General features: G+C 45.9%; 1 protein-coding gene and 1 long non-coding RNA gene across 12 annotated transcripts; one reads left to right on the top strand and one right to left on the bottom strand.

The window, feature by feature from the left end:
- Positions 1–121,685: 121,685 nt before the first annotated feature.
- FGL1 (fibrinogen like 1) lies at positions 121,686–287,032 on the bottom strand. Of its 11 annotated transcripts, none has more exons than XM_069744383.1 (13): positions 286,874–287,030; positions 284,858–284,942; positions 247,994–248,005; positions 247,716–247,783; positions 219,446–219,501; positions 210,029–210,104; positions 191,118–191,298; positions 187,490–187,649; positions 166,243–166,340; positions 134,155–134,243; positions 132,291–132,478; positions 129,571–129,726; positions 121,686–121,989 (listed from the first exon to the last, which is right to left on the bottom strand). In XM_069744383.1, exons 5-13 carry the CDS (start codon positions 219,475–219,477, stop codon positions 121,773–121,775), a joined length of 1,197 nt encoding a protein of 398 aa, XP_069600484.1. In that variant the 5' UTR covers positions 219,478–219,501; positions 247,716–247,783; positions 247,994–248,005; positions 284,858–284,942; positions 286,874–287,030; the 3' UTR covers positions 121,686–121,772. The 11 variants fall into 11 exon arrangements, with proteins under 11 accessions (XP_069600484.1, XP_069600487.1, XP_069600491.1 ...); XM_069744388.1 differs by having other exon boundaries at positions 121,850–122,937; positions 286,874–287,028; XM_069744386.1 differs by lacking the exon at positions 219,446–219,501 and having other exon boundaries at positions 286,874–287,029.
- On the top strand, positions 223,843–224,739 carry LOC138658300 (uncharacterized). Its single transcript, XR_011317436.1, has 3 exons — positions 223,843–223,983; positions 224,201–224,270; positions 224,616–224,739. It is a non-coding gene; the product is annotated as an uncharacterized lncRNA (long non-coding RNA).
- Positions 287,033–288,358: the final 1,326 nt, after the last annotated feature.

Raw genomic sequence — 288,358 nt, 5'->3', positions numbered from 1 at the left:
GAGCGTTAGAAAGTTGGTGACGTGTTCAATACTACAATAAATCTATTTCTAAAGGTGCTATTGACATGAAATTCTCACTAGCTGTCACAAACAACCCAAACAGGAAAATAAATCTAACCACAGATGTCCATAAATTAAATTATGGTAATGAAAAATTACAGGGAAAAAAAAGTATTCAAAGAGGTGCAAAAAGCCATGGCAAATCATGACACCAGCTGAAATCCATCAATAATTAGAAAGCAATCCTATTTTTCAACATCAGCTGGTTTAACTACTGACCTATTAGAAGGTGTCATTACAAAGGTGACACACAAAAAACATCTCATGATGGGTAAAACCAGTGAGCTTTCTTAAGACGATCACAATCTGGGGCCATTATGCACTGTATGGAGCACAATATGGGCCCATTATATAGTGTGTGCAGCAATAAATGGGCCCATTATACACTGTATGGAGCAATATAAGGGCCCATTATACACTGTATGGAGCAATATAAGGGCCCATTATACACTGTATGGAGCAATATAAGGGCCCATTATACACTGTATGGAGCAGTATAAGGGCCCATTACACACTGTATGGAGCAGTATAAGGGCCCATTACACACTGTATGGATGTTATGATCCGGTGACCTAGGAGCTGCATGAGAACATTCACTGGAGAAAGTGGCCACTGTACTGACCGCAATCCTGAACTTAACACCGCAACTAGATGTAGCCGTGGAGTGTACCTAACACACCTAGACACCTCGTCACAGCCGGAGAACTAAATACCCCTAAAGATGGAAATAGGAATACTATCTTGCCTCAGAGAAAATCCCCAAAGGATAGACAGCCCCCCACAAATATTGGTGGTGTGTCGGAGAGGAAAAAACATACACAGACAGAAAAACAGGATTAGCACAGGAGGCCACTCTAGCTAGATAGGACAGGACAGAGTTCTGTGCGGTCAGTATAAAAACCCTTCAAAACATCCACAGCAGAATATACAAAAACTTCCTACATCTTACTAAAAGATGTAGTAGCGTAAATCTGCAACTCCAGTGAATCCTACAAACATAACAGGAATAAAACTGAAACAAGCACACCGGCAGTGTGCCACAGAAACAAAAGCTAAACAAACACTTATTGTTGCTGAAATTGGCAGCAAGCAGGAGAAGCCAGAAAGTGATCCAACACTTCACAAGGAACATTGACTACTGGCAAGGGCTAAAGGATCCTGCCCACTTTAAATATCCCAGTCAGAATTGTAATCATCCGATACACCTGGCCAGGTCTGTGACTCAGACAACTGCATTCCCACCTACAACCACTGGAGGGAACCCAAGAGCAGAATTCACAACAATGGAGCAATATATGGGCCCATTATACACTGTGTGCAGCAATATATGGGCCCATTATACACTGTATGGAGCAATATATGGGCCCATTATACACTGTATGGAGCAATATATGGGCCCATTATACACTGTATGGAGCAATATATGGGCCCATTATACACTGTATGGAGCAATATATGGGCCCATTATACACTGTATGGAGCAATATATGGGCCCATTATACACTGTATGGAGCAATACATGGGCCCATTATACACTGTATGGAGCAATACATGGGCCCATTATACACTGTATGGAGCAATACATGGGCCCATTATACACTGTATGGAGCAATATACTGTATGGGCCCATTATACACTGTATGGAGCAATATATGGGCCCATTATATAGTGCGTGCAGCACTATATGAGGCCATTATGCAATGTGTGCAGCAATAAATGGGCCCACTGTACACTGTATGGAGCAATATATGGGCCCATTATTTAGTGTATGGAGCAATATATGGGCCCATTATACACTGTGCAGCAATATATAGGCCCATTATACACTGTGTGGAGCAATATATGGGCCAATTATACACTGTATGGAGCAATATATGGGCCCATTATATAGTGTATGAAAGTTTCCAGAAATTTGGCACAAAGTCCCCGACTCCTTTAACCTTTTTTGCACAAAAAGTCAAATTGTCGCATGCTAGTCTTCAATAGCACAAAAATAATGTTTAACAGATTTTGTGATCCACTAAGGTACTGTAGGGGTACTGGTGTATAATTGCACAAACGTTTTCCAATTTTTCGAGAAGTAATGAATTAAACAACCATCTGGATAAGGAAAACCATGTCAGCATTGTAATAAGAAAAGCAAAACAAAATAAATTTACTTTAAAGAAAGAGGGGGAAAAAAGCACAAATAAAAAGGTAACTTTTTGAACCATTTTTAATTCCATAATACAACTAAAGTAGTGCTCAGACAAGGATGAATCAGGCTCAAAGTTTACAAGACTTCTCCATGAGCAGAGTCTGGTACCGCAATTAAATCCCATTCAAGTGCATGAGGCTGAGCTGTAATCCCAGACAGCCCTTTAAATTTAGAGCATCACTTCTAGCGTTATACGAGTAGCCACAGTGCAGGGGACACTGCCATCAAAATTAACTATGTCCATTCTGTGAAACCGCAATCCAACGCCCTACAGACATTTATTTTTAAAGAGACCACAGTGTGTGGCTGTCGCTTTCACCGTGAATAGTTCTCGGTTATATATAGGAGATACTAGTACTATGGAATGACAGGAAGATAAACACAGTGCGACATTGGCTGCGGCACCGAGGATATTCATAGGAATGATGAGCGCAGCGCACACAGCCAAGCTGAAGCACGCAACCGTAATGTATACACTGAAGTCATAAACCAGCACTTATTATAGACAACCTCCATAAGGGAATGAGCCCAAACTGCAATAACCGGTACAACGAAAAGTGTACAGTAGATGAGCCACTGTACCTGCATATAGAACAACCTAACTAATGGCCCCTGTATTCCGCTAGGTGCCGAAGATCAGATACTGAACCATTAAAATATTAGTAACCTATCCTAACTAGAGCTCTGAAAACCCCTTTAACCAGGACCAAATTTGGGAAAGTCTACACACAAAAAAGTCATCATCCGTATTCCGTATTACCGGTATGGCATCCATTTTTATACATCAGCAGTAAACAAAACATACAAGACTAATTAGAGTTTTTCATGTTAACTAGTGTATCCGTAAAAAAAATGGATGCAATATGGACAATCAGTATATGATATTTTTGTTTGCGCACCCATAGACTTGAATAGGAAAGTCTTATCCAGAAAATGGAAGAGACTAACGCATAACATGATTTTTTTACATTTTGTTTTCAATCTAAACAGTCCTTAACTATCCTAATTATTCCAGTGTATACAAAAAAATACAATGTTGAATCACAACAACAAGAGAGGAGATTATCCACATTGTGAAGGTAAACAGTTACTAGGAGACTTCACTTTGCTCGGTATCATGTTCTACAGCGAGTAATACAATGTGCCTAATAGGAGCAGAAAAAGAAAAAAAAAAAAAAAAGACATTGCAAACATTGGTCAGAAATTTAAAAAAAAAAAAAAGGATAACAACTGTATTCCGATCCCTGGCATTTATGCACTTACCAAAGCCCAGAAAATTGCATAGATCTAGAAAGATTGAAGACAGGTTTAGATGGAGGGGGGTTGTCCCATGGCCAAATTACTCTGGACTTTAGGAGTAATTTGTAATGAAAATTTAAAAAAAAAAAACATTCTAGGAACAGTAAAGGTACCGTCACACTGAACGATATCGCTAGCAATCCGTGACGTTGCAGCGTCCTAACTAGCGATATCATTGAGTTTGGCAGGCAGCAGCGATCAGGATCCTACTGTGCCATCGTTGGTCGGAGCATAAAGTCCAGAACTTTATTTGGTCGCTGGACCTCCTGCAGACATCGCTGAATCGGCGTGTGCGACGCCGATTCGGCGATGTCTTCACTGGTAACCAGGGTAAACATCGGGTTACTAAGCGCAGGGCCGCGCTTAGTAACCCGATGTTAACCCTGGTTACCAACGTAAACGTAAAAAAAACCAAACACTACATACTTACATTCCGGTGTCTGTCCCCCGGCACTGTGCTTCTCTGCACTGTGAGCGCCGGCCAGCCGGAAAGCAGAGCACAGCGGTGACGTCACCGCTGTGCTTTCCGGCTGGCGCTCACAGTCAGTGCAGAGAAGCACAGCGCCGGAGCACAGACACCGGAATGTAAGTATGTAGTGTTTTTTTTTACGTTTACGCTGGTAACCAGGGTAAACGTCGGGTTACCAAGTGCGGCCCTGCGCTTAGTAACCCGATGTTTACCCTGTTTATCAGGGGACCAGCATTGTTGTCTGGATCGCTGCAGCGTCGCTTAATGTGATGGTACCTTAAGCCTAAACTAAGCACAAAGCCGCTATAAATGGGGGGCAAGCAGGAAGGGGTATGAACACAAAAAAACAACATGACAACACACAGGTTGCATTCAATTATTTCATTGTACGTGAAACAAAACAGGGCCTATTTTAAAAGTGTTTTGGGTCAATGTTTCAGCAGTGTTGAGAACTTCTACCATAAGCGATTTGCTAAAATAGAATGGTAGAGTAGGAAGAAACCTCCAGAGTCATCTGGTCCAACCCCCTGCTCAATCCAGCATTCACCAAATTATGACAGATGTCTGTCCAGCCTCAGCTTGAAGACTTCCATTGAAGGAGAACCCGCCACCTTTTGTGGCATCCTGTTCAGCTCATTAATCACCCTTCAGCATCAAAGTTTTTTATATCGAATATATATTTTTATATCTAATCTGTCTCTTTCCATTCAGTTTCATCCCATTGCTTCTAGTCTTTCCTTGTGCAACTGAGAATAAAGCTGATCTCTCTACAATGTGACAGCCCTTGAGATATTTGTAGACAGCTATTACGTTTCCCTCAGTCTTCTGTTATGCAAGCTAAACATTCCCAAATCCTGTCATGGTTTGCAGACCGGTCACTATTCTGGTCGCTTTTCTCTGAACTTTATCCAGCTTGTTCAGGTCTTTTTTTTTTTTTTTTTTTTTTTTTTTTTCTTTTTTTTAAATGCAATGCCCTGAACTAGGCACAGTATTCCAGAGGATGTTTGACCAAAGAGGAGTAGAGGGAGATTACTACTTCACGTGATCTAGACTCTGCTTTTGTGAATACATCCCGGAAGTATTTAGGTTTGACAAAGTCGCTGCTCTGCAGATTAATCTTCATGGGCAGAAAGAGCAGGGACCTCAGTAGCTGATTCTGCTCTCGTGGAATGGGCCTTGTTGGCTTCCGGAGGTGATCGTCCTTCAGTAACACGCCAAGTTGATTGCCGTTTTGATCCACCTAGCTAGCGTAGACAACGCTTTACTTCATTTGTTTTTCCCTGCATATTGGACAAAGATTTGAGTAGACTCTCTAATTTTCCTTAATAGTCAAGTATTTTAAGACTGCTCTCCTCATCTCCAAGGAGTGGAATGAAAGCTCCTGTTGATTGGTATATTATTGACAGAAGGAAGGCAAGATAATATCCTGGTTTCTGTGGAAGTCAGTGACAACCTCCGGAAGAAATCCTGGATCCAATCTCAGAATGATACAATCTTCCAGAATTTTTTAGCACGGGTCTTTTATGGAGAAAGCTTCGCCTTGTTGAGGTTATTGCTACTAGGAAGGCTGTCTTAAGAGAAATGGACATCTGTCTGATGTAAAGGTTCATATGGGCTTTTGCATAAGGCCTAGACTGAGATCTCCTAGAGGAACAGAGCACCCAATTGTTCTTTAAGAATCGGAGAAAATTGAAGGAAGGCATATTCTAGTTCCATATTACAGGTCCATATAGTGTTCTCCCATGGGTTTAATGAAAAGGGCTCCTGCTCCTTGCTGGAGACAAACAAGTATATTACAGGGACTCATCAGCGTTGTGTTTAATGGTGGAAAACTTCACTGTTCAGGGTCTACTCTTTTCTACCCAACCAAATATTTATTTGGATATTGCCTGAAGAGGATTGTGTTTTGGCCTTCCCTGATGAAGGAAGGACAGATACTATAGCAGACTTACCTGAAAATATTCTTATGTGCTGATTTTTGAGACATGTTTGGCATCTTCATAATGTCTCCCACACTGAAAAGAGTTCCCTGTAATTTTACGATCTGTTGCGGGAAAATTACCCTGAAGATATTGACAGTCTGGGAGAACAAAATATTCAAAAGTGAATCCATACCAATAAAAGGCCATCTGGGTATGGGACGAATAGAATATCTTCTTCTAGAAAGGCCATCACCTCCTCCATGAGCTTTGTGAAATTGTAAGGTGCGTTAGATTGTCGGAACAGTAGGCTACAAAACTGGAAATGTAGGATTTTCCCGATCTTTCACTGCAAATCGGGGGAATTTTTGATATGAAGGATATATGGGTACAGGATAGGAGGCACTTTTTAGGTCTAACATACACATCCCGAAACCTTCATTCTTAAAAGTAGGATTGATTTTAATGATTGCATCTTGAAAGGCTTGTATAAGACCCACTAATTCAATGGTTTTAGATTTATGATCACTCCAAACTTTTCTCCTGGCTACCTTATGGAAAACACGCTCTCATAATGTCGTTGATATTGTTGGGACAATGGGACTTGTACCACCACCTATAAGTCTAGGAACACTTTTATATCTCTTAGGAGTCTGATGGACTCCTGGGGACTGGGCAGACATTGGACAAAACCTTTGAGAGGCATGTTGATGAATTTTGTTCTGTATCCCAGAGAGCATCTGAATTATCCATTATAGGCCACATCCCTGCCTTTGATGCGGGCTCCAGTGCTGTATCCGCATCTTTCCCAGCACATGACAGCTGCCACATCTACGCACCGGAAGCGAGTCACAACGATCTCCATAGGTGCCCCAGTCACATTGATCACAGGGCAAGGGAGACCCCCATGCTGGTCATTGCAGATCTGCTCTGAGCACCACCTCATGGCCCGTTGTTCAAAGAAGACAATGTATTTTGCTACACAAAGCAGGGCACAAACGATCAGAAGGTCGCAGCTTTAAGTCTCCTAAAACAGACTATTGAAGCAAGCAGGAAAAGATCTTAAAATATTTAAAAAAAAATTAAAGTTCAAAATCACCCCCATTTAAAAAATAAAATAAAAATTTTCCATTGTTGTGTTTAGAAACGCCCAATCCAAATATTAAAAAAATTATTCCGATCCTTAATCGTCGTAACCAGAAAAAAAATCAAATCGCCAGAATTACTTATGTTTTTTTTGTTTTTTTTGCTGCAACAGTGCAATGAGAGGCAATGATATCAATATCAAAATGGTACCAATAAAAAAATGTCAGTTATACGTGTAAAAAAAAAAGCCCTCACCTAACCAGAGATACCAAAAAAATTGAGAATTTATGGATCTTGGAAAATGGGGCAGTTTTTTTTTTCTCTCAACAAACTATAGATTTTTCAACACTACTTAAAAAAAAAAAAAAAAAAATTATACATGTTTGGCATCTGCGAACTAGGAATGACCTGGAGAATCATAATGGCAGGTCAGTTTTAGCATTTGGTGAACATGGTTAAAAAAAATAGGTATTAGTCATACCGGTAATTAGGTTTCCAGGAGTCCATACTGACAGCACCCTGGAGGACGTCCTCCTCCTTGCAGGGACAGGAAACATGAGAGTTCAAATATCCGGTTCCACCCACCGCTCCTCAGTGTTGTAACAAGAACCAAATCATGGAATAATGCAAATAAAACTTTTTAATGACAGAATCACATTACAAAACATTATATAGGCACAAATCTGAATATACCCGAGTTTAATACATACATGGGGGGGGAACTACCGATGCTGTCAGTATGGACTCCTGGAAACATAATTACCGGTATGACTAATACCTATTTTCCAGGACGTCCCTCCTGACAGCACCCTGGAGAGTACCAAAGGACCTCCTCAGGGTGGGATTACCGCTTGGATGACCTTCCTCCCAAAAGCCGTGTGCTGACCAGACATTACATCAAGCTTATAATATTTACAGAAAGTGTCAGCCTTGGCCCAAGTTGCGGCCTTACAGATCTGTTCTACAGAAGCTCCTGCACGCTCCGCCCAGGAGGCAGAAACACCACGGTAGAGTGGGCTTTTAGGCCTAAAGGAGGGGACATACCTTCTGACTGATAAGCGTCTAAGATTACATTTGTGATCCAACGTGCAATAGAGGCCTTAGAGGCCTTCTTACCCTTATTCTTTCCCCCGAACAGAATGAAAAGGTTTGGATCTGTACGCCAAAAGTTTGTGGCTTTTAGATAGTCCAAAAACCCCTGTCTAACATCCAGTGAATGGAGGGCCCTTTCTTTCTCGTTAGCAGGGTTATTACAAAATGAAGGAAGTATAATTTCCTGATTTCTATTTTTAATAGAGGCTACCTTCGGGATAAAGGCTGGATCTAAATTTCAGAATTAGGCAGTCTTCCCTGATCTGTAGCTAAGGATCTCTGATACATAGAGCCTGAATCTCACCAACCCTCTTGGCCGTAGTGATCGCCACTAAGAAAGCAGTCTTACGAGTGACAATAGAAATAGGCATATTATCCCCCGAAGAGTAGACGCCCTTACATAGTGCCCTAAGAACCAAGTTAAGGTCCCAAGATGGGGACAGCAGTCTAATGGAGGGACGCATTCTCCGAGTGGCCCGAATAAACCTTATTATCCATGGGTGAGATGCCAAAGGATAGTCTAAGAATGAACTTAGCGCGGACACCTGGACTTTTAATGTGCTGGGACGAAGACCCAAATTAAACCCTGTCTGTAGAAAGTCTAAGATACCAGGGATGTCCGGAGAGCCTGATACAACAACATCAGACCTGCCACCTTTTAGACAAAAACGTTTTCAGATTTTTTGGTAAATGGCTGAGGTAACTCGTTTTCTACTACCCTGGATAGTAGATATGACCTGGTCTGACAGGCCTTTTGACTTCAGAATGTCCCTTTCAGGATCCAGGCTGAAAGACGGAGTTTGCTTGGGTCTGGATGATACACTGGACCCTGGTGAATGACTCTTCCCCTGATGGGCAATTCAACTGGATTGTCGATTGCCAACGTCCCCAGCACTGGAAACCAGCTCCTTCTTGGCCAATGCGGTACGATTAGGATAACGGTTGCCTGATCTTCCTTGATCTTTCGAAGCACAGCTGGAATTAATGCCAGGGGTGGAAATGCATATGACAGAGGTTGATCCCATCGCTGGCTCAGAGCATCTACCCCTTCTGGCAGATCCGAGGGGTTCAGGGAGAAGAATCTTGGGGTCTTCGCGTTCCTCCTGCTTGCGAATAAGTCGATGTTGGGGGCTCCCCATCTGTGACATAACCTTTGGAAGATGCTCTGCTCCAATTCCCACTCTGTTGGACACAGGTTCCGTCTGCTTAGGTAATCCGCTATCACGTTCTGGGATCCTTCTAGATGGATAGCCGTTATAGATGGCACAGTGTCCTCTGCCCAGCTGAAGATCATCTCTGCTAGGTCCGGCAGTGGCTGATATCTTGGTCCTCCCTGATGGTTCAGGAATGAGACTGTTACGTTGTCGGAGAAGATTCTTACGTGGCGATCTGAGAGCATGAGCTGATTGTGTCTCAATGCTTGCCATACGGCGTAGAGCTCTCTGAAGTTGGACGATCTTTTTTTTATGCTTTCTGGCCACTTGCCTTGCAAGTTTCTGCCTTGTAGATGGGCTCCCCAGCCCCATGCGCTGGCGTCCGTAGTAATAACTACGTAAGGGGAGGTGATCTACAGAACTCCCACCTTTAGGTTTTCTGACCGTATCCACCAGAAGAGAGATCTCCGTGTTAGACCAGTCAGCCTCAATGGAGCCTCTAGGGAAGACTGACGGCGATCCCAATCGGACAAGATCTGCTTTTGTAGCCGTTTTGAGTGTGACTGCGCCCACCTGACGCATGGTATACAGGCTGTCATTAGGCCTAGAACTTTCATAGCCACCCTTATGGTAACTCGATGTTCCAATAGATATCGGACTCGAGTTTGAATTATCCTTCTCTTGACGTCGGGTAGTGAAGATATTCTGCGTCTGGAATCCAGATGCACCCCCAGGAAGGTTTTCCTTTGTTCTGGTAGAAGATCGGATTTCTGCCAGTTTAGTACCCATCCGAGATGCTCCATTAGTGCAATAGTCCACTCTCTGTGATCTTCCAGGAGCTTTACGGAATCCGCCACGAGAAGGAAATCATCCAGGCACGGAATTATTATGATGCCTTGCTTCCTTAGGAAGGCCACCATCTCTGATACAAGTTTGGTAAAAAATACGAGGAGCAGAAGCCAGACCGAAGGGGAGGCCCTGAAATTGATAGTGGCAGGTCCGGGATGGCAGAGGTACTGCAAACCTCAGTAGGTTCTGAGATAATGGATGTACTGGAACCTGGTAGTAGGCCCTCTTTAGGTCGATAGTACACATGACCGCGTTTTGATTTATAAGAGGAATTGCTGAACGAATGGATTCCATGCGGAACCTTTTGTATCTCACCCAGTGATTTAAAGGCTTTAAATTTATTATTGCGCGGGCGTCGCCCGATGCCCGTGCGATAGTGAATAGGGAAGAGTAGTGACCGTTCCACAACTCTGACTGAGGGACAGGAATTATTACCTCTGTCCTGAGCATGTCCTGTAAGTCTTTTAGTATAGCCGAATCTGCCAAGACTATCGTAGGCGTAATGTACCTTTCTGGGGGAGGAGAGTAAAGTTCTATGCTGTAACCCTCGGAGACAGTACTGAGAGTGAGAACCCACTGATTTTGAGTAATCTGAGCCCAATTTTCTGCAAACCTCTGAAGCCTCCCCCCGATGCAAGTGGCGTCAAAGACTTATTATTATAGGATGGGCTAAAGAAAGAACCTCTGTTCCTATTACTTTGACAACGGGAGCCTCTGTAGGATCCTCTGCTGGACCGACCCTGACCCTTAGGATCGAACTGCTTTCTGGAGAAGAAACCTCTCCGAAAGGGCTGGGAACGTTTAGGTTTGTCCTCCGGAAACCCTTTTTTTTTTTAATCAGAAGCGGACTCAAGGATAGAGTCCAAAGCAGGTCCAAACACCCTCTGTACCGAAAACTGAATAGAGCAGAGTTTGGATTTAGATGCATTGTCACCTGACCATGACCTTAGCCACACCGCCTTCCTAGCCGCATTAGATAGTGAACTATTACAGGCTGAAAATCTAACTGATTCAGCTGTCATATCCGATCAGAAAGCCATTGCGGATTTCATTATGGGAAGGGAATGCAAAATATCTGATCTGGGGGTCTTATTGGATAGTTGCTCTTCCAACTGCCCCATCCATAAGTACATAGATCTGGCCACCGAAGTGGCCGCTATGTTTGTTCCAATCAGGGCTGCGGAAGCTTCCCAAGCCTTTTAAGAAGGAGGTCAGCCTTCCTATCCACAGGATCACGAAGACTAGAGGAGTCTTCGAAGGGTATAGCAGTCTTTTTTGTGACTTATGCGATGGGAACATCAATTTTAGGGATCTCTTCCCATAGTTTGACTTCCTCAGGATCGAACGGCAGACGACTTTTAAAGTCACGAGAACACTAATCTGCGTTCAGCCTCCTTCCATTCCTCAAGGACCATAGTTTGATATGATCACTAATGGGAAACAGTCAGGTTTCGTGCCACAAGACGGTTTTCTGGATTTTTGTAGAGTAGCTATAACAGGGTTTGATAACCCTTTCGCTCTCAGCACATTAGCTTCAGAAACCACGCAGCTAAATTCCACCTCTGAGGATCCGAGTGAAGAACTGGGCCCTGAGAAAGGAGATTGACCTTTATCGGTAACATTACCGGTCCGTCCACCTGAAGTTGGATAATCAGGTTGAACCAACTTCTCTTGGGCCAAAATGGAGCAACCAAAATAGTTGGAGTCTTTTCTATCCGAATTTTTCGTAGCACCTTTGCAAGAATCGGGATGGGCGGAAATGCATACGCCAGATGAAAATGCCAATCTTGAACTAAGGAGTCTACTGCTCTGGGATTTCCTCTTGGATCCAGGGAAAAAAAATGTTTCTACTTTCGCATTCTGGTGAGAAGCAAAGAGGTCGACCTCCGGGAGACCCCATCTGTTTACCAGTAAGTTGAAAGTTAGCCGATCCAGACTCCATTCGCCTGGGTGAATATCCTGTCGGCTCAAATAATCTGCCTGAAAATTGGCAGTACCTTTTAGGTGGGTTGCCGTCAGGGACAGTAAATGTTTCTCGGCCCAGGCAAAGATTCGGGCAGAGATCTTTTTTAGACTGGTGAATTTTGTACTGCCCTGATGTCTGATGTGAGCCACCGTGGTCATGTTGTCTGAGTATATCTGGACATGTTGTCCAGAGAGCTGATGATTTGCTGCAAGGAGAGCTTCTTCCACAGCTTTGAGTTCTCGGAAGTTTGACGGACTTCATCCACCACGTTAAGGATGCTTTCACTCGGCCTGGAGTGTGAATCCTTTTGTTTAAAGAGCCAGGACGACCATCCCAATTGTCTAGCACATGGGTCTGGAGAATTCTTGAGTGGGCTTGAGCCCAAGCCACCGACTGAATGCAGGCTGTCATGGAGCCCAATAGTGACATTCCTTCCCGGAGTGTGGGAGATCTCATCTCTTTGTATTTCTTGATCTTTCCTACTAATGGTAGTCTGTGATCTTCTGGAAGGAAGTACATCTGTTTTCCCGAGTCCAGGATTACGCCCAAAAACTTTCTGGTTATTGAGGGTTGAAGCTGGGATTTCTTTATGTTCGGTATCCAACCCAGAGACTTCAATATCTCTAATGTGGTTGACACATGAGATACCAGGGTCATTTGGTGGGAGCCACTATCAGCAGATCGTCCAGATAGGGCACTATACAAACCCCTTGTCTCCGAATGAATGACACTGCTTCCGCCATTACTTTGGAGAATACTCTCGGAGCTGATGAGATGCCGAAGGGAAGGACTCCAAACTGATAGTGCTCCACCTGATGATTCCCCTGAATCGCAAACCTGAGATATTTTTTGTGTCTCGGGTGAATAGGGATATGAAAATACGCATCCTTCAGGTCGATTGTCGCCATAAAGGCGTGCTGATCTATTAAGGGAATGGCTGATTTTACAGACTCCATCTTGAATCTTCGATATTTTACATATTGATTCAGACCTTTTAGATTTATGATGATACGTACTTCCCCTGATGATTTTGGTACCAGGAATAAACGGGAATAATGTCCCTGACCCCATTCTGATTGTGGAACTGGGGAGATCACATTTGATCTTAAAAGGTCTCTGAGACCCAATGTTAACAGTCCGTGATCCCTCGTTGAGAGGGTGGTAATCTTTAGACCCTGAGGGGGGGGGGGATGGGAGTTAACTCGATCAATAGGCCCTCCTTGATGACATTGAGGACCCAGTGGGAGCTGGTGATGTTTTCCCACTGATCCACATATTTTGAGAGTCTTCCCCCCCCCCCCCCACCGGGTCGGAGTCATTGTTTATCTTGCTGGAATGACTGCTGCTGCTGTTGAGGGACGAAGATATTTTTCCCTCTGCCTTTAGCATAGCTCCACCTGCCGGTCTTGCCTTTACCCGTCGGCTGAGAGGGCTGAGAGAGTGGGGCACGAAAAAAACGTTTCCTCGGTTGTTTTTGCTCCGGGAGCGCCTTTTTCTTGTCGGTCGCTTTATCCAAAATGTCGTCTAAAGCTGGACCAAACACATAGTCTCCCTTAAAGGGGATGGCACATAACTTGGCCTTAGACGTGATGTCACCACTCCATAGTTTAAGCCAGAGAGCTCTCCTGGCAGAGTTAGAGAGCACTAAAGATCTGGCGGCAATTCTAACGGATTCCAGAGACGCATCCGCCAGAAACCCAGTAGCCTTATGTAAGATAGGGAGAGAATCCAACATCTCACTTCTAGAGGTACCCTGAGAAATGTGCGATTCTAATTTTTCCAGCCAGCAGGAAAGGGTCCTCGCTACACAGGTAGAGGCAATATTAGCCTTGAGGACAGAAGAAGAAGACTCCCAGGATTTCTTCAGGAGACTCTCAATCTTCCTGTCCATAGGGTCTTTTAACTGCGACGCATCCTCAAAGGGGAGTGCTGTTCTTTTGGCGACTCTGGCCACCTGCACATCCACCTTGGGAATGTCAAGTTTGACAAGGTCACCTTCTAGAGGAAATCTATGTTTCATCTCAGAAGACATACTAAGGCGCTTTTCAGGGAGTTCCCATTCTTGCTCAATCATATTAACCACATTTGCATGAACGGGGAATCCTGCCTTTTTCTCCGATCTGAGCCCACCAAACATATGATCCTGTATGGACTGTGGTACAGGTTCCTCTTCAAGCCCCATGGTGTTACGAACAGCAGACACCAGGTCCTCAATATAATCCGATGAGAAGAGGTATTTCCTGACCTCAGCCTTAGGGGATGCTGGATCTTCCCAGCCAGCAGATGAAGAAAGAGTGGTCTGAATCCGAATCAGATTCTACGACCTGAATCTTCCTCTTCTTAGCTGGGGAATGTGGTGGCGGAGGCGGGGGTGGAGGTGTGAAGGCTGCTAAGGAAGATTGAACCTCCTGTTTAACAAGAGAGCGTATCTCATCTAGAAGGGATGGTTGCTCGACTTTTACTATCCTGTCAGTGCATGGCTGACAGAGTTTTTTATCCCAGGTAGGAGGGAGCTTTGCAGAACAGACCGGACACTTCTTCCTAATAGCAGCTCTAGGGGCAGACTTTTCTCCCTGAAACAGAGGGAGAGAAGAATGAGGAGCTACCACTAAGTAAACTACCTCCCGGATCCAGTCCCTGCATACTCACAGAAGCAGAGGCAGCGCTGGGCTCTGCAGACGCAGGGCACAAAGAACCATCCATACTGAAGAGATTATAGTCTTACCTTCAGTGGTGATTGAGCAGGCTTTTATGGAGTAGGTCTCCTAGCACCTGCCTCCAGCGATAGGATTTCCCCTCCTCCTCCAGGATCCACGTGTGGGACGCCATTAGCACTGACACCGCCGCCGGCGAAACCCGGAAGAGCCGGCTTCAGGGAGATACGAAAACTGGAAGTGACGCGCGCGCGACTGCTGACGTCACTTCCGGAACGCCGAACCGAGCAGCATGGAGGGAGGAAGCCGGGAAGCTCAGAGAGGATCCCGGCTGGGGATCCCGGCCTGCTTTACCCTCGCGGGGGCGCAGGAAGGCCGGGAAGGGTCCCGAGGTACCTGACAAGCAGGACGACGGAAGCAGCACACGGAGAGGCACGAGGCGACCCCAGCTGCCCGGCTGAAAAACAGGTAAGACCTGAAAGAATGACTGTAGTCACCGGCCACTACAGCATATGGGAACCTCTCCCTGTCCCATGGGGAACAGGAAAGACACTGGTGAGTGGGAGGTGCTTTTAACCTCTCTTGTGTTTCCTGTTCCCCATTAGGGCAAAGAGACAACCTCCATATGCCGTCGTGGAAGGTGACTAGAGAAAACAGTGATGACTGCTCGTCCTTCATGATTTTAGATGTGCAGGTGGCACAGAGGGTTTTGGCAAGAGAGTCTGGTAGTTTAGTATGGCATACAGGACATCTGTTGCTCTTCACCGTGACCTTCCCAGACTTTTTAGCCGTGACCGGGGGAGCAGCGGGGTTTCCCTTATCCTAAACATAAGATAGGGAGTAATAGGCTAGAGGGAACGTGGGATCTCCTGGGTAAAAGGGTGTACTGCCCTGGGCAGACTTACCCCCTCCTCGACGTTTCTATCCTCCATAGCCGGCCTGGAGCAGACGATACGACCCTTTGCAGGTGCTGGACGCTAGCACAGTAGCGACCGCTCTGTCAGCGTTCTCCTGGTGGAGCGTCTGCTTTTCCCCTCTCATAGAACGCCACTGGAACTGAAGTTTCGCCGGCTCTGATGAGACCGGAAGTGACGCGGCTCCCCAGACCCGGAAGTGCCGGCCGCTGTAGCGTCTCCAGGACTGCACGCTCTGCAGGATGGAGGTCTGCCTGGATTGCCGCCGCGTCCTGAACCGAGAGCCCCCCACCGGGAGGAGCGGTTCAACCCCGGAGCCTCGTCCCGCTCTGGGCCTCTGGGGTAGAGGGACTCCCAACCCCCCTGAGTTGGATGCCCACCCGATCCCCCTGAGCCCAGTAAGCCTGCTGCTTCTCTGCGTGTGTCCCTCCGTGCAGGGACAGGAAAAAAAACTGAGGAGCGGCTGGTGGAATCGGATATTTGAACTCTCGTGTGTTTCCTGTCCCTGCAAGGAGGAGAAGGACGTCCTACAGGGTGCTGTCAGGAGGGACGTCCTGGAAAATAAAAATAAATAAAAATTGGGAATTGCGCTTTTGGAAATTTCATCGCACTTGGAATTTTTTCCCATTTTCCAGTACACTATACGGCACAATCAATGGTTTTGTTCAAAAGTACAACTCGTCTCGCAATAAAAACACCCCTCACATGGCCATAATGAAGGGGGCGAAGAAAAAAAAAAAAAAAGGGTTATGGCTCTGGGATGAAGGGGAGCAAAAATGGAAAATCCCAAGGTCATCTATGGTTTAAGGGGTTTTAGGTCATGAAAGTTTATTCTTTGTAGAATGAAAAATTTTAACTGTACAGCCAACAAGTATCGCAAATGTTAAAGGGGGGGGGGGGGGTCCATTACTTGATAGCCCGTTATTAACAGTTCCAGGGTGCAGCATTTAACGCCCATGGAATGGCGCCACTCCACTAATCACAGGGCTTTCCCCCATGATAGTCAACTGACAAAATGTTATAGGACAACTGCAGCCAATCAGTGGATAATGATCAGCTGCAGCTTTCACTAGTCTGTCAGAGCAAAAGAAACACTGGAAAATGCAACTTTTCATTGTCTTAAATGCCAAAGCCAAATCTATTAATTTTTTTCCCTACACTTATGGCACCTTGTTCTGACGCTCCATGGACTAACATTGTAAAAGAAACTACCAGGTGACAGAGTGCAGTGTGACTGACAGTCCGCAGAGCAGTGACGTCACTCAGAAAAGGAGAAGTACATGTATGGGTCACGGTGCACCATCCAATATACAGCTCTGGCAAAAATTAAGAGACCACTGCAAAATTATCAGTTTGTCTGGTTTTTCTCTTTATAGGTATATTTTTGAGTATAATGTAAATTATTCTTTTATTCTATAAACTACTGACAACATGACTCCGAAGTTCCAAGCAATACATTTGTATTTATTTTCTGAAAATGATCAACTGTCAAAATAACAAAAAATGCATTGCTTGCAGACCACAAATAATGCAAAAATGCAAGCTCGTAATCATTTTGAAACAACAATACTAATGTTTTAACTCGCGAAAAGTTCAGAAATCAATATTTTGTGGAATAACCATGATTTTTTTTAATCACAGCTTTCATGTGTCTTGGCATGCTTCCCACCAGTCTTTCACACTGCTGGGTGACCTTATGCCACTCCTACCACACAAATTTAAGCAGTTCTTTGTTTGATGGCCTGTGACTATCCATCTTCCTCTTGATTACATTCCAGAGGTTTTCAATAGGGTTCAGGTCTGGAGATTGGGCTGGCAAGGACAGGGATTTGATGTGGTGGTCCTTCATCCACACCTTGATTGACCTAGCTGTGTGGTATGGCGCATTGTCCTGCTGAGAATTGGGGAACATTGCATGAGCAGAAGGAATCAACTGTTTTTCCAGGATAACCTTGTATGCGGCTTGATTCATACGTCCTTCGCAAAGATTAACCTGCCCAATTCCAGCCTTGCTGAAGCATCTCCATATCATCACCGATCCTCCAACAAATTTCATAGTGGGTGCAAGACACTGTGGCTTGTACGCCTCTCCAGGTCTCCGTCTAACCATTAGATGACCAGGTGTTGGGCAAAGCTAAAAATTAGACTCATCAGAGAAGATTACCTTACTCCAGTCCTCTATGGTCCAACCCTTATGGTCTTTGGCAAACTTCAGCCTGGCTCTCCTTTGCTGCTCATTGATAAGGCTTTTTTCTAGCTTTACATGACTTGAGCACTGCCTCTAGGAGCCTGTTATGAACTGTTCTTGCAGTGCACTTCACCCCAGCTGCCATTTACCATTCCTTTTGTAGGTCACTTGATGTCACAGATTGGTCACAGATTGAGGCCGGCGTCACACTAGCGAGATTTACGGACGTATGAGCGCATAAAATACATCCGTAAAACACGCATTACACACGGCCCAATGATTCTCAATGGGTCAGGTCACATCAGCCATATATTACGCATCCGTATTATATGGCTTTCTACGGCCGTACAAAATCACAGCATGCTGCGTTTGTCACCGTATTGCGCAAAAACTATGCCAATGAAAGTCTATGGGGGCGAGAAAAATACGGACTACACACGGACCAGCAGTGTGACTTGCGAGAAATACGCAGCGGTGTTAGAGAGAAAAGCCGGCAATTCAGTGCGGTGTACAGTAAAATCACACTGACAGCTTACAATAGAATAGGTAGAATAAATGTGTACACATAGAATAGGATATATATATCAATCTTCAATCGACGAAGTTTATAGGAATACGGCCATATCTAATTTATCGTTAAGGCCTAAAGGACCCTGAGCGTTGGCTTTTAAAATCCACTTCCCCTCCTCTCTCCTCCCTGAAGTTTCCTATAAACTTCGTCAAAAGTTCAGTGAGCATATGATAAAACATAAACTGATATTTGAAGAATGTTTTTGATACAATTTATGTATAAAATGTCAATAATGTGTTGCTTTATTCATTATGGATGCAACCTGTATAAAAGGAAATGACATCATTTTATCCCACATGGACCCGTAGAAGTGCTATACGCACGAAACGGCCATCGTCCTCCTGCACTCCCCGCACCCTAGTAACTTCTTAGCATGAGACTGTATCAATCTGTACATGGATTAAACACTCGGTATCAGCAAACTGGTGAGTGCCGCTGTTTTCTTATTCTTTTCATGAGATTTCAAATTGTATTACTTATAGCTGAGCACCAACAAACCGGTTGCATACCTACATTGGCAGGTGAAGGAGAAATGTGATTGCAAGATTGCAAGTTATCTGGCTGCGAGTTACATGGTCCGAGTGCCATTCCACTTCTGAAGATTTCCACGACGGAGAGTGATTTTTGCACTCTGCCGGTCTGTAGCTTTTTTGTCCCCGATATCTGCTACTTGACCCTGTTGTAATAGACTGCTGTCTTAGGCCTCTTTTACACGTCCAGATAATTCTGGTACCCCGGAATTATCCGTGTCCGTGTGCTCACGTAGCACATCAGTGTGGCACACGTGCGGCAGCCGTGTGCCGACTGAGGACCACACGGACCGTGCAGGGGACAGCGCTACAGTTAAGCGCTGTCCCCTGCGTGTGGTGCTTAAGCCGATATTCATCCCTTCTCCCCAGCAGCATTGGCTGGAGAGAAGGAATGAAAATTTTTTATTTTTTTTTTTATTTTCCCTGTGCATGCGCATATTCCTCACTGTAATGAGCGGGACAATGTAACCACTCACTCACCTGCTATTTCCCAGCAGGCAAGCGGGGTAGGGGGGGGGGGGGGTGGGGGGAAGGCGCCCCTTCAGGAGATGGGAGGCGGGAGGGGACGCACAATCTTTATTTTTAAGGGAAAAAAAATAAAAAATTTTCATTCCTTCTCTCCAGCCAACGCTGCTGGAGAGAAGGGATGAATACCGGCTTCAGCACCACACGCAGCGGGGACAGCGCTTACTGTAGCGCTGTCTCTCCTGCGGGTGGTACGTGCATACGGAGGAGAGTGTTGCTGGTAAAAAACGGACATGTCTACGTGTTTTGTACATGGACACGGTCCGTGTGAAAACACGCACTTGTGCAGAACCACATAGATCCTAATGGGTCTACGTGTCTCAGTGTCTCCGGTACGTGAGAAAACTGTCACTACATGTACCGGAGACACTGACGTGTGAAAGAGGCCTTAGACATTTTAAGGATGGAGGCTACATGACATTCACTGTCTCCCTCTGCTAGAAAAGCCAGAATTGAGGCCTTCTTTTCCTTACTCACAACTTTATTTCAACTCCTTTGGCCTGGTGAAAATTTATTTGTTCATTCCTATTACTTTTGGGATATTACTAGCACTTGTTTTGCCAGCCAGCTTGTCCTATTGCAAGAGGATTGTGAAGACCACAGCAGTGTTTTTTATACTTTTCTTCATTACATAAGATTTGGTTCAGGTGATCACCTAATCAGAAGCACATTAAGTAGAATGAGGTGCACTCTGGTTGGAATTCAACTGACACTGGAATGGAATGGCTGTCAGACATGTAGAGAAGCTGATTTTTATAAAACTGTGCAGTGGTCTCTTCATTATTTGATACAGCTCTGGCAAGAATTAACAAGGTGCTCAGAAGAGGAGAAGAACAGCCCTGGACACTGGAGAGAGCAGCAGTAGGTTGTCCACTACTGGCAAATCCATATCCAGCTGATCAGTGGAGGTGGCGAGGGGTCAGACCCTGGCCAATCAAATGTTTTTGACCTATCCTAAGGATAGGTCAAAAATAAAAAAATTAAAAAAAAAGTAATGGACAAACTAACACACACACACACACACACACACCACATTACATACTGTATACACACATTTAATAAATATAAAAAAGTAATGGAAAGGCTTCTTTAGAAATTGAGGAAAGTTACGTTGTTAACCATTTGCCATGGAGTACGATTTAACCCCTTCATGACCTTGGGATGTTTCGTTTTTCCGTGTTCGTTTTTCACTCCCCTCCTTCCCAGAGCCATAACTTTTTTATTTTTCCGTCAATATGGTCATGTGAGGGCTTATTTTTTGCGGGACGAGTTGTACTTTTGAACGACCTCATTGGTTTTAGCATGTCGTGTACTAGAAAACGGGGAAAAAATTCCAAGTGCGGTGAAATTGCAAAAAAAGTGCAATCCCACACTTGTTTTTCGTTTGGCTTTTTCGCTAGGTTCACTAAATGCTAAAACTGACCTACCATTATGATTCTCCAGGTCACTACGAGTTCATAGACACCTAACATGACTGGGTTATTTTTTACCTAAGTGGTGAAAAAAAATTCCAAACTTTGCTAACAAAAAAAATAAAAAAAATTGCGCCATTTTCCGATACCCGTAGCGTCTCCATTTTTCATGATCTGGGGTCGGTTGAGGGCTTATTTTTTGCGTGCCGAGATGACGTTTTTAATGATTGTATTTTGGTGCAGATACGTTCTTTTGATCGCCCATTATTGCATTTTAATGCAATGTCGCGGCGACCAAAAAAACGTAATTCTGGCGTTTCGATTTTTTTCTCGCTACGCTGTTTAGTGATCAGGTTAATGCTTTTTTTTAGTTGATCGGGCGATTCTGAGCGCGGCGATACCAAATACACGTAGATTTGATTTTTTTTATTGATTTATTTTGATTGGGGCGAAAGGGGGGTGATTTAAACTTTTATATTTTTTTTAATTTTTTCACTTTTTTTTTTTTTTTACTTTTGCCATGCTTCAATAGCCTCCATGGGAGGCTAGAAGCAGGCACAGCACGATCGCCTCTGCTACATAGCAGCGATCTGCTGTTCGCTGCTATGTAGCTGAAAATCAGGTGTGCTGTGAGCGCCGACCACAGGGTGGCGCTCACAGCTGCCGGCAATCAGTAACCATAGAGGTCTCAAGGACCTCTATGGTTACAATTCTTAAGCATCGCCGACCCCCGATCATGTGACGGGGGTCGGTGATGACGTCATTTCGGGCCGCCCGGCCGGAAGCGGTAGCTAAATGCCGCTGTCTGCGTTTGACAGCGGCATTTAACTAGTTAATAGGCGCGGGCAGATCGCGATTCTGCTCGCGCCTATTACGGGCACATGTCAGCTGTTCAAAACAGCCGACATGTCCCAGCTTTGATGCGGGCTCATCGTCGGAGCCCGCATCAAAGCAGGGGATCTGACCTCGGACGTACTATCCTGTCCGAGGTCAGAAAGGGGTTAATATTGCATTTTTACATATTTGCAAAAGTAGTTGAATATTATAGAGAGGTCATAGTGGTCTTATATAAAAAGGCATGGAACAAGTGCATTCATACTGCAACCTTATTTATTTATTTTTTTACATGCATACAAAGCAACAGTGTATGCAAACCGTACACTACTGTGCAACTTTTGACACATTACAATGTTAGCAAAAGGCAAAATTGCAGAGTGGGACATCTGACACATTATTAAACGTAATCTGTCACCAGGATTTTGTGACCATATCTGATTGCAGCATGCTATAGGGGTAGAGACCCTGATTCCAGCAATGTGTCACTTATGTTATTGGCTGTCACGTACTTACTTAGGGTATGAACACACGTTGCGGATTCTCTGCGGATCCGCAGCGTTTTTTGTGGTGCAGAAACGCTGCAGATCCGCAATTGATTTACAGTACAATGTAAATCAATGAGAAAAAAAAAAAAGCTGTGCACACGTTGCGTAAAATCCGCTGCGGAAACGCTGCGGTTTAAAAAGTAGCATGTCACTTTTTTGCAAATCTGCAGCGTTTTTGTACCCATTCCATTATAAAAAAAACCGCAGGGGTAAAACTAGGAGTTAGTCATACCGGTAACGGTATTTCCAGGAGTCCATCATGACAGCACCACAGGAGGTTGCTCTTCATATCCTTGATAGGGACAGGAACACAGAAGAGGTTAAATAGCCCCTCCCCACCTCCACCCCTCAGTGATTTTACAAAGTACCACATCAGGATGGATACAACACAATTTTATTGAACTTCCTCTCTATACATGTTCATATCACATATTAGACAAGAGTTCAAGGGGGGGCAAATAATGGGTGCTGTCATGATGGAGTCCTGGAAATACCGTTACCGGTATGACTAACTCCTAGTTTCCAGGTCGTCCACATGACAGCACCACAGGAGAAATACCAAATAACTCCTATTAGGGCGGGATTACAGCTTGGAGGACTTTTCTCCCAAAGCTAGTCTGCTGCTTTGAGAGAACGTCCAGCTTGTAGTGCTTGCAAAAGGTATTTGAGCTAGACCAAGTTGCCGCCCGGCAAATTTGGTCCATGGATGCACCCGCACTCTCTGCCCATGAAGCAGATACTGCTCTCAGTGAGTGGGCTTTTAGGTGATCTGGAGGAGATTCACCGGCTGAAGTATACGCAGCGCAAATGGTAGACTTAATCCATCTAGCCAGCGTCGCTTTTGAGGCTTTTTTGCCTCTATTCTTCCCAGACATCTGATTTGAGTCAATTCTCCAGCTGTCTAAGTTTTAGATACTGCAATACTGTTCTCTTAACATCCAGGGAATGAAGAGAACGTTCTTTTTCGTTATTGTAGTTCTGGGAAAACGTAGGCAAAACTATTTCCTGGTTTCTGTGAAAGTCCGTCACAACTTTTGGAAGAAATGAAGGATCCAACTTTAAAACGATGCAATCTTCCTGTATCTTTAAGTATGGATCTGTTATGGACAGGGCTTGAATTTCGCCTATTCGCCTTGCTGTCGTTATTGCGACGAGGAAAACAGTCTTGAATGTCACAGATTTTAGGTCTGCCTGATCAAGTGGCTCGTATGGAGCTTTCCGTAGCTCATTTAGTACCAAAGTGAGGTTCCATGAGGGTACTGAGCTTCGTATTGTTGGTCTAAGACGTTGTGTAGCTTTGATGTATCTCATTATCCAGGGATGATTCGCTAGTGGATAATCATAAAAGGCAGTTAAAGCTGAGATTTGTACTTTTAGCGTACTAGGTCTCAAGCCCATATCAAAACCTGTTTGGAGAAAATTTAGTATTTGAGGAATATCTGGTTGTTGGAGAACGGATATTGGAGTTTTGGTTTGTGCACAAAATTTCTTCCAAATCTTCTGGTATATAGCCGAGGTCACCGGCTTTCTACTTTTTTTCATAGTTGAGATAACTGACTCAGACAGTCCCTTTGATCTCAAGATCTCCCTTTCAATATCCACGCTGAGAGTTGTAGCATCTTTAGATTTTGATGGACCAATGGTCCCTGTATTAGAAGATCCCGTCTCAGTGGAAGTAACACTGGGTCTTCCACCGCCATCCACTTCAGCAGAGGAAACCAGCTCCTCTTGGGCCAATATGGCACTATTAGGATCACTACCGCTAGACTTTCCTGGATTTTCCTCAGAACTCTGGGAATTAGGGCTAGTGGCGGGAAAGCGTATGCGAGTTCCATGTCCCAATGTTGAGCCAATGCATCTATGCCAGTTGGATTGTCTCTTGGATTTAGCGAAAAGAATTTTCATTTTTGTAATGCTCCTTGAGGCGAATAAATCTATTTGTGGGGTGCCCCACTGTTGGATTAACTGAGTAAAAATTTCTTCGTTTAGAGACCATTCTGACGGCTGTACCTTCTCTCTGCTGAGAAAGTCCGCTATTTGGTTCTGTGAACCTTTTAGGTGTACTGCCGTGATGGACTTTACGGTATTTTCCGCCCAGGAGAATATTTCTTCTGCTAGTGCCTGAAGTGGACGGTGCCTTGGTCCTCCTTGATGTAGGAGAAAAGCTACCGTGGTCGAGTTGTCTGAGAAGACTCGGATGTGGTGTCCCTGAATCTCGTGTTGGCACCTTTTTAGTGCTTCCCAGACCGCTCTGAGTTCCCTGTAGTTGGAGGAACTGTCGCGTATCGATGGTGGCCATGTCCCCTGAAGGTATCGACCTTCTATGTGGGCTCCCCAGCCCCTTGAGCTTGCATCGGTGGTTATATTTATGCATGGAGATATTTTCCATGGTTTTCCTCTTTTGAGGTTTTTTATGTTGATCCACCATGAGAGGGACTGCTTTACCCTGCTGGGTAACCACATCCTGTTGTCTAGTGAATCTTTTCTTCCGTTCCATACAGAAAGAACTTCCCTTTGAAGCGTTCTGGAGTGAAACTGGCTCCACTGTACACTGGGAATGCATGAGGTCATCAGACCTAGAATCCTCACTGCTTTCCTGATGGAGATGTATTTCCGTTTTTTTATTGATTGAAGTTCTTTTTTTATTGACCGTTGTTTTTGGTCTGGTAGGAAGGAGTATTCTAGTTCGGAATTTAGTAGTACCCCTAGAAATATCTTCTGCGTCTCTGGTTCGAGACTCGATTTTTTTGCATTTATTACCCACCCCAGACGTTTCAGGAGTGACGTGGTAATTTCTAAGGATTCTTCCATCTGTTGGGATGAATCTGCGATCAGCAACAGATCGTCCAGATATGGTGCGATGAGAACTTCCTTCTCTCTTAAGTAGGCCATGACCTCCGCCATGAGCTTCGTAAATATCCTTGGGGCAGAGGAGAGACCAAATGGTAGGCACTGAAACTGGAAATGAAGTATTTTCTTGTGGTTTCTTATTGCGAACCTGAGGAATTTTTGATCTGAGGGATGGATGGGAACATGATAGTAAGCATGTTTGAGATCTAGAGTGCACATTACAGAGTTCTTTTTTATTAGCGGTGTAATTGATTTGAGAGATTCCATCTTGAAGCGTTTGTACGCCACCCATTTGTTTAATGGTTTTAAGTTTATTATTGTTCGGTAATCTCCGTTTGGTTTTCTTATGGAGAACAGACTGGAGTAATGCCCCTGAAAATGTTGATGATGGGGTACCGGTATTATGACGTTTAATTCTAAGAGTTCCTGTATGTCTGTTATCAGCCTTTGATGTACTGCTGATGACTCTGTTACGCAGAATCTCTTGGGGGGTAGATGAGTAAACTCTATCCTGTAACCCTGTGCCACTGTCTGTAGAATCCACTGATTCTGAGTTATGTTCTGCCATCCTTCTTGGAAGTATTGTAGTCTCCCTCCTATATTGTTGGCGTCATGGTTTGCTGGGTCCTGTTGATTGGTCTCGAAAGGAACCTCTTCCTCTGCCTCCTTTAGGGTAGCTCCACCTACCGGACTTCCCCTTGCCTCTGTAGTCCTGTCTTGGGTGGGAGCGAGTTTTTCGGAAGAATTGCGGTTTCTTTGGCTTCTCCTCAGGGAAGCCTTTCTTCTTATCAGATGCTTTTTCAAGTAGCTCGTCAAGGACTGGACCAAAGACGTGAGAACCTGAGAATGGAATTGAACACAGCTTGTTCTTGGATTGGGTATCTCCCGTCCACGATCTCAGCCATAAGGCCCTTCTTGCTGCGTTTGACAGTGCATTATTCCGGGCAGCAAAGCGTACGGATTCCGCTGAAGCATCTGCCATGAAATCAGTCGCCATCTTTAAAACTGAAATGGATTTAAGGATTTCTTCCCTTGGAGTTCTATTTTTAATATGACTCTCCAGCTCGTCCACCCAAAGACTCATGGACCTTGCTACAGAGGTAGCCGCTATATTCATCTTCATAATGGCGGCTGACGACTCCCAGGCTTTCTTAAGAAGATCTTCTGACCTCTTATCCATTGGGTCTTTTAACCCTGACGAGTCCTCGAAGGGAATAGCCGTTTTCCTTGTGACTTTGGCCACAGGAATGTCGATCTTTGGGACCGACTCCCAGACTTTAGTTTCTTCTGGGTCAAAGGGAAGACGGTATTTGAAGTCTCTCGGGACTACTAATTTTTTCCCTACGTCTTCCCACTCTTCCATTATCATCGCAGTTATGTGATTGTTAACCGGAAAAACTCTATTCCTGCGAGTTCTCAGGCCCCCAAACATCTCGTCTTGAACCGATAGAGGCTCAGACGAGTCTTCTATTTTCATCGTGCTTCTTACTGCTTTTAGTAGTATATCCGTATTTTCGGATGAGAACAAGTATTTCTTCCGTTCTTCTGGAAGCACAGTAAATGTATTGTCCTCTTCATCCGAGCCCGGATCGGAATAACCTGAGACCTCTCCTTCCTCGGAACTCGCATCTATATCCCATCTAGGCCTTTTAGGCCGCGGGGACTGGGGTGGCACCATTGTAGACACTGTAGCTTGGACTTCGTCTCTAATCATGGATTTGATATTATCCAACAGCGAAGCCTGTTCGTCTTTAAGAAGTTTAGCGATGCATTTTTCGCATAATTTCTTCTTATATCCTTCTGGGAGTTTGGTGGTGCACAATGGGCATCTAATAGTCCTTTTTTAGTAGCTGACCTCTCGGGAATGTCCTTATCCTGAAAATGTAAAGGAGATCCCTGTAGCTACGGAACTAAAGTTCTGTAATGCATCCCATACCACGTACTACTCACATGGTCCGTGGCTAGCTCTAAGGATTGGACGTCTGGGCGAGTAGCACCTTCCATCTTCCTGAGTCAAATGTGCTGTCAGATGTCCGTCATTAAGTAGTCAATCTTACCCAGCTTCAAGACATCTGATTCGTCCTCCTTCCGAGCTCAGCTGCTGGCCTCCACGGTGATTTCAGGTCCCCAGCTGTACTGTGCATGCGTCATCTGGAACGCACGCCGACCAGCCTGGGACCTTTCCTGGCGCATAGTCCGGATGCTGTTCCGGTCTTTGTTCTCCCCCCCGGCCTTCCCGCAGCTTCCCGGCGCCCCGGAAATGCCTTTGCGCTGCCGACCCCGGGAATCCGGCCACGCCCCCCGGAAGTAGTCACTCGACCGGAGCGCCGGACCGGAAGTCCCGGGTACAACGCCGGCACCGGCCGCACGTGGAGCCTGAGGTGAGCGCTCAGCACCGCCGCCGCAGCTGCTGTCTCAGAGCCCCTTGTAAGGGGATGAGGCAGTCTTATGGGGAGCACACAGCTCTACCCGGTCGCGGAGGGACCTCCGTCGGTATCCTGCGACCTCGGGATCCTCGCGGCCAGAGCCCCCTCCAGGAGGATGGGACCGCACACGGGAGCTCCTGCTCGACCGAAACCTGATTTCCTATCAGGTAAAATCTTGATCTTCCTGGAGATCTCTCTCCTGCGTCCGTCCCTGATAGGGACAGGAAAAACACTGAGGGGTGGAGGTGGGGAGGGGCTATTTAACCTCTTCTGTGTTCCTGTCCCTATCAAGGATATGAAGAGCAACCTCCTGTGGTGCTGTCATGTGGACGACCTGGAAAAACGCAGTAAATCCCCAAAAAAAACGCCGAAAAAAATGCTGCGGAACCTCACAAAAAATGCGACAAATCCGCAGGTGCGTTTTCTGCCAGGAGAGGCAGAATCAGCACCAGAAATTCCTAAGGCTAATCTGCAACGTGTGCACATAGCCTTAGGGTAGGTTTCCACATGCCGGATTACATTGGGAATCGCTGCAGATTGGACGCTGCGTACAGCTGCAGCGTCCAATCCGCGGCGTCCTGATGTTACAGCATAGTGGAAGGGATTTTATGAAATCCCGTCTCCACTATGCGTGCAGGGCCGCATCCAGCTTCCCTGCGTATCCGAACATGCAGTGCGTCTTTCCAGTGCGCAGCATGTCTACTTATCTTGCAGAGACGCTCCGCCTCCGCAAGACCAATAACCTGGTCTATGAAAACGATGCGGTAATTCCGCCTGTGTTCAATGAACACATCTGAAATCACCGCGAGTACAACAGGGGGCGGCACTTTGGGCGGAGCGGGGTATCCTCTGTGTACAAAGAGCTGGGTTTCCTGAACGTGGAAACATACCCTTACAATTGCTCATTTTGTTTTTCTACCCAGCTAAGTCTTCTGTTTTCCATTAAGTCTATGGCCTTACTTGATTAAAAACCGAGTAGCTGAATCCTTTTAAGGGATATGTAGAAAGAGGAGGTCAATTTTTCCTGTATGACTGACTAGTCACTGCAAAAGACTGACAGGGGAGAGAAGGGAGCAGCTGGGTCAGGAGTTGAGGAGGGGAATGATGAATGCAGGGACAAGAGACTTCCTGTTACTACATAGGGCAGAGAAGAATTAGCTGTGTAAAAAGACAAAATAAGCAATTGTAAGTACTCAGTGCGGTAGAATATGATTGCAATGTATTTAAGATGTGCACATGTTGCGTTTTTTGTTTTTCGCTATAAAAACACATAAGAACGCATACATATGCATCCCATCAATTATAATGCTTCTGCAATTTGTGCACATGATGCGTTTTTTCCCGCAAAAAAAAACGCATTGCGGTAAAAAACGCATCATGTTCATTAATTTTGCGGATTTTTCGTGTTTTTCCCACTATTTAATGCATTGGAAAGCTCCAGAAAATAACTGCAAAAAAAGCGAAAAACACGCATGCGAATTTCTTGTAGAAAATGTCTGGTTTTCTTCAGGAATTTTCTGCAAGAAATCCTGACGTGTGCAAATACCCTCAGAGGATAAAAACTTTAATGGGAGAAGTGCTTCTTTAACCATTTTACCCACTTAAGGTGAGGGGGGGGCTCTTGAACGGCTCTGGCTTTGACTCTGGCACTGGTTGCTGTATTGCGGTATTGCAGGTAAGGCCTCTTTCACACTTCGTCTTTTTATTTCCATCAAAATCCATCGTTTTGTGAAAAAAAAAACGGATCCGGCAAATGTTTCTTCTGGATCCGTTTTTTTCTCATAGACTTGTATTAGCAAAGGATTGTGACTGTTAGCCTTCCGTTTCATCCGTCGTGCGCTGGGTCCGCGAGACCGCTACGTCATCACAAGTCATTGTCTCGCAAGGCATCACTGGGAACGCGAGCTGCCGGGAACATCGGGAAGGCTGCGGAGGATGCCGTAAGGTAAGAACATAACGATTTTTTTTTTATTATTATTTTTAATATGGGTTGTGTTGTGCGTGTGTTTTCGCAGCGAAAAAAAAGCAGCGAAAACGCATACACAACGTGTGCACATAGCCTTAAATTCTCCTCCTACTCCTGCCGATGCCGCATCATGTTTGTGAAGGCTTAAGTGCTAAATAAAGGACATTTTTAGCTGAAGACAGATGGTGAGTGCTGCATTTCTTTCTTATACCTGTTAGCCTTAAATTCTGGCAACAACTGCCTCGACGGCTCCGTCAAAAAAACGGATCCAGTGCATCAGTTTTTTTACAATCTGCACAGGATCAGTCTTTTCAACATTTTGATGGATTGTGACTGATTGTAAAAAAAGTTAGTGTGAAAGAGGCCTAATAAGGTTTGTGATATTATATTGATCTTTTCATGCACTCCTTCATCGGAGACTGATTACTGGGGAGGATTTTTTACTGTATATACATACTGTATGTTACCTCTACTGCATCTCATAAAATGTATGTACATAGTAACTGCATACATACTAGGAGTGTATTACATTTAATTACAGGGGTCTGTACTAGTGTCTCCTCAGCTCCAGGTCCTTGTGTACTAGATATCTTAATATATACTTACCTTGTAATGTCTTCACATCCTGTTCTGTCCAGATGTGTCCGGATCCCAGAATTCCAAGCGGCGGAAGTTCACCAACCGCCATATAGGGACACCCAAGTGATGGGTGTCTCAATATGGAAACTGCTGGTCGTACCAGTCTCTTGCACGGTATGACCAGTGGAACACAATCGCACCACACACACACTGTACATGCTGTAGACACACACACACAGTATACGCCGTACACAGCCTTTTGCACGGTACCACCAGAGGAACACAGTCGTGAACACGCCGAATCCATGATCATCTGAAGGATTCACTGACTGACGCAATCTTTGTACAGGAGGAACGCAAGCGCAGTTTTAATGTGACCGCCGATATCCGTCTGCACAATGATGGGGGCGGTCTGATTTACTGCGCCTGCATGCATTCCGCGCAGTGAATCATTCGGTGAATCATTCTGCAAAGTCTGCCCCCATCCCCATCGTGACATTACCGTCCTTCCGATGCGATAGCATCGGGCCTCCATCTAGTTTAGTATATTTGTTATTATACTGCCCATTTTAGAATGGATTAATATCCACTATATATTGAGAATTGTTTATCTGATAAACTTGAGCGGCATACCGTGTGCTTTCCGGCCGCTGTGCTCACAGCCAGAGCAGAGAAGCACAGCGCCGGGGACAGACAGCGGTAGGTAAGTATGTAGTGGTTGTTTTTTTTACTTTAACGATGGTAACCAGGGTAAACATCGGGTTACTAAGCGCGGCCCTGCGCTTAGTAACCCGATGTTTATCCTGGTTACCAGCGAAGACATCGCTGAATCGGCGTCACACACGCCGATTCAGCGATGTCAGCGGGAGATCCAGCGACAAAACAAAGTTCTGGACTTTCTTCCCCGACCAGCGATATCACAGCAGGGGCCTGATCGCTGCTGCCTGTCACACTGAACGATATCGCTAGCCATGACGCTGCAACGTCACGGATCGCTAGCGATATCGTCTAGTGTGACGGTACCTTTAGACCAGTATATGTGCTTCCAGATCTGATCTTCTGTGCAGGGCTACTCAGAAATTCACAATTTTGAGATGTACTCTTCATACCTGTTTGCGAGACCTGGAGCTAATGCACCAAGCTGGCAGACAGTCGCGAGCCACAATTCCTGGGACCGCGAGCCACATGTGGCTCCCGAGCTACAGGATGGGGACCCCTGGTCTAGACCGATGGCGGGGGAGCAGCAGCAGGAGCCGGCGGCTGTTGCAGTGACAGCTGCCGCCACCTAACAGGAGAGACATCATGCTCCACCTCCGTCCCTGCGCCGGCAGCCCTCCTCTCCTGTGCTAAGCGGTCGTGTGGTACCAATCATTAAGGTAATGAATATGTACTCGTCTCCACTCCCATAGGCGTGGAGCGCATATTCATTACTTTAATGAGCAGGACCACGTGACCGCTCAGCATAGGAGAGGAGACCTACCGGCGCTGGGACAACGGTAATGCAGCGATGGTGCAAGGAGTTTGAGTAAGAGGGGGGATGTGAGCCATGCATACAAAGGACAGGATGGAGGGAGCTACAAACCAGGACAGGACAGGACGGAGGGAGCCACATACCAGGACAGGATGGAGGGAGCCAAATACCAGGACAGGAAGAGGGAGCCACATACCAGGACAGGACAGAGGGAGCCACATACCAGGGCAAGACAGGGAGCCACATACCAGGACAGGACAGAGGGAGCCACATACCAGGACAGGACGGAGGGAGCCACATACCTGGACCGGACGGAGGGAGCCACATACCTGGACAGGACGGAGGGAGCCACACATATGACAGGACAAGGGGAGCCATGCATAGCAGGACAGGGATGAGGGAACATACCCGGCTTATACTCGAGTCAATAAGCTTACCCAGTTTTCCGTGGCTAAAGCAGGTGCCTCGGCTTGTACTAGAGTATATACTACCATATATTACCATTTACTACCTTGGATAGGTATAGCCATTGACACTGGTCCGAGAGCCCCTCCTACTGGACATTCTTGTTTCCTTATATTTGTTGCTGTGTATATTTTATGACTTGTAATAAAAACTGGTGTTTTTTTACACCATGGTTTGCTTCTTTGGACTACTAGCTCAGTAAGTCCACCTGTGTTAGTGCATTGTAAAGTGCCAAATCTGTTATACACAGGGACTTTTTTTTAATACCTTAATATGATGATTGCAATGTATTAAGAGGATAAAAACTTTAATGGGAGGAGTGCTTCTTCAGCAATTTTACCCACTTAAGGTGAGGCAACCCTTTTAAAGATAATTGATACCTTTCTGCCCATCTCGGCTCATTGACTAGTGTTGTAAGCAATGCTTCACACAAATACCCTACATGGTTGTTTTTTTAGTCATCATAGGATTTGTACTATGTCATGAAAAATATTTAGAATTGAGAGTCCTCAGTGGTTGATACCTTTTAATGGCTAACTGAAAAGATCGTAACAAATTGCTTGCAATTTGTTACGATCTTTTCAGTTATCCATTAAAAGGTATCACCACTGATGACTCAATTCTAAATATTTTTCCATCTACTGGCTAACACGGTACCAAGATATATTTCTTTCCTGTATTACTAGGTCATGATAAGTGTGCGCATGTGCTTTCTGCAAATTATGTGCGTTAGTCTGTATTAATGTATTAGTCATATTCTATTCTATCATTACAAGTTTACTTCTATTTAAATCCAGAGGTGTAAAGTGCAGATGGCACATACGATGTTTCTCTCCATGTAGCTGACAGATCGGACATCACGCTGACCTTATGGCTTGTCATAGACAAGAACTGCTCTTGGTATAGGATAGTACTAACACAGTAGTTCGCAGCTGAAATCCTATACATGAAGAAAGCATTCAGAAACCTCCGTGCATCCCGTAACTTGACCTCTGTATAAGTATTAAATAAGGTCTGGAAACAGATATAGGAACCAGGGAGACGTGGAGGGATACAAGTGAGGCAGTGTACACTTACATGGCATGGCCTAATGTGGTGCTCTCCTGACATTCTGCGCTCAGACTACACAATAAAAAATATAGAATTGCTGTGCAAAACATTTTCTCCTATAAAGTAGCATAGCCGGCCAGGGTGAGCCTACACCGAGGCCGAATATACGGTTATATGACCTTTTCACAGAATAGAGGCAGACACGTGAAACCTTTGGAGAAGACTGGTCATGAGGCTGCATGGTGTTGTTGGGGACCATATGCAACGCACCTAGCGACATTGGGGCGAGCACACACCACGTCACCTTCTCAACCATACTTACTGAAAAATGAATGGCCACGCACGACTGTTTATCAGATGCCATCAAATTACAAAAGATCCACTTACAATCTTTGTGACAAATTATTGCATTCACAAACAACCCTAAATGTATGATGGGACTCTCTAGAATCCAGACATTTGCAAACATGGAATCGACAAACGTCCTCACTGGGTACAAGGTGCGATTAGACGTGTAGCTGCTCACATTTAGACACATTTAGGAGAAAAACACAAACCTAAAGGAGTTGTCCATTACTAGGATACCCCTTTAACTAAATGTCCGGCCCTGATGAAATAACCTTTACTCCCCCCTCCTATGTCAGCGCCGTTTCAGCAGTGTCAACACACGCGGTCCCAGGGCTGTGATGCGGTGGAATGACACGTGATGCCCAGCGTTTAATCAGCAATGTCCCCGCCTTAGTAGGAACTTAACATGAAGCGGAAGTCCAGGCTGCAGCTGATCTCAAACTTCCTCTTCATGTTCATTTCGACAGGAGGCGGCGACAGTGCCGATTGGGCGCCGGGCATCACATGTCAGTCCACCGCATCGCAGCCCTGGGACCGCGAGTAACGACACCACCCGCAACTCAGCCGACACGGGAGGCGAACATAGGTTTGTTTATTTTATTGGGGCCGAACATTTAGCTTAAGTAAAGGGTTGGCCTAGTAGTGGACAACTCTTAAATAAGAATAAAAAAATTCACACATTATCCACAAATTGGTAAAGAGGGAGAAAACGGGAGAAAAGCTCCCCCACTATGCTTCACTTGCACCTTTCACTCTCTTCCCTTAGGGCTTGTTCACACAACGGTATTTTTGGCCTGAATGCAGACACAACCTAACAGAGAAGCATGACATAAGACTTTCATGCTGCTTTCAGACTTCAAACGAGTGTGGTGCCCCAAATACTGCACTGGATACCATATGTACGCTAGGTTTTTGGGATTAATGTGACACAGGATCCCTTACTGCAGCCACATGGAAAGTCATGCCGTATAATATACATTGAGTTGAGAATATATATATATATATATATATATATATATATATATATATATATATATATATATATATATATATATATATATATATATATATATATATATATATATATATATATATATATATATATATATATATATATAGTACGTTCAGTATTTTACCTCAGTATTTGGAAAGAGAGAAAGACAAAGAGAGAAAGACAAAGAAAGAAAGACAAAGAAAGAAAGACAAAGAAAGAAAGACAAAGAAAGAAAGACAAAGAAAGAAAAAGAAAGAAAGAAAAAGAAAGAAAGACAAAGAAAGACACTTTTTCATAACTCGCCAGATTATGCCTGACTGCAAAAACCTGATGTGTGAAAGTAGCCACATAGATATATGGATAGATATATCTATGTATCTATAGATATATCCATCTATAAATATATCTATAGATAGATGCAGTACAGACCAAAAGTTTGGACACCTTCTCATATAAAGATTTTCTGTATTTTCATGACTATGAAAATTGTACATTCACACTGAAGGCATCAAAACTATGAATTAACACATGTGGAATTATATACTTAAAAAAGTGTGAAATAGCTGAAAATATGTCTTATATTCTAGGTTCTTCAAAGTAGTCACCTTTTGCTTTGATGACTGCTTTGCACACTCTTGGCATTCTCTTGAGCTTCAAGAGGTAGTCACCAGGAATGGTCTCCAACAATCTTGAAGGAGTTCCCAGAGATGCTTAGCCCTTGTTGGCCCTTTTGCCTTTACTCTGCGGTCCAGCTCACCCCAAACCATCTCGATTGGGTTCAGGTCTGGTGACTGTAGAGGCCAGGTCATCTGGCGTAGCACCCCATCACTCTCCTTCTTGGCCAAATAGCCCTTACACAGCCTGGAGGTGTGTTTGGGGTCATTGTCCTGTTGAATGATAAATGATGGACCAACTAAACACAAACCGGATGGAATAGCATGCCGCTATAAGATGCTGTGGTTGCCATGCTGGTTCAGTATGCCTTCAATTTTGAATAAATCCCCAACAGTGTGATCAGCAAAGCACCCCCACACCATCACACCTCCTCCTCCATGCTTCACGGTGGGAACCAGGCATGTAGAGTCCATCCGTTCACCTTTACTGCGTCGCACAAAGACACGGTGGTTGGAACCAAAGATCTCAAATTTGGACTCATCAGACTAAAGCACAGATTTCCACTGGTCTAATTTCCATTCCTTATATTCTTTAGACCAAACAAATCTCTTCTGCTTGTTGCCTGTCCTTAGCAGTGGTTTCCTAGCAGCTATTTTACCATGAAGGCCTGCTGCACAAAGTCTCCTCATAACAGTTGTTGTAGAGATGTGTCTGCTGCTAGAACTCAGTGTGGCATTGACCTGGTCTCTAATCTGAGCTGCTGTTAACCTGCGATTTCTGAGGCTGGTGACTCGGATAAACTTATCCTCAGAAGCAGAGGTGACTCTTGGTCTTCCTTTCCTGGGGCTGTCCTCATGTGAGCCAGTTTCTTTGTAGCACTTGATGGTTTTTGCCACTGCACTTGGGGACGCTTTCAAAGTTTGCCCAATTTTTTGGACTGACTGACCTTCATTTCTTAAAGTAATGATGGACACTCGTTTTTCTTTACTTAGAATTTGTATTATGGCATGAAAAAAAAACAGCTAACAGTCTCTTCAGTAGGACTATCAGCTGTGTATCCACCATACTTCTGCACAACACAACTGATGGTCCCAACCCCATTTATAAGGCAAGAAGTCCCACTCATTAAAGGGAACCCGTCACCCCCAAAATCGATGGGGAGGTAAGCTCACCGTCATCAGGGGCTTATCTACAGCATTCTGTAATGCTAACATCAGAATGCCAGACACCCACATGTTAACTAAGTCTTATGTCAATACCACAAGACAATATCTCTCAAAAGGAGAGCCATATATAAACCCACTCCATAAATGCATCAGAATAGGAGGACAATAGAGTATAACGGGTTAAAACCAAATACTTTATTATAAATCTGTCACATGACAAGCAATACAAAAATCTATTAATAAAAACCGGAAAAGGATTGATGGACAATCCCCGGCACCATAGCCCACCATAAATATAGAAAATAGCTCAGTGGTAATACACCAACTCTCTACACATTACAACAACCAAGTGGTTTACATAGACACAGTAGATAGACCATACATATACCAAAGCGGTGCTTACCAAAGTATATAGTCGAATAGGGTAGCGGAGCACAGTGGCCAGTGGTGCCGGATTAGATCTTGCTGACGCCCCCAACGTACGTTTCGCCTCTTTTAGTACATAGCTTTTTCAAGGGGATATACCCAACGTACGTTTCGCCTCTTTTAGTACATAGCTTTTTCAAGGGGATATCCCCAACGTACGTTTCGCCTCTTTTAGTACATAGCTTTTTCAAGGGGATAGGCCAACGTACGTTTCGCCTCTTTTAGTACATAGCTTTTTCAAGGGGATATTGTCCATCAATCCTTTTCCGGTTTTTATTAATAGATTTTTGTATTGCTTGTCATGTGACAGATTTATAATAAAGTATTTGGTTTTAACCCGTTATACTCTATTGTCCTCCTATTCTGAAGCATTCTGTAATGCTGTAGATAAGCCCCCGATGTAACCTGAAATAGGAGAAAGAGAGGTTAGATTATACTCACGCAGTGCGCAGGTGCCAGGTCTCTCTGACCTTTACAGCGCCTGCGCACTGCAAGTACTTTCCTCTGCCCTCAACAGGGCAGACAAAGTACGCCTGCGCCGGAGCCGCGGCGTGAAGACCAGAAGAGGACGTCATAGAATGAAGATGGGAGGCGCCGGAGCGGATCTGAGACACCCAATTGACCAGACCGCAGCGTGACCACCCCTGGGTGAGTATAATCTAACCTCTTTTTCTCCTCTTTCAGGTTACATCAGGGGCTTATCTACAGCATTACAGAACGCTGTAGATAAGCCCCTGATGACGGTGAGCTTACCTCACCATCGATTTTGGGGGGTGACAGGTTCCCTTTAAACCTGACAGGGCACACCTGTGAATTGAAAACCATTTCCGGTGACTACCTCTTGAAGCTCATCAAGAGAATGCCAAGAGTGTGCAAAGCAGTCATCAAAGCAAAAGGTGGTTACTTTGAGGAACCTAGAATATAAGACAATTTCAGTTTCATACTTTTTTGTTAAGTATATAATTCCACATGTGTTAATTCACAGTTTCCCTTCAGTGAGAATGTACAATTTTCAGTCATGAAAATAAAGAAAAATCTTTAAATAAGAAGGTGTACACGAACTTTTGGTCTGTACTGAATATCCATAGATATATAATGGCAAGGCCGATGTTGATTAATGAACGTTAAAAAAAAAAAAAAATGGCGTAAGCTCCCGCGCAATTTTCTGCGCCAGAGGGGGAAAGCAGACTGCCGGGGGCCAATATTTGTAGCCTGGGAAGGGCTTAATACCCATGGCCCCGTCCCAGGCTATGAATATCAGCCTGCAGCTGTCTGCGTAGCCTTCACCGGATATTAAAATAGGGGGACCCCCCAAAAAAATGAAGTGGGGTGCCCCTATATTTTATAGCCAGAAAGGCTACGCAGACAGCTGTGGGTTGATATTCATAGCCTAGAGGGGGGCCATGGATATTTGCCCCCGGCTAGTTATACCAGCCCCCAAGCCGCCCCAGAAATGGCGCATCTGTAAGATGCGCCAATTCCGGCACTTTGCCCCTCTCTTCCCACTCCCCTGCAGCGGTTGGATATGGGGTAATAAGGGGTTAATGTCACCTTGCTAAAGTAAGGTGACATTGAGGCTGCAGTCACACTAGCAGTATTTGGTCAGTATTTTACATCAGTATTTGTAACCCAAAACCAGGAGTGGGTGATAAATACAAAAGTGGTGCATAGGTTTCTATTATACTTTTCTTCTAATTGTTCCACTCCTGGTTTTGGCTTACAATTACTGATTTAAAATACTGACCAAATATTGCTAGTGTGACAGCAGCCTAAGCCAGGTTAATAATGGAGAGGCGTCAGTAAGACGCCTATCCATTATTAATCCTATAGTAGTGAAAGAGTTAAATATTTAAAAAAAAAAAACACAGCCAGAAAAAATTATTTTAATATTCTCAATTTCACCATACTTGCCATATTCGATCGCCTGCAAAAAATTAAAAATAATAAGCCAACCGTATACTCACTTTCCGCCGTAATCCAATTAATAACGAATGTCCCACGACGATCTCCCCTATAGAACAGTGACATGGGGAATGTCACTGCTCGATAGACCTTCAGTGACACACTGACAGGAGACAATGGCTCCTACAGTGCATCACTGAAGAGGTTACCTGAGTTCAGGGTCTCACCTCATGGCAAAGCTGCGTAGGAATTTTCCCACACAGCAGTGCCACAAGTGAGAATAGGAACTATTTTTCACAGTGGCAGAGGAATACATTGCGGAAGGATACCTTCTGTCATTGTATTGTAGGAGCCCCTGGAGAGCGGTCGCATCAGCTGATGCTGCAGCTCACCACGGGAGATCGTCGTGGGACACTCATTTTAATTGGATATCTGCGGAACAGGGAGTATATTGTTTGTTTATTATTTTAATATTTTTTTTTACAGGTGAGCAATGGCTTCGGGGATCAAGGTGATGGTGAGTATGTACTCCATGTTGTATGTACTGTATGTCTATATGTATGTGTTGTATGTACTGTATGTTATGCGTGAGTGTTGCGTGCGTGTCGCGCTGCATGCAGTGTTGCATGTCGTATGTGTATGTTTTTTTTTGTTTGCTTTTTTACATTCAACAGACGGATTATGGGACTACTACTGTTCCATCATTGGCTAATGTGTCAACCACTGTAGAAGGCATAGCCCGATGTGACTTGTAGTCCCATCGGACGATGCCTGCACGCACCCTCCAGAGACCCCTCCATCCGACAGCCCGCACAGACCCCCGACAGCCCCGCACAGACCCCGGACAGCCCCGCCCACAACACAGTCACCGCCCACACACTCCCTCTTCCCGATCTGCAGCGCTTCCCTCGCAGCTAAACCGCAGATTTTTTTAGATCTGCGGGTGTGACCGACTCAATGCAAGTCAATGGGTGCAGAAACGCTGCAAATCCGCACAAAGAATTTACATGCTGCGGAAAAATAGAATTATTCTTACCGTTAATTCAGTTTCTAGGAGCCTTCCACGACAGCCACCAGGAGGTTGTCTCCATTCCCTAATGGGGGACAGGAAGCACAAGAGGTTAAAAACCCCTCCCACCTCCCATTAACCAGTGACTTACAACAGAACCCATAGCACCGGTTACCTTTAGGTTCTCAGAAAAATATCCAAGAACATCGGGAGGGAATTAATGCTGTTGTGGAAGGCTCCTAGAAACCGAATTAACGGTAAGAATAATTCTATTTTCTCTAGTAGCCTTCCACGACAGCCACCAGGAGGAATGCCAACCAATTCTGTATTTAGGGAGGGACCACAGCTTGAAGAACCTTTCGGCCAAAAGCAAGATCCCGATTGGACCAGAAGTCCAATCTATAATGCTTAGTAAAAGTGTGTAGGGAAGACCATGTTGCTGCCCTGCAAATCTGCTCCGATGAAGCGCCAGCCCTTTCAGCCCAAGAGACAGAAGTAGATCTGGTGGAATGGGCTTTTAGGCCCGCAGGAACAGCAATATTCTGAGTTGAGTATGCTTCAGAAATGGCCTTTTTTATCCAGTTGGCAATGGTACTCTTCGCTACCTTCTTGCCTTTGTTTCTGCCAGAAAGATGAACGAAGAGATTTTTGTCAATTCTAAATGATTTAGTATGTTCTAAGTAATATAACACTATACGTCGTACATCCAAAGTATGGAATCTGTGTTCTTCCGGATTTGAAGGATTGTGACAGAACGATGGGAGGACTATATCCTGTGATCGATGAAATTCTGACACTACTTTCGGTAGGAAACAAGGATCTGGACGGAACACAATGGAATCATCTCTTATGGTAAGATAAGGTTCTCTTATTGAAAGGGCTTGTATTTCCCCTACTCTTCTTGCGGTAGAAATTGCAACCAAGAAGGCCGTCTTGTAGGACAGAAGTTGCGAGGAACAAGATGATAATGGCTCAAATGGAGGAGCCGTAAGACCTTTTAGGACTATGTTTAAGTCCCACGATGGCACGAAAATTTGTCTTCTTGGACAATGTCTTGATGCTGCGACCATAAACCTCTTTATCCAACGATGACCCGCAAGGTCCCGATCAAAGACGGAACTTAAGGCTGACACTTGAACTTTCAAGGTACTTGGCTTCAGCCCCAACTCTAATCCTTTTTGTAAAAAATCTAATATTTGTGAAATATTAGGATGAAAAGGGTCAGGTTTATGAGGATGACACCACGAGGAGAATCTATTCCAGATTTTGCCATATATGGCATTGGTAATAGGTTTTCTAGATTTCTGTAGAGTAGATATTACCGACTCTGAAAGGCCCCTAGCTCTTAGTACCTGGGCTTCAATAGCCAGGCTGCCAGTTTGAACTTCTGTGGTTCTGGATGATAAAAGGGGCCCTGGCAGAGGAGATCTTCTGATACTTGAAGAAAGACTGGACCGTCCACCTTCAGTTCTTCGATGAGGTGGTACCAGCTCCTCTTCGGCCATGCTGGAGCTACCAAGATAGTCTGGACCTGATCGTCCCGGATCTTCCGGAGGGTCTTCGCAAGTAACGGTATTGGAGGGAACCCGTATGCTAGATGGAACCCCCAAGTATGAGCAAAGGCGTCTACTCCTTGAGACCTGTCCTTGGGGTTTAGGGAGAAGTAGTTCTCGACTTGTGCATTCTGGCTGGACGCTAGAAGGTCTATATCGGGAAGACCCCACCTGTCTGTCAACATTTTGAAAACGTCCGCTTTCAGGCTCCACTCTCCTGGATGTAAGACGTGACGACTTAGGCGATCTGCCTGAACGTTCACCGACCCCTTGAGGTGTATCGCTGAAAGTGAGAGGAGATGTTTCTCTGCCCAGCAAAATATTCTGTTTGAAATTGCTTTCAGTTGGTTGAACTTTGGACTCCCCTGGTGTTTTAGATGCGCAACAGTCGTCATATTGTCCGAGTACACTCTGACATGTTGACCTATAACGAGACTGCTGGCTGCCAGAAGGGCCCTCTCCACTGCCAACAGTTCTCTGGAGTTGGAGGAATCGGAGCTTTCCTTCTGATTCCAGAGACCCTGGAATGGAATTTGCGAGACCACTGCTCCCCAACCTTTTTGACTGGCGTCCGTTGTTACTGTAATTAGCGGATCTTGCACCCAGTCGACCCCCTTCAGTAGGTTTGATTGGATCGTCCACCAGGTTAACGAGGCTTTTACCTTCCCTGGAGTGTAAACTCTTCTGTTTAGGGAATTTGGATTCCCGTTCCAGTTCCCTAAGATGTACGCCTGCAAAACTCTGGAGTGGCTCTGAGCCCACTGGACTGATTGTATACAGGCCGTCATCGAACCCAGAAGAGACATCGCAATCCGTAAGGTCGGAGAACGTTGTTTCCTGAAGTGTGAGACCTTGGAAATTAGATTCATCCGATGTTCCTCTGGTAGGAAGGATTTTTGACCTTCTGAATCCAAGAGGACTCCGAGGAATTTCCTCACCTTTGATGGTGATAGCGGAGACTTTTTTAGATTTGGAATCCAACCCAAAAGCTGTAAGATGTTCAGAGTTTTGGAAATTCTCTGATTGAGAACTTCGGCGGAAGGACCAATTATTAACAGGTCGTCCAAGTATGGTACTATAGCGATGTCTTGGCTCCTGATATGGGCAACTGCTTCCGCCATGACTCTGGAAAACACCCTTGGGGCTGAGGAGATCCCGAAGGGGAGAACATTGTACTGGAAATGTAAGATTTTTTGGTTGAATTGGACCGCAAATCTCAGGTATTTCCTGTGCCGAGGTTGTATTGGAATATGGAAATAGGCATCCTTGAGGTCTATTGTTGCCATATATGAATGAGGAGCTATTAGAGGGATGGCTGTTTTTACTGATTCCATCTTGAACTTGCGGTAGGTTATGTATTTGTTGAGAGCTTTCATATTTATTATAATACGAGATTGCCCGGAAGGCTTTTTTATCATGAAGATACGGGAATAGTGTCCTTCCCCTTGCTCGTTCACCGGGACTATGGATATAGCTCTTGAGTCTAGCAAGTCCTGTATTCCAGCCATCATCAACTTTTGAGTCTCCCGAGATGACGGGGAGGTGACTCTTAAGATCCTGGGAAGAGGCGCATCGAACTCTATCAGTAGACCCTGTTGGATTACACTCACCACCCAGGGGCTGTTGGAGATATTCTGCCAACTGTGAACGAAGTTCGAAAGCCTCCCCCCCCACCGGATCGGAGTCATTGCTTTTCTTGTTGTGTTCTTAGGCTTCCCCTTAGCATAACTCCACCTCCCGGTTTTTTCTTTCCCTTTACCCTGGGAGGGCTGGGGCTGGGAGGGTCGAAAAAAAACGCTTCCTGGGAGGTCTCTGCTCAGGAAGGGTTTTCTTTCTGTCTGTGGCTTTCTCTAAGATGTCATCTAAGGAGGGCCCAAACACGTAGTCACCCTTAAAGGGAATAGAACACAGTTTTATTTTTGACGTAACGTCTCCGCTCCACATCTTTAACCAGAGAGCTCTTCTGGCTGAATTTGTCTGGACCAAGGATCTGGCGGCCACCCGGATAGATTCCAGTGAGGCATCTGCAAGGAAACCTGTTGCCCTGTGTAAGATAGGCAAAGAGTCCAGTACCTCCTCTCTTGGGGTACCCTGAGAGATGTGGCTTTCTAACTCTTGTATCCAACGAAAGAGAGAGCGGGCCACGCAGGTGGATGCTATATTGTATCTGAGGGCTGAGGTAGACGTTTCCCAGGATTTTTTGAGAAGGCTCTCAATCTTCCTATCCAAGGGGTCTTTTAATTGGGAGGAATCCTCGAACGGCAGAGCCGTCTTTTTAGCCACTCTAGCCACCTGGACATCAATTTTTGGAATGTCCCATTTTATTAGGTCCTCCTCAAGAGGGAACCGATGCTTAAAGTCTGAAGGCGTTGTTAGCCGTTTCTCAGGCAATTCCCATTCATTATTAATCATATCAATTATGCTTTTATGGACGGGGAACCCGGGTTGTTTTTCAGTATGTATGCCAAACAGTTCGTCTTGTATAGACTGAGGAACTGATTCCTCTTTTAGCCCCATAGTGTTCCTCACTGCAGATACCAATTCCTCAATATATTCAGAGGAAAAAAGGTATTTCCTAATTTCCACAGATTTACGTGGTACCGCATCTTCCCATTTGACAGAGGAAGACGTATAAGACCCCTCAGACTCTGACTCAGAGTACTCCTGGATTTTCCTCTTTTTAGGGAGTGATGGACCAGGTGAGGATGGTGGTGGCGGTGGAGGTGGGGCGAGTGTGGCCAAAGAGGTTTGAACCTCCTGCCTAACCAAGGAGCGAATTTCATCAATCAAAGAAGGGTGTTCCGCTCTGACGATTTTATCCGTGCAAGGTTGGCATAACTTTTTCTCCCAATCTGGTGGCATTTTTACATTACAGGTGGCACATTTGCGCTTGGTAATGTTTTTAGGGCCAGGCTTGACTCCCTGCAATGAGAGAGGAAGCCGTGTAAGAAAAGGTATATTGAAAAATGTGCCATTAAATGGGACCCCCTCTGCCGTACTTACTAGGGCTTGGGGAGCGCTGGGCTCTGCAGCTGCAGGGCAAGACGCATCCATGCTTACAGCAGCTTACCTGAGACGTCTTCGCAGCTTATGTAGAAAATAAGCCTGCACCAGCGCGTGGCAATTAGCCGCCCCACCCCCTCCGGAGTCCCAGGCAGGCGTGCGAGGATGCAGCGTGCCTCGCACGCCGTTCGGTAATCCATTTCTCTGGCCTGTATCGCTCCTGCACAGGAGCGCCGACCCGGAAGTGGAGCGTCACCTGACTTCCGGGTCGCCGAACAGCGCGCGCTAGGAGGGGGAAACGCCGGAGAGCTCAGGGAGGCCTCCGGCGGGCACCCCGACCAGCTTTATCCCCGCAAGAGGACGCAGGAGGCCGGGGGAATGCGGTCCCAGAATCCCGAGGAGACGGGAGGCACAGCGCAGGAGGAAGCCGCGGGGGGCCCGACCTTAAGTGCCCGGCAAGAAATTTAACACAGGTACTCTGCTTAGAGCCGCCGCAGCAGCGCACCAGGAACCTCTCCATGCCCCATGGGGGACAGGAAAGACACTGGTTAATGGGAGGTGGGAGGGGTTTTTAACCTCTTGTGCTTCCTGTCCCCCATTAGGGAATGGAGACAATCTCCTGGTGGCTGTCGTGGAAGGCTACTAGAGAAAAAAACGTTGCGTTTCAGCGCAGTTTTTTCCGCAGCATGTCCACAGTGGATTTGGTTTTCCATAGGTTTACATGCTACTGTAAACGCATGGAAAAAAGCTGCAGATCCGCAGCTTCAAAAACACAGTGGATCTGTGGGAAAAACAGCAACGTGTGCACATACCCTCAGAGCAAAAGTATATTAGAAACACGTCACCACTTCTGTATTCATCACCCACTCCTGTTTTTGGCTTACACATACTGAGGATATCGCCAGTTTCCACAGTGTAATATTCACAGCAATCATGTCTGCAGTAAGGTGTGTGGATATCGCCAGTTTCCACAGTGTAATATTCACACCAGTCATGTCTGCACTAAGGTGTGTGGATATCGCCAGTTTCCACAGTGTAATATTCACAGCAATCATGTCTGCACTAAGGTGTGTGGATAACGCCAGTTTCCACAGTGTAATATTCACAGCAATCATGTCTGCACTAAGGTGTGTGGATATCGCCAGTTTCCACAGTGTAATATTCACACCAGTCATGTCTGCACTAAGGTGTGTGGATAACGCCAGTTTCCACAGTGTAATATTCACAGCAATCATGTCTGCACTAAGGTGTGTGGATAACGCCAGTTTCCACAGTGTAATATTCACAGCAACCATGTCTGCACTAAGGTGTGTGGATATCGCCAGTTTCCACAGTGTAATATTCACAGCAATCATGTCTGCACTAAGGTGTGTGGATAACGCCAGTTTCCACAGTGTAATATTCACAGCAACCATGTCTGCACTAAGGTGTGTGGATATCGCCAGTTTCCACAGTGTAATATTCACACCAGTCATGTCTGCACTAAGGTGTGTGGATATCGCCAGTTTCCACAGTGTAATATTCACAGCAATCATGTCTGCACTAAGGTGTGTGGATAACGCCAGTTTCCACAGTGTAATATTCACAGCAATCATCTCTGCACTAAGGTGTGTGGATAACGCCAGTTTCCACAGTGTAATATTCACACCAGTCATGTCTGCACTAAGGTGTGTGGATATCGCCAGTTTCCACAGTGTAATATTCACAGCAATCATGTCTGCACTAAGGTGTGTGGATAACGCCAGTTTCCACAGTGTAATATTCACAGCAATCATGTCTGCACTAAGGTGTGTGGATAACGCCAGTTTCCACAGTGTAATATTCACAGCAATCATGTCTGCACTAAGGTGTGTGGATAACGCCAGTTTCCACAGTGTAATATTCACAGCAATCATGTCTGCACTAAGGTGTGTGGATAACGCCAGTTTCCACAGTGTAATATTCACAGCAATCATGTCTGCACTAAGGTGTGTGGATATCGCCAGTTTCCACAGTGTAATATTCACACCAGTCATTGTCTGCACTAAGGTGTGTGGATAACGCCAGTTTCCACAGTGTAATATTCACAGCAATCATGTCTGCACTAAGGTGTGTGGATAACGCCAGTTTCCACAGTGTAATATTCACAGCAATCATGTCTGCACTAAGGTGTGTGGATAACGCCAGTTTCCACAGTGTAATATTCACAGCAATCATGTCTGCACTAAGGTGTGTGGATATCGCCAGTTTCCACAGTGTAATATTCACACCAGTCATGTCTGCACTAAGGTGTGTGGATATCGCCAGTTTCCACAGTGTAATATTCACACCAGTCATTGTCTGCACTAAGGTGTGTGGATATCGCCAGTTTCCACAGTGTAATATTCACAGCAACCATGTCTGCACTAAGGTGTGTGGATAGCGCCAGTTTCCACAGTGTAATATTCACACCAGTCATGTCTGCACTAAGGTGTGTGGATATCGCCAGTTTCCACAGTGTAATATTCACACCAGTCATGTCTGCACTAAGGTGTGTGGATATCGCCAGTTTCCACAGTGTAAGGCTATGTGCACACGTTCAGGAATTCATGCAGAAAATTCCTGAGAATTCCGGACATTTTCTGCATGAAATCCGCAAGAAAACCGCATGCGTTTTTGCCGCGGTTTTGACGCATTTTTGCCGCGGTTTTGATGCGTTTTTGCCGTGGTTTTTTCCGGACACTTCCCAATGCATTTTGGAGTGGGAAATCCGCAAAAAAAACGCAAAAAGATAGAGCATGTCCGGATTTTGTGCGGTATGCGTTTTTTGCGGAAAAAAACGCATCATGTGCACAAAACATGCGGAATTCATTCTAAATGATGGGATGCTTATTGTATGCGGGTTTTTTGCGGTTTTATAGCGTTTTTATCGGGAAAAAACGCGAAAAACCGCAACGTGTGAACACAGCCTAATATTCACACCAGTCATGTCTGCACTAAGGTGTGTGGATAGCGCCAGTTTCCACAGTGTAATATTCACAGCAGTCATGTCTGCACTAAGGTGTGTGGATATCGCCAGTTTCCACAGTGTAATATTCACAGTAATCATGTCTGCACTAAGGTGTGTGGATATCGCCAGTTTCCACAGTGTAATATTCACAGTAATCATGTCTGCACTAAGGTGTGTGGATATCGCCAGTTTCCACAGTGTAATATTCACAGTAATCATGTCTGCACTAAGGTGTGTGGATATCGCCAGTTTCCACAGTGTAATATTCACAGTAATCATGTCTGCACTAAGGTGTGTGGATAACGCCAGTTTCCACAGTGTAATATTCACACCAGTCATGTCTGCACTAAGGTGTGTGGATAACGCCAGTTTCCACAGTGTAATATTCACAGCAGTCATGTCTGCAGTAAGGTGTGTGGATAACGCTAGTTTCCACAGTGTAATATTCACACCAGTCATGTCTGCACTAAGGTGTGTGGATATCGCCAGTTTCCACAGTGTAATATTCACAGTAATCATGTCTGCAGTAAGGTGTGTGGATAACGCCAGTTTCCACAGTGTAATATTCACAGCAACCATGTCTGCACTAAGGTGTGTGGATATCGCCAGTTTCCACAGTGTAATATTCACACCAGTCATGTCTGCACTAAGGTGTGTGGATAACGCCAGTTTCCACAGTGTAATATTCACAGTAATCATGTCTGCACTAAGGTGTGTGGATATCGCCAGTTTCCACAGTGTAATATTCACAGCAATCATGTCTGCACTAAGGTGTGTGGATATCGCCAGTTTCCACAGTGTAATATTCACACCAGTCATGTCTGCACTAAGGTGTGTGGATATCGCCAGTTTCCACAGTGTAATATTCACAGTAATCATGTCTGCACTAAGGTGTGTGGATATCGCCAGTTTCCACAGTGTAATATTCACACCAGTCATGTCTGCACTAAGGTGTGTGGATATCGCCAGTTTCCACAGTGTAATATTCACACCAGTCATGTCTGCACTAAGGTGTGTGGATAACGCCAGTTTCCACAGTGTAATATTCACACCAGTCATGTCTGCACTAAGGTGTGTGGATATCGCCAGTTTCCACAGTGTAATATTCACACCAGTCATGTCTGCACTAAGGTGTGTGGATATCGCCAGTTTCCACAGTGTAATATTCACAGTAATCATGTCTGCACTAAGGTGTGTGGATATCGCCAGTTTCCACAGTGTAATATTCACAGTAATCATGTCTGCACTAAGGTGTGTGGATATCGCCAGTTTCCACAGTGTAATATTCACACCAGTCATGTCTGCACTAAGGTGTGTGGATATCGCCAGTTTCCACAGTGTAATATTCACAGCAGTCATGTCTGCACTAAGGTGTGTGGATAACGCTAGTTTCCACAGTGTAATATTCACACCAGTCATGTCTGCACTAAGGTGTGTGGATATCGCCAGTTTCCACAGTGTAATATTCACAGTAATCATGTCTGCAGTAAGGTGTGTGGATAACGCCAGTTTCCACAGTGTAATATTCACACCAGTCATGTCTGCAGTAAGGTGTGTGGATAACGCCAGTTTCCACAGTGTAATATTCACACCAGTCATGTCTGCACTAAGGTGTGTGGATATCGCCAGTTTCCACAGTGTAATATTCACACCTGTCATGTCTGCACTAAGGTGTGTGGATAACGCCAGTTTCCACAGTGTAATATTCACAGCAACCATGTCTGCACTAAGGTGTGTGGATAACGCCAGTTTCCACAGTGTAATATTCACAGTAATCATGTCTGCACTAACGTGTGTGGATAACGCCAGTTTCCACAGTGTAATATTCACACCAATTTACGCCACAGATTTTCTCCACACTGAAGTTGAGATCTCACAAAGCCTCAGTCACATCACTTGTACCATAATATCTGGCAGATTTTTCACTGAAAAAAAAAAAACATTAAAAAAAAATAAAAATCTGTTGTTGATCTGACCCTTGTAGAAGCACTCGGGCGGTATTCGGCTCTGTTCACATGGGCTTTTTTTTTTGCTGCTTTTTCAATGCAAATTTGCAGCCGAGTTTCACAGTCCCAAAGTCTATGAGGCTTCAGAAATCTCATGCACACGTTGGTTTTTAATCCCTGATGGTTTCGTCAAAGAGCTGCGTTTTTTCAAAATGGAGCATGTCACTTTTCACTTTTTGCAGCGTTTTTCACCCACTGAAAGCGATTTTTGGTGCCAAAACCTGATGAAGTTAACAGATTTTTTTATGCAGTAAACTATCAGCATGCAGAAGAGACAAATGTACCCTGACATAACGCAGCAAAAACTAAGCAAAACCAGCTTTATGTAAGCAGCTTAAACTTCGCATTAAAAAAAATAAATAAAAAACACACAGCAAAATCGCAATGTGTGAACACAGCCTTTCGGATCAGTCCATAAAGACAGATTATAAGGATGAACACCCACTGGCCAGAATAGTGTTCTGAGAGAAATGTGTTCTGAGAGCCCACACATTTGCTGCTGTATTCTGCGGTGGGCTTCCTGCTCATTTCCACAGCTTTCCATCATGTGGAATCACACGTGTAGTTCATGCGAAAGACAGACGTGTTGTCCGGCGTAGAGTCCAAAACTGCATTAAAACCAGAATATGTTTTTTCCAGCTAAGACCCCAATGCACTGCCTGTCCAAGGGGGTCCTAACCCGGGACTGACCGCTACATATACTTCTATGAGGCCTTCACGCTCGGGTCAGTCATTGCTGTCTGATCACATCGGGATCCACGACGTCTGCGTGGGGACTCAGTTTACATGCAAAATACAGTTTTTTCCTGGAAGGTAAAAGGGCTGAGTGTTTCCACGAGGGCGACTTCAGGAAGCTTACCTTTACAGGAAATAGTATTTTTTAGCAGTTTATTGGGATGTTTACAAGCACTTTTTTGTCTGTTAACAGGATTTTTTAAGCATTTTATTTTAATTCTGTTTTATTTTTTAAAAACTCTATTCAACAATGAAGAAACTACTAACTTTTTTTTTTTTCGCAAGGAAGACACTCAAAATGATGCCCTGGCGCCTTCTGAGCCTTCCCATAGCAGCAGGGTCACTGGTGATGGCCAGACCTGACTGCTGGGGCGTGAATTGCAGCCGTGTTTATTAGCGCAGCCCACAAGCCAGGTACCACACACCATACACAGCCCGGTAAGGCCAGCACCACCTGGTAACAGGCCATGACAAGAGGAGAATCAGCAGCTGCGGCACACAGGGGTCTCACATGCCTGCCCGGCATCTGTCACCTCCATCCACGGCACAACCACTGCCCGGCCTCGGAGAGCAGAGCGGGGACACTGTACCACCCAGGGCAGCTGCTCAGGGGGTCCCGAGAGGAGGGAGGGGGTCACAAGTCACGGGACAGAGAGGCTGCAGCACTATGCGGCTTTATAGGAATCCTCCCCGCACAGTAATGACGGGGTTAGATGAAGATCATGCACATTTTAGGCACCTGCCTGCTCCTGGCGTCCCCGGGAGATACCGGCCGCTCACACGTGCACTGCTCAGCTCCGCTTCCTGCTGCTTCTCTCACCTGCAGAGGCCGCTGTGAACGGGGGAGGTCAGTTAAATCACTTCTCCCGCTGGATCTCTGGCGCCGCCTGCTGGTCACATAGAGGAAGACAACCTGCGCTCTGAAAAGCTGAGCGTCCACTGGTGCAGCAGGATCATAACTGTGAATGGGACAGGGTGCAGTAGTGTATGGGACAGGATGCAGTGTATGGGACAGAATGCAGTGTATGGGACAGGATGGAGTGTATGGGACAGGATGCAGTGTATGGGACAGGATGCAGTGTATGGGACAGGATGCAGTGTATGGGACAGAATGCAGTGTATGGGACAGGATGCAGTGTATGGGACAGGATGGAGTGTATGGGACAGGATGCAGTGTATGGGACAGGATGCAGTGTATGGGACAGGATGCAGTGTATGGGACAGAATGCAGTGTATGGGACAGAATGCAGTGTATGGGACAGGATGGAGTATATGGGACAGGAGGTAGTGAATGGGACAGAATGCAGTGTATGGGACAGAATGCAGTGTATGGGACAGAATGCAGTGTATGGGACAGGATGCAGTGTATGGGACAGGATGCAGTGTATGGGACAGGAGGCAGTGTATGGGACAGAATGCAGTGTATGGGACAGGATGGAGTGTATGGGACAGGATTCAGTGTATGGGACAGGATGCAGTGTATGAGACAGGATGCAGTGTATGAGACAGGATGCAGTGTATGGGACAGAATGCAGTGTATGGGACAGGATGGAGTGTATGGGACAGGATGCAGTGTATGGGACAGGATGCAGTGTATGGGACAGGATGGAGTGTATGGGACAGGATGGAGTGTATGGGACAGGAGGCAGTGTATGGGACAGAATGCAGTGTATGGGACAGGATGCAGTGTATGGGACAGGAGGCAGTGTATGGGACAGGATGGAGTGTATGGGACAGGAGGCAGTGTATGGGACAGAATGCAGTGTATGGGACAGGATGCAGTGTATGGGACAGGAGGCAGTGTATGGGACAGGATGCAGTGTATGGGACAGGATGCAGTGTATGGGACAGGATGCAGTGTATGGGACAGGATGGAGTGTATGGGACAGGATGCAGTGTATGGGACAGGAGGCAGTGTATGGGACAGGAGGCAGTGTATGGGACAGGATGCAGTGTATGGGACAGGATGCAGTGTATGGGACAGGATGGAGTGTATGGGACAGGATGCAGTGTATGGGACAGGATGCAGTGTATGGGACAGGAGGCAGTGTATGGGACAGAATGCAGTGTATGGGACAGGATGCAGTGTATGGGACAGGATGCAGTGTATGGGACAGGATGCAGTGTATGGGACAGGATGGAGTGTATGGGACAGGATGCAGTGTATGGGACAGGATGCAGTGTATGGGACAGGATGCAGTGTATGGGACAGGATGGAGTGTATGGGACAGGATGCAGTGTATGGGACAGGATGGAGTGTATGGGACAGGATGCAGTGTATGGGACAGGATGCAGTGTATGAGACAGGATGCAGTGTATGGGACAGAATGCAGTGTATGGGACAGGATGGAGTGTATGGGACAGGATGGAGTGTATGGGACATGATGCAGTGTATGGGACAGGATGCAGTGTATGGGACAGGATGCAGTGTATGAGACAGGATGCAGTGTATGGGACAGAATGCAGTGTATGGGACAGGATGGAGTGTATGGGACAGGATGCAGTGTATGGGACAGGATGCAGTGTATGGGACAGGATGGAGTGTATGGGACAGGATGGAGTGTATGGGACAGGAGGCAGTGTATGGGACAGAATGCAGTGTATGGGACAGGATGCAGTGTATGGGACAGGAGGCAGTGTATGGGACAGGATGGAGTGTATGGGACAGGAGGCAGTGTATGGGACAGAATGCAGTGTATGGGACAGGATGCAGTGTATGGGACAGGAGGCAGTGTATGGGACAGGATGCAGTGTATGGGACAGGATGCAGTGTATGGGACAGGATGCAGTGTATGGGACAGGATGGAGTGTATGGGACAGGAGGCAGTGTATGGGACAGAATGCAGTGTATGGGACAGGATGCAGTGTATGGGACAGGAGGCAGTGTATGGGACAGGATGCAGTGTATGGGACAGGATGCAGTGTATGGGACAGGATGCAGTGTATGGGACAGGATGGAGTGTATGGGACAGGATGCAGTGTATGGGACAGGATGCAGTGTATGGGACAGGAGGCAGTGTATGGGACAGAATGCAGTGTATGGGACAGGATGCAGTGTATGGGACAGGATGCAGTGTATGGGACAGGATGCAGTGTATGGGACAGGATGGAGTGTATGGGACAGGATGCAGTGTATGGGACAGGATGCAGTGTATGGGACAGGATGGAGTGTATGGGACAGGATGCAGTGTATGGGACAGGATGGAGTGTATGGGACAGGATGCAGTGTATGGGACAGGATGCAGTGTATGAGACAGGATGCAGTGTATGGGACAGAATGCAGTGTATGGGACAGGATGGAGTGTATGGGACAGGATGGAGTGTATGGGACATGATGCAGTGTATGGGACAGGATGCAGTGTATGGGACAGGATGCAGTGTATGGGACAGGGTGCAGTTAAATCACTTCTCCCGCTGGATCTCTGGCGCCGCCTGCTGGTCACATAGAGGAAGACAACCTGCGCTCTGAAAAGCTGAGCGTCCACTGGTGCAGCAGGATCATAACTGTGAATGGGACAGAATGCAGTGTATGGGACAGGAGGCAGTGTATGGGACAGGATGGAGTGTATGGGACAGGATGGAGTGTACGGGACAGGATGGAGTATATGGGACAGGAGGCAGTGTATGGGACAGGATGCAGTGTATGAGACAGGATGCAGTGTATGGGACAGAATGCAGTGTATGGGACAGGATGGAGTGTATGGGACAGGATGGAGTGTATGGGACATGATGCAGTGTATGGGACAGGATGCAGTGTATGGGACAGGGTGCAGTGTATGGGACAGGATGGAGTGTATGGGACAGGATGCAGTGTATGGGACAGGATGCAGTGTATGGGACAGGATGCAGTGTATGGGACATGATGCAGTGTATGGGACAGGATGCAGTGTATGGGACAGGATGCAGTGTATGGGACAGGGTGCAGTGTATGGGACAGGATGGAGTGTATGGGACAGGAGGCAGTGTATGGGACAGGATGCAGTGTATGGGACATGATGCAGTGTATGGGACAGGATGCAGTGTATGGGACAGGGTGCAGTGTATGGGACAGGATGGAGTGTATGGGACAGGATGGAGTGTATGGGACAGGATGCAGTGTATGGGACAGGATGGAGTGTATGGGACAGGAGGCAGTGTATGGGACAGGATGGAGTGTATGGGACAGGATGCAGTGTATGGAACATGATGCAGTGTATGGGACATGATGGAGTGTATGGGACAGGATGGAGTGTATGGGACAGGATGCAGTGTATGGGACAGGATGCAGTGTATGGGACAGGATGGAGTGTATGGGACAGGATGCAGTGTATGGGACAGGATGGAGTGTATGGGACAGGATGCAGTGTATGGGACAGGATGCAGTGTATGGGACAGGATGGAGTGTATGGGACAGGATGGAGTGTATGGGACAGGAGGCAGTGTATGGGACAGGAGGCAGTGTATGGGACAGGATGCAGTGTATGGGACAGGAGGCAGTGTATGGGACAGGATGCAGTGTATGGGACATGATGCAGTGTATGGGACAGGATGCAGTGTATGGGACATGATGCAGTGTATGGGACAGGATGGAGTGTATGGGACAGGATGCAGTGTATGGGACAGGATGCAGTGTATGGGACAGGATGGAGTGTATGGGACAGGATGCAGTGTATGGGACAGGATGCAGTGTATGGGACAGGATGGAGTGTATGGGACAGGATGGAGTGTATGGGACAGGAGGCAGTGTATGGGACAGGATTCAGTGTATGGGACAGGATGCAGTGTATGGGACAGGATGGAGTGTATGGGACAGGATGCAGTGTATGGGACAGGATGCCGTGTATGGGACAGGATGCAGTGTATGGGACAGGATGCAGTGTATGGGACAGGGTGCAGTGTATGGGACAGGATGGAGTGTATGGGACAGGATGGAGTGTATGGGACAGGGTGCAGTGTATGGGACAGGGTGCAGTGTATGGGACAGGAGGCAGTATATGGGACAGGAGGCAGTATATGGGACAGGATGCAGTGTATGGGACAGGATGCAGTGTATGGGACAAGATGCAGTGTATGGGACAGGATGCAGTGTATGGGACAGGATGCAGTGTATGGGACAGGATGCAGTGTATGGGACAAGATGCAGTGTATGGGACAGGATGGAGTGTATGGGACAGGATGCAGTGTATGGACAGGATGGAGTGTATGGGACAGGATGCAGTGTATGGGACAGGATGGAGTGTATGGGACAGGATGGAGTGTATGGGACAGGATGGAGTGTATGGGACGGTGCAGTGTATGGGACAGGGTGCAGTGTATGGGACAGGAGGCAGTATATGGGACAGGAGGCAGTGTATGGGACAGGATGCAGTGTATGGGACAGGATGCCGTGTATGGGACAGGATGCAGTGTATGGGACAGGATGCAGTGTATGGGACAGGGTGCAGTGTATGGGACAGGATGGAGTGTATGGGACAGGATGGAGTGTATGGGACAGGATGGAGTGTATGGGACAGGATGCAGTGTATGGGACATGATGCAGTGTATGGGACAGGATGCAGTGTATGGGACAGGAGGCAGTGTATGGGACAGGATGGAGTGTATGGGACAGGATGCAGTGTATGGGACAGGATGAAGTGTATGGGACAGGATGCAGTGTATGGGACATGATGCAGTGTATGGGACAGGATGCAGTGTATGGGACAGGATGCAGTGTATGGGACAGGATGCAGTGTATGGGACAGGATGCAGTGTATGGGACAGAATGCAGTGTATGGGACAGGATGGAGTGTATGAGACAGGATGCAGTGTATGGGACAGGATGGAGTGTATGGGACAGGATGGAGTGTATGGGACAGGATGGAGTGTATGGGACAGGAGGGAGTGTATGGGACAGGACGCAGTGTATGGGACAGGACGGAGTGTATGGGACAGGATGGAGTGTATGGGACAGGATGCAGTGTATGGGACAGGATGCAGTGTATGGGACAGGACGGAGTGTATGGGACAGGACGGAGTGTATGGGACAGAGTGTCAACCACTGTAGAAGGCATAGCCCAATGTGACTTGTAGTCCCATCGGACGATGCCTGCACGCACCCCCCAGAGACCCCTCCCTCCGACAGCCCGCACAGACCCCGGACAGCCCCGCCCACAACACAGTCACCGCCCACACACTCCCTCTTCCCGATCTGCAGCGCTTCCCTCGCAGATAAACCGCAGATTTTTTTTAAATCTGCGGATGTGACCGACTCAATGCAAGTCAATGGGTGCAGAAACGCTGCAAATACGCACAAAGAATTTACATGCTGTGGGAAAAAAAAAACGTTGCGTTTCAGCGCAGTTTTTTCCGCAGCATGTCCACAGTGGATTTGGTTTTCCATAGGTTTACATGCTACTGTAAACGCATGGAAAAAAGCTGCAGATCCGCAGCTTCAAAAACGCAGTGGATCTGTGGGAAAAACCGCAACGTGTGCACATACCCTCAGAGGAAAAGTATATTAGCAACACGTCACCACTTCTGTATTTATCACCCACTCCTGTTTTGGGCTTACACATCCTGTATGGGACAGGATGCAGTGTATGGGACAGGATGGAGTGTATGGGACAGGATGCAGTGTATGGGACAGGATGCAGTGTATGGGACAGGGTGGAGTGTATGGGACAGGATGCAGTGTATGGGACAGGATGCAGTGTATGGGACACGATGCAGTGTATGGGACACGATGCAGTGTATGGGACAGGATGCAGTGTATGGGACATGATGCAGTGTATGGGACAGGGTGGAGTGTATGGGACAGGATGCAGTGTATGGGACATGATGCAGTGTATGGGACAGGATGGAGTGTATGGGACAGGATGCAGTGTATGGGACAGGAGGCAGTGTATGGGACAGGATGGAGTGTATGGGACAGGATGCAGTGTATGGGACAGGAGGCAGTGTATGGGACATGATGCAGTGTATGGGACATGATGCAGTGTATGGGACAGGATGGAGTGTATGGGACAGGATGCAGTGTATGAGACAGGATGCAGTGTATGGGACAGGATGCAGTGTATGGGACAGGATGGAGTGTATGGGACAGGATGCAGTGTATGGGACAGGATGCAGTGTATGGGACAGGATGCAGTGTATGGGACAGGATGGAGTGTATGGGACAGGATGGAGTGTATGGGACAGGACGGAGTGTATGGGACAGGATGGAGTGTATGGGACAGGATGCAGTATATGGGACAGGATGGAGTGTATGGGACAGGATGCAGTGTATGGGACAGGATGCAGTGTATGGGACAGGACGGAGTGTATGGGACAGGACGGAGTGTATGGGACAGAGTGTCAACCACTGTAGAAGGCATAGCCCAATGTGACTTGTAGTCCCATCGGACGGAGTGTATGGGACGGAGTGTCAACCACTGTAGAAGGCATAGCCCAATGTGACTTGTAGTCCCATCGGACGATGCCTGCACGCACCCCCCAGAGACCCCTCCCTCCGACAGCCCGCACAGACCCCGGACAGCCCCGCCCACACACTCCCTCTTCCCGATCTGCAGCGCTTCCCTCGCAGATAAACCGCAGATTTTTTTTAAATCTGCGGATGTGACCGACTCAATGCAAGTCAATGGGTGCAGAAACGCTGCAAATACGCACAAAGAATTTACATGCTGTGGAAAAAAAAAAACGTTGCGTTTCAGCGCAGTTTTTTCCGCAGCATGTCCACAGTGGATTTGGTTTTCCATAGGTTTACATGCTACTGTAAACGCATGGAAAAAAGCTGCAGATCCGCAGCTTCAAAAACGCAGTGGATCTGTGGGAAAAACCGCAACGTGTGCACATACCCTCAGAGGAAAAGTATATTAGCAACACGTCACCACTTCTGTATTTATCACCCACTCCTGTTTTGGGCTTACACATCCTGTATGGGACAGGATGCAGTGTATGGGACAGGATGCAGTGTATGGGACAGGATGCAGTGTATGGGACAGGATGGAGTGTATGGGACAGGATGCAGTGTATGGGACAGGATGCAGTGTATGGGACAGGATGGAGTGTATGGGACAGGATGCAGTGTATGGGACAGGATGCAGTGTATGGGACAGGATGGAGTGTATGGGACAGGATGCAGTGTATGGGACAGGATGGAGTGTATGGGACAGGATGCTGTGTATGGGACAGGATGCAGTGTATGGGACAGGATGGAGTGTATGGGACAGGATGCAGTGTATGGGACAGGATGCAGTGTATTGGACAGGATGGAGTGTATGGGACAGGACGGAGTGTATGGGACAGGATGGAGTGTATTGGACAGGATGGAGTGTATTGGACAGGATGCAGTGTATGGGACAGGATGGAGTGTATGGGACAGGATGGAGTGTATTGGACAGGATGCAGTGTATGGGACAGGATGCAGTGTATGGGACAGGATGCAGTGTATGGGACAGGATGGAGTGTATGGGACAGGACGGAGTGTATGGGACAGGATGCAGTGTATGGGACAGGATGGAGTGTATGGGACAGGATGGAGTGTATGGGACAGGACGGAGTGTATGGGACAGGACGGAGTGAATGGGACAGGATGCAGTGTATTGGACAGGATGCAGTGTATGGGACAGGATGGAGTGTATGGGACAGGATGGAGTGTATGGGACAGGACGGAGTGTATGGGACAGGACGGAGTGAATGGGACAGGATGCAGTGTATTGGACAGGATGCAGTGTATGGGACAGGATGCAGTGTATGGGACAGGATGGAGTGTATGGGACAGGACGGAGTGTATGGGACAGGACGGAGTGAATGGGACAGGATGCAGTGTATTGGACAGGATGCAGTGTATGGGACAAGATGCAGTTTATGGGACAGGATGCAGTGTATGGGACAGGATGCAGTGTATGGGACAAGATGCAGTGTATGGGACAGGATGCAGTGTATGGGACAGGATGGAGTGTATGGGACAGGATGGAGTGTATGGGACAGGATGCAGTGTATGGGACAGGATGCAGTGTATGGGACAGGATGCAGTGTATGGAACATGATGGAGTGTATGGGACAGGATGGAGTGTATGGGACAGAATGAAGTGTATGGGACAGGATGGAGTGTATGGGACAGGATGGAGTGTATAGGACAGGATGGAGTGTATGGGACAGGGTGCAGTGTATGGGACAGGATGGAGTTTATGGGACAGGGTGGAGTGTATGGGACAGGGTGCAGTGTATGGGACAGGGTGGAGTGTATGGGACAGGGTGCAGTGTATGGGACAGGATGCAGTGTATGGGACAGGATGCAGTGTATGGGACAGGATGGAGTGTATGGGACAGGATGGAGTGTATGGGACAGGATGCAGTGTATGGTTCAGGATGCAGTGTATGGGACAGGATGCAGTGTATGGAACATGATGGAGTGTATGGGACAGGATGGAGTGTATGGGACAGAATGAAGTGTATGGGACAGGATGGAGTGTATGGGACAGGATGGAGTGTATAGGACAGGATGGAGTGTATGGGACAGGGTGCAGTGTATGGGACAGGATGGAGTTTATGGGACAGGGTGGAGTGTATGGGACAGGGTGCAGTGTATGGGACAGGGTGGAGTGTATGGGACAGGGTGCAGTGTATGGGACAGGATGCAGTGTATGGGACAGGATGCAGTGTATGGGACAGGATGGAGTGTATGGGACAGGATGGAGTGTATGGGACAGGATGCAGTGTATGGGACTGTTGTGAGTTCTGTTTTTGGGCTCCCTCTGGTGGTTACTGATGGTACTGGGTGACTTGTCTTTCCTGGGTCTCTGGGTTCCACCTGTTCCATCAGGATATGGGAGTTTCCTATTTAACCTGGCTTTGCTGGCATTTCCTCGCTGGTTATCAATGTATCCAGTGTGTCTTGTTACCTCTGCTCCCTGCTCCTAGAACCTTCTGGTCAAGCTAAGTTTGGATTTTCCTGTTTTGGTGTTTTGCTTTATTTGGTTTTTAGTCCAGCCTGCAGATATGTGATTCTTGGTGCTGGTTGCTCTAGTGGGCTGAAATTGCTCCTCATGTACCATGAGTTGGCACATGAGTTCAAGTAATTTCAGGATGGTTTTTTGAAGGGTTTTTCGCTGACCGCGCAGTTCATTTTTGTATCCTCTGCTATCTAGCTTTAGCGGGCCTCATTTTGCTGAAACTGTTTTCATACTGCGTATGTGCTTTCCTCTCATTTCACCGTCATTATATGTGGGGGGCTGCTATTTCTGTGGGGGATTTCTCTGGAGGCAAGAGAGGTCTGTGTTTCTTCTAATAGGGGAAGTTAGATCTTCGGCTGGAGCGAGACGTCTAGGATCATCGTAGGCACGTTCCCCGGCTACTTTTATTTGTGTGTTAGGTTCAGGGTCGCGGTCAGCTCAGGTTCCATCGCCCTAGAGCTTGTTTGTATCTGTGCTTGTCCTTTAGTGATCCCCTGCCATTGGGATCATGACAGGGACAGGATGGAGTGTATGGGACAGGATGCAGTGTATGGGACAGGATGCAGTGTATGGGACAGGATGCAGTGTATGGGACAGGATCCAGTGTATGGGACAGGATGGAGTGTATGGGACAGGACGGAGTTTGTGGGACAGGATGCAGTGTATGGCAGGGGTGTCAAACTGCATTCCTCGAGGGCTGCAATCAGATCATGTTTTCAGGATTTCCTTAGTATTGCACAGGTGATGGAATCATTCTGTGCAGGTGATTAAATTATCACCTGTGCAACACAAGGAAATCCTGAAAACATGACCTGTTAGCAGCCCTCGAGGAATGCAGTTTGACACCTCTGGTGTATGGGACAGGATGGAGTGTATGGGACAAGGTGCAGTGTATGGGACAGGATGCAGTGTATGGGACAGGATGAAGTGTATGGGACAGGGTGGAGTGTATGGGACAGGATGGAGTGTATGGGACAGGATGGAGTGTATGGGACAGGATGGAGTATATGGGACAGGATAGAGTGTATGGGACAGGATGCAGTGTATGGGACAGGATGGAGTGTATGGGACAGGATGGAGTGTAAGGGACAGGATGGAGTGTATGGGACAGGATGGAGTGTACGGGACAGGATGGAGTGTACGGGACAGGATGCAGTGTACGGGACAGGATGGAGTGTACGGGACAGGATGGAGTGTACGGGACAGGATGGAGTATATGGGACAGGATGGAGTGTATGGGACAGGATGCAGTGTATGGGACAGGATGCAGTGTATGGGACACGATGCAGTGTATGGGACAGGATGCAGTGTATGGGACAGGATGCAGTGTATGGGACAGGATGCAGTGAATGGGACAGGATGCAGTGTATGGGACAGGATGCAGTGTATGGGACAGGATGCAGTGTATGGGACAGGATGGAGTGTATGGGACAGGATGCAGTGTATGGGACAGGATGGAGTGTATGGGACAGGATGGATGTTTTTAAAGTAGGTGGCAAAGTCCTCGGATATGAGAGGAGTTGGAGATGGCAGTGGTGGGCGAAGGAGAGAGTTAAATGTGCTGAACAGTTGTTTTGGGCTGTATGATAATGAAGATACAAGGTTTGTGAAATAGGTCTGTTTACCAGAGGTGAGGGCTAATTTGAAGGCAAGTGTAGCTTGTTTGAAGCAGTGAAGTCATCTGGCAGGCGTGTTTTCTTCCAATGCGACACTGGATGCTTGTCGAAGTTTTTTTGGTGAGATTGTTGTGCCAGGGTTGCCTATTGATTTGTCGCACTATTCCTTGCATGAGAGGGGCGATTGAGTCTATGGCTGATGTGAGGGTGGCGTTATAGAAAGCGGTGGCGCTGTCCATGTCGTGGAGTGAAGATATGGAGGACGGATTGGATGCTGTCCTTCACTTCAGCCTATGGTATGTACTTTTCCACTTGGATGCAGTGGAAGTAGGACGGGCATCTGCTTTTGTCAGTAGTGCTGTCAGCCGCCATTTTTCTGTTCTAGAGGTAGATGAGAGTCTGAGAGTCTCTGAATGTCTAGGTGTGCGAGGTTTCTGCGAGGATGTGGCAGTGGCTGGATGTGCGAGGTGGGTGAGGAGGACAAGGATGAGGTGAGTAGATGGTGGTCACATAGGGGGAAGGGAGAGGTTGTGAGATTAGATATGGAACAGAGGCGGGTGAAGATGAGTTCTAGTGTATGTCCGTCTGTGTAGGTGGCTGAGGAGGACTACTGAGTTAGTCCAAAGGATGAAGTAAGGGACAGGAGTTTGGAGGCTGGTGGCTGGCGGGTGTCAATGGGGATATTAAAGTCACCCATGATGATGATGGGTATGTCAGCAGAGAGGAAGTGAAGAAGGATGATTTTCTTCAAGCAGCTTGATCGAGCTATACCCAAAGATCCTCAGACTCACGACGACTTTTCACTCTTCGCAGAGTGCACCAAGAATATGCACATTATCTCCTTCAAGCTTTAATTCTTGGTTTGAAGATTTCCTTGAAGCCTCTTGATCCAGCTACACCCAAAAATCCTCAGACTGGCAGCAAGTTTCAGTATACCTATAATGCCCCCCCAAAATGCTAATTATCTCCCTCATGCATTAATTCCTGGTTTTGTGGAATTATATCTGTTCATCAGCTTTCAAAGGTGGTGGCCGTATCTTTTTTCGGGCCAAACCTGGTGCCCGATTCCCTTTAGGCCGGTTTCACACGTCAGTGGCTCCGGTACGTGTGGTGACAGTTTCCTCACGTACAGGAGATACTGACACACGTAGACACATTAAAATAAATGTGTCTTTGCAGATGTCAGCGTGTTTTCACAGACCGTGTGTCCGTGTGCAAAACACGGAGACATGTCAGTGTTCGTGGGAGCGCACGGATCACACGGACCCATTAAAGTCAGTGGGTGCGTGTAAACATGTACCGCACACGGATGCCGTCCGTGTGCTGTCCGTGTGCTTATAGGGTTAAAATTGAAACAAATTATTTCAATACACGGACAGCACACGGAGGATAAACACGGATACCCGGATAGAACAAGGATGACACACAGATGGCCTACGTGCACACACGGACACGGATAGCTCCAGGACCGTTTCTTCACGTACTGGAAAAATATGTACGTGTGAGACTGGCCTTAAACACAGAAGAATTTCTGTGGAAAAAAAAAAACATGAAAAAATGCAGCATACTAGTGAACATGGCCTAAATGTCCAAGCAAACTAGATGTGATTACATTAAAACTCCGCCCTTGGTGCTTTTAAAGACGCTGTTTGTACTGAGCGGTTATGGTGCATTTTTTCTCTATGGGCTTCTATGTGAAGCCTGAAAAAAATGCATGGAAAAAAATTAACACCTTTGCATTTTTAATCAAAGCTTTTCTGTACTAAAAAAGCATTAAAAATATTGTTTCACATATGCACCAAAAGTACATCAAATAAGAGAGAAAAGGCATAAAAGAAACTCAGCAAACATGCAATAATCAGAGAATACTGTTATTGCATCGTGTGATGCGGACACATGCAGAAAATGTGCAGAAAAATATGCAGCAGAAAAAAACGCACCATTTACGTTACCTGTGAACATGGCCCCATTGTTACATTTTTATTAGTTTAATAGAGAAAAAAATCACACAATTTTTTTACGTTGTTTACCAATCACTGTAAATAATCTGATCAGTGTTGTTTGGGTTGTTACCTTTACAGGGACACCAAATATGTCTGTGTTATTTGCAATTTGCAATTCTTATTATTTTTTAAAGAAGCGTGTTAAAACTGACATTTTTATAATTATTTTTCATGTTTTTTTAGTAATTTTATAGGAAGAAAAAAAATCTTACTTTTATTTTTCCCCCTGAATACAGGTACTTATAATACACTGCTATATATAATTGTTTACATATTTATTTATAAGTATAAATATTATCTGTCTGTGGGTTAAGAGCCTGCAATTCAGCTTTAGGCTTTGTGCACACGTTGCGGTTTTTACCGCGGAACCGCAGCGATTTTGATGCTGTGGGTACGCAGCAGTTTCCATTGCGTTTATAGTAAACATGTAAACCAATGGGAAACCGCAAACCGCTGTGCACATGCTGTGGGAAAAACCGCGCAGAAACGCAGTGGTTTACAACCCGCAGCATGTTACTTCTTTGTGCAGAATCGCAGCGATTCTGCACACATAGAAATGCATTGATCCGCTTACTTCCCGCATGGAGCTGTGCCCACCATGCGGGAAGTAAGCGGATAATGTGCGGTTGCTACCCGGGGTGGAGGAGAGGAGACTCTCCTCCAGGCCCTGGGAACCATATTTGTGGTAAAAAAAAAAAAAGAATTAAAATAAAAAATAATGCTATACTCACCTCTCAGCGCTGCACGCGGCCGTTCGGTCTCAGGTTGCTATGCGAGCAGGGCCTGCGATGACATCGCGGTCACATGACCGTGACGTCATGAAGGTCCTGCTCGCATAGCAGCTTTGGAACCAGACCGCCGCGTGCAGCGCCGAGGAGATCGGGACGTCAGAGGGTGAGTATAACCATTTTTTAAATTATTTTTAACATTACTATTGATGCTGCATATGCAGCATCAATAGTAAAACCAGTGCAGGAGTAAAACCCGCAGGGGAAACCGCAAGACAAAACGGGATAAATCTGCAGGGATAACCGCAGCGGTTTTGCCCTGCAAATTTATCAAATCCGCTGCGGGAGAACCCGCAGGGACCCGAACCTACGTGTGCACATAGCCTTAGGCCTCCTTCACAGATCCTGCCGATTCCTGTACAGGATAAAAACAGTACTGGCGTAATCCATGGTCCGTGTCCGTGTGCCATCTGTATATGACATCGTGTATCACATCCGTGTATCACATCTGTGTGCCTTTCCATATGCTGTCTGTGTGTCCGAGTGACAAGTATCGGCACCTGGGAAAGGCAGTACAGTTTGCTCTGATCCCAGGTGCCGGCTGCTGAAGGCAGCTCTCCTGATTGTCGCCTGGTCATGCTGATCTCAGCATGACCAGGAGACAATGATGGGAGTTGTTCTCAGCAGCAGCTGGGTAACTCCTGTGTTCAATAAAAAATTAAATTAAAAAAAGGCATGGGCTCCAGGGCAATTTTTTAACCAGTAGAGGGCTGATATTAATGACATGGGATGAAGAACAATACCCCAGAACTTTCAAAGGATATTAATAACAGCTCACAGCTGCTTGCTTAGCTTTACTGGTGAATTTGCCGGGGACTACAGAAAAAAATGACTTAATGACTTTGGGTCCCCCTATAAATTCATGCTAGGAAAGGCTAAACAGACCACTATGGGTTGATATTAATAGCCTGGGAAGGGGTGAGAGATATTGTCCCCCCAGGCTACCAACATCAACCGTCAGCTGCCCCAGAAATGGAGCATCCATAAGATGCGTCAAATCTGGCACTTAGCCTTGCTCTTCCCAATTCCCAATCCTGTGGTGGTGGCAAGTGGGCTAATATTTGTGGGGTTAATGTAACCTTTGTATTGTCAGGTGACATCAAGCCCACGGGTTAACAATGGAGAGGCATCTATCAGATGCTTCTCAATTACTAACCCCATAGTCATATTGTATAAAAGACGCAGCATGAATAAAGTCCTTTATTTAAAATAAAAAATCCACAGCCTGTTTTACAATTTAAAAAAAAAATAAAATAAAGTTATGCTCACCTTACGCCTATTCCATTGAAGTCTTTGTCCACTGTAAAAAACAGAAAATAATAATCAATAATAATACTCACCTTATGCTCATTCCATTGAAGCTCTTGTCTCCTGTTAAAATAAATAAATAAATAAAAAACAACAATCTCCCTCACCTGTCCAAAGTGATGATTAGCAATACTGTCCATAATTCATGTCTGCGATATTAGGTTTACAACTTGGACGGTAGCATGTGTCAACCATCCAGGCTGAAAATCATGGAAGAATGAGATGCTGCAAGTGCAGCATCAGTAACTAGCGGTGATGTCATAGAGTTCACCTCCGGTCATTGAAACTATGTTCCCACACTTAAAGGGACACTGTCACCTGAATTTGGAGGGAACAATCTTTAGCCATGGAGGCGGAGTTTGGGGGTTTTTGATTCACCCTTTCCTTACCCGCTGGCTGCATGCTGGCTGCAATATTGGATTGAAGTTCATTCTCTGTCCTCCATAGTACACGCCTGCACAAGGCAAGATTGCCTTGTGCAGGCATGTACTACGGAGGACAGAGAATGAACTTCAATCCAATATTGCAGCCAGCGGGTAAGGAAAGGGTGAATCAAAAACCCCAAAACCCCGCCCCTACGGCTGAAGATTGTTCCCTCCAAATTCAGGTGACAGTGTCCCTTTAAGTGTGAGCGGCCCAATGAACTGTGGTGACCTCAAGGATATCACCACATGCACCATGAAAGGCAAATTGGACATAATTTCACACAAAACTCCAAAAATGGGCTGGTAAAAATTGTTGACACTGTCAACTTAATATTTGCTTGCACACCCTTTGGAATATGTAACCATCCACAAGCTTCTGACACCTCTCAACTAAAATTTTGAACCACTTTTCTTTTGCAAACTGCTCCTAGTCGCTCATATTTGAAGGGCACCTTCTCCCAACAGCAATTTTATGATCTCTCCACAGGTGATCAATGGGATTTAGATCCGGACTCATTGCTGGCCACTTCAGAACTTTCCAGAACTTTATTTCCTTACATTTCTGGGTGCTTGTTTGGGTTCATTGTCCTGCTGGAAGACCCATGACCTAGGACGCAAACCTTACTTTCTGACACTAGGCACTAAATTGCGACACAAAATCCTTTGGGTAATGTTCAAATGTGATGATGCTTTGCGCACAGTCAAGGCACCCAATGCCAGAGGTAACAAAACAACCTCAAAACATCTTTCAATCTCCACCATATGTGACTTTAGCAACTGTGTTCTTCTCTTTGTAGGCCTCATTTTTTTTTTTGGTAAACATTAGAATGATGTGCTTTTCCAAAAAGCTCTGTCTTGGTCTTATCTGTCCACAAATCCCTTTCCAAGAAGCATTTTGGCTTACTCAAGTACATTTTGGCAAACTGAAGTCTAGCTTTTTTATGTCTCTGTGTCAGCACGGTCCTCCTGTGTCTACTGTTATAGTGTTTCATTTCACGCAAATGGCGACGGATACTTTGTGTTGACACTGATGCCTGCAGAACAGCTTGAATTTCTTTGCAACTTGATTTTTTTTTATTATCAGATATTTTTATTGAACAGTAAGGATAATACATGGAAGTTGCATTACTGTAAACAGTGAACATGTATATTTTTACTTTTTGAGAAATATTTTAGCCCCAAACCAAACTCCCACCCCCCCTCCCCCCACCCTTCAGAGACCTGACGTGAGCCGCCCCAGTTTGCTACATCATACATAGATAACAAAAAAAAAAAAAGGAAGATGGCATATCGATAACACTCCCAAGAGGACAAAAGGCCCCAAAACACGAACAAGGTCCCTTAAATCAAATTGACTCAAGCCAAGGATTCCACAACCTGTGGAAGAGGTCCATCTTGTTTCTCTTAAAGTAGATACTCTTCTCCAAAGCAATAATATAATCCACTTGCATCAGAAAATCTCTTCTTGTTGGTGGCTCTTCCCTAATCCAGAACTTGGCAATCAATTTTCGCGCAATAAATAGCAATAACCATTTTATACAAATTGTCAGTTACAATCTCTTCTACGTAACCTAGAACACATACCAAGGGATCTCGCGGTATAGAACAATTATGTGACAGTCCCACTTTGTTCAGCACCACAATCCAAAAGGAGAACAGCCTGGGGCATTGCCACATCATATGGAGGATACCCGCCTCGGACTGCGAGCACCTAGGGCATTCTGAATTAGGTCTCAGACCAGCCTTGAATAACATGTCCGGAGTTCTGTAAGCCCTATGGATAACAAATAGTTGTTACAACCTCCCAGGCTCACTCATTGAGATTTTGGGTGCGTATTCCAATATTGAGTCCCAACGATCATTGTCGATTACCTCCAGGTCATTTTCCCATTTCGCTCTGGCTCTAATAGGGTGCCCCTCTAAGAAAGAGAATAGAAGGAATTCATATATTCCCGAGATCGCCCCCTTCGTGCCTCCCCCCATAAGGATAAAATCCAGCATGAGGTCTACCTGAATCTCCACAGGCCCTCTCTTACACTGTGCCTGAAACGCATGAGAGATGTGGCTATACTGATACACCTCAGAGTTTGGCAGTAGAAATTCTTCCTGCAGTACCTCGAAATTCTTAATTCTGCCCCGATGTAAAATTTGTCCCATCCGAGAAATGCCTGCCTCCTTCCAAACATGGAATCCCGACATTTGTCTGAACTCTTGTAGAAAACAGTTATTCCAGATGGGTGAGAACCTAGTAACTGCCCTCACTCCCCTAATTCCCTTTACTTTGTCCCAGACCTTATGAATAAGCCTAATAGTGCAGAATTTAGAACCTTTCTCCCGGAAATGTCCACCCTCCAGACCCTCACTCAATCCCTTCAACCCAATCAGTGTCTTCAGGCTACAATGTGTCTGCGCCCCACCAGACTCCTCGCCCCATCCCCTAAAATGCTGACACTGTGATGCCAAAAAGTATAACCAAGGATTAGGGAGCGCCAACCCACCCTCCGTCTTTAGCCTTTGTAGAATTTCCTGTTTAAATCTGGGGCTTTTTCCTCCCCAGATCAACTCACCAAACAAGGATCTGATCCTACGAAATCTATTCTGCGATATCCAGATAGGGGAGTTGTGTAACACATAAAGAAGTTGCGGCATCACAATCATCTTTCTCAGATTGAGTGCTGTTGACTTATTGGGCATAAAGCCTGACTGATCCGGGTGAACCAATTTGTCAATCACCCGAGTGTTGTGAATTCTGTTGTCGGGCTCCCTCCTGTGGTCATGAATGATACTTCGGCTGGTTCTGTCCATGGACTTTCCCTGGTGGCTGTGGGTGTTTCTGAGTTTCCTTCCACAGGTGACGAGGTTAATTCGTTAGCTGCGGCTCTATTTAACTCAACTTAGATCTTTGCTCCATGCCACCTGTCAATGTCCCAGTATTGGTCTAGTTCACTCCTGGATCGTTCTTGTGACCTGTCTTCCCAGCAGAAGCTAAGTGACTGCTTGTTTTTCTCTGGTTTGCTATTTTTCTGTCCAGCTTGCTATTTTGATTGTTGTCTTGCTTGCTGGAAGCTCTGGGACGCAGAGGGAGCGCCTCCGCACCGTGAGTCGGTGCGGAGGGTCTTTTTGCGCCCTCTGCGTGGTCTTTTTGTAGGTTTTAGTGCTGACCGCAAAGCTACCTTTCCTATCCTCAGTCTGTTCAGTAAGTCGGGCCTCACTTTGCTTAATCTATTTCATCTCTGTGTTTGTATTTTCATCTTTACTCACAGTCATTATATGTGGGGGGCTGCCTTTTCCTTTGGGGAATTTCTCTGAGGCAAGGTAGGCTTTATTTTTCTATCTTTAGGGCTATCTAGTTTCTTAGGCTGTGCCGAGTTGCATAGGGAGCGTTAGGAGCAATCCACGGCTATTTCTAGTGTGGTTGATAGGATTAGGGATTGCGGTCAGCAGAGTTTCCACGTCCCAGAGCTCGTCCTATATTATCAGTAACTATCAGGTCATTCCGTGTGCTCTTAACCACCAGGTCCATTGTTGTCCTGACCACCAGGTCATAACAGTACAAGGAAACTCAGAAACACCCACAGCCACCAGAGAAAGTCCATGGACAGAACCAGCCGAAGTACCATTCATGACCACAGGAGGGAGCCCGACAACAGAATTCACAACACCCGAGTCAACCTATTTGCCAAGGCTTTTGCCAAAATCTTTTATGTCAGCCGTCAGAAGTGATATTGGTCTATAGGATTCTGGTAGCTGTAAGTCCTTATCGGCTTTAGGGATGACCGCCACAATAGCCTCTCTCATTGACAAAGGTAGCTCCCCTCTTTCCAACGAACTATTGTACACCCCCGCCAATTTGGTCAACAAAGTTTCTTTTAAATTCTTATAGACCTCAGCTGGAATACTGTCTGCCCCCAGAGCCTTACCCCCAGCAACGCCCGCCAAAGCAGCCCCCAATTCTTCCTCCCCAATCGGCTCCTCCAACCACTCACATTCCTCTCTGCTCAATCTAGGCAAATCAATCCCCTCCAAGTACCTAGTCATGTCCTCTGACCCCTTCTGTTATGAACTGGTGGTTTAGGAGCAACATGGGATGAGCTCTGAAGGAGGTGGTACCTGTACTGACCGCAGTCCCTAAGCTCAACACAACACTAGAAGTAGCCGTGGGATGCTCCTGTCACTCCCTAGGCACCTCGTCACAGCCTGAGAACTAACTACCCCTAAAGATAGAAACAGGAAAACTATCTTGCCTCAGAGAAAATCCCCAAAGGATAGATAGCCCCCCACAAGTAATGACTGTGAGTGGAGAGGGAAAAGACATACACAGAATGAAACCAGGATGTAGCACAGGAGGCCAGTCTAGCTAGATAAATAAGACAGGATAGAATACTGTGCGGTCAGTATTAAAAACTACAAAAATCCACACAGAGCTTACAAAAATCTCCACACCTGACTAAAGGTGTGGAGGGTAAATCTGCTTCCCAGAGCTTCCAGCTTAACAGAATTGATCCATACTAACAAGCTGGACAAAACATAGAATGCACAGAACGAATAAGTCCACAACATGTGGACAGAAAAGAGCAAAGCAAGGATTTAACTTTGCAGGACTGGTCAGGATATCAGGGAAATCCAAGAGAGATGTGAATCCAACCAGGAACCATTGACAAGTGGCACTGGCTGAAGGGAAGAGCCAGGCATAAATAGCCGAGCAGAAAGACAATCAGTGGAAGCAGCTGCAGACTGCTAAATCCAAGGAGCAGCCATACCACTTAAAACCACTGGAGGGAGCCCAAGAGCAGAACTCACAAAAGTGCCACTTACAACCACCGGAGGGAGCCCAAGAGCGGAATTCACAACACCCTTCCCCACACTAGAAGTATATAATTTCCCATAGAATTTTCTAAACGCTTCCAAAATTTGCTCCCCCCGAGTAACCATAGTCCCATCCTCAGTTTTTATGGAGTAAACATGTGAGGAACCTCTCTGTGCAGAAGCCACTACCGAAAGTAAATGTCCCACCTTTTCCCCTTCTGAATAGAAAGTTTCTTTTTGAAAAGCCCGCAACCTCTCCACTTTTCTCAAATATAGCTGATTAATCTCCTGCTGAGCAAGCCCCATACGGCTCTGAGACTCCTTAGTGCGTTGGTCACCCAGTGCCACCTCAGCTGCCTTCAGTTCCTCCAAGACAGCTTGATCCTGTGCTCTAGTCTTCGTCTTATGTCTTGAGATGTCTCAGAACAAAATTCCCCTTAAATACGTGTTCTGCCCATCTTAATGTGCAGAGTTAATTATCATGTTATTCAAGTTGTGGCCACTGGAGGTCATCAGTTGCCTACTTTTCATGTTGTTTACCAACCTTTCCCTCCTAAGAGCAATGTCTTATGGGTTAGTCCCACCCACATTCTTCTTGTGAAGACAAGCTTCAGTAGCCATTTTTCCTGAGATCTGCAGAGAGGCACACGTGCTCCTGTCTCGCTTACTTTCTTACCCCTGTCCTAACGGATCTCGGTACGTTTATAAAGGTTTAATGCATCTTATGTTTGTGTTAGTATTTAAGCGTTATGCAGCTCCTATAGTCAGATATAGTTAGGCAGATGTGCTTTGCAGCTTGCAGTTAGGTTAATGTGTACTCTGCATTTAGATAGATGCATTCTTGTATAGAATAGGGCAGTGCTGTTAGAATTACTGTGTAATGCACTCTGTATAATTCTTGCTGTTATGTCCCAGTTATTTATGTGATTGCACCCTGTATGTGCATATACTGAAATGCTGTTATTCTTTACAGTTTTTCACCAGTCATCCACTATGATCAGTCATCCACTATGATTATCCACTGAACATCCACTTTGTACATCAACATCATTCACTATTCGATCATCTACTATGAATACTGTCCACCATTGTTGTTCAACGTTATAGTTTTGGTTATCATCACCCTAATAAATAAGACTTAAGCATCAACACAGTCTGTTTACTGGGATGTGGATGAAGGTTTAGCCGTATGTTGGAATCCACACAGCATCCTACGTGGAGGAAGACAGAACAGTGAAAAACGAGACCGCCAGTCGCAGGCGGTGATTGTAACGTAAGAACAGATTAGCTGCCTTCAGTGAAACTGATAGCCGGTCGCAGGCTGTAGTTGTTCAGACTGTACGGAACCGCTAACACCCACACTGCTCCGCATTCGGGTATCACAGCAGCCGCCATACAGCCGCAGGACTATACTGCAGCCCGCCAAGAGAAGCTACTTCCTTCCTGCCATGCGGAAGCTAACCGCACCTAGACTCAGTTTCCCGCCAAAACACTCAGCAGTACGCAGCTAAGCGCACAATGTCTCGAAACAGCACATCCTCACTCAAGACGAGGTCACGAGCAAGCTCTAACAGGTCATCATTAGCAGAGCTGGCTGCTGTCGCTCGTGCTGAAGCTGAAGCAGCCAAAGCGAGGTCCTCCTTTGCCGAGAAAGAAATGCATCTAAAGCTGAGACAAGCAGAGCATGAGGCAGAAAAGGTACGTTTGCAGGCAGAACAAACTGCACGCCTGCAAGCCGAAACCGCACGTTTGCGGGCAGAGCAAGAAGCAGAAGGTGCGCGCCTGCAAGTGTCTCTAGAAAGACTTATGGTAGACAAAGAGGCAGCAGCTGCAATAGCTAAGGCAGAGTACTTGGAAGCCATGAAGGATCCTGATTATGAGAGACGCAGCAACGTTCTTGGAACAGATCTAGAGCAGCAAGATCCAGCTCAGCGCGTCGCAGAGTACGTTCATCGACACTCCAGCATGGACAACACCCTCGACAGACTACAACGATCAGCCTACACCGAGTATCATCGATCAAACCCCGAACTTGACTACTACAAACAAGAAGACGTCCAACACAGAGGAGTCGACCACAGCTACCGTTCCACTGAGAAGAAGGTACAGCTCCCACCTCACCTTAAAGAGACATCTTCTTCACCAGAAAGGTACTATGCAGACTGTCCGAAGCCAAGAGTGTCTCACAGGTATGGTGACGTATCACACACTAGACATGGCTATAACATACCGGCTCGTACCAACACTGATCAAGCCACCATAGACTTGGCAAAGTTCTTTGCCCGCCGAGAACTGGTAACAAAAGGACTTGTAAAGTTCACTGACAAAGCCGAAAACTACAGGTCGTGGCGAGCTTCGTTCCAGAACGCCATTCAGGGACTGGACCTTTCTAGTAGTGAGGAGTTAGATCTCCTGGTAAAGTGGCTTGGAACTGAATCGGTCGAGCATGCTAAAAGACTAAGAGACATTAACATAGAATACCCACACATAGGTTTACGTAAAGTGTGGGAAAGACTTGACGAATGCTATGGGTCCATAGAAGTAATAGAGAATGCTTTATTCAAAAGAATTGATGATTTCCCTAAGATAGGGCCCAAGGGTTATCAAAGACTTAGAGAATTGAATGATTTATTGATAGAGTTACAGGTCACCCAGAAGGAAGGTCACTTGGCTGGATTGGCATTCTTAGACACTGCTAGGGGTGTCAATCCAATAGTACAAAAACTTCCTTACAATCTTCAAGAAAGGTGGATTATACATGGTTCACGGTATAAACAAATTCATAACATACCATTCCCTCCTTTTGCTGTATTTGTTGAGTTTGTCACCCAGCAAGCCAAGATCAGAAATGACCCTAGTTTTGATTTCACTCTGTCATGTTCCACTACCCCTGGTGTCAAACCCAGTAAGACACCCGTGGCAGTCCATAAAACTGATATTGATTCCACAGGTCCTCCACACAAGACAACTAAGCCCCCTACGGAAGTGAGCAAACCTCAGGATGTCAGTAAGCAGTGTCCTCTTCACAGGAAACCACATCCTCTACTAAAGTGCAGAGCCTTCAGGGAGAAGACTTTAGAGGATCGCAAAGGTTTCCTCAAGGAAAACAACATCTGCTTCAAATGCTGTGCTACGACCTCTCACTTCACCAGGAACTGTGGAGCTAGCGTGAAATGTGCAGAATGCAGCAGCACGGATCACAATACAGCCTTGCATCCTGGACCACCTCCAGGAGTGTTGTCACAAGCAGAGGAGCACGATGAGAAACAGAAGAACACCGACGAAGACACCCCTGCGGTCACCTCTCGATGTACGGAGATCTGTAAGGGACTCAAGGGAGGAAGATCCTGCTCAAAAATCTGCCTTGTCCGAGTCTATCCAACAGGCCACAGAGACAAAGCGCTCAAGATATATGCAATCCTAGATGACCAAAGTAATAGGTCTTTAGCCAGGTCCATCTTCTTTGACAACTTCAGCATTGTAGGCCCCAGTTCTCCCTACTCCCTTAGGACATGTTCAGGTACCGTCGAGACGGCGGGGAGGAAAGCAACCGGATACAAAGTGGAGTCCATGGATGGCCAGACCTGTCTGTCACTACCGACCATCCTGGAGTGCAACCAGATTCCTGACAACAGGTCTGAGATACCTTCACCAGAGGTGGCAACGTATCACCCCCATCTGAAGCGTATAGCCCACGTGATACCTAAGTTGGAACCAGAAGCGCCAATAGCTTTACTTCTGGGAAGAGATATACTACGAGTCCACAAGACTAGAGAATATATCAACGGCTCACTGAATGCTCTATACGCGCAGAGGCAAGACCTTGGATGGGTCATTGTAGGAGATGTCTGTCTAGGAGGAGCACACAAGCCGGTCTCAGTCAACAGTATGCTTACCAGCACACTAGAAAATGGACGTCCATCTCTCTTCCAGCCATGTCACAATAGTCTGCTGGTAAAGGAACTACCGAGCAGCACTCCCCTACCTTGCCCTTTCTCAGTTCCTATCAACGAAGACCACGCCTGTGAAGGTGAACAAGACCACATAGGATGTACAGTCTTCCACAGGACGAAGGAAGACAACAAGGTAGCGATGTCTATAGAAGACAAGATATTCCTGGACATCATGGACGAACAAATAGTCAAGGATACGGCGAATAGTTGGGTCGCACCTCTACCATTTCGACCTCAGAGGAGACACCTACCCAACAACAAGGAATTGGTCTACAGCAGATTCATCTCCCTAAGACACAAGCTTCAGAAGTCACCTGAGACGAAGGAACATTTCTTTATCTTCATGGGAAAGATATTCCAGAACAACCACGCAGAGATTGCACCTGCACTTCGACACGGAGAGGAGTGTTGGTACCTGCCCATCTTCGGAGTGTACCATCCTAAGAAACCAGGTCAAATTAGAGTGGTATTCGACTCAAGTGCCAAATGCAAAGACGTGTCATTGAATGATGTCTTACTGTCGGGCCCAGACCTCAACAACAGACTTCTGGAAGTATTACTCTGTTTCCGTAGAGATTCAGTGGCATTTATGGCCGACATACAACAGATGTTCCACTGTTTTCTCGTCAAAGAGGAACACAGAAACTACCTGAGGTTCTTCTTGTACCGTGACAACGACCCGGACGAAGACATCGCAGAGTACCGGATGCGGGTACACATCTTTGGGAACAGTCCTTCCCCAGCGGTCGCAATCTACGGCCTCCGACATTCTGCCAAAAAGGGTGAAGAAGAGTATGGCTCGGACGTCAGGTCCTTTGTGGAAAAGGATTTTTACGTGGATGACTGTTTGAAGTCCACACCGACAAGTGAGGCCGCAATCAGTCTACTAAAGAGGACTCGTGACATGCTCGCTCAGTCTAACCTAAGGTTAGACAAGATTTCTTCCAACAGCCGAGAGTTGATGGAAGCCTTTCCCTCTGAAGACTATTCCAGCGATCTAAAGGATTTAGACCTCAGCATCGACCCCCTTCCTATGCAGCGGAGCCTTGGATTGCTGTGGGACCTGAAGACAGATACCTTCACCTTTCAGATCAGCAAGGATGAGAAACCCTTCACGCGCAGAGGAGTTCTTTCCTTCGTGAATAGTTTATACGACCCCTTGGGGTTCGTAGCTCCAGTAACCATCCAAGGAAAGCTGATGCTCAGGGACTTCACCCAAGACACTACTGATTGGGATGATCCACTTCCAGCGGGAAAGGCTGACCTGTGGGCAGAGTGAAGGAAGTCTCTTGAAGCCCTGACCAACCTTCGTGTGAAACGACCGTATGCTCCTGTGCCATCCACAGAGGTCAAAATGCAAACACTTTGTATTTTCAGTGATGCATCAGTCAAAGCGATTGCAGCAGTAGCGTACCTCAAATCCACAGACGTAAGCGGACAATGCCATATCGGGTTCGTTATGAGCCGGACAAAATTGGAGCCACTTCGTGAACACACGATACCCAGACTGGAACTCTGTGCTGCTGTCCTCGCAGTTGAGTTGGCCGAGCTGGTCTCGGATGCGATGGGCCTGAAGATCGGGGATGCAGAGTTCTACACCGATAGCAAGGTGGTACTGGGGTACATCTGTAACGAGACACGACGCTTCTACGTCTACGTCAGCAAACGGGTACTTCGGGTAAGAAGATCCACCGACCCTAATCAGTGGCACTACGTACCTACTCACCACAATCCTGCGGACCACGCGACTAGATCCGTTGCACCCAGTCATCTGAAGGACACTTCATGGTTCACAGGTCCTACCTCTTTGTACCGTTCGATGTCCCACATCAGCAGGCCTGAAACTTTCGAACTAGTGGGTCCAGACACAGATGAAGAGATCCGACCTCAAGTGTCTGCTCTACATACAGAGATTTCAAGCTGCCACCTCGAATCTCACCGGTATAGCAGGTTCTCCACATGGAAGTCACTTGTTCGAGCTATAGCTTGTCTATTTCATGTAACCCAGTCCTACAAGACAGCACTTTCTAGTGATTCTGGAGATCTATCCATCCTTACTCCTGCAATGTTACTCACACAGAAAACCTGTGTCCCGAAAGCTCCACTCGGAGAATTCAATGACAAAGACCTCTACAGACGACAATGGAGGCAAGTACAAAGCGTGTCCAACGTCTTCTGGAATAGATGGAGGAAACAGTATCTCTCCACTCTGCAAAGCAGGACAAAGTGGCAGAAAGACCACCCAAACATTCAATCTGGCGATGTTGTACTCGTCAAAGACAGTCAGTCACATCGGAACGAGTGGCCACTCGGCCTAGTCATTAAGACCCTGCCCAGTAAAGATGGGAAAGTAGAGGTCAGAGTGTGCAAGCTTGGAGAAAACAAACTGTTCCTCAGACCCGTTACCGAGCTTGTATTATTATTTTCCCCAAAAGAACCTAATTGTGGCATCTGTTGACGCCAAGCGGGGAGTGTTCTGCCCATCTTAATGTGCAGAGAGTTAATTATCATGTTATTCAAGTTGTGGCCACTGGAGGTCATCAGTTGCCTACTTTTCATGTTGTTTACCAACCTTTCCCTCCTAAGAGCAATGTCTTATGGGTTAGTTCCGCCCACATTCTTCTTGTGAAGACAAGCTTCAGTAGCCATTTTTCCTGAGATCTGCAGAGAGGCACACGTGCTCCTGTCTCGCTTACTTTCTTACCCCTGTCCTAACGGATCTCGGTACGTTTATAAAGGTTTAATGCATCTTATGTTTGTGTTAGTATTTAAGCCTTATGCAGCTCCTATAGTCAGATATAGTTAGGCAGATGTGCTTTGCAGCTTGCAGTTAGGTTAATGTGTACTCTGCATTTAGATAGATGCATTCTTGTATAGAATAGGGCAGTGCTGTTAGAATTACTGTGTAATGCACTCTGTATAATTCTTGCTGTTATGTCCCAGTTATTTATGTGATTGCACCCTGTATGTGCATATACTGAAATGCTGTTATTCTTTACAGTTTTTCACCAGTCATCCACTATGATCAGTCATCCACTATGATTATTCACTGAACATCCACTTTGTACATCAACATCATTCACTATTCGATCATCTACTATGAATACTGTCCACCATTGTTGTTCAACGTTATAGCTTTGGTTATCATCACCCTAATAAATAAGACTTAAGCATCAACACAGTCTTTTTACTGGGATGTGGATGAAGGTTTAGCCGTATGTTGGAATCCACACAGCATCCTACATGGAGGAAGACAGAACAATACGCTTTCATAGTGTCCCATACTACATGGCGTTCAGCACTACCTTCATTGATCTTAAAAAACTCCTCAATCTCTGCCCCCACCCTTTCCATGTCCAAAAGTTGTAGCCAGGAGGGGTGAATTTTCCAACCCATCCTCCCCGATCCAGCCTGATCTGACAACTTCAGAGAAACCTGAATTGGGCTACGATCTGATAAAATCCTAAGACTATATTCCACCCCACTTAGCAACTCCTTCATCTCATCATTACCCAAGGCGACATCAATTTGTGACATAGTGCCGTATGTAGTCGAGTAACAGGAGTAAGAGTATGTGTTAACATTGTGAACCCGCCATAAGTCAATCCATCCTATTTCTCTAAGATAGTTTCCAAAAGGAGTGTCATTGCCGTCTCTGCGCAACAATGTGTGATTACTCTTGTCCCAGTGGTCATCAGCTATATTGTTCACATCTCCCACCACAAGAAGGGGAACCCCATCCCATCCTCTCATAGACTCCAATATTTCCTGAATTGGCGGGGGTATATATACTGAAACAATGCAGATCAAACGATTGAAGATTTTACACACTAAAAAAATATATTGACCGTCCTTATCAATTTTAACCTAAATTTCTTCAAATGGGGTATTCGTATGAATTAAAACTGACACCCCCCTTGCATAATTAGTGAATGTCGAGTGATACGCCTTGCGCACCCATCGCTTCAGTAGCATATCGACTTTTTCCTCCACCAAATGGGTTTCTTGCAGGCATATCACCAAGGGCCTCTGTTTCAATAAGTACTGAAATATTGCTGCACACTTAGAAGCGTCCGCTAACCCCCTGACATTCCAACTTATAATATTAACATCCCCTCCCATTTCCTTAAAGAAAGATAATAAGTGGGTACCGTCTCCCCCAGGTCTCCGCCATTACCCACCTTCCCCCCCCCCCACCACCACAACCATTCCAACTTCCCCCATCTGAAACTCAATAGAATTGAAATAAAACAAACTTTCTTTCTCTGTATGAGAACTGAGAGCACTTAATAACAACCTAGAACTATGCCCTTCACCATCCATCTCTCCCCCTCCCACTGCGACCAGTATGAACTATTCATTGCACCGCCGAACACAATACTTTGACTTTTGGGTGCATTCTGTCCGATAACACAAAGCACATTCAAGGATCAATAAGAGGTAAACCAGTAAAATTACGAATCCTCAGTGTCAGTCTCATCGGTTCCGCTCTGTGCCAATTTTCTTGGCATTAGTATCCAGCCAATGCGTTGCCTCCTCCAGACTTTGGAAAAAATAAACACGATCCAGCGCCACCACCCTGAGCTTAGCCGGGCAGAGCATCGAATATTTCAAGTCCAGTTCTCGGAACCGTCGCTTGACTTCACCAAACTTTATTCTGAGTTTTTGCACCGATGCCAAATAATCCAGATAAATGGAGATCCGATTTCCGTTTATACTTAGGCCATCACTGATCCTAGCCTTCCTCAGTAGGGTTTCTCGATCCAGGTAGTTCAAAATTTTTGCCAGTATAGCACGAGGGGCAGAGCCTGGTGGCAGGAGCCGAGTGGGGACTCTATGAGCCCTGTCCACCGCGAAGTAGTTGGTAAGGTCTTCGCCACCCACCGAATTTTTAAGCCATGTCTCCATGTATTCAGTGGGATTATTCCCCTCTACCTTCTCCGGCACCCCAATTATTCTTAAATTGTTCCTTCGGGAACGGTTTTCCAAGTCATCTGTTTTAAATTCCAATTCTGCAATACGTTGAATATATTTCTTTTCTCTTTTTAGCAGTTCGTTTGTCTGATCCTTCACACTGCCCACAAGTTTTTCCACCACCTCCACTGTTTTCTCCACCTTACGCATAGCAGAGTTAAGGGACTTAATTTCAACTTTTAAGTCATCCACCCTTAAGTTTAGTGCGGCCAAGGTAGATTTGCAGTGTATAACAACAATAAAAATGTCCTGCAATGTTGGTTCCACCGTGTTTGATTGCTCCGCATCATCAGAATCATTAGCCTGCACTGGGCTAGCAGCAGGAGTCATATTGTCAGCACTGTGCACTTCCTGCTCCCTCCCTGGGGAACGCTGCTCCTCCACCTCGCTGAGATTGTCCTCCCCTCCTCTCCTCTGCCTCTGCGGGACCTCCTTCTCTCCAGGCCCCTCAGCATCCAGCAGCAGGGCACCCCCCTCCTCAGTGTGGGCAAACCGCTCCAGCCGGGCTATCACCTCCAGCCTCTGGCGGTATGAAGCGTTGGTTCTGACTGCCTCCTCCTCTGCCACGGTGCCATCTTGGATTTTCGCGCCCACCGCAGGCGCCGACTGTTTACAGCGTGGCATCGCCGCTCCTCACCGCTCACTATTCCAGGTGCTCTCTGTTGTGAATTCTGTTGTCGGGCTCCCTCCTGTGGTCATGAATGGTACTTCGGCTGGTTCTGTCCATGGACTTTCTCTGGTGGCTGTGGGTGTTTCTGAGTTTCCTTCCACAGGTGACAAGGTTAATTCGTTATCTGGCTCCTCTATTTAACACCACTTAGATCTTTGCTCCATGCCACCTGTCAATGTTCCAGTATTGGTCTAGTTCACTCCTGGATCGTTCTTGTGACCTGTCTTCCCAGCAGAAGCTAAGTGACTGCTTGTTTTTCTCTGGTTTGCAATTTTTCTGTCCAGCTTGCTATTTGGATTGTTGTCTTGCTTGCTGGAAGCTCTGGGACACAGAGGGAGCGCCTCCGCACCGTGAGTCGGTGCGGAGGGTCTTTTTGCGCCCTCTGCGTGGTCTTTTTGTAGGTTTTTGTGCTGACCGCAAAGCTACCTTTCCTATCCTCAGTCTGTTCAGTAAGTCGGGCCTCACTTTGCTTAATCTATTTCATCTCTGTGTTTGTATTTTCATCTTTACTCACAGTCATTATATGTGGGGGGCTGCCTTTTCCTTTGGGGAATTTCTCTGAGGCAAGGTAGGCTTTATTTTTCTATCTTTAGGGCTAGCTAGTTCCTTAGGCTGTGCCGAGTTGCATAGGGAGCGTTAGGAGCAATCCACGGCTATTTCTAGTGTGGTTGATAGGATTAGGGATTGCGGTCAGCAGAGTTCCCACGTCCCAGAGCTCGTCCTATATTATCAGTAACTATCAGGTCATTCCGTGTGCTCTTAACCTCCAGGTCCATTATTGTCCTGACCACCAGGTCATAACAGTACAGGTGGCCCAAAGTACTAATGCATCTCAATAGAGGGATAAGAGAAGTTCTGAGACCATTTTTTTTCTTTGCAATGTGTTTTGTCTCTCTTTTCCCCTTTACATCTGGGTGATTCAGAACACAGGTGTAGACATGGACATTCAAGGTCTGTCCTCTTTGATGGATAATCTCACTATAAGTGTACAAAACATTCAAGATTTTGTGGTTCAGAATCCGATGTCAGAGCCTAGGATTCCAATTCCTGATTTGTTTTTTGGTGATAGATCTAAGTTCTTGAATTTCAAAAATATTTGTAAATTGTTTCTTGCCTTGAAACCTCGCTCCTCAGGTGACCCTGTTCAACAAGTAAAGATCATTATTTCTTTGTTACGTGGTGACCCTCAAGACTGGTCATTTTCCCTTGCGCCAGGAGATCCGGCATTGCGTGATGTTGATGCGTTTTTTCTGGCGCTTGGATTGCTTTATGACGAACCTAATTCAGTGCATCAGGCAGAGAAAATCTTGCTGGCTCTGTGTCAGGGTCAGGATGAAGCGGAGATATATTGTCAGAAGTTTAGAAAGTGGTCTGTGCTCACTCAGTGGAATGAATGTGCCCTGGCAGCAATCTTCAGAAAGGGTCTCTCTGAAGCCCTTAAGGATGTCATGGTGGGATTTCCCATGCCTGCTGGTCTGAATGAGTCTATGTCTTTGGCCATTCAGATCGATCGACGCTTGCATGAGCGTAAAGCTGTGCACCATTTGGCGGTATTATCTGAGCATGGGCTTGAGCCTATGCAATGTGATAGGACTTTGACCAGAGCTGAACGGCAAGAACACAGACGTCGGAATGGGCTATGTTTTTACTGTGGTGATTCCACTCATGCTATCTCCGATTGTCCTAAGCGCACTAAGCGGTTCGCTAGGTCTGCCACCATTGGTACGGTACAGTCTAAATTTCTATTGTCCGTTACTCTGATTTGTTGTTTGTGATCCTATTCTGTTATGGCATTTGTGGATTCAGGCGCTGCCCTGAATTTGATGGACTTGGAGTATGCTAGGCGCTGTGGTTTTTTCTTGGAGCCCTTGCAGTATCCTATTCCATTGAGAGGAATTGATGCTATGCCTTTGGCCAAGAATAAGCCTCAGTACTGGACCCAATTGACCATGTGCATGGCTCCTGCACATCAGGAGGATATCCGCTTTCTGGTGTTGCATAATCTGCATGATGTGGTCGTTTTGGGGTTGCCATGGCTACAGGTTCATAATCCAGTATTGGACTGGAAATCCATGTCTGTGTCCAGCTGGGGTTGCCAGGGGGTACATGGTGATGTTCCATTTTTGTCTATTTCATCTTCCACTCCTTCTGAAGTTCCAGAGTTTTTGTCGGATTATCGGGATGTATTTGATGAGCCCAAAGCCAGTGCCCTACCTCCTCATAGGGATTGCGATTGTGCAATTAATTTGATTCCTGGTAGTAAGTTTCCTAAGGGCCGATTGTTCAATTTATCTGTGCCAGAACACGCCGCTATGCGGAGTTATATAAAGGAATCCTTGGAGAAAGGCCATATTCGCCCGTCGTCATCACCGTTAGGAGCAGAGTTCTTTTTTGTGGCCAAGAAGGATGGTTCTTTGAGACCTTGTATTGATTACCGCCTTCTCAATAAAATTACAGTCAAATTTCAGTATCCTTTGCCGTTGCTGTCTGATTTGTTTGCTTGTATTAAAGGTGCTAGTTGGTTCACCAAGATAGATTTTCGAGGGGCGTATAATCTTGTGCGTATTAAACAAGGCGATGAATGGAAAACAGCATTTAATACGCCCGAGGGTCATTTTGAGTACCTGGTTATGCCATTCGGGCTTTCCAATGCTCCATCAGTATTTCAGTCCTTTATGCATGACATCTTCCGAGAGTACCTGGATAAATTCCTGATTGTGTATTTGGATAATATTTTGGTCTTTTCGGATGATTGGGAGTCTCATGTGAAGCAAGTCAGAATGGTGTTCCAGGTCCTTCGTGCGAATTCCTTGTTTGTGAAGAGGTCAAAGTGTCTCTTTGGAGTTCAGAAGGTTTCACTTTTGGGGTTCATTTTTTCCCCTTCTACTATCGAGATGGACCCTGTTAAAGTCCAAGCCATTTACGATTGGACTCAGCCGACATCTGTGAAGAGCCTGCAAAAGTTCCTGGGCTTTGCTAATTTTTATCGGCGCTTCATCGCTAATTTTTCTACTGTTGCTAAACCGTTGACTGATTTGACCAAGAAGGGTGCTGATGTGGTCAATTGGTCTTCTGCAGCTGTAGAGCTTTGTCTAAATTGCCTTCCTCCTCTGATTTGGTGCCATTATTTTTCCAGCATGTGGTTCGTTTACATGGTATCCCGGAGAACATCGTTTCTGACAGAGGTTCCCAGTTTGTTTTGAGGTTTTGGCGATCTTTTTGTGCTAGGATTGGCATTGATTTGTCTTTTTCCTCGGCTTTCCATCCTCAGACAAATGGCCAAACCGAACGAACTAATCAGACTTTGGAAACATATCTGAGATGCTTTGTTTCTGCTGATCAGGATGATTGGGTGTCCTTTTTGCCGTTGGCTGAGTTCGCCCTTAATAATCGGGCCAGCTCGGCTACTTTGGTTTCGCCGTTTTTCTGCAATTCTGGTTTCCATCCGCGTTTCTCTTCAGGGCAGGTTGAGTCTTCGGACTGTCCTGGTGTAGATACTGTGGTGGATAGGTTGCAGCAGATTTGGACTCATGTGGTGGACAATTTGACATTGTCCCAGGAGAAGGCTCAACGTTTTGCTAACCGCCGGCGTTGTGTGGGTCCCCGACTTCGTGTTGGGGATTTGGTTTGGTTGTCATCTCGTTATGTTCCTATGAAGGTTTCCTCTCCTAAGTTTAAGCCTCGTTTCATTGGTCCGTATAAGATTTCTGAGGTTATCAATCCTGTGTCATTTCGTTTGGCCCTTCCTGCTTCTTTTGCCATCCATAATGTGTTCCATAGGTCGTTGTTGCGGAGATACGTGGCGCCTGTGGTTCCATCCGTTGATCCTCCTGCCCCGGTGTTGGTTGAGGGGGAGTTGTAGTATGTGGTGGAGAAGATTTTGGATTCTCGTATTTCGAGACGGAAACTCCAGTACCTGGTCAAGTGGAAGGGTTATGGTCAGGAAGATAATTCCTGGGGTTTTGCCTCTGATGTTCATGCTGCCGATCTGGTTCGTGCCTTTCATTTGGCTCGTCCTGGTCGGCCTGGGGGCTCTGGTGAGGGTTCGGTGACCCCTCCTCAAGGGGGGGGTACTGTTGTGAATTCTGTTGTCGGGCTCCCTCCTGTGGTCATGAATGGTACTTCGGCTGGTTCTGTCCATGGACTTTCTCTGGTGGCTGTGGGTGTTTCTGAGTTTCCTTCCACAGGTGACGAGGTTAATTCGTTAGGTGGCTCCTCTATTTAACTCCACTTAGAACTTTGCTCCATGCCACCTGTCAATGTTCCAGTATTGGTCTAGTTCACTCCTGGATCGTTCTTGTGACCTGTCTTCCCAGCAGAAGCTAAGTGACTGCTTGTTTTTCTCTGGTTTGCTATTTTTCTGTCCAGCTTGCTATTTTGATTGTTGTCTTGCTTGCTGGAAGCTCTGGGACGCAGAGGGAGCGCCTCCGCACCGTGAGTCGGTGCGGAGGGTCTTTTTGCGCCCTCTGCGTGGTCTTTTTGTAGGTTTTTGTGCTGACCGCAAAGCTACCTTTCCTATCCTCAGTCTGTTCAGTAAGTCGGGCCTCACTTTGCTTAATCTATTTCATCTCTGTGTTTGTATTTTCATCTTTACTCACAGTCATTATATGTGGGGGGCTGCCTTTTCCTTTGGGGAATTTCTCTGAGGCAAGGTAGGCTTTATTTTTCTATCTTTAGGGCTAGCTAGTTCCTTAGGCTGTGCCGAGTTGCATAGGGAGCGTTAGGAGCAATCCACGGCTATTTCTAGTGTGGTTGATAGGATTAGGGATTGCGGTCAGCAGAGTTCCCACGTCCCAGAGCTCGTCCTATATTATCAGTAACTATCAGGTCATTCCGTGTGCTCTTAACCTCCAGGTCCATTATTGTCCTGACCACCAGGTCATAACAGCTCTCCTCCGTTCGCTGGGATCCTGCGGTACTGCACTGCCCGGTTTCGGCGTTCGGCGGCGCCTTCAAGGGTAAGTATTAAGAGCGGTGCGGGGAGAGAGACCCAACACACGTCCGCTCACATAGCTCGCTAGGCCACGCCCCCCTTTGCAACTTGATTTAAGCTGCTTAAAACCATCCGGACTATCCTGTGTTGCAACCTTTCATCAATTTTTCTCTGCAGTTTATGTTGCGCACAGTGGACAAAGGAACATCAAGATCTCTGGAGATGGACTTGTAACCTTGAGATTGTAGATATTGTTCAACAATTTTGGTTCTCAAATCCTCAGACAGTTGTCTTCTCTTTGTGTTCTTAATACTTGGTGTGTTACACACAATGCAAAGATTGAGTAATCTTCTCCCCTTTTTATCTGGTTTCAGGTGGGATTTTCGTATTTCGCACACCTGTTACTTGCCACATGTGAATTTGAACGAGCATCACATGCTGGAAACAAAGTTGTTTACCCACAATTTTGAAAAGGTGGCAACTATTTTGTTCTACCCTTTTTTGGGATTTTGCTTGAGATTATGTCCATTTTGCCATTTTTCCCCAGTTTTTTTGTGGTATTTCAATAAAACAAAGGAAATAATCGTGTATAACAAAATGTGAAATTGCAATAATTTCTGGGAGAAATACTTAATTTTCTGGAACAATTTCAGGCAAGGATTAACTGTATCTGCACATTATGCAAGCTGATCAGTTAAGGGTAACTGTAGCTCCGGTTTGACCCCCCGCAGCCGGAAGGGGGCACAGTCGGGCTGCCTAATGGGGCAGTCCGCAGTGTTTTCCCTGGCGGCTGCATTCTGCCAACCCCCAGACTGGGAGTCAGCTGTTCTCTGTGCTGACTGTCAAGCTGACAGGCAGCACAGAGAAGCTGCAGCACACCGGCTCCCAGTGTTCAATTGTACTGAATCTTTAAGATGCAACTACAATTGAAGCTCCGACTGCCAGGTCAGAGTGACGCTAGCAGTGTGATCAGGTCATGAGACACAAATCGGTGGTAAGTGCTCCAGTGGAGCTGAAGACACTGAAGGTGCAGGGGGGGGGATTTAATGTGAGTGGGGATGGGCGTTTTATTGTGGGGGGGATTTAATGTGAGCGGGGATGGGGAGATTTATTGTGGGGGGGGAGATTTAATGTGAATGGGATGGGGGGATTTATTGTGGGGGGAGATTTAATGTGAGTGGGTATGGGGGATTTATTGTGGTGGGAAATTTAATGCGAGTGGGAATGGGGGATTTATTGTGGGGGGAGATTTAATGTGAGTGGGGATCGGGTGATTTATTGTGGGGGTACATTTAATGTGAGTGGGTATGGGGGATTTATTTTGGGTGGGAGATTTAATGTAAGTGGGGATGGGTGATTTATTGTGGGGGGATTTAATGTAAGTGGGGATGGGGGATTTATTGTGGGATGGGGACATTTAATGTGAGTGGGGATGGGGGATTTATTGTGGGATGGGGAGATTTAATGTGAGTGAGGATGGATTTATTGTGGGATGGGGAGATTTAATGTGAATGAGGATGGGGGATTTATTGTGGTGGGGATATAATGTGAGTGGGGATGGGGGATTTATTGTGGGATGGGGAGATTTAATGTGAGTGAGGATGGGGGATTTATTGTGGTGGGGATATAATGTGAGTGGGAACGGGGGGATTTATTGTGGGGAGATTTAATGTGAGTGGGGATGGGGGGATTTATTGTGTGGGGAGAATTGGAGTGGGGATGGGTGTGTTTAAAGTGTGTGGGGAGAATTGGAGTGGGGATGGGGGATTAAATGTGTGGGGGATTAAGTGTGTGTGGGGGGTGATTTGTCATGGGGATGGGGGTGTTTAATGTGTGGGGGAGATTTGGAGTGGGGATGGAGATTCAATGTGTGGGGGGAGATTTGGAGTGGAGATGGGGTTATTTATTGTGTGTAGGGAGATTTGAGGACACAAAATGAAGAGCAAAGGGGGAGATGGGGGGCATGTATGAATAAACAGTACAGGGGAATGGGGGGGCACGTATGAGGAAACAGTACGGGGGAATGGGGGCATGTATGAGGAAACAGTATGGGGGAATGGGGGCATGTATGAGGAAACCGTACTGGGGAATTGGGGGCATCTATGAGGAAACAGAATGGGGGGCATGTATGAGGAAACAGTACGGGGGAATGGGGGGCATGTATGAGGAAACAGTACAGGGGAATGGGGGGCATGTATGAGGAAACAGTATGGGGGAATGGGGCATGTATGAGGAAACTGTACTGGGGAATTGGGGGCATCTATGAAGAAACAGAATGGGGGCATGTACGAGGAAATAGTACGGGGAATGGGGGGCATCTATGAGGAAACAGAATGGGGGGCATATGCGAGGAAATAGTACTGGGGAATGGGGGGCATGTATGAGGAGACAATAAGGGGGAATGGGGGCATATATGAGGAAACAGTATGGGGGAATGAGGGCACGTATGAGGAAATAGTACAGGGGAATGGGGAGCATGGTTGAGGAAACAGTACGGGAGAATGGGGGGCATGTATGAGGAAACAGTATGGGGGAATGGGGGGCAAGTATGGACAACATTATGGGGGAATGGGCATGTATGAGGAAACTGTACTGGGGACTGGGAGCATGTATGAGGAAACAGTATGGGGGAATGGGGGGCATGTATGAAGAAACAGTATGGGGAAATGGGAGACATGTATGAGGAAACAATATGGGGAATGGGTGCAGACAGTTTGGGGAGCGAACAGAGAAATGTATGCGGACACAGTATGTCCAGAATATTACCACCAGTGTGTCCAGCAATCTGTCCCAGTATGTCCAGCATTTCCCCCAGTATGTCCAGCATTTCTCCCAGTGTCTCCAGCATTGCCCCAGTGTCTCCAGCAATCTGCCCCAGTGTCTCCAGCAATCTGCCCCAGTGTCTCCAGCAATCTGCCCCAGTGTCTCCAGTAATCTGCCCCAGTGTCCTCCAGCAATCTGCCTCAGTGTCCTCCAGCAATCTGCCTCAGTGTCCTCCAGCAATCTGCCCCAGTGTCCTCCAGCAATCTGCCCCAGTGTCCTCCAGCAATCTGCCCCAGTGTCTCCAGCAATCTGCCCCAGTGTCCTCCAGCATTGCCCCAGTGTCCTCCAGCATTGCCCCAGTGTCCTCCAGCAATCTGCCCCAGTGTCCTCCAGCATTGCCCCAGTGTCCTCCAGCAATCTGCCCCAGTGTCCTCCAGCAATCTGCCCCAGTGTCCTCCAGCATTGCCCCAGTGTCTCCAGAAATCTGCCTCAGTTTCCTCCAGCCATCTGCCCCAGTGTCCTCCAGCATTGCCCCAGTGTCCTCCAGCATTGCCCCAGTGTCCTCCAGCAATCTGCCCCAGTGTCCTCCAGCCATCTGCCCCAGTGTCCTCCAGCAATCTGCCCCAGTGTCCTCCAGCCATCTGCCCCAGTGTCCTCCAGCAATCTGCCCCAGTGTCCTCCAGCAATCTGCCCCAGTGTCCTCCAGCAATCTGCCCCAGTGTCTCCAGCAATCTGCCCCAGTGTCCTCCAGCATTGCCCCAGTGTCCTCCAGCATTGCCCCAGTGTCCTCCAGCATTGCCCCAGTGTCCTCCAGCAATCTGCCCCAGTGTCCTCCAGCATTGCCCCAGTGTCCTCCAGCATTGCCCCAGTGTCCTCCAGCAATCTGCCCCAGTGTCCTCCAGCAATCTGCCCCAGTGTCCTCCAGCATTGCCCCAGTGTCTCCAGCAATCTGCCTCAGTTTCCTCCAGCCATCTGCCCCAGTGTCCTCCAGCATTGCCCCAGTGTCCTCCAGCATTGCCCCAGTGTCCTCCAGCAATCTGCCCCAGTGTCCTCCAGCCATCTGCCCCAGTGTCCTCCAGCAATCTGCCCCAGTGTCCTCCAGCCATCTGCCCCAGTGTCCTCCAGCAATCTGCCCCAGTGTCCTCCAGCAATCTGCCCCAGTGTCCTTTAGCAATCTGCCCCAGTGTCCTCCAGCAATCTGCCCCAGTGTCCTCCAGCATTGCCCCAGTGTCCTCCAGCAATCTGCCCCAGTGTCCTCCAGCATTGCCCCAGTGTCCTCCAGCATTGCCCCAGTGTCCTCCAGCAATCTGCCCCAGTGTCCTCCAGCAATCTGCCCCAGTGTCCTCCAGCATTGCCCCAGTGTCTTCAGCAATCTGCCTCAGTTTCCTCCAGCATTGCCCCAGTGTCCTCCAGCATTGACCCAGTGTCCTCCAGCATTGCCCCAGTGTCCTCCAGCCATCTGCCCCAGTGTCCTCCAGCCATCTGCCCCAGTGTCCTCCAGCCATCTGCCCCAGTGTCCTCCAGCATTGCCCCAGTGTCCTCCAGCATTGCCCCAGTGTCCTCCAGCATTGCCCCAGTGTCCTCCAGCAATCTACCCCAGTGTCCTCCAGCATTGCCCCAGTGTCCTCCAGCCATCTGCCCCAGTGTCCTCCAGCCATCTGCCCCAGTGTCCTCCAGCAATCTGCCCAAGTGTCCTCCAGCAATCTGCCCCAGTGTCCTCCAGCAATCTGCCCCAGTGTCCTCCAGCATTGCCCCAGTGTCCTCCAGCATTGCCCCAGTGTCCTCCAGCAATCTGCCCCAGTGTCCTCCAGCAATCTGCCCCAGTGTCCTCCAGCAATCTGCCCCAGTGTCCTCCAGCATTGCCCTCAGTGTCCACCAGCATTGCCCTCAGTGTGTCCACCGTTATAAAAAAAAACAAAAAAAAAACAAAGTCTCCTCACCTGTCCGCGCTCCAGCGATGAGCTCCCTCCAACAGAGCACACTCGCCGGCGACTGACAATGACGTCAGACGCCGGCGACGTGTGCGCCTGCGGCCGACATCAGCCGCCAGCCTCTAATTGGCTGGCGGCTGTTGTTAACTATTGACGTGCGGGCGCGCGCCCGCACATCAATAGGAAACCGCCGCAGCACCGGAAGGGGCCCGGTGAGCAGATGAGAAGGGGCCCGATGCGGGCCCCCTCTCTCTGCCCACCGGGTACGGAGGGGGCACATAAATGCCGGCGGCGGCCGCCGGCATTCACAGATGATTATCAGAGGGTCAATCTGTGCGGTAGCCCAGGGCCCCCCCACACCACTGGGCCCTGGGCTACCGCCCATATTGACCCTCTGATAATCCGCCCCTGCTGACATCGGACGGTATAGTACGTCCGATGTCAGCTCCCCTGCTTTGATGCAGGGCTCCGCGGTGAGCCCGCATCAAAGCCGGGACATGTCAGCTGTTTTGAACAGCTGACATGTGCCCGCAATAGCGGTGGGTGAAATCGCGATTCACCCGCCGCTATTAACTAGTTAAATGCCGCTGTCAAACGCAGACAGCGGCATTTAACTACCGCATCCGGCCGGGCGGCCGGAAATGACATCATCGCCGCCCCCGTCACATGATCGGAGGTCGGCGATGCGTCAGCATGGTAACCATAGAGGTCCTAGAGACCTCTATGGTTACTGATCGCCGGTAGCTGTGAGCGCCACCCTGTGGTCGGCGCTCACAGCACACCTCCATTTCTGCTACATAGCAGCGAACAGCAGATCGCTGCTATGTAGCAGAGGCGATCGGGTTGTGCCTGCTTCTAGCCTCCCATGGAGGCTATTGAAACATGGCAAAAGTTAAAAAAAAAAGTAAAAAAAAATGTGAAAAAAATAAAAAAAATATAAAAGTTTAAATCACCCCCCTTTCGCCCCAATCAAAATAAATCATTAAAAAAAAATCAAATCTACACATATTTGGTATCGCCACGTTCAGAATCGCCCGATCTATCAATAAAAAAAAGCATTAACCTGATCGCTAAACGGCGTAATGAGAAAAAAAATCGAAATGCCAGAATTACGTTTTTTTGTTCGCCGCGACATTGCATTAAAATGCAATAACGGGCGATCAAAAGCACGTATCTGCACCAAATTGGAATCATTAAAAACGCCAGCTCAGCACGCAAAAAATAAGCCCTCAAGCGACCCCAGATCATGAAAAGTGGAGACGCTACGAGTATCGGAAAATGGCGCAATTTTTTTTTTTTTTTTTTTAGCAAAGTTTGGAATTTTTTTTCACCACTTAGGAAAAAAATTAACTAGTCATGTTAGGTGTCTATGAACTCGTAATGACCTGGAGAATCATAATGGCAGGTCAGTTTTAGCATTTAGTGAACCTAGCAAAAAAGCCAAGCAAAAAAAAAGTGTGGGATTGCACTTTTTTTGCAATTTCACCGCACTTGGAATTTTTTTCCCGTTTTCTAGTACACGACATGGTAAAACCAATGATGTCGTTCAAACATACAACTCGTCCCACAAAAAATAAGCCCTCACATGGCCAAATTGACAGAAAAATAAAAAAGTTATGGCTCTGGGAAGGAGGGGAGTGAAAAACGAACACGGAAAAACGAAAAAATCCCATGGTCATGAAGGGGTTAAGGAGGGAAGGAAATGTTATAGAGAATCTTATGTAATTTCCCTAAAAGTTATTGTTTTTGCTTGTTTTTATTCTATATTTTTATTGGTCACTGTGGTTTCCTCCTTCAAGAGTGACAGCTAACTTATCTTGCTGGGACAGTCGCAGATCCAACTGATTTATTCTAAACACTTCTCATGCAAATAATGACTAAGCTCAATTAATTTTAAGGATTTTGCTGCAGATTTAACTCCTCACAATACAATAGACAAAATCCATGGGGAAATCGGGAAGTGATCTTCAACAAATATGGCATGTTGTAGACAGAGAAATCTGCAGCGAGCCTTTAAAGCAGTGTAAATATTATTTTCAGGCAGTGATATTGGGTTTTGTCATATCATATTCATTTGCAGTGCAGTGTAGTATTTGTAATCTTGATTTTCAATCCATTAAATGTGAATCCTGGTTTGTGAAAAAAGAGAGATATTAGTGATGAGCGAACGTGCTCAAATAACGTTTTATCCGAGCTTCTCGAGTGTTATCTGAGCATCTGGGCATGCTAGCATATTATGTTTGAGTCCCCGCAGCTGCATGATTTGCGGCTGTTAGACAACCTGGACACGTGGGGATTGCCTATTTATTACGCAATCCCCATATGTGTTAAGGCTGTCTAAAGGTACCTTCACACTAAACAACTTTCCAACGATCACGACCAGCGATACGACCTGGCCGTGATCGTTGGTAAGTCGTTGTGTGGTCGCTGGGGAGCTGTCACAGACAGCTCTCTCCAGCAACCAACGATCAGGGGAACGACTTCGGCATAGTTGAAACTGTCTTCAACGATGCCGAAGTCCCCCTGCAGCACCCGGGTAACTAGGGTAAACATCGGGCTACTAAGTGCAGGGCCGCGCTTAGTAACCCAATATTTACCCTGGTTACCATTGTAAAAGTAAAAAAAAAAAACACTACATATTCACATTCTGATGTCTGTCACGTCCCCCGCCGGTGTCCACAGGGTTAAAACTGCTTTCGGCAAGAGCGCTGCTAATGCACGCGCTGCTGCCGAGAGTTTCCCTGCACTGACTGTGTCAGCGCCGGCAGTAACAGCGGTGACGTCACCGTTGTGCTCTGCTTTACGGCCGGCGCTGACAGTGCAGGGAAACTCTCGGCCGGAGCGAGTGCATTAGCAGCGCTCCTGCTGAAAGCAGTTTTAACCCTGTGGACGCCGGGGGACGTGACAGACATCAGAATGTGAGTATGTACTGTTTTTTTTTTTAACTTTTACAATGGTAACCATGGTAAATATCGGGTTACTAAGCGCGGCCCTGCGCTTAGTAACCCGATATTTACCCTGGTTACAAGTGAACACATCGCTGTATCGGCGTCACACACGCCGATCCAGCGATGACAGCGGGTGATCAGCGACCAAAAAATGGTCCTGATCATTCCCCAACGACCAATGATCTCCCAGCAGGGGCCTGATTGTTGGTCGCTGTCACACATAACGAGATCGTTAGCGGGATCGTTGCTATTTCACCAAAAGCGTGACGTTGCAACGATATCGTTAACGATATCGTTATGTGTGACGGTACCTTAAGGCTACTGTCACACTAGCAGTATTTGGTCAGTATTTTACATCAGTATTTATAAGCCAAAACCAGGAGTGGAACAATTGGAGGAAAAGTATAATAGAAACATATGCACCACTTCTGTATTTATCACCCACTCCTGGTTTTGGCTTACAAATACTGATGTAAAATACTGACCAAATACTGCTAGTGTGACGGCAGCCTAACAGACGCAAATCATGCTGCTGCTATGAGCACGCCCAGATGCTTGGATAACACCCGAGAGTGCTAGGATGAGATTATATCCGAGCACGTTCTCTAATCACTAATAGTTATATATATACCGTATATACTCGAGTATAAGCCGAGATTTTCAGGTCTGCGGGTGAGGGGGTGACGGCGCTGAGGCATACTTACCTGCTTCCAGCGATCCTGACGCTCCCCGCCTGTCCCACGGTCTTCGGTGCTGCAGCTCTTCCCCTGTTCAGCAGTCACGTGGGACCGCTGATTAGAGAAATGAATATGCGGCTCCACCTCCCATAGGGGTGGAGCCACATAGTCATTTCTCTAATCAGCGGTAACGGTGACCGCTGATAGAGGAAGAGGCTGCGGCACCGAAGACCAGCTGTGCGGGAGAAGGAGCCGGACGCCGGGAGCAGGTAAGTATGTAATATTCACCTGTCCGCGTTCCACACGCCGGGCGCCAATCCATCTTCCCGGCGTCTATCCACTCTGACTGTGCAGGTGAGAGGGCGCGATGACGCATATAGTGTGCGCGGCGCCCTCAGCCTGATCAGTCAGTGCGGAGAGACGCCAGGACGAGACGCCGAGAGCTGCAAGCAAGAAAGGTGAGTATGGCATTTCTTTTTTACTGCAGCAGCAGCGGCGGCACAGATTTATGTGGAGCATCTATGGGGAAATATGAACGGTGCAGAGCACTATATGGCAGCTATGGGGCAATAATGAACGGTGCAGAGCACTATATGGCACAGCTATGGGGCAATAATGAACGGTGCAGAGCACTATATGGCACAGCTATGGGGCAATAATGAACTGTGCAGGGCACTATATGGCACAGCTATGGGGAAATAATGAACGGTGCAGAGCACTATATGGCACAGCTATGGGGCAATAGTGAACGGTGCAGAGCACTATATGGCACAGCTATGGGGAAATATGAACGGCGCAGAGCACTATATGGCACAGCTATGGGGAAATATGAACGGTGCAGAGCACTATATGGCACAGCTATGGGGCAAGAATGAACGGTGCAGAGCACTATATGGCACAGCTATGGGGCAAGAATGAACGGTGCAGAGCACTATATGGCACAGCTATGGGGCAATAATGAACAGTGCAGAGCACTATATGGCACAGCTATGGGGAAATAATGATCTATTTTTATTTTTGAAATTCACTCGTAGCTGCTGCATTTCCACCCTAGGCTTATACTCGAGTCAATAAGTTTTCCCAGTTTTTTGTGGCAAAATTAGGGGGGTCGACCTATACTCGAGTATATACAGTATATTAAAGCGTATCTCCGCTTTCATAAGAAAACAATGAGATTGCACGTCCCTGTAGTATAATTATGTTTATAAATCCTAGTCCTAAGAACACTTCCATACAGAAGAGTTGAGGATTATGCCCAGTTGGCTAAAAACATTAGATTTACGGAAAAGGGGGCCATATCTCAGGAACAGAAAGGATATGGATTTTAACCCCTTTACCCCAAGGGTGGTTTGCACGTTAATGACCGGGCCAATTTTTACAATTCTAACCACTGTCCCTTTATGAGGTTATAAGTCTGGAACGCTTCTACGTATCCTGATGATTCTGAAATTGTTTTCTCGTGATATATTGTAATTTCATGATAGTGGTAAAATTTCTTTGATATTACCTGCGTTTATTTTGAAAATTTCGCAATTTTTCAACTTTGAATTTTTATGCCCTTAAATCACAAAGATATGCCACACAAAATACTTAATAAGTAACATTTCCCACATGTCTACTTTACATCAGCACAATTTTGGAACCAAAATTTTTTTTTGTTAGGAACTAGGAGTTATAAGGGTTAAACGTTGACCAGCAATTTCTCATTTGTACAACACCATTGTTTTAGGGACTACATCACATTTGAAGTCACTTTGAGGGGTCAATATGATAGAAAATACCCAAGTGTGACACCATTCTAAAAACTGCACCCCTCAAGGTGCTCAAAACCACATTCAAGAAGATTATTAACCATTCTGGTGTTTCACAGGAATTTTTGGAATGTTTTAAAAAAAAAAGAACATTTAATTTTTTTTTCACAAGAAATTTACTTCAGCTCCAATTTGTTTTATTTTACCAAGGGTAACAGGAGAAATTGGACCCCAAAAGGTGTTGTGCAATTTGTCCTGATTATGCTGATACCCCATATGTGGGGGTAAACCACTGTTTGGGTGCACAGCAGAGCTCGGAAGGGAAGGAGCGCCATTTGACTTTTCAATGCAAAATTGACTGGAATTGAGATAGGACGCCATGTCGCGTTTGGAGAGCCCTTGATGTGCCTAAACATTGAAAGCCCCCACAAGTGACACCATTTTGGAAAGTAGACTCCCTAAGGAACTTATCTAGATGTGTGGTGAGCACTTCGACCCACCAAGTGCTTCACAAAAGTTTATAATCCAGAGCGGTAAAAATAAAAAGTCATTTTTTTTTCACAAAAATGATCTTTTCGCCCCCAATTTTTTATTTTCCCAAGGGTAACGGAAGAAATTGGACCACAAACGTTATTGTGCAGTTTGTCTTGAGTACGCTGATACCCCATATGTTGGGGCAGACCACTGTTTGGGCGCACAGCAGAGCTCGGAAGGGAAGGAGCGCCATTTGACTTTTCAATGCAAAATACACTGGAATTGAGATAGGACGCCATGTCGCGTTTGGAGAGCCCCTGATGTGCCTAAACATTGAAACCCCCCTCAAGTGACACCATTTTGGAAAGTAGACCCCCTAAGGAACTTATCTGGATGTGTGGTAAGCACTTTGACCCACCAAGTGCTTCACAGAAGTTTATAACGCAGAGCTGTGAAAATAAAAATTAATTTTTTTTCCCACAAAAATTATTTTTTAGCCCCCAGTTTTGTATTTTCCCAAGGGTAACAGGATAAATTGGACCCAAAAAGTGGTTTTCCAATTTGTCCTGAGTACGCTTATACTCCATATGTTGGGGGGAACCACCGTTAGGGCGCATGGCAGAGCTTGGAAGGGAAGGAGCGCCGTTTGGAATGCAGACTTAGATGGATTGGTCTGCAGGCGTCACATTGCATTTTTGAAGAAAAGGATCACAGTTCCAGCTCCTTAAAACGATTAGTTTATTAAGTTCAAAATATAAAATCCAAATATCCAAAGTGAGTAAACTCCCAACGGTTGGTGCTAAGATAGCGAAGACTGACTGGCAACGCGTTTCGATCACATTGATCTTTATCCGAGCCACATGTCAGTATGGTTGCGTCTTTCCTATATAGGGAGACTTGTCCAACCATGACACAGATTTAAGTCATATGACTACCTCGAAGGTCCTGTCTAAAACCAAATACTATTACAATAGAGATGCAATAAAACAGTAAAAATAAAAATAATCATCTTTAGCAATAGTGTAGCATAATTTCGTTTCTCTTATTTAGTCCCATTGGAGCCCGGGTATTTAATTGTAGAATCCAATACGCTTCCCGTGTGAGAAGTCGGCGTCTGATATCACCGCCGCGGGGGGAGGGATTAACCCTTTCTATTCCCTGGACCTGAAGACAGCTTATGCTGCGTGCATGATGAATGACAAAGTGTTTTGATGCCGCTGACATGTTTCTATTTTGGTTATCCGTATTTTTTATATCATATAGGTGTTCCCTAATGCGTATTTTTAATTTTCTGGATGTACATCCAACATACATTAGATTGCATTCTGTGCATCTGATGTTATATACTACGTTGGACGAGTTGCAATTAATATATTGCTTTACATCAAATTCCATAGTTCTATCCGCATTATGGAAAGTTTTAGCAATGGCAGCCACTTTACATGTGCCACAATTTTGTATGCCGCATCTGAAAAATCCTGGATAATTCAACCAGGTTTTTTTATTTCTTTCCGAACTGAACATGCTAGGAGCTATTTTGCTGCCAATCGTTGGAGCCCTCCTGGACACAACATTAATACCCGAATTCAAAATTTCGTATAATTGATCATCCTCATACAATAATGGCAAGTATTTGTAAATGATATTTTTAATTTTAGGGAACTGGGGACTATATTGAAAACATATATATGGTTTCTTATTTATTTGTACATTATCTTTATTTTTTTGGGGTGCAATTAGCTCTTTTCGATTTTTTTCATTAACAATTCCCTTAGCCCGATCAATTGTCCATTGAGGATATTTACGGCATTTTAATTTTTTCGTTATCTGATTGAACTCACCATTTAGATCTTTTGATGAGCTACAATTACGCTTGATCCTGGTGAGTTCGCCCACAGGTATTGATTTAATTGTGTGCTTGCTATGGCTACTATGGGCATGCAAAATTGTGTTTCCCCTAACTGGTTTATGATGTGTTTTAGTTGCAATTCCCTGATCAACATGTCCTGTAAGTTCCAGATCTAAAAAAGAAATATTATTTTTATCCACTTTGTGCGTAAATCTAATGTTATACATATTACAATTCAAGTACTCCATAAAGTGTGGTATGGTAGATACATCCCCCTCCCAAATTATGAGGGTATCATCTATGTATCTACCATACCACACCAGATGCTCCAGAAAAGGATTAGCCACAGAAAATACATACTCCATCTCCCAAAAGGCCATGACTAAATTTGCGAGGGAGGGTGAATATTTAGCACCCATGGCCACTCCTGCTTGCTGAACAAAAAACTGACCATCAAATGAAAAATAATTATTAGTCATCAGAAAATGTATAACCATAAGCAAATATTCAATCAGGTCCACAGAATAATTACTATGTTTCTCAAGATGATATTGTATAGCCCTCATTGCCAGATCATGCGGAATGCACGTATATAAGGATATCACATCGCAACAAAGCCATGAGTAATTAGACTGCCAGACTTTATTCTCAAAGATACATAGGACCTCTTTGGAATCCCTGATGTGTCCTGGAGTGCGTTTGACCAGTGGTTGGAGGAGAGAATCGACCCACTGGCAAAGTTTTTCGTTACATGATCCGATTCCGGACACAATGGGACGCATGGGGGGAATACCTTCTTTTTTGTGTATTTTTGGTACCCCATAAATGATGGGGATAACCGGATTTCGTACTGTAAGGTATTCTATTTGCTTTTTAGTTAATACCCCCAAATTCTGTCCTTCTTTTATGATTTGATCTCTTTTGTCAATAATTTCCTGAGAGGGATTATATTTCAATTTTTTGTATATTGTATGATCAGATAATAATTCTACCATCTTCTTCTGATAATCCGTTGTGTTAAGTACCACAACTACTCCCCCTTTATCTGACATCTTAATAGTTAAGTCTGACATGTCTTGAAGTTCTTTTATTGCTTTGCGATGTTTTATAGATATATTTTTTTTGACTACTATTCCTTTTACTTATTGTGTCCTCATATAATCGTTTTATTTCTTTTTCGACACTTTCTTGGAATCTGTCCATACATTCAGATCTAGTCTGGACTGGATAAAAGTATGGATTTTTAGTCGTAAAATTTTGAGAGAAATGCACCCTATCATGATCTGGCAATGCTGAGGCACCGAGATCCTGTAAGGCAATTAGAGCTACTTGTTCCTTAAAGTCCATAAACGAAAATTCATTTTCTAGTCTATTTGGAGCACTAGTTTCCTCTTGATTAGAGTCCTCCATATAGTTGTCCTCATTCCGAAAGTGCTTCCTGATAGTCAAATTTCTCACGAATTTGTTGGTATCCATAATGGTAGTAAATAAATCAAAGTCCTGATCAGGGACAAAATTTAATCCCAACGATAAAACTTGGATTTGATCAGATGATAGGGGTTTTGACGATAAGTTCAACACATTAGTATATTCATTTACTTCGCATGTAATTTCTTGTTGCGTGTTACCATCCCCCCTTCGTCTGTGCTTTCTCCCCCCCCCCCCCCCCCCGCCTCTTACGTTTTTTGCCTGGCGGTGACCATCTTTCGAGGTACATGTTCTATTTTCATTCAGAGAAACATCTGAAGCGCTACCTTGATTATCTGAAGATTCCGGATCTGATGATGTAAAATATACATGTGACTTTGTTCTTTTTTTAAAACTTTTCTTTTTATGTTGGAATTGATTTTGTTTCAATATTGACTTCGGATTTTTGTTTATATTAGTCCAATTACCCCAGTCATAAACTTTATTCGTAGAATAATCATTGGAATCTCTAATGAATTTTCTTTTCTTCCGATCCATAATCTGTTCCTCCAGGGCAGCTATCCTTTCGTTGATTTTCGCCATTAAATTCTCAAACTGTGCAGCTGTTTTATATTCACTTAGGCTATGTTCACATTGGCGTTCCGCCAATGTGCGTCGCTGTTGCGCCGGCGACGCAGCGGCGACGCAGCGGCGACGCAGCGGCGACGCGCCCCTATGTTTAACATAGGGGACGCGTGCGTCGTTTTGGTGGCGTTTTTCGCCACGTGCGTCGTTTCCGACGCTAGCGTCGGACGCAAGAAAACGCTACATGTAGCATTTTCTGTGCGTCCGATTTTCGTCGGAAAACGACGCACGCGTCGCAAAACGCGCGCGTTTTTGCGCGCGTTTGCGCGCGTTGCGTCGCCGACGCACGGCGGCGCAACGCTAATGTGAACGTAGCCTTATGGCAGAGTTTACTTCCTCCAGTTCCTGCTGTATATTTTTAAGTTTATTGTCCTCATACTTAATGATAAGTTTCATCAAGTTTAAAGAGCAGTTACTTAGTATGGAATTCCACTCCTCAGTAAACTCTGCCGAATAGGTGGTTGTGGGCAGCTTTTTGATCCGCAATCCTCTCGGGATCATGTCTTTTGACACATAGTTGTTTAATGTGGTTTGATCCCACCATATTTTAGTCTCTTGTGTCATGAGTGTTTCTAATTTGTTCATACTCTCATTAATGGTTGATACACCCGAATCTCCCTCTGATTGTGTGGAGAACACCTGTGCTGCTTTCCGCAGTCTTTCTCTGGATAAATCCATAGCCACACTTATATGCAAGATGATTAATAACAAAACTCCGCATCTATAGGCAATCCAACCGAATATATAAGTACAACAGTACCCAAGTCCAATTTCAAGGGAGCAGTACTGGTAGCACGGTAGTCCAGCAATAAATATAACATAGAGAAGGGGTATGTAACCAGCTCACCAGTAATCACCGCAGGTGCACGGAACTCCGCTGCAGACAGGCGAAATGTTCATACTTCAAGAAAAGGATCACAGTTCCAGCTCCTTAAAACGATTAGTTTATTAAGTTCAAAATATAAAATCCAAATATCCAAAGTGAGTAAACTCCCAACGGTTGGTGCTAAGATAGCGAAGACTGACTGGCAACGCGTTTCGATCACATTGATCTTTATCCGAGCCACATGTCAGTATGGTTGCGTCTTCCCTATATAGGGAGACTTGTCCAACCATGACACAGATTTAAGTCATATGACTACCTCGAAGGTCCTGTCTAAAACCAAATACTATTACAATAGAGATGCAATAAAACAGTAAAAATAAAAATAATCATCTTTAGCAATAGTGTAGCATAATTTCGTTTCTCTTATTTAGTCCCATTGGAGCCCGGGTATTTAATTGTAGAATCCAATACGCTTCCCGTGTGAGAAGTCGGCGTCTGATATCACCGCCGCGGGGGGAGGGATTAACCCTTTCTATTCCCTGGACCTGAAGACAGCTTATGCTGCGTGCGTGATGAATGACAAAGTGTTTTGATGCCGCTGACATGTTTCTATTTTGGTTATCCGTATTTTTTATATCATATAGGTGTTCCCTAATGCGTATTTTTAATTTTCTGGAAATTATTGACAAAAGAGATCAAATCATAAAAGAAGGACAGAATTTGGGGGTATTAACTAAAAAGCAAATAGAATACCTTACAGTACGAAATCCGGTTATCCCCATCATTTATGGGGTACCAAAAATACACAAAAAAGAAGGTATTCCCCCCATGCGTCCCATTGTGTCCGGAATCGGATCATGTAACGAAAATCTTTGCCAGTGGGTCGATTTTCTCCACCAACCACTGGTCAAACGCACTCCAGGACACATCAGGGATTCCAAAGAGGTCCTATGTATCTTTGAGAATAAAGTCTGGCAGTCTAATTACTCATGGCTTTGTTGCGATGTGATATCCTTATATACGTGCATTCCGCATGATCTGGCAATGAGGGCTATACAATATCATCTTGAGAAACATAGTAATTATTCTGTGGACCTGATTGAATATTTGCTTATGGTTATACATTTTCTGATGACTAATAATTATTTTTCATTTGACGGTCAGTTTTTTGTTCAGCAAGCAGGAGTGGCCATGGGTGCTAAATATTCACCCTCCCTCGCAAATTTAGTCATGGCCTTTTGGGAGATGGAGTATGTATTTTCTGTGGCTAATCCTTTTCTGGAGCATCTGGTGTGGTATGGTAGATACATAGATGATACCCTCATAATTTGGGAGGGGGATGTATCTACCATACCACACTTTATGGAGTACTTGAATTGTAATATGTATAACATTAGATTTACGCACAAAGTGGATAAAAATAATATTTCTTTTTTAGATCTGGAACTTACAGGACATGTTGATCAGGGAATTGCAACTAAAACACATCATAAACCAGTTAGGGGAAACACAATTTTGCATGCCCATAGTAGCCATAGCAAGCACACAATTAAATCAATACCTGTGGGCGAACTCACCAGGATCAAGCGTAATTGTAGCTCATCAAAAGATCTAAATGGTGAGTTCAATCAGATAACGAAAAAATTAAAATGCCGTAAATATCCTCAATGGACAATTGATCGGGCTAAGGGAATTGTTAATGAAAAAAATCGAAAAGAGCTAATTGCACCCCAAAAAAATAAAGATAATGTACAAATAAATAAGAAACCATATATATGTTTTCAATATAGTCCCCAGTTCCCTAAAATTAAAAATATCATTTACAAATACTTGCCATTATTGTATGAGGATGATCAATTATACGAAATTTTGAATTCAGGTATTAATGTTGTGTCCAGGAGGGCTCCAACGATTGGCAGCAAAATAGCTCCTAGCATGTTCAGTTCGGAAAGAAATAAAAAAACCTGGTTGAATTATCCAGGATTTTTCAGATGCGGCATACAAAATTGTGGCACATGTAAAGTGGCTGCCATTGCTAAAACTTTCCATAATGCGGATAGAACTATGGAATTTGATGTAAAGCAATATATTAATTGCAACTCGTCCAACGTAGTATATAACATCAGATGCACAGAATGCAATCTAATGTATGTTGGATGTACATCCAGAAAATTAAAAATACGCATTAGGGAACACCTATATGATATAAAAAATACGGATAACCAAAATAGAAACATGTCAGCGGCATCAAAACACTTTGTCATTCATCATGCACGCAGCATAAGCTGTCTTCAGGTCCAGGGAATAGAAAGGGTTAATCCCTCCCCCCGCGGCGGTGATATCAGACGCCGACTTCTCACACGGGAAGCGTATTGGATTCTACAATTAAATACCCGGGCTCCAATGGGACTAAATAAGAGAAACAAAATTATGCTACACTATTGCTAAAGATGATTATTTTTATTTTTACTGTTTTATTGCATCTCTATTGTAATAGTATTTGGTTTTAGACAGGACCTTCGAGGTAGTCATATGACTTAAATCTGTGTCAAGGTTGGACAAGTCTCCCTATATAGGAAAGACGCAACCATACTGACATGTGGCTCGGATAAAGATCAATGTGATCGAAACGCGTTGCCAGTCAGTCTTCGCTATCTTAGCACCAACCGTTGGGAGTTTACTCACTTTGGATATTTGGATTTTATATTTTGAACTTAATAAACTAATCATTTTAAGGAGCTGGAACTGTGATCCTTTTCTTCAAGTATGAACATTTCGCCTGTCTGCAGCGGAGTTCCGTGCACCTGCGGTGATTACTGGTGAGCTGGTTACATACCCCTTCTCTATGTCACATTGCATTTGCAGAGCCCCTGATGTACCTAAACAGTAGAAACCCCCCGTAAGTGACCCCATATTGGAAACTAGACCCACCAAGGAACTTATCTAGATGTGTTGTGAGAACTTTGAACCCCCAAATGTTTCACTACAGTTAATAACTCAGAGCCGTGAAAATAAAAAATCTTTTTTTTTCCGCAAAAATTATATTTTAGCCCCCAGTTTTGTATTTTCCCAAGAGTAACAGGATAAATTGGACACCAAAAGTTGTTGTCCAATGTGTCCCGAGTAAGCTGATACCCCATGTATTGGGGTAAACCCCTGTTTGGGCGCACGGGAGAGCTCGGAAGGGAAGGAGCACTGTTTTACTTTTTCAACGCAGAATTGGCTGGAATTGAGATCGGACACTATGTCGCGTTTGGAGAGCCCCTCATGTGCCTAAACAGTGGAAACTCCCCAATTGTAACTGAAACCCTAATCCAAACACACGCTTAACCCTAATCCCAACAGTAACTCTAACCACAAACCTATCCCTGACACACCCCTAACCCTAATCCCAACCCTAATCCCAAGTGTAAATGTAATCCAAACCCTAACCCTAACTTTAGCCCCAACCCTAACCCTAACTTTAGCCCCAACCCTAATTGTAGCCCTAACCCTAACCCTAGCCCCATCCCTAACCCTAGCCCCATCCCTAACCCAAACCCTAGCCCTAACCCTAGCCCCATCCCTAACCCTAGCCCCATCCCTAACCCTAGCCCCATCCCTAGCCCTAACTCTAGCCCTAACCCTAATGGGAAAATGGAAATAAATACATTTTTTAAATTTTATTATTTTTCCCTAACTAAGGGGGTGATGAAGGGGGGTTTGATTTACTTTTATAGCGGGTTTTTTAGCGGATTTTTATGATTGGCAGCTGTCACACACTAAAAGACACTTTTTATTGCAAAAAAAGTTTTTGCGTCTGCACATTTTGAGAGCTATAATTTTTCCATATTTTGGTCCACAGAGTCATATGAGGTCTTGTTTTTGTGGGACGAGTTGACGTTTTTATTGGAGCCATTTTCAGGCACGTGACATTTTTTGATCGCTTTTTATTCCGATCTTTATGAGGCAAAATGACCAAAAACCAGCTATTCATGAATTTCTTTTTTGGGGGGAGGCGTTTATACCGTTCCGCGTTTTGGTAAAATTGATAAAGCAGTTTTATTCTTCGGGTCAGTACGATTACAGCGATACCTCATTTATATCATTTTTTAAATGTTTTGGTGCTTTTATACGATAAAAACTATTTTATATAAAAAATAATTATTTTTGCATCGCTTTATTGTGAGGACTATACATTTTTATTTTTTCGCTGATGACGCTGTATGGTGGCTCATTTTTTGTGGGAGAAGATGACGTTTTCAGCGTTACCGTGGATATTTATATCCTTTTTTTTGATCGCGTGTTATTCCACTTTTTGTTCGGCGGTATGATAATAAAGTGTTGTTTTTTGCCTCGGTTTTTTTTGTGACGTGTTCACTGAAGGGGTTAACTAGTGGGACAGTTTTATAGGTCGGGACGGTACGGACACGGCGATACTAAATATGTGTACTTTTATTTTGTTTGTTTTTTATTTAGATAAAGAAATTTATTTATTGAAACAATTTTTTTTTTCTTTATTTAGGATTTTTTTTTTTTTTTTTTACACATGTAAATATTTTTTTTTTTTACTTTTTTACATTGCCCCAGGGGGGACATCACACTATAGTGTCAGATCGCTGATCTGACACTTTGCACAGCACTGTGTCAGATCAGCAATCTGACGTGCACAGCTTGAGGCTTACAGGTGCCTGCTCTGAGCAGGCGCTAGTAAACCACCTCCCTGCAGGACCCGGAAGCAGCCCCACGGCCATTTTGGATCCGGGGCCTGGAGGGAGAAGGAGGTAGGAGACCATCGGAGCAACGCGATCACATCGCGTTGCTCCGAGGGTCTCAGGGAAGCACGCAGGGAGCCCCCTCCCTGCGCGATGCTTCCCTATGCCGACGGAACACTGCGATCATGTTTGATCACAGTGTTCCAGGGGTTAATGTGCCAGGGGCGGTCCGCTTAGATCCCCCACAGCTGCTAACTTCTTATTGTTTATGATGTATATAAAACATACTCTCTAGCATAAATGTAATTTTTCAACCCTATAAGAATTGTTTTAGTTAAACATTCTCTTTGAGATTATTGAAAATACCTTGCCCCACAGCTTTACCTACTCCTTTCCGTAATTGTGCCTTTCTGAAGGTTACAGCAGTCTGTAATCCACTATTTTATATTACAGTACACTTTGGAGAGATTAGGCTGACTTTTCACAGACAATGAAAACCTTGTTTTCACAGGTCATTGATCAGGTTAGTTTTCTTTCCTATAAAACACTTGTAAACTTCCAGCCAGATCCAGATAATTCTCCAGTGCTTGAGTTCATCAAGCGGTGGCTGTCCTTGTACAATGTATGAATCCTGCTAAATGGAAGCCATTGTTTCCAGACCTTAACATTTAACTTTCAATATGTTTTTAATCCACTTTATTGGTGAATTACGTGTGATTTCTTTGTTTATGCCTTTCACGCAGTTTTAGATTCCAGGTTTTATGGAACAGCCATCAGCTGATTAAAGGTCATCTGTCAGTAGGATGAACCCTCCTCTTAAGCAGCCTTCATGGGTTTGCATGTCAAAGGAAGCTGAATAAAATGATACTGTGATATCTGTGATCCTATGTCTTTCTCCAGAGAAATCAAATCCATGTTTTTCTTCAATGTAAATGAGCCATTATGATCTATGGGCTGGACACTGATCTGCACGAGAATCTGCCTCCAGAGCTTATGCTAAATGTAAGGGGGTATTACAAGTGTCATATGTAATGGCTACTCTCTGCTCTCATACAGAAGAACTGCCGTTTCCAAAAGCACCAGAAACATTTTCAGTCGAGTCAAGTGAGGAAGAACAGGGCACTTGGTGTCATGAAGCATCTTCCTCTCACTACCCAGACTTTCTGTCAGCAACCTCAACTGATCCACATTAGAGATGAGCGAATATTTCAATGTTCGGTTCGGCTCATGATCGCTGAATTTGCAATATTCGTCGATTTAATCGCCCAATATAGCCGAACAAACACAGCACACAAGACGGTGTTTCCTAAGCTGTGTGACAGCATGGGAAACAACGGCGCAGCGCTTCTGATCGACAGTGAAATCATCCCCACCGGTCAGAGAGACGCAGTTCCTACGCTGTCTTTTTAAACCTTCTTTATATCTCAGCTGTGATCAGAGGTATAATGTTTACCTCCAGTCACTGGTGTCAGCTGATGGGACTACAGCTCCCATCAGCTGACACTTGCTGCCGCTAATAACAGTGAGAGCAGGAGCAGCATATGGGAGTATTCATCAACCGCTCCTGCGCTGTAAATAAATAAATAGAAAAAAACCTGCGTGGGTTCCACTGTATTTTTGGTAACCAGCCAGGCAAAACTCACAGCTGGGGGCTGCAACTCTCAGCTGTCAGCAAGGTTGGTTATCAAGAATAGAGAGGTCCCCATGCTATTTTTAAAATTATTTAAATAATTTTTAAAAATGGCATGGGGTCCCCTTCATTTTTGACAACCAGCCTTGCTAAACCTGACAGCTGGGGGCTGGTATTCTCAGGCTGGTAAGGTTCCATGGCTATTGACCCCCCAGCCTAAAAATAGCAGCCAGCAGCTGCCCAGAAAAGGCACATCTATTAGATGTACCAATTCTGGCGCTTTGCCCAGCTCTTACCACTTGCCTTATAGCGGTGACAAGTGGGGTAATAGTTGTGGGGTTGATGTTACCTTGGTATTTTGAGGTGACATCAAGCCCATGGGTTAGTAATGGAGAGGCGTCTACAAGACACCTCTCCATTACTAACCCCATAATCACATTGTATAAAAACACACACCAAGAATAAAGTCCTTTAATTGAAAAAATGACACTGACTCCTTTGATAATCTTAATTAAATCATACTTACAATCTCGCCGAATTCCACCAAAGCCCTCGATCTCCTGTAATAAAACTAAAATAAAAAACAACAATATACCATACCTGCCTGTCATTCTGTCTCACGCCGTAATCCATGTCTGGGGGATTAATCGTTTGTGCCAAGATGTGACCGTCCAGGCTGAGAACCACTGGGGAATGAACTACTGCGTTCCCAGCGAGTTTACCGCTGTTAAAATTCACCGCAGTGAAATTCTCTCGGTGAACTCGCCTCTGCACCATGCGACTTTCTCATGGTGCTAGTGGGAATCTCACCAAGGTCACCACAGTTCAGCCCGGCGGGGAACGCCGCCTCAGTGACGTCACTGAGGCTGCGCTCGCAGCATCTCATTCACCAGTGGTTCTCAGCCTGGACGGTCGCGTCTTGAAAACTAGTTCTCCCCCAGACATGGATTATGGCGTGAGACAGAACGAAGGACAGGTAAGGTATATTGTTGTTTTTTCTTTTAGTTTTATTACAGGAGAACGTGGGCTTTGGTGGAATTAGGCGAGGTCATAAGTATGGTTTAAATAAGATTAATAAAGGAGTCTGTGTCGTTCTTTCAATTAAAGGACTTTTTTCTGGGTGTCTGTGTTTTTATACAATGTGACTATGGGGTTAGTAATGGGGACGTCTTATTGACGCCTCTCCATTACTAACCTTGGGGCTTGATGTCAGACATATTATAGTTATCTGAATTGTTCCTAAGTTTCCTCTAATTATCAGAAATTGGCATTTTATTCAATAATTATATGTATCCGTGGAAAACTCTTGATGTCATAGAAACAAGAGACAACTAAAAATTTTCATTGTCAGATTTGAATGGAGAATGTGAAAAGCATTAAGAAATGGCTCATTTCATAACTTAATCCGACAACTTTTAGAAAATATGTAGAATAGTGTAATCAAACACAACTCTGCAATGAGATCAGAACTGATACACTACAGCAGAAATTAACTTGGTCTCATTACAACCATTTCCAGGAGCATTTGTCATCTCATAGTGCTGGCAGCTCTGCTGCAGAGCTATGACTGAATATAGCCAACATAGTACAGCAGAGTTGAACTTTATCTCATTGCAAACACATTTTTTTGTCTGTGAGATGAAATCTGAAGCATTATGAGAAGACACCTGCAGTGCATGTGTTAGTACAACAGAAATGAACTTTGTCTCATTACAGTGTTAGCCCAGCTATACTGTGTTACTTCTTATCTTTTGGTAGAGCTGTTAGACACCATGAGAGCAAACTGTCAGTCATTACATGTCTCACACTGATATCGGCCACTGTCATTTATAATGATCTCTGGAGGCAGATTCTCATACAGATCAGTGTCCGGTAAATAGATCTTAACAATTAATTTACATGTAAGAAAATGTGGATTTCAATGGAATAAGACATCAGATCACAGATATCAAAGTATAATTTTATTCAGCTTTCTATGACCTACAGGTCGATATTGACAGCTCAGGAGAGTTTCTCCTACTGACAGATTCCCTTTAACTTGGATCCAGCTTCTAAAACCCTTGAATTAATTTGCAGGAAAATATATATCGTCTGCATCAGTTACTGTAGGATAAGTGTAGTAATTCGTGGCAGCCATTCAAATAAATGACCAAGTGTGACACTAGTCACTACTCATGGATAAACTGTGAGGCAGAAAAGTCAAATGATCCGGGTTAAGACCAACAGAGCACGTAGATAGCCAAGGGAAAAGACAAAGGCGTAAGTCAAGTTACAGTCCAGGGTCAATAACAATAGATAACGGATCAAAACCAAAGGACAAGACAAAGGGATCATCAGAACACGGTCAACGGGTTAGGCAAAAGAAGATCAGAACTCAGAACAACAGAATCAGGCTAACATTCACCAGGAAACACAAACTACATCTGTGAGGGATCAGGGGCAGACAGCTTAGTTAAATAACTTGGCCAATCTACACAACACTGAAAACCTGGAGAAAGTCCCGCACCTCCCAGTCACTGGTTGGACAGCTGAGCTGTCAATCAAAGCACAAACAGTTCAGCAAGCCCTTCAAAGGCTTGGACAATCAAGCTGTCAATCAAAACACCAACTCTTCAGCAAGACACAGTTTCCATTGGACAGCATAGCTATCACTCACTGAGCCGAGGAATCGTGACACCAAGCATGTTCTACATGAACCAGGAAGGCCTATCTGAGCAGGAGTCACTCTGGCCAATAAAGGAGAGGGGTTCTCAAGAGAAAGATGTCTCTATGAAGTCCATATGTTCTGATAAAACTCATGGAAAGCGGGCTTTGTTTATAGCAGACAGATATTAAAATAGATGGTGGCATTTTCTACAAAACATCAGTCAAATCCACAATAATACGGTCTCAATTTCTTATGTATCTGTTGCTGGTAAAGAAAAATTTATTGTTTTAAAAATAAATTACGGTATTATTGTTTTCATGACAATACACCTATAAATAAAAAGTTAATGTTTGTAACCTAAAAAGTGGATATATTTTATAACTATGAAGATTTAAGTGGTCTTAATTTTACATGAGCTAATATTATTACACCTACTACATACTGGGATACAATAAATGTTAAACTGTAGCTAGAATTATAACAATAGCCAGATGGCAGATCCAGTCGGCAAGCCAGAATCCTGACCAGAAAAAGAGAAGACATCACATTTGGTCCATTTAATTTTCACACTGGTCACTGGATCAGAAACAATAGGCTGACACTTTTCTTCTGCAGCTCACTTACCTGCTTTACTGTGCAGCTTGGACCGTATAAGCAGAGAGCTATGGTTAAGATTTATTTCACTGCTGGAGGCCTGTATAAGGCAGGATAGCAACACGCTAAATCTTTGCTGTATTGTTCTTTTCCCAGACACTATATAACATTTTTCCATAAGTACTGTCATAATAAAGTGTGAACATGCAAATAAAGATACAAATAGATATTCATGAGAAGTTCTTTATGAAACAAATACCGTATGTTTGCTCAGTTTTTTCAACTAAATTACATTTTAAATTCTCCCCATGGCAAAAAAATGAGACAAGTTTGGACAGTGTTTGTCCACCACAATGTATATTCTGCGTGTTGCATGAAGTGGAACTAGCTTTTGTTCAGAAGCTTTGCAGCATATAGCAGTATCAGCAGTACATGAGATGCAGGGATATTGAACAATGGTGACATCTATTATGTAGGTCTGATGCCGAACCCTGAGAATTGTGTCTTTGAGATGTTTTAATAGTGAATTGAGAATGTAACATGTACACACTGTTCTGATGTTTGCATAGATCTTCAATCACTTTGTTGTCGGAGTTTCTGATTTCTGGGCACGACCAGCCCTCTCTTCAGAGAACACTTGATTCCTGTGCATGTTTGTGCCTGTCAGGACTTATTAGATCAGCCCTGTGATGCCAGGCACAGCACAAAACATTGGTGTCATTTCATTGTGAAATTGTTCTCTTACCAAGTATTGCTTGGCCTTGGCCATCTAATTGACGAACTTGTGGGAACTTGAGGCATTTCACATAACAACCATTTGCAAAATTTTCGAAATTTTCATCTTATTTACAAATTATTTTGAAAAGGATTTTTATTAATGTGTTTCGGATTAGATACAATGGAAAACCCTAATAGTAAGGACTCAGACTCACCACATTGGTTCCAGTGTTGCATCCCTGTGAGCGTGCACAACTCCTCTAAACATTCATATCGAGTTTCAAGGCCAAAGGATGATTCTTTACTTCTACCCCGGGTTCTGGCTTTAACTGTGCCTCCCCTACTCGGGACCACAGTGCTTCCAATGGTGCTAAACAGCAATGTCTTGATGCCAAGGCAGTCGGTGACTGAAGATGACATTGGGTGTGCCAATCTTTATGTAGGGACCCTGTCTTATCATGTGTTGCCTGTTAAGATTCACACATTTCCCTTTTCTTGCTATAAACTACTGTTTGATCCTGACCTTGCTCCTGCTTTGTCCTTTTGGTTGTCAAATTATTAGCTTTGGTTCAATTCCTGCCACTGACCCTTTGCAACCTTACTGAGTTTGCTCTTGTGTAATGTGGCACGGGGCAGTAGCTGTGGGCATGGTCGGACTGGAGTGTCTGGGGCCAACAGGGGGAATTGACCCTAGAGGTCCCACCCTACAGCTCTATGCAAATATGTGTAAGCAGTTATCCCTATTATAGTGGAGCATCGACTGTAAAACACAGGCGGCTCCTGCACATCTACTGTGCGCCACCATTACTGGGATGTACAATTACATTAGGTTACATTAAAAGGGTTCTTTGGTTAAAGCAAGTTATCACCGATCCATGGCCTCTACAGAGTAGGTGATCGCAAAGGGTCCGACCATTAAAAACTACACCGATCGGAAGAATGGGGAAGTCTTATCCCTAATAGGACACTTATCCCCATTTTAAAATGGAGTGGCAGGTGGGATGTCTAACCTCAGCTCCATTCATTCTCTTTGGGGCTTCCAGAAAAGAATAAGAGCAGCGTTCTCAGCCACTGAGGGAATGAATGGATCAGTAATCAAGTTGCACATGACGCTCCAGTCTAAAAGGGATAAAAGCTCCACATTCTGCCAATTGGGTCCCAGCAGTCAGACCCCCACCAATCAATACTGTGACAACGATGGAGATGCAAGAATGAACGAAGGGGTGGACCCACTGGACCGTGACAATGATCCTCCCACGGGCGAGCTGACCAGATGGACCGCCCCCTATACAGGGAGCGTTAGGGGAAGACCCGTGAGAGACTATCGCCATGGCAGCTGGTAGACAGAGTGAGAGGGCTAGAAATAGGAACCGGGAAGGTATACAAGACAAAGAGGAATACGACAGGATAGAGAGGTGGTACAAGAGGGCAACACAAAACGGTAGGTAACTGAGGTCAGAGTGGAGCAAGGATGGAACAGTGGAAACGGACAAGCAGGCAGGACAACGTGGAGGTAGACTGGATGAGGATCTAGGACAGGACCTAGGGAAATAATGAAAGAGGCACAAGGTCAGGTATACAAGACGCTGGGCAATAGTGCAGCCAAAGTCACTTGCAAGCACAAATGAACACAAGGCAAGGTTAGGAGGAAGAGGCGGAATGATAAGGCCAGCGCTGGGAGAACTTCCAGGTTGGAGTCCTCCAGGGGATAGAGAGGAGAAGACAGAGCGGCAGGGACACTCTCAGAGATGTACGCGTGCAGCGCTGAACCGAGCGTGCGCACGCAGCCGGCGAGAAGCAGAGGAGGGGACGCCGGATGGGAACCCGCAGCAAAGGAGGCGCGCCGAGGCGCCAAAGACAGGTGAGTGCAAGAGGGAGCAGGGAGCCGCGGTGGAAGTGAAGATGTGACAAATACGTGATCACTTATCCTGTGGAGAGGTGATTACTTTTTTTCACAGGAGAAACCCCATGTAAGTGCATCTCTGCCGCTGTGTACCAAGTATTTAATCTCTAAAGGAAATAAAGAATTTTCTCCTAATTAATATCAGAGAGAACAAATGACCAACAATACACAACACAATCCACTATTCCAAGAGCAATAATGACACATACAAGGGAGAAATGCCGCACACTGTGACCAGACCACATAGTGAGTGAATAATACCACATGCAGGAACAAATACCATCACACCATGATCAGACCAAATATTACCACCACATAGTGACCGAATAATACAGTGCCTTGCGAAAGTATTCGGCTCCCTGGAACTTTTCAACCTTTTCCCACATATCATGCTTCAAACATAAAGATACCAAATGTAAATTTTTGGTGAATAATCAAGAACAAGTGGAACACAATTGTGAAGTTGAATGAAATTTATTGGTTATTTTACATTTTTGTGGACATTTAAAAACTTTTCAGTTTTTGATTTTCCACAAAAATTTAAAATACCCAATACATTTCTTTCAACTTCACAATTGTGTTCCACTTGATATTGATTCTTCACCAAAAATTTACATTTGGTATCTTTGTGACTGTGCTATAGCTCTTTAGTCTGTTTTTTTTCTGTAGTGTGTGACTGTGCTATGGCTCTTTAGTCTGTTTTTCTGTAGTTTGTGACTGTGCTATGGCTCTTTAGTCTGTTTTTCTGTAGTTTGTGACTGTGCTATGGCTCTTTAGTCTGTTTTCTGTAGTTTGTGACTGTGCTATGGCTCTTTAGTCTGTTTTCTGTAGTGTGTGACTGTGTTATGGCTCTTTAGTCTGTTTTCTGTAGTGTGTGACTGTGCTATGGCTCTGTAGTTTGTGACTTGCTATGGCTCTTTAGTCTGTTATTCTGTAGTGTGTGACTGTGCTATGGCTCTTTAGTCTGTTTTTCTGTAGTTTGTGACTGTGCTATGGCTCTTTAGTCTGTTTTTCGGTAGTTTGTAACTGACTACTTCCCCTTTGAGAAAGCGGGCACGCAAAACGCGCGTCAGGGGTTGCGGGGAGATTGTCTCCAGGTCAGGACTTACGATGGGTAAGCATTCAATTTAATGTAGTGCTCTATTTTGGGGCAGCAATATTTGTGCAGACACTATTTAGTTATATATATGTGTTATTGGACATTACTATGTGAATGTCAGTTTGCACCTGAGTGCTGCTGTCCTTGCTTACCCATGTAATACTACTGACCGGTCACTTTCTCTTCTGTGTACTGGCTTTGTTGGACCTAATCATAAAAATTATAAAATCTTAGTTGCTAGAAGCTAAAGATTAGGCGCACGAAAAAAAAGGATATTGGTAGATAATGGGTTTTAAGTTTGTGATTTTCTGTAGTGTGTGACTGTATTATGCTCTTTATTCTGTTTTCTTAAGATTGTGACTGTGCTATGGCTCTTTAGTCTGTTTTCTGTAGTTTGTGACTGTGTTATGGCTCTTTAGTCTGTTTTTTTCTGTAGTTTGTGACTGTGCTATGGCTCTTTAGTCTGTTTTCTGTAGTTTGTGACTGCGTTATGCTCTTTAGTCTGTTTTCTGTAATTTGTTACTGTGCTATGGCTCATTAGTCTGTAGAACACATTAAAGTTAAGTTGTTTTTCTCCATGGTCATAAGAAACCTCAATAGAGACTTACTATATCAGGAGCAAGGACCTTTTCGTCCACCAAGTGCTGGAAACATGGAGGAATCTGACAACATACAGTACATCTATATATATAATTGTCTAAGGGGTACTTCCGTCTATTTGTCTGTTCGTCTGTAATGGAAATCCCGGGTCACTGATTGGTCGCGGCCGGCTGGCCGCTACCAATCAGCGACATGCACATTCCGGCCGCGAATTGGCCCCTCCCTACATCCGTCCAATCAGTGCCCCCTCCATACTCCCCTCCAGTCAGCGCCCACATAGCATTTTAGGACTGTGTTACACCGCGGCATAACTCGGTGTAACGCAGTTCGTTAATGCTGCCATTAACCGTGTAAGTGTGCCCAACTTTTTACTATTGATGCTGCCTATGCAGTATCAATAGTAAAAACATATAACATTAAAAGTAATAGTAAAAAAAACACATATTATATTCTCACCTTTCACCGTCCGCGTCAGCCTTTTTCCGCTCCTCGCGACGCTCCGGTCCCAAGAATGCATTGCGGCAATGACCGGAAATGATGTAGCGGTCTCACGAGACCGCTACATCATCACGTGTTATTGCTGCAAGGCATTACTGGGAACGGAGCGTCGCGACAAGCATTGGTAAAGGCCTGGCCTGGATCCGAGGGCCGCCGGAAGGTGAGTATATAACTATTTTTTATTTTAATTCTTTTTTTAACAGGGATATGGTGCCCTGTTGTGAATTCTGTGGCTGAATTCACTCCTGTGGTCACAAGTGGTACTGCAGCTTCTGAGCTTCCTCCCTCAGGTGTTCTGGTGAGCTCGTTAACTGCTTCATTACTTAACTCCGCCTGATGCTGCTATCCTTGCTCCTTGTCAATGTTTCAGTGTTGGATCTGAGCTTCTCCTGATTGTTCCTGTGACCTGCTGCTCTGTATAGCTAAGTGCTTTTTGCTTTTTTGTTGCTTTTTTTCTGTCCAGCTTGTCTTTTGTTTTGCTGGAAGCTCTGAGACGCAAAGGGTGTACCGCCGTGCCGTTAGTTCGGCACGGTGGGTTTTTTTTTGCCCCCTTTGCGTGGTTCTGCTTTAGGGTTTTTTGTAGACTGCAAAGTTCGCTTTACTGTCCTCGCTCTGTCCTAGAATATCGGGCCCCACTTTGCTGAATCTATTTCATCCCTACGTTTTGTCTTTTCATCTTACTCACAGTCATTATATGTGGGGGGCTGCCTTTTCCTTTGGGGAATTTCTCTGGGGCAAGTCAGGCCTATTTTTCTATCTTCAGGCTAGCTAGTTTCTTAGGCTGTGCCGAGTTGCCTAGGTAGTTGTTAGGCGCAATGCACAGTCGCTTTTAGTTGTGTTTAGGATAGGATCAGGTGTGCAGTCTACAGAGTTTCCACGTCTCAGAGCTCGTTCTTGTATTTTTGGGTATTTGTCAGATCACTGTGTGCGCTCTGATCGCTAAGCACACTGTGTTTCTGGATTGCCTTCATAACACCTGTCATTAGCAAACATAACAGTACAAGGAGCCCAACTAATGATTCTCAATAGAGGGAAAGAAAAAGTTCTGACATCATTTTTTTTTTTCTGCTCTGTGTTCACTTTTTTTTTTCCCCTAGACATTTGGGTGATTCTGGACACAGGTGTGGACATGGATATTCAGGGTCTGTGCTCTTCAATGGATAATCTCGTTATAAATGTACAAAAAATTCAAGATACTATTGATCAGAAATCTATGTTAGAACCAAGAATTCCTATTCCTGATTTGTTTTTTGGAGATAGAACTAAGTTTCTAAGTTTCAAAAATAATTGTAAGCTATTTCTGGCCTTGAAACCTCATTCTTCTGGTAATCCTATTCAACAGGTTTTGATTATTATTTCTTTTTTGCGCGGCGACCCTCAAGACTGGGCATTTTCTCTTGCGCCAGGAGACCCTGCATTGAGTAGTGTCGATGCGTTTTTTTCTGGCGCTCGGATTGCTGTACGATGAGCCTAATTCAGTGGATCAGGCTGAGAAAAATTTGCTGGCTTTGTGCCAGGGTCAGGATGATATAGAAGTATATTGTCAGAAATTTAGGAAATGGTCAGTACTCACTCAGTGGAATGAATCTGCGCTGGCAGCTTTGTTCAGAAAGGGTCTCTCTGAGGCTCTTAAGGATGACATGGTGGGATTTCCTATGCCTGCTGGTTTGAATGAGTCTTTGTCTTTGGCCATTCAGATCGGTCGACGCTTGCGCGAGCGTAAATCTGTGCACCATTTGGCGGTACTGCCTGAGGTTAAACCTGAGCCTATGCAGTGCGATAGGACTATGACTAGAGTTGAACGGCAGGAATACAGACGTCTGAATGGTCTGTGTTTCTACTGTGGTGATTCCACTCATGCTATTTCTGATTGTCCTAAGCGCACTAAGCGGTCCGCTAGGTCTGCCGTCATTGGTACTGTACAGTCCAAATTCCTTCTGTCCATTACCTTGATATGCTCTTTGTCGTCGTTTTCTGTCATGGCGTTTGTGGATTCGGGCGCTGCCCTGAATCTGATGGATTTGGATTATGCTAAATGTTGTGGGTTTTTCTTGGAGCCTTTGCGGTGTCCTATTCCATTGAGAAGAATTGATGCTACACCTTTGGCCAAGAATAAACCTCAATACTGGGCCCAGCTGACCATGTGCATGGCTCCTGCACATCAGAAAGTTATTCGCTTTCTGGTGTTGCATAATCTGCATGATGTGGTCGTGTTGGGGTTGCCATGGCTACAAACCCATAATCCAGTATTGGATTGGAATTCCATGTCGGTATCCAGCTGGGGTTGTCAGGGGGTACATGGTGATGTTCCATTTTTGTCGATTTCGTCATCCACCCCTTCTGAGGTCCCAGAGTTCTTGTCTGATTATCAGGATGTATTTGAAGAGCCCAAGTCCGATGCTCTACCTCCGCATAGGGATTGTGATTGTGCTATCAATTTGATTCCTGGTAGTAAATTCCCTAAAGGTCGATTATTTAATTTATCCGTGCCCGAACACGCCGCTATGCGCAGTTATGTGAAGGAATCCCTGGAGAAGGGACATATTCGCCCATCGTCATCACCACTGGGAGCAGGGTTCTTCTTTGTAGCCAAGAAGGATGGTTCGCTGAGACCGTGTATTGATTACCGCCTTCTTAATAAGATCACTGTTAAATTTCAGTATCCCTTGCCATTGTTATCTGACTTGTTTGCTCGGATTAAGGGGGCTAGTTGGTTCACTAAGATAGATCTTCGTGGTGCGTATAATCTGGTGAGAATCAGGCAAGGAGATGAATGGAAAACTGCATTCAATACGCCCGAGGGTCATTTTGAGTATCTAGTGATGCCGTTCGGACTTGCCAATGCTCCATCTGTGTTTCAGTCTTTTATGCATGACATCTTCCGTGAGTATCTGGATAAATTCCTGATTGTTTACTTGGATGACATTTTGATCTTCTCAGATGATTGGGAGTCTCATGTGAAGCAGGTCAGAATGGTTTTTCAGGTCCTGCGTGCTAACTCTTTGTTTGTGAAGGGATCAAAGTGTCTCTTCGGTGTGCAGAAAGTTTCATTTTTGGGGTTCATCTTTACCCCTTCTACTATCGAGATGGATCCAGTTAAGGTCCAAGCCATCCAGGATTGGATTCAGCCGACATCTCTGAAAAGTCTGCAAAAGTTCCTGGGCTTTGCTAATTTTTATCGTCGCTTCATCTGTAATTTTTCTAGCATTGCCAAACCATTGACCGATTTGACCAAGAAGGGTGCTGATTTGGTTAATTGGTCTTCTGCTGCTGTGGAAGCTTTTCAGGAGTTGAAGCGTCGTTTTTGTTCTGCCCCTGTGTTGTGTCAGCCAGATGTTTCTCTTCTGTTCCAGGTCGAGGTTGATGCTTCTGAGATTGGAGCAGGGGCGGTTTTGTCACAGAGAGGTTCTGATTGCTCAGTGATGAAACCATGTGCTTTCTTTTCCAGGAAGTTTTCGCCCGCTGAGCGTAATTATGATGTGGGCAATCGAGAGTTGCTGGCCATGAAGTGGGCATTCGAGGAGTGGCGTCATTGGCTTGAAGGAGCTAAGCATCGCGTGGTGGTATTGACTGATCATAAGAACTTGACTTATCTCGAGTCTGCCAAGCGCTTGAATCCTAGACAGGCCCGTTGGTCGTTATTTTTTGCCCGCTTCGACTTTGTGATTTCGTACCTTCCGGGCTCTAAAAATGTGAAGGCGGATGCTCTGTCTAGGAGTTTTGTGCCCGACTCTCCGGGTTTATCTGAGCCAGCGGGTATCCTCAAGGAAGGAGTCATTGTGTCTGCCATCTCCCCTGATTTGCGGCGGGTGCTGCAAAAATTTCAGGCGAATAAACCTGATCGTTGTCCAGCAGAGAAACTGTTCGTCCCTGATAGGTGGACTAATAAACTTATCTCTGAACTTCATTGTTCGGTGTTGGCTGGTCATCCTGGAATCTTTGGTACCAGAGAGTTAGTGGCTAGATCCTTTTGGTGGCCATCTCTGTCACGGGATGTACGTACTTTTGTGCAGTCCTGTGGGATTTGTGCTAGGGCTAAGCCCTGCTGTTCTCGTGCCAGTGGGTTGCTTTTGCCCTTGCCGGTCCCAAAGAGGCCTTGGACACATATTTCGATGGATTTCATTTCTGACCTTCCCGTTTCTCAAAAGATGTCAGTCATTTGGGTGGTCTGTGATCGCTTTTCTAAAATGGTCCATCTGGTGCCCTTGGCTAAATTGCCTTCCTCCTCTGATTTGGTACCTTTGTTCTTTCAGCATGTGGTTCGGTTGCATGGCATTCCTGAGAATATTGTTTCTGACAGAGGTTCCCAGTTTGTTTCAAGGTTTTGGCGAGCCTTTTGTGGTAGGATGGGCATTGACCTATCCTTTTCCTCGGCTTTCCATCCTCAGACTAATGGCCAGACCGAACGAACCAATCAGACCTTGGAAACATATCTGAGATGTTTTGTTTCTGCAGACCAGGATGATTGGGTGTCCTTTTTGCCGTTGGCTGAGTTCGCCCTTAATAATCGGGCCAGCTCGGCTACCTTGGTTTCTCCATTTTTTTGCAATTCTGGGTTCCATCCTCGTTTCTCTTCAGGACAGGTTGAGTCTTCGGACTGTCCTGGTGTGGATTCTGTGGTGGATAGGTTGCAGCAAATCTGGACTCAGGTAGTGGACAATTTGATCTTGTCCCAGGAGAAAGCTCAACTTTTCGCTAATCGCAGACGCCGTGTGGGTCCCCGACTTCGTGTTGGGGATCTGGTTTGGTTATCTTCTCGTCATATTCCTATGAAGGTTTCCTCTCCTAAATTTAAACCTCGTTTTATTGGTCCGTATAGGATTTCTGAGGTTCTCAATCCTGTGTCTTTTCGTTTGACCCTCCCAGACTTCTTTTCCATACATAATGTATTCCATAGGTCGTTGTTGCGGAGATACGTGGCACCTATGGTTCCATCTGTTGAGCCTCCTGCCCCGGTTTTGGTGGAGGGGGAATTGGAGTATATTGTGGAGAAGATTTTGGATTCTCGTGTTTCTAGACGGAAACTCCAGTATCTGGTTAAATGGAAGGGTTATGCTCAGGAAGATAATTCCTGGGTTTTTGCCTCTGATGTTCATGCTTCCGATCTTGTTCGTGCCTTTCATGCGGCTCATCCTGGTCGGCCTGGGGGCTCTGGTGAGGGTTCGGTGACCCCTCCTCAAGGGGGGGGTACTGTTGTGAATTCTGTGGCTGAATTCACTCCTGTGGTCACAAGTGGTACTGCAGCTTCTGAGCTTCCTCCCTCAGGTGTTCTGGTGAGCTCGTTAACTGCTTCATTACTTAACTCCGCCTAATGCTGCTATCCTTGCTCCTTGTCAATGTTTCAGTGTTGGATCTGAGCTTCTCCTGATTGTTCCTGTGACCTGCTGCTCTGTATAGCTAAGTGCTTTTTGCTTTTTTGTTGCTTTTTTTCTGTCCAGCTTGTCTTTTGTTTTGCTGGAAGCTCTGAGACGCAAAGGGTGTACCGCCGTGCCGTTAGTTCGGCACGGTGGGTTTTTTTTGCCCCCTTTGCGTGGTTTTGCTTTAGGGTTTTTTGTAGACTGCAAAGTTCGCTTTACTGTCCTCGCTCTGTCCTAGAATATCGGGCCCCACTTTGCTGAATCTATTTCATCCCTACGTTTTGTCTTTTCATCTTACTCACAGTCATTATATGTGGGGGGCTGCCTTTTCCTTTGGGGAATTTCTCTGGGGCAAGTCAGGCCTATTTTTCTATCTTCAGGCTAGCTAATTTCTTAGGCTGTGCCGAGTTGCCTAGGTAGTTGTTAGGCGCAATCCACAGTCGCTTTTAGTTGTGTTTAGGATAGGATTAGGTGTGCAGTCTACAGAGTTTCCACGTCTCAGAGCTCGTTCTTGTATTTTTGGGTATTTGTCAGATCACTGTGTGCGCTCTGATCGCTAAGCACACTGTGTTTCTGGATTGCCTTCATAACACCTGTCATTAGCAAACATAACAGTGCCCACATTGATATATACTACGTGGGCTGTGTTATATACTACGTGGACTGTGTTATATACTGCGTGGGCTGTGTTATATACTGAATGGGCTGTGTAATATACTATGTCGCTGTGCTATATACTACGTGGGCTGTACTATATACTACGTGGCTGTGCATGTGTGGGCTGTGCTATATACTACGTGGCTGTGTATGCATGGGCTGTGCTATATACTACGTGGGCTGTGCAATATACTATGTGGGCTGTGCAATATACTACGTGGGCTGTGCTAGATACTACGTGGCTGTGCAATATAGTACGTGGGCTGTGCTCTATACTGCGTGGGCTGTTATATACTGCGTGGGCTGTGCTATATACTACGTGGGCTGTGCTATATACTACGTGGGCTGTGCTATATACTGCGTGGGCTGTGTTATATACTGCGTGGGCTGTGCTATATACTACGTGGCTGTGCAATATAGTACGTGGCCTGTGCTATATACTACATACATATTCTAGAATACACGATGCGTTAGAATCGGGCCACCATCTAGTGCAGTAATATTCACTGTATTATTGATTTCTCAAGGTTATTCACTGGTCAGCATGTTCAGATACTAGAAATGGAACTGGATCCACAAAAATCAAAAGTAAAGGTGTATGCTTACTTGTGACAAATTGGTCGCAGAAACGTCTGCCAAGGAAAATTTGTTCTATTCATCACAATAGGTTTCTGCAACAAATGCATGGATTTCTACAATCAACATACAGATTTATGAGGAAAGAACCGAGATGTCTGCAATATATCAGCCACAAGTGAGCATGTTCTCAGGTTCTGCGTTGCGACAGTTGTGTGAGCAGGTACCAGGATGCAGTAACGGTCAGAGGCAGAACAAGGGTTAACAGGGTTTTTTTAATGAAACAGCGTTACTCAACAAAGGGAGAGGGTAAATGGAGGGAATAAGGGTAGTAAAACACTGTTTAGTGGGCATAGGTATAGCAGGGGCAATAGAGGGTTGAGAAAAGTACAAAGGTATCAAACTTATCAGTCCGGCGGTGTTGAGGATCAGTCTCTGTGAAGATAGTAGTGGTGTTCCGGCCTGAAGGCTTGAAGAATCCGTCGGCGTCCTGGTCGGAGTTGGGTCCTGGGTTCCGGTGTCGGCGAAGGTCCTGGAATGTCCTTTTGCGGGTCCTGGTTCTATGATGGGACACGATGGAGAGAGAACAGTCCTTTCTTTGTAAGCGTCGGCACAACGCTAATACGGGCGGGAGAGTCTACGTACGATGGCCGCACTCAGTTTACAGCCAGGATCTCGAGTCTCTACCTACACCCCCTGTGGTCTAGTCGTGAGAAGGACTCACGCTCAGTGGCACTGTCAGGGTTCATAGGAAACGTCTCTTCTTACAGTCTACGGTAAGTCTCTGTAGTCCTCTCTGTCTTAAACCTACTGTGTCCTGACTATTCAGCGTGGGAGGGCTCTCACTCTGTCTCCGCGCATTACAGCTTCCCGCCAACCGAGTTCCTGTTCCCGTGCACTGTTCTCCTCTTACGCCCTTGATCTCAAGTTCAAAGGTCTGTCCGGGGCACTATATTATCCCCCCTGCAACTTGGGTGACAGCACCGATGGTTCCGGACTCGTCCTGAATAAGGCACGCCGAGGCTGGCTCTCCTCTTTACAGTTGCATGAACCCAAAATCATAAAATCATATGCTGGCCAATGGCCGCATGATTTTAAAGATAATACCACAGTTTTACGTGCAGAATCATGCTGTAATACAGCCTAAAGCTTTTCTTTTATTTTTTCTAGCCTTTATGTTTAAAAGGAATATGTCAGCAGGTTTTTGCTATGTAATTTGAGGAAAACATGAGATTGGGGCTGAGATAAAGATTTCAGTGATGTGTCACTTATTAGGCTGTGTGCTGTTTCCACACAATGAAGGTTTTATCACCAGACGATTATCATTAACCCTTAACTCCCAAAGGGTGGTTTGCACGTTAATGACCGGGCCAATTTTTACAATTCTGACCACTGTTCCTTTATGAGGTTATAACTCTGGAATGCTTCAACCGATCCTGATGATTCTGAAAATTTTTTCTCGTGACACATTGTACTTCATGATAGTGGTAAAATTTCTTTAATATTACCTGCATTTATTTGTGAAAAAAACAGACATTTGGCGAAAATTTTGAAATTTTCCAACTTTGAATTTTTATGCCCTTAAATCACAGAGATATGTCACACAAAATACTTAATAAGTAACATTTCCCACATGTCTACTTTACATCAGCACAATTTTGGAACCAAATTTTTTTGTTAGGGAGTTATAAGGGTTAAAAGCTGACCAGCAATTTCTCATTTTTACAACACCATTTTTTTTAGGGACTACATCACATTTGAAGTCACTTTGAGGGGTCTATATGATGTGTGACACCATTCTAAAAACTGCAACCCTGAAGGTGCTCAAAACTACATTCAAGAAGTTTATTAACCCTTCAGGTATTTCACAGGAATTTTTGGAATGTTTAAAAAAAATGAACATTTAACTTTTTTTCACAAAACATTTACTTCAAAGTTGTTGTACAATTTGTTCTGAGTATGCTGATACCCCATATGTGGGGGTAAACTACTGTTTGGGCGCATGGCAGAGCTCAGAAGGGAATGAGTGCCATTTGACTTATTAATGCAAAATAGACTGGAATTGAGATATGACACCATGCCGCGTTTGGAGAGTCCCTGATGAGCCTAAACATTGAAACCCCCCACAATTGACCCCATTTTGGAAAGTAGACCCCCTAAGGAACTTATCTAGATGTGTGGTGAGCACTTTGACCCACCAAGTGCTTTACAGAAGTTTATAATGTAGAGCTGTAAAAATAAAAAATCATTTTTTTTTACAAAAATGATCTTTTCGCTACCAATTTTTTATTTTCCCAAGGGTAACAGAAAAATTTGGGCCCCAAAAGCTGTTGTCCAATTTGTCCTGAGTACGCAGATACCCCATATGTGGGGGGACCACCGTTTGGTCGCATGGCAGAGCTCGGAAGGGAAGGAGCTCCGTTTGGAATGCAGACTTAGATGGAATGGTGTGCAGGCGTCACATTGCGTTTGCAGAGCCCCTGATGTACCTAAACAGTAGAAATACCCCACAAGTGACCCCATATTGGAAACTAGATCCCCCAAGGAACTTATCTAGATGTGTTGTGAGAACTTTAAACCCCGTGTTTCACTACAGTTTGTAATGCAGAACCGTGGAAATAAAAATTCTCTTTTTTCCACAAAAATTATTTTTTAGCCCCCAGTTTTGTATTTTCCCAAGGGTAACAGGAGAAATTGGACCCCAAAAGTTGTTGTCCAGTTTGTCCTGAGTACATTGATACTCCATATGTTGGGGTAAACTCCTGTTTGGGCGCATGACAGAGCTCGGAAGGGAAGGAGCTCCATTTGGGATGCTGTTGTGAATTCTGTGGCAGAGCTCCCTCCTGTGGTCACAAGTGGTACTTCGGCTGGTTCTCTCTGTGAGCTTCCGTTGGTGGAGGAAAGTGGTACTGCGGCTTCTGAGTTTCCTTCCTCAGGTGATGTGGTGAAGTCGTTAGGTGCTGCTCTATTTAACTCCACCTACTGCTTTGATCCTGGCCTCCAGTCAATGTTCTAGTATTGGACCTGTTTCCTCCTGGATCGTTCCTGTGGCCTGCTGCTCTGCATAGCTAAGTTCCTCTTTGCTATTTGTTTGCTGTTTCTTTCTGTCCAGCTTGTCAATTTGTTTTTTTCTGCTTGCTGGAAGCTCTGGGACGCAGAGGGTGTACCTCCGTGCCGTTAGTTCAGTACGGAGGATCTTTTTGCCCCCTTTGCGTGGTTTTTGTAGGGTTTTGTGTTGACCGCAAAGTTACCTTTCCTATCCTCGCTCTGTTCAGAAAGTTGGGCCTCACTTTGCTAAATCTATTTCATCTCTACGTTTGACTTTTCATCTTAACTCAGTCATTATATGTGGGGGCTGCCTTTTCCTTTGGGGTATTTCTCTGAGGCAAGGTAGGCTTATTTTCTATCTTCAGGCTAGCTAGTTTCTCAGGCCGTGCCGAGTTGCATAGGGAGCGTTAGGCGCAATCCACAGCTGCCTTTAGTGTGGTTGGAGAGGATTAGGGATTGCGGTCAACAGAGTTCCCACGTCTCAGAGCTCGTTCTTGTTTTTTGGGTTATTGCCAGGTCACTGTATGTGCGCTGACCTCTATGTCCATTGTGGTACTGAATTACCTTTCATAACAGGATGCAGACTGTAGCCTAACTTTAGACGTAACCTTAACCTTTTGCCCCATCTCTAACCCTAACTTTAGCCCCAACCCTAACCCTAATGGGAAAATGGAAGTAAATACATTTTTTAAATTTTATTATTTTTCCCTAACTATGGGGTGATGAAGGGGGGGGGGGTTGATTTACTTTTATAGTGGGTTTTTTAGCTGATTTTTATGATTGGCAGCTGTCACACACTAAAAGACACTTTTTATTGCAAAAAAACAGTTTTTGCATCTCCACATTTTGAGAGCTACAATTTTTCCATATTTTGGTCCACAGAGTCATGTGAGGTCTTGTTTTTTGCGGGACAAGTTGATGTTTTTATTGGTACCATTTTTGGGCACATGACACTTTTTGATCGCTTTTTATTCTGATTTTTGTGAGGCAAATTGACCAAAAACAGCTATTCATGAATTTCTTTTTTGGGGGGTGTTTATACCGTTCCACGTTTGATAAAATTGATAAACCAGTTTTATTCTTCGGGTCAGTACGATTAGAGCGATACCTCATTTATATCATTTTTTTAATGTTTTGGCGCTTGTATACGATAAAAACTATTTTATATAAAAAATTATTATTTTTGCATCACTTTATTCTGAGGACTATAACTTTTTTATTTTTTTCGCTGGTGATGCTGTATGGTGGCTCATGTTTTGCGGGACAAGATGACGTTTTCAGCGGTACCATGATTATTTATATCCGTCTTTTTTGATCTCGTGTTATTCCACTTTTTGTTCGGCGGTATGATAATAAAGCATTGTTTTTTGCCTCGTTTTTCAGTGTTCACTGAAGGGGTTAGGGGGTAACTAGTGGGATAGTTTTATAGGTCAGGTCGTTACGGACACGGCGATACTAAATATGTGTACTTTTATTGTTTTTTTTAATTTAGATAAAGAAATGTATTTATTGAACAATATATATTTTTTTCCATTATTTAGGTTTTTTTTTTTTTTTACACATGTAAATCTATTTTTTTTTTTTACTTTGTCCCAGTGTGGGACATCACAGTATAGTGTCAGATCAGCAAAGCACTGTGTCACATCAGCGATCTGACAGGCACTGCAGGAGGAGGCAAACCCCCCGGAAGGAGCCCCGCGGCCATTTTGGATCCGGGCCTGCAGGGAGGAGGACATAGGAGACCCTCGGAACAACGCAATCACATTCCGTTGTTCCGAGGGTCTCAGGGAAGCACGCAGGGAGCCCCCTCCGTGCGTGATGCTTTGCTATGCTGCCTGAACGCTGCAATCATGTTTGATCGCAGTGTGCCGGGGGTTAATGTGCCGGGAGCGGTCCGTGACCGCTCCTGGCTCATAGTGCCGGATGTCAGCTGTAATAATCAGCTGACACTCGGCGTCGATCGGCCGCGCTCCCCCCGTGAGCGCTGCTGATCGCCTATTACGTACTATCCCGTCCCTGGGAATTAAGTCCCAGGTCACCTCGACGGGATAGTACGTCATATGGGATTGAGGGGTTAATGGACCACTGTGCCCTGGTCTGACCACACTTCCTCCTCTGATAAGCAGCTCACTGTCAATATACAATATACACAGAAGGCTGTAGTGTGGGCAGAGGCTTCTTTCTCGGCTATGCTTCATGCAACATCTAAAACAGCTGGATGTGTCACAAGTTAATGCTGCTCCCAGTAAATTAACTGATACTTCGATGGAATCAGGGTCTCTTTTCATGCTCTCAGATGAGGTAGCTAAAACCTGGTGACTTTAAATAAAAGTTTTAACAAAAACAATAAAAAGACCCCCTAAATGTCAGAAAACTGTGGTGTGATCCTGGCCTAGCGGACACTGCACTGGTTATACAACTACCCTTGATGACGTGCCTGATGCTTGTGTCATTTGCACATAAATAAAGGATGCACAGGTGGCAGTGAGGATGCCCATTTATTTAGGAAGCTCCAGGCTTGGCACAGGAAACGCACTCCTGACATAGAGAATGGATTGCTCCTGATTGTCCAAAATATTACTAATTATTGCATGGTTCTGAAATGGATCGTTTCTCGGGAATGACACTTTTTTTTCAGACTGCATAATTTCATACACTGTGTTATGTTCAATTGAAGAGGTACTCCTATCTCATACATTTATTGCATATTCATCAGAAATATTAGCAGCTCTCCACATGTCAGGTCTCATTGGTGGTAGCTACATCTACTGTACATTTATGATGTGTCCTGCGGATATGCTGTACAGGTATAGGATGGGAATACCCCCTTAAATAATATTATAGACATAGTTGTGCGCTTCTGTCACAGATACAAATCCCGACCAAACAACCAAACTGACATCTTGGGAGCTGGGATGTGGCTTGTACTTGCAATATGGGTGCACAGCTGTACCTATAATACACTTATACAGGGGGTACAGAAAGTATTCAGACTTCTTTACATTTTTCACTCTTTGTTTCATTGCAGCCAATTGGTAAATTCAAATAAGTTCATTTTTTTTCTCATTAATGTTCACTCTGCACCCCATCTTGACTGAAAAAAAACAGAAATGTAAAAATGTTTGCAAATGCACTGCCATGGCAGCTGAGCGCAGTATGATCTCCACTGACTGACAGAATGGGGAAGATGGAGACATCTTTTTCTCCTTCTCCTCATACCAGAGAATTGGATCACACTCTAATCAGAGTTTCATCAGTTTGCGATATGCATAATCAACCCGATTTTCTCAGATGAGAGAATATACGCTAGTCTGCACCTGATAGCTAAGAAAGGGATAAACAAAAATGCTGGAGTGCTCCTTTAAATGGTAACTCCAATGACTTCTAATTATTAAACCAAACAGACTGTTGTGGTCATTACATTTTCATTTATATCAATGTACCTGTTGTCAACAGATAAGGCTTTTCTCTCCAATCCCAGGTCCACTAAGCCTACTGTACCTCCAATCCCAGGTCAACTAAGCCTATTGTACCTCCAATCCCAGGTCCATTAAGCGTAGTGTATCTTCAATCCCAGGTCCACTAAGCCTATTGTATGTCCAATCCCAGGTCCACTAAGCCTATTGTACCTCCAATCCTGGGTCCACTAAGCGTAGTGTATCTTAAATCCCAGGTCCACTAAGCCTATTGTATCTCCAATCCCAGGTCAACTAAGCCTGTGGTATCTCCAATCCCAGGTCCACTAAGCCTATTGTATCTCCAATCCCAGGTCCACTAAGCCTATCGTATCTCGAATCCCAGGTCCATTGAGCCTAGTGTATCTCCAATCCCAGGTCCACTAAGCCTATCGTATCTCCAATCTCAGGTCCATTGAGCCTAGTGTATTTCCAATCTCAGGACCACTAAGCCTATTGTACCTCCAATCCCAGGTCCACTAAGTGTAGTGTTTCTTCAATCCCAGGTCCACTAAGCCTATTGTATTTTTGTATTTCCAATGCCAGGTCAACTAAGCCTGTGGTATCTCCAATCCCAGGTCCACTAAGCCTAGTGTATCTCCAATCCCAGGTTCACTAAGCCTATTGTATCTCCAATCCCAGGTCCATTGAGCCTAGTGTATCTTCAATCCCAGGACCACTAAGCCTATTGTATCTCCAATCCCAGGTCCACTAAGCCAATCGTATCTCCAATCCCAGGTCCATTAAACCTAGTGTATCTCCAATCCCAGGACCACTAAGCCTATCGTATCTCCAATCCCATGTCCACTAATCCTATCGTATCTCCAATCCCAGGTCCATTAGGCCTAGTGGATCTCCAATCTCAGGACCACTAAGCCTATCGTATCTCCAATCCCAGGTCCATTAAGCCTATTGTATCTCCAATCCGAGGTCCACTAAGCCTATTGTACCTCCAATCCCAGGTCCACTAAGCCTATCGTATCTCCAATCCCAGGTCCACTAAGCCTCTCGTATCTCCAATCCCAGGACCACTAAGCCTATCGTATCTCCAATCCGAGGTCCACTAAGCCTATCGTATCTCCAATCCCAGGTCCACTAAGCCTATCATATCTCCAATCCCAGGTCCACTAAGCCTCTCGTATCTCCAATCCCAGGACCACTAAGCCTCTCGTATCTCCAATCCCAGGACCACTAAGCCTCTCGTATCTCCAATCCCAGGACCACTAAGCCTATCGTATCTCCAATCCCAGGTCCGCTAAGCCTATTGTATCTATATCCTCACAACAAAGGTGATCTCTGTAAAGGAAATTTACAAGACTCAATGGCCAGAAGGAAAACTACATGATTTCAAGATTTTTTTGGAATATAGATAGTAACATAGAAAGAACAAACACCAAAAAAAGTTAAGCATATGGTTAACATGTCATCTTGAATTAAGCATTAGGTCATTCAGTGCCGATATGGAGCGAGGTGCACCAACATCTGTCTGATGTTTACGACCAGCTGTAGAGACGTACCAGAAGTATAACATCACATAATGAACATAACAATGGCAAACCGAGATAAAGGACTGTGTAGACTTCTACAAGGACTTAACATAATATCGGTGGACATAACAGATAAAATATATATATTTACACAAGATTTGGCTCAAAGTTTACGGATCTAATCTTCATAGCGACGTATTTCAGGGAGTACCACCATCCGTGCCATGTGTACCAAATAACGCCGTCATCTGTATTAGACGTATATGGTCCTTTGTAGTACAGGCCGTTCAGGTTGGTAGAGTGACACCTGGTGGAAGCAGCACAGAAGTCATTACACACAGAGACGAGACATTATCAGACCATACTTGTATCATACCGCTGGAGCTTGGAGACTAGTAGCTCTTTATTGATAACTGGTAATGCGTTCAGTTATATAAAGGCTTAATATTTAATTAATATAGATGGATTTGTAATTATCAGGATAAATTAATAAAAATTATAGTTATTTTAAGTATTTTCCCTATAATAATAATAAAAATAATAATAATAATCTTTATTTTTATATAGCGCTAACACATTCTGCAGCGCTTTACATTTTGCACACATTATCATCACTGTCCCCTATGGGGCTCACAATCTAAATTCCCTATCAGTATGTCTTTGGAATGTGGGAGGAAACCAGAGAACCCGGAGGAAACCCACGCAAACACGGAGAGAACATACAAACTCCTAGCAGATGTTGTCCTTGGTCGGGTGGGACCCAGGACTCCAGTGTTGCAAAGCTGCTGTGCTAACCACTGCGCCACCGTGCTGCCCACGGCACGGCATTTCTCCCAAAATGAAGAATATATGCTCTATACCTTACTGGTGTGTGCTGTCAGACCCCTTAACTCTAGTATTACACTTTTCTCAGGGTGTCTTAAAGACGATTCATTATTCCTTTTGCATCTTTTTATGTCTGAATAAAAATGGTTCTAATAATGACTTTTTTTCATTTGCAGCCCTATTTTTTAGCTGTGCCATTATGGTTATACAGATGTTTTAGCTTAAAGGGGTTATCCACTACTAGGAGAAGCTTTTCTCATACCCCACGCTTGGCCACGATAAAATAATAAAGCTTAGGCCGGGGTCACACTTGCGTGTGCAATGCAAAAAACTCGCACAAGTCTCTTGCATCAATACCTGGCACTACCGCTGGCACTCGGGACCGGAGCGTGAGGCTGCATAGAAATACATGCAGCTGCATGCTCCGGTCCCGAGTGCCTGCGGCAGTGTCGGGTATTGATGTGAGAGACTCGTACGAGTTTCTTGCTTTGTACACGCAAGTGTGACCCCGGCCTTATAATCGCCTTCTGTGCCGATGGCGTTCCAGCGGTGTTGGCACTTGCGGTTCCTGGGCTCCCTTGCTATTGTTGTGACTCATGACCTCGGCGCCCAATCAGTGCTGGCGTCACTGTCCCCAACTTTTGTTGAATTGAACATGAGGAGGAAGTCTGGGCTGCAGATGATTGCTGACTTCCTCTTCATGTTCAATTCGACAGGAGGCGGGGATAGCACCGATTGGGCGCTGAGGTCATGTGTCACAACACCACACCAGAGCCCCGGGGAGAACGAGTGCCGACACCGTGAGAAAGGCACCAGTGCTGGTGGTGAATATAAGTTTTTTTATTTTATTGGGGCCAAGCGTGGGGTATGACAAGAAGTTGTCTAAGTAGTGGGCAACTTGTGTAATTCATAATTTTTGACTTTTCATTCAAAATGTTACAAAATTTTTGTGTAATTGTACTCTGGCACCCTAGTGAGATGCAAAATCTGATTCTTTTCTTCTTACGTGCAGTTGAAAACTAGCATGCAACATTTTAAAGGGTTGTGAGAGTGCGTCTATTTTGATGAATTTGGTGCAAAATCCATCAATGTAAAAAAAAACTAGAAAAAAAAAAGACTTAAAAACCCTGCAAATGATGAATCGGGGCCTTTCTGTTACATATAGAAGTTTATGAGGTAGTTCTAGGTTTTTTGAGAAGATTTGAATACAATGCAGCAGGGCACAAGGACAATAGGGAAACAAGCAATACTGGCAAAGGATAATGTAGTATACGGGGGCATTACTTCAGTAAGACATTTTTAGGCTTTTATAGTTTGTATAACTTGAGTTAACCTTTAACATGCAGGGAGATAAAATCCGATAACTACACTGAGACCACACGGAAGGTGCGTTTTTAAGATCATTTCATTTGTAGTTGCTAAGTGTTGGCCATTTTTTGCTGTATTGTGTGGCTGAGGTTTTGTGACCCAGAGCCGTGGAGGCTTAGCCTGGCAGGATGGGTGGTGTGGAGCACTTGGCTTGCTCCCCCTGCTGGCGTAGAGTCCCAGCGCTACACCTGGCAGGTTAGGAACCCACTAAGAGTTTCTACGTGATGTGGGTGGGTTTATACATTCTGATCAAATGCTAACCAAGAACCTTGTGTCTATTATTTGGATGTGCAGACCAGGTCTTTTTCTAGTTAAGTTGTTTTATTTCAGTGAGACTTTTCTATTTCATATAAATTGAGTTATACTTTAACATATAGGAACATATCATCCCAGAACTGCACTGAACCTATAGAGAATTAAAAATAGATATTTCATACAGGCTGAAGAAGCAATTTAGGGTTGTAAACCAAGGACACGGTCTGTAACTCCTTGCAATAAAGCATAGCCTATAAAATGAGACTGTGCGTAGAGGTGGAGCTATATACATCTCCGGCCCTCTTGGGCTGTCTTTACTGGTGGTACAATCCTTGACATTGAGATAGAAGGTAAAATTATTAAAATATTGTGCTTTACATTTCTTATTGATTAAAGCTTCCTTTTTTAGTGTGCAGATGTTACCTGTTATACCACCATCCACCTTTATCCTCGACCGCACAATTCTCTTCGTAGTTGTCGTTGTCCCGATCCCATGTACTGAACTTCATACCATTGTGGTTTGCCCACCACTGAACTTCTGGGTTAAAGCCTCCAGTCAGAGAGTCTCCAGCCGTCCCCGAGTACTCCCCACAACTTATCTGGTACGCGCTCTAGGGTTGGTGAAAAGAGAGTTACGAGAAAATTAGTCAAAGGGAAAGTGTTACACTCAACGTAGAATTTGATCTGCCAGCAGAGGAGTTGAGCAGATTGATGTAAAGAGAAGATGCAGTAGAAACATAATTGATGTAAAACTCTGCTTATTCAGGGCTCAGGAGTCCAGTAGGTGGTCCTACTCTATAACTAAACGCTATCTCTGTGCATACACCAATTTGGGGAGGGTTGTCCATCTTTGGATGAGACCACCACTGGACTGCTCAGCTCAGTATGAGCACGGAATTCAATTAATAAAAGTTATAATCAATCTTTTCCTATAAATCTATATATCAATCTGCTCGGCTCCAACTGCTCTATATTAGGCAGAAAGTATATTGAAAAACATTTTAAATTGACAAGTTCCCTTTAAGTTCTTCAATAATTTAATGAGTATATGCACTTGCACCCTAGTAAATGAGACCTTGGTCCAGCGGTCACGTTGATAGTTCATGGCCTTCACACCAGAGCTTTGCAAACTAAATGAATGCAGCATCCCTGGTTCTTCTTCTGACTAGTAGCCCACTGCGGTGTCTTGCATGCCTCCCACTGCAATGTAGCAACCTTGTGTAGGGCCTACTAATGAGAAGATATATATTAAGTAAACCCAGCACTCATCTTAAGTGATCACTGTTGTAAGAAAACGTTTTGGTCTTGACTTCAGACCTTCATCAGTTGTAACGTAATAAGAAGCAGATTTGCTGGGTTTACCTAATATATATTCACAGTGTGGGAACCTACCCAGGCACCCTTGTATAGTTGTGCGCACGGTACCTTATATTACTAATGAGAAGAGGCATAAGTAGGAGGAGGTATGCAGTGCTCTGATCTGGCAGGCATAGACTATCAAAGTGGCCGCTGGACTAAGGTCTTGCCAATCTTTTTTTCTTTTTATCACTATTGCATGTATGTCTGGGAAATTAATTACTTTTGTAGAATCAATTCATGGTAGCGTGTAAGAAATGTGATAGGATAGATCCTAAAGACATTGTAATCCAACTTGGTGGTAGTGCAGTACTCTTAGAACTACAGGAAACGGATTGTAGTTTTTAGATGTACATTTTTAGGTGTGTTTTTGCTATTAAAGTTAATCTGTCACCAGTTCTATGCTTCCCAATCTTAAGGCAACATAAAATAGGGACAGAGATCTCGATTCTATCTCCATGACTCTGTGTCTGTCACGTACAGGGCTCCTTGCTTTAACGCTCATTTTTCTTTGAGGTACAGCTGTAACAGTCATCTCATTGATGAACTCTGGTGGAAAGTTATGAATATTGAGGATTACATAGCAGGAACTCATCATCAAGAGGACTAATAGAGCAGCAGAAGATACAGTAACAGTGATTTTATCAAAATTACAAGAAGCCCAGTAAATGACACGGTACTGGAATCAAGGTCTCTAGCTCTAATACATGATGGGGAAGGAAAAATTTAAAATTTAAAGAATGAACAAAAATGGCATACAGGGTATTTTATGGTTTGAAAATAATGCATTCTACTGGAGAAAATTGGAAGAATTGGGATTAATTATGTAAGCAGGATTTTCAGTGTGTGAACCTGGCTCATGGGAGCACAGACTTCTCAGTAGGCCCATGCATTATGGGTGCACAGACTTCTCAGTAGGCCCATGCATTACCTCTTCATCCCCAACTCTGAAGCTTTTATAATCAGCATATCTCCTTTGCCCTTCAAAGTCCCAAAGATCTATTCTCAAGATGTAGTCATCTAATAGAGAAGGACAAAATAATTAAAAAAAAAACAACACAGGAACTATTAGTTGATAAGTCAGGAGGTGTTTTCTGCTTTCACAGATTGTTAACACATTAATGTGCAATATGGTTGTTTACTGCTAATAGAGTTAAGGTACCGTCACACTAAGCGACGCTGCAGCGATACCGACAACGATCCGGATCACTGCAGTGTCGTTGTTTGGTCGCTGGAGAGCTGTCATACAGACAGCTCTCCAGCGACCAACGATGCCGGTAACCAGGGTAAACATCGGGTAACTAAGCGCAGGGCCGCGCTTAGTAACCCGATGTTTACCCTGGTTACCATCCTAAAAGTAAAAAAAAACAAACACTACATACTTACCTACAGCCGTCTGTCCTCCAGCGCTGTGCTCTGCACTCCTCCTGTACTGGCTGTGAGCACAGCGGCCGGAAAGCAGAGCGGTGACGTCACCGTTCTGCTTTCCGGCTGACCGACGCTCACAGCCAGTACAGGAGGAGTGCAGAGCACAGCGCTGGAGGACAGACGGCTGTAGGTAAGTATTTAGTGTTTGTTTTTTTTACTTTTAGGATGGTAACCAGGGTAAACATCGGGTTACTAAGCGCGGCCCTGCGCTTAGTTACCCGATGTTTACCCTGGTTACCAGTGAAGACATCGCTGAATCGGTGTCACACACGCCGATTCAGCGATGTCTGCGGGGAGTCCAGCGACCAAATAAAGTTCTGGACTTTCTTCCCCGACCAGCGACAGCACAGCAGGGGCCTGATCGCTGCTGCCTGTCACACTGGACGATATCGCTAGCGAGGACGCTGCAACGTCACGGATCGCTAGCGATATCGTCTAGTGTGACGGTACCTTAAATGCTTGTCGATTCGCAGCACCCAAACCATTGGCCACATCAGGAATCTGTGGTTGCTGGATGGGTGCCCTGAGAAATGGCTCCTCTCACTCGGCATCCACCGCTCTCCTTTTGATTAGCTAGCCTGGTGCACCTTTATCATTACACCGTGATGCACAAGTGATGTTGCAACAGGACAACTAATCACAAGAAGAGACATGGATCTGGAAGTTAGAAGGAGCCAATTCTCAGGGCTCTCGCCAAGCGCCTCCAGGTTACTGATGTAGCTGATAGACCAGATCCTGCAAAAAAGATTCACACAAACTCTAATTTCTACTATTGTTATGAGATTTTATCCATTGAGGTTAAAGGTAAGAAACCAACAAAAATACCACACCTAAAGCATGATACAGAGGAAGCTCCTTTAAATCACATGAATTAAAGCGGTCGCAAATATTTACTATATAACATATTGCAATGTTTTGCGTAAGTTATCATGCTGCATTGCTGCATGGGGCCAACACTACTTTCACATGGGGTAACCAATATTTGCATAACTGATTCCTATTAAGCTGCGAGTTCAGTACTTAAGACTCATAAGTTAAAAAACTTATATTGCAGCGTTGGAAACGACCCCAAATAAAAGAGCCACCTTGACAGAATGCAGCATTAGTGCTGCACAAGGTGGCTCTTTTAGTTAAAAACCCCAGGAAGGGGGGGTGACAGGTTCCCTTTAATGAACCCTACAATATGATTTAGTATAAAATCCAAATCAAGAAGAAAACTTACCCCTTAGATCCCAACTTTAGCCTCTCAGCCAGCCAAATTGGATCTCATACTTTGCACTGACAATAAGCAATACCCCCGAAACACTGTGTCTGCAAATTGAGATTCAGATTTGGCTTTAATCTTAAGTCATATTGCAAGGCTTGTTAAAGGGTTGATATTAACTTGCAGGATTGCCATTTCCAATAGGTGGCACTATTGTTCAAGTCCTCTTCCTGTCTGAAGAGACAGTTTGCATATTTGATTTCCCAGAAGAGCATGAAAGGGGTTTAAGTTTCCTCATACTGGCATGCCAGACCTGGCATGTCACTTCCACAAGGAGAAAACTTACCTCTTACATTCCAGTCTTAGCCTCTCACCCAGCCAAATCGGATCTCATACTTTGTACTGACTAGGGGCAATACTCCAAAGCACTGTGTCTACAAACTGAGATTCTGATTTGGCTTTTATCCCAAGTCATGCGGCAAGACTCGTTAAAGGGTTGATAATGACGTGTAGGATTGCTACTTCCAATAGTTGGCACTAGAGTTCAAGTCCTCTTCCTCTCTGAAGAGACAATTTGCTCTAGATGAACACATAACAACTAATTCATAAAGGTTACCTCACAGTCCATTTACACTTTAAAGAATAAATGAAGGGTCATAGCCCCAAAATCTGGGACTGCCCAATGGCATCAAAGACATCTGGAAACTATTATGTGCTGTGGAGAAAGCAAACATAATAGGGTAACCCAATTTAAGGAGGAAGGAAAAATGAAAACATGGCTTGCTCATCTAGGGGATAGTATGGTGCCCCAGTTATTTAAAATTCCACCTGCTGCCGCCTTGTGGATGGAGAGAGGCCACAAGTAAAAATGTCCAAAAAAAGGGGGAAAAAAACTTTAAAAGGCTATCTGTTGTTATTTACTTGATGAAGACGCCTGTCTTAAATTGAAACGCGCTGTCCTAATAAAAGAACCTTCATCGTCCATTTTTGCAGCAAGTGATTCTTTCTCCATCAGCGCAGACTTTTTAATTTTTTTTTACAAAGATGCCTGGAATAGTAAACTCACATAGAGGTGAAGAGAGTGTAGAGTTTTCCATAATGTTCTCACAGCAAGCATGCTTTAGATGGCGCTCATCCCATATTGCTCTTTTCAGTAATTCTCTATGAAGCCATTTCTGCTGAGTATGTAGAACAAATTTCAGAAGCAGCAGATTTCATGCTCATTGAGGAGATGGAGGATGGAGGTAAAATCTCATCGTCCTGCTGACTGGTGAATCATCTGTCATCCATGTACCAGCAGAGGTCACAATAAAGGATATTCCTTATCGACAGAGCAGTTTTAGTAGAGTTTTTCATCTCAAAGTATATATGTAAGACAACACGGGCTGCGTTTAGTGAGTAAAGTACGGTAGATGGGGTTGCTGGTATTTACAGGCGGAGATGGCAGTTCTATTACAGTCATCCAGAATCATGAATTACTCATGTGTGAGATTGAATTTTCCAGACTTCACCTTTGCTTTATATCCCAGTCACAGGGGAGGATGGGAAGTAGAAGGACATATTAACAGACGGACATCTCCATTTTCTGTATGAATTAAAATCAGCCTACATTCACGCAATGCAGGTCTCACAACAATACAAGGGTCCTGATGTTCTGCCCCCCTTTGGAGGACTTAGTAGGTAAATATCCTATTCGGAACCAAATCTAAAAAATTAGGAAACTGCATCAGTAGGAAATGTTTATGCGATTGCCTGTTATTGAAATCATTCCATTTACAGAATGCTGTGAGTAGTAATTCCTACCATGCATATAGGACAACTCGATGGCCGCAGGCATTCTGTCTATGAACTGCACAGATAGGCTGCAGCTTAACCCCTTAAGGAATGAGCCAATTTTGACCTTAATGACCAAGCCAAATTTTAGAATTCTGACCACTGTCACTTTATGAGATTAGAAATCTGAAACGCTTCAACGAATCCCACTGATTCTGAGAATGTTTTCTCGAGAGATACTGTACGTCATCATAGTGGTACATTTCTTCGATATGACTTGAGTTTATTTGTGATTACAAAAAAAAAAATTTTGCGATAATTTTGAAAATGTCACAATTTTTAAACTTTTATTGTAATTCTTATACCCTTAAATCAGAGAGTGGTGTCACAAAAAGTAGTTAATAAATAACATTTCCCACATGTCTACTGTACATCAGCACAATGTTTGAAACATAATTTTTTTTTGTTAAGACGTTATAAGGGTTAAAAGTTGACCAGCGATTTCTCAATTTTACAACAAAATTTACAAAACCATTTTTTTTTAGGTACCACCTCACATTTGAAGCGATTTTGAGGGGCCTATATTGTTATGGATCTGCAACACAGGACTAAGGTGAAGGGGGAAAACTGACCCTGCACTAAGACTAGGCTGAAACCCTACGATGGAGTTGGAGACCCATTCCTTGCGAATAGACCCACCGATGATCGATCCTAGGTTAATCTCAAGCGAAGACCTATAGATAAGGGGAAGGGGTTCCCTAAAAGAACTAAGGACTGGGTACAAAAATGGGTCACCTCCTAATAGAAAACAAAGAGAATGCTGCAGAAACCAAAAGAAAACAGAAACTGAGGCTAGCAGAACCAGAGGTACCAGCATTGCACAAATAACACACAGAAGACAAAGCAAAGCACCAAGTTAGAGCTCAAGCAGATAAAAACTGTTGTTCAGTAAGGACTGGGAGGCAGATGCAGGTTAATAAAGAGCAGGGCCGGACTGGCCATTGGGCATTTCTGGCAAATGCCAGAAGGGCCGGTCTGGTTGTGGGCTGCTTTGTCTGCTACATTGTTAACAGAATCAATGTTCTCAGGACACCCATACTGTTAACAGTTGTGATGAAGCACAAAGTCACTGACTCCGTCACTTACCCAGCATGCCATGGGTATCATTTGAAATATTGGTCATGTAGTAAATCTTTCTTTCCTCCATCCAAGGTAATATTAGTAATATATCCCATCTGGTTCTTGGGGACAAGGACAACATGGGCCTGTGTGGTTTCAAATGCCAGGGCTGAATTTCAGCCCCAGTCCGTACCTGATAAAGAGTGATACAAACACCTGACCCAAGACAAACCCAGCACTAGAGGAAAAAGACCAGCAGCCAGAACTCCACAAGAAAATGGCAGATAGTCACAAACTAAACAGATTCTAACAGTACCTCCCCTTTAACGAGGATCCCCCAGATCATCAAAGCCGGGCCTTATTCGGAAATCTCCTGTGAAAAGCCTTAATTAACCTTGAGGCTGAGACGTCCACAGCTTTCACCCAGGAATTGTCTTTGAGACCGAAACCCTTCCAGGATGCAAGATACTGTAACCCTCCTCTATGCCACCTGGAATCAAAAATGCGTGAAATCTCAAACTCGCAGTCCTCATCAATTGGAGGAGCAGATGGCATAGCCACCTTATCTGGCGTGTCAACCTTCTGCAGCAAAGATACATGAAAAACTGAATTAATTTTCCAGGACGAAGGAATGTCTAATCTCACCGCTGCCGAGTTGACAATGTGAACCACTTTGAAAGGTCCTACAAACTTCGGCCCCAACTTTTTAGAAGGGATCTTCAAACGCAGATTCCTAGAATACAACCAAACCATGTCCCCAACAACAAACCTCGCCTCCATTCTTCTCTTGTCTATATATTTCTTAGACCTCCTATTAGCCTGTTTAAGATTACGGCACACACTGGTCCAAACTCTTTCCAAATTTCCAGAAAAACTCTCCTCCGCAGGCACTGCCGCCCAATCCTAGAAAAAGGATCGAAAGATGGATTCTTCCCAGTACAACAAAAGAAAGGAGAACGCCCATCCGAAGAAGACTTATTATTCTCAGGATATGGTTAATGAAATTTTGAAAGAACGCCGGAGCATTTGTAAGGTCGAAAGGCATAACTAGACACTCACAATGACCTTCCGGGGTATTAAAGGCTGTCTTCCATTCATCGTCTTCTTTAACTTGCAGCAAATTATATGCCCCACGGAGATCGATCTTAGAGAACCACTTGGCTCCAACTAATTGGTTAAACAGATCTGGAATTAGCGGCAAGGGGTAAGGATTGCGCACAGTGATTTTATTAATCTCCCTGAAATCCAGACACGGCCTAAGACCCCCATCTTTTTTTTTTTTACAAAAAAGAACCCCACAGCCACAGGGGATTTAGAGGGTCTTATATGACCTGCAGCAAGACTAGTCTGTAGGTATTCTTTTAAGGCCTCACTCTCGGGAATCATCAGATTAAATAAACGACTCTTAGGGAGAGTAGCACCTGGGACGAACTCAATAGCGCAATCGTAATCTCTATGAGGTGGTAGAGCTTGTGACTCCACCTCTGAAAATACTTTCCAGAATTCCTAAATGGCTTCAGGTAGCTCATTTGTCACAACAGCAGCAATGTGTACATCACAACATTTCCCATGACACTCCTGACCCCAGGATCTTATCGCACTTGACGACCAGTCAAGTACGGGATTGTCCATTTTTAACCAGGGTAACCCCAGGACAACTGGAAAAGGAAATTTATCAAGTACAAACAAATCTAAAGATTACTGGTGTTCCATATTCACAGTGAGTGGAAACCCGGTGACCTTTCGAGAAACGCACCCATGCTCTAGAGGAGTCTTATCAATCGCCACTACAGGAAAAGGGCATGATAAAGGTACATAATGAATCTTATACTTGTCTAGAAATTGTTGATCAATCAAATTAAGTGGAGAACCACAGTCGACCATCACTTGAAAATCAATCGAATGACCACGACAGGTAGAACTGCCAGAAAAAGAAACTCCTGCCGACCGTGAAAATGCAATGCGAAAGGGAGGGTTATTCTGATTGACCTTTTTTCTTTCTCTTTTCCTTGTCTATGCGTCCTTCACATTGCTTAATAAAATGGTCAGCCTTACCACAATAAAGGCATAGCCCCTCGGAGAAACTTCTCTGCCTTTCCTGGGAACGAGAGGACATCGCCTCAAGTTGCATCGGCTCCCCACAGTCAACAGGGTTTTCCAGCAAAATTGAAACCTTCTCCTCATTCTGTCCGGAATGTTTGGAAGTCCGCTGCCTCGGAGTAACCTTCTACTCTGCCCTGTCCTTGAAACCACACATGCAAGCTCTTTCCATCTCCTGTCGCCTCTAGCTCAAAAATATCTCCAGAATCCGTCCTTTCCACAACCGTCAATCTACTAAAATGCTTGTTCATGCCCTCATCATCTCCTGCCTAGACTACTGCAACATCCTTTTCTGCGGCCTCCCTGCTAACACCCTTGCACCTCTCCAGTCCATCCTTAACTGTGCTGCTCGACTAATTCATCTCTCTCCTCGCTACTCCTCAGCTTCCCCCCTCTGCAGATCTCTTCACTGGCTCCCATTCCCTCAGCGTATCCAGTTCAAATTACTAATACTGACCTACAACGCCATCCATAACCTGTCTCCTCCATATATCTCTGAACTAATCTCCCAATATCTTCCCTCACGTAATCTCCGGTCCTCCCAAGACCTCCTTCTCTCCTCCACACTTATTCGCTCCACATCCAATCGCCTCCAAGACTTATCCCGAATATCCCCCATCCTCTGGAATTCTTTGCCCCAACACGTCCAACTATCAACCACATTCGGATCCTTCAGACGGAACCTGAAAACCCATCTCTTCAGGAAAGCCTACAGCCTGCACTGACCCCGCTGCCTCCTCATCACTACCGAAGCTACCGCCTCACCAACACCGGAGCCCCTGCAACCCTCAACCTACTGTCTCCTTCCCCATAATCCTGTAGAATGTAAGCCTGCAAGGGCAAGGTCCTCACCCCTCTGTATCAGTCTGCCATTGTTAGTTTGTTTACTGTAAGTGATATCTGTAACTTGTATGTAACCCATTCTCATGTACAGCACCATGGAATCAATGGTGCTATATAAATAAATAAATAAATAATAATAATAATTCTGTCTACTTCTTTTCCAATAATGCTTTTATTAAACTTTTTTGACAATACAGATATAAAATTTAGATAAAACACACACAAAAAAAAAAAAAAAAAAAAAAAAGGGGGAATACAATTTGCACATTCTTGTATCAATCAGTAAACAAATAAAATAATTTGCCTAAACATAACAAAGAAGTAAAAAAAAAAAAAAAAAAAAAAAAAAAGGGGGGGGGGGGAGGGGGAGAAGAACACATGAGGGAAATGAAGGAAGGGGGAAGGGGGAAGAGCACACGGCTTCCACTCCTACATCCTCAGGTTTATATGTCTCAATCCGCGAATCATCCTCACAGAGGCGGACGACCTGCTATTATTTGTTCCAAGAACCAAGTAGTCATCTTAAAACAATCTCTGATTCCTTGCTTAGTGTGAGCCGGAAGAATCGCTATAAATGGTTCCCATGTGTCAAAGAATGTCTGAGTCCTTCTCTCTTTCTGGAGGGAAGCCTCTATCCAGTCCATTCTAAACAAAAAAGCAAGTTTCTCTAGGAAAAGTCGCAATGTGGGCACTTTAGGCGCCAACCAGTTTTGCAGAACTGTTTTACGAGCTGCAGCTGAGATAATAAAAAGGAATTTTTTACCATGATATGGTATATGGACATCACTATCTGTAATATGACCAAAGAGAGCCCAGGCTGAAGTAAGTGTGATGTTATATGAGGTGTGCGTCAACACGAAGGTATGTATACGCTGCCAGAACAATTGAATTTGTGGACAAGCCCAAAAGCAGTGATAGTGGTCCGCTTCAAATTCCCCACATCTAGAACAGGCCGGGCTCGCCAGACTCCCCATCAGATAACTACGTTTTGGTGAAACATAGGTTTTGTGCAGGATCTGTAACGCCATTTCCCAATAAGAGACAGAAGGTATATATTTGAGTGCTTTCTGTAGTGCCCGCAAGATAAAAGATGGTGTAAAGGAGACATCATCCACCTGCCATTTTGTGATTCCCACCCCTACGGCATCATACTGCATCAGAGGACGAAGGAATGTATAGTACCCCGAGACCAGACCCTTGTTCTGAGTGCATGTATTTAACTTGCTCAGTAACTCGTCCTGCCAGTCATTGTCGTTGAAAGCATGTATGACACTATGTGCGTAGCTTTGCAGCTGCATGTAGTGAAAAGGGTGTGCGCGTATATAGTCGAACAAAGTGCATGCCTGAGCAAATGAAATGACGGTTCTTGTCTGTGTGTCAACTATGTCCCTAATGGACTGTAAACCCCCTCTCTGCCATCTAGAGAAGATGGGGTGTGTCTGTCTACTTCTTAATCTTCTATCCACACGGATAGCTAATTGCATAGCAGCCTCAAGCATAGCAGGTGCAGGATATGCAATGAGCAAATCTTTAACCCTGTCATTCAAACCTGCTAAAAACTGACTCTTGAGTGCTGGATTATTCCAGCTGACCTCTGCAGACCATCGTCTGAACTGGGTACAATATCCCTCAGTGTCGCCAGAAACCTGTTTCAGCCACCTGAGTTCTGCCTCGGCTGTAGTGACCAGATCAGGATCATCATATAATACCCCCATAGCAAAAAAACACGCTTCTACTGACATCAAACAAGGGTCATCTGGACGCAATGAAAATGCCCAAACTTGGGGCTCACCTCGTAATAATTACATAATAATCCCCACACGCTGAAATTCAGCCCCTGAAGACCTGTGTCTAAGCCGAAAATAAAGTAAACATGCATTTTTAAACGAAAAAAATTGCTGCTGTTTACCAGAAAATATCGTAGTTACCGTATATACTTGAGTATAAGCCGAAATTTTCAGCCCATTTTTTGGGGCTGAAAGTCTCCCTCTCAGCTTATACTCGAGTCATACCCAGGGGTCGGCAGGGGGGGGAGCGGGGGCTGTTTAATTATACTCACCTGCTCCTGGCACGGTCCCTGCAGGTCCCTGGCACCGGCAGCTTCTTCCTGTACTGACCAGTGAGATGGTACCGCTCATTACAGTAATGAATATGCGGCTCCACCTCCCATAGGGGTGGAGCCGCATATTCATTACTGTAATGAGTGGTAACAGTGACTGCTCAGAACAGGAAGAAGCTGCGGTGCCGGGAAGCCAGGGACTGCACAGCGCCTGGAGCAGGTGAGTATAACGGGGAGGGGAGCGCTGCGCGATATTCACCTGCTCCTCGTTCCGGCGCCGCTCCGTCTTCAGCATCTTCTACAGTGACGCTCAGGTCAGAGGGCGCGATGACGTAGTTAGTGCACGCCCTCTGCCTGAACATTAGTGCAGAAGATGCTGAATACGGAGCGGGGCCCGGAACAAGGAGCAGGTGAATATTGAAAGTGCAAGGGGCCTGAGCGATGGAGAGGTGAGTATGTGATTTTTTTTTTATCGCAGCAACAGCAAATGGGGCAAGTGTCTGTATGGAGCATCTTATGGGGCCATAACGTTTGTGCAGCACTATATGGGGCAAGTGTCTGTATGGGGCCATAACGTTTGTGCAGCACTATATGGGGCAAGTGTCTGTATGGGGCCATAACGTTTGTGCAGCACTATATGGGGCAAATGTCTGTATGGAGCATCTTGTGGGGCTGTAATCAACGTTTGTGCAGCACTATATGGGGCAAGTGTCTGTATGGAGCATCTTGTGGGGCCATAATCAACGTTTGTGCAGCACTATATGGGGCAATTGTCTGTATGGAGTATCTTATGGGGCCATAATGTTTGTGCAGCACTATATGGGGCAAATACCTTTATGGAGCATCTTATGGGGCCATAATTAACGTTTGTGCAGCACTATATGGGGCAAATATCTTTATGGAGCATCTTATGGGGCCATAATCAACATTTGTGCTGCATTATATTGGGCAAATGTGTCTATGGAGCATCTTATGGGGCCATTATTAACCTTTATGCAGGATTATATGGGGGCATATTTTCATATGGAGCATCTTATGGGGCCATCATAAACTTTATGAAGCATTATATGGGGCTCCTGATTCAATATGGATATTCAAAAACACTTAACCTACTGATGTCTCAATTAATTTTACTTTCATTGGTATCTATTTTTACTTTTGACATTTACTGGTAGCTGCTGCATTTCCCACCCTAGGCTTATACTCGAGTCATTAAGTTTTCCCAGTTTTTTGTGGCAAAATTCGGGGGGTCGGCTTATACTCGGGTCAGCTTATACTCGAGTATATATGGTACTTACCGATAACGGTATTTCTCTGATCCCATGACGGCACCACGGAGAGAGGGATCCGCCCTCAGGGACAGGAAACCTACAGGTGAAAAAGGCGGTACCTCTCTCCCACATCAGTTGGTTTACAGAGCCTTAACAGAACTTCAGCTGTAACTTAAATGGTCACCAAACAAAAATATTTTAATTTTAGGCTTATCAGAAGCACCGCGTGACTAAGTATTAATAACTAATCCTAGTGTGCACACCCACACGTGATGGGAGGGAATGTACGGATGCCATCATGAGATCAGAGAAATGCTGTTATCGGTAAGTAACTATGATATTCTCCTTCTCCCATGACGGCACCACAGAGAATTTCATAGAATGTATATTATGGGGGAACCACTGCCTCCAGGACCCTTCTGCCAAAGGTGAGGTGTGAAGAAGAAGTCAGATCTAGTCGGTAGTGTTTAAAAAATGTAGAGGGAGAAGACCCCTGAGCAATTTGATAGTCTGAGTGAGCCCCCCAACCCCAAGGACTTGCGTCGGTGGCAGGGCTGCCACTAGAAATTTTGGGGCCCCATACTGGCAAAATTTTCGGGGCCCCCTTGAAACTCCGCCCAGGCTCCACCCCAGCCCCGCCTCCAGGCTCCACCCCACGAACTGTCCACAGTCCCACCGCTCTCTCTTGGAAAATCTACACTTCTCACCTATCACACATTAACAGTTCCCATCACCAGATCACACATATAGCCGGCAGCTTTTGTTTTGGCCAAAAGATTTTTTAAGCCGCCACCATAACACGGTAGACACTTTTGGCCGGGCCCTACTCTACTGTAACCTACTAAATATTTGTTAAAATATGCAATACAATTTAGGTATATTTTTATTTATTTTTCAATTTTTAAAATTACCTATAATACTACATACAAGGAACAAATACCACAGCACTATGACCAGATGACATATTACCACCACAGTGATCGAATAATATAAAATACAAGGAACAAATACCGCTACACCATGACCAGACCGCATATATCCACAAATGACTGAATACTACAATTCTGATCAGTAATAAAAAAAAACCCACAATACCATCACCAGCAGTGCCATTATGCACAGGAGATCTGTAATTAGTAAGCAGTGTCTGTGTACAGGTAATACAGTGATCACCGGTGACATTATACACAGGAGCTCTGTATATAATGTATAGGTAATTGTTATGGCTGGCAATCAGGCAACACAGCGTGCAGTAATCAGCGCACATACAGAGATCTGGCAATAACCAAAAACAATAGGACGAGCTCTGAGACGTGGAATCTCTGTAGACTGCAGTACCTGATCTATCCTCACACAACTATAAGCAGCAGTGGATTGCGCCTAACAACTACCTATGCAACTCGGCACTGCCTGAGGAGCTGACTAGCCTGAAGATAGAAATACAAGCCTGACTTACCTCAGAGAAATACCCCAAAGGAATAGGCAGCCCCCCACATATAATGACTGTTAGCAAGATGAAAAGACAAACGTAGGAATGAAATAGATTCAGCAAAGTGAGGCCCGATATTCTAGACAGAGCGAGGATAGCAAAGAGAACTATGCAGTCTACAAAAAACCCTAAAACGAAAACCACGCAAAGGGGCAAAAAGACCCACCGTGCCGAACTAACAGCACGGCGGTGCACCCCTCTGCTTCTCAGAGCTTCCAGCAAAAGACAATAGCAAGCTGGACAGAAAAAAACAGAAAACAAACTAGAAGCACTTATCTAGCAGAGCAGCAGGCCCAAGGAAAGATGCAGTAGCTCAGATCCAACACTGGAACATTGACAAGGAGCAAGGAAGACAGACTCAGGTGGAGCTAAATAGCAAGGCAGCCAACGAGCTCACCAAAACACCTGAGGGAGGAAGCCCAGAGACTGCAATACCACTTGTGACCACAGAAGTGAACTCAGCCACAGAATTCACAACAGTACCCCCCCCTTGAGGAGGGGTCACCGAACCCTCACCAGAACCCCCAGGCCGACCAGGATGAGCCACATGAAAGGCACGAACAAGATCTGGGGCATGGACATCAGAGGCAAAAACCCAGGAATTATCTTCCTGAGCATAACCCTTCCATTTGACCAGATACTGGAGTTTCCGTCTAGAGACACGAGAATCCAAAATCTTCTCCACAATATACTCCAATTCCCCCTCCACCAAAACAGGGGCAGGAGGCTCCACAGATGGAACCATAGGTGCCACGTATCTCCTCAACAACGACCTATGGAATACATTATGTATGGAAAAGGAGTCTGGGAGGGTCAGACGAAAAGACACCGGATTGAGAATCTCAGAAATCCTATACGGACCAATAAAACGAGGTTTAAATTTAGGAGAGGAAACCTTCATAGGAATATGACGAGAAGATAACCAAACCAAATCCCCAACACGAAGTCGGGGTCCCACACGGCGTCTGCGATTAGCGAAAAGCTGAGCCTTCTCCTGGGACAAGGTCAAATTGTCCACTACCTGAGTCCAGATCTGCTGCAACCTGTCCACCACAGAATCCACACCAGGACAGTCCGAAGACTCAACCTGTCCTGAAGAGAAACGAGGATGGAACCCAGAATTGCAGAAAAATGGAGAGACCAAGGTAGCCGAGCTGGCCCGATTATTAAGGGCGAACTCAGCCAACGGCAAAAATGACACCCAATCATCCTGGTCAGCGGAAACAAAACATCTCAGATATGTTTCCAAGGTCTGATTGGTTCGTTCGGTCTGGCCATTAGTCTGAGGATGGAAGGCCGAGGAGAAAGATAGGTCAATGCCCATCCTACCACAAAAGGCTCGCCAGAACCTCGAGACAAACTGGGAACCTCTGTCAGAAACAATATTCTCAGGAATGCCATGTAAACGAACCACATGCTGGAAGAACAAAGGCACCAAATCAGAGGAGGAAGGCAATTTAACCAAGGGCACCAGATGGACCATTTTAGAAAAGCGATCACAGACCACCCAAATGACCGACATTTTTTGAGAAACGGGAAGGTCAGAAATGAAATCCATCGAAATATGTGTCCAAGGCCTCTTCGGGTCCGGCAAGGGCAAAAGCAACCCACTGGCACGTGAACAGCAGGGCTTAGCCCTAGCACAAATTCCACAGGACTGCACAAAAGCACGCACATCCCGTGACAGAGATGGCCACCAGAAGGATCTAGCAACCAACTCCCTGGTACCAAAGATTCCTGGATGACCGGCCAGCACCGAACAATGAAGTTCAGAGATAACTTTACTAGTCCACCTATCAGGGACGAACAGTTTCTCGGCCGGACAACGATCAGGTTTATTAGCCTGAAATTTCTGCAACACTCTCCGCAAATCAGGGGAGATGGCAGACACAATGACTCCTTCCTTGAGGATACTCGCCGGCTCAGATAACCCCGGAGAGTCGGGCACAAAACTCCTAGACAGAGCATCCGCCTTCACATTTTTAGAGCCCGGAAGGTATGAAATCACAAAATCAAAACGAGCAAAAAATAACGACCAACGGGCCTGTCTAGGATTCAAGCGCTTGGCAGACTCAAGATAAGTAAGGTTCTTATGATCAGTCAATACCACCACGCGATGCTTAGCACCCTCAAGCCAATGACGCCACTCCTCGAATGCCCACTTCATGGCCAGCAACTCTCGGTTGCCCACATCATAATTACGCTCAGCAGCAGAAAATTTCCTGGAAAAGAAAGCACATGGTTTGAACACCGAGCAACCAGAACCTCTCTGTGACAAAACCGCCCCTGCACCAATCTCAGAAGCATCAACCTCGACCTGGAACGGAAGAGAAACATCAGGTTGACACAACACAGGGGCACAGCAAAAACGACGCTTCAACTCCTGAAAAGCTTCCACGGCAGCAGAAGACCAATTAACCAAATCAGCACCCTTCTTGGTCAAATCGGTCAATGGTCTGGCAATGCTAGAAAAATTACAGATGAAGCGACGATAAAAATTAGCAAAGCCCAGGAATTTCTGCAGACTTTTTAGAGATGTCGGCTGAGTCCAATCCTGGATGGCCTGAACCTTAACCGGATCCATCTCGATAGTAGAAGGGGAAAAGATGAACCCCAAAAATGAAACTTTCTGCACACCGAAGAGACACTTTGATCCCTTCACGAACAAGGAATTAGCACGCAGTACCTGGAAAACCATTCTGACTTGCTTCACATGAGACTCCCAATCATCTGAGAAGATCAAAATGTCATCCAAGTAAACAATCAAGAATTTATCCAGATACTCACGGAAAATGTCATGCATAAAAGACTGAAAAACAGATGGAGCATTGGCAAGTCCGAACGGCATCACCAGATACTCAAAATGACCCTCGGGCGTATTAAATGCCGTTTTCCATTCATCTCCCTGCCTGATTCTCACCAGATTATACGCACCACGAAGATCAATCTTAGTAAACCAACTAGCCCCCTTAATCCGAGCAAACAAGTCAGAAATCAATGGCAAGGGATACTGAAACTTAACAGTGATCTTATTAAGAAGGCGGTAATCAATACACGGTCTTAGCGAACCATCCTTCTTGGCTACAAAAAAGAACCCTGCTCCCAATGGTGACGACGATGGGCGAATATGTCCCTTCTCCAGGGACTCCTTCACATAACTGCGCATAGCGGTGTGTTCAGGTACGGACAAATTAAATAAACGACCCTTAGGGAATTTACTACCAGGAATCAAATCGATAGCACAATCACAATTCCTATGCGGAGGTAGGGCATCAGACTTGGACTCTTCAAATACATCCTGAAAGTCCGACAAGAACTCTGGGATGTCAGAAGGAATGGATGACGAAATAGACAAAAATGGAACATCACCATGTACTCCCTGACAACCCCAGCTGGTTACCGACATAGAGTTCCAATCCAATACTGGATTATGGGTTTGTAGCCATGGCAACCCCAACACGACCACATCATGCAAATTATGCAGTACCAGAAAGCGAATAACTTCCTGATGTGCAGGAGCCATGCACATGGTCAGCTGGGCCCAGTACTGAGGCTTATTCTTGGCCAAAGGTGTAGCATCAATTCCTCTCAACGGAATAGGACACCGCAAAGGCTCCAAGAAAAATCCACAACGTTTAGCATAATCCAAATCCATCAGATTCAGGGCAGCGCCTGAATCCACAAACGCCATGACAGAATACGATGACAAAGAGCACATTAAGGTAACGGACAAAAGGAATTTGGACTGTACAGTACCAATAACGGCAGAGCTATCGAACCGCCTAGTGCGTTTAGGACAATTAGAAATAGCATGAGTAGAATCACCACAATAGAAACACAGTCTGTTCAGACGTCTGTGTTCTTGCCGTTCTACTTTAGTCATAGTCCTGTCGCACTGCATAGGCTCAGGTTTACTCTCAGGCAGTACCGCCAGATGGTGCACAGATTTACGCTCGCGCAAGCGACGACCGATCTGAATGGCCAAGGACATAGACTCATTCAAACCAGCAGGCATAGGAAATCCCACCATTACATCCTTAAGAGCTTCAGAGAGACCCTTTCTGAACAAAGCCGCTAGTGCAGATTCATTCCACAGAGTGAGTACTGACCATTTCCTAAATTTCTGACAATATACTTCTACATCATCCTGACCCTGGCATAAAGCCAGCAGATTTTTCTCAGCCTGATCCACTGAATTAGGCTCATCGTAAAGCAATCCGAGCGCCAGGAAAAATGCATCAACATTACTCAATGCAGAATCTCCTGGAGCAAGAGAAAACGCCCAGTCCTGTGGGTCGCCGCGCAAAAAAGAAATAATAATCAAAACCTGTTGAATAGGATTACCAGAAGAATGAGGTTTCAAGGCCAAAAATAGCTTACAATTATTTCTGAAGCTCAGGAACTTAGTTCTGTCACCAAAAAACAAATCAGGAATCGGAATTCTTGGTTCTAGCATCGATTTCTGATCAATAGTATCTTGAATCTTTTGTACATTTACAACGAGATTATCCATTGAGGAGCACAGAGCCTGAATATCCATGTCCACAGCTGTGTCCTGAAGCACTCTAATGTCTAGGGGAAAAAAAAGACTGAAGACAGAGCTAAGAAAAAAAAATGATGTCAGGATTTCTTTTTTCCCTCTATTGGGAATCATTGGTATGGCTCCTTGTACTGTTATGGCTGGCAATCAGGCAACACAGCGTGCAGTAATCAGCGCACATACAGAGATCTGGCAATAACCAAAAACAATAGGACGAGCTCTGAGACGTGGAATCTCTGTAGACTGCAGTACCTGATCTATCCTCACACAACTATAAGCAGCAGTGGATTGCGCCTAACAACTACCTATGCAACTCGGCACTGCCTGAGGAGCTGACTAGCCTGAAGATAGAAATACAAGCCTGACTTACCTCAGAGAAATACCCCAAAGGAATAGGCAGCCCCCCACATATAATGACTGTTAGCAAGATGAAAAGACAAACGTAGGAATGAAATAGATTCAGCAAAGTGAGGCCCGATATTCTAGACAGAGCGAGGATAGCAAAGAGAACTATGCAGTCTACAAAAAACCCTAAAACGAAAACCACGCAAAGGGGCAAAAAGACCCACCGTGCCGAACTAACAGCACGGCGGTGCACCCCTCTGCTTCTCAGAGCTTCCAGCAAAAGACAATAGCAAGCTGGACAGAAAAAAACAGAAAACAAACTAGAAGCACTTATCTAGCAGAGCAGCAGGCCCAAGGAAAGATGCAGTAGCTCAGATCCAACACTGGAACATTGACAAGGAGCAAGGAAGACAGACTCAGGTGGAGCTAAATAGCAAGGCAGCCAACGAGCTCACCAAAACACCTGAGGGAGGAAGCCCAGAGACTGCAATACCACTTGTGACCACAGAAGTGAACTCAGCCACAGAATTCACAACAGGTAATACAGTGATCACTGGTGACATTGTACACAGGACCTCTGTATATAGTATACAGTGTATAGTGTCAGTGTATAGGTAACACTTACTCACCAGTGACGTCTCTAGGTGAAGTCCTTCATCTTTCATCCAGCACAGACCGCCATCACTTCATCCAGCCAGGACTCGTCTCTGCAGGAAATAAAACAGTTATCTCGAGTTCCGCTTGTAGAACACATTACTTAATTTTCCCAACTTCTACATTACACCACATGAAGAAGGCAACATAGTATCACTCTACACAGTAACAGGACCGCCCCCCATTTAAAACAGTATACTCAAAAAATAAAATAAATACATCACTGTATTTGCCCCATCTCTGTTCAGCACTCTGCCCCATCTCTGTCCAGCACTCTGCCCCATCTCTGTCCAGCACTCTGCCCCATCTCTGTCCAGCACTCTGCCCCATCTCTGTCCAGCGCTCTGCCCCATCTCTGTCCAGCGCTCTGCCCCATCTCTGTCCAGCGCTCTGCCCCATCTCTGTCCAGCGCTCTGCCCCATCTCTGTCCAGCGCTCTGCCCCATCTCTGTCCAGCGCTCTGCCCCATCTCTGTCCAGCGCTCTGCCCCATCTCTGTCCAGCGCTCTGCCCCATCTCTGTCCAGCACTCTGCCCCATCTCTGTCCAGCACTCTGCCCCATCTCTGTCCAGCACTCTGCCCCATCTCTGTCAGCACTCTGCCCCATCTCTGTCCAGCACTCTGCCCCCCTGTGTCCAGCTTTCTGCCCCCCTGTATCCAGCTTTACTGCCCCCCCTGTGTCCAGCTTTCTGCCCCCTCTGTGTCCAGCTTTCTGCCCCCCCTGTATCCAGCTTTACTGCCCCCCCTGTGTCCAGCTTTACTGCCCCCCCTGTATCCAGCTTTACTGCCCCCCCTGTGTCCAGCTTTCTGCCCCCCCCTGTGTCCAGCTTTCTGCCCCCCCTGTATCCAGCTTTACTGCCCCCCCTGTATCCAGCTTTACTGCCCCCCCTATATCCAGCTTTCTGCCCCCCCTGTGTCCAGCTTTCTGCCCCCCCCCCTTGTGTCCAGCTTTACAGCCCCCCCCTTGTGTCCAGCTTTACTGCCCCCTCCCCCCCTGTGTCCAGCTTTACTGCCCCCTCCCCCCCTGTGTCCAGCTTTACTGCCCTGGGCCCCCTTCCCCCCGCATCGCCGCTCTCAATAAAAAAAAAAAAAGTTCTGCTTACCTGCCGCCTTCCTGCTCTCTCCACGCAGCTGCACCGTGCACTCGCCGGCGACTGACAATGACGTCAGACGCCGGCGACCTGCACGCTGCGGCTGGCGGCTGTTAACTATTGACGTGCGGGCGCGGGCCCGGACGTCAATAGCGTACAGCTGTAGCGCCGGCCGCCGCTAAGGGCCCGGTTCAGCCTGCGGCTGCCAGTAGGGGCCCGGTGAGCAGGTAAGAGGGGGCCTGATGCGGGCCCCCTCTGCTCACTGGGCCCCATACGCCAGTCACGGCTGTAATGCCCTGATGGCGGCCCTGGTCGGTGGTCAGTGTTATAGATATCGGCCATACCCACGGAACACCCCTGGTTAGGTTGTCTGGATCCACCCACCAAGCTAGGGAACGTATTGTTTGTGAGGAGATTTTTAAGTGCTTTTCTAAATCCCCCTTTAAGTGAGACTCTGCTTCTAGTATCTCCCAATGGAGAGCTCTGGTATGACTCTGGGCCCATTGGACCGCTGGAATACAGGCTGTCATTGATCCCAGTATGGACATTGCTTTGCGCAAAGTGACAACTGGGGACCCCTTCAATTGTGCTACCAGTTGAATCATGTTCGAAATTTTTTCCGCCGGGAGACTGCATTCTTGCCTGTTCGAGTCTATCATTATCCCTAAGTAATGTTGTACTTGGGTTGGGATAATTCTGGACTTTGCTAGGTTCAACATCCAACCTAGATTTGTCAGGGATGTCATCACTTTGTCCAACTGTTGACTGCAATGGAGGGAGGATTCGCCAATTACCAGGAGGTCATCCAGATATGGAACTATTAATATATTTTTCTCTCTTATGTGAGCCATGACCTCTGCCATTAGTTTCGTAAACACCCTCGGGGCTATGGCTAGGCCGAAGGGAAGGTCCCTGAATTGGTAATGCTTCAGCTCCCCTTGCATTAACACCGCCACCCTGAGGAATTTTTGTTGATCTGGGTGGATGGGCACACGGTAATATGCGTCTTTTAAATCGATGGCAGTCATAAAACAAGACGGATAAAGCGTTCTCACACAGGTTTTTATTGTCTCCATTTTGAAGCTTTGAGTCACAAGGTATTTGTTTAGTTTTTTCAAATTTATGATTGTCCTGTAAGTTCCATCCGGTTTTGTTCGAAGAAACAGAGGGGAGTAGAATCCCGTGCCTTTCTCCTGGTCTGGGACTTCTTGCAGGACATTCTTTGTTAAAAGACTCTGTATCTCTTTTTGAAGGTCCAGTTGTTCGGCCTCTACTTTCCTTTGTGGTGTCATGATAAAGTGATGAGATGGCATTGTATGGAACTTCAGCTTCAGTCCTGTTTTTATTATATTTAATAACCATACACTCCCAGATATTTTTTCCCAGGCTGGAAGAAAGTGTGTCAACCTCGCTCCCACCTGGAGCACACCTTCATTGGGGCTGTTTTTTGTTATCAGGTTTGTTGAACATAAAGCCCTTTTCCCTTAAATCTTTTATCCTCCCATCCTTTTTGATTTTTAGGGGGCCTTCTACGCATAAATCTCCAGCTCCGAGAGGGCCGTCTATACGATTGGTCGGGAAACCCCGGAAAAGCTTTTTTCTTGTCCCCTGCTTTCTCAAGAATGTCATCTGGGGTAGGCCCAAATAGAAATTCTCCTTTGCAGGGAATGGAGCATAGCTTAGCTTTCGTTTGTAGATCTCCCGGCCAACACTTGAGCCATAAGGCCCTTCTTGCTGCGTTTGAAAACGAAGCAGACCTTGCCGCCAGTCTCACTGAGTCTATAGAGGCGTCTGCTAGGAACGCAGCTGCTCCTTTCATTATTGAGACTGAGTCCAATATTGATTCTCTCGGGGATCTATCTTTCAGTTGTGACTCTAGGTGGTCTAGCCATACCATTAGTGCTCTGGCGGTACATGTGGCAGCTATGGCTGGTTTTAACCCCACCCCCGGCAGCCTCCCAAGAACCCTTTAAGAATACTTCCGCCTTTTTGTCCATGGGGTCCTTCTGAGTCCTCATATCTTCAAAAGGCAAGGCAAATTTTTTAGAGGCTTTTGCAATGGCGACATCTAACTTTGGCGCTTTTCCCCAGAAAGAGCAAACAGGGTCGTCAAATGGGTATTTCCTCTTTGGGGTTAAAAGGACTTTTTTTGTCTGGCCTCTTCCATTCCTTTTTTATTAAAGTTTGTATTTTTCATTTAATGGGATCGCTCTTCGTTTCCTTTGTTCAAGGCAGCTAAACATAAAATCTTGCGCCGTTTTCTTGGACCGAGTCTCCACTAGCCCCATGGTTGTCCTAACTGCTTTTACTAAGGCATCACTTTCTTCGATAGGGAAACAATTGCGACCCCCTTCTGAGGATGAAGAGGATAAGAGAGAAGAGAGTGAACTGTCTGAGCTATAACGGTCACTATCTTCCTCACTGGAGCTTAACTGTGCCTGGATTTATGCTTCCTTTTTAAACTTTTAACGCTTTTTAATGCATCTTCCACCTGGGTTTTGATTAACTCTTTTAGGTCAGATGCGAATCTTGGGGACTCTTCACATATAGTATTTTCTATGCATATAGCACAGAGCTTTTTTACCCACGTAGCAGGTAGATCTACAGAGCAGATTGGACATACTCTGTGCCTGGATTTCGCTGTACACTTCTTCCCCTAAGAAGACACAATAAACCCCATTTAGAAGATGAACATTCACGGAGGTCACTTACCCTCCTAATGTAAGTAGGATACCGGTTCTGGCGTAGGAGTTGCTTCCTCGACTTGAACCGCTGTTGATCTTCCAGATCCACCGGAGCCTCTGCTACGCTGGGATCCTGAACTGCGACGCTAGGAAGAGGCGTTTTGCTGCTGTCGCTGCTGCTGGTGATGGCGCTGCTGCTGGCTTTTTTTTGGAGGGGACTGCAGAGTTTCCTCTACCGGTTGCTCCTTCTCACTCATGTTGAAAAAAATCAAGCACCGGCCTCCTAGCTTAACTGCTTTTTATATTCCCAAGTGGGTGGCGCGCCACAGCCTCAGTTACCCAGAGATGCGATGCGCCTGCACGCTCTGGATCTCCCAGAGATGCCTTGCGGTCAGCGCACATGCATGTGTTCATTTTACCAGCGCCCGGCCTCCAGGAGGGAGCGTCGGAAGGGCCGGAGCAGCCGCCGATGCCCCCAAAATTGCGGCGCTTCCTGTAGGTGACCTTCGCCACCAACTCCCGGTAATAGGTGGACCAGCGGTATGACACGAGGTGGCCGCCGCCACCTATTACCGGCCATTGTGGATGTTAGGGAGAGGCAGACTGGATACCTGCTTCCCTGCCTCTCCCACGCACATGCACAGGGCCCCTTGATCCCGGAATCGTGGCCTTCGGGGAGGAAGAATCCACCACGTCCGAGGTAGGGTCCCCCGCTGCCTGAAACCGGCCAGATGGACCCCCGACATCCCACGACGATCAGGTATGCTGTAGGTTCCCAGTCAGGGACAGGAAACCGAACTGATGTGGAAGAGAGTTACCGCCTTTTTCACCTGTAGGTTTCCGGTCCCTGAGGGCGGATCCCTCTCTCAGTGGTGCCATCATGGGGGATAGAGAAACATTCAGGCAAACCCCCCTTAGGTTCTTCAGAGCGGATTCCAGTGCAATTGCTCACTTGCTGTTGTAAGCTGGCAACTTTCAACGTTAACCCTTGCAGACGCTGAGCAAGATCTTGAACGCTGTTCATATTGCAGAAATCCGGGAGGTTTGTTTTTTTTAAACTTCTTTCTAGAATGTAAAATTTTAGCTGACGCAATGTTGCGTTTCAAGAGCCCCTAATGTGCCTAAACATTGGAAACCCCCCAGAAGTGATCCCACTTTGGAAACCACACCCCTCAAGGATTTTATCCAGAGGTATAGTGGGCATTTTGAACCCACAGGTACAACACAGAATTTGATAACATTAGGCCGTCATATTGAATATGTCATAATTAGCGTTCAGCGCAAGTGCTCACTACTCCAGCTTGCATCGGGTAATCGGGTATGCACCGAATATCATGGGTGCTCGAGTCCATACCTCGCATGTTTTGTGGATGTTAGACATTAAAAAAAAAAACATGCAGGCATCCGCGATACTCCATGCATACTCAAGTAGCGAGCACTTATGCTCAACACTGGCCGTCATAACTTCATTTTTTTTTCCTTTTAAAGAAAACCCAATTTGAACCCCAGCCCTAACACAATCCTAACCCTAACCCTAATCCTAACCCCGACTGCAAAGAAAGGAAAAAATTAAAAAATATATATATTTCTTATCTAGTTAAGGAGGGTGACAAAAAGGGATTTGATTTACTTTTTTTTTGTTTGATCACTGTCATAGGGTCTATCACAGTGATCAAAAGGAACCAATAGGAAAAATGTCCTATTGTTCCCGGGTATCGGCTGACAGATCTCAGCAGGCTCACTGTACATACACCTGCCATTTTTTTCCCAGGACGATGACGCCGGATCGGTGGATTGATCAGGAATGCCCGGGGATGGCAGAGGTACCATGGGGTCTCAGGGGGAATCATTTCTCTCTTCTATGACACGTATATCATATCAGAAGAGAGATAAATCATTGAAACAGAGGGTACACTTTTCTTTTTGTGATCACCTTTATTCACTGAATAATGGCGATCACGTGATCGGGCACTGGAAAATCCATTCCTGATCATGTTCTCCAGGGTCTCTGCTACCCACCCAGTAGCCAAGAGCTCGGAGATTTTCCAACTCTGGGGAGTACCACAGCCTTATTCCCAATTACTGTTTTAAAACGGCAATGAGGGAATAAGTACCTTTAGGGGCAACCATTTTAATGTGTATCGGCGGTCACTAAGGGTTTAAACTATCCACAGATAACATCAGTCTGTTTATGCAAAAAAGGAGTAGGGAAGCACTACATTAAAGAGAAGCTATAATCAGAAATTACCTATTGTTTAAATCAGGTTTTTGTGTAAAACATTTTTTTAACATCTTTTGCAATATTTTTTTTTAATAACACAATCTGTAATAATAAAAAAAAATAGAAGTATTATAATTTTCACACTAGCCACCATCACAATTCCACTGCTCAGGTGTATCCTACACACAATGATTGACAGCTCAGTCGTCCAATCTTGGGCAGGTTCGGGCTGAGCTGTTAGTATGATGATTGATGGCTGTTGTGAATTCCGCTCTTGGGCTCCCTCCGGTGGTTGTAAGTGGCACTTTTGTGAGTTCTGCTCTTGGGCTCCCTCCGGTGGTTTTAAGTGGAATGGCTGCTCCTTGGATTTAGCAGTCAGCAGCTGTTTCCACTGATTGTCTTTTCTGCTCGGCTATTTAGCCTGGCTCTTTCCTTCAGCTTGTGCCACTTGTCAATGGTTCCTGGTTGGATTCACATCTCTTTGGATTTCCCTGTTATCCTGACCAGTTCAGCAAAGCTAAGTCCTTGCTTGCTCTTTTCTGTCCACAGGTTGTGGACTTATCCGTTCTGTGCTTTCTATGTCTGTCCAGCTTGTCAGTATGAATTAATTCTGTGTAGCTGGAAGCTCTGGGAAGCAGATTTACCCTCCACACCTTTAGTCAGGTGTGGAGATTTTTGTAAACTCTGTGTGGATTTTTTGTAGTGTTTTATACTGACCGCACACTATTCCATCCTGTCCTATCTATCTAGCTAGACTGGCCTCCTGTGCTCATCCTGGTTTCATTCTGTGTATGTCTTTTCCCTCTCCACTCACAGTCATTACTTGTGGGGGGCTATCTATCCTTTTGGGATTTTCTCTGAGGCAAGATAGTTTTCCTGTTTCTATCTTTAGGGGTAGTTAGTTCTCAGGCTGTGACGAGGTGCCTAGGGAGTGTCAGGAGCATCCCACGGCTACTTCTAGTGTTGTGTTGAGCTTAGGGACTGCGGTCAGTACAGGTACCACTTCCTTCAGAGCTCGTCCCATGTTGCTCCTAAACCACCAGATCATAACAGTACAAGTGGCCAAAAATGAATTAAATGCATCTCAAAAGAAGGAAAAAATTCTGAGTCATTTTTTTTCTGTGCTCTGTTCTGTCTTTTTTTTCTTCTTGATCTCTGGGTGGTTCAGGATTTATGCTCTGGCATGGATGTTCAGGGTTTGTTTTCTCATGTGGATCAACTTGCTGCAAGAGTACAGAGTATCCAAGATTATGTTGTCCAGACTCCGGCTTTGGAGCCTAGAATTCCTACTCCTGATTTGTTTTTTGGGGACAGATCCAAGTTTTTGAACTTTAAAAATAACTGCAAATTGTTTTTTGCTTCTGGTGATCCCATTCAGCAAGTTAAAATCATCATATCCTTGCTGCATGGTGACCCTCAGGACTGGGCATTCTCCCTTGAATCAGGGGATCCGGCATTGCTGAATGTAGACGCATTTTTTCAAGCGCTCGGATTATTGTATGACAAACCTAATTCTGTGGATCATGCAGAAAAAACCCTGTTGGCCTTGTGTCAAGGTCAGGAAGCGGCAGAATTATGCTGCCAGAAATTTAGGAAATGGTCTGTGCTCACTAAATGGAATGAGGATGCTCTGGCTGCTATTTTAAGAAAAGGTCTTTCTGAAGCCCTTAAAGATGTTATGGTGGTCTTCCCTACGCCTACTGGTTTGAGCGAATCTATGTCTCTAGCCATTCAGATTGATCGGCGTCTGCGCGAGCGCAAAGCTATGCACCATATGGCAGTGTCCTCTGAGCAGAGTCCTGAACCTATGCAATGTGATAGGATTTTGACTAGAACAGAACGGCAGGAATTCAGACGTCAGAATAGGCTGTGTTTTTACTGTGGTGATTCTGCTCATGTTATTTCTGATTGCCCTAAACGTACTAGGAGGGTCGCTAGGTCTGTTACCATTAGTACTGTACAGCCTAAATTTCTTTTATCTGTGACCCTGATTTGCTCATTGTCGTCCTTTTCTGTCATGGCATTTGTGGATTCAGGCGCTGCCCTGAACTTAATGGACTTAGAATTCGCCAGGCGCTGTGGTTTTTCCTTGCAGCCTTTGCAGAGAACTATTCCTTTGAGGGGCATTGATGCTACACCATTGGCCAAGGATAAACCTCAGTACTGGACGCAGATGACCATGTACATGGCTCCTGCACATCAGGAAAAATGCCGTTTTCTGGTGTTGCATAACCTGCATGATGTTGTTGTACTGGGTTTTCCATGGTTACAGGAACATAATCCGGTGCTGGATTGGAAAACTATGTCTGTGACTAGTTGGGGTTGTCAAGGGGTACATAGTGACGTTCCTTTGATGTCAATTTCCTCTTCCCCCTCTTCTGAGGTCCCTGAGTTTTTGTCGGATTTCCAGGATGTATTTGATGAGCCCAAGTCCAGTTCCCTTCCTCCACATAGGGACTGTGATTGTGCTATTAACTTGATTCCTGGTTGTAAGTTCCCTAAGGGCCGACTTTTCAATCTGTCTGTGCCAGAGCATGCCGCCATGCGGAGCTATGTTAAGGAATCTTTGGAGAAAGGGCATATTCGGCCGTCTTCGTCACCATTGGGAGCGGGTTTCTTTTTTGTTGCTAAGAAGGATGGCTCCTTGAGACCCTGTATAGATTATCGCCTTCTTAATAAGATCACGGTCAAATTCCAATACCCCTTGCCTTTGCTTTCTGATTTGTTTGCTCAGATTAAGGGGGCTAGTTGGTTTACTAAGATTGACCTCCGAGGGGCATATAATTTTGTTCGTATTAAACAGGGTGACGAATGGAAAACTGCATTTAATACGCCCGAAGGCCATTTTGAATACCTTGTGATGCCATTCGGGCTCTCTAATGCTCCATCTGTGTTCCAATTCTTCATGCATGATATTTTCCGCAATTATCTTGATAAATTCATGGTTGTATATTTGGATGATATTTTGATTTTTTCCGATGATTGGGAGTCTCATGTGAAGCAGGTCAGGATGGTGTTCCAGATCCTTCGTGATAATGCTTTATTTGTGTAGGGGTCTAAGTGCCTATTCGGAGTTCAGAAGGTCTCTTTTTTGGGTTTTATTTTTTCTCCCTCGTCTATGGAAATGGATCCTGTTAAGGTCCAAGCTATTCATGACTGGATTCAACCCACAGCTGTGAAGAGCCTTCAAAAATTTTTGGGCTTTGCTAATTTCTATCGCTGTTTCATTGCCAACTTTTCCAGTGTGGTTAAGCCCCTTACTGATTTGACGAAGAAAGGCGCTGATGTGACGAATTGGTCCTCTGTGGCTGTTGAGGCCTTTCGGGAGCTTAAACGCCGATTTACTTCTGCCCCTGTGTTGCTTCAGCCGGATGTTTCTCTTCCTTTTCAGGTTGAGGTTGACGCTTCTGAGATTGGGGCAGGGGCCGTTTTGTCTCAGAGGGATTCTGATGGTTCTTTGATGAAACCGTGTGCTTTTTTTTCCAGAAAGTTTTCGCCTGCGGAACGCAATTATGATGTCGGCAATCGGGAGTTGTTGGCTATGAAGTGGGCGTTTGAGGAGTGGCGACATTGGCTTGAGGGAGCTAAGCACCGCGTTGTGGTCTTGACTGATCATAAGAATCTGATTTACCTTGAGTCGGCCAAGCGGCTGAATCCTAGACAGGCTCGATGGTCCCTTTTTTTCTCCTATTTTGATTTTGTGGTCTCGTATCTTCCGGGATCTAAGAATGTTAAGGCTGATGCCCTCTCTAGGAGTTTTTTGCTTGATTCTCCTGGAGTCCTTGAGCTGGTTGGCATTCTTAAGGAAGGGGTGATTCTTTCTGCCATCTCCCCTGATTTGCGGCGGGTGCTTCGGGAATTTCAGGCTGATAAGCCTGACCGCTGTCCAGTGGGGAAACTGTTTGTTCCTGATAGATGGACAAGTAAGGTAATTTCTGAGGTTCATTGTTCAGTGTTGTTTGGTCATCCTGGGATTTTTGGTACCAGAGATTTGGTTGCTAGGTCCTTTTGTCGCGGGATGTGCGTGCTTTTGTGCAGTCCTGTGGGACTTGCGCCCGGGCCAAGCCTTGCTGTTCCCGCGCTAGTGGGTTGCTTTTGCCTTTGCCGGTCCCTGAGAGGCCCTGGACGCATATTTCCATGGATTTTATTTCGGATCTTCCTGTTTCCCAGAAGATGTCTGTTATCTGGGTTGTTTGTGACCGGTTCTCTAAAATGGTCCATCTGGTACCTTTGCCTAAGTTGCCTTCCTCCTCAGATTTGGTTCCATTGTTTTTTCAGCATGTGGTTCGCTTGCATGGCATTCCGGAGAATATTGTGTCTGACAGAGGTTCTCAGTTTGTCTCTAGGTTTTGGCGGGCCTTTTGTGCTAGGATGGGCATTGATTTGTCTTTTTCTTCGGCGTTTCATCCTCAGACTAATGGCCAAACTGAGCGAACTAATCAGACCTTGGAAACCTATTTGAGATGCTTTGTGTCTGCTGATCAGGATGACTGGGTGGCTTTCTTGCCGTTGGCCGAGTTTGCCCTTAATAATAGGGCTAGTTCGGCTACTTTGGTTTCACCTTTCTTTTGTAATTTTGGTTTTCATCCTTGTTTTTCTTCTGGGCAGGTTGAGCCTTCTGATTGTCCTGGTGTGGATTCTGTGGTGGACAGGCTGTAGCAGATTTGGACTCATGTGGTGAACAATTTGACGTTGTCTCAGGAAAAGGCTCAACGTTTTGCTAACCGCCGTCGGTGTGTTGGTCCCCGACTTCGTGTGGGGGATTTGGTTTGGTTGTCTTCTCGTCATGTTCCTATGAAGGTTTCTTCCCCTAAGTTTAAGCCTCGGTTTATTGGTCCTTATAAGATTTCTGAAATTATCATTTCGTTTGGCTCTTCCAGCCTCTTTTGCCATTCATAATGTTTTCCATAGATCTTTGTTGCGGAGATATGTGGTGCCCGTTGTTCCCTCGGTTGATCCTCCTGCCCCGGTGTTGGTTGAGGGAGAGTTGGAATATGAGGTTTAGAAAATTTTGGATTCTCGTTTTTCGAGGCGGAGGCTTCAGTATCTTGTCAAGTGGAAGGGTTATGGCCAGGAGGATAATTCTTGGGTTGTTGCCTCCGATGTCCATGCCGCCGATTTGGTTCGTGCTTTTCACTTGGCTCGTCCTGATCGGCCTGGGTGCTCTGGTGAGGGTTCAGTGACCCCTCCTCAAGGGGGGGGGGTACTGTTGTGAATTCCCCTCTTGGGCTCCCTCCAGTGGTTGTAAGTGGCACTTTTGTGAGTTCTGCTCTTGGGTTCCCTCTGGTGGTTTTAAGTGGAATGGCTTCTCCTTGGATTTAGCAGTCAGCAGCTGCTTCCACTGATTGTCTTTCTGCTCGGCTATTTATGCCTGGCTCTTCCCTTCAGCCAGTGCCACTTGTCAATGGTTCCTGGTTGGATTCACATCTCTCTTGGATTTCCCTGAGATCCTGACCAGTTCAGCAAAGATAAGTTCTTTCTTTGCTCTTTTCTGTCCACACGTTGTGGACTTATTCGTTCTGTGCATTCTATGTTTTGTCCAGCTTGTCAGTATGGATTAATTCAGTTTAGCTGGAAGCTCTGGGAAGCAGATTTACCCTCCACACCTTTAGTCAGGTGTGGAGATTTTTGTAAACTCTGTGTGGATTTTTTATAGTTTTTAATACTGACCGCACAGTATTCCGTCCTGTCCTATCTATGTAGCTAGACTGGCCTCCTGTGCTACATCCTGGTTTCATTCTACGTATGTCTTTTCCCTCTCCACTCACAGTCATTTCTTGTGGGGGGCTATCTATCCTTTGGGGATTTTCTCTGAGGCAAGATAGTTTTCCTGTTTCTATCTTTAGGGGTAGTTATTTCTCAGGCTGTGACGAGGTGCCTAGGGAGTGACAGGAGCATCCCACGGCTACTTCTAGTGTTGTGTTGAGCTTAGGGACTGCGGTCAGTACAGGTTCCACCTCCTTCAGAGCTCGTCCCATGTTGCTCCTAAACCACCAGATCATAACAGATGGCCCAGTCGGCTGATCTAATGTGGGGGGTGCTAATCTGTCTCAGTTTTGAGTGACAGTTCAGCCGTCAAATCTGGGACAGGGTGATGCTGAGTTACCTTAAGATGTTCCCAGTTCCAGGTGATTTCCCAGCTACTTAACTAAGCTGTCTGTCCCAGAGAGCGGCCAGCAATAGCTTTCAGCTATTTGTGGTTTGTCCTATGTGCCTTGATCTGAATTCTGACCTTTTGTTGCCGGACCCTGGATATGTCTATTGACTACTCGTTTGTATTACCCCTTTTGTCGTTACACACTCTGACCTTGGAATTCTGACTCTGGACTGTGACCTGACTATGCCTTCTGTCTTACCCCTTTGTATATGAGGTGCCTTCTTGGTATCTGACCCTGGACCTCTTGACGACCCAAGCCTCAAGGCTTTACTGAGCATAGTGACTAGCGTCACAGCCACTTTTTTAGATTCTAACTTTCTTTTGCTTCAAGAAACAACACATGTACATAGCGCAATAGTCAGAACCTGACCCAATCTTTTGTATTAAAGTGTCTAAAGAGCCTGTGTTAAAGCTACACTCCAGCATTTTAGCTTTTATTTCAGAGATGGAGTGGTGCTATTAATCTAAGTTCCTCTGAACCTAATATTATACTTACCAACTGCTGTCTTGACATGGTATGAAAAAAAACAACAACATTGCCAAAATTAAAACAAATACAAATAACAGAAAAACCTGATTTAAACAATAAGTAGTTTCACTTTATCGACCTATGACATATAGTTACGTCATAGGTTGTGTCCCTCTCTTTGATGTGGGCTACAGCGCTGAGCCCACATCTTAACCGGCACGTGACAGCTGAAGCCCTGCTATATATAACAAAAGCAATCAGATGATCACATTTTCAAGTCTCCTAAGGCAGTGTTTCTCAACTCCAGTCCTCAAGACCCACCAACAGGTCATGTTTTCAGGATTTCCTTACTGCTGCATAGGTGATGGAATTAATGCTTGAGCAGGTGATGAAATTATCACCTGTGCAATACTAAGGAAATCCTGAAAACTTGACCTGTTGGTGGGTCTTCAGGACTGGAGTTGAGAAACACTGTCCTAAGGGGAGTATTGAAGCTAGAAAAAAGTTTAGAAAAAAATATAAAAGTTCAGATTACCCTCCTTTTGCCCCAATCAAAATAAAACAATTAAAAAATACATATTTGTCATCTCTGAGTTCAGAAACACGCAATCTTTCAAAATATAAAAACAATGAATCCAATTGGTAAATGGCGTAATAAGAAAAAATGCAAAAACGCCAGAATTATGTTTTTTTGTTCACTGCAATATTGCAAAAAAAAATGCAATAACAGGCGATCATACATTGTATCTACCCCAAAATGGTATCAATAAAAATATCATCTCGGCGTACAAAAAATAAGCCTTCACCCTGCCCCAGATCCTGAAAAATCGAGATGCTGCGGGTCTCGTAAAATGGCGCCATTTTTTTCACACGCTTTGCATTCTTTTTTCACCACTTAAATAAAAAAGAACCTAGACATGTTTGGTGTCTATGAACTCGTAATGACCTGGAGAATCTTAATGGCAGGTCAGTTTTAGCATTTAGTGAACATGGTAAACATAAAAAACAATTGTGAAATTGCACATTTTTGGAAATTTCTTTTTGTTTTCCTGCTCTCCAGTACACTATTTGGTAAAAATCGATTGTGTCGTTCAAAAGTACAATATTTATGGAAAAATAAAAAAGTTATGGCTCTGGGAAGAAGGGGGCTAAAAAATGAAAATGCAAAAACGGAAAATCCCAAGTTTGTGAAGAATTCTGCTGTTTATATGTGCATGGCATAGATGTATGCAGGAGGCTGCAGAAGCAGGCGGTGAAGCACTGACCATCATACATTATTAAGTTTCCCCATAAGCAATGCTCCATAATAGTGGTCAGAGCATGCAGCACTTTTTTACGTAACCTATATGTGAAATCTTGCAATGTGTGTAAAATCATAAAATTAGAGGTATACAAACATACTGCAGGGTCCCATAGAAGTGTATGGGTGATGTCCTACATGTATGGCTGATGCGGAATACAATCAATTATATGGGTCCTTTCTCCCATAGATAAATGTATACGTATATACAAATTACATACCATTTATGAGCATAATGTAGGATATGGAACATTAAATGAAAAATGAAATGTACCCTGTAATGTTAGGAAGTGCAAATTGTCATTTCCAAGCCAGTATTCACCCATTACTGTAGTGAAATCACCAAATCCTTGTTTGTAGTCAGTCCAATTCCTTAGGGGAGGAAAAATAAAATAATTAAGATAATAATTACTATTAAACAGCCTGTCCGAATCGCTTAAAGAGAATCATTCAACAATTTTTTGCTATGTAATCTGAGAGCAGCATAAGGGCAGAGACCATAATTCCAACAATGTATAATTTACTGGACTGCTTGATGTAGTTTTGATATAATCCCTGCTTTCTCTCCTACATATCTACCAATTCTCTGAATGCTGAGCTCCGTATAACCCCGCCCACACCACTGATTGGCAGCCTCCTGTGTACACTGTACATGGTCAGCAAGCTGCCAATCAGTGATTGGGGCGGGGTTACACAGACTAGCCTGAGTGAGTGAGACCTACTCCTGCTCTGATAATCTCCTGCTGATAAAACATTGATTGCACTGAAACTACAACACATCCTAGTAAGTAATAGGTTTTTGGAATTAGGCTGACTTGCCCTATGCTATGTTGCTTTCAGATTAAATAACAAAAACCTGCTAACAGATTCCCTTTAAAATAATTGGTCAGCAATTTTAACAAAGATACTTCCCTGATCGATGAGTCATTAACCACTTTACCCCCAAGGGTGGTTTGCACGTCAATGACAAGGCCAATTTTTACAATTCTGACCACTGTCCCTTTATGAGATTATAACTCCGAAACGCTTCAACGGATCCTGGTGATTCTGACATTGTTTTCTCGTGACATATTGTACTTCATGATAGTGGTAAAATTTCTTTGATAGTACCTGCGTTTATTTGTGAAAAAAACGGAAATTTGGCGAAAATTTTGAAAATTTCGCAATTTTCAAACTTTGAATTTTTATGCAATTAAATCACAGAGATATGTCACACAAAATACTTAATAAGTAACATTTCCCACATGTCTCCTTTACATCAGCATAATTTTGGAACCAATTTTTTTTTTTGTTAGGGAGTTATAAGGGTTAAAAGTTGACCAGCAATTTCTCATTTTTACAACACCATTTTTTTTTAGGGACCACGTCTCATTTGAAGTCATTTTGAGGGGTCTATATGATAGAAAATGCCCAAGTGTGACACCATTCTAAAAACTGCACCCCTCAAGGTGCTCAAAACCACATTCAAGAAGTTTATTAACCCTTCAGGTGTTTAATAGGAATTTTTGGAATGTTTAAATAAAAATGAACATTTAACTTTTTTACACAAAAAATTTACTTCAGCTCCAATTTGTTTTATTTTACCAAGGGTAACAGGTGAAAATGGACCCCAAAAGTTGTTGTCCAATTTGTCCTGAGTACGCTGATACCCCATATGTGGCAGTAAACCACTGTTTGGGCGCATGGGAGAGCTCGGAAGGGAAGGAGCGCTATTTGACTTTTCAATGCAAAATTGACAGGAATTGAGATGGGACGCCATGTTGCGTTTGGAGAGCCACTGATGTGCCTAAACATTGAAACCCCCCACAAGTGACACCATTTTGGAAAGTAGACCCCCTAAGGAACTTATCTGGATGTGTGGTGAGCACTTTGACCCACCAAGTGCTTCACAGAAGTTTATAATGCAGAACCGTAAAAATAAAAAATCATATTTTTTCACAAAAATTATATTTTTGCCCCCAATTTTTTATTTTTCCAAGGGTAAGAGAAGAAATTGGACCTCAAAAGTTGTTGTCCAATTTGTCCTGAGTACGCTGATACCCCATATGTGGCAGTAAACCACTGTTTGGGCGCATGGGAGAGCTCGGAAGGGAAGGAGCGCCGTTTGACTTTTCAATGCAAAATTGACAGAAATTGAGATGGGACGCCATGTTGCGTTTGGAGAGCCACTGATGTGCCTAAACATTCAAACCCCCAACAAGTGACACCATTTTGGAAAGTAGACCCCCTAAGGAACTTATCTGGATGTGTGGTGAGCACTTTGACCCTCCAAGGGCTTCACAGAAGTTTATAATGCAGAGCCATAAAAATAAAACAAAATTTTTTTCCCACAAAAATTATATTTTAGCCCCCAGTTTTGTATTTTCCCTAGGGTAACAGGAGAAATTGGACCCCAAAAGTTGTTGTCCAATTTGTCCTGAGTACGCTGATACCCCATATGTGGGGGGGAACCACCGTTTGGGCGCATGGGAGGGCTCGGAAGGGAAGGAGCGCCATTTGGAATGCAGACTTAGATGGAATGGTCTGCAGGCGTCACATTGCGTTTGCAGAGCCCCTAATGTACCTAAACAGTAGAAACCCCCCACAGGTGACACCATTTTGGAAAGTAGACCCCCTAAGCAACTCATCTTGATGTGTTGTGAGAGCTTTGAACCCCCAAGTATTTCACTACAGTTTATAACGCAGAGCCGTGCAAATAAAAAATATTTTTTTTTCCACAAAAATTATATTTTAGCCCCCAGTTTTGTATTTTTCCAAGGTTAGCAGGAGAAATTGGACCCTAAATGTTGTTGTCCAATTTGTCCTGAGTACGCTGATACCCGATATGTGGGGGGGGGAACCACCGTTTGGGCGCATGGGAGGGCTCGGAAGGGAAGGAGCATCATTTGGAATGCAGACTTAGATGGATTGGTCTGCAGGCGTCACATTGCGTTTGCAGAGCCCCTAATGTACCTAAACAGTAGAAACCCCCCACAAGTGACCCCATATTGGAAACTAGACCCCTCAATGAACTTATCTAGATGTGTTGTGAGAACTTTGAACCCCCAAGTGTTTCACTACAGTTTATAACGCAGAGCCGTGAAAATAAAAAATCTTTTTGTTTTCCCACAAAAATTATTTTTTAGCCCCCAGTTTTGTATTTTCCCAAGGGTAACAGGAGAAATTGGTCCACAAAAGTTGTTGTCCAATTTGTCCTGAGTACGCTGATACCCAATATGTGAGGGTAAACCCCTGTTTGGGCACACAGGAGAGCTCGGAAGGGAAGGAGCACTGTTTTACTTTTTCAACGCAGAATTGGCTGGAATTGAGATCGGACGCCATGTCGTGTTTGGAGAGCCCCTGATGTGCCGAAACAGTGGAAACCCCCCAATTATAACTGAAACCCTAATCTAAACACACCCCTAACCCTAATTCCAACGGTAACCCTAACCACACCTCTAACCCTGACACACCCCTAACCCTAATCCCAACCCTATTCCCAACTGTAAATGTAATCTAAACCCTAACCCTAACTTTAGCCCCAACCCTAACTGTAGCCCCAACCCTAACCCTAGCCCTAGCCCTAACCCTAGCCCTAGCCCTAGCCCTAACCCTAGTCCTAACCCTAGCCCTAACCCTAACCCTAGCCCTAACCCTAGCCCTAACCCTAGCCCTAACCCTAGCCCTAACCCTAACCCTAGCCCTAACCCTAGCCCTAGCCCTAACCCTAGCCCTAACCCTAGCCCTAACCCTAGCCCTAACCCTAACCCTAGCCCTAGCCCTAACCCTAGCCCTAACCCTAGCCCTAGCCCTAACCCTAGCCCTAATGGGAAAATGGAAATAAATACATTTTTTTTTATTTTTCCCTAACTAAGGGGGTGATGAAGGGGGGTTTGATTTACTTTTATAGCGAGTTTTTTAGCGGATTTTTATGATTGGCAGCCGTCACACACTGAAAGACCCTTTTTATTGCAAAAAATATTTTTTGCAATACCACATTTTGAGAGCTATAATTTTTCCATATTTTGGTCCACAGAGTCATTTGAGGTCTTGTTTTTTGCGGGACGAGTTGACGTTTTTATTGAAAACATTTTCGGGCACGTGACATTTTTTGATCGCTTTTTATTCCGATTTTTGTGAGGAAGAATGACCAAAAACCAGCTATTCATGAATTTCTATTGGGGGAGGCGTTTATACCGTTCCGCGTTTGGTAAAATTGATAAATCAGTTTTATTCTTCGGGTCAGTACGATTACAGCGACACCTCATTTATATCATTTTTTTATGGTTTGGCGCTTTTATACGATAAAAACTATTTTACAGAAAAAATAATTATTTTTGCATCGCTTTATTCTCAGGACTATAACTTTTTTATTTTTTCGCTGATGATGCTGTGTTGCGGCTCGTTTTTTGCGGGACAAGATGACGCTTTCAGCGGTATCATGGTTATTTATATCTGTCCTTTTGATCGCGTGTTATTCCACTTTTTGTTCGGCGGTATGATAATAAAGCGTTGTTTTTTGCCTCGTTTTTTTTTTTTTTTTCTTACGGTGTTTACTGAAGGGGTTAACTAGTGGGACAGTTTTATAGGTCGGGTCGTTACGGACGCGGCGATACTAAATATGTGTACTTTTATTGTTTTTTTTTTTTTGTTTAGATGAAGAAATATATTTATGGGAATAATATATATATTTTTTTTCATTATTTTGGAATATTTTTTTTTATTTTTTTTTTACACATTTGGAAAATTTTTTTTTTACTTTTTTACTTTGTCCCAGGGGGGACATCACAGATCAGTGATCTGACAGTTTGCACAGCACTCTGTCAGATCACTGATCTGACATGCAGCGCTGCAGGCTTCACAGTGCCTGCTCTGAGCAGGCTCTGTGAAGCCACCTCCCTCCCTGCAGGACCCGGATCCGCGGCCATCTTGGATCCGGGGCTGGAGGGAGCAGGGAGGGAGGTGAGACCCTCGCAGCAACGCGATCACATCGCGTTGCTCCGGGGGTCTCAGGGAAGCCCGCAGGGAGCCCCCTCCCTGCGCGGTGCTTCCCTGCACCGCCGGCACATCGCGATCATCTTTGATCGCGGTGTGCCAGGGGTTAATGTGCCGGGGGCGGTCCGTGACCGCTCCTGGCACATAGTGCCGGATGTCAGCTGCGATAAGCAGCTGACACCCGGCCGCGATCGGCCGCGCTCCCCCCGTGAGCGCGGCCGATCGGCTATGACGTACTATCCCGTCCAGGGTCAGATAAGCCCAGGGCACCTCGACAGGATAGTACGTCTAAGGTCACAGAGGGGTTAAAACTTAATTTTATCTGTTTTCCACTCACCCATATGTTACAGAACCCCCCAGCACCAAGAATGTTATGCAGTATTTGTATGTATAATAGTTTCCATGTGAAATGCATCAGTCCACAGGCTGCGCCCCTGGACAAGATATTCTCTTTCTGACCTCCCCCCACCTTTGTAATTCCCACAGTAAATAGCGGCAGGCTCCGGCCCCCTGCGGCTATTGTAATGTATGTCTGGCCAGCTGTTTTCCTATTGGCCTGTCCTGTGTATCTGTGTTATACAGTGGCGTAGGAAGGGGGGTGCGGGGGGGGCGGTCCGCCCCGGGCGGCACAATGCGGGGGGCGGCCGGCGCTGCAGAAGAAAAAAAAAAAAAAAAAAAAAAAAGACGCCCCTTTAAATCTTCGGGCGGCGCCGTCCGCCGCCACGACCAGGGCCAGCTCCCCCCACCCCCGGGTCCCGCCCCCGCCCCCGCCCCCGCCCCCTGCTCTAATACTCACCTCTCCTGGTTCCTGCGGCGTCGGCAGCTGCAGCCTCCTCTGACTCTGCGACGTCTCAGAGCAGAGGGCGTGATGACGTCACTACTGTGCGCGCCGCTCTGCCTCTCTGTCCTGAGCGTCGCAGAGCCGGAGAGACGCTGACTGCACCGGACCTGCGCTAGGAACGGGAGAGGTGAGGATTTTACTTTTTTTTTTTTTTCTTTATGTCTGACTGTCTGGGGCTGGGGCAATGCTGGAGACCATGGGGCAGATTGCTGGACACACTGGGGCAATACATGAGACCATGGGGCAGATTGCTGGACACACTGGGGCAATACATGAGACCATGGGGCAGATTGCTGGACACACTGGGGCAATACAGGAGACTATGGGGCAGATTGCTGGACACACTGGGGCAATACATGAGACCATGGGGCAGATTGCTGGACACACTGGGGCAATACAGGAGACTATGGGGCAGATTGCTGGACACACTGGGGCAATACTGGAGACCATGGGGCAGATTGCTGGACACACTGGGGCAATACAGGAGACCATGGGGCAGATTGCTGGACACACTGGGGCAATACAGGAGACCATGGGGCAGATTGCTGGACACACTGGGGCAATACTGGAGACCATGGGGCAGAATGCTGGACACACTGGGGCAATACAGGAGACCATGTGGCAGAATGCTGGACACACTGGGGCAATACAGGAGACCATGGGGCAGATTGCTGGACACACTGGGGCAATACAGGAGACCATGTGGCAGAATGCTGGACACACTGGGGCAATACAGGAGACCATGGGGCAGATTGCTGGACACACTGGGGCAATACAGGAGACCATGGGGCAGATTGCTGGACACACTGGGGCAATACTGGAGACCATGGGGCAGAATGCTGGACACACTGGGGCAATACAGGAGACCATGTGGCAGAATGCTGGACACACTGGGGCAATACAGGAGACCATGGGGCAGATTGCTGGACACACTGGGGCAATACTGGAGACCATGGGGCAGAATGCTGGACACACTGGGGAAATACTGGAGACCATGGGGCAGAATGCTGGACACACTGGGGCAATACAGGAGACTATGGGGCAGATTGCTGGACACACTGAATACTGGAGACCATGGGGCAGATTTCAGGACACATTGAGGCAATGCTGGAGACCCTGGGCAGACTTCTGGACATACTGGGGCAATACTGGAGACCATGGGGCAGATTGCTGGACACACCGGGGCAATACTGGAGACCATGGGGCAGAATGCTGGACACACTGGGGCAATACAGGAGACCATGGGGCAGATTGCTGGATACACCGGGGCAATACTGGAGACCATGGGGAAGAATGCTGGACACACTGGGGCAATACAGGAGACCATGGGGCAGATTGCTGGACACACTGGGGCAATACTGGAGACCCTGGGGCAGATTTCTGGACACATTGAGGCAATGCTGGAGACCCTGGGGCAGACTTCTGGACACACTGGGGCAATGCTGGACACTGGGGCAGATTGCTGGACACACTGGGGGTAATATGCTGGACACACTGGGGCAATGCTGGACACTGGGGGTAATATGCTGGACACACTGGGGCAGACTGCTGGACACACTGGGGAAAGGCTGGACACTGGGGCAGATTGCTGGACACACTGGGGGCAGTGCTGGACATACTGGGGCAGATTGCTGGACACACTGGGGGTAATATGCTGGACACACTGGGGCAGATTGCTGGACAACATGGGGGTAATATGCTGGACACACTGGGGCAGATTGCTGGACAACATGGGGGTAATATGCTGGACACACTGGGGGCAGGACTTGAGGCATGGGCAGAATGTAGATACGGGGCATGATTGGAGACACGGGGCAGGATTGGATCATGGGGCAGGACGGATACGATGGAGGCTGGTGGGGCAGGATGGGGAGATCATATGGGGTAGAATGGATACTCATGAGGGCAGGATGCGAGAACATATGGCTGGAGCCAGGAATGAGAAACGGGGCCAGGGTGGGGAATATTATTACCATAGGGGCTAATTAAGGGATATTATTACTGCAGTGATGTATTTATTTTATTTTTTGAGTGTACTGTTTTAAATGGGGGGGCGGTCCTGTTACTGTGCAGAGTGACACTATATCACCTTTTTTTCTTCATGTGATGTAATGTAGAAGTTGTGAAAAATTAAGTAATGTGTTCTGCAAGCGGAGCTCGAGATAACTGTGTTATTTCCTGCAGAAACGAGTCCTGGCTGGAAGGAATGATGGCGGTCTGTGCTGGATGAAAGATGAAGGACTTCACCTAGAGACGTCACTGGTGAGTCAGTGTTACCTATACACTGACACTATACACTGTATACTATATAGAGGTCCTGTGTATAATGTCACCAGTGATCTCTGTATTACCTCTACACAGACACTGCATACTAAGTACAGATCTCCTGTGAATACTGGCACTTATGGTGATAGTATTGTGTTTTTTTTTTTTATTACTGATCAGTATTGTAGTATTCAGGCACTATGTGGTGGTAATATGTGGTCTGGAAATGGTGTTGTGGTATTTGTCCCTTGTATGTAGTATTATTCGGTCACTATGTGGCCTGGTCATGGAGTGGTGGTATTAAGTCACAGGTGTGGCATGTGGGGGTGACACCATTGGGCCCAGTTTAAGTTCTACAAAACAGGAAAACCGTTTTTGGTAACCTTTGTGTGTATTGAGCCGGGGGGGGGGGGGGGGGGCGCCAAACTCGGGAACAGCCCCGGGCGGCAAAAGCTCTAGCTACGCCTCTGGTGTTATATATTCTGTGTGCTGAAAATAAAGTGGGTTCTTTTAGACTGGAAATACCTGGAGTAGCAGTCAGCTTTTATATGCTCCCATGTAATCAAGAAATCCTAGCCAGCGTCCTTCATTCAGAATCCAGCAAAAGCAGAATGGACCTCCTGAAACACGGGGGGTGCTTAAAGAGGTACCACAGCACAGTAGACCCCATTACACTGGTGGCAGACAGCGGGATGTGATACCCCTTCTACAGGAGGAAAGGAATGAATGGAAGACAACTACCAGAAGTTAAAGAGGACTACACTAAAAGATCTGGTGGAAGCCCGAGAGTTAATCACCAGCAACAAAACAAAAGCGGATTTGATAGCAGCCATCATGGAACATGACAGTGCAGCGCCCCCAATGTGAACGTGGAGGAGACTGAATTCCAGAGGGAGGTAAAGAACAGACTGGCGTTCTATGGCCCAAACCCTGCAGTAGAGATCATACGAGAGGTGATGGCTGATGTGCGTACTGATCTGAAGGAAAAGATGGCCGAGCGGACCAGGATAGAGCTGGCCAAAATGGAGATGGCAGAGCGGAGAGAAGAGAGTCAGCGAGCAAGGGGAGCTCTGGCCTCCGACCAGGTACCTTCAACAGTAAGCCACAAAAAGATCCAGTATAATGCCTTCCGACAGTTGGGGGAGGCAGAGGAAGACATTGATGGCTTTCTGCAGGACTTTGAGCAGCAGTGTGCCCTTCATCAAGTGAAGCCGGAGGAACGGGTTCAAATTCTGGCCAGCAAGCTGACAGGTCGGGCAGCGGACGCCTATCGCACGGTACCTGATGAGGACTGTATGGACTATGAGTGGATCAAAGAAGTGATCTTGGCCCGGTATGCGCTGACACCAGAGGCATACCGCCAAAAGTTCCGTGGACTTATAAAACGAGTAACCGATACCCACGCTGAATGGGCCTGTAAATTACGGCGGTCACTGCTACAGTGGGTACAAGGGAGCCAAGCAACCACTAAGGAGGACGTCCTCCAGCTCTTCTTGTTAGAACGATTCTTTAAAGGACTAAACCCCGAGACACAGGAATGGCTTCAGAACAGGCGGCCAATGACTCTTGAGGAAGCCGCTCGTCTGGCCGATGAACATCATGACGCCAGGAGGCCTCAGTTGTCCGGATCAAAGATGGTCACTAAGGGTCCGCCCATGGATCTGGAGGGCCCCAAACCAGATTGTAGGGGAACCAGCTAGAAACCCGGCCTACCACAGTTCCCCTGGGGCGTGATGCCACACCTGCCATCAGATGGGCCATCTGCAAAGACAATGTCCCAACTGGACTCAGCATACCCAGTGGCCAAAGGCGGGAACAGCTACCTTCCGCCGGGCCGCTGTACACTGCTACCAAGGCGAAGCTGACCCGGCATTGGGGGCTACAACTAACCAAGGGGTGGAAGACATGGAGGAAGTGCTGCATGAAGTAGACCCCATGCAGGCAGCCCGGGCAGATAATCGACAACAGCATCAACAGGTCGTGTGGGTTAATGGGAAACGCATGCAGGGACTAAGAGATTCCGGAGCAACTTTGACCCTTGTGAATCCTCCTCTCGTCCGGGACCAAGAGAAGATGGACCGGACAGTGGCAGTCCGTGTAGCAGGGGGAGCCATACATCGACTGCCCACTGCCAGGATTCACCTGAACTGGGGAGTTGGGGATGGCCTTGTTGAGGTTGGCTTGATGGAGGATTTGCCTGCAGACGTTTTGCTGGGAAATGACTTGGGGCCCATGTTGTCTGCCTTCTCGGTTGCCCCTCTGGCTGAGACATATCCTGTGACCACCCGGAGACAAGCTCGAGCTGCGGAGGCGGAATCACACTCAGAGGAGGCCCAGGTAAGACATCCCAGCCCTACACATATTCCCATAGCCAGACACATTTCTTGGGCCACCCCAGATGAATTTAAGAGGGAGTTACTTGAGGATCCTTCATTGGAGGGATATCGTGGGAAGGCACAGGAGGGGAGAGGGGTACTGAAAGGGGAACAGTTTATATGGAAGCAGGGACTCCTCTACCGGATCACAGAGCAGCACCACACAGGGAAGAGCTCCACTATAAAACGACAGCTGGTAGTTCACAAGAAGTATAGGCAAGAGTTTCTGCGAATCTCTCATGACATACCCTTGGCCGGGCACTTCGGCGTCAGTCGCACCAGGCATCGTCTGACACAAAACTTCTTTTGGCCGGGGGTAACCTATGATGTCCGTCAATACTGCCAGACCTGTGAGGGGAGATCGATGCAAGGCCAAATTACTCCCCCTCCCCATTGTGGAGGAACCATTTAGCCGAGTAGCGGTCGATCTGATAGGGCCGTTAGCCAAACCCAGTCCGTCAGGGAAAAGGTATATATTGACAGTGGTAGATTATGCCACACGGTATCCAGAGGCGGTTGCGTTACCTAACATACTGGCAGAGACGGTGGCGGCTGCCCTGCTCCAGGTTTTCTCACGGGTTGGATTTCCCCGGGAGATTATCTCAGACCAGGGTACCCAGTTTACAGCAGAGGTGACCAACCAACTGTGGAAGCTGTGCGGCGTAAAGTCCATTAGAAGCGCCCCATACCACCCGCAAACCAATGGGTTGTGTGAACGCTTTAACAAAACATTAAAACAACTCATTGGGACTTTTACCAGGACCTACAGGGACTGGGAGAAATTCTTGCCTCCCCTCCTGTTTGCCTATCGAGAGGTGCCCCAAGAATCCACGGGGTTCTCCCCATATGAACTGGTATACGGGAGACGGGTAAGGGGACCCCTAGACTTAGTGCTAGAACACTGGGAAGTGGAGGGCACCATAGAAGGGGTACCTATTGTACCCTATGTGCTGGAATTCCGGGACCGCCTACAGGAGCTGACCCAGGCTGTACGAGGGAACATGCAGGTGGCCCAGCGGCACAAGCACGTATGGTACGATCGGAGGGCCAGAGAGCGCACCTTGGAAATAGGGCAGAAGGTCCTGGTGTTAGAGCCCACTAGGCAGAACAAGTTCCAAGCTGCATGGCAGGGGCCCTACCAGGTAGTGGGTAAAATAGCCGACACCACCTATAATGTCACCGATTGTGACGACCCCAGGGTTATCCGTATGTTCCACGTGAATATGCTGAAGCCCTATCGGGAGCGCCCTGAAGAGGTAGTGGCCATCTGTGCACCTGAAGCAGAGGATTTAGCCGGACTTCCCTTGCCTGATGTCTTAGGGGAGAGGACTCAGTCTAAAACATGGGACTAGTGTTGTGGATTCTGTTTTTGGGCTCCCTCTGGTGGTTACGGATGGTGCTGGGTGACTTGTGTTTTCTGCGGTCTCTGGTGTCCACCTGTTCTATCAGGATATGGGAGTTTCCTATTTAACCTGGCTTTCTTGTCATTTCCTCGCCGGCTATCAATGTAATCAGTGTGTCTTGTTACCTCTGCTTCCCGCTTCTGTTATCTTCAGGACAAGCTAAGTTTTTGATTTTCCTGTTCCACGTTTTGCTTAATTTTTGTCTTAGTCCAGCTTGCAGATATGTGATTCCTTTTTGCTGGTTGCTCTAGTGGGCTGATATTACTCCTCATGTTCCATGAGTTGGCACATGAGTTCAAGTAATTTCAGGATGGTTTTTTGTAGGGTTTTTCGCTGACCGCGCAGTTCACTTTTGTATCCTCTGCAATCTAGCTTTAGCGGGCCTCATTTTGCTGAATCTGTTTTCATAACTACGTATGTGCTTTCCTCTCATTTCACCGTCATTACATGGGGGGGCTGCTATTTCTGTGGGGTGTTTCTCTGGAGGCAAGAGAGGTCTGTGTTTCTTCTAATAGGGGAAGTTAGTCCTTCGGCTGGCGCGAGACGTCTAGGAATCATCGTAGGCACGTTCCCCGGCTACAGCTAGTTGTGTGTTAGGTTCAGGATCGCGGTCAGCTCAGTTTCCATCACCCTAGAGCTTGTTTTGTTTTTTGTGCTTGTCCTTTTGTGATCCCCTGCCATTGGGATCATGACAGTATAGCTGGCCCTAAAGTGGTAATCGTTGGCTGAAGTAGGAGGAAAAGTAGTCTGAGGAAGTTTTTTTTTTTTTTTTTTTTCCCTCAGAGTTTGCTGCCTAGCCTTAATTGCAACCTGGCTGCGTCTTACCTCCTCTTAATCCCTGAATGGCTCTGACCTCAGCTGTTTATCATGGACGTCCAGAGTTTGTCTTCCAGCCTGAATAATCTTGCTGCTAAGGTTCAAAATATACAAGATTTTGTTGTACATGCTCCTATGTCTGAACCTAGAATTCCTATCCCAGAGTTTTTTTCTGGAGATAGATCTAGTTTTCTGAATTTTAGGAACAATTGAAAGTTGTTTCTTTCTTTAAAATCTCGGTCCTCTGGAGACCCTGCTCAGCAAGTCAAAATTGTTATATCTTTCCTGCGGGGTGACCCTCAGAATTGGGCATTTGCATTGGCACCAGGGGATCCTGCGTTGCTCAATGTGGATGCGTTTTTTCTGGCATTGGGTTTGCTCTATGAGGAACCTAACTTAGAGATTCAGGCTGAAAAAGCTTTATTGGCTCTCTCTCAGGGGCAAGATGAAGCAGAAATATATTGTCAGAAATTTGAAATGGTCGGTGCTTACTCAGTGGAATGAGTGCGCCCTGGCTGCAAGATTCAGAGATGGCCTTTCTGAGGCCATTAAAGATTTTATGGTGGGGTTCCCGGCGCCTACAGGTCTGAATGAGTCCATGACTATGGCTATTCAGATTGATCGGCGTTTACGGGAGCGCAAACCTGTGCACCATTTGGCGGTGTCTTCTGAACAGGCACCTGAGACAATGCAATGTGATAGAATTCAGTCCAGAAGTGAACGGCAAAACTATAGGCGGAAAAATGGGTTGTGTTTTTATTGTGGTGATTCAGCTCATGTTATATCAGCATGCTCTAAACGCACAAAAAAGGTTGATAAGTCTGTTGCCATTAGTACTTTACAGTCTAAGTTCATTCTGTCTGTGACTCTGATTTGTTCATTATCAGCCATTTCCGTCGATGCCTATGTGGATTCAGGCGCTGCCCTGAGTCTTATGGATTGGCCATTTGCCAACCGCTGTGGGTTTAGTCTGGAGCCCCTGGAAGTCCCTATTCCTTTGAAAGGAATTGACTCTACACCTTTGGCTATGAACAAACCTCAGTACTGGACACAAGTGACCATGCGTATGACTCCCGTTCATCAGGAGGTGATTCGCTTCCTGGTATTGTATAATTTTCATGATGTTCTAGTACTTGGTCTGCCATGGTTACAAACTCATAATCCAGTCCTTGACTGGAAAACAATGTCTGTGTTAAGCTGGGGATGTCAGGGGGTTCATGATGATGCACCTCCGATTTCTATCGCTTCATCTACTCCTTCTGAGGTTCCTGTATTTTTGTCTGATTATCGGGATGTTTTTGAGGAGCCTAAGCTCAATTCGCTTCCTCCTCACAGGGATTGCGATTGTGCTATAGATTTGATTCCTGGCAGTAAATTTCCTAAAGGACGTTTGTTCAATCTGTCAGTGCCAGAGCATACTGCTATGCGGGATTATGTTAAGGAGTCCTTGTAAAAGGGACATATCCGTCCATCTTCGTCCCCTTTGGGAGCAGGTTTTTTTTTCGTGGCCAAAAAAGATGGTTCCTTGAGGCCTTGTATAGATTACCGTCTTTTGAATAAGATTACAGTCAAATATCAGTATCCTTTGCCATTGTTGACTGATTTGTTCGCTCGCATTAAGGGGGCTAAATGGTTCACTAAGATTGATCTTCGGGGTGCGTATAATCTTGTGCGGATAAAGCAGGGTGATGAGTGGAAAACCGCATTTAATACGCCTGAGGGCCATTTTGAGTATTTGGTGATGCCTTTTGGACTTTCTAATGCTCCTTCTGTCTTCCAGTCCTTTATGCACGATATTTTCCGTGAATATCTGGATAAATTTATGATTGTGTATTTGGATGATGTTTTGGTTTTTTCTGATGACTGGGAGTCCCATGTTCAGCAGGTCAGGAAGGTGTTTCAGGTCCTGCAGGCCAATTCTTTGTTTGTAAAAGGTTCAAAGTGTCTCTTTGGAATCCAGAAGATTTCTTTTTTGGGGTATATTTTTTCCCCTTCTACTATTGAGATGGATCCCGTCAAGGTTCAGGCTATTTGTGACTGGAAGCAGCCTACATTTCTTAAGAGTCTACAGAAGTTCTTGGGCTTTGCTAATTTTTATCGTCGTTTCATAACTAATTTTTCTAGTGTTGTTAAGCCTTTGACGGATTTGACTAAGAAGGGTGCTGATGTTGCTGATTGGTCTCCTGCGGCTGTGGAGGCCTTTCAGGAACTTAAGCGCCGGTTTTCTTCTGCTCCTGTGTTGCGTCAGCCAGATGTTCCGCTTCCTTTTCAGGTTGAGGTTGATGCTTCCGAGATTGGTGCGGGGGCGGTTTTGTCGCAGAGAAGCTCCGATTGCTCAGTGATGAAGCCATGTGCGTTCTTTTCTAGAAAGTTTTCGCCCACTGAGCGGAATTATGATGTTGGCAATCGGGAGCTTTTGGCCATGAAGTGGGCATTTGAGGAGTGGCGTCATTGGCTTGAGGGTGCTAGACATCGTGTGGTGGTCTTGACTGATCACAAAAATCTGATTTACCTTGAGTCTGCCAAGCGTCTGAATCCTAGACAGGCTCGTTGGTCACTGTTTTTCTCCCGTTTCGATTTTGTGGTTTCATACCTGCCAGGTTCAAAGAATGTGAAGGCGGATGCTCTTTCTAGGAGTTTTGTGCCTGATTCCCCTGGAAATTCTGAGCCCACTGGTATCCTTAGGGATGGGGTGATTTTGTCGGCTGTCTCCCCAGACTTGCGACGTGCTTTGCAGGAGTTTCAGGCGGATAAACCTGATCGTTGTCCGCCTGAAAGACTGTTTGTTCCGGATAATTGGACCAGTAGAGTCATCTCCGAGGTCCATTCTTCTGTGTTGGCAGGTCATCCTGGAATATTTGGTACTAGAGACTTGGTGGCCAGGTCTTTTTGGTGGCCTTCCTTGTCGAGGGATGTGCGTTCTTTTGTGCAGTCTTGTGAAGTTTGCGCTCGGGCTAAGCCTTGCTGTTCTCGGGCCAGTGGATTGTTGTCACCTTTGCCTATCCCGAAGAGGCCTTGGACGCACATTTCCATGGACTTTATTTCGGATCTCCCTGTCTCTCAAAAAATGTCCGTCATCTGGGTTGTGTGTGACCGCTTTTCTAAGATGGTTCATCTGGTACCCTTGCCTAAGTTACCTTCCTCCTCTGAGTTGGTCCCTCTGTTTTTTCAGAACGTGGTTCGTTTGCATGGGATTCCGGAGAACATCGTTTCTGATAGCGGATCCCAGTTTGTGTCTAGATTTTGGCGGACGTTCTGTGCTAAGATGGGCATTGATTTGTCCTTTTCGTCTGCATTCCATCCTCAGACAAATGGCCAGACGGAACGAACTAATCAGACCTTGGAAACTTATTTAAGGTGTTTTGTTTCTGCTGATCAAGATGACTGGGTTACCTTTTTGCCGCTTGCCGAATTTGCCCTTAATAATCGGGCTAGTTCTGCTACCTTGGTTTCTCCTTTCTTTTGTAATTCGGGGTTTCATCTTCGTTTTTCCTCTGGTCAGGTGGAGCCTTCTGATTGTCCTGGAGTGGACATGGTGGTGGATAGGTTGCATCAGATTTGGAGTCATGTGGTGGACAATTTGAAGTTGTCCCAGGAGAGGGCTCAGCAGTTTGCTAATCGCCGTCGCCGCGTGGGTCCTCGACTTCATGTTGGGGACTTGGTGTGGTTGTCTTCTCGTTTTGTTCCTATGAAGGTCTCTTCTCCTAAGTTCAAGCCTCGGTTCATCGGTCCCTATAGGATCTTGGAAATTCTTAACCCTGTGTCGTTTCGTTTGGATCTCCCGGCATCGTTTGCTATTCATAATGTGTTCCATCGGTCGTTGTTGCGGAGGTATGAGGTACCTGTTGTTCCTTCGCTTGAACCTCCTGCTCCGGTGCTGGTGGAGGGAGAATTGGAGTATGTTGTGGAGAAGATCTTGGATTCTCGTGTTTCCAGACGGAAACTCCAATATTTGGTCAAGTGGAAGGGTTATGGTCAGGAGGATAATTCTTGGGTGGTTGCCTCTGATGTTCATGCTGCTGATTTGGTCTGTGCATTTCATAGGGCTCATCCTGGTCGCCCTGGTGGTTCTCGTGAGGGTTCGGTGACCCCTCCTCAAGGGGGGGGTACTGTTGTGGATTCTGTTTTTGGGCTCCCTCTGGTGGTTACGGATGGTGCTGGGTGACTTGTGTTTTCTGCGGTCTCTGGTGTCCACCTGTTCTATCAGGATATGGGAGTTTCCTATTTAACCTGGCTTTCTTGTCATTTCCTCGCCGGCTATCAGTGTAATCAGTGTGTCTTGTTACCTCTGCTTCCCGCTTCTGTTATCTTCAGGACAAGCTAAGTTTTTGATTTTCCTGTTCCACGTTTTGCTTAATTTTTGTCTTAGTCCAGCTTGCAGATATGTGATTCCTTTTTGCTGGTTGCTCTAGTGGGCTGATATTACTCCTCATGTTCCATGAGTTGGCACATGAGTTCAAGTAATTTCAGGATGGTTTTTTGTAGGGCTTTTCGCTGACCGCGCAGTTCACTTTTGTATCCTCTGCTATCTAGCTTTAGCGGGCCTCATTTTGCTGAATCTGTTTTCATAACTACGTATGTGCTTTCCTCTCATTTCACCGTCATTACATGTGGGGGGCTGCTATTTCTGTGGGGTGTTTCTCTGGAGGCAAGAGAGGTCTGTGTTTCTTCTAATAGGGGAAGTTAGTCCTTCGGCTGGCGCGAGACGTCTAGGAATCATCGTAGGCACGTTCCCCGGCTACAGCTAGTTGTGTGTTAGGTTCAGGATCGCGGTCAGCTCAGTTTCCATCACCCTAGAGCTTGTTTTGTTTTTTGTGCTTGTCCTTTTGTGATCTCCTGCCATTGGGATCATGACAGACTAGGTACACTGGGGTGAAGACTTAGCTCCCCGGGAGAGACAGCAGGCGGAGGAGTTGTTGAGGCAGCGACAGAGGATGTTTTCGGGGAAACCCGGGTACACTCACCTGGCACAACACAAGGTTGAGACCCAAGATCAGACCCCCCTGCGACAACCCCCCTTCCGCGTCCCTGAGTCTGTACGAGAAGGGATGCGACAAGAGATACAAGAGATGTTGCGTTTAGGGGTCATTGACGAGTCAGATAGTCCCTGGGCATCCCCCATAGTGTTAGTGCCCAAGAAGGATGGGACTACACGGTTTTGTGTAGACTATCATAAGCTCAATGAGAAAACAGTGACGGATGCGTAGTATTTGACCACCATCGATCTATGCAAAGGCTACTGGCAGATTCCCCTTAGTCCTGATGCTATTCCCAAGTCAGCATTTGTCACCCCGTTTGGCTTATTCCAGTTTCGAGTTATGCCATTTGGGATTAAGACTGCCCGGCGACCTTCCAGAGGCTGGCTGACCGGCTTCTGGATGGTCTCCAGGACTATGCGTGTGCCTACCTGGATGACATAGCCATCTACAGCGCAACATGGGAAGAGCATCTAAATCACCTAGAGACAGTATTGGGCAGGATCCACAAGGCCGGAATCACCCTGAACCCAAACAAGCGTCACGTGGGCAAAGCAGAGGTTCAGTATTTAGGGCATTGGGTGGGAAGTGGTAAACAGAGACCAGAACCAGCCAAGATTGAGGCCATAGCCAAATGGCCCACCACACGCACTAAAACACAGGTCATGGCGTTTCTAGGGACAGCGGGGTATTACAGGAAATTCGTTCCCAATTACAGCAGCGTAGCCAAGCCCCTCACTGATCTGACCCGTAAGAACCAACCCCGCCAGGTAACCTGGACCCCAGAGTGTGAGGAAGCCTTCCGCCAGCTAAAGGACGCCCTCACCAATACCCCTGTATTGGCCGCACCCGATCCAACTAAAACGTTTCCTGGTCCACACAGATGCTTCTATGTTTGGATTGGGGGCATGTTATGATCTGGTGGCCTAGGAGCAGCATGTGACGTACTCTGGAGAAGGTGGTACCTGTACTGACCGCAGACCCTGAACTTATCACCGCAACTAGAAGTAGCCGTGGGATGTACCTAACGCTCCCTAGACACCTCGACACGGCCTAAGGACTAACTTCCCCTAAAGATAGAAACGGGAAAACTATCTTGCCTCAGACAAAATCCCCAAAGGATAGACAGCCCCCCACAAATATTGACTGTGAGAGGAGAGGGAAATGACATACGCAGACTGAAATCAGGATTTAGCAAAGGAGGCCTTTTTAGCTAAAAAGAAAGAATAGGACAGAGTACTATGCGGTCAGTATTAAAACACTAGAAAATATCCACCACAGAAAATACAAATCTCCACATCTGACTAAAGACATGGAGGGGATATCTGCATCTCCAGAGATACAGCTTGGCTGCAAAAAATCCTTACACAGACAAAGCTGGACAAGACAAAACATGAAAATGCACAGAACTATAAGGCCCACAGCATGTGGACAGCAAAAACAAAGCCAGAACTTATCTTTGATGAAAAGAACAGCAAACAGGAGAGACCAGTCAGGGATGTGAATCCTCCAAAAACAATGGACAACTGGCACTGACTAAAGGATCAAACAAGACTAAAATAGCCCAGTCCAAATTGCAATAAGTGGACACACCTGACAAATGCTGCGATCCAAAGACAGCAGCACTACCACTCATAACCACCGGAGGGAGCCCAAGAGCAGAATTACAACAGGGGCAGTACTGAGCCAAGTCGGGCCAGACGACCAAGAACACCCGTTAGCTTACCTGAGTCGGAAACTACTGCCCCGTGAAGTGAGCTATGCGGCCATCGAGAAGGAGTGCCTGGCAATAGTATGGGCACTCAAAAAGTTACAACCATATTTGTATGGACGACAGTTTTCCCTCCTAACGGACCATAATCCCCTAGTCTGGCTTAATCAGGTCTCCAGAGACAACGCCAGATTACTGCGGTGGAGTTTAGCCCTACAACCTCTGGACTTCACCATCCACTACAGACCCAGCAAACAAAACGGTACTGCCGATGTACTAAGTCGAAAAACGGAACTCGTACCAACCCCATAAACTTTGGTCATCCCCAAACCGATCCGTTAAGGATCAGACTGTGTATGCCAATCGCGTCGCTGAAAAGGGGAGCCGTGTTAAAGAACCCCCCAGCACCAAGAATGTTATGCAGTATATGTATGTATAATAGTTTCCATGTGAAATGCATCAGTCCACAGGCTGCGCCCCTGGACAAGATATTCTCTTTCTGACCTCCCCCCACCTTTGTAATTCCCACAGTAAATAGCGGCAGGCTCCGGCCCCCTGCGGCTATTGTCATGTATGTCTGGCCAGCTGTTTTCCTATTTTAGACTGGAAATACCTGGAGTAGCAGTCAGCTTTTATATGCTCCTATGTAATCAAGAAATCCTAGCCAGCGTCCTTCATTCAGAATCCAGCAAAAGCAGAATGGACCTCCTGAAACAGGGGGGGTGCTTAAAGAGGTACTACAGCACAGTAGACCCCGTTACACCATAGATATGATATAAGTTTGGGAGAAAACTACTCCCAGATTCGCTTCACACATTTGCCATAGCTACAATACCCAGATAGATTAGTGAAATTAGGATTATTTAGTCTAGAAAAAAGACGACTGAGGGGCGATCTAATAACCATGTATAAGTATATAAGGGGACAATACAAATATCTCGCTGAGGATCTGTTTATACCAAGGGAGGTGAAGGTCACAAGGGGGCATTCTTTGCGTCTGGAGGAGAGAAGGTTTTTCCACCAACATAGAAGAGGATTCTTTACTGTTAGGGCGGTGAGAATCTGGAATTGCTTGCCTGAGGAGGTGGTGATGGCGAACTCAGTCGAGGGGTTCAAGAGAGGCCTGGATGTCTTCCTAGAGCAGAACAATATTGTATCATACAATTATTAGGTTCTGTAGAAGGACGTAGATCTGGGGATTTATTATGATGGAATATAGGCTGAACTGGATGGACAAATGTCTTTTTTTGGCCTTAGTAACTATGTTACTATGTTACATTTGGCTTCATCTGTTTTCTGTACAGTAGGTATTAGGTTTTTTCACATTCTTTTTGCAATACATGTCAAAAGGCTCACCCAAGGCTATACCGTTACTTGTGATTATTGGGAATTTGATGTCTGGGGCCTCTTAAAAGCTAAGGGACCATGGCAGTTCTTCCTGCACTCCTGATACTGGGCTGTCAGTTTAAAAATAACATTAAAAAGACCCCCACCCCAAAATAAAAACCTCCATTAATGATTCGAGTATCCATTGGGGTTATCTCTGATACAGGCACTAATCCCAGAACTGCGGCTGTTAAAGGGAATCTCTCAGGCTACTTTCACACTGGCGTTTTTTTTAATACGTCGCAATGCGTCGTTTAGGGGAAAAAACGCATCCTGCAAAGTTGTTTGCAGGATGCGTTTTTGCCCCATAGAGTTACATTACCGACGCATTGCGACGTATTGACACACGTCGCAACCGACGGGCCGAATCCGACGCTAGTGTGAAAGTAGTCTCGCCAGGTTTTGGCTGCTCCATCTGAGAGCAGCATGGAGTTGTGGCAGAGAACCAAATTCCAGCGTTGTATCACTTATTTTACCTGGTGCTGCAGTTCTCATTAACAAGTGTATGTTCTGCAGATCTAGCAGTTCTCTAATGTTGAGCTCTGTATAACCCCATCCACACCACTGATTGGCAGCTTTCTGTGTACACTCTGCTTAAATCTCTTAGTAACTTCTACTTGGATAAAAAGACCTCCTAGGATGTGATTTTTTTAATTGGCAGAATATTTTTTTTTAATTGACAGCAATATCCTAGTAAAAACATGTTTTATTTTTCATATTATATCATATATTTTAGCTCTATGTAAAAAATAAAAAAATCTAATAATTCATTACCTATAAAAGTTCTGAGTTCCATCAGAGCGTCTCTGAAAGACTGTCCATCCACCTCCCTCAGACATGTCACAAAATGCAGAATATGAGCTGTTGCTCTGCAGGGGTTTAATTTGGTAGAATCCACTTTGTTTGTGTCCATCATTGTAGATCTCTCCACAGTCTGTTGAAAAAGCAATAAAAAAAGTAACAATAATGACCCTAGGGCTATGTTCACAAGTTGTGTATTTGCTGCGTTTTTTTATTAAGCAGCTTACAAAAAGCAGGTTTTGCTTAGTTTTTGCTGCATTTTTACTGCGTTGTTTGTCAGGGTATATTTGTCTCTTGTGCATGCTAATAAATTTACGTGCATATAAAAATAATCTGATTCGAATTCATCAGGTTTTAGCACCAAAAATGCAGCAAAACCTGATACCTGTGTTTCTTACAGCCCTTTTACAGCTTTTTTTGATGCTGAAAATGACTTGCTGCATTTTACAAAAGCGCAGCTCTTTGACAAAACGGTCAGGAAAACAAAACAAGGTGTGTGCACAAGATTTCTGAATTGTCATAGACTTTGCTGGTACTGTGAAAAGCAGCTAAAAATTTGAATAAAAAACACTGCAAAAATGTAATATGTGAACATAGCCTAAGGGTATGTTTCCACGATCCGGAAGTGGCAGGAAGGAAGCAGCATATGTTATCTGAATCCAAAGTGCTACCGTCTATTGAAGGCAGGAAAATCCGCATGTGTTCACTGAAACGTGTAACTTTACCGCATTCAATACATTCTATTGCTTCAATATCTGTTGCGGATATAGAAATTGACATGCTGCAGTCTTGAAAGACGCGCCGAACGTTAGTGTCCGCGGGTGATCCACAGGCGACTGTGCACAGATAGTGGATTTCTACAAATCCCTTCCGCTATGCTGTCACAGCTCGCTGCTGCATATATACGCAGCGTCAAACCCACAGCAGTTTCTGATTGTGAGCACGTACTTTATACTGAGTTTTAATTCGAACAGCCTGATGCTTTTCTCTCTTTTATCTGTCTGGGCACGGAGGGGGAAATCGAGAGGCCATGTGTAATGTGTATGGGGCCATTACTTGGAGTAGATGTAAATTCTAGGAGGTAGAATTCCCGCTCTTACTTCTAAAGGTACCGTCACACTAGACGATATCGCTAGCGATCCGTGACGTTGCAGCGTCCTCGCTAGCGATATCGTCCAGTGTGACAGGCAGCAGCGATCAGGCCCCTGCTGTGCTGTCGCTGGTCGGGGAAGAAAGTCCAGAACTTTATTTGGTCGCTGGACTCCCCGTAGACATCGCTGAATCGGCGTGTGTGACACCGATTCAGCGATGTCTTCGCTGGTAACCAGGGTAAACATCGGGTAACTAAGCGCAGGGCCGCGCTTAGTAACCCGATGTTTACCCTGGTTACCATCGTTAAAGTAAAAAAAAACAAACACTACATACTTACCTACAGCCGTCTGTCCTCCAGCGCTGTGCTCTGCACTACTCCTGTACTGGCTGTGAGCACAGCGGCCGGAAAGCAGAGCGGTGACGTCACCGCTCTGCTTTCCGGCTGACCGACTCTCACAGCCAGTACAGGAGGAGAGCAGAGCACAGCGCTGGAGGACAGACGGCTGTAGGTAAGTATCTAGTGTTTGTTTTTTTTTACTTTTAGGATGGTAACCAGGGTAAACATCGGGTTACTAAGCGCGGCCCTGCGCTTAGTTACCCGATGTTTACCCTGGTTACCGGCATCGTTGGTCGCTGGAGAGCGGTCTGTGTGACAGCTCTCCAGCGACCAAACAGCGACGCTGCAGCGATCCGGATCGTTGTCGGTATCGCTGCAGCGTCGCTAAGTGTGACGGTACCTTAAGCACACAAAGAGCACTCACAGGTAATGTGATAAGTACCGCACATGAAAGATAAGGTCAGTGATTGGCTTCAATGGTCATGTGCCAATACGACACATCATTGCTGGCAGCTAGGAAAATACGACTGGCAGGGGACTACCTGAGCATCTACATCATAAAGGGAATCTATCAGCAGATTTTTTCTATGTAACATGAGGGCAGGAAGAGTTAGGGCTCCTTTCCACTTGCTAGAAAAAAAAAGGTCCAATTTACGGACCGAAAAAAATGGATGTAACGTATGCGATTGTCATGCGAGTGTCATGCGATTTTATTATTGCAACATCCGTATGACATCAGTATTCCTGTCCGATTTTTACGCACGGGTGTCCTTTGAAAAGCCGGTAATTCAGCGCAGTGTACAGTAAAATCCCACTGACAGGTTAGATTAGAGTAGATATATACACATAGAATACGTATATATACATATATATATGTCAGGGAGACACACATATATATATATATATATATATATATTTATATTTAATGCAGCGCTAGATAGCAGAAAAGTCGGTAATTCAATTGCCGGCTTTTGGTATCTCCTTCCTAAACCCGACATGATATGAGGCATGGTTTACATACAGTAAACCATCTCATATCCCTTTTTTTTGCATATTCCACACTACTAATGTTAATAGTGTGTATGTGCAAAATTTGGGTGCTCTAGCTTTAAATTTAAGGGTTAAATCGCGGAAAAAATTGGCGTGGGCTCCCACGCAATTTTCTCTGCCAGAATGGTAAAGCCAGTGACTGAGGGCAGATATTAATAGCCTGGAGAGGGTCCATAGTTATTGCCCCTCCCCCCTGGCTAAAAACCTCTGCCCCCAGCCACCCCAGAAAAGGCACATCTGGAAGATGCGCCTATTCTGGCACTTGGCCACTCTCTTCCCATTCCCGTGTAGCTGTGGGATATGGGGTAATGAAGGGTTAATGTCACCTTGCTATTGTGAGGTGACATTAAGCCAAATTAATAATGGAGAGGCGTCAATTATGACACCTATCCATTATTAATCCAATAGTATGAAATGGTTAAAAAACAAACACACACATTATTACAAAGTATTTTAATGGCATGTCACCTATTGAATAACATTGGTCCGAGTGCAATCCAATTTTTTATCGGATTGCACTCGTCCGTTTTCCTCGCAAGTGGAAAGGAGCCCTTAGGGGCTAAGACACTGATTCCAGTGATATGTCACTTATGAGGCTGCGTGCTGTTGTTTCAGTACAATGAGTGTTTTATCTGCAGGTGATTATCAGTGCCTGGACAGGCGCCCTCGTGAGCCCTGGTCCAACCATGTATCCAACAACAACTAACAGCTTACTGTAAATATACAATGTACACAGAGAGTTGCTAATCCGGGGTGCCGACGGGGGCAGCTTTCTGAGCTCTGCTACATGCCACATCTAAAAACACTGATAGTTTCACAACTGCTGCACCCAGGAAACTAAATGACACATTGTTGCATTCAGTGTCTCTTTCTCAACATTATGCTTCTCTCAGATAAGTTAGCAAAAACTTTGTGACAAATTCACTTTATACTCTCAGAAAATTTTCCGGTGATGTTTTTACACCATAAAGGGAGATTGGAGCTCTAAGGTACTGACCCAACAGGACAGCCGCTGCCTATATGGCCTATTACTTCACATGGACATAATAGAGAGAAGAGTCAGCAATAATGTGTAGGACTGAACATTACTTTTTTCTGTTTGGGAATAAATGAGATTCTGACCTGCATATGTTCTTTTGTCTACGAGGTCGATTACTGCCATGTCATCTCCTCGATCCATGAACTGGAGCTCCTTTTCTTGCAAGAGATTCTCAATTTTTATTTGTTGTAATTTAGTTTGGTGCTCGAGAAGTCTCAGTTGGGCCTTCAACCTCAGCTGTTCTTGAAGACACTCTTCCAAGGCCTTCAAATCACAAAAGGTGTACATACAAAATGTTTTCACAAAGAAGTAAATTTAAAAAATCCTAATAATTCTTTAAAGAAAAAGGTTGAAGTTTGGTAGAGGAAGTCTGATAAAAAGCTTAAACAAATTAGCACAATTCGTTATGATCCAGAAAAATAAAATCTTTTTTTTGTGCGCTCTATGAGCGGAGACCTCTAGAATTGACCGTGTACAGATGTGCTGGGAAATACCTGACATACACAAGGAAAATGTTGGAGAAATTGTTTACCGTTTTACAGTCATGGCCCAAATTTTTGAGAATGACACCAAAATTATATTTTCACATGATCTGCTGCCCTCTGGTTTTTATTAGTGTTTGTCTGATGTTTATATCACATACAGAAATATAATTGCAATCATATTATGAGCACCAATAGGTTATATTGACAGTTAGAATGAGTTAATGCAGCAAGTCAATATTTGCAGTGTTGACCCTTCTTCTTCAAGACCTCTGCAATTCTCCCTGGCATGCTCTCAAACAACTTCTGGACCAAATCCTGACTGATAGCAGCCCATTCTTGCATAATCAATGCTTGCATTTTGCCAGAATTTGTTGGTTTTTGGTTGTCCACCCGTCTCTTGATGATTGACCACAAGTTCTCAATGGGATTAAGATCTGGGGAGTTTCCAGGCCATGGACCCAAAATCTCTATGTTTTGTTCCATGAGCCATTTAGTTATCACCTTTGCTTTATGGCAAGGTGCTCCATCATGCTGGAAAAGGCATTGTTGGGCGCCAAACTGCTCTTGGACGGTTGGGAGAAGTTGCTCTTGGAGGACATTCTGGTACCATTCTTTATTCATGGCTGTGTTTTTAGGCAAGACTGTGAGTGAGCCGATTCCCTTGGCTGAGAAGCAACCCCACACATGAATGGTTTCAGGATGCTTTACAGTTGGCATGAGACAAGACTGGTGGTAGCGCTCACCTCTTCTTCTCCGAATAAGCTGTTTTCCAGATGTCCCAAACAAAAAAGGGGATTCATCAGAGAAAATGACTTTGCCCCAGTCCTCAGCAGTCCACTCCCTGTACCTTTTGCAGAATATCAGTCGGTCCCTGATGTTTTTTCTGGAGAGAAGTGGCTTCTTTGTTGCCCTCCTTGAAACCAGGCCTTACTCAAAGAGTCTCCGCCTCACAGTGCGTGCAGAAGCACTCACACCAGCCTGCTGCCATTCCTGAGCAAGCTCGGCACTGCTGGTAGTCCAATCCCGCAGCTGAAACAGTTTTAAGATACGGTCCTGGCGCTTGCTGGTCTTTCTTGGGCGCCCTGGAGCCTTTTTGACAACAATTATAACAGTGGATTGTCGATTGGGATAGGCTGCACCTCAATGGGGAGGGTGCAGCTGTGCTTGGGAAAAAATGGTAAAACGGATGGAGGAGCTTTTAAACTGGGATCTGAGGGGGAGGAAGGCTAGTTATGCTAATAAGGGGATAGATAGAGTAGACAGAGAGAGGGAGGCAGTAGGAGTAAATGAGGATTTAGGGGGATGGAATATGCAAGGAAAGAAGGGAGCTGAGAAGCAGTAACAAATGTGCTAATTATATTAAATGTAGAAGTGCTTCTCACAAAATTAGAATATCATCAAAAAGTTAATTTATTTCAGTTCTTCAATACAAAAAGTGAAACTCATATATTATATAGAGTCATTAGAGAGTGATCTATTTCAAGTGTTTATTTCTGTTAATGTTTATGATTATGGCTTACAGCCAATGAAAAGCCAAAAGTCATTATCTCAGTAACTTAGAATAATTAACAAATACACCTACAAAGGCTTCCTAAGTGTTAAGAAAGGTCCTTTAGTCTGTTTCAGTAGGCTCCACAATCATGGGGAAGACTGCTGACTTGACAGATGTCCAGAAGGCAGTTATTGACACACTCCACAAGGAGGGTAAGCCACAAAAGGTCATTGCTAAAGAACCTGGTTGTTCAGAGTGCTGTATCCAAGCATATTAATGGAAAGTTGAGTGGAAGGAAAAAGTGTGATAGAAAAAGGTGCACAAGCAATCGGGATAACTGCAGCCTTGAAAGAAGTGTTAAGAAGAGGCCATTCAAATATGTGGGGGAGTTTCACAAGGAGTGGACTGCTGCTGGAGTCATTGCTTCAAGAGCCACCACATACAGATGTATCCAGGACATGGGCTACAAGTGTTGCATTCCTTGGGTCAAGCCACTCATGACCAATGGACAACGCCAGAAGCGTCTTACCTGGGTCACGGAGAAAAACAACTGGACTGTTGCTCAGTTGTCCAAGGTGTTGTTCTCAGATGAAAGTAAATTTTGCATTTCATTTGGAAATCAAAGTCCCAGAGTCTGGAGGAAGAGTGGAGAGGCCACAATCCAAGCTGCTTGAGGTCCAGTGTGAAGATATCCAGCAAAATCTGAACTCCAATATGGTGCTTCTGAGCTTTGCACTGTGCCCTAAAGAAGTTTTCAACCACATTTGGAGTATCCGTGTTCTCAAGAGAAATTGCACAACATATTTTGGGGTCCATTTTCTCCTGCTGTCCTTGTGAAAATGAAAAAATGTGGGGCTAAAACAACATTTTTGTGAGAAAAATAAATATTTTTACATTTTTCCAGATCAATGTAAAATTCTGTGAAGCACCTGTGGATTGAATGTGCTCATCACACATCTAGATAAATTCCTTGAGGGCGTCTAGTTTTCAAAATGGGGTCATTTGTTGGGGATTTCTACTATTTACGCACATCAGGGATCTCCATACGTGACATGACATACGAAGACAATTCCATCAAAGTCTCCATTCCCAAACTTCTCTCTTTCCCTTCTGAGCCCTGCCGTGCACCCAAACAGTAGTTTTCCCCACATATGGTGTATCTACTTACTCCGGAGAAATTGCACAATAGATTTTGGGGTCCATTTTCTTCTGTTACCTTTGTGAAAGTGCAAAATTTGAGGCTAAAAGAACATTTTTGTGGGAAAAATGTTAATTTTTTATTTTCACAGCTCTGCGTTATAAACTTCTGGGAAGCACCTGGGTGTTCAAGGGGCTCACCACACATCAAAATACATTCCTTAAAGGGTCAAGTTTCCAAAATGGGGTCACTTGTGGAAAGTTTCCTCTGTTTAGGCACATCAGGGGATCTCCAAATGCTACATGGTGTCCACTAATGTTTCCAGCCAATATTGCGCACCAAACTTCAAATGGCACTCCTTCCCTTTTGAGCCATGCCGTGCACCCAAACTGACACTTTTCAGAATTGTAACATTTGGTTTGTCATGAAGGTGACAACAGGCTTCGGAGTGAAAGGGTTAAGCATGCCAGTATAAAGAAGGAAACATTTTTAAGCTAACCTCTGTGATTTATACTATCCCTTATTAATCACAGACAGCACAAAAATATTTACATTTTTTACATTTGCTTCTTAAAACCAGAAGTTTTCAGGAATACATAGCAGATGTGCTCATGGTAAAAAGCCAAAAACACAGAGACAGAGCGAGAAAGAGTTAGAAGATAGATCCTTTGTGCCAACAAAAATTATCTTAAAAAAAAAATAATAAAAATGTCACATTGAAATAAAAAATATTAACAAGGCAAGAAAATTGGTAAAGGAATATTCTTTTGTGTTATAAAAGGTTATCACTCATATACGGAATATATGATAAGTTACAGATAGATGGAGGTCCCACCACTGAGACCCCACTGATTGTCAGAACAGCACACTTTTCTCCCCTATGATTATGCTCAGTTTCTGTGCTATTCATTCCCAATAGGACAGCTTAGTGCCGCACTCCCTGTATGAATTGAGCAGCGGAGGCAGTTATGTTCTATTCAGACAGAAGGGAGGAAGAAGTGCCCCCTTCTTGCAATCAACTGAGCTCCCAGTGGTCAGGCAACACCGATCTAGAGAGACCGTACTGGGCCATCGGCCCCTTTAAGGGAGGCTGACATGACAAGGAGACGAGGGAATACAGAAGCGGATAGGGTTTGTAAGAAATTAAGGGGTTAATGGCATTTTGAGATAGGTTGGAGTGATGAGGTCACAGGGGGGCAGAGGCGGGTTCAAGGGGACAGTATAAAAACAGGGATTTTTGTGTTACTCACCGTAAAATCCTTTTCTCCGAGTCGTTCATTGGGTGACACAGGACTGTGGGTGTATGCTACTGCCGCCAGGAGGCTGACACTAAGTAGACATAAAAAAAGTTATCTCCTCCTCCATAGTATACACCTTGACACTGGCCCTGACAGCTCCAGTTTGGTGCACAAGCAGTAGGAGATAGAGAAAACAAAACAGCATTAGAGCAAAGACAACATGTCTAGAATAACACTACAGTCTGAACAACCCCATAGACAAATAACAAGATGAATAGGGAGGAAGCTGTGTCCCCCAATGAACGACTCGGAGAAAAGGATTTTACGGTGAGTAACACAAAAATCCCTGTTTCTCCATCGTCTCATTGGGGGACACAGGACTGTGGGATGTCCCAAAGCAGTCCCAGGGTGGGAAGAAGACTCACTGGAATAAACCCCTAGGCACTTACCGCCTATAGGTGCAATACCGCAGCCTGCAGAATTCTCCTTCCCAAACTTGCATCAGCAGAGGCCTGAGTGTGGATATTATAATGTTTAGAAAGGGTGTGCAGACTGGACCAAGTTGCCGCTTTGCAAACCTGCTCTGCTGAAGCTTGATGCCGAAGAGCCCAGGAAGCCCCTACCGCTCGAGTAGAGTGTGCCCTGATCCCAGCCGGGATGGCTGTACCCTTGATGCGGTAGGCCTCCTGAATGGTGGCTCGTATCCATCTGGCTAAGGTCGACCTAGAAGCTGCGAGTCCCTTTCTATGACCCACCGGAAGGACGAACAGGACATCCGTCTTTCGAAAAGAAGCGGTCCGAGAAACGTATCTTCTCAGAGCTCTCACCAAATCCAGAGTATGGAGAGCTTTTTCCACACGGTGTGTTGGCGCAGGACAAAAAGAAGGCAAGACAATGTCATCATTGATGTGGAATAAGGAAACTACTTTTGGCAGAAAGGAAGGTGCTGGTCTCAGCACCATCTTATCCTGATGAAATTGAAGAAACGGCGCCTGACAGGACAAGGCCGCCAATTCCGATACCTGCCTAATGGAAGTTATAGCTACCAGAAACAAAACCTTCCAAGAAAGGTACGTTAAAGAGACGTCTTGGTGGGGCTCAAATGGAGCTTCCTGAAGAGCACTCAAGACCAAGTTAAGGTCCCAAGCCTCTAGCGGAGCTCTGTAAGGAGGGACTATGTGAGAGACTCCCTGCAGAAAGGTTTCTACTTTCAAATTGGTAGCGATCCTGCGCTGGAAAAGAACCGATATGGCTGATATTTGCCTTCTAAGAGTACTTGGTGCGAGACCTGAGTCTAGACCAGATTGGAGAAAAGCTAGAACATTAGGAATGGAGAACCGTAGAGGAGGAAGACCCTGCTTCCTACACCATGAGAGAAAGACCTTCCAAGTGTGGTGATAAATGCACGCTGAAACTGACTTTCGAGCATTAATCATAGTGGAAGCTACCTTTTGAGAAAAACCGGCCTGGGTCAGAATCCAAGATTCAATGGCCAAGCCGTCAAACGCAGGGCCTCTAAGTTCTGGTGGAATATCGGCCCTTGCGACAAAAGATCTGGCTGCATTGGTAGCTGCCAAGGAACCCCAGCGATCAGCTGAACTAGGTCTGCATACCATGACCTCCGAGGTCAATCTGGGGCGACTAGAATTGCTGGAACTCCCTCTGTCTTGATCTTCCTGACTACTTTTAGGAGCAGCGCCAGAGGGGGAAACAGATATGGGAGATGAAATTGGTTCCAAGATAGGACTAGTGCGTCTACGGCAATTGCTCTTGGATCTCGATACCGGGCGACGAACCTGGGAACCTTGGCATTCAACCCGGAGGCCATTAGATCCACGTCTGGGGTTCCCCAGCATTGGCATATCTGCCAAAAAACGTCAGGGTGAAGAGACCATTCCCCGGACGCAAGACCTTGATGGCTCAGAAAGTCCGCTGCCCAGTTCTCCTTGCCCGGGATGTGAACTGCCGAGATCACGGAATGATTGTTCTCGGCCCAGCGGAGGACTTGCCCTACCTCGCGCATGGCTGACCTGCTGTGGGTGCCCCCCTGATGATTTACGTAGGCCACAGCCGTGGCATTGTCCAATTGGATCCAGACCGGGCGACCCGCCAAAAGATGGTGAAAGTCCTGCAGAGCCAGCCAAATTGCCCTTATCTCTAACAGATTGATTGAAAGAGCTGATTCCCTTGGAGACCAACAACCCTGTGCTGTGTGTTGATGAAACACTGCTCCCCAACCGAGAAGACTGGCGTCTGTAGAGACTACCAGCCAATGAACTGGAGGAAAGGCTTTCCCCTGCTGCAGAGAGGCACTCCTTATCCACCATATCAGGGATTGCCTGACCCGTGGAGACAGACGACACCTGAGATTGAGAGACAAAGGACTCCTGTCCCAGGCTGACAGAAGTGCCTGTTGGAGTGGGCGAAGATGGAATTGGGCGAATGGAACTGCTTCTATAGCCGCCACCATCCTTCCCAAGACCTTCATGCAGAATCAGATTGAGTGGAAACTCGGCCGCCGAAAGATTTTTACTTCCTGCCGGAGACAGAGTACCTTATCCTGGGGTAGAATAGTTAGACCCCGAGAGGTGTCGAAGATCATCCCTAAAAAGGAAATCTTTCGAGTTGGTACTAGGGATGACTTCTTTAAGTTGACCAGCCACCCTAGGCGGGCTAGAGTGTCCAAAGTGATGTTGATGTTGTCCTTGCATGCCTGAAAAGTTGGCCCTTTGACTAAGAGATCGTCTAAGTATGGCAGAATGACTATGCCCCGAGAGTGCAGGATGGACACCACTGTTGCCATCACCTTCGTGAACACTCTGGGAGCAGTGGCGAGACCGAAAGGTAATGCTGTGAATTGGAAGTGTCGTTCGCCTATGGAAAAACGTAGAAATCTTTGATGTGGAATAATATCTATGGAAGCTAGGAATTCTCCCTTTTCCATAGCCGCAATGGCCGAGCGGAGAGACTCCATACGGAAATGACGAGTGCTGACGAATTTGTTTCAAACATTTTAGGTCCAGAATGGGTCTTACAGCCCCATCCTTTTTGGGAACCGTAAACAGATTTGAATAGAATCCTTGGAACCTTTCTTCCTTTGGAACAGTGACAATGAACCCGTTGGACTGAAGCGACTCGACTGCTCTGAATAAAGCACTTAGACGGGATTTTGAACTGGTAAGACTGGACGGAAAAAAACGGCCTGGAGGAATAGAGATAAACTCTATTTTGTACCCTGAAACCACCAGTTCTCTTACCCATCTGTCGTGAACGACTGACAGCCAGGACTGATGGAACAGTAGTAGGCGACCGCCTACTCTGTTGACATGAGGATGCCTCCAGTCATTTAGCCAAAGACCGAGGATATCTAGATCCCCTAGATCTTGATGGTTGATATCGCATTCTTGCCAATGGATTGGCCCTATATGAGACCTGGTGCTCCCTGTCTTGGTTGGACCGACTTGGAAGACCTGAGCTTGGCGCTGCAGACCACCGGGTGTTACGAAAGGACTTAAATCTTGCTTGAAATTGGCGACGAAAAGGTTGCTTAACCTTTTGTTGTGGAAGGAAATTACTCTTTCCTCCTGTGGTATCAGAAATGAGTTGATCCAATTTCGCACCAAATAGTCGGCCACCTTGATAAGGAAGGGATGTAAGGGACTTTTTTGAAGTAGAGTCCGCCCGCCAATTTCTCAGCCATAGAGCCCTTCTGATAGCAATAGCATTTGCAGCTGCCAATGCTGAACAATTTGCCGCATCCAAGGATGCATTAATTAGATAATTCCCAGCTAAATATATCTGATTTGACATCTAACATAGTAACATAGTAACATAGTTAGTAAGGCCGAAAAAAGACATTTGTCCATCCAGTTCAGCCTATATTCCATCATAATAAATACCCAGATCTACGTCCTTCTACAGAACCTAATAATTGTATGATACAATATTGTTCTGCTCCAGGAAGACATCCAGGCCTCTCTTGAACCCCTCGACTGAGTTCGCCATCACCACCTCCTCAGGCAAGCAATTCCAGATTCTCACTGCCCTAACAGTAAAGAATCCTTTTCTATGTTGGTGGAAAAACCTTCTCTCCTCCAGACGCAAAGAATGCCCCCTTGTGCCCGTCACCTTCCTTGGTATAAACAGATCCTCAGCGAGATATTTGTATTGTCCCCTTATATACTTATACATGGTTATTAGATCGCCCCTCAGTCGTCTTTTTTCTAGACTAAATAATCCTAATTTGGCTAATCTATCTGGGTATTGTAGTTCTCCCATCCCCTTTATTAATTTTGTTGCCCTCCTTTGTACTCTCTCTAGTTCCATTATATCCTTCCTGAGCACCGGTGACCAAAACTGGACACAGTACTCCATGTGCGGTCTAACTAGGGATTTGTACAGAGGCAGTATAATGCTCTCATCATGTGTATCCAGACCTCTTTTAATGCACCCCATGATCCTGTTTGCCTTGGCAGCTGCTGCCTGGCACTGGCTGCTCCAGGTAAGTTTATCATTAACTAGGATCCCCAAGTCCTTCTCCCTGTCAGATTTACCCAGTGGTTTCCCGTTCAGTGTGTAATGGTGATATTGATTCCCTCTTCCCATGTGTATAACCTTACATTTATCATTGTTAAACCTCATCTGCCACCTTTCAGCCCAAGTTTCCAACTTATCCAGATCCATCTGTAGCAGAATACTATCTTCTCTTGTATTAACTGCTTTACATAGTTTTGTATCATCTGCAAATATCGATATTTTACTGTGTAAACCTTCTACCAGATCATTAATGAATTACTTCTATAGGAAACTCCCTATCCTGAAGAGTCTTAGTTACGGACTCTGACCAAGCTATCATAGCTTTGGCAACCCATGTCGCCGCAAAAGACGGCGCGAGGGCTGAACCTGAAGCCTCAAACACAGACCGGGCTAGACTCTCTATGAGCCAATCAGTCGGGTCCTTAATAGCAGACCCATTGGGTAGAGACAGCAGCGTGTTAGAGGCCAAACGGGACACGGGGGGATCCACTGAAGGGGATTCTGCCCACTTTTTACAAAGCTCTGGTGCGAAAGGATACCTTGCACCTAGGGCCTTCTGGCCTAAGAAACGTTTATCCGGTCGCTCCATGTGGTGTTGAACTAAATCCTCAAACTCAGGATGAGTAAAAAACACCTTATGAGGTTGCTTGAACTTCTTAAAAGACACTTTATGACCTGAAGGTAAGGTGGCTACATCCTCTACTCCCAAAGATTGGTTAACGGCCTCAATCAGACTGTCAACTGATTCCTGATAATCAGGAGCCTCTAAATCAAAAGACCCTTCTGAGTCATAGTCCGAACCATGTTCACTCACTCCCACAGGAGAGGGAGACCGAGAGACGGAATTCAAAGATGCTGATGCACCCGACGGACCGGGAGACGCTGTGTGGGTTCTTTTCCCCCGCGTCTGCCTAGAGGGAGCACGGCCCCTGCAGGCCGGAGGATCCTGAGAATCTGAGGATTTTTCTGAAACAAGTGGATGAATGTCCCTGACAGGGGCTTGAAGGGACTCAACCGCCTTTGTTAGAGACGCCATAGATTGCGTTAAGGATATGACCCACTCAGGGGGTGATACCGCAGACTCAGGCACAGGTACACCCGGCAGGGTAACAGGCGGGGTAGCAGGCGGGGGCTCCTGAGCACGTTCAGAATCGCAAGCTTCACAGAGATGGTTAATTTGCGCATGCGGAAAAGAAGCCCAACAGGAAATACATGAGATATACAGGACTGTATGAGCCTTAGTCCTTCTAGACATGATGACTATTGCTGCTGCTGCTGCTATGAACCGTACCCCTTATGAGCTACTAGGTCTAGAGCAAAAGCTGCTGTCAGGCTGGGGGAAGTAGCACTCACCCCAGTCCTGTGTCCCCGTAGGTTCTGAACGCAACACTGAACCATGTTCTGAGCAGAAAACCTCCCTTATGTAGATTACAGGGCGGATGTGCCCGAAACAAGAAAAGGGGGAGGAGTTACCGGCATATGGTCTGAGAATAGGCCGAAGCAGGGGACTTGATTTTTCCCCATTCCTGCGCTCTCCCAGGACAGCTGTGCACGCGCCACCAGAAGTAAACGCCGCAGAAGGAGGCGGGACTTCCGCCCATGTCCCTGCAGGAAACTACAGAAACCATAATGCAACGGGCCGCCGGAGGAAGTTGATAGGGGTGAGACTTCCACCCGCGTCTTTGCTATGGGGGAATATCTGGAAACCAGCACCGCGCCGGGTGCAGTATGGCGTTTTATAGTAAAAGACCGCGCGATGAAGCAGGAGCCCCCTTCCCCGGCGGCCTCTAGACAACACATAAGGTTAGACAAAAAAGAGGCATATATAAATTCATATGTAAATCCATATATATAATTATATATATATATATGGAAAGACAGTGCAGGCACCCTAACTCCTTACACCCTTCAGAAGGTGAGGAGAGGGACCGTCTGCCTCCTTTAAGCACCATAGTCAAATGCATTGGTGATGAAGTGGAGGCTGCACAGACAAAGAATACATGCCTGTACAACCTAGGGTTTCGTTACCTCAGGGTGGTCAGGTTTTTAAGTCCGGCAAACAAGGTCCCACGTTGCGGGAGAGGATACGTGGAGGCGACACTCCACGTGCTCGCCCGTTGTTGGTTTGGGGAGATCGGACCCCTTCAAAAAGGTCCGTCGCCCCTGTCTTATCTTCATAAAAAATGCATCTGGGGAAACCCAGAGATGTGCCTCCTACGGACACTAAGCATAAACTGGAGCTGTCAGGGCCAGTGTCAAGGTGTATACTATGGAGGAGGAGCTAACTTTTTTTATGTCTACTTAGTGTCAGCCTCCTGGCGGCAGTAGCATACACCCACAGTCCTGTGTCCCCAATGAGACGATGGAGAAAGGGGAAGCCATATTAGTGGGGCAACCATTTTAGGTACCCACTGGTTAGGTTACAAAGCTTAGTGGTACCTGGTGGAGATGGAAGTTGAGGCCTTGCTCCAATGCTTGAGGGATGCGGCAGGCACATAACGAACGGAATGGCTGCAGGCTGCAGGCGGCAGGAGCTTCTCAGGCTCCATCAGATGGCAGACGGAGTGGAGATCCAGGCCTCCGGTGTGCCTGATTCCAGATGCCACCCCACGGGTCCGGTGCCGAGAAAGGAGCCCCTCCGGGGACCCTCCGGTTTCTGCCGCAGGCCAGTGGCACCTCGTCAGATGGCTGGGAGGAATCCAACGAGACGGTGGGGCCTGTAGCAGGGGGAGGCGTCGGCCTCCCTCACGTCGGTGAGTGAACAGCAGAGGATGTCGGGGCCCGAGCCAGCGGGCACCTGCGCGGCAAAAGGGCCTGCTCTGCGGAGAGGCAAGCGGGAATCACGGAGGCGGGGGCCTTATCGGGCAGCCCCTCAGCATAGGGAAAACAGTGGGCAGCAGCTGGCCGGCTCAGGTTTCAGCGCGTTGTCAGCGGCAGCACAGGATGGAAGGCAGCAGCGGAGCTCAGGCCCAATGGGGGGTCAGCTCATATGTCCTATGTGGGATGTGGGCAGCAATCAGCTGCCTCGGTCAGCAATTCCGCACACCAGACACAGGCGCCAGGGGGATCATCCTTAGGAGAGCACAGTGTGACAGGAGTCACAGCCAGCACAGCAACAGCTTCATGGGTCCCTGGTCAGGCAGCCACAGCAGCAGCTAATGGGATCCGGCAGCCTGGCATACAGGGAGACCCTGAAACCATGGAAGGAGCAGAGGATCGATCCAGGATTGGAGCAGGACAACTTCACCAGGAGTCGGGATCTACGGCTGGTGGGTTCACAGCACCCAGGCAGCCATGTGAGAGCGAGCGTGTTTTTCCTTTCAATCCCTGCTCAGCTTCCTTTGAGGGTATGGGCCGGGAGGTGCTTTCTGGGAGAGTAAGTGGGGGCATAGGTTTAATATTGTATGGTCTTAGAAATTTAGCCATGTTGTTGGGGTCTGGGGGTGTTCAAGGGGAGGCGTCTCCGTCAGCAGCATGGTTGGGGGATTGGAGTTCATTTATGGTAGTCAGGGGCCCTGTTGGAACTGGGGGAACTTTGAGTAATTTAGTTATTGATACTAGTGGTACTCCCTCTTTGGCAGGTGGGGGTAGGGCATCCGGGGCTACATCTGTTGTGGATGACTCGGCTAGTACTAGCCAGAATGTGGGGACGGGTGGCGGAAAAGATAAAGAAGATGCGGTACATTTAGATGACACAGCGAAGGGAGAAGTTTATATATGTTTTGAGGGTCCATTGGGGGCTTATTTAAAACAAGAGGTGAGAGAAAAAATATGGAAAGGGGAATATATACTGTAAAGATATTTTCTTTGTTACCATTAGAGTGTTTTAATCTTGATAGGGTTAGGAGGGAGGATTCTAAGAAGGAAGAGGAGGAGAGGAGGTATCGATTAATCCCTAGAACTTTCTCTAATTGGTTACAAGCGTTCGCCATTCTGGGGAGAAGGCCCCTGAAAATTGTTCAGGTCTTTTTTGTTATATGGACGCCATAGGTGAGGCTTACAGGGTTTATGGGGGGTCAGGGCTGGTTGAGATATGATGAACAGTTTCGTAAGAGCAAGGCAGTTCGGTCCAGTATTAGGTGGAATCACAAGGATATAGCATTGTGGATAAGGGGTGATGGTTCCATCTAGGGCAGGTCAAGGCGGTCAGCCTCTTTAAGGGGGCACTGGGGGGTTCAGGACAGTCAGGACACTCAGTGGCGATGCAAAAAGGACTGTGTTTTGCATTCAATGAGGGAAACTGTAGATTTGGGAGAAAATGTAAATTCAAACATGAATGTTCAGTTTGTGGGGGTACACAAGGGGCCGCAAAATGTTTCAGAGAGGGCAGGCAGAAGGGAGGAGAAACGATTGAAAAAAGGGGAGACCCCGGTGCAACTGGACAAGATGAAGGTATATCTAAATAGGTACCCTGACGTGGCAGAGGCGTTTTGTTGAAGGATGGGTTTAAGGAGGGTTTTAGAATTCCATTTGTTGAACAAGAAGTTAGGTTGTCAAAAAAGAATTTAAAGTCAGCTTTGCAGTTTCCGGATGTGGATTCAGAAAAGTTGCAAAAGGAGGTCACCTTGGGTAGGATGGCTGGTCCGTTCGCAGTGGCTCCTCTCAGTAATTTGAGGGTATCGCCACTTGGTGTAGTTCCAAAAAAGAGCCCAATAAGTTTAGACTTATTCATCATTTATCGTTTCCAATAGGGTCGTCGGTAAATTATGGGATCGACACCCAGTTGTGTTCGGTCTTGCATACGTCGTTTGATGCAGCCATGGATTGGCTCAGGTTATGCGGAAAAGGGGCATTGCTAGCAAAAACGGACATTGAAGCTGCATTTCATTTGTTGCCTGTGCATCCGTAGAGCATGCATTTGTTAGGTTGTTTTTGGGATGGGGGATTTTTTGTGGATCATTGTCTCCCTATGGGATGTTCTCTTTCGTGTGCTTATTTAAAAACCTTTAGTACATTTTTGGAGTGGGTGTTTAAGGACGTATCTAGTTTGAATTCTTGTATCGATTATCTTGATGACTTCTTATTTATTGGTCCGGCTCAGGCAGCTGATTGTTCAATTTTACTGCATACAATGGAGAGAATGATAAAAAGTTTGGTATTCCATTAACGGCTGAGAAGACAGTTGGGCCAGTTGTGTCATTGACTTTTTTAGGAATCAAGATTGACAGGTTGGCGATGGAGTGTAGATTGCCTGAAGAAAAGGTGATGGCTTTGAAGGAACAGGTGGGTAAAGCGGCGAGTTCACGTAAATTAACTCTGAGGGAGTTACAGTCTTTGTTAGGCAAGCTGAATTTTGCTTGCTGGATTTTGCCGATGGGGCGTGCTTTTTGTCGGCGACTATCTTTGGCAATGACGGGGGTGAAATCCCCTACGCATTTTATCAGACTTAAAAAAGATATGAGAGAAGATCTAAGGATGTGGGCACGTTTTCTGGAGGAGTATAACTGTCGTTCCATTTGGATTCAGCCAGTCGTGGATGCTGATGCTCTGGGCTTTTTCATCAGTGTGGATGAAAAGCGTGGTTTTGGTCTCTACTTTCAAGGTAATTGGATGGTTGTGAATTGGCCTCGGGCATGGCTAGATTTGGGTTTATTGGCAAACTGCATTTTACTTCTGTTGTTTCCCAGAGTGGTAGTGTTGTCCCAGTAAGGGGAAATGGTACAAAACAGAAAGATCCGTTTTCTTTGCGAGCATACGGGTGCGGTGATGGCAATAAATACGTTATCTGCTGCGTCGCCAGCAGTTGTAAAAGTACAGCAGCACTTGGTGTTTTTGTGTTTAAAATTTAATTTGTGGACTGTGGCGGATGTTGGGGTTGGCACGTCTAATCCTGTTGCTGATTCTCTTTTTCATTCACAGTGGGATGGGCATTCGGAGTCAGACTCGTGGGGCATGGAGTGTCCAGCGGAATTATGGAAACTGCCCTGCCGGCTGTAAAGGAATTGTTTTCTAGGTCACTGTCGGACAGGTCTTGGAAGCAGTATGGCCAAGCTTGGAGCATGTGCGAAGTTTGGAGGGCATCATTAAGTGCAGATCTTGAGGATGAGAGTAAATTGTTGTTGTTAATGGGTTATGGCTGGGAATCAGGTTTGTCTGTGTCAAAGTTGGTAAGTTTTTAGCGGGTTTATCGTTTGGTTTTAAGGTGAGAGGCACTAAAGACGTAACCAAATCATTTTTAGTTCGGCAAGTGGCTAGGGGCATGAAAAGGGGGCGGAAGGCAGTGGATGGTTTGCGGCCAGTTTCATATGAAGTATTATTAGTGATTTTGCAACTAGCAGGTATATGTTCTTCCATATGGGAAATTGACTTGTTTAGCGCAGCTTTTGCGTTGGCGTTCTTCGGGGCTTTTCTTTTAGGGGAGCTAATTAGTCCATCAAGGTCTAAAAGAGGAGGCCTGTTGAGGGAAGATGTGGACGTCTATGTTGAAAAGGTTGTGGTGTTCCTTCGCTCCTCTAAAACAGATGTGAATGGTAAAGGTTATAGAGTGGTATTGTTTGGGGTTCGTGGTTCCCCTTTGTGTCCGGTGGTTTGCGTGAGTAACTTTATGAAGCACGGTGGGTCATTAAGGGAACCCTTGCTGGTATATGAGGACAGCTCTTTTCTGTCTCGATTCCAGTTTATAGCGATATTCAGATGTTGTTTGGAATCAAGGGGCATCCCAGCTGCAGATTATAGCAGCCATTCGTTCAGGATTGGGGCAGCGATAGAGGCTGCTAGATTGGGATTGAGTGAGGAGGATGTGAAGAGGATTGGGTGTTGGGAATCAGAGAGATTTCGGTCATATGTTCGTCCAAACCTGGTTTGAGATTTAGCGTTATGTTTTTTCTAATTTGCAGTCTTAAATAGGGTTTTGTTTTTTCTTTTTCTATTACAGAGCATTATCAACGGCTAATTTGGATAATGAGACACTCGTTCGTCTTCTGGGCTGCATTGAGGGCAGCAGTGCGCCAAGCTGGGCGACAATTGAGTTTTCCTCGGGAATCAGCAACCCTGTGGTGGATTGGTAAAAGAGGGATGGTTTGGGGGCAATTCTTACCTGAATGTCATCATTTTGTTCGATTGGACCGGGTTCCTGATATAGTTGCTATACATTTAGGAGGGAATGATCTAGGTAAGAGGCCCTATAGAGAGTTAATAATAGACATTAAGTTTGATATGTTGAGGCTGTAGGCGATGTTTCCAAAAGTTGTGGTGATTTGGTGTGATATTGTTTCCGCGGAAGGTCTGGCGAGGAGCGAGATCGGTGATAGAGGTTAATAAAGCAAGGATTAAAGTGAATAAGGCGGTTTTTCATTTTATGGGGAGGAATGGTGTAGTGGTCATACGTCATGTGAATTTGGAATCCGGTGAGGGAGGTTTTTGGAGAGCGGATGGCGTCCATTTAAACGCGGTAAGCATGGATATGTGGTGTTTGGCCATACAAGAAGGCAGCGAAACAGCTTTAAAAGTATGGAGGAACATAAATGTTTGAGGGGTCAAAACATATATGTTGGTGGAGTGGGGGGGAAGGTCCTCAAAGTTGGTGGAAATGAAAATGGTGGATTGGTGGGGGGGATCTCACGAGGTCCTGGACTCCCCTAGGTTAATTTTGGATGGACGGGGTCTGTTCAATCCTATGGAAGGGTTAATCAAGGGACCAGTGTATGGGTCAGTGGTTTGGCCAGGTTGGTTATCTGCCCCCGAGCTGGTGTATGGCGGCTGCGTGTAAGACTTGACCTGCGGCCATGGTGGATTTTTGGATATTTTGGCTTGTGTTTTTTGGGCTTCGAGGACCATCCCTTTTTGGACTTTATTGTTAAACTGTTTTAATAAATGTTAATAAAAGGCTGCTGTGGCCTTTTAATCCAACTTAAGTTGTAGTGTTTTATTTGGGGATGGTCACTGTAACAAGTATTTTGGGGGTCGTGTGCAGAGAAGCGTTAAGAAAAATGAAATAACATCTGAAGCCACTATGAGTCATGGATACCCTTCTGTCAAGAGAGGCCGTACTAGGCTATCGGCCCCTTTAAGGGAGGCCGACATGACAAGGAGACATTGGAATACAGAAGCAGATAAGGTTGGTAAGAAATTAAGGGGTTAATGGCATTTTGAGATAGGTTGGAGTGATGAGGTCACGGGGGGAGGGGGCAGAGGCGGGTTTAAGGGGACAGTATAAAGAGGGGAAGCCATATTAGTGGGGCAACCATTTTAGGTACCCACCGGTTAAGAAAAATGAAGTAGCATCTGAAGCCACTATGAGTCACGGATACCCTTCTGTCAAGACGTTATTACCTTTCCTGAACATAGGTGACACTGACAACTTTTTGCAACTGGAATATAGCTTTAAAGAAGTTATCCCATATTTAAACATTGATGACCAATGTTTGGTATAGGTCATCAATATATGATTTTTTGGGAGTACAACACCCGGCACCCCTGGCGTTCAGCTGTTCCTGGTGTTGGCGGCCTGAGATGCTCAGTTATGGAGGTGGACAGCGCAGCTCCATCGACTATAGTGGCCGCGGACGGGTACTTCCCCTCTACCTTTCCTAACTTTTCCTTCCACATTCTTTTCCTCTTGCACTAACCCTTTTTTCTCTGTTGATTCTTCTTTGGATATAACTTCTTACTTGTTTAATTCAACAAGTTTTATATCACTCACTTTATTGACTATAACTATAATACCCTTCCTAAAAGCTGTTAAAAAAATCCCCCAAATACATAGTAACATAGTAACATAGTAACATAGTTAGTAAGGCCGAAAAAAGACATTTGTCCATCCAGTTCAGCCTATATTCCATCATAATAAATCCCCAGATCTACGTCCTTCTACAGAACCTAATAATTGTATGATACAATATTGTTCTGCTCCAGGAAGACATCCAGGCCTCTCTTGAACCCCTCGACTGAGTTCGCCATCACCACCTCCTCAGGCAAGCAATTCCAGATTCTCACTGCCCTAACAGTAAAGAATCCTCTTCTATGTTGGTGGAAAAACCTTCTCTCCTCCAGACGCAAAGAATGCCCCCTTGTGCCCGTCACCTTCCTTGGTATAAACAGATCCTCAGCGAGATATTTGTATTGTCCCCTTATATACTTATACATGGTTATTAGATCGCCCCTCAGTCGTCTTTTTTCTAGACTAAATAATCCTAATTTCGCAAATCTATCTGGGTATTGTAGTTCTCCCATCCCCTTTATTAATTTTGTTGCCCTCCTTTGTACTCTCTCTAGTTCCATTATATCCTTCCTGAGCACCGGTGCCCAAAACTGGACACAGTACTCCATGTGCGGTCTAACTAGGGATTTGTACAGAGGCAGTATAATGCTCTCATCATGTGTATCCAGACCTCTTTTAATGCACCCCATGATCCTGTTTGCCTTGGCAGCTGCTGCCTGGCACTGGCTGCTCCAGGTAAGTTTATCATTAACTAGGATCCCCAAGTCCTTCTCCCTGTCAGATTTACCCAGTGGTTTCCCATTCAGTGTGTAATGGTGATATTGATTCCTTCTTCCCATGTGTATAACCTTACATTTATCATTGTTAAACCTCATCTGCCACCTTTCAGCCCAAGTTTCCAACTTATCCAGATCCATCTGTAGCAGAATACTATCTTCTCTTGTATTAACTGCTTTACATAGTTTTGTATCACCTGCAAATATCGATATTTTACTGTGTAAACCTTCTACCAGATCATTAATGAATATGTTGAAGAGAACAGGTCCCAATACCGACCCCTGCGGTACCCCACTGGTCACAGCGACCCAGTTAGAAACTATACCATTTATAACCACCCTCTGCTTTTTATCACTAAGCCAGTTACTAACCCATTTACACACATTTTCCCCCAGACCAAGCATTCTCATTTTGTGTACCAACCTCTTGTGCGGCACGGTATCAAACGCTTTGGAAAAATCGAGATATACCACGTCCAATGACTATATATAAAAGTATATAAAAGTTGTATATAAAAGTTGAAAAGTATAATAGAAACACGTCACCACTTCTGAACGAGACGATCAGTGTTTCCTTATTAATGAAGTGTTATATTGTTCCATTAAGTGTCTTAGATGCCAAAGAATTTAAGTCTTCCCAATCTCCACCATCCCTCCCTGCACTGCTTACCATTGTTGGAAGAACAAGGAGTGTGATGATGGATACAATCTTATACGTGAAACAGGAATTCTCCATTGCGACAAATCTAGGAAGATAACACAACACTATTCAGTATATTAGTAATATATATACATCAGTGTTACTTTAATGAGAAAGTTAAATTATTTGTGAACATTTGTCAAGAAACTAGAATCTACAGTACAGACCAAAAGTTTGGACACACCTTCTCATTTAAAGATTTTTCTGTATTTTCATGACTATGAAAATTGTGCATTCACACTGAAGGCATCAAAACTATGAATTAACACATGTGGAATTATATACTTAGCAAAAAAATTCTATACTTAACAAAAAAAATTATATACTTAACAAAAAAAGTGTGAAACAACTGAAATTATGTCATATATTCTAGGTTCTTCAAAGTAGCCACCTTTTGCTTTGATGGCTGCTTTGCATTCTCTTGGCATTCTCTTGTTGAGCTTCAAGAGATAGTCACCGGATATTTTCTTCCAACAATCTTGAAGGAGCTCCCAGAGATGCTTAGCACTTGTTGGCCCTTTTGCCTTCACTCTGCGTTCCAGCTCACCCCAAACCATCTTGATTGGGTTCAGGTCTGGTGACTGTGGAGGCCAGGCAGGCCCGGATTGGTCATCTGGCAATTCTTTCAAATGCCAGAAGGGCCTGTCTGGTCATGGGCCGCCTTGTCTGCTACTTTGTGAACAAAATTGGTGTTATCAAGTCACCCATACTGTTAAGAGTTGTGATGGAGCACAAAGTTGCTGACTCCATCACTTACCCCAGCAGGCCATAGGTATCATTAGAAATATTAGTCTTGTCGTAAATCTTCCTTTCCTCCATCCAGGGTAATATTAGTAATATATCCCATCTGGTTCATGGGGACGGGGACAACATGGGCCTGTGTGATTTCAAATGCCAGGGCTGAATTTCAGTCCCAGGCCGTACCTGAGGCCAGGTCATCTGGCGTAGCACCCCATCACTCTCCTTCTTGGTCAAATAGCCCTTACACAGCCTGGAGGTGAGTATGGGGTCATTGTCCTGTTGAAAAATAAATGATTGTTCAACTACACGCAAGCCAGATGGAATAGCATGCCGCTGCAAGATACTGTGGTAGCCATGCTGGTTCAGTATGCCTTCAATTTTGAATAAATCCCCAACAGTGTCACCAGCAAAGCACCCCCACACCATCACACCTCCTCCTCCATGCTTCAAGATGGGAATCAGGCATGTAGAGTCTATCCGTTCACCTTTACTGCGTCGCACAAAGACACGGTAGTTGGAACCAAAGATCTCAAATTTGGACTCATCAGACCAAAGCACAGATTTCCACTGGTCTAATGTCTGTTCCTTGTGTTCTTTAGCCCAAACAAGTCTCTTCTGCTTGTTGCCTGTCCTTAGCAGTGGAAACAAGCATTTGATTGGCGGTCGTATCTGTTTTGAATTCTGTGGCAGAGCTCCCTCCTGTGGTCACAAGTGGTACTTCGGCTGATTCTCTCTGTGAGCTTCTGTTGGTGGAGGGAAGTGGTACTGCGGCTTCTGAGTTTCCTCCCTCAGGTGATCTGGTGAGGTCGTTAGGTGCTTCTCTACTTAACTCCACCTAATGCTTTGATCCTGGCTTCCTGTCAATGTTCCAGTGTTGGACTTGCTTTTCCCTGGATCATTCCTGTGGCCTGCTGCTCTGCATAGCTAAGTTCATCTTTGCTATTTGTTTGCTATTTTTTCTGTCCAGCTTGTCTAATTTTTTGCTGGAAGCTCTGGGACGCAAAGGGTGTACCTCCGTGCCGTTAGTTCGGTACGGAGGGTCTTTTTGCCCCTTTGCGTGGTTTTCTTTAGGGTTTTGTGTAGACCGCAAAGTTACCTTTTCTATCCTCGATCTGTTAAGAAAGTCGGGCCTCACTTTGCTGAATCTATTTCATCTCTACGTTTGTCTTTTCATCTTAACTCACAGTCATTATATGTGGGGGGCTGCCTTTTCCTTTGGGGTATTTCTCTGAGGCAAGGTAGGCTTATTTTCTATCTTCAGGCTAGTTAGTTTCTCAGGCTGTGCCGAGTTGCCTAGGCAGAGTTAGGCGCAATCCACGGCTGCCTCTAGTGTTGTTTGGAGAGGATTACGGATTGCGGTCTGCAGAGTTCCCACGTCTCAGAGCTCGTTCTATGATTTTGGGTTATTGTCAGATCACTGTATGTGCTCTGACCGCTATGTCCATTGTAGTACTGAATTGCCTTTCATAACAGTACAGGAAGCCAAAAGTACTAATGATTCTCAATAGAGGGAAAAAAGAAGTTCTGAGACCATTTTTTTTCTTTGCACTGTGTTTTGCCTTTTTTTTCCCCTAGACATTTGGGTGGTTCAGTACACAGGTGTAGCGATGGACATTAGAAGTCTGTCTTCATTTGTGGATCAGCTCTCGGCAAGAGTACAAAAGATTCAAGACACTATTGATCAGAAAGCTATGTTGGAACCAAGAATTCCTATTCCTGATTTGTTTTTTTGGAGATAGAACTAAGTTTCTGAGTTTCAAAAATAATTGTAAATTATTTCTGGCCTTGAAACCTCGCTCCTCTGGTGATCCAGTTCAACAGGTTTTGATTGTTATTTCTTTTTTGCGCGGCGACCCTCAGGACTGGGCATTTTCTCTTGCGCCAGGAGATCCTGCATTGAGTAATATCGATGCGTTTTTCCTGGCACTCGGATTGCTGTACGATGAACCTAATTCAGTGGATCAGGCAGAGAAAAATTTGCTGGCTCTTTGTCAGGGTCAGGATGAGATAGAGGTATATTGTCAGAAATTTAGAAAGTGGTCGGTGCTCACTCAATGGAATGAATCTGCGCTGGCAGCTATGTTCAGAAAGGGTCTCTCTGAAGCCCTTAAGGATGTCATGGTGGGATTTCCTATGCCTGCTGGTTTGAATGAGTCTATGTCTTTGGCCATTCAGATCGGTCGACGCTTGCGTGAGCGTAAATCTGTGCACCATTTGGCGGTATTACCTGAGCTTAAACCTGAGCCTATGCAGTGCGATAGGACTTTGACCAGAGTTAAACGGCAAGAACACAGACGTCTGAATGGGCTGTGTTTCTACTGTGGTGATTCTACTCATGCTATCTCTGATTGTCCTAAGCGCACTAAGCGGTTCGCTAGGTCTGCCACCATTGGTACGGTACAGTCAAAATTTCTTCTGTCCGTTACCTTGATCTGCTCTTTGTCATCGTATTCTGTCATGGCATTTGTGGATTCAGGCGCTACCCTGAATTTGATGGACTTGGAGTATGCTAAGCGTTGTGGGTTTCTCTTAGAGCCCTTGCAGTGTCCTATTCCATTGAGAGGAATTGATGCCACGCCTTTGGCCAAGAATAAGCCTCAATACTGGACCCAGCTGACCATGTGCATGGCTCTTGCACATCAGGAGGTTATTCGCTTTCTGGTGTTGCATAATCTGCATGATGTGGTCGTGTTGGGGTTGCCATGGCTACAAGCCCATAATCCAGTATTAGATTGGAAATCCATGTCGGTGTCCAGCTGGGGTTGTCAGGGGGTACATGGTGATGTTCCATTTCTGTCAATTTCGTCATCCACCCCTTCTGAGGTTCCAGAGTTCTTGTCTGATTACCGGGATGTATTTGAGGAGCCCAAGTCCGATGCCCTACCTCCGCATAGGGATTGTGATTGTGCTATCAATTTGATTCCTGGTAGTAAATTCCCAAAAGGTCGACTGTTTAATTTATCCGTGCCTGAGCACGCCGCTATGCGCAGTTATGTGAAGGAATCCCTGGAGAAGGGGCATATTCGCCCGTCATCGTCACCATTAGGAGCAGGGTTCTTTTTTGTAGCCAAGAAGGATGGTTCGCTGAGACCTTGTATAGATTACCGCCTTCTAAATAAGATCACGGTTAAATTTCAGTACCCCTTGCCATTGTTATCTGATTTGTTTGCTCGGATTAAGGGGGCTAGTTGGTTCACCAAGATAGATCTTCGTGGTGCGTATAATCTGGTGCGAATCAGGCGAGGAGATGAATGGAAAACTGCATTTAATACGCCCGAGGGTCATTTTGAGTATCTAGTGATGCCATTCGGACTTGCCAATGCTCCATCAGTGTTTCAGTCCTTTATGCATGACATCTTCAGAGAGTACCTGGATAAATTCCTGATTTTGTACTTGGATGACATTTTGATCTTCTCAGATGATTGGGAGTCTCATGTGAAGCAGGTCAGAACAGTTTTTCAGGTCCTGCGTGCTAATTCTTTGTTTGTGAAGGGATCAAAGTGTCTCTTTGGTGTGCAGAAGGTTTCATTTTTGGGGTTCATCTTTTCCCCTTCTACTATCGAGATGGATCCTGTTAAGGTCCAAGCCATCCATGATTGGACTCAGCCGACATCTCTGAAAAGTCTGCAAAAGTTCCTGGGCTTTGCTAATTTTTATCGTCGCTTCATCTGCAATTTTTCTAGTATTGCCAAACCATTGACCGATTTGACCATGAAGGGTGCTGATTTGGTCAATTGGTCTTCTGCTGCTGTGGAAGCTTTTCAAGACTTGAAGTGTCGTTTTTCTTCTGCCCCTGTGTTGTGTCAACCAGATGTTTCTCTTCCGTTCCAGGTCGAGGTTGATGCTTCTGAGATTGGAGCAGGGGCTGTTTTGTCGCAGAGAGGTTCTGATTGCTCAGTGATGAAACCATGCGCTTTTTTTTCCAGGAAGTTTTCGCCTGCTGAGCGAAATTATGATGTGGGCAACCGAGAGTTGCTGGCCATGAAGTGGGCATTCGAGGAGTGGCGTCATTGGCTTGAAGGAGCTAAGCATCGCGTGGTGGTATTGACTGATCATAAGAACTTGACTTATCTTGAGTCTGCTAAGCAGTTGAATCCTAGACAGGCTCGTTGGTCGCTGTTTTTTGCCCGTTTTGACTATGTGATTTCGTATCTTCCGGGCTCTAAAAATGTGAAGGCGGATGCTCTGTCTAGGAGTTTTGTGCCCGACTCTCCGGGTTTGTCTGAGCCGGCGGGTATCCTCAAGGAAGGAGTAATTGTGTCTGCCATCTCCCCTGATTTGCGGCGGGTGCTGCAAAAATTTCAGGCTAATAAACCTGATCGTTGTCCAGCGGAGAGACTGTTTGTCCCTGATAGGTGGACCAATAAAGTTATCTCTGAGGTTCATTGTTCGGTGTTGGCTGGTCATCCTGGAATCTTTGGTACCAGAGAGTTGGTGGCTAGATCCTTTTGGTGGCCGTCTCTGTCGCGGGATGTGCGTGCTTTTGTGCAGTCCTGTGGGATTTGTGCTCGGGCTAAGCCCTGCTGTTCTCGTGCCAGTGGGTTGCTTTTGCCCTTGCCGGTCCCGAAGAGGCCTTGGACACATATCTCTATGGATTTTATTTCTGATCTTCCTGTTTCTCAAAAGATGTCAGTCATTTGGGTGGTCTGTGATCGCTTTTCTAAGATGGTCCATCTGGTACCCTTGTCTAAATTGCCTTCCTCCTCTGATATGGTGCCATTGTTCTTCCAGCATGTGGTTCGTTTACATGGCATTCCAGAGAATATCGTTTCTGACAGAGGTTCCCAGTTTGTTTCAAGGTTTTGGCGAGCCTTTTGTGGTAGGATGGGTATTGACTTGTCTTTTTCCTCGGCTTTCCATCCTCAGACTAATGGCCAGACCGAACGAACCAATCAGACCTTGGAAACATATCTGAGATGCTTTGTTTCTGCCGATCAGGATGACTGGGTGTCCTTTTTGCCTTTGGCTGAGTTCGCCCTTAATAATCGGGCCAGCTCGGCTACCTTGGTTTCGCCATTTTTCTGCAATTCTGGGTTCCATCCTCGTTTCTCTTCAGGACAGGTTGAGTCTTCGGACTGTCCTGGTGTGGATACTGTGGTGGACAGGTTGCAGCAGATTTGGACTCATGTAGTGGACAATTTGACCTTGTCCCAGGAGAAGGCTCAACGTTTCGCTAATCGCAGACGCCGTGTGGGTCCCCGACTTCGTGTTGGGGATCTGGTTTGGTTATCTTCTCGTCATATTCCTATGAAGGTTTCCTCTCCTAAGTTTAAACCTCATTTCATTGGTCCGTATAGGATTTCTGAGGTTCTTAATCCTGTGTCTTTTCGTCTGACCCTTCCAGATTCTTTTTCCATACATAACGTATTCCATGGGTCATTGTTGCGGAGATACGTGGCACCTATGGTTCCATCTGTTGATCCTCCTGCCCCGGTTTTGGTGGAGGGGGAATTGGAGTATATTGTGGAGAAGATTTTGGATTCTCGTGTTTCTAGACGGAAACTCCAGTATCTGGTTAAATGGAAGGGTTATGCTCAGGAAGATAATTCCTGGGTTTTTGCCTCTGATGTCCATGCTCCCGATCTTGTTCGTGCCTTTCATGTGGCTCATCCTGGTCGGCCTGGGGGCTCTGGTGAGGGTTCGGTGACCCCTCCTCAAGGGGGGGGGGTACTGTTGTGAATTCTGTGGCAGAGCTCCCTCCTGTGGTCACAAGTGGTACTTCGGCTGATTCTCTCTGTGAGCTTCTGTTGGTGGAGGGAAGTGGTACTGCGGCTTCTGAGTTTCCTCCCTCAGGTGATCTGGTGAGGTCGTTAGGTGCTTCTCTACTTAACTCCACCTAATGCTTTGATCCTGGCTTCCTGTCAATGTTCCAGTGTTGGACTTGCTTTTCCCTGGATCATTCCTGTGGCCTGCTGCTCTGCATAGCTAAGTTCTTCTTTGCTATTTGTTTGCTATTTTTTCTGTCCAGCTTGTCTAATTTTTTGCTGGAAGCTCTGGGACGCAAAGGGTGTACCTCCGTGCCGTTAGTTCGGTACGGAGGGTCTTTTTGCCCCTTTGCGTGGTTTTCTTTAGGGTTTTGTGTAGACCGCAAAGTTACCTTTTCTATCCTCGATCTGTTAAGAAAGTCGGGCCTCACTTTGCTGAATCTATTTCATCTCTACGTTTGTCTTTTCGTCTTAACTCACAGTCATTATATGTGGGGGGCTGCCTTTTCCTTTGGGGTATTTCTCTGAGGCAAGGTAGGCTTATTTTCTATCTTCAGGCTAGTTAGTTTCTCAGGCTGTGCCGAGTTGCCTAGGCAGAGTTAGGCGCAATCCACGGCTGCCTCTAGTGTTGTTTGGAGAGGATTAGGGATTGCGGTCTGCAGAGTTCCCACGTCTCAGAGCTCGTTTTATGATTTTGGGTTATTGTCAGATCACTGTATGTGCTCTGACCGCTATGTTCATTGTAGTACTGAATTGCCTTTCATAACACGTATCGTGCCGTCGATCAGTCTGTGTTTACAGGTCCTTGAAAGCTAGACAGTCATGAAATGCACCAGATTTATCACAGAGGTCTACTTTGATAGTTCTGTCTAATTTTAAGACTGTCTAGTTTAAGTTTAACCCCTTAGTGAGCGGGCCAAATTTTTAAAATCTGTCCAGGGTCACTTCATGTAGTAATAACTGTGGAACGCTTCAACATATCCCAATTGTCTCTTCAGAGAGGAAGAGGACTAGAACTCTAGTGCCACCTATTGGAAGTAGCAATCCTAACAGTCAATGTCGACCCTTTAACGAGCCTTGTCACATGACTTACGATAAAAGCCAAACCAGAATCTCGATTTGCAGACGCTGTGTTTCGGGGTACTGCCCCTCGTCAGTGCAAAGTGGAGATCTGGTTTGGCTGATTGAGAGGCGTCTGACCGGGATCAAAGAAGTAATGCTTCTGTTAGGATTGCTACTTCCAATAGGTGGCACTAGAGTTCTAGTCCTCTTCCTCTCTGTAGAGACAATTTGCATATTTCCAAGAGGAGCATTGCAGCTTTAAGTCTCCTCACCTCGACATGCTCAACATGTCACTCTCCTCAACATATCCCAGTGATTTTGAGACTGTTTGTTCGTGGCACATTAGAATTTATGATAATGGTAAATTTAGGTTGATATGTTTTGTGTTTATTTACAAAAAAAATCAGAAATTCGAGAAAAACGTAAAAAAAAAATTACAATTTTCACACTTTGAATGATTATCCCTTTAAGGCCGGCGTCACACTAAACGTATGGAAAATCGGTCCGAGTTTCCCTGCAAAGAATTGCACAAGTGTTCTCCATATTGTCATCCGTGTGTAATGTGTTTGCAATGCAATGATGCGATTTTCTCGCACCGTATGGCTTTAAATTTTTTCACTGATTTTCCCCATTTAATTAAATTGCTCAATGTCCTGAAATGAGGAAAATGTGCGCGTATTTGTCGCAAGTCACACTGATGGTCCGTGTGGTGTCCGAGCTTTTCTCGCACCCATAGACTTGCATTGGTGAGACTCGGATGATATACGCGTACAGTCGCTGCAATTTCACTCGCACGTAGAATACGCCTGAGAAAAAATACGGTGATGTATTAACACTGGTCCAAGTGCTATGCGATGTTTTCTCGCATAGCACTCGTCCATATTCTATGGTAGTGTGACTCTGGCATATTCCCGATAGTCATACCACAGAAAAACATTAATAAATAACATTTCCCTCATGTCTGCTTTACATCAGCACCATTTTTAAAATGTTATTTTATTTTGTTAGCATTTTAGGAGGTTTTAAAATGTAGCAGTAATTTTTCATTTTTTTTTCAAGGAAATTTACAAACTTTATTTTTTTAGGGACCTATCCAGGTTTGAAGTGACTTTAGGGGGTCCTATATATTGGAAACCCCCCAAAAGTGAAATCATTGTAACCCTCGACATATTAAAAACTGCTGTCAGGTAGTTTATTAACCCTTCAGGTGGTTTTCAGGAATTAATGCAGTGACATGACAGGAAAGAAAAAATGTGTATTATTACCACCTAAATGTTGCTAACTTCTGAACAGGTCGCTGTAGCCCGCAGACTTTAAGACCGCTATTTGGTCGTGAATTGCCATAACAAATATCAAGACTAAGCGATCATAATCTCAGGGTGCCGATGGGGTTAAACAGGAAGCCCCCACACTCTGTTAACCATTTATAACATGTAGTCATTATTGACAGCAGCATCTAAGGGGTTAAACTGATATGGACGGTGCCAACACTGATCGTGGCTGATACGGCAAGTTTTCATCTATAGTGTACAATCGACAGCTGCCGGATTGTCACCTGTGTGGGGAGGATATTCTCTTATATCTCAGGTCAGTAAAACACGTATTGGCTGTCGTCAAGGGGAAAATTTATTACATTACTTATTAGTAGTAGTATATACGCTACAATTTTGGCGCACTTTTTGGTTAATTGTATCACATGTTAAACCACACTCCTTTTCTGATACATCATGCCAGGCTATGTCCCCTTGTCTGACAATTCAGATTTCTGGTGCAGGTAACTTGGTAACTCTATCCCAAGATTGAGCAAAAGTAGAATCAGCAAGTAGCATTAGCTACCAATTCTTAGCTTTACGAAGAGAGGACAGTGACAACATCTCACCTGAATTTCCAGGTTGGTTTCTCTCCATCCATTCTCCTTGAGTGATGGGTTTCTCCCTGCATACCAGTATAAAAAGTTACCTGTCATTCCAGGGGAGCAGTGGAAGAAGCTACCAGGGACCCACCTATCTGACTGGTCTGCGGTACAGCCTGGTCCCCGCAGGCTTTTCATGTATGTTAGGCCCCTTTCACACTTCCGTCGTTGGCTGTGCGTCATAGTGCAGTGAAATGATGCGTCGACGGACGTTGTGAAAATAGAGGAAAACGTGTGTGACGCATCCAGTATTATGACGGCCCTCACACAGGGTTAATGGCAGCGTTAATGGACCGCGTTATGCCGCGCTGTAACGCACTCCATTAAGGCTACTTTCACACTAGCATTTTCTGCAATCTGTCACAATGCGTCGTTTTGCAGAAAAAACGCATCCTGCAAAAGTGCTTGCAGGATGCATTTTTTCCCCATAGACTTGTATTGACGACGCATTTGCGGCGGATTGCCACACGTCGCATCCATCGAGCGACGGATGCGTCGTGCTTTGGCGGACCGTCGGGAGCAAAAAACGCTACATGTAACGTTTTTTGCTCCTGACGGACCGCTTTTTCCGACCGCGCATGCGCGGCCGGAACTCCGCCCCCACCTCCCCGCACCTTACAATGGGGCAGCGGATGCGCCGGAAAAATGCATCCGCTGCCTCCATTGTGCAGTGCGTTAAACGCTAGCGTCAGAATCTCTCCCCGATGCATTGCGACGGGGAGATTCCGACGCTAGTGTGAAAGAAGCCTAACACAGCTATTAACCCTGTGTAACCAACTTTTTACTATTGATGATGCGTATGCAGTATCAATAGTAAAAAGATCTAATGTTACAAATAATAATAATAAAAAAAGGTTATTCTCACCCTCCGACGTGTGCGCGGTGTCCTCGGCAGTGCAAGCGGCAGGTTGCGGTGCCAAGGATGCTATGCGAGAAGGACCTTCCATGACGTCACGGTCATGTGACTGCGATGTCATCACAGGTCCTGCCCTCATACCAACCCTGGGACCGGAAGCTGCCGCATGCACCGCACACAGGTGCCAGGACTTCAATTAGCCCTTGGAAGGTGAGTATACAGTATGTTTATTTTTTATTTTAAATCTTTTTTAACCATGCATATAGTGACCACATTGCTATATACTATGTGGGCTGTGTTACATACTGCGTGGGCTGCGTTATATACTACATGGCTGCTATGTACTACATGGGCAGTGTTATATACTATGTGGGCAATGTTATATAAAGCGTGGGCTGCGTTATATACTACATGGCTGCTATATACTACGTGGGCAGTGTTATATACTGTGTGGGCTGCGTTATATACTACATGGCTGCTATATACTGCGTGGGCAGTGTTATATACTATGTGGGCAGTGTTATATACTGTGTGGGCCGCGTTATATACTGCATGGCTGCTATATACTACGTGGCCAGTGTTATATACTATGTGTGGGCAATGTTATATACTGCGTGGGCTGTGTTACATACTGTTTGGCCTGTGTTATATATTGCGTGCCCACTGTTATATACTGCGTGGCCACTGTTATATACTGCGTGGCCACTGTTATATACTGCTTGGCCTGTATTAACGCATCGGATATTCAAGAATATGTCGTGGCCTGTGCTATATACTATGTGGCTGCTATATACATACATATTCTAGAATACCCGATGCGTTCGAATCGGGCCACCATCTAGTCCTGTATAAAAAGCCTAAGCAGGGACTGCAGTAGTCATTTTAGGGTGATTTTGAATATGATGATTTAGAAGATGCCCAACAGAATTTGGAAAAGAAGGCCCTACACAATTGGACAAATACTTTAGACAGTAATGTTCTATACAACTGCAACAGTGAAGAAGATGAGTGTAGTAGTCTGTGATTGATACAGAGAAAGAGGGAGAGAACAATTCCTCACATTAGGAAAGATAGACTGACAATGTACAGTATCAGCATACTCTCTGTACAGCATGATCTGACATTAATGCTAGGTCTGCACATATCACATATATGCCCTAGCTGCGCAAACCATCAGCCTTTAGACTGCAAATGATTATAATTTAGATGATGAACATCTATAAATGTTATCTGGCGAAAGGTGTTATAGCTTATACAATAGATGTAGCTAGGCCCAGTGTCTTTGATCATCTATCCACCCCTGGTGTGCTAGCCAGCTGCTAACTTATCCCAAAACAGCTCCCACAATCTCTCTCACCTGATCCTCTACTCAGTCCTATAAATTTAGTAGCATTCTAAAGAGTGCACGTGTGTGGGGGCAACCACATGTCCTGCAGCAAAGTATAACTGCAGCTAAGTATCCAGAAGCTGCTATTTCAACGGCAGTCAGTCACATCAGGAGTCAGGACACCACACCATGTATCTGTCTCTTTTGGGTATGTCTGCCGAGTAATCACTTCTTATTACTTGGACCTAGCTTTTCAATTATCCCATCTTACTCCTTCACCATGTTTACATATGCCCTTACAGTGTTTGCTCCACTACCACTAATCCTCACTCTCTTTCGCTATCCCTAAACCCCAGCACCCTCTAACCAAATAATCATCTCCCCTTCCCTCTTTGCTGCCCACCTGAGCTCCTCTGCTGACCTGCTCCTCCACCTCAGATCTCTCCTAATGAAACATAAAACAATCCGGCCACTCTCTTTCTTCCACCTGCTCTCCCTCTCTCTGCTTCTCCTCACTGCTGGTGACATATCTCCCAATCCTGGACTCCCACAGCTAATATCTCCCAATAATTCCCCCTCCTACCGCTCCCTATCAAATATGAACTACTGCAATCTCTCCAACATAAAACCCGTGCACCTGATGCCCACCCCCCTGCTCCCTCTCTCTGGAGCACTCTGGAATGCCCACTCCATATGCAATAAGCTTCATGTGATTCATAACCTTTTTCTCTCTCGCAATCTTGCCTTCCTTGGCCTCACAGAAACCAGGCTGACACCCCCTGTCCCGGTTCACACCGTGCTGCCAACACTATGTCATGGATCCCAGCAGTATGTCAGGGATCCCGGGGAGGATATATTTATCGTCCCCACTACTCACACCAATTTGTCATGAACCTGAGTTGTTTGGTTGCCCCTGGTTCCTTCTGAAGGGGAATTATCTATATCCCACTTCCCAGTTCCGGTTTGGAACTTGCAGCTCTCTGGCGCCCCGTACACTCAGGTCAGATTAGGTACTGCACCTAGGATAATTAGTTGCCAGAAAGGCTGCCTGCTATGTACTGGCTCTTGGGCACACTGCAGCAAGGGTGATATAACTACTCCCACACGGGCGGGAACAATAATTATCAACGCCGCCATCACTGCAAAGATTCCCAATCGCACAGAACAAAGTATGCTGCCACCAGCTCCGATTCAACCAAAGGTTAACGGGTCCGGAGCCAACCCAAATCAGTAGCACAATTCACTTCAGAGGACAGTTCGTTTATAGAGCAGAAGAGACAAGCTAGAAATTAAATATTTTACTCCATTAAAAATTAGGCAGTGTTTACAAAGTATAAAAAGATATTAGAAAGGAGACGATTCATATATACATTACAGATTACAAAATAAAATAGGATTAACGTTGAAAGGAAAACTTACAGGTTATGTCACATATCATCTTGGCTGGCCTGTGGCTTAAGAGGATAAATACATCCAGATGCATGGAAACAGCTTTAAGAGCCGTTGTTAGTTGCTTCCCTGGCCAAGACTGAAGGCTGGGCTAAGAGTATTGTCACTTATACTTCTCAGCTTGTGACATGACTAAAGGGCTGGTTAATGATATGTACTGATCTGAGAGATATTTACCTTTCTAGACTCTGGAGACAAAGACATTTCTGAGTGAGAGTGGAGGGACAACGGGTGGCTCTGCAGGATTGGTCACCTGCAGTTTATGCCACACCCTGCTCACACACTAGATTCAAGTTACACAGTGTCTCTGTCCTAGACTTTGTCTTTGGATGGTTGAATGAGGGGGGAAAGAAAGAAAGAAAGGGGGGTCGGAGCTGCACTTGTGCCTGTGACATGGTACTCTCTAGAACTAAACTCACAATATGACATTGTTACAGTATCGTGACACCCTCCGACACCGCCTCCCCTGCTGCGCTGTGCTACGGCAGCCGCCACTTCACCCACACTCCTCGCCCCTGCAACAGGCATGGTGGAGGAGTGGGTCTTCTCCTTTCTACTAACTGCACCTTGAACCCAATCCCACCTCTACCCTCCCTTATCCTCCCCTCTTTTGAAGTCCACTCTGTCCGCATCTACTCTTTTTGCAACCTCCAAGTTGCCGTCACATACCGACCTCCGGGCACGGCCACTGCCTTTATTGACCAATTCTACCACTATACTGTCACCGTCTCCTCTCATTGCAAACGAGCTCCAAGCCTCTGTCTGGTACTGTGCACGCACACAGTTCCCCACTTCCGTACCTGCTCCTACATTAACCCTCTGACCACCAATGCATGCGCACGTCACCATCAGGCACCACTCCAGCTCCTGCAGGTATGCTCTCGGCTATCTTACATCCGACCACACTGCAGGCTTACTTCTGCCTCAACTCTCTCCTCTCTTCCACCCTTGTAATTTACAGCATTCCCAGGGACATACCCCTTTTGTACCATTCTCCACATGCATTAACTATAGGTATGCTCCCCTTCCTCTTTCCCTCTCTATATAGACTGCAACTGCTTTTTATTCACCTCAATTTTTTCCTCTACAGTCCGTACTGGGAATTTCTCCAGATTTTTCTACACTGCATCTCCGTTTTGCTATCCTTATCCTCTCTCAAGGTTACTTATGTGTACGCTCCCCAATTATATGGTGTTTTATTTTTGAGTCGTCTGCCAGCCCCCCCCCCCCCCCGCTCACCCTCTCGTGACACTTGGTGCACTTGATTATCTGTACTCTGTGACGCCATTATTAATTAGTCTGGTTGGGATTATTTTTGTATAATGCTTGTACGTATTCCTGTATATAGTTTTGTATATATTTTGTATATATTTTGTATATGTATCACCACCGCAAACTATATATTCTTGTGCATTTGTTGCACATGTCTGTTGTTTGACATGACTATTTTTCTGTAGTGCTCACTTTCTTCCTTGCCCCTAATCATGTATATATTTGTTTTCTAGTGAGGTTTGACAAAGACCCACCATGGGGTCGAAACGTTACCTACTTACCTACTTTATACCTAACACGGAGTCCCTCTCCTAATTGCCTTAACATTGTGGTGACTTGAATAAACTTTTTGCTCCTGTTATGCATTTAAAAAATCCAAACCTGAGTGCGGTTGTTTTCTTCAATTTATAACTTTGTTTGGATCATTTCCACGTCCAGCCTGCACCTATCTAACCATACACTGAGTGCATGCCTTCTTCTCTATAACTAATCTATTCTACCACTGGCATCCATATTCTCACTCCACAACACAGACGGTGCCACTGCTTTCTACAATGCCACTCTCGTATCAACTATTGACATGGTCGCCCCTCTCGTTCATGGCAGAGTGCGACGTATCTGTGCCGCCCCAGGGTCCTGGTCGTCACAGTAATGTTGCTTTCCTCACGGGGAGAGTGATGCTATGTTTGGAGGCAAGAAAGGATAACTGTAACCAGGTACCACAAACATGCAACACATTCACACTCCAGGCCACCAGGGGGAGCTTTTGATCCTATTTACTAGGTGACTCCCCATATATATATAACTCGTAGTCTGTAGGGAAAGTTAGAAAGTTCCAGACAGCCGTCTGAGGAGGACAGAGGGTTTACGGAGCTGTGCATGCCCTCAGAGCTGCAGCTCCCGGAAAGAGACATTTTAGAGAGCAGAATTGATTGCAGCGAGCGTGCAGGAAAGCAGAAAACAGGAGAGGATACCAGAAGGGGACCAGCCCCGAGCAGGCTGCCTCCTTCTGAGGCGCAGAACACCGGTAGCCGGACCACCGAGGTTCTAAGGACCTCCACGCCTTACATCAGAGAGCGGCAGGACAGCTAATTGCACGTTACCTGTCCGACCCACCCCCAGGAGGCACCTCTCACCATTCTACCATCTACACACTGGGAAGCCCTGGGGATACACTTCACCTGTGGGAAGGTATACCATCCAGCTGCCATAGCATCACCCCAGCGGACCCCTTAAAGCAGCGTCGGTCACCCTGACCGAATACCACAGGTGGCGTCATGAACATAAACTTTATCCCTTTAAAAACCTTCCCCTTTTACATGGGTGCCCTGGGCCACGGACTGGGTCGCAGCCACCATGACATCCCCCTGTGAACACCGGACCCGGTACCAAGTACCCCACGGCCCTGGCGGGCGACTCATATCAATAGACAACCCTGGCACAATAACATCACTAAAAGTGTCCAGGGTTGTAGAGCGACGTTGGAAGAAAACAAATTCGCAAGATGATTTCACTGCACTCAAACAAGCAACAGTCACTTTCAAATCTGTCCTCACCTCTGCTAAACAGGCCTACTTTATAACCCTCGTATCTTCCCTATCCTGCAACCCCAAACAGTTATTCAAAACTTTTATCTCCCTCCTCTGCCCACTTATGCCCCCTCCAACCTCCCTCATCTCTGCTGAGGACTTTGCCACACACTTCAAAAATAAGATCGACCAAACAAGACAAGTCTTTATTGTTCAACCACCACAACCCCTTTGTATACCAGACCAATGCCCTTCCCCCATAACCTCCCTCTCCAACATCATTGAAGAGGAGCTTAATTGTCTCCTCTCCAAATCACACCTCACCACTTGTGCAGTAGACCCCATCCAATCCCACCTCCTCCCCAACCTCGCCACCACGCTTACCCCATCCCTAACCTATCTCTTCAACCTATCACTAACTTCTGGTACCTTCCCTTCTGCTTTAAAACATGACACAATCACGTATATCTTTAGAAATCCAACCCTAGACCCAACCGCTATGTCCAGCTATCACCAAATATCGCTGCTCCCATTTGCTTCCAAACTCCTGGAGCAGCCCGTCAAAGCTGAACTTTCTTCCCACCTCTCATATAACTTGCTCTTTGACAATCTACAATCTGGCTTCTGTCCCCATTATTCCACTGAGACTGCCCTGACCAAAATTACTAACGACCTATTTACAGCCAAAGCTAATGGACAATACTCTATACTCCTCCTTCTAGACCTGTCCTCTGCTTTTGACACAGTTGACCACTGCCTCCTAATACAGATCCTCTCTTCCTTTGGCATCAAAAACCTCGCCCTATCCTGGATCTCCTCATACATTTCCAACCGCACATTCAGCATCTCCCACTCCCACACTACCTTCTCATCACACCCTCTCTCAGTTGGAGTCCCCTAAGGCTCTGTTCTAGGACCCCTATTTTTCTCAATCTATACACTTGGCCTAGGACAACTCATAAAGTCCAATGGATGCCAGTACCACCTTTATCCTGATGACACTCAGATCTACCTCTCTGGCCCAGACGTCACCTCTCTGCTGTACAAAATCCCGGAGTGTCTATCAGCCATATCCTCCTTCTTCTCCTCTTGCTTCCTCAAACTCAATGTGGATAAATCTGAACTCATCATCTTTCCTCCATTCCACAGATCTTCCTTACCTGATCTATCTATCTATCACAATAAATGACATCACGCTTTCCCCTGTACCAGAAGTCCGCTGCCTCGGAGTAACCCTTGACTCTGTCTTGTCCTTCAAACCGCACATCCAAGCTCTTTACACCTCCTGTCGCCTCAAGCTCAAAAATACTTCCAGAATCCGTCCTCTCCAGGGGCAGACATAGACAGCTTGGGACCCCTATGCAGAAAATGTGTCTGGGCCCCCCTCCTTTTAAGGTTACAAAGCTATATATATATATATATATATATATTTATATATATATATATATATATATATATATAGCCACACACACATACATGTATATATTACATAGTCTCCTTTATTATGTATATTGCCGTCCCCATACATATTGGATTTTATAGAGCCCTGTTTTTTATTACATACCGTCCTGTCTTGTTAGCTGTATAATGCAATGATGGTTGATGGAGCATGGGAAAGTTTATTTTCTAAAGGAGGAGCTAATGGACTGGTAGTCTGGTCACCGGCTCCTCCATCAGTAGTCATTTTATATTTAACAAGAGAGGGGACTATGTAATAAAAGAGGGTGCAGTGAATAACATAAATAACAAGAATACACTATGTAAGAGACAGCACTGTACATAACAGCAGATGAAGCTATATAATAAGGGAGGGCATCATATATAACTAGAGAGGATGGTACGTAATAAGGGACAGTGTTATACATAGCAAAAGAGGAAACTATGTAACTATGGATGGTGTTATACATAATAAGTGAGTACACTATACACTAAGGGACTGTGCTATACATAAGTGAGTACACTATATACCAAGGGACTGTGCTATACATAATAAGTGAGTACACTTTAAACTAAAGGACTGTGTTAGACATAATCGATAATAACGTCATCCTCCACCTCCCCCTGTTCCTAAATCCATTATAAATCCCCCTTCCTCCTATCCCAATCCCCACACCCCTCATTGTCCTTCTCCCCCGCATCCCATTATTGCCCTCTCCCCCACCCACATAATTGCCCTCTTCACCACGTCCATCATTGCCTCATTCCCACCACCTCCATCATTGTCCTTTCCACTGCCACCATAATTGCCTTCTCCCCCACCACCCCATCAATACCCATTCCACCACCTCCATCATTTCCTCCTCCCCCACCACCCCATCATTGTCCTTTCAACCGCCATCATCATTGTCTTCTCCCCCACTACCCCCATCATTACCCATTCCATGACCTCCATCATTTCCTCCTCCCCACCACCCCATCATTACCCATTCCACCACCTCCATCATTACCTCCTCCCCACCACCCCATCATTGTCCTTTCCACTGCCATCATCATTGTCTTCTCCCCCATCATTTTCTATTCCAAGACTTCCATCATTTCCTCCTCCCTCACCATCCCCTATCATTGTTCTTTCCACCACCACCATCATTGTCTTTCCCCCCACCACCCCCATTATTGCCCATTACACCGCCTCCATCATTTTCTCCTCCCCACCACCCCCATTATTGCCCATTCACCACCTCCATCATTGCTTTCTCCCCCACCACCCCTATCATTGCCATTTCCACCACCCCATCATTGCTTTCTCCCCCACCACCCCTATCATTGCCCTCTCCAGCAACCCAATCATTGCCTTCTGTCCCATCACCCCATCATTGCCCTCTGTTATGATCTGGTGGTTTAGGAACAACATGAGACAAGCTCTGAAGGAGGTGGTATCTGTACTGACCGCAAACCCTGAACATAGCAACGCAACTAAAAATATTCGTGGGGGGTACCTGACGCTCCCTAGACCCCTCGGCACAGCCTAATATCTAACTTCCCCTAAAGATGGAAACAGGAAACCTATCTTGCCTCAGAGAAAATCCCCAAAGGAAAGATAGCCCCCCACAAATATTGACGGTGAGAGGAGGGGAAAATAACATACGCAGAAATGAAATCAGATTTTAGCATAGGAGGCCAGTCTAGCTTGATAGATAGGACAGGAAAGGATACTGTGCGGTCAGTATAAAAACTACAAAACAATCCACACAGAGTTTACAAAATCTCCACACCTGACTAAAGATGTGGAGGTAAATCTGCTTCCCAGAGCTTCCAGCTAACAGAAAAAATCCATACTGACAAGCTGGACAAATATAGAATGCACAGAACAATAAGTCCACAACATGTGGACTGAAATGAGCAAAGCCAGAACTTATCTTTGCAGAACTGGTCAGGAAACCAGGAGAATCCAAGCAGAGATGTGAATCCAGCCAGGAAACATTGACAAGTGGCAAAGGCTGAAGAAAGAGCCAGACTTAAATAGCGGACGATAAGTGGAGGCAGCTGATGACAGCTAACTCCAAGGAGCAGCCATACCACTAGAAACCACAAGAGGGAGCCCAAGAGCAGAACTCACAAAAGTGCCACTTACAACCACCGGAGGGAGCCCAAGAGCGGAATTCAGAACAGTACCCCTCCCTTGAGGAGGGGTCACCGAACCCTCACCTGAGCCCCCAGGCCGATCAGGACGAGCCAAGTGAAAAGCACGAACCAAATCGGTAGCATGGACATCGGAGGCAACAACCCAAGAATTATCCTCCTGGCCATAACCCTTCCACTTGACAAGATACTGAAGCCTCCGCCTCGAAAAACGAGAATCCAAAATCTTCTCAACCTCATATTCCAACTCTCCCTCAACCAACACCGGGGCAGGAGGGTCAACCGAGGGAAAAACGGGCACCACATATCTCCGCAACAAAGATCTATGGAAAATATCACGAATGGCAAAAGAGGCAGGAAGAGCCAAACGAAAAGACACCGGATTAATAATTTCAGAAATTTTATAAGGACCAATAAATCGAGGCTTAAACTTAGGAGAAGAAACCTTCATAGGAACATGACGAGAAGACAACCAAACCAAATCCCCCACACTAAGCCGGGGACCAACACGCCGACGGCGGTTAGCAAAACGTTGAGCCCTTTCCTGAGACAACGTCAAATTGTCCACCACATGAGTCCAAATCTGCTGCAGCCTGTCCACCACAGAATTAACACCAGGACAATCAGAAGGCTCAACCTGCCCAGAAGAAAAACGAGGATGAAAACCAAAATTACAAAAGAAAGGTGAAACCAAAGTAGCCGAACTAGCCCGATTATTAAGGGCGAACTCGGCCAACGGCAAGAAAGACACCCAATCATCCTGATCAGCAGACACAAAGCATCTCAAATAGGTCTCCAAGGTCTGATTAGTTCGCTCAGTTTGGCCATTAGTCTGAGGATGAAATGCTGAAGAAAAAGATAAATCAATGCCCATCCTAGCACAAAAGGCCCGCCAAAATCTAGAGACAAACTGAGAACCTCTGTCAGACACAATATTCTCCGGAATGCCATGCAAACGAACCACATGCTGAAAAAACAATGGAACCAGATCTGAGGAGGAAGGCAACTTAGGCAAAGGTACCAAATGGACCATCTTAGAAAAGCGATCACAAACCACGCAAATGACCGACATCTTTTGAGAGACGGGGAGATCCAAAATAAAATCCATAGAAATATGCGTCCAGGGCCTCTCAGGGACCGGCAAAGACAAAAGCAACCCACTAGCGCGGGAACAGCAAGGCTTGGCCCAGGCGCAAGTCCCACAGGACTGCACAAAAGAACGCACATCCCGTGACAAAGACGGCCACCAGAAGGATCTAGCCACCAAATCTCTGGTACCAAAGATTCCAGGATGCCCAGCCAACACTGAACAATGAATCTCAGAGATAACTCTACTAGTCCATCTATCAGGGACAAACAGTTTCTCCGCTGGGCAACGGTCAGGTCTATCAGCCTGAAATTTTTGCAGCACCCGCCGCAAATCAGGGGAGATGGCAGACAAAATTACCCGGAGAGTCAGGCACAAAACTCCTTGACAGGGCATCAGCCTTCACATTCTTAGAGCCCGGAAGGTACGAAACCACAAAATCAAAACGGGAGAAAAATAACGACCATCGAGCCTGTCTCGGATTCAACCATTTGGCAGACTCAAGATAAGTCAAATTCTTGTGATCTGTCAAGACCACCACGCGATGCTTGGCTCCTTCCAGCCAATGACGCCACTCCTCGAATGCCCACTTCATGGCCAACAATTCACGATTACCAACATCATAGTTACGCTCAGCAGGCGAAAACTTTCTAGAAAAGAAAGCACATGGCTTCATCACCGAGCCATCAGAACTTCTTTGCGACAAAACAGCCCCTGCTCCAATCTCAGAAGCATCAACCTCAGCCTGAAACGGAAGCGAAACATCTGGCTGGCACAACACAGGGGCAGAAGAAAAACGACGCTTCAACTCCTGAAAAGCCTCTACAGCCGCAGAAGACCAATTGACCACATCAGCACCCTTCTTGGTCAAATCAGTCAACGGTTTAGCAACAGTAGAAAAATTAGCGATGAAGCGCCGATAAAAATTAGCAAAGCCCAGGAACTTTTGCAGGCTCTTCACAGATGTCGGCTGAGTCCAATCGTAAATGGCCTGGACTTTAACAGGGTCCATCTCGATAGTAGAAGGGGAAAAAATGAACCCCAAAAATGAAACCTTCTGAACTCCAAAGAGACACTTTGACCCCTTCACAAACAAGGAATTCGCACGAAGGACCTGGAACACCATTCTGACCTGCTTCACATGAGACTTCCAATCATCCGAAAAGACCAAAATATCATCCAAATACACAATCAGGAATTTATCCAGGTACTCTCGGAAGATGTCATGCATAAAGGACTGAAATACTGATGGAGCATTGGAAAGCCCGAATGGCATAAGCAGGTACTCAAAATGGCCCTCGGGCGTATTAAATGCTGTTTTCCATTCATCGCCTTGTTTAATACGCACAAGATTATACGCCCCTCGAAGATCTATCTTGGGGAACCAACTAGCCCCTTTAATACGAGCAAACAAATCAGACAGCAACGGCAAAGGATACTGAAATTTGACTGTAATTTTATTAAGAAGGCGGTAATCAATACAAGGTCTCAAAGAACCATCCTTCTTGGCCACAAAAAAGAACCCTGCTCCCAACGGTGACGACGACGGGCAAATATGGCCTTTCTCCAAGGATTCCTTTATATAACTCCGCATAGCGGCGTGTTCTGGCACAGATAAATTGAACAATCGGCCCTTAGGAAACTTACCACCAGGAATCAAATTAATTGTACAATCGCAATCCCTATGAGGAGGTAGGGCACTGGCTTTGGGCTCATCAAATACATCCCGATAATCCGACAAAAACTCTGGAACTTCAGAAGGAGTGGAAGACGAAATAGATAAAAATGGAACATCACCATGTACCCCCTGGCAACACCAGCTGGACACCGACATAGATTTCCAGTCCAATACTGGATTATGAACCTGTAGCCATGGCAACCCCAAAACGACCACATCATGCAGATTATGCAACACCAGAAAGCGGATATCCTCCTGATGTGCAGGAGCCATGCACATGGTCAATTGGGTCCAATACTGAGGCTTATTCTTGGCCAAAGGCGTAGCATCAATTCCTCTCAATGGAATAGGATACTGCAAGGGCTCCAAGAAAAAACCACAGCGCCTAGCAAACTCCAAGTCCATCAAATTCAGGGCAGCGCCTGAATCCACAAATGCCATAACAGAATAGGATGACAAAGAGCAAATCAGAGTAACGGACAAAAGAAATTTCGACTGTACCGTACCAATGGTGGCAGACCTAGCGAACCGCTTAGTGCGCTTAGGACAATCGGAGATAGCATGAGTGGAATCACCACAGTAAAAACACAGCCCATTCCGACGTCTGTGTTCTTGCCGTTCAGCTTTGGTCAAAGTCCTATCACATTGCATAGGCTCAGGTCTATGCTCAGATAATACCGCCAAATGGTGCACAGTTTTACGCTCACGCAAGCGTCGATCGATCTGAATGGCCAAAGACATAGACTCATTCAGACCAGCAGGCATAGGAAATCCCACCATGACATCCTTAAGGGCTTCAGAGAGACCCTTTCTGAAAATTGCTGCCAGGGCACATTCATTCCACTGAGTGAGTACAGACCACTTCCTAAACTTCTGACAATATATCTCTACCTCATCCTGACCTTGACACAGAGCCAGCAAGATTTTCTCTGCCTGATCCACTAAATTTGGTTCATCATAAAGCAATCCAAGCACCAGGAAAAACGCATCAACATCACGCAATGCCGGATCTCCTGGCGCAAGGGAAAATGCCCAGTCTTGAGGGTCACCACGTAACAAAGAAATAATAATCTTTACTTGTTGAACAGGGTCACCTGAGAAGCGAGGTTTCAAGGCAAGAAACAATTTACAATTATTTTTGAAATTCAAGAACTTAGATCTATCACCAAAAAACAAATCAGGAATTGGAATCCTAGGCTCTGACATCGGATTCTGAACCACAAAATCTTGAATGTTTTGTATCCTTGTAGTGAGATTATCCATCCAAGAGGACAGACGTTGAATGTCCATGTTTACACCAGTGTCCTGAACCACCCAGAGGTAAAGGGGAAAAGAGAGACAAAACACACTGCAAAGAAAAAAAATGGTCTCAGAACTTCTCTTATCCCTCTATTGAGATGCATTAGTACTTTGGGCCACCTGTACTGTTATGACCTGGTGGTCAGGACAATAATGGACCTGGTGGTTAAGAGCACACAGAATGACCTGATAGTTACTGATAATAAAGGACGAGCTCTGGGACGTGGGAACTCTGCTGACCGCAATCCCTAAACCTATCAAACACACTAGAAATAGCCGTGGATTGCGCCTAACGCTCCCTATGCAACTCGGCACAGCCTAAGAAACTAGCTAGCCCTGAAGATAGAAAAATAAAGCCTACCTTGCCTCAGAGAAATTCCCCAAAGGAAAAGGCAGCCCCCCACATATAATGACTGTGAGTAAAGATGAAAATACAAACACAGAGATGAAATAGATTTAGCAAAGTGAGGCCCGACTTACTGAACAGACCGAGGATAGGAAAGGTTACTTTGCGGTCAGCACAAAAACCTACAAAAAGACCACGCAGAGGGCGCAAAAAGACCCTCCGCACCGACTCACGGTGCGGAGGCGCTCCCTCTGCGTCCCAGAGCTTCCAGCAAGCAAGACAACAAATTAAATAGCAAGCTGGACAGAAAAATAGCAAACTAAAGAAATACAAGCTGGAACTTAGCTTCTGATGGGAAGACAGGTCACAAGAACAATCCAGGAGTGAACTAGAACAATACTGGAACATTGACAGGTGGCATGGAGCAAAGATCTAAGTGGAGTTAAATAGAGCAGCCAGCTAACGAATTAACCTCGTCACCTGTGGAAGGAAACTCAGAAACACCCACCAGAGGAAGTCCATGGACAGAACCAGCCGAAGTACCATTCATGACCACAGGAGGGAGCCCGACAACAGAATTCACAACACTCCGCATGGCGGCATGCTCTGGCACAGACAGATTGAAAAGTCGGCCCTTAGGGAACTTACAACCAGGAATCAAGTTAATAGCACAATCACAGTCCCTATGTGGAGGAAGGGAACTGGACTTGGGCTCATCAAATACATCCTGGAAATCCGACAAAAACTCAGGGACCTCAGAAGAGGGGGAAGAGGAAATTGACATCAAAGGAACGTCACTATGTACTCCTCGACAACCCCAACTAGTCACAGACATAGTTTTCCAATCCAGCATCGGATTATGTTCCTGTAACCATGGAAATCACAGCACAACAACATCATGCAGGTTATGCAACACCAGAAAACGGCAATCTTCCTGATGTGCAGGAGCCATGTACATAGTCATCTGTGTCCAGTACTGAGGTTTATCCTTGGCCAAGGGTGTAGCATCAATGCCCCTCAAAGGAATAGGGCTCTGCAAAGGCTGCAAGGAAAAACCACAGCGCCTGGCGAATTCTAAGTCCATTAAGTTCAGGGCAGCGCCTGAATCCACAAATGCCATGACAGAAAAGGACGACAATGAGCAAATCAGGATCACAGATAAGAGAAATTTAGGCTCTATAGTACTAATGGTAACAGACCTAGCGACTCTCTTAGTACGCTTAGGGCAATCAGAGATAACATGAGCCGAATCACCACAGTAAAAACACAGCCTATTCTGACGTCTGAATTCCTGCCATTCTGTTCTAGTCAAAATCCTATCACATTGCATAGGTTCAGGACTATGCTCAGAGGATACTGCCATATGGTGCACAGCTTTGCGCTCGCGCAGACGCCGATCAATCTGAATGGCTAGAGACATAGATTCGCTCAAACCGGCAGGCATAGGGTTTCAGAAAGACCTTTTCTGAAAATAGCAGCCAGAGCCTCTTCATTCCATTTAGTGAGCACAGACCATTTTCTAAATTTCTGGCAGTATAACTCTGCCGCTTCCTGACCTTGACACAAGGCCAACAGGGTTTTTTCTGCATGATCCACAGAATTAGGTTCGTCATACAATAATCTGAGCGCTTGAAAAAATGCATCTACATTCAATAATGCCGGATCCCCTGTCTCAAGAGAAAAAGCCCAGTCTTGAGGGTCACCACGCAGCAAGGATATGATGATTTTCACCTGCTGAATGGGATCACCAGAAGAACGGGGTTTCAAAGCAAAAAACAATTTGCAGTTATTTTTAAAGTTCAAAAACTTGGATCTGTCCCCAAAAAACAAATCAGGAGTAGGAATTCTGGGCTCTAAAGCCGGAGTCTGGACAACATAGTCCTGGATACTCTGTACTCTTGCATCAAGTTGATCCACACGAGAAAACAAACCCTGAACATCCATGCCAAAACATATATCCTGAACCACCCAGATATCAAGAGGAAAAAAAAAAAGACAAACCAATGCACAGAAAAAAAAATGGTTCAGAACTTTCTTTTCCTTCTTTTGAGATACATTTAATTCATTTTTGGCCACTTGTACTGTTATGATCTGGTGGTTTAGGAACAACATGAGACAAGCTCTGAAGGAGGTGGTATCTGTACTGACCGCAAACCCTGAACCTAGCAGCGCAACTAAAAATAGCCGTGGGGGGTACCTGACGCTCCCTAGACCCCTCGGCACAGCCTAATATCTAACTTCCCCTAAAGATGGAAACAGGAAACCTATCTTGCCTCAGAGAAAATCCCCAAAGGAAAGATAGCCCCCCACAAATATTGACGGTGAGAGGAGGGGAAAAAACCATACGCAGAAAAGAAATCAGATTTTAGCATAGGAGGCCAGACTAGCTTGATAGATAGGACAGGAAAGGATACTGTGCGGTCAGTATAAAAACTACAAAACAATCCACACAGAGTTTACAAAATCTCCACACCTGACTAAAGGTGTGGAGGGTAAATCTGCTTCCCAGAGCTTCCAGCTAACAGAAAAAATCCATACTGACATGCTGGACAAATATAGAATGCAAAGAACAATAAGTCCACAACATGTGGACTGAAATGAGCAAAGCCAGAACTTATCTTTGCAGAACTGGTCAGGAAACCAGGAGAATCCAAGCAGAGATGTGAATCCAGCCAGGAAACATTGACAAGTGGCACAGGCTGAAGAAAGAGCCAGACTTAAATAGCGGACGATAAGTGGAGGCAGCTGATGACAGCTAACTCCAAGGAGCAGCCATACCACTAGAAACCACAAGAGGGAGCCCAAGAGCAGAACTCACAAAAGTGCCACTTACAACCACCGGAGGGAGCCCAAGAGCGGAATTCACAACAGCCCTCTCCGTCAACCCAATCATTGCCTTCTGCCCCATCACCCCCATCATTGCCCTGTCAACCCAATCATTGCCTTCTGCCCCATCACCCCCATCACTGCCCTCTCTGTCAACCCAATCATTGCCTTCTGCCCCATCGCCCCATCATTGCCCTCTCTGTCAACCCAATCATTGCCTTCTGCCCCATCATCCCCATCATTGCCCTCTCCGTCAACCCAATCATTGCCTTCTGCCCCATCACCCCCATCATTGCCCTGTCAACCCAATCATTGCCTTCTGCCCCATCACCCCATCACTGCCCTCTCTGTCAACCCAATCATTGCCTTCTGCCCCATCACCCCATCATTGCCCTCTCTGTCAACCCAATCATTGCCTTCTTCCCCATCACCCCATCATTGCCCTCTCCGTCAACCCAATCATTGCCTTCTGCCCCATCACCCCCATCATTGCCCTGGCAACCCAATCATTGCCTTCTGCCCCATCACCCCCATCACTGCCCTCTCTGTCAACCCAATCATTGCCTTCTGCCCCATCACCCCATCATTGCCCTCTCTGTCAACCCAATCATTGCCTTCTGCCCCATCATTGCCCTCTCTGTCAACCCAATCATTCCCCTCTGCCCCATCACCCCTATCATTGCCCTCTCCATCAACCCAATCATTGCCTTCTGTCCCATCACCCCATCATTGCCCTCTCCGTCAACCCAATCATTGCCTTCTGCCCATCACCCCCATCATTGCCCTCTCCATCAACCCAATCATTGCCTTCTGCCCCATCACCCCCATCACTGCCCTCTCTGTCAACCCAATCATTGCCTTCTGCCCCATCACCCCCATCATTGCCCTCTCTGTCAACCCAATCATTGCCTTCTGCCTCATCATCCCCATCATTGCCCTCTCTGTCAACCCAATCATTGCCTTCTGCCCCATCACCCCCATAATTGCCCTCTCTGTCAACCCAATCATTGCCTCCTACCCCATCATTGCCCTCTCCTCCACCTACACACAGACACTCACATCCACCTCTCTGCATACACAGCACACACAGACACACACAGCACTATTCAACTCTCTGTATACACACACAGACACACACACACACACACACACACAGACACACACAGCACCAGTCACCTTTCTGCATACACACACACCTCACCTCACCTCTGAAACCGCACCATCACCGGCAGCTTCCTGGCTCGCACAGCCACGACGCTGAATGATGATGTCATTCCGCCGCTGCTGTGTGAGAAAGGACGCTCGGGCAGGAAGCAGAACGGATCTATTCCCTACAGCTCTGCTCTGCTGCCATATTCTCTTCCAGGCAACAGAGCTACAGGGATTGCTCCCTGCCCGCCGCACATGAGGGCAATCTGGCCAGGGGCCCCCCAGAGCCTCGGGGGCCGGATAAACTGGTCAGATTGCCCTCATTATTAGCCGCCCTGCAGGAGCCCCAGTACAGCCGCACCAGTTGAACCAGCGGTATGTCCGCCCATGGTCCTTTCCTCAACCCTCAATCTACTAAAATGCTCCTCTGTGGCCTCCCTGCTAACACTCTTGCACCTCTCCAGTCCATCCTTAACTCTGCTGCCGACTAATTCATCTCTCTCCTCACTACTCCTCCACTTCTCCCCTCGGCAAATTTCTTCACTGGCTCCCATTCCCACAGCGTATCCAGTTCAAATTACTAATACTGACCTATAAAGCCATCCATAACCTGTCTTGTCCATATATCTTTAAACTAATCTCCTGATATCTCCCTGCACGTAATCTCCGTTCCCCCCAAGACCTCCTTCTCTCCTCCACACTTATTCGCTCCTCACCCAACCGCCTCCAAGACTTCTCCCGAATATCCCCCATCCTGTGGAATTCTTTGCCCCAACATGTCTGACTATCAACCACATTTGGATCCTTCAGACAGAACCAGAAAACCCACCTTTTTAACCCCTTCCCGACCTTTGACGCCACATAGGCGTCATAAAAGTCGGTGCCAATCCGACCTGTGACGCCTACGTGGAGTCATGGCAGGAATGCTTCCCTGCGGGTCCGGTGACCGGGGTCATTTAAATGTCACCGTACCCGCAGGTGCAGGGGGACCTGTACTTCACCCCAGGGGGGGTGGCTTTGCCCCCCCGGGTGTACGATCGCTCCGGGTGACCTTTATTTAACCCCCTTCAGCTCTGATTGGAGCTAGCGTCCATGTGACGCTAGCTCTCCAATCAGATCTGTAGGGGCGGAGTAAAATATGTCTGTCCTCGTTCTCCAGACTCATCCCATTGCTGGAAGCTGGAGAACGAGGACCCTGCGTTTATACCTGCCCCCCCGATCGCCGCCGATCGCTGCTGCTCTGCCGCGGCTCCTGCCGCCTCTGCCGCTGCTCTTGCCGCCGCTGCCTGTGCTCCTGCCGCTGCTGCCGCCGCCAGGTACTCCCCTCTCTGCCATCCACCTCTGCGCTCTGCCCCCCTGATCACCCTCCCCCCCGATCTTACCCCCTGCCCCCCTTGTCACCCCCCCCCTGCTGCTGCTGCCAGCTCAATCACCTCAGCTCTCCCAGCTCCTGACAGCCCCCGCCTGCCCCCTGGTGATCACCCCCTGCCCACTTGAGCACCCCCTGCCCCCCTGATCACCCCTGCCCCCCTGATCACCCCCTGCCCCCCCCCCCCCTGCCCCCCTGATCACCCCCTGCCCCCCTGATCATCCCCTGCCCCCCTGATCACCCCCCTGATGCTGCAGCAGATTTCGTCTGCTCCTGCTGCATTGCCTCAGCCCCCCCGCGCCTGACAGCCTCCCCCTGCCCCTCGGTGCTCACCCCCTGCCCCCCTGATCACCCCCTGCCCCCCTGATCACCCCCTGCCCCCCTGATCGCCACCCTGATCACCCCCTGCTGCTGCTGCCGATTCCATCTGCTGCTGTCGCATCGCCTCTGCCCCCCGCGCCTGACAGCCCCCTCCTGTCCCCCGGTGATCACCCTCTGCCCCCCTGATCACCCTCTGCCCCCCTGATCACCCCCTGCCCCCCTGATCACCCCCGTCCCCCAGATCATCCCCTGCTGCTGCCGCCGATTCCATCTGCTGCTGCTACTGCATCGCCTCTGCCCCCCTGCGCCTGACAGCCCCCTCCTGTCCCCAGTGATCACCCACTGCCCCCCTGATCACCCCCTGCCTCCCTGATCACCCCCCGTCCCCCTGATCACCCCCCGTCCCCCTGATCACCCCCCATCCCCCTGATCATCCCCCGTCCCCCGATCACCCCTGCTGCCGATTCCATCTGCTACTGCATCGCCTCTGCCACCCCCGCGCCTGACAGCCGCCCCCGCTCCTGACATCCGCCTCCGCTCCTGACATCCGCCCCCGCCCCTGACAGCCGCCCCCGCCCCTGACAGCCGCCCCCGCCCCTGACAGCCGCCCCTGACATCTGCCTCCGCTCCTGACATCCGCCTCCGCTCCTGACATCCGCCCCCGCTCCTGTCAGCCGCCCCCGCCCCTGACAGCCGCCCCCGCCCCTGACAGCCGCCCCTGACATTCGCCCCCGCCCCTGACATCCGCCTCCGCTCCTGACATCCGCCTCCGCTCCTGACATCCGCCCCCGCTCCTGTCAGCCGCCCCCGCCCCTGACAGCCGCCCCCGCCCCTGACATCCGCCCCCGCCCCTGACATCCGCCTCAGCTCCTGACATCCGCCTCAGCTCCTGACATCCGCCTCCGCTCCTGACATCCGCCTCCGCTCCTGACATCCGCCCCCGCTCCTGACATCCGCCTCAGCTCCTGACATCCGCCTCCGCTCCTGACATCCGCCTCCGCTACTGACATCCGCCCCCGCGCCTGGCAGCCGCCCCCGCGCCTGGCAGCCGCCCCCGCTCCTGACAGCCGCCCCCGCCCCTGACAGCCGCCCCCGCCCCTGACATCCGCCCCCACCCCTGACATCCGCCTCAGCTCCTGACATCCGCCTCCGCTCCTGACATCCGCCTCCGCTCCTGACATCCGCCCCCACGCCTGGCAGCCGCCCCCACGCCTGGCAGCCGCCCCCGCTCCTGGCAGCCGCCCCCGCGCCTGGCAGCCCCCTCCTGCAGTAGAAAGTTTCACCAAACACTCGCACATACACACACGCACACTATAATAAAGTTTAGTTTTTTACACACACCACACACACAATGTCCCGCTCATCCCAGTCATCCCAGTCACAAAGGCTGTACACAGCTGAGGAGGCATATTCCTTTCTTGCCTCCGAAGCTGATAGTGAGGGAGAGGACCCCACTTTTCTGTATTCCTCCCACTCTTCCTCCTCTAGTGACACCGACTCGCCACCCCCAAGATGTCGCAGGTCGAGAAATCGTCCGGAGCCCAGGGGAGGAGAGCCGGAGCCCAGGGGAGGAGAGTCGGAGCCAAGTGGAAGTAACCCCCAACCTAGTGCAAGTGACGCCCCAACCTAGCACTAGTGCCCCCGTCTGGACCCCCGTCCCTGAAAATTTTGCTCCACGGATTCCTGATTTCATTCCCCAATCAGGAATCCAATTTGAGACTGCCAACCTCCGGGAAATAGACTTTTTCAAAGTCTTTTTCTCGGAGTCAATCGTCAGTCTCATGGTGGAGCAAACAAATTTGTACGCCCTGCAATTTTTTGCCGAAAACCCAAGTTCATCATTTACTACTTGGAATCCCGTTGACTCTGTAGAAATGATGAAATATTGGGGACTGGTCCTTCACATGGGGATTGTGAAGAAACCAGAAATTCGTCAATACTGGAGTACTGATATTTTATATCAAACTCCATTATATGGCATGGTTATGATACGCAAACGTTTTGAGGCGATTCATAAATTTCTCCACTTTAGGGACAACACGGACATCCTTCCTTGCGATGACCCGAATTTTGATAGACTGTTCAAAATTCGGCCGGTCATCGAACACTTCAGCAACAAGTTTGCTGAAGTGTACATTCCCCAAAGGGAAATTTGTGTGGATGAATCCCTCATCCACTTCAAAGGGAGGCTTCAGTTCCGTCAGTACCTGCCCAGCAAAAGGGCAAGGTATGGGATAAAACTCTATAAGATCTGCGAGAGTACCTCAGGGTACACTCTCAGCTTTAGAGTTTATCAAGGAAAGGACAGCAGTATCCAGCCCCCAGAATGTCCACCTGCTCTGGGGGTGAGTGGGAAAATAGTGTGGGATTTGGTCCACCCACTGCTTGATAAAGGTTACCATCTGTACGTTGATAACTTTTATACAAGCATCCCACGCTTTCAATCCCTCTCTACCAGAGCTACCGTCGCTTGCGGTACCGTGCGCAGAAACAAGAGGGGTCTCCCTTTGTCACTAATTGAGCAGGTTCTCCCAAAGGGTGAGAGCCGGGCCCAATGTAGAGGCAACATGCTTGCGGTCAAGTTCAAAGACAAAAGGGACGTCTTTTTCTTGACCACAATCCATGGTCCCGGCACCACGGCCACCACCGTTCGAGGTACCCCAGCACAGGTCCACAAACCGGACTGTGCCCTGGGGTACAACAAACACATGGGGGGAGTTGATCTTTCTGATCAAGTCCTCCAGCCCTATAGTGCCATGCGGAAGACGAAGGTGTGGTATAAAAAACTGGCTGTGCACATCGTGCAAATGGCACTGTATAACGCATACGTGCTATCACGATGTGCAGGCCAAACCAACAACACCTTCCTTCAGTTCCAGGAGGCGGTGATAAAGGCCCTAATGTTTGGAGGCGAGGAAGGAGCGGGCCCCAGCACCCCTGGAACTCAAGTCTCCCGTATGGTACCAGGGCAACATTTTCCTTGTGAGGGGAGAGCAAAAAAAAGGTGCCGGGTGTGCTATAAAAGGGGGATAAGAAGGGAAACTCGTTTCCAATGTGAAACGTGTCCCGACAAACCTGGACTGTGTTTGAATGAATGCTTCAGAATTCATCACACGTCCGTGGACTAAACACATCCTGACATTCCCCTACAGAACTCGCCCACACCAGGCTGATATACACAACACCACACACACACACACCAACCTGACGTACACTACACCACACAACCTGACGTACTCTACACCACACACTCCAACCTGACGTAGTGTGTCAGGTTGGTGTGTATGGAGTAGTGTACGTCAGATTGGTGTGTGGTGTGGTATAGTGTACGTCAGGTTGGTGTGTGTGTATGATGTACACTACACCACACACACCAACCTGACGTACACTACACCACACCCCAACCTGACGTACACTACACCACACACTCCAACCTGACGTAGTGTGTCAGGTTGGTGTGTATGGCGTAGTGTACGTGAGGTTGGTGTGTGGTGTGGTATAGTGTACGTCAGGTTGGTGTGTGTGTATGGTGTACACTACACCACACACCCCAACCTGACGTACACTACACCACACCCCAACCTGACGTACACTACACCACACACTCCAACCTGACGTAGTGTCAGGTTGGTGTGTATGGCGTAGTGTACGTCAGGTTGGTGTGTGGTGTTGTATAGTGTACGTCAGGTTGGTGTGTGTGTATGGTGTACACTACACCACACACACCAACCTGACGTAAACTACACCACACCCCAACCTGACGTAGTGTGTCAGGTTGGTGTGTATGGCGTTGTGTACGTCAGGTTGGTGTGTAGTTTGGTATAGTGTACGTCAGGTTGGTGTGTGTGTGTGGTGAATACTACACCACACACACCAACCTGACATACACTACATACCTTCCATACGCAACATGGTGTCCGCTAATGAATGGAGCTAATTTTCCATTCAAAAAGTGAAATGGCGCTCCTTCCCTTCCGAGCCTTGCCGTGCGCCCAAACAGTGGTTTACCCCCACATGTGAGACATCAGGGTACTCAGGAGAAATTGCCCAACAAATTTTAGCATCCATTTTAGCCTGATGCCCATGTGAAAATGGAAAAAATTGAGGCTAAAATAAAATTTTTGTGAAAAAAAAGTATTTTTTCATATTTATGGATCAATTTGTGAAGCACCTAGGCGTTCAAAGTGCTCAATATGCATCTAGATAAGTTCCTTGGGTGGTCTAGTTTCCAAAATGGGGTCACATGTGGGGGAGCTCCAATGTTTAGGCACACAGGGGCTCTCCAAACGCGACATGGTGTCCGCTAAAGATTGGAGCTAATTTTTCATTCAAAAAGTCAAATGGCGCTCCTTCCCTTCCGAGCCTTGCCGTGCGCCCAAACAGTGGTTTACCCCCACATGTGAGATATCAGTGTACTCAGGAGAAATTGCCCAACAAATTTTAGCATCCATTTTAGCCTGATGCCCATGTGAAAATGGAAAAAATTGAGGCTAAAATAAAATTTTTGTGAAAAAAAGTACTTTTTCATATTTATGGATCAATTTGTGAAGCACCTAGGCGTTCAAAGTGCTCAATATGCATCTAGATAAGTTCCTTGGGTGGTCTAGTTTCCAAAATGGGGTCACATGTGGGGGAGCTCCAATGTTTAGGCACACAGGGGCTCTCCAAACACGACATGGTGTCCGCTAAAGATTGGAGCTAATTTTTCATTCAAAAAGTCAAATGGCGCTCCTTCCCTTCCGAGCCTTGCCGTGCGCCCAAACAGTGGTTTACCCCCACATGTGAGATATCAGTGTACTCAGGAGAATTTGCCCAACAAATTTTATCATTCATTTTAGCCTGATGCCCATGTGAAAATGGAAAAAATTGAGGCTAAAATAAAATTTTTGTGAAAAAAAGTACTTTTTCATATTTATGGATCAATTTGTGAAGCACCTAGGCGTTCAAAGTGCTCAATATGCATCTAGATAAGTTCCTTGGGTGGTCTAGTTTCCAAAATGGGGTCACATGTGGGGGAGCTCCAATGTTTAGGCACACAGGGGCTCTCCAAACACGACATGGTGTCCGCTAAAGATTGGAGCTAATTTTTCATTCAAAAAGTCAAATGGCGCTCCTTCCCTTCCGAGCCTTGCCGTCCACCCAAACAGTGGTTTACCCCCACATGTGAGATATCGGTGTACTCAGGAGAAATTGCCCAACAAATTTTAGCATCCATTTTATCCTGATGCCCATGTGAAAATGGAAAAAATTGAGGCTAAAATAAAATTTTTGTGAAAAAAAAGTACATTTTCATTTTTATGGATCAATTTGTGAAGCACCTGGGGGTTCAAAGTGCTCAATATGCATCTAGATAAGTTCCTTGGTTGGTCTAGTTTCCAAAATGGGGTCACATGTGGGGGAGCTCCAATGTTTAGGCACACAGGGGCTCTCCAAACACGACATGGTGTCCGCTAAAGATTGGAGCTAATTTTTCATTCAAAAAGTCAAATGGCGCTCCTTCCCTTCCGAGCCTTGCCGTGCGCCCAAACAGTGGTTTACCCCCACATGTGAGATATCAGTGCACTCAGGAGAAATTGCCCAAGAAATTTTAGCATCCATTTTAGCCTGATGCCCATGTGAAAATGGAAAAAATTGAGGCTAAAATAAAATTTTTGTGAAAAAAAAGTACTTTTTCATATTTATGGATCAATTTGTGAAGCACCTGGGGGTTCAAAGTGCTCAATATGCATCTAGATAAGTTCGTTGGGTGGTCTAGTTTCCAAAATGGGGTCACATGTGGGGGAGCTCCAATGTTTAGGCACACAGGGCCTCTCCAAATGCGACATCGTGTCCGCTAAAGATGGGAGCTAGTTTTTCATTCAAAAAATCAAATGGCGCTCCTTCCCTTCTGAGCCCTGCCGTGCGCCCAAACAGTGGTTCCCCCCACATATGAGGTTTCAGCGTACTCAGGACAAATTGGACAACAACTTTTGGGGTTGAGTTTCTCCTTTTACCCTTGGGAAAATAAAAAAAATGTTGCTAAAAGATCATTTTTGTGACTAAAAAGTTAAATGTTCATTTTTTCCTTCCATGTTGCTTCTGCTGCTGTGAAACACCTGAAGGGTTAATAAACTACTTGAATGTGGTTTTGAGCACCTTGAGGGGTGCAGTTTTTAGAATGGTGTCACTTTTGGGTATTTTCTCTCATATAGACCCCTCAAAGTGACTTCAAATGTGAGGTGGTCCCTAAAAAAAATGGTGTTGTAAATTTTGTTGTAAAAATGAGAAATCGTTGGTCAAATTTTAACCCTTATAACTTCCTAGCAAAAAAAAATTTTGGTTTCAAAATTGTGCTGATGTAAAGTAGACATGTGGGAAATGTTATTTATTAACTATTTTGTGTCACATATCTTTCTGGTTTTACAGAATAAAAATTAAAAATTTGAAAATTGCGAAATTTTCAAAATTTTCGCCAAAATTCCGATTTTTTTAGAAATAAACGCAAAAATTATCGGCCTAAATTTACCACTAACATGAAGCCCAATATGTCACGAAAAAACAATCTCAGAACCGCTAGGATCCGTTGAAGCGTTCCTGAGTTATTACCTCATAAAAGGACACTGGTCAGAATTGCAAAAAACGGCAAGGTCTTTAAGGTCAAAATAGCCTGGGTCATGAAGGGGTTAAGAAAGCTTACAGCCTGCAGTGACCCCGCTGCCTCCTCACCACTACCGGAGCCACCGCCTCATGAACACCGGAGCTGCTGCAACCAGTCAGCCTACTGTCTCCCTCCCTACCATCCTGTAGAATGTAAGTCGGCAAGGGCAGGGTCCTCGCCCATCTTTATCAGTCTGTAATTGTTAGTTTGCTTACTGTGAGTGATATCTGTATGTAACCCCTTCTCATGTACAGCACCATGGAATCAATGGTGCAATATAAATAAATAATAATAATTTACTCAGGTCCTTTTGTATAACTTTACATATAACGTGAAAATATTTAACGTGACCATAAGCAATAACAAGAGGCATCTGGAAAGGCAAAAAAATGGTTCACAGTGCTACAAATTGCTTCATTTACATTGTGTCGCATACGTTGGATAGCCCACCCTTGCTCCTGAGAGAAGGTTGTTATGCGGGTCTGGTATCTAACAGAGGAACAGCGGCACCTGGGCCAAATCATGCAGGCGTGGTCGGCCCCAAACACATGTTTCCCATTTACCGTAAGTTAATTTTGCAATAGTCAAGTTTCAGACGTCATTTTGGGACCACAGCTTGTTACTGCTGTTTGGTTTCTGCTCACTTAGAACTCGAGTGGCCAACACATGCTCGGTGGTGAGGCTGCACAGTGAAAAAGGAGACTGCTAATTGGAGACTTTCCATACAAGCTGCTCTGCTTTATGGTCGATCAGGTTTCAGCAACTACAGTATGTGCAGTGGTGTAACTACAGTACGATGGGCCCTGGGGCAAAATATGGACCTGGGCCCCCCACTGCATGTTGGTCAGATCAAAGGACCCTTGAAGCGTTCTAAATCCCGTAAAGACATACGTATTCGCCCCCCTTCATTATATAGTAATGTCCCCCATCCTGGGCCCCTACTAGGTCTCTGTCAGTCCATCCTGGGCCCCTACTAGGTCTCTGTCAGTCCATCCTGGGCCCCTACTAGGTCTCTGTCAGTCCATCCTGGGCCCCTACTAGGTCTCTGTCAGTCCATCCTGGGCCCCTACTAGGTCTCTGTCAGTCCATCCTGGGCCCCTACTAGGTCTCTGTCAGTCCATCCTGGGCCCCTACTAGGTCTCTGTCAGTCCATCCTGGGCCCCTACTAGGTCTCTGTCAGTCCATCCTGGGCCCCTTCCAGATCTCGGTCTCAGTCCATTCTGAACCACTTACAGGCATATATGTCCCCCAAGAAAGCCAAGGAAGAGTGAACCACCCAATGGTATATTTAAAAAGTTAGAAATCATTATTTGTGAAATTATTTAAAAGAATAAATAAAAAGGGAAAGTTTTTTTTTTTTTTACAGAGAATAACTGTGGTATCCCAGCTGCATTCAAAATATAATAAATATAACAAGTCAGCTCCCAAGCGCTATGAGGAAACTCGGTGTTATAGGGCAGAGACAATATGAATATCATGCATGAATATTATTATTTATAGGACATTCCCTTACCACTTGGTTTGAAATTATTATAATGTCGATAATCCAATAGTGAGAAATGCAGGTAAATTCATTTAAAAACCCTGCTGTTCTGTTCGGTCTGGGGAGACCTATTTTGAACTTTGGTATTTTTTGGGGTGTTCAAGATGCGGTTCTGAAACTTGTGGTTGATTGACTTAAATGAGGATGGGTCGGTCGGCCACGGGTTTCAGAGCCGCATCTTGAATATTTTAAAGAATATTGAAGTTCAAAGTCGGTCATTTTTGACCAACAGAACAGCAGGGTTAAAAGAATACCACCACCTAGTGAGTAGAAAGAGAATCGCATATTAATATTGATAAAGTGCTAGTGAAGCAAAGAGGGTAAAATGTGAATGTCTCTAGAGCATAATTTAAAGATGAAATGGTAGTTAACCCTATATTGGGCAGACTTAGAAAAGTATACAGAAAATTATAAAGTGCAATATATAGTGCACAATTGTTACAGTCCCCTATAGGTAAAAGGGTTTAGTAAGAAGTTTATAGAAATAATTTGGTTTAAACCAGTGTTAGGCCCAGCAAAAAAGGTGTCAATAGTTTCAATATAGTCTTATAATTATAGATATCCACACTGTGTTACACACAGCTTAAAGAATTGGAACTGAGATCAAGAAGAGAGGAAGCAAGAAAGTGATGAATACCATATGTACCTAGGAGTAAGTTCACCACTGGTCCCTTTAACACAGGTTTCACCAAATTGGCTTCTTCAGAAAAGACCCTTTTGTCCCCCATTCTGGTATACATGTGCCCCATCCTGTGCCTATCATGGTATATATGTCTCACAGTCTGGGACCCCTTCTGATATATATGTTCACGTTCTGCCTCTGCATCAAAACCCCCCAAATATTCTACTCACCTTTCTCCGATCCCATATCGTGAAGCGTCCTCTATTGTAGGTGTCGCAGAGGCCAGTCGCAAACATTTCCGTGCCTGCTATGGCAAAGCATAACGTCACTGCCAAGCAGCGCCAATACCTGGCACGCTGGCGTCAGTTGCCGTCCTCTGATTGGCTGGCGGTGTGTATTGCAGAGGGTCTCTACATCAGAGGGTCTCTTAACTGCAATACACTTCAACTGAATGTGCGTCCTTTGCGTCCTTGTATAGTGGACACATATCCAGAGAAAGTAGGCGCTGACATCAGCGGGCCTCCCTCCTGCATGTGCCCGGTCGCACCCTCTGTGAGAACGATTGTTATGTCCCTGAGTATGTGATTTCATTAAAATAAGTAATTCATTTGCAATTTGAGATTTTTTTGCTCAAAATATAATATGCACATTTTTCAATATTTTGCATTAAGGCAAAGAAAAGTGTATTTCATAGTTAACCCCTTAGTGATTAAGCCAATTTTGACCCTCATGACCAAGCCCCATTTTTCAATTTTGACATGAAAATATAAGTGGTAATAACTTTGGAAAAGTTCTACATATTCCTGTGATTCAGAGATTTTTTTCATGTCACTTTTTACCACTTTATGTTACTGATCAATTTAGGTTGATATGTTTTCTGTTGAAGAAAAATTAAAAATGTTTACATTTTGGATGAACCCCTTTCCGGCATTTGACATACGAACACATCATGCTAAGGACGGTGTTATCTCATTATGATGTACAGTTAGTTATGGTGATTATGTGGCCTCAGAAGCTGTGCCCGCACAATCACCACTGGGAACTCATCTTAACTGATAGTCAAACTCCTGCGGCATCAGTAAGGGCCAGTGTCAGCAGCGGCCCAGGCTCTTTAATCTAAGGCTAGGTTCAGATTGCGTTAGGGGCTAGGGCAATCCGTTTAGCGCTAAGCGCTAGCAGATTGCGCTAACGCAATGTCTTTTTCGGGGTCGCGTCTAACGTCCCCGCTCTCGCAGATCCCCGATCTGCGAGAGCGGGGAACGAACCTCGGGCGCGCCGCGGACGCTGCAAGCAGCATCCGAGGCGCGTCACAAAACACCGGCACATCGCTAGCGCGTGCCGAAAATGGCACGCGCTAGCGATGTGCGTTCCCATTGCTGCCAATGGGTGCGCTAATGGACACGTTGCACGGCGTTAATTTCGCCGTGCAGCGCTGTTCGTTAGTGCGGTCCCATTAACGCAATGTGAACCTAGCTGTTGTGAATTCTGTGATCAAGCTCCCTCCTGTGGTCACGAGTGGTACTGCGGCTTCTGAGTTTCCTTCCTCAGGTGACGAGGTTAAGTCGTTAGGTGCTGCTCTATTTAACTCCACCTAGTGCTTTGATCCTGGCCTCCAGTCAATGTTCTAGTATTGGTCTTGCTTCCTCCTGGATCGTTCCTGTGGCCTGTCTGCTCAGCATAAGCTAAGTTCTGCTTGTGTTACTTTTGTTGCTATATTTTCTGTCCAGCTTGCTTTTTTGGTTTTTGCTTGCTTGCTGGAAGCTCTGAGACGTAGAGGGAGCACCTCCGTACCGTTAGTCGGTGCGGAGGGTCTTTTTGCCCCTCTGCGTGGTTGTTTGTAGGTTTTTGTGTTGACCGCAAAGCTATCTTTCCTATCCTCGGTCTATTCAGTAAGTCGGGCCTCACTTTGCTAAATCTATTTCATCTCTGTGTTTGTATTTTCATCTTAACTCACAGTCATTATATGTGGGGGGCTGCCTTTTCCTTTGGGGAATTTCTCTGAGGCAAGGTAGGCTTATTTTTCTATCTTCAGGATTAGCTAGTTTCTCAGGCTGTGCCGAGTTGCATAGGGAGCGTTAGGCGCACTCCACGGCTACCTCTAGTGTGGTTTGATAGGTTTAGGGATTGCGGTCAGCAGAGTTTCCACGTCTCAGAGCTCGTCCTATGTTTTGTGGTTTTTGTCAGGTCACTTGTGTGCTCTGAACTTCAAGGTCCATTGTGGTTCTGAATTACCTATTCATAACACCTAGCCTTATAAATGCCACAATCAGTGATGATTGCTAGTTTTAAAAAGTGTGAGAATAAAGGGACTCTCTCTCTCACCCCATCAGTGCTGAGTATGGTGGTACAGTGACCAAATATGCCCGGCCATGAGAAGGCTCTAACAGGCTTCCTGTTCATGTTACACTTACAGCTCTAATACCCTGCAACACATACAGTATGTGTTGCAGGACATTAGACAACAAATCAAGTTATAAAATATTCAAATTGCATAGCCGGACAAGGTAAAAAAAATTACAAAAAGTGGGGAAAAAATGTTATATAAATAAATATTTACACACTGTGGCAGACTGGCTCACTCGACACAGGAACGCTGTCTCTTTAAAAATTTTACTGGTTTATTGAGGTACAGCATAAACCAGGACATGGTTAGCAACATATGGGGTATATACTTGGCACACTCTCGTGGGTCTGATGCAAAAGTGTTTATTATAATACATACAGTATCACAATGTTCACAAACGTTTCGGTCAACAGAGGACCTTCATCAGTGTGCTCTATAAAAGCGAGAGAAGGGGGTGGGGTTTTATGACCCAGACCCTATACAGAGACTATTGCATCAAATTTGTACTGTGACAAAACACTCTGGGATCGCCTTTGCTGGGGTCAAAGGTCACGTGGTTTGTGCATTGAATCTGAGGCGTACAGCAGGTTTTCTGAGCAGGCTGACCTCAGGTTAGATTTATTAACGTGAAAGCAACATGAACAAAACAAAACATAAAAATAAATCCTAGCCTGTCCGGTACTAACTAAACAAATACGTTGCTATCTCAACAACTGGGGGGCTTCTCCCACACAGATAACATCACACAGATCTTGAGCACAGCTCTCACTCACGTTTGTCCCACACAGGCAGGCAATCTGTGTGCCCCAGGCTGACCAGCTGGAAACCCCCAGCTGGTCATCTTTTATTCCTGCACTTATTAACCCATTAGCACCCTGAAGATACTGAGTGGCCTAATTCACATAGGACAAACACCTGGGCGAGATATACCTGCCTCCAACTACCACACCAGCATGAGTCTTACATATCCCCCCCCCCCTTGCTCAGACCACTCCGGTCGAGCAAGAACACTCTTGAAACAGTGCACTCGGGATAGGGCATCGGCGTTCCCCATCTGCACCCCAGGTCGGTGCTCCACCGTAAAAGAGTAAGCCTGCAGGGCAAGGAACCACCGGGTTACCCGACTATTACGGTCTTTGTGGAGGTGCATCCACTTGAGAGGGGCATGGTCTGTGACCAGCCTAAACTTCCTACCGGCCAGGTAATACTTGAGGGAGTCGAGAGCCCATTTAATGGCTAGGCACTCTTTTTCAACCACCGCATACCTCTGCTCATGTACATTCAGTTTCCGACTGAGGTAAAGGACCGGGTGTTCGACTCCGTCCCTCACCTGGGAAAGTACAGCTCCGACACCAGTATCAGAGGCATCAGTTTGTACCACAAACTCGCTGCTGAAATCAGGAGTCACTAGTACGGGCTGAGAGCACAAAGCCCGTTTCAGGCTGTGGAAGGCCTCTTCAGCAGCTGAGGTCCATTTTACCATGACGGAACCCTTCCCCTTGGTAAGATCCGTCAAGGGAGTAGCCATGGCTGCAAAATTGGGTATGAACCGGCGATAATAGCCGGCAATCCCCAGGAAAGCCTGTACTTGTTTTTTGTTCACTGGCTGTGGCCAGCCCTGAATTGCCTGTATTTTGTCGATCTGGGGTTTAACCACTCCTCGGCCAATCACGTAGCCCAAGTATCGGGCTTCTTCAAGCCCGATGTGGCATTTCTTGGGGTTTGCCGTTAAACCTGCATCTCGCAGGTCATCAATCACCGCTTGTACCTTCTGGAGATGAGTTTCCCAGTCCATGCTGTAAATTACGATGTCATCCAGGTAGGCAGAAGCGTACTGTCTGTGAGGCCTCAAGACTCGATCCATCAATCTCTGGAACGTTGCGGGAGCTCCGTGAAGTCCAAACGGCATATAGACATACTGGAACAGACCTTCCGGTGTAGCAAATGCCGTCTTCTCTCTGGCCGCCTCGGCCAGAGGAATCTGCCAGTACCCCTTTGTTAAATCCAGGGTCGTAATGTATCGGGCTTTACCAAGCCGGTCGATCAACTCATCGACCCGGGGCATAGGGTACGCATCAAATTTAGAAACTGCATTCAGTTTCCTAATGTCATTACAAAACCGGATGGAGCCATCCGGTTTAGGTATCAACACAATTGGACTGGACCAGGCGCTGTGCGACTCCTCAATGACTCCTAAGTCCAACATTGCCATCACTTCCCGGGAGACGGCTTCACGGCGGGCTTCCGGAATCCGGTAGGGCTTCACATGAACAGTGACGCCAGGCTCTGTGACAATCTCATGTTTCACCAACTTAGTCTGGCCAGGTTTTTCGGAGAAAAACTGTCGGTTCTGTAACAAAAATTGCTTAACCTCAGATTTTTGTCGTTCTGAGAGAGTCTCGGCAACCTGCACCTCCGGTACGGTAGGTGAACAAACCGGACGGGGCAGATCCGCCGTTAGGACAGAGCGGTCTTTCCAGGATTTTATCAGATTCACATGATAAATCTGTTCCGGTTTTCTCTTACCCGGCTGGTACACTTTATAGTTCACTTCACCAACTCTTTCTCGGACCTCAAATGGGCCCTGCCATTTCGCCAGGAATTTACTATCCACCGTAGGGATTAGGACCAACACCCTATCGCCGGGTGCAAATGTAAGGACCTTAGCGCCTCTATCATAACTTTGCCTCTGGGCTCCCTGGGCCTGTAACATATGGTCCCTAACAATGGGCATGACAGCGGCAATACGATCCTGCATTTGTGTTACATGGTCGATCACCATTTTAAAGGGAGTGACTTGACCTTCCCAGGTTTCTTTTGCGACGTCCAGCAGTCCCCGGGGACGACGGGCGTACCACAGTTGGAAAGGCGAAAACCCTGTGGAAGACTGGGGAACTTCCCTAATGGCAAACAGCAAATAGGGTAACAAGTAATCCCAGTTCTTCCCATCTTTGTCTATCGCCTTCCGGAGCATCTGTTTTAAGGTTTTGTTGAAGCGCTCAACTAGGCCATCTGTTTGAGGGTGATAGACAGACGTACGCAACGGGTCTATTTGTAAGAGCCTGCAGAGCTCCTTCATTACCCTCGACATAAGGGGAGTCCCCTGGTCGGTGAGTATCTGTTTTGGAATTCTCACCCGACTGAACACTTGTACCAATTCCTTGGCAATCGTCTTGGTAGCTGTGTTACGCAAAGGGATGGCTTCCGGGTAACGAGTGGCATAGTCCACGATGACGAGGATATGTTGGTGCCCACGTGCGGATCGGGGAAGGGGCCCAACCAAATCCATTCCAATTCTCTCAAAAGGGACTCCAATGATAGGTAGGGGTACCAAAGGGCTACGGAACCAAGATTTAGGGGCCGCGATTTGGCACTCTGAACAGGACTCACAATAGTTACGCACATCATAATGTATTCCAGGCCACACAAAACAATGCAATATCCTTTCTGTGGTTTTCTGTACCCCCAGATGTCCCCCCATTATATGTCCGTGGGCCAAATCCAGTACCTTCCGCCGATAAGGTTTGGGTACCACTAACCGTTGCACTGTGTCTTTCCCTTTTTTTTCTACCTGGTAGAGCAAATCATTTTCAAGAATCATATACGGGTACGCTAGCCTAGTGTCAGGTTCTACGGGTACCCCATCTATCATTTTTACATTTTTCCTAGCCGGAGTCAGGGTAGGATCTTTCATTTGCTCGCTGTGGAAGTCATCCAACTGGACTCCCAAATCTGGCAGGCAGGGTGCCGGATGGCTGCCTGCCTCCGCCTCTCGCTGAGGTTCCTCAGTTTCCTCAGTTTCCCCCGCCATGACGGAGAAGGGGTACTGAAGGTTAGACTCACTAACCTCCCCAGCAACATCTTCCTGTGGGGTCTCCTCTAGGGACTCGGGACCTCCAGAGGGCATGGGAGAAGATTCACGGGTACAGCTACCATGAAGGAGCAACTGATTATCCCACAACTGCCAGAAATAGGGAAAATCCCTGCCCAGGATTACATCCTGTAACAATGCGGGAACGAGTCCCACTTTGTGCTGCACTGACCCATAGGGAGTGGAAATCCATATGACCGCTGTTAAGTACGAGCAGGTGTCACCATGCACACACGTTACAGAAAACTTGTCAGACGGACCAGATGGAAGTGCCACCAGACTAGCTTTCACCAGAGTCACCACACTTCCAGAGTCTAGTAATGCCACAACATTTTTCCCATCAACAGATAATTCACACAGGTGTTTCGCTGTATCATTTTGACCCGCATTCACACTCACTAGCCGTGTAACCAACGACATGCGTTTTTTAGAGTCTATAACGTCGCACTGCATGGGTTCAGCGGTAACAGGACAGTTCGCAGAAACATAGCCCTTCTCATGGCAGCGGAAACACCTAACAGGTCCCCTACTGAGACCACCGTCCAATACTCTTGGTCTCGGAGTGCGAGCAGTCCCGGGTTCCTCCCCCACAGTTTTAAGCGATTTTCCTTCACCCGTGGTCCCTGGAACAGTCTTACCGGTTCCACGAGGAGGAGGCACAGACCGGGGGCTGGCGGTGTTGTCGGGAAGTCCTTCTGCCACGGAATAACGCTCGACCAACTCCACAAGTTGATCCGCTGTCGTGGGATTTCCTTGGCTTACCCACCTTTTTAGCGCTGGTGGTAGTACTCTCAGGTACTTGTCCAGGACAACCCGCTGGATTATTTCGGGTATTGTCAGTACTGTTATGATTAGGTAATTCAGAACCACAATGGACCTTGAAGTTCAGAGCACACAAAGTGACCTGACAATAACCAAAAGACATAGGACGAGCTCTGAGACGTGGGAACTCTGCTGACCGCAATCCCTAATCCTATCCAACAACACTAGAGGCAGCCGTGGATTGCGCCTAACGCTCCCTATGCAACTCGGCACAGCCTGAGAAACTAGCTAGGCCTAAGAAAGAAAAACAAGCCTACCTTGCCTCAGAGAAATACCCCAAAGGAAAAGGCAGCCCCCCCCCCCATATAATGACTGTGAGTAGAGATGAAAATACAAACGCAGAGATGAAATAGATTTAGCAAAGTGAGGCCCAACTTACTGAACAGACCGAAGATAGGAAAGATAACTTTGCGGTCAACACAAAACCCTACAAACAACCACGCAGAGGGGCAAAAAGACCCTCCGCACCGACTAACGGTACGGAGGTGCTCCCTCTGCGTCCCAGAGCTTCCAGCAAGCAAGAAAAACCAATTAAGCAAGCTGGACAGAAAAAATAGCAAAACAAAAATAACACAAGCAAAACTTAGCTTATGCAGAGCAGACGGCCACAGGAACGATCCAGTAGGAAGCAAGACCAATACTAGAACATTGTCCAAACAGCAAAATGGCGGCAGACAGCACTCTGTAGTATAAAATGGTTGCTCGTCCTAACTCCACAGGATCCAAGTGGAGGAGTACATACCAAAGTTTCAGAAGTGAAGGACAGCATCCAATCCAGGTGAAGAAATAAACACTTTATTGTGCCATAGGTGCAACGTTTCAACCCCTAAGGGGTCTTTATCAAGCATACATAATAATCAAAATGACGGCCTTATATAGGAAGTGGATCACCACCACCTGATAGGTCCGCCCACAAAATTTACATACATAATATCTAGTGATCATATTAACCATAAAAAACATATACATAGTGAGACATACATAATTAAAATCTCATTGCATTAATACCACATAACCTCATTGTTGGCAATAGTGTTGAAATTCATAGTAATCCGCACATGTCAACGGTAGAAAGTAAATAAACAAAGCCGCATGTCGCTTATAGGCCTATCAGAAGACTCAAGGGGGCTATTGTGAGTGTGAGCTGCCTATCACTGAACTTGTATCACATCACTATTGATTAACCAATCTAAGCTTCTGGTGAAGGTCCAATCCAGGGCACTGATACACATCAAGCCCATGCATTGGAGCCAATCCAGGCTCCGTGTCTGCTTATATAGAACCACCCCCCAGGCTGATCATTATCATACTCCATGGCAACATAGATAATAGCATTCAAGGCTCTCTTCACTCACCCCTTAAGATATCCGATCACAGTGAGCAAGCCCGCCGGCCACACGGCAGCGCCAAGCATGTAAAAACATGCGGCGCCGCTGAAAGCAGCCGAGAGGCACGCCCACCCGAGCCGGCACACGCCCCACACAATGGAATCAATCCAGACTCTGCATCTGCATCCGCCCCCACTCAGGTCACATGACCGACCGGCCTTCCATACGCGTCAGCCCAAGCTATCGCACAGAAGCCCAGGACTGACGGCTTCCCAGCGGCGCATGAAAACACAGCGCCGTCACAGACAGCCGAAAGGCGCGCCCCCCGGCCACCGGACACCGCCCACTTCCAGGGCTAAGATAGTGTACTAATGATCCATCTGTACCATTACTCTTACTAGAGCGCTCATGCTAATGATCCATCTGTACCCTTATTCTTACTAAAGCGCTCATGCCATTAAGCATACGGGCATACAGAAGAGAGGTATGTGAAGACATTAAAGTCCCCCATCTAAACATATTTAGAGGTGGTCCTCTTAATTAACCCCTCAATTGATATAAAGGGCCATAGTTAGCTAAAGATAGCTCAAACCCACCATAGTTGATAAACAACTATATGGGAAACATACAAATGAACCATCTTAACTAATATAACGCCATATCCATGGCTATATAGCCATTATAAAGGCAGAACGTCACCTCAAACTGACAGGAGACAACCAGCCAATTTATTGTATGCCAATTCATATAACTGTAAAAAAACAAAAAATGCAATAAGTAATATACCAATCACCACATTAAAAACAATCTAAACGGATGTGAGCCACACGAACCATATAAAGATAGATCAAGATACACATAATGATAGATTGTAGTCAACATTTAACCCCCCAGGCTGTCGAGAGCCCAACCTCGATATCCATCTAAGTTCTTTCTTTTTTAATAATTTAACCCTGTCTCCACCCCTACGTAAAGGAGGCACGCCATCAATCACCCTAAACCGTAACTGACTAACTGAGTGTCCACTCTCAATGAAGTGTTTAGGTATTGGTAACTCCATCTTCTTGGTTCTGATGGTACTTTTATGCTTGCTGATGCGTGCCTTTATTTCCATTGTGGTCTCCCCCACATATGTGAGTCCACAGGGACAAACAATAAGGTAAATAACAAAACTTGAGGTGCACGTGTACCTCTCCCTGATGGAGAACCTCTGGCCTGTGCGAGGATGATTGAAAAAATCTCCCTTGATCATATTCCCACAGCACGCGCATCCCAAGCAGGGAAAATTTCCAAATTTCGGGGGACCCAACGTCCTCTGCACATTGACCACTGTAGGACCAACGTCAGATTTGACTAATTTATCCTTTAAATTACGTCCTCTTTTGTAGGATAAAATCGGTGGCAGGGCAAATTCTTCAATGTCAGGCAGACCTTGATGTAAAATGTGCCAATGTTTCAAAATCATATTTTTCATCAACCCACTGGCTGTATTAAAGGTGGACACAAAGGGAATCCGCTTCTCTCTAACCCTAATTTTCTTCTCCCTTATGGCCGCTATAGATGTCCCTTTAGCCCGTTCCACATGTTTTTTAACTCCATTCACAGGATAACCTCTACTCAAAAATTTAAGGCACATCTCATCCAATCTAGAGTCAAGACGTGAGTCATCAGCCACTATCCTCCTAACTCTAAGCATCTGGCTCCATGGTAACGACTCAACCATATTTCTTGGATGATGGCTGTTGAACCGTAACAAGCTGTTTCTATCAGTGCTCTTCACATATAGATCAGTTTTTAAAGAAGACCCGACTTTATATACCAGTGTGTCCAGGAATTGCACCTGTTCCTGAGAATGTGTGATTGTAAAACTGAGTTCTGGAAAAATGTTATTTAACTCCTGGTGAAAATCCAGGAGTTCACTGAGATGCCCCTCCCACACTACAAACACATCGTCGATGTAGCGCCACCAGGCCCGGACCTGGGGCCAAAACCGTGAAACATACACGTACTGGTCCTCGAGCACCGCCATATAAATGTTGGCATAAGTGGGGGCCACATTGGACCCCATGGCGGTACCCCTCAGCTGCTGGTAGTAATCATCCCCAAAAAGGAAATAATTCCTTCTGAGGATGAACTCCAGCAGCTGGAGGACCAGACGTGCACGGTCTGGCCCCACGTCCGAGCCCGATAGCGCCACATCAACGGCTGCTAGGCCTCTGTCATGCTCTATGGAGGTGTATAATGAAACCACGTCAAAGGACACCAACAGTGAATCAGCTGTAACATTTACATTTTCAAGTTTATTCAAAAAATCATCAGTATCTCGAATGTAAGACTTCGCACCTGAGGCAAACCTGGACAACACCTTATCAAGAAAGATTGAAACCTTATTAAAGATGGAGTCACGGCCTGAAACAATCGGCCGGCCCGGGGGGTTAAAATAATCTTTGTGAATTTTGGGCAAAACATATATCAAAGGCCTAACAGGGCAGTCGGTAATCAAATACTCAGACAGCTTAGAGTCAATCAGGCCATTGGTCAAGGCCTCACTGACTATAAGCTGTAGTTCCTTCTGGAACCGTACTGTGGGGTCCCCTGACAACTTGCAATAAACATCAGTGTCTGCCAATTGACGTAATATCTCCGCTTTGTATTTTACAGTATCCATCACAACCACCGCCCCACCTTTATCGGCGGCCTTGATAGTAATGGATGTATTATTGGAGAGATTGTCTAGAGCTTTCTTCTCATCCATGGTAAGGTTATGCTGACCACGATTTCTATGTGTCTTTCTTAGTGTCTCAAACTCTTTTTCAACCAACTGTATAAATGCCTCAACTACATGGGTTTTAGTAGGTGGCTGAAACTCACTCTTGCTATATAAACCAACGCCCTGTAAGGAAAAGAGATTAGTATTTCCAACATTAACCGGTCTCATTGCATCCTGCTTTTTATCTGCAAAAAAAGATGTTAAACGACACCTCCTAAAAAAAGCAAACAAGTCAGTCTCTAATTCAAACCAATTAGTGTTGTGAATTCTGTGGCAGAGTTCACTCCTGTGGTCACAAGTGGTACTTCGGCTGATTCTCTCTGGGATCTTCCGTTTGTGGAGGAAAGTGGTACTGCAGCTTCTGAGTTTCCTCCCTCAGGTGATCTGGTGAGCTCGTTAGCTTCTTCTCTACTTAACTCCACCTGATGCTTTGATCTATGCTTCCTGTCAATGTTTCAGTGTGGGACTTGTTTTTTCCCTGGATCATTCCTGTGGCCTGCTGTTCTGCAAAGCTAAGTTTTGCTTATGTTATTTTGTTGCTATTTTTCTGTCCAGCTTGCTTTATTGGTTTTTCTCGCCTGCTGGAAGCTCTGAGACGCAGAGGGACCACGAGGTGGACGAATAGAGTTATCTCTGAACTTCATTGTTCGGTGTTGGCTGGTCATCCTGGAATCTTTGGTACCAGAGAGTTAGTGGCTAGATCCTTTTGGTGGCCCTCTCTGTCACGGGATGTGCGTGCTTTTGTGCAGTCCTGTGGGATTTGTGCTCGGGCTAAGCCCTGCTGTTCTCGTGCCAGTGGGTTGCTTTTGCCCTTGCCGGTCCCGAAGAGGCCTTGGACACATATCTCTATGGATTTTATTTCTGACCTTCCCGTTTCTCAAAAGATGTCAGTCATTTGGGTGGTCTGTGATCGCTTTTCTAAGATGGTCCATCTGGTACCCTTGTCTAAATTGCCTTCCTCCTCTGATTTGGTGCCTTTGTTCTTCCAGCATGTGGTTCGTTTGCATGGCATTCCAGAGAATATTGCTTCTGACAGAGGTTCCCAGTTTGTTTCGAGGTTTTGGCGAGCCTTTTGTGGTAGGATGGGCATTGACTTGTCTTTTTCCTCGGCTTTCCATCCTCAGACTAATGGTCAAACCGAGCGAACCAATCAGACCTTGGAAACATATCTGAGGTGCTTTGTTTCTGCTGATCAGGATGACTGGGTGTCCTTTTTGCCTTTGGCTGAGTTCGCCCTTAATAATCGGGCCAGCTCGGCTACCTTGGTTTCACCGTTTTTCTGCAATTCTGGGTTCCATCCTCGTTTCTCTTCTGGACAGGTTGAGTCTTCGGACTGTCCTGGTGTGGATACTGTGGTGGACAGGTTGCAGCAGATTTGGACTCAGGTAGTGGACAATTTGACCTTGTCCCAGGAGAAGGCTCAACTTTTTGCTAATCGCAGATGCCGTGTGGGTCCCCGACTTCGTGTTGGGGATCTGGTTTGGTTATCTTCTCGTCATATTCCTATGAAGGTTTCCTCTCCTAAGTTTAAACCTCGTTTTATTGGTCCGTATAGGATTTCTGAGGTTCTTAATCCTGTGTCTTTTCGTCTGACCCTTCCAGATTCTTTTTCCATACATAACGTATTCCATAGGTCATTGTTGCGGAGATACGTGGCACCTATGGTTCCATCTGTTGAGCCTCCTGCCCCGGTTTTGGTGGAGGGGGAATTGGAGTATATTGTGGAGAAGATTTTGGATTCTCGTGTTTCGAAACGGAAACTCCAGTATCTGGTTAAATGGAAGGGTTATGCTCAGGAGGATAATTCCTGGGTTTTTGCCTCTAATGTCCATGCTCCCGATCTTGTTCGTGCCTTTCATGTGGCTCATCCTGGTCGGCCTGGGGGCTCTGGTGAGGGTTCGGTGACCCCTCCTCAAGGGGGGGTACTGTTGTGAATTCTGTGGCAGAGTTCACTCCTGTGGTCACAAGTGGTACTTCGGCTGATTCTCTCTGGGATCTTCCGTTTGTGGAGGAAAGTGGTACTGCAGCTTCTGAGTTTCCTCCCTCAGGTGATCTGGTGAGCTCGTTAGCTTCTTCTCTACTTAACTCCACCTGATGCTTTGATCTATGCTTCCTGTCAATGTTTCAGTGTGGGACTTGTTTTTTCCCTGGATCATTCCTGTGGCCTGCTGCTCTGCAAAGCTAAGTTTTGCTTATGTTATTTTGTTGCTATTTTTCTGTCCAGCTTGCTTTATTGGTTTTTCTCGCCTGCTGGAAGCTCTGAGACGCAGAGGGACCACCTCCGTACCGTTAGTCGGTGCGGAGGGTCTTTTTGTCCCCTCTGCGTGGTTTTTTATAGGTTTTTGTGCTGACCGCAAAGTTATCTTCCCTATCCTCGTTCTGTTCAGCTAGTCGGGCCTCACTTAGCTAAATCTGTTTCATCTCTATGTTTGTGTTTTCATCTTACTCACAGTCATTATATGTGGGGGGCTGCCTTTTCCTTTGGGGAATTTCTCTGAGGCAAGGTAGGCTTATTTTTCTATCTTCAGGATTAGCTAGTTTCTCAGGCTGTGACGAGGCGCCTAGGTTCTGGTCAGGAGCGCTCCACGGCTACCTTTAGTGTGGTTTGATAGGCTTGAAGGACCTAAGCATCGCGTGGTGGTATTGACTGATCATAAGAACTTGACTTATCTCGAGTCTGCCAAGCGCTTGAATCCTAGACAAGCTCGTTGGTCGTTGTTTTTTGCCCGTTTTGACTTTGTGATTTCGTACCTTCCGGGCTCTAAAAATGTGAAGGCGGATGCTCTGTCTAGGAGTTTTGTACCCGACTCTCCGGGTTTATCTGAGCCGGCGGGTATCCTCAAGGAAGGAGTAATTGTGTCTGCCATCTCCCCTGATTTGCGGCGGGTGCTGCAAAAATTTCAGGCTAATAAACCTGATCGTTGCCCAGCGGAGAAACTGTTTGTCCCTGATAGGTGGACGAATAGAGTTATCTCTGAACTTCATTCAGAACCAGGGATTCAAGCTTCAGGAGGCTAATTTGCATATTCCAGGTGCCTTCTGGGAGAAGCGAAGTCTCCCTAAGCTAGAAGATCGTTGGGTACAGCCGGGACCAGCTGCTTCGAAAGCATCACCAAACCGCGCGCCTTACGGTGCGCGAATTTTTGCCTGTAGGACATTATTGCAAGAGAGCTTGGCTGAGTAGATTACACAAGAAGGAAAACACACAGCAAGTCAGCAGGATCTAGGAGCAACATGGCAGATGTGACAACCTACATGGTGAGCTGCAGCATGTGCTACATGTTCACAGATCGACCAGAAGAAGAATCCAATTTCACCTGTCAGAAGTGTAGACTAGTGGCCCTTTTAGAAGAAAAGGTGCGGGGTCTGGAAGAAAGAATAGCAACTTTGAAACTCATCAAAGAGAATGAAGACTTTCTAGACAGAACAGAAGCATCTCTACTGGTCACAGAAGGTGCAAAAAGTGTCAGAGAACCTCCAAAAGCAGATGAGTGGAAGCATGTGACCAAAAGAAGCAAGAAGACCATGGAGAAATCACCAACCACACAACTGAAGAACCGATATCAAATCTTTGTAGAGGATGAAGATGGCACACCTAAGAATGAAGCAATACCAGCAAGCAAAAAAGAAAAGGGCACACAGCAACAAGTGACAGCAAAAAGTACAGCCAAGAAGCAACGAAGAGTGGTGGTGGTGGGAGACTCACTACTGAGAGGCACCGAAGCAGCCATCTGCAGACCGGACATAACTGCAAGAGAAGTATGCTGCCTTCCAGGTGCGATGATCAAGGATGTGACCGATAGGATACCAAAGCTCTTCAGCTCCAAGGACGTCCACCCATTTCTTCTGATACATGTTGGCACCAATGACACGGCAAGGAAGGACCTACCGACAATCTGCAAGGACTTTGAAGAGTTGGGGAAGAAAGTAAAGGAACTGGATGCACAGGTAGTTTTTTCTTCTATCCTTCCAGTAGACGGGCATGGCACCAGGAGATGGAACAGGATCCTTGATGCAAACAACTGGCTAAGACGATGGTGCAGACAACAAGGATTTGGATTCCTGGACCACGGTGTGAATTACTGGTATGATGGACTCCTCGCCAGAGACGGACTACACCTCAACAAACCTGGGAAACACACATTCGCCAGAAGACTCGCTACACTCATCAGGAGGGCGTTAAACTAGAAGAAGAGGGGACGGGAAGAAAAACATTAGACTCGAACAAAGACGACCCAGGAAAACATACTCAGAAGGGAGGTAAGAACATTTCTAAAACAATCCACAGTGAGGAGATTGGAACAAAACAAAATCCTCTAAACTGCATGCTCGCAAATGCCAGAAGCCTGACAAACAAGATGGAAGAACTAGAAGCAGAAATATCTACAGGTAACTTTGACATAGTGGGAATAACCGAGACATGGTTAGATGAAAGCTATGACTGGGCAGTTAACTTACAGGGTTACAGTCTGTTTAGAAAGGATCGTAAAAATCGGAGAGGAGGTGGGGTTTGTCTCTATGTAAAGTCTTGTCTAAAGTCCACTTTAAGGGAGGATATTAGCGAAGGGAATGAGGATGTCGAGTCCATATGGGTCGAAATTCATGGAGGGAAAAATGGTAACAAAATTCTCATTGGGGTCTGTTACAAACCCCCAAATATAACAGAAACCATGGAAAGTCTACTTCTAAAGCAGATAGATGAAGCTGCAACCCATAATGAGGTCCTGGTTATGGGGGACTTTAACTACCCGGATATTAACTGGGAAACAGAAACCTGTGAAACCCATAAAGGCAACAGGTTTCTGCTAATAACCAAGAAAAATTATCTTTCACAATTGGTGCAGAATCCAACCAGAGGAGCAGCACTTTTAGACCTAATACTATCTAATAGACCTGACAGAATAACAAATCTGCAGGTGGTTGGGCATTTAGGAAATAGCGACCACAATATTGTGCAGTTTCACCTGTCTTTCACTAGGGGGACTTGTCAGGGAGTCACAAAAACATTGAACTTTAGGAAGGCAAAGTTTGAACAGCTTAGAGATGCCCTTAATCTGGTAGACTGGGACAATATCCTCAGAAATGAGAATACAGATAATAAATGGGAAATGTTTAAGAACATCCTAAATAGGCAGTGTAAGCGGTTTATACCTTGTGGGAATAAAAGGACTAGAAATAGGAAAAACCCAATGTGGCTAAACAAAGAAGTAAGACAGGCAATTAACAGTAAAAAGAAAGCATTTGCACTACTAAAGCAGGATGGCACCATTGAAGCTCTAAAAAACTATAGGGAGAAAAATACTTTATCTAAAAAACTAATTAAAGCTGCCAAAAAGGAAACAGAGAAGCACATTGCTAAGGAGAGTAAAACTAATCCCAAACTGTTCTTCAACTATATCAATAGTAAAAGAATAAAAACTGAAAATGTAGGCCCCTTAAAAAATAGTGAGGAAAGAATGGTTGTAGATGACGAGGAAAAAGCTAACATATTAAACACCTTCTTCTCCACGGTATTCACGGTGGAAAATGAAATGCTAGGTGAAATCCCAAGAAACAATGAAAACCCTATATTAAGGGTCACCAATCTAACCCAAGAAGAGGTGCAAAACCGGCTAAATAAGATTAAAATAGATAAATCTCCGGGTCCGGATGGCATACACCCACGAGTACTAAGAGAACTAAGTAATGTAATAGATAAACCATTATTTCTTATTTTTAGTGACTCTATAGCAACAGGGTCTGTTCCGCAGGACTGGCGCATAGCAAATGTGGTGCCAATATTCAAAAAGGGCTCTAAAAGTGAACCTGGAAATTATAGGCCAGTAAGTCTAACCTCTATTGTTGGTAAAATATTTGAAGGGTTTCTGAGGGATGTTATTCTGGATTATCTCAATGAGAATAACTGTTTAACTCCATATCAGCATGGGTTTATGAGAAATCGCTCCTGTCAAACCAATCTAATCAGTTTTTATGAAGAGGTAAGCTATAGACTGGACCACGGTGAGTCATTGGACGTGGTATATCTCGATTTTTCCAAAGCGTTTGATACCGTGCCGCACAAGAGGTTGGTACACAAAATGAGAATGCTTGGTCTGGGGGAAAATGTGTGTAAATGGGTTAGTAACTGGCTTAGTGATAGAAAGCAGAGGGTGGTTATAAATGGTATAGTCTCTAACTGGGTCGCTGTGACCAGTGGGGTACCGCAGGGGTCAGTATTGGGACCTGTTCTCTTCAACATATTCATTAACGATCTGGTAGAAGGTTTACACAGTAAAATATCGATATTTGCAGATGATACAAAACTATGTAAAGCAGTTAATACAAGAGAAGATAGTATTCTGCTACAGATGGATCTGGATAAGTTGGAAACTTGGGCTGAAAGGTGGCAGATGAGGTTTAACAATGATAAATGTAAGGTTATACACATGGGAAGAGGGAATCAATATCACCATTACACACTGAACGGGAAACCACTGGGTAAATCTGACAGGGAGAAGGACTTGGGGATCCTAGTTAATGATAAACTTACCTGGAGCAGCCAGTGCCAGGCAGCAGCTGCCAAAGCAAACAGGATCATGGGGTGCATTAAAAGAGGTCTGGATACACATGATGAGAGCATTATACTGCCTCTGTACAAATCCCTAGTTAGACCGCACATGGAGTACTGTGTCCAGTTTTGGGCACCGGTGCTCAGGAAGGATATAATGGAACTAGAGAGAGTACAAAGGAGGGCAACAAAATTAATAAAGGGGATGGGAGAACTACAATACCCAGATAGATTAGCGAAATTAGGATTATTTAGTCTAGAAAAAAGACGACTGAGGGGCGATCTAATAACCATGTATAAGTATATAAGGGGACAATACAAATATCTCGCTGAGGATCTGTTTATACCAAGGAAGGTGACGGGCACAAGGGGGCATTCTTTGCGTCTGGAGGAGAGAAGGTTTTTCCACCAACATAGAAGAGGATTCTTTACTGTTAGGGCAGTGAGAATCTGGAATTGCTTGCCTGAGGAGGTGGTGATGGCGAACTCAGTCGAGGGGTTCAAGAGAGGCCTGGATGTCTTCCTGGAGCAGAACAATATTGTATCATACAATTATTAGGTTCTGTAGAAGGACGTAGATCTGGGTATTTATTATGACGGAATATAGGCTGAACTGGATGGACAAATGTCTTTTTTCGGCCTTACTAACTATGTTACTATGTTACTATGTTACATTGTTCGGTGTTGGCTGGTCATCCTGGAATCTTTGGTACCAGAGAGTTAGTGGCTAGATCCTTTTGGTGGCCCTCTCTGTCACGGGATGTGCGTGCTTTTGTGCAGTCCTGTGGGATTTGTGCTCGGGCTAAGCCCTGCTGTTCTCGTGCCAGTGGGTTGCTTTTGCCCTTGCCGGTCCCGAAGAGGCCTTGGACACATATCTCTATGGATTTTATTTCTGACCTTCCCGTTTCTCAAAAGATGTCAGTCATTTGGGTGGTCTGTGATCGCTTTTCTAAGATGATCCATCTGGTACCCTTGTCTAAATTGCCTTCCTCCTCTGATTTGGTGCCTTTGTTCTTCCAGCATGTGGTTCGTTTGCATGGCATCCCAGAGAATATTGCTTCTGACAGAGGTTCCCAGTTTGTTTCGAGGTTTTGGCGAGCCTTTTGTGGTAGGATGGGCATTGACTTGTCTTTTTCCTCGGCTTTCCATCCTCAGACTAATGGCCAGACCGAGCGAACCAATCAGACCTTGGAAACATATCTGAGGTGCTTTGTTTCTGCTGATCAGGATGACTGGGTGTCCTTTTTGCCTTTGGCTGAGTTCGCCCTTAATAATCGGGCCAGCTCGGCTACCTTGGTTTCACCGTTTTTCTGCAATTCTGGGTTCCATCCTCGTTTCTCTTCTGGACAGGTTGAGTCTTCGGACTGTCCTGGTGTGGATACTGTGGTGGACAGGTTGCAGCAGATTTGGACTCAGGTAGTGGACAATTTGACCTTGTCCCAGGAGAAGGCTCAACTTTTTGCTAATCGCAGACGCCGTGTGGGTCCCCGACTTCGTGTTGGGGATCTGGTTTGGTTATCTTCTCGTCATATTCCTATGAAGGTTTCCTCTCCTAAGTTTAAACCTCGTTTTATTGGTCCGTATAGGATTTCTGAGGTTCTTAATCCTGTGTCTTTTCGTCTGACCCTTCCAGATTCTTTTTCCATACATAACGTATTCCATAGGTCATTGTTGCGGAGATACGTCACCTATGGTTCCATCTGTTGAGCCTCCTGCCCCGGTTTTGGTGGAGGGGGAATTGGAGTATATTGTGGAGAAGATTTTGGATTCTCGTGTTTCGAAACGGAAACTCCAGTATCTGGTTAAATGGAAGGGTTATGCTCAGGAGGATAATTCCTGGGTTTTTGCCTCTGATGTCCATGCTCCCGATCTTGTTCGTGCCTTTCATGTGGCTCATCCTGGTCGGCCTGAGGGCTCTGGTGAGGGTTCGGTGACCCCTCCTCAAGGGGGGGGTACTGTTGTGAATTCTGTGGCAGAGTTCACTCCTGTGGTCACAAGTGGTACTTCGGCTGATTCTCTCTGGGATCTTCCGTTTGTGGAGGAAAGTGGTACTGCAGCTTCTGAGTTTCCTCCCTCAGGTGATCTGGTGAGCTCGTTAGCTTCTTCTCTACTTAACTCCACCTGATGCTTTGATCTATGCTTCCTGTCAATGTTTCAGTGTGGGACTTGTTTTTTCCCTGGATCATTCCTGTGGCCTGCTGCTCTGCAAAGCTAAGTTTTGCTTATGTTATTTTGTTGCTATTTTTCTGTCCAGCTTGCTTTATTGGTTTTTCTCGCCTGCTGGAAGCTCTGAGACGCAGAGGGACCACCTCCGTACCGTTAGTCGGTGCGGAGGGTCTTTTTGTCCCCTCTGCGTGGTTTTTTATAGGTTTTTGTGCTGACCGCAAAGTTATCTTCCCTATCCTCGTTCTGTTCAGCTAGTCGGGCCTCACTTTGCTAAATCTGTTTCATCTCTATGTTTGTGTTTTCATCTTACTCACAGTCATTATATGTGGGGGGCTGCCTTTTCCTTTGGGGAATTTCTCTGAGGCAAGGTAGGCTTATTTTTCTATCTTCAGGATTAGCTAGTTTCTCAGGCTGTGACGAGGCGCCTAGGTTCTGGTCAGGAGCGCTCCACGGCTACCTTTAGTGTGGTTTGATAGGCTTAGGGATTGCGGTCGGCAGAGTTCCCACGTCTCAGAGCTTGTTCTATTATTTTGGGTAATTGTCAGTTCACTGTATGTGCTCTGACCTCCATGTCCATTGTGATTCTGAATTGCCTTTCATAACAAATTAGGTAAATTTGTGGGGCAAAACGAAAGGCCCTTTTCCAAAACACTCAGTTCAATCGTAGACAAAGTTACAGAGGAATTATTCACCACAAGAGTTCTTTCTGTCAATTGTTGAACCTCCGTCTCTCCTCTCCATTCCTCTGTTTCATTGTGGTGTTCCGTGTCACTCTCTGTCCTTGTGCTGACTTTGTTCCTTTTGTGTTTCCTACCCCCCCTCCGGTATTTCCTATGGCACAATAAAGTGTTTATTTCTTCACCTGGATTGGATGCTGTCCTTCACTTCTGAAACTTCAATACTAGAACATTGACTGGAGGCCAGGAGCAAAGCACTAGGTGGAGTTAAATAGAGCAGCACCTAACGACTTCACCACATCACTTGAGGAAGGAAACTCAGAAGCCGCAGTACCACTCGTGACCACAGGAGGGAGCTCTGCCACAGAATTCACAACAGTACCCCCCCCTTGAGGAGGGGTCACCGAACCCTCACCAGAGCCCCCAGGCCGACCAGGATGAGCCATATGAAAGGCACGAACAAGATCGGCAGCATGGACATCAGAGGCAAAGACCCAGGAATTATTTTCCTGACCATAACCCTTCCACTTAACCAGATACTGGAGTTTCCGTCTCAAAACACGAGAATCCAAAATCTTCTCCACAATATACTCCAACTCCCCCTCCACCAAAACCGGGGCAGGAGGATCAACAGATGGAACCATAGGTGCCACGTATCTCCGCAACAATGACCTATGTAATACGTTATGGATGGAAAAAGAATCTGGAAGGGTCAAACGAAAAGACACAGGATTAAGAACCTCAGAAATCCTATACGGACCAATGAAACGAGGCTTAAACTTAGGAGAGGAAACCTTCATAGGAATATGACGAGATGACAACCAAACCAAATCCCCAACACGAAGTCGGGGACCCACACAGCGTCTGCGATTAGTGAAACGTTGAGCCTTCTCCTGGGACAAGGTCAAATTATCCACTACATGAGTCCAAATCTGCTGTAACCTGTCCACCACCGTATCCACACCAGGACAGTCCGAAGACTCAACCTGCCCTGAAGAGAAACGAGGATGGAACCCAGAGTTGCAGAAAAACGGCGAAACCAAGGTAGCCGAGCTGGCCCGATTATTAAGGGCGAACTCAGCCAAAGGCAAGAAGGACACCCAATCATCCTGATCAGCAGAAACAAAGCATCTCAGATATGTTTCCAAGGTCTGATTGGTTCGTTCGGTCTGGCCATTAGTCTGAGGATGGAAAGCCGAGGAAAAAGACAAATCAATGCCCATCCTAGCACAAAAAGCTCACCAAAACCTCGAAACAAACTGGGAACCTCTGTCAGAAACGATGTTCTCTGGAATGCCATGTAAACGAACCACATGCTGGAAGAACAATGGCACCAAATCAGAGGAGGAAGGTAATTTAGACAAGGGTACCAAATGGATCATCTTAGAGAAGTGATCACAAACCACCCAAATGACCGACATTTATTGAGAGACGGGGAGATCCGAAATAAAATCCATAGAGATATGTGTCCAAGGCCTCTTCGGGACCGGCAAGGGCAAAAGCAACCCACTGGCACGAGAACAGCAGGGCTTAGCCCGAGCACAAATCCCACAGGACTGCACAAAAGAACGCACATCCCGCGACAGAGACGGCCACCAAAAGGATCTAGCCACTAACTCTCTGGTACCAAAGATTCCAGGATGACCAGCCAACACCGAACAATGAACCTCAGAGATAACTTTATTCGTCCACCTATCAGGGACAAACAGTTTCTCCGCTGGGCAACGATCAGGTTTATTAGCCTGAAATTTTTGCAGCACCCGCCGCAAATCAGGGGAGATGGCAGACAAAATTACTCCCTCTTTGAGAATACCTGCCGGCTCAGACAAACCCAGAGAGTCGGGCACAAAACTCCTAGACAGGGCATCCGCCTTCACATTTTTAGAGCCCGGAAAGGTACGAAACCACAAAGTCAAAACGGGAGAAAAACAGCGACCAACGAGCCTGTCTAGGATTCAACAGTTTGGCAGACTCAAGATAAGTCAAGTTCTTGTGATCAGTCAAGACCACCACGCGATGCTTAGCTCCTTCAAGCCAATGACGCCACTCCTTGAATGCCCACTTCATGGCCAGCAACTCTCGATTGCCAACATCATAATTTCGCTCAGCAGGCGAAAACTTCCTGGAAAAGAAGGCGCATGGTTTCATCACTGAGCAATCAGAACTTCTCTGCGACAAAACAGACCCCGCTCCAATTTCAGAAGCATCAACCTCGACCTGGAACGGAAGCGAAACATCTGGTTGACACAACACAGGGGCAGAAGAAAAACGACGCTTTAACTCTTGAAAAGCTTCCACAGCAGCAGAAGACCAATTGACCACATCAGCACCCTTCTTGGTCAAATCGGTCAATGGTTTAGCAATACTAGAAAAATTACAGATGAAGCGACGATAAAAATTAGCAAAGCCCAGGAACTTTTGCAGACTCTTCAGAGATGTCGGCTGAGTCCAATCATAGATGGCCTGGACCTTAACAGGGTCCATCTCGATAGTAGAAGGGGAAAAAATGAACCCCAAAAATGAAACCTTCTGAACACCAAAGAGACACTTTGATCCCTTCACAAACAAAGAATTAGCACGCAGGACCTGGAACACCATTCTGACCTGCTTCACATGAGACTCCCAATCATCCGAGAAGACCAAAATATCATCCAAGTATACAATCAGGAATTTATCCAGGTACTCTCGGAAGATGTCATGCATAAAGGACTGAAACACCGCTGGAGCATTGGCAAGTCCGAAAGGCATAACTAGGTACTCAAAATGGCCCTCGGGCGTATTAAATGCAGTTTTCCATTCATCGCCCCGCTTAATACGCACAAGATTATACGCACCACGAAGATCTATTTTGGTGAACCAACTAGCCCCCTTGATCCGAGCAAACAAATCAGATAGCAGCGGCAAGGGGTACTGAAATTTGACCGTGATTTTATTTAGAAGGCGGTAATCTATACAAGGTCTCAGCGAACCATCCTTCTTGGCCACAAAAAAGAACCCCGCTCCCAATGGCGACGATGACGGGCGAATATGACCCTTCTCCAAGGACTCCTTCACGTAACTCCGCATAGCGGCGTGCTCAGGTACAGATAAATTAAACAGTCGACCTTTAGGAAACTTACTACCAGGAATAAAATCGATAGCACAATCACAATCCCTATGCGGAGGTAGGGAATTGGACTTGGGCTCATCAAATACATCCCGGTAATCAGACAAGAACTCTGGGACCTCAGAAGGGGTGGATGACGAAATAGACAGAAATGGGACATCACCATGTACCCCCTGACAACTCCAGCTGGACACAGACATTGATTTCCAATCTAATACTGGGTTATGGACTTGTAGCCATAGCAACCCCAACACGACCACATCATGCAGATAATGCAACACCAGAAAGCGAATATCCTCCTGATGTGCAGGAGCCATGCACATGGTCAGCTGGGTCCAGTACTGAGGCTTTTTCTTGGCCAAAGGCGTAGCATCAATTCCTCTCAATGGAATCGGACACTGCAAGGGCTCCAAGAAAAACCCACAACGCCTAGCATACTCCAAGTCCATCAAATTCAGGGCAGCGCCTGAATCCACAAATGCCATGACAGAATAAGATGACAAAGAGCAGATCAAAGTAACGGACAAAAGAAATTTTGACTGTACCGTACCAATGGTGGCAGACCTAGCGAACTCCTTAGTGCGCTTAGGACAATCGGAGATAGCATGAGTGGAATCACCACAGTAGAAACACAGCCCATTCTGAAGTCTGTGTTCTTGCCGTTCAACTCTGGTCAAAGTCCTATCGCACTGCATAGGCTCAGGTTTATGCTCGGATAATACCGCCAAATGGTGCACAGATTTACGCTCACGCAAGCGTCGACCGATCTGAATGGCCAAAGACATAGACTCATTCAGACCAGCAGGCATAGGAAATCCCACCATGACATCCTTAAGGGCTTCAGAGAGACCCTTTCTGAAAATAGCTGCCAGCGCACCTTCATTCCATTGAGTGAGCACGGACCACTTTCTAAACTTCTGACAATAAATCTCTATCTCATCCTGACCCTGACACAGAGCCAGCAAATTTTTCTCTGCCTGATCCACCGAATTAGGTTCATCGTACAGTAATCCGAGCGCCAGGAAAAACGCATCAATATTACATAATGCAGGATCTCCTGGCGCACGGGAAAATGCCCAGTCTTGAGGGTCGCCACGTAATAAAGAAATAATGATCCTAACTTGTTGAACTGGGTCACCAGAGGAGCGAGGTTTCAAAGCCAGAAACAGTTTACAATTATTTTTGAAACTCAGAAATTTTGCTCTATCTCCAGAAAACAAATCAGGAATAGGAATTCTTGGTTCTAACATAGAATTCTGAACCACAAAGTCTTGAATATTTTGTACTCTTGCAGTGAGATGATCCACACATGAAGACAGACCTTTAATGTCCATCACTACACCTGTGTCCTGAACCACCCAAATGTCTAGGGGAAAAAAAAGGCAAAACACAGTGCAAAGAAAAAAAAATGGTCTCAGAACTTCTTTTTTCCCTCTATTGAGAAGCATTAGTACTTTGGGCCTCCAGTACTGTTATGATTAGGTAATTCAGAACCACAATGGACCTTGAAGTTCAGAGCACACAAAGTGACCTGACAATAACCAAAAGACATAGGACGAGCTCTGAGACGTGGGAACTCTGCTGACCGCAATCCCTAATCCTATCCAACCACACTAGAGGCAGCCGTGGATTGCGCCTAACGCTCCCTATGCAACTCGGCACAGCCTGAGAAACTAGCTAGGCCTAAGAAAGAAAAACAAGCCTACCTTGCCTCAGAGAAATACCCCAAAGGAAAAGGCAGCCCCCCACATATAATGACTGTGAGTAGAGATGAAAATACAAATGCAGAGATGAAATAGATTTAGCAAAGTGAGGCCCAACTTACTGAACAGACCGAATATAGGAAAGATAACTTTGCGGTCAACACAAAACCCTACAAACAACCACGCAGAGGGGCAAAAAGACCCTCCGCACCGACTAACGGTACGGAGGTGCTCCCTCTGCGTCCCAGAGCTTCCAGCAAGCAAGAAAAACCAATTAAGCAAGCTGGACAGAAAAAATAGCAAAACAAAAATAACACAAGCAAAACTTAGCTTATGCAGAGCAGACGGCCACAGGAACGATCCAGGAGGAAGCAAGACCAATACTAGAACATTGACTGGAGGCCAGGAGCAAAGCACTAGGTGGAGTTAAATAGAGCAGCACCTAACGACTTCACCACATCACCTGAGGAAGGAAACTCAGAAGCCGCAGTACCACTCGTGACCACAGGAGGGAGCTCTGCCACAGAAATCACAACAGTACCCCCCCCTTGAGGAGGGGTCACCGAACCCTCACCAGAGCCCCCAGGCCGACCAGGATGAGCCATATGAAAGGCACAAACAAGATCGCCAGCATGGACATCAGAGGCAAAGACCCAGGAATTATCTTCCTGACCATAACCCTTCCACTTAACCAGATACTGGAGTTTCCGTCTCGAAACACGAGAATCCAAAATCTTCTCCACAATATACTCCAACTCCCCCTCCACCAAAACCGGGGCAGGAGGATCAACAGATGGAACCATAGGTGCCACGTATCTCCGCAACAATGACCTATGGAATACGTTATGGATGGAAAAAGAATCTGGAAGGGTCAAACGAAAAGACACAGGATTAAGAACCTCAGAAATCCTATACGGACCAATGAAACGAGGCTTAAACTTAGGAGAGGAAACCTTCATAGGAATATGACGAGATGACAACCAAACCAAATCCCCAACACGAAGTCGGGGACCCACACACACTCTGCCACAGAATTCACAACACAGTACCTCGGGTTGCAGCCATTTCTTTGTCAAATAGATCAGGTCGAACATCTGAGACCACGCCGGTTTATCTTGCTGGTATGTCCACTGATGTACCCTCTGTGCCCGGATAGCCGTCGTCACACCCAGCCGGGCCAGGATCTCAGCTTTCAGCTTCTCAAAGTCCTGAGCGACCTCCGGGTCCAAATCATGGTAAGCTTTCTGGGCCTCGCCGGAGAGAAACGGGGCAATCAAATCGGCCCATCGTGCCTTCGGCCACTTCTCTCTCAATGCCGTCCGCTCAAACGTTGTCAGGTATGCCTCGACGTCATCTTCTGCAGTCAGCTTTTGCCAGTATCGACTCACATGGATCCTTCTGGACTCTGCTTCCGGGTCAGCGTCAGGCATGCTCACCAGGCGCTGCGCCACCTGTTGGAGAAGTTGGCGGTCTGCAACCGTCATGTCCACTAACTCCTTCAGCTGTGCGGCCATCAAGCGATTAGCTTCGTGCTATGCGGCAGTGGCCTGCTGCTGTACGGCAGTGGACTGTACTAAGGCTTTCACCACGTCTTCCATGCTGTCGCCTGTGCCACGGTATGCCCGCATTCTCCACAACAATGTGACAAAACACTCTGGGATTGCCTTTGCTGGGGTCAAAGGTCACGTGGTTTGTGCATTGAATCTGAGGCGTACAGCAGGTTTTCTGAGCAGGCTGACCTCAGGTCAGATTTATTAACGTGAAAGCAACATGAACAAAACAAAACATAAAAATAAATCCTAGCCTGTCCGGCACTAACTAAACAAATACGTTGCTATCTCAACAACTGGGGGGCTTCTCCCACCCAGCTAACATCACACAGATCTTGAGCACAGCTCTCACTCACGTTTGTCACACACAGGCAGGCAATCTGTGTGCCCCAGGCTGACCAGCTGGAAACCCCCAGCTGGTCATCTTTTATTCCTGCACTTATTAACCCATTAGCACCCTGAAGATACTGAGTGGCCTAATTCACATAGGACAAACACCTGGGCGAGATATACCTGCCTCCAACTACCACACCAGCATGAGTCTTACAGTACCCAGAACAGGGGATCCTGTGATTAGAGGGCTATGACCAGCCGATCAAGCCATAAGTAGGGCTAGAGAGAAAGAGACAGACGCGGTATCCGCCGCAGATTGTCCGCATTCCGGGGGTTTCACTGGGCATCCCAGGTCTGCACTGGCCTAGGAAGGGAGTAGATGAATCTGTCCATACTTACTCGCTTGACCATCTGGACTGGGGTTGAGGACTCCAGCTGCAACTACTTCTGTTCCAGATGTAGGTCGAACAATTGGGAGTGAGGGGGATTGTTAGAGTAATATGAACAGTGGTGAATCCTTTGGGTCCTGTGAGGCAGTGACTCGTGTCACAGGTAGGGGTCGCTGTGTATTCTCCCCAGGTTGTGAATGGAGACAGATATGCATGGCAGTCATATATTTCCGGTCCGGGTTTTCCGTGTGGCTGAAAGCCACAGGTTTGTTTGTTAAAAACCCTGCAGTAAGGGGTATGGGTGTCAGGTGCAATGTCAGTGTCAGTCTGGTATGGGCTGGTGTAAGTATTCGGACAGAAATCCGAGAGTGGACCCTCTGGGTCGTGACTCCAGAGCCCCCGGGGTCGAGCGGACCAGATGGAATCACCCCCTATACAGGGAGTGTTAGGAGCAGGACCTCGGGGGAATGGAGACACAACAGCTAGAGCCAAAGGGACGACCCAAAATAAAGAAGGAAACCACAGGCTATAAGGATGGCAGGGAATAATAGGAAACAAGACTTAACTGAAAGAATGTCTGGAACATGGAACGGCAGGACTCAGCAGGAACACGGACCGGCAGGATACAACAGGAACACGGACTGACGGGATACAGCAGGAACACGGACAGGCAGGATACAGCAGGAACACGGACTGGCAGGACACAGCAGGAACACGGACTGGCAGGATACAGCAGGAACACGGACTGGCAGAATACAGCAGGAACACGGACTGGCAGTACACAGCAGGAACACGGACTGGCAGGATACAGCAGGAACACGGACTGGCAGAATACAGCAGGAACACGGACAGGCAGGATACAGCAGGAACACGGACTGGCAGAATACAGCAGGAACACGGACTGGGAGGATACAGCAGGAACACGGACTGGCAGGATACAGCAGGAACACGGAACACGGACTGGCAGGATACAACAGGAACACGGACTGGCAGGATACAGAGACAAAGCAAGGACTGGGCTGAGAAAAGACACTGGTACAGGGGAGCCTAGGGCATAGGGACACTGACGGCAGACAGTGCACCTACAAAGCAAAGGCGTCTTACCTAGGAAGACGCTGGGAAGAAATACCCAATGGGCGCCGCCATGTTGGGGCGGAGCCACCGGGTCGCGACCTCCCAGAAGGCTCAGCGACGGGGGAGACGCGACCGCGCATGCGCGAAGAGACCAGACGCCGAGAGCCGGCGAAGGAGGAGGCAGAGCGGCGCGGGACAGGATCGTGAGCGCGCCGAGGGATGGGAGAAGCCGGGTAAGTATGTGCGGGCGTGACAGTACCCCCCTCCTTAGTCCCCCTCCTTTTAAGGCTAGAAAGGAATCTTTTCTTGATAAGGGGAGCGTTGATGTTCTCTCGGGGCTCCCAGGACCTCTCCTCAAGGCCAAATCCCTCCCAATCAATCAAAAAATAAGTTTTACCCCTAACTACTTTTTTGGCAAGAATATCTTTAACATTAAAGATTCCATCAGAAGTACAGAGCTGAGGAGAGGAAGAGGTAGCGGAGTGAAAACAATTAAAGACTGCGGGTTTAAGAAGAGACACATGGAAGGCATTGGGGATGCGCAAAGAGGCAGGTAGCTTCAACTTATAAGAGACATCATTAATGCGACTCAAGATAGGAAAAGGACCAATGTAGCGAGGACCCAGTTTGTAAGAGGGAATTTTAAGCTTGATATAGCGAGAGGAGAGCCAAACTTTATCACCCGGAGAATATGGCGGAGCATCCAAACGCTTCTTGTCAGCAAACCTTTTCATATTAAGGCTAGCTTTCTCAAGAGCCACTTTGGTCTCATTCCAAATCGTAGAGAATTCCCGGGACAAGAAATCCGCTGCCGGTACCCCCGAGGAAAGAGAAACAGGAAGAGGAATGTTCGGATGTTGACCATAGACTACGAAAAAGGGAGATTTGGAGGACGACTCGCTGGGAAGATTGTTGTAAGAGAATTCAGCCCAAGGGAGAAGAGAGACCCAGTCATCTTGGTGTGCATTGGTGAAGTGTCGCAGATATGTAGTCAGAACTTGATTAACTCGCTCCACTTGTCCGTTGGACTGAGGGTGATAGGCGGAAGAGAAGTCCAAGTTAACCTTTAATAGACTGCAGAGAGCTCTCCAAAAACGTGAGGTAAATTGTACTCCACGGTCTGAGACAATATGATGTGGAAAACCATGAAGACGGAAGACTTGGTGTAAAAAGATCTTTGCCAACTCAGGAGCGGAAGGCAGACCAGGCAAAGCGATGAAGTGAGCCATTTTAGAGAACCGATCTACAACAACCAAGATGACAGAGCAATTCAAGGAAGAAGGTAGATCAGTAATGAAGTGCATAGCGATATGACTCCATGGAACGGAAGGCACAGGCAGAGGATGCAGGAGACCAGAGGGAAGCTGCCTAGGGACTTTATTTTTAGCACAAGAAGGACAAGAAGCGATGAATTTGGTGACGTCTTGACGGAGAGATGGCCACCAGTAGTGCCGAGAGATAAGAGACAGTGTCTTCTTGACTCCTACATGTCCTGCAATTTTGGAGGAGTGACCCCAACGTAAAACTCTCTTCTTGTCTTGATTAGCCACAAGAGTCTTGCCAGGAGGAGTAGGAATCACTCTTAGAGGAGCAAGAGTGACGATCCTCGCAGGATCAATGATGTGAGCCGGAGAATCCTCCATGTCCTGAGGTTGAAAGGATCTCGAAAGAGCATCTGCTTTGACATTCTTATTTCCAGGTCGGAAATGAAGTTCAAACTCAAATCGTCCGAAGAATAAAGACCATCTGGCTTGTCGTGGATTTAGTCTTTGGGCAGACTGAATATAGGCCAGATTCTTGTGGTCAGTGTAAATGATGAATGGATGAAGAGACCCTTCAAGAAGATAACGCCATTCTTCCAAGGCTAGCTTGATAGCCAATAGCTCCTTATCCCCTATAGAGTAGTTACGCTCAGGAGCGGAAAAAGTTTTAGAAAAGAAACCACAGGTCACCAAACGTCCGGACGAAGATCTTTGCAAAAGTACTGCTCCAGCTCCAATAGAAGATGCGTCGACCTCAAGGACAAACGGTCTATTAGCATCAGGACGATGAAGCACAGGGGCCGTAGCGAAACTTTGTTTAAGGGACAAAAAAGACTCTTCAGCCTCAGGGGTCCAAAGGCTGGAATTGACTCCCTTGCGAACTAGGGCAGAGATAGGCTTGGTCATGGAAGAAAAATGAGGAATAAATTGTCTATAGTAGTTGGCAAAGCCAAGAAAACGTTGGATTGCTTTTGTTCCAAGAGGACGAGGCCAATTCAGGACAGCAGAAACCTTCTCTGGATCCATCTCTAAGCCAGATCTTGAGACAATATACCCAAGGAAGGGAAGAGAGGACTGTTCAAAGACGCACTTTTCAATCTTAGCGAACAGATGATTCTCTCTTAGCCTTTGCAGGACTCGGCGGACATCTCGCCTGTGAGTGGAGAGATCCGGAGAGAAGATGAGGATGTCGTCAAGGTAAACCACGACTGAGGAGTAGAGAAGATCCCGAAATACATCGTTCACAAATTCCTGGAAAACCGCGGGGGCGTTGCAGAGACCAAATGGCATAACCAAGAATTCGTAGTGACCGTCACGAGTATTGAAGGCGGTCTTCCACTCATCGCCTGCACGAATACGAACCAGATTGTATGCGCCACGTAGATCTAATTTGGTAAAGATTTGCGCACCCCGAAGACGGTCGAAGAGTTCCGGAATGAGTGGCAGAGGATATTTGTTCTTCACCGTGATGTTGTTTAGGCCTCGATAATCAATGCAGGGACGGAGGGAACCGTCTTTCATCTTCACGAAAAAAAACCCTGCTCCGGCCGGAGAAGAAGACTTGCGGATGAAACCTTTAGCAAGATTTTCTTGAATGTACTCAGACATAGCTTGAGTCTCAGCAGGAGAGAGAGGATAGATTCTGCCCCTGGGCGGGTTAGTTCCAGGCACGAGATCTATGGGACAATCATAGAGATGGTGAGGCGGAAGCTCCTCAGCCTCCTTCTTGTTGAAGACATCAGAAAAAGCGCTGTAGACAGAGGGTAAGGCGGGAAAGGAAGAAGAAGGAGAAGAATTAGAGGAATATCCCACAGGACGCACCGGCAGCAGACAACGTTCCCGACAAAGCTCACCCCAGCGCAAGATATTACCATTGCGCCAATCTAAAATGGGCTCGTGGCTCCGTAACCAAGGAAGACCTAAGAGCATAGGATGAGACAGACCCGCTAAAACATAAAATGCAATTCTCTCCTTGTGCAGAGCCCCAACCTGAAGTTCCACCTCAAGTGTCACTTGAGTAATGGTCTCCTGTAAAGGTTTACCATCCACAGATGCTACAATCACAGGAGCCTCTAAGGTTCTGACTGGAACGGAGAATTTCAAAACCTCTTCCAACCTGATAAAATTCCCTGCAGCGCCCGAATCCACATACGCATCCAGAGAAACGCCCTTGCCCGCAATATGCAAAAGAACGGACAAAGTAAGGGGTTGAGAGGAATCACACACACCTAGGGAGGCCTCTCTTACCTGACCTAGGCGGAGGAGTTTTCCGGACGTTCAGGGCAAGAGCGCAATAAATGAGCAGCACTTCCGCAGTAAAAACATAACCCCTGAGTGCGCCTCTCTTTACGACGTTGTTCCGACATTTTAAGACGGTCCACTTGCATAGGTTCCGGTGCGGACGCCTGAGAGGAGGTTCTAGGCTGTGGACTGAGTGGCTTACGGGTGGCAGAAGAAGGACGAAGAGACCTCCGCTCGCGAGCGCGTTCTTGGAACCGAAGGTCAATACGGGTCGCTAAGGAAATTAATTCCTCCAAAACCGTAGGGGTGTCCCGACCAGCTAACTCATCCTTTATGCGCCCAGAGAGACCCCGCCAGAAAGCACCCACCAACGCCTCATTGTTCCAGCTCAAGTCAGAGGAGAGGGTGCGGAACTGAATAGCGTACTGGCCTACGGATAACGATCCCTGATGGAGAGAGAATAGGGCTTCAGTTGTAGAGGCCAGTCGTCCAGGTTCGTCAAAGACAAGACGGAAAGTCTCCAAAAATTCAGACAACCGGGAGACTAGGGGATCGTCTCGCTCCCAGAGTGGATTAACCCATGCCAAGACGTCACCCTCTAGATGGGAAATCAAAAACGCAACTTTGGACCGATCCGTCGGGTAATGCTGGGGCAGAAGCTCAAAGTGAAGACGGCATTGGTTTAGAAATCCTCGGCAGGACTTAGGATCCCCATTGTACCGAGGCGGTTTAGCCAAGCGGGGTGGAGGGTGGGAAGCAGGAGCAGACGTAGAAGCGGCTGTCTGGATGGAAAGCAGCCGATCGTCAATAGAAGACATATAACTAAGTATATGGGCCTGGGTGTCACGCTGCTGAGCTAACTCTTGCTGTAAGCCAATGAGTAGAGCGGCGTTGCCAGGATCGGAGGACTGGAGCGTGGACAAACGAGAATCCATAGTCTTCATAAAGGACATCATACGGGACTGATTCTCCCACAAAAAGAGTAGCTCTTTTTGCGTAGCAGAGGCCCCAGCGGGGTCCATGGCCTTTGCTTCCTGTAAGTATTCGGACAGAAATCCGAGAGTGGACCCTCTGGGTCGTGACTCCAGAGCCCCCGGGGTCGAGCGGACCAGATGGAATCACTCCCTATACAGGGAGTGTTAGGAGCAGGACCTCGGGGGAATGGAGACACAACAGCTAGAGCCAAAGGGACGACCCAAAATAAAGAAGGAAACCACAGGCTATAAGGATGGCAGGGAATAATAGGAAAACAAGACTTAACTGAAAGAATGTCTGGAACACGAAACGGCAGGACTCAGCAGGAACACGGACCGGCAGGATACAACAGGAACACGGACTGACGGGATACAGCAGGAACACGGACAGGCAGGACACAGCAGGAACACGGACTGGCAGGATACAGCAGGAACACGGACTGGCAGGATACAGCAGGAACACGGACTGGCAGAATACAGCAGGAACACGGACTGGCAGGACACAGCAGGAACACGGACTGGCAGGATACAGCAGGAACACGGACTGGCAGAATACAGCAGGAACACGGACAGGCAGGATACAGCAGGAACACGGACTGACGGGATACAGCAGGAACACGGACAGGCAGGACACAGCAGGAACACGGACTGGCAGGATACAGCAGGAACACGGACTGGCAGGATACAGCAGGAACACGGACTGGCAGAATACAGCAGGAACACGGACTGGCAGGACACAGCAGGAACACGGACTGGCAGGATACAGCAGGAACACGGACTGGCAGAATACAGCAGGAACACGGACAGGCAGGATACAGCAGGAACACGGACTGGCAGAATACAGCAGGAACACGGACTGGGAGGATACAGCAGGAACACGGACTGGCAGGATACAGCAGGAACACGGACTGGCAGGATACAACAGGAACACGGACTGGCAGGATACAGAGACAAAGCAAGGACTGGGCTGAGAAAAGACACTGGTACAGGGGAGCCTAGGGCATAGGGACACTGACGGCAGACAGTGCACCTACAAAGCAAAGGTGTCTTACCTAGGAAGACGCCGGGAAGAAATACCCGATGGGCGCCGCCATGTTGGGGCGGAGCCACCGGGTCGCGACCTCCCAGAAGGCTCAGCGAAGGGGGAGACGCGACCGCGCATGCGCGAAGAGACCAGACGCCGAGAGCCGGCAAAGGAGGAGGCAGAGCGGCGCGGGACAGGATCGTGAGCGCGCCGAGGGATGGGAGAAGCCGGGTAAGTATGTGCGGGCGTGACAGCTGGTATGCAGAGCACAGGCCTGCAGAGCGCTGGCTGTGTGTGTGAAGCAGCACAGGCCAGCGGAGCAAGCAGCTATGGCAGCTGAATAGCCTGGCAACCGCAGCGTACGCAGCGATGCAAGTTGTCCATGGTGGCTGGTCTCGGATGTGGACAGTCCTGTGCCCGGAGGTGAACCGGAGGTGGATGTCCTGTGCCCGAAAGAGTCAGATATGGACAGTCCTGTGCCCGGAGGTGCATCAGAGGTGGATGTCATGTGCCCGAAAGTGGACTGGCATGTGTAACGATAGCAAACAGGTGCTATCCGGAGGATATCGTGGGCTGTGTAAGGCTGTGTGAGTAAAGAGTCTGTGATACAGCGGTGCAGGACACCCACGGGAACTAGTCAGAGGAGGACTGGCGTGCGTAGTGTCTGCAACATGTGAAGCTGTGTTTGGAGACTGTAATATGGCGTGCGGTCGTCCCACGGATACTGGACAAGGAGAGATCCGGTGTGTTTAGGGACTGCAATCTGAGGGCCATTTGATGTGTAGTGCTATGAAACGGCCACTGAGACGAGATGCAACTGTGTGCATTGAACTTTGATGACGTGTATTATAAAATGCACCTTTATGTGTGAAGTAACACATTAAAGAGACTTTTGTGTTTGAACTTTGTGGGTCACTGCCTCTTCACTACGTACGGTGCTACCGCAGCATTACAGTCCTAACAGACATAGTCACCCCTGAGCGTGCCAGTATCTCAGTTTTTAATTTGGTATACTCCTGTGCATCCTGTAAGGCCGGGTCATAATAAGACTTTTGGGGTTCACTAGTTAAATAGGGGGCCAGCATCTCCGCCCACTGCTCCAGCGGCAGCTTATCCCACTCTGCTATCCTTTCAAATACAGTAAAAAATGCCTCAACATCATCAACTGGGGTCTTACCGCCTTCCGGACGTATGAGCCACCACCTAGACTAGGACAATCTCTTTTATATAATTATTTCTTTTACAATATGATGTCAGCTATTAATTACAACTGGGGCCTGCTGATGATGGTGCTGGTACAGCTTTATTGTCTGCACCTGTAATGTGGCGCAAGGCTGTAGCTCTGGACGAGGTTCTCGTCTCTTACCTCTCAGCACATTACATGAAGAAGGAGGCCGTGGCTACGCTCTTGCAGGCAGCATGTTACCGACGGCTTTGTTGGCCAAGACCAGATGTTGAGGTCTTCAATGAGGGAGACCACCAGTCGAAGATAAACTTTTTAGTCAATCATAACTTTGTGAGGATTATGTACAGTAAGTAGACGGTACACGTTATCAACATTTCGTTCACAAACCTAAGCATTTTCCCACCCAGTCTCAATTCCTTTCTCGTTACTCGTTTGTTCTCTGTCTCCATTGTTTCACTATCCTTCACCACAACCCAGCTCAGTATTACAGTCCAGTTAGCAAAAATCCTATTCTGACTCTGTGTTTCCAAATCTTCTTCCACTCAAATTAACTATGTTTCCAGTATGGCAGGTCCTTAGGATCTCTACTACTAACACCTTGGAACTCCAGCCAGGGGCAATCCGTTTGTCTCACGTTCTCTGTCCCGTCTTGGCGCATTACCTTTCTGAGCTATAAACTCGGGGCAGTACTGCTAGGCTTCCTCCCACAGGGCCCATCTCCGGTTGAACACTCTATGCTACTGTCAGTTTTTCTTTCCTCTTTACTCCCGTTTACGCTACCCATAGTCTCGGTCCCTCCTCACTTCAGGACACCCAAATTATGCAGCACTGGTTACTGTCCAGACCTTATGTCTGCTTCAGATGCGCACTGGGCCGTGTTCTTCAAGAGGGAACGTGGGCAGAATGTTCATCTCCTTACACACCATCACCACAAGGATTAAATGGGTTTTCAAGCCTGGACAACCCCTTTTAGGACATAATCATCATATTACTAAGGTAATATAACATCTAAATCATCAAGATAGTTAAGGCTTACAAACTTGAAGATCTATTAACAATTCTCAATCCATCCATGACAAATGTACAAAACAGTGCTGCAACGACAGGAATCAAATTCACTTACCCCTGCCACACTTTGCTGCTGTTTCTTACTCCTCGTTTGTTACTCCTTCTGTTGGTTTTTCTATGTTCTGTTCAGTTAAGCAGCACTGTAACACAGATCTGCTATGAGTCAGGGGCCAAGAATGTTTTGGATTATCCAAATTTACAGGGAATACAATAAAAGCAGAACGGGAATCGGACGTTCCAAAATGTGCGACAAGAACGAGTAACCAAATCAAATTAAACCATAGATCAAATGCATGCATGAAATTAGGAGAGGTGGCATAACTATGGTGAAAGGGTTGGGAGGCTGTACAGTGGTCACTTTGCTCTCTTGTCGTTTTAACCCTTTGATGCCTGTCATGCAGATGCTCTTATAGTTCTATTAACTCGTGACAGCAGTGCTTTAAAGAGAACTTGTCTATTTTTTCTTGTTGATGTGTAAGTGTATGATCCATAATTACAGTTTTTTTCTTCCAAAAATGTAGTTTATTTCTAAAATATCAATAATAAAAGTCTACATTTTACACTAATTAGTAAATCTATCAGGGCAAGAGACTTTGCCAGCAGCCATTCTTGCCCTAGGTCTTGAAAAATGAGCTAATTTCTTTTTTGACATTCTATTTGTTTGTTCAGTTTTGAGGAACAGAAAAATGAAATAAATGTAAAAAATCGGAAGCAGAAGGACACCATGGATGATAATGGGGTTCGTCTGGTTCCCATTTAGTGTCAGTTTTTAGAACAGTAGAAAAAGGGCAGAATGCAGAACTCCATCTTCCTTTTGGAAAATGGTCACAAAACAACCCAGACGGATCCCATAATAATCGATAGGATCAGTTATGCAACTGATCTGTTTTTAACATTAATTCCGTTTGTGTATTCCTAAATGACAAATACATCTGTGTTATTTTTTTTTTTTTTAGAAAAAAAGATCAATTATTTTTCCCCAGAAAGAGCACTACTCTTGTTCATGAATTTTACCTGGTCTTGCAGCTTAGGGTTAAATGGGAATCTGTCAACAGTTTTTTACTATGTTATCTGAGATCAGCACCGTATTGGACAGCTTGGTGTAGTTTTGATAAACTCACAATTTTTCTCTGCTGTGGATGTAGCAGTACTATGAATGCTGAGCTGTCTGTAACCCCGCCCACACCACTGTGCACACTGTACATTTTCATCAAGCAGCCAATCACTGATGGGGCGGGGTTACACAGATGAACTGGACTGTCTGGCATGTGACACCTAGTCCTGCAGTGATAATCTCCTGCTGATAAAACACTGAAAATATTCAAACTATAGCAAGCTGCTGAGCCAGTGACACATCTCTGGAATCAGATTTGCTGCCACTACATTTTGCTCCTCTCAGCATACTGTAATAGCAAAATCCTGCTGACAGATTTATTTTAACCTTGTGCGTCCATTATTTATCTGAATAAGCACAAAAAATACTGATGTGAAAAATATTAGGATATAAATATATAAAAATAAATATTAACCTGTCCTTAGTAAACAGTTAATAAACAAATGAAAGGCTTTGTTTCATGTCTTTCATGCCACCTACCTAGTTCTTGATAGTTTCTAAAAAGTGTCTAAATTCCAAAAGTGCAGAAAAAAGTAAATCACGACATGAACCTATCATTTCATCCATTTAGCAACAGAATTCTCATGTGTTCTTCCTAGTGGTTCTCCCTTGGTGTGTGTAAAGCACATGTGGACTAAAATGATAGGAACCAACAAAAGTTATGCAAGTTACACAGTAGTACAAACTGCCCATGTAAGAGCGCATTCACACTGCATCTTCATTAGGGTCGCATGATTTCCTGATGTATTTTTCCAACAGATAGCCTTTGCTCTATGCCAATAAATGGGCTTTATATGGCATTTCTCTACCATAGATTCCCATATATAAATATAAATATTTATATATATTTCTTGTGTCTGTATAGAATAATCATACGGCAAACATGTGACAAATGCAGCAGCAAGTCGGGTTTGCAGAATTGGATGATATTGGAAATATAAGTCACATCATACTTACATGTTTGTGGTGTCTGCTCATATAGTAACACGCGCATCCAGCCTGCCGTTATGATCAGCACATCCTCGGTCTTAGCTCTCACAAGAAATAATAACAGTAACAGATCACGAAACGATCTGCGTCTTCCCCGTAATGGAGATCTATGGGATGGTTTAAGGGCTCAGGCATCCTGTTATGCAATATTTGCCTCGTGCAGCCAAGACAGATGAAATAACAGAATCCAAGAAGATTAAAATGCCGCTGAGAATTGAGGCCTCCTAGTGTTGTGAAACATGATCAGAAAGTGAATGCAATCCGCGTGTGCTGAAAAGGAAACATTTCTGTGTTCTAACTATTTTGCCGATTCCTAATCTTTATCTATCAGATATCTATCCCCTATTATGTGATTGATATGTTAAGCCTCTTGTTGGGCCAAGTTCTAAATATATGGTGAGCCCCCATGTGATCATTTCATACTGCGTGCAGGACAACCTCTTTACAACTTTGACCCCAGCCATTAACTTTCCTCAAATTGTCTTCTTGATATCCCCTATTGGAGACAGCTGACAATGACATATCATATTTTTTAGAAAGTCAAATAAAGATAACTAACAGAGGAGCTCAGGCAGACATTATGGAGGTCATATGTTGGTTTCTGCTGTCAGAACATGTAAGCATACAATACAAGAACATTTCCAAAAAAAGTCATTGGACCTTCTCCCAGTGTCAATAAACATGCTTGGCCAGTTTGAACAACTGTAATGGCCACTGCAGATCTAATATAAACTACATGGACAAAAGGAGTCCTTAATCATTAATTTCAGCTTTTCTTTTATTCAGTCCAAGAAGCTTTATGGTATGGGTTTCCATGATCAAGCAGCTCCATTTGTGTCGGCACACCTGGTGAGGTGGATTCTCCAAGCCTGGGGTCCGGGTGGGCAGACGGGCCACAGACATTGGTACAGAAGGCAGGTAAGGCATGTGGGAAACAAGGACTAGAAGCAATGTAGGTTGCAGAAAGTACACAGGACACCGGAAAGTAGGTATGAAGCAGATACTAGACACACTGGAGGCCGCAGGACACAGGAAAACTAAGAGTATTAATACCAAGACACAGGTATGTCCTGGTGGGCCTGATATGGGCCTAAGCAGGTAATCACATGGGAGCATGCCGGCCCACTTCATGGAACAAAGCAGAGAGCACTGGGAATATGAGGTGATGAAGCCCTGCCAAACTGGGGCAGATGTGGGACAGCATGCAAGCCTTACATCACAGATGGAGTGTCGAGAAGTTCACTGCCACTAGAATCTGTAACAGTGGAAATGTGGTTTGTAGGTTGTCAAACACACTTCTCTACATGGCAGTCTGGGTTTGGTAAGAGCCAGGAGAGCGTTGCCTGAACAACTGTAAACTTTGTTAGAAGATGGGTAATGCTATCTGGGTTGGCCTAGGGTTTTTCAGGGGTTGGCATGTTCCCGTTATTTCCAGCAAACAGTGGAAACCAT

Source organism: Ranitomeya imitator, chromosome 1, assembly GCF_032444005.1.
Source record: "Ranitomeya imitator isolate aRanImi1 chromosome 1, aRanImi1.pri, whole genome shotgun sequence".
In the NCBI taxonomy this organism is placed as follows: domain Eukaryota; kingdom Metazoa; phylum Chordata; class Amphibia; order Anura; family Dendrobatidae; genus Ranitomeya; species Ranitomeya imitator.
The sequence above is the reverse complement of the archived record's forward strand: the minus strand, read 5'-3'. Positions and strand labels throughout refer to the sequence as shown.

Bases quoted from the DNA above. Each gene is read 5' to 3' on its own strand.
- FGL1 (XM_069744383.1), bottom strand. From the start codon at position 219,477: ATGGATGGAGAGAAACCAACCTGGAAATTCAG. The intron at 166,341-187,489 runs GTAATGAATTAT...TCCTCCCCTAAG, and splicing joins GGAACTCAGAACTTTTATAG to GAATTGGACTGACTACAAAC. The intron at 129,727-132,290 runs GTAACATCTGCA...TGCTTCCACCAG, and splicing joins GGTGGATGGTGGTATAACAG to GTGTCACTCTACCAACCTGA.